This window comes from Vicugna pacos, chromosome 1, assembly GCF_048564905.1.
Source record: "Vicugna pacos chromosome 1, VicPac4, whole genome shotgun sequence".
Taxonomy (NCBI): Eukaryota; Metazoa; Chordata; class Mammalia; order Artiodactyla; family Camelidae; genus Vicugna; species Vicugna pacos.
The window spans coordinates 68,535,640-68,823,997 of record NC_132987.1 but is presented as its reverse complement, the minus strand read 5'-3'; the positions used below and the strand labels follow the sequence as shown (position 1 = coordinate 68,823,997).

At 39.5% G+C, this 288,358-nt stretch overlaps 3 protein-coding genes, 1 non-coding gene and 1 pseudogene across 17 annotated transcripts; 4 read left to right on the top strand and 1 right to left on the bottom strand.

Annotated features, from left to right (window-relative positions):
• Window positions 1-82,016: 82,016 nt before the first annotated feature.
• IGSF11 (immunoglobulin superfamily member 11) lies at window positions 82,017-238,903 on the bottom strand. 7 transcript variants are annotated; one of them, XM_072964704.1, is made up of 9 exons: window positions 238,674-238,903; window positions 229,305-229,366; window positions 200,166-200,235; window positions 102,747-102,910; window positions 101,166-101,373; window positions 98,288-98,443; window positions 84,722-84,844; window positions 83,824-83,974; window positions 82,017-82,847 (listed from the first exon to the last, which is right to left on the bottom strand). In XM_072964704.1, exons 4-9 carry the CDS (start codon window positions 102,783-102,785, stop codon window positions 82,406-82,408), a joined length of 1,119 nt encoding a protein of 372 aa, XP_072820805.1. In that variant the 5' UTR covers window positions 102,786-102,910; window positions 200,166-200,235; window positions 229,305-229,366; window positions 238,674-238,903; the 3' UTR covers window positions 82,017-82,405. The 7 variants fall into 7 exon arrangements, with proteins under 7 accessions (XP_072820805.1, XP_072820792.1, XP_072820794.1 ...); XM_072964691.1 differs by lacking the exon at window positions 200,166-200,235; XM_072964693.1 differs by lacking the exon at window positions 200,166-200,235 and having other exon boundaries at window positions 238,810-238,870.
• On the top strand, window positions 86,359-86,430 carry TRNAG-ACC (transfer RNA glycine (anticodon ACC)). The gene has a single exon. It is a non-coding gene; the product is annotated as a tRNA-Gly (tRNA).
• On the top strand, window positions 114,547-114,642 carry LOC116282082 (U6 spliceosomal RNA; annotated as a pseudogene).
• A 145-nt stretch (window positions 238,904-239,048) lies between the features above and the next one.
• Window positions 239,049-270,530, top strand: TEX55 (testis expressed 55). Of its 8 annotated transcripts, none has more exons than XM_072964644.1 (5): window positions 239,049-240,223; window positions 240,772-240,918; window positions 242,579-242,641; window positions 257,054-257,142; window positions 259,316-259,334. In XM_072964644.1, exons 1-4 carry the CDS (start codon window positions 239,081-239,083, stop codon window positions 257,108-257,110), a joined length of 1,410 nt encoding a protein of 469 aa, XP_072820745.1. In that variant the 5' UTR covers window positions 239,049-239,080; the 3' UTR covers window positions 257,111-257,142; window positions 259,316-259,334. The 8 variants fall into 8 exon arrangements, with proteins under 8 accessions (XP_072820745.1, XP_072820748.1, XP_072820734.1 ...); XM_072964647.1 differs by lacking the exon at window positions 259,316-259,334 and adding an exon at window positions 257,711-257,798 and having other exon boundaries at window positions 242,582-242,641; XM_072964633.1 differs by lacking the exon at window positions 259,316-259,334 and adding an exon at window positions 257,711-257,798.
• Window positions 260,760-285,757, top strand: UPK1B (uroplakin 1B). The gene is made up of 8 exons (XM_015244462.3): window positions 260,760-261,287; window positions 272,773-272,860; window positions 273,849-274,049; window positions 276,354-276,428; window positions 277,097-277,219; window positions 279,264-279,443; window positions 283,709-283,792; window positions 285,432-285,757. Exons 1-8 carry the CDS (start codon window positions 261,148-261,150, stop codon window positions 285,480-285,482), a joined length of 942 nt encoding a protein of 313 aa, XP_015099948.2. The 5' UTR covers window positions 260,760-261,147; the 3' UTR covers window positions 285,483-285,757.
• Window positions 285,758-288,358: the final 2,601 nt, after the last annotated feature.

The window sequence follows — 288,358 nt, the reverse complement described above, 5'->3', positions numbered from 1 at the left end:
ACCTAATCTACCACCTAAAGGAATTAGAAAAAGAAGAACAAAGTCTGCAGAAGGAAGGAAATAATAAAGATCAGAAAGGAAATAAAGAAAATAGAGACCAAAAGAAAAAAAATCTTTGAAACTAAGAGCTGGTTTTTGAAAAGATAAACAAAATTGATAAACCTTTAACCAGGCTCACCAATAAGAAAAGAGAGGAAACTAATAAACAAAATATGAAACAATAGAGGAGAAATAAAAAAACAACCAATACGATAGAGATATTAAAAAATCATAGAATACTATGAACAGTTACATGTCAACAAATCAGATAACCTAGAAGAAATGGACAAATCATTAGAAACATACAACCCTGCCAAGATTGAATCAAGAAACAGACAATCTGAACAGATAGATCATTAGAAGTGAAACTGAATCTGTAATTTTAAAAAAACCTCCCAGCAAACAAAAGTCCAGGATGTGAGAGCATCACAGGGGAATTCTACCAAACATATAAACATATCCTTCTCAAATTATTCCAACAAACTGAAGAAGAGGGAACACTCTCAAAATCATTCTACATGGCCACCATTACCCAGATACCAAAACCAGAAAAAAGGTACTACAAAAAAAGAAAACTACAGGCTAGTATCTTTGATGAATATAGACACAAAAATTCTCAACAAAATATTAGCAAACCAAATCCAACAATACATAAAAAGGATAATATATCATGTTCAAGTTGGGTGATTCCAGGGTCTCAAGGATGGTTCAACATATGCAAATCAACCAATGTGATACATAGCATTAACAATAAGAAAAATAAAAATCACATGATCATCTGAATAGACACAGAAAAAGCATTTGACAAAATTCAACATCCATTCATAAAAACTCTCATCAAAATGGGTATAGAGGGAACATATCTCAACATAATAAAGGACTTTGATGACAAACCCATAGCCAACATAATACTCAACAGTAAAAAGCTAAGTCTTCCTGCTAAATTCAAGAACAAGACAAGGATGCCCACTCTGTGTCTATTTAACACAGTGTTGGAAATCCTAACCACAACCATCAGACAAGAAAGAGAAATAAAAGGTATACACATTGGAAGGGAAGAGGCAAAACTGCCACTATTTGCAGATGACATGATACTCTATGTAGAGAACCCTAAACTCTCTACCCAAAGACTATTAGAACTAATAAATAAATTCAGCAATGTTGCAGGATATTAGATTAATATACAGAAATATGTTGTGTTTCTATACACCAATAATGAAATATTAGAAAGAGAAAGTTAAAAAAAAAAAAGAATCCCATTTAAAATTACCATCAAAAAAAAAAAAAACAACCTAGGAATAAACTTAACCAAAGAAGTTAAAGACCTATACTCTGAAAACTATAAAACACTGACAAAGGAAATTAAAGAGGATTCAAAGAAATGGAAAGAAATCTTGTGCTCTTGTATTGAAAGAACTAACTTACTGAAATGGCCATCCTACTCAAACCAATCTACAGATTTAATGCAATTCCTATCAAAATATCTAGGATATTTTTCACAGAACTAGAACAAATAATCGTAAAAATTATATAGAACCACAAAAGACCCCAAATTGCCAAAGCAATACTGAAGGAAAAGAACAAAGCGGGAGGCATAACCCTCCCAGACTTCAGACTATACTGCAAAGCTACAGTAATCAACACAGCATGGTACTGTCACATAACAGACACATAGTTCAATGGAACAGAAGAGAGAATTCAGAATAAACCCACCACCTTTTGGTCAATTAATCTGTGACAAAGAAGGCAAGAATATACAATGGAGAAAAAAGTCTCTTCAACAAGTGGTGCTGGGAAAGCTGGATAGCTACATGCAAATCAATGAAATTAGAACATTTTGTATAAACATTTCGTTTATACAAAAACAAACTCAGAATGGTTTAAAGACTAAATGTAACACATGACACCATAAAACCTCCAAGAAGAGAACACAGGAAAAACATTCTTTGACATAAATCATAGCAATGTTTTCTTAGATCAGTCTCCCAAGGCAAAAGAAATAAAAGCAAAAATAAACAAATGGGACCTAATTAAACTTAAAAGCTTTTGCAAAGGAAACCATAAACAAAACAATGACAACCTACAGACTACAAGAAAATATTTGCAAATATTGCAACAAACAGGCTTAATTTCCAAAATATACAGACAGTTCATACAACTGAAAATAAAAAAAAAAAAATCCAATCAAAATACGGGCAGATGACTTGAATAGACATTTTTCCAAAGAAGACATATAGACAGATAGCAGGGAAATGATGCTCAACATTTCTAATTTAAGAAATGCAAATCATAACTACAATGAGGTACCACCTCATACTGGTCAGAATAGTTATCCTCAAAAAGTCTACAAATAATAAACACTGGAGAGGGAGCGGAGAAAAGGGAACCTTCCTACACTGCTGGTGGGAATGTAAATTGGTGCAGCCATTGTGGAAAACAGTACAGAGGTTCCTTCAAAAACTAAAAATATAACTGCCATGTGATCCAGCAATTCCACTCCTGGGTACGTATCTGGAAGAAATGAAAACATTAATTTGAAAAGATATGCACCCCAGTATTCATAGCATCACTATTTACAACAATTAAGACATGGAAGCAACTCACATGCCCATCAACAGATGACTGGCTTAAGAAGATGGTGTGTGTGTGTGTGTGTGTGTATACACACACACACGCGCGCGTGCGTGTGCGCGCGCACTGGAATACTACTTGGCCATAAAAAAGGATGAAATACTGCCATTTGCAGCAACAACATGGATGGACCTAGAGATTATCATGTTTAGTAAAATAAGTCAGAGAAGAACAAATACTGTATCACTTATATATTAAATCTAAAAAAATAATACAAATGAATTTATGTGTAAAACAGAAACAGACTCACAGACATAGAAAACAAAATTATGGTTACCAGAGGGGAGAGGGAAGCAGGGAGGGACAAATAGAGGTATGGATTTAACAGACACAAACTATTGTATATAAAATAGATAAGCAACAAGGATGTACTATATATCACAGGGAATTGTACCAATTATCTTGTAGTAACCTATAATAAGATATCCTCTGCAAAAATACTGAATCACTCTGCTGTATACCTGAAACTAACACAATACTATAAATCAACTATACTTAAATTTTAAAAAAAGACAGGAGGAGAGACAGCAGGAACAGCAAGTGTAGACAATCCAAGTAGCCATCACTGACCACGGGAGACAATAAAGGACTAAATAGTATCTCCGGATTTAAGCAGTGGAAATCAGCACATACAAAATGGGCTCATGTTCCTACTCTCAGAAGAAGGAATGAGCTGCTTGCCTCTTTGTAATAAGGTAAGACATTTTTAACTGCTCCTTTTGTCAGCCTACCTGGTGTCTGAATCCGAAGTCACAGTGTTTCTGTTCAATTTGACAAACTCAGGTGGCACACTTAGATGTCAGCCCCAACCATTTTCGAGGCCCTACTACAAATCCACACCCCAAATGCCTCAGGCCTCCACCCAATCAATAAATTGCAGTTAATGCCCTTAGGGAAAATGGTCTTTGATGAGACTCAGTGTTAGCAGCCAATCCTAGCCCATTAACTTCCACATCTGGAAATAGGTGAGTAAGGAAAATGAGGCTGATGGCTTCAATTTAGTTCTCATTTATCAGCATCACAATAACCCAACTCAACGACTTACAATTCAGGGTGATTGGATGCCTTTGCTGAGTAGAGGTCCTAGACAGAAATATAAGGAGGCTGAAGGTCAGGATTCAGGATTACTGGTAAAGTTATTTCAAAGGACCAGGTTTAGAGTCAGGAAGCAAGAACAAAAGGCACCAAATAAGATGCTCAGAGAATCAAACCCAGAAAAGCCATCTGATATAGTGTAATAGTCACAGCTCCCCTGTGACTTCTGACTTTTAATCTTATTTAGAAATACATATATACCAGTGATTACACTAAACCTTATATTTCTACAGCTTAATCTCCTCCAATACACTTTGTTGTCTGGTTTTCTTTTTTCACTTGAGTCCCTTAGCAGGCAATAATATTCTCCATCTCACAGATGAAAAAATTGAGCTTGAGAGGGTGAGGAACACAGAACAGTAAACACTGATGGCCAATAAAAAGCATATTTTGTTTCAGTGAATAACACGCTTCCCTAATAAGAGAAAGAATTGGCTGTTTGAGTTTAACAAAACTTGGAGACTATATGTAACGGGGAGAAAAAAGTTTTATCCATTAACACTAGAATTATTCTTAAGGAGAAAACAGCTGTGGTTAGGCAAATACTTTGATAAACAACAGATGCTGGTTTGCCCAGAACAATCCCAGGTTTTGGGTTTTTTTTTTTCCTTTTGTCCTGGAGAGATTATTAATATTGCCCACTTCTACTTTCACAGGTGTTCCAGTTCCTAGGATACAGTCACCTGTTGGCTGCCTAGGCAGAGAGATAGGTGAGACCCCACCAAGGGAGGATCAGCAGGAAAGGAGGCAGCAAAGGGATGGCCACACTGCTCTGAATTGACATAGACAGAAATGGAGAGAGCAATGAGCAGTTAGAAGAAACTAGGCAACTTGCATGGGGCGGGTGCACAGTGGGGTTGGGGGCGGTGCTTAAGGGTCACATTCCCAGTTGCAGGGTGACTTTAGGCTATCTCATTTTCAATTTGAAATTCTTTTCATTCCCAAGTTGTAGAACCATGCCCTAGCCTCCCTTTCCTGCACTTCAGTCACATCTACTATACATTTAATGCTTTATGTAAGTAAGACCTTTTTTTTCCAAGAAATGAAAGAAATCTTAGATATATATGAGAGTGAACAAAGAGAATACACGAAGGACAAGGGATGATGCAAAAATTGAAATAGAAGGAACCAGAAGTTTGGAGCCAGAAGTGACCGCAAACATGAGAGACCCCTCAGGAATTCTCAAAATCCACAGGACCCAGTATGGAACTCTGGGACAATTTCCTGTAGTTCTCACAGAGCAGGATCACACAGCTCACACTTGGGTTGCGTGAAGAGTAATGCAAAGGGGACTGACAGTTGTTCGGTTAATCAGAACAGTCAGTTAAAGTTCCTTAAACATTTTATTCAAGCTTAAATCTATAAATGTTTATTCATTCACCAAAGTATTCATGTGGAGCCAAGGCATCTTCTTCTATTATGAGTGTTGATTAGAGTCCTTTATTGTCTTTCTTGCATAAACCAAATCCATAATGCAGCATCTCATTTCTTTAGATGAGACAAAACAATGTAAATGCAGGATTCTCTAGACTTTTATGATATTTTTCTAATCTTCTGCAGATGTTTTGCCCATCCCTAATTTGATAACAATTCTCCTTAGCCACTTGTCTTATCCAATCTTTCCAAAGAAGCTTAGCTTTCATACAACGCTTTCTTCTTGTATTACTGTCCCATCTACTTATGTAATATTTAATAAAATTATATAATTATGATAACAAATTCAACTGGCATAAACAAGTTTGCCACAAAGGCAGCCAACTCTTGAGAAGTGAGGAAGTCATACATGTGAGCAGAAATGTTTGGTCTGTTAGAGCATTCACTTTATCACAACGCTAGACAGTGTCCCATGTTTCACAGAGGAGAAAGAGAGCTCTGTTATTCCAAGAAGCTTAGTAAATTGAGGTCAGTTTTTTAAGTTCCTATTGGATTTATACACAATTTTCCTGAAGAGCTGAACAGCTCGCCAAAGCAAAGCACATGGAACTGTGGCCACGCCCTGCTCCCTCCAACCGCTGCATCTCTGTCCACCTTCAGACGTTCCATGTTGCTGCTTCTCCTCATCTCCATTCAGTGGGATGGACCTGGCCCAGGAGCCAGAGAACCACCCCCATCATGGGAAAAAAATCACTCCCATTCCTAACTGAATAATCATCTCTTGTGGTGGGCTCTGACAGTAGGCTCAACCCTCAGGTAAGTCCCTTAAAGGAAACCAAGCTGTACTCAAAGCCAGAATGGCTCCAGGAGACTCAACGAGGACTTGTAACATTTAGTGGTAATGACTAAACGCATGTATTCGGTGTAAATTAGGACCCTCTTGTCCTGGAAAGGGCAGAGAGCTAAATCTAAGAAGCAGTCAGAGAAAGCAAATTTTCTCCTAATCAGAAAAGCACAATCATGGTGAAGTAGGGACAGTAAATGGAGCTGGTATGTATAATTAGGGTCTTTTTTTTTTTCCTACAAAGTGCAAGAAAGGAAAGGTGGGCCTCTGAGGAAAAGGTATTTAAAAACTTCTGGAAGATGACTTCCTCAGTTAATTGAGGAAACAGGTTAAGCCTTGATAATTGTCTTTTTTTAAGGAAAAGCTGGAAACACCTACAGCCTGAGGAAGTGTGTGAATTTAAAGGGATTTCTGATATCATAAATTCTGAAGTGATAGCATTCTTTCTTTAAAGTTACAGACTTTCTAAAGGATTAATATTAACCACTCAAAGTAGTTAATAAGCAGGATTTCTACAATACCTAGTTTTGTGTTCCTTTTAAATTTTACTCTGCTTTGTATATATTCTTCATAAATACAGTGTTTAATAACTACACACGGTGGGGACTTCAGTACACAAGGTTGTTGTTTTTACAAGACAAAACTGAATAAAAGAAATATATGTATCTGTCGCTGGGACTCACCCTCACCGGTGGGTCACCTAGGAATCTGCACCTGAGGCAGCGTAACTAATCAGAGATACAGAACTGCAGGGAAACCAGGCAGCAAACTGAAAACAGCAAGAACTGGCAACTGGCAGAAGGTGGGGGATGTCAAAAGTGACAAAGTGAACTGAGTATTTCATTTGTTTTTATATTTAAAAGCTATAAAAAGAAGCAAGAAATTAAACAAAAGTTACCATTCAGGCTGCAGGAGCAAAAATGCAAACTGTGTTTTTACCTGCTGCCAACTTTGCTAAAGAGGGGAGACTGGTTCCAGCGCAGCTTTCGTGTTGCGCAGCTGGGAGGCAGGTGTTAGTGGAGTCTCCACACTTCCCCGCTTTCACTTGTTCTCCCCCTTCTCAAATTCATGGCAGGGAGGCCCATGCTGAGGCCTCAGCGGGAAACCATCAACAGTAGCTGCTAATGCGAAACCTAATGACCTTTTAATGGGATGAGATAAACTAAGAGAATTGTGCAGATAATATTTATAATAGAAGAAAAAGAAACTACATTCTAAGCTGAAGCAAGAGCTGGCCAGGCTGGGCCCTGTTCAGCCCAGTAAAGGGAAAAGCTGCAGCCCTCCTAGAGAAAGGGGATTTATCACACCCCTGAAGGTTTCCACAGCAACACAGCATCCACTGCAACCACCAAACACTGGCAGTAATGACTCGGCATTTACAGGGCACCATGACGCCTCACAGGACACCAGGTTAAACAACAGCACTGGGTGGACATTCTTCTTCATTTGCATTTATGAAACAGTTAACTCAGAGGCCATAGACTGCGGCTGGGTCTCCAAGACTTGGGCTAAATCCAACTGCAAAAAACATGTCATCACTCAAATTCAAATATGCCCGCTAGAGCAGAAGAGCACGGTTGTCCAAGTATTTCCCAAGCCCTGTTACATCACCTGGTATTTCCGAAACTTATTTCCATCCCATCCATGCTGGTAATACTAACACCTCCTGAAAACTCTAGAACAAGGGTTCTCAAAGTTTGCTCCCCAGACCAGTCGCATCAACGTCACCTGGAAACTTCTGTGTTAGAAATGCTTATAGTCAACCTCTACTGAAGGCAAGTTACTGAGAAATCTAGGGGTGGAACCCAGAATCTACGTTTTAATAAGCCCTCCAGGGGATTCTGATACACACTCGGGTTAGAGAACCACTGATCTCAAATTTGGCCATACACTGGAACCTCTTAGGAAACTCTGAAAAACAAAATGCTGGTTGGAGATTAACAGGTACACATTATTATATATGAAATAGATAAACAACAAGGACCTACTGCATAGCTCAGGAAACTATATTCAATTTCTTATAATAATATATAATGGGAAAGAATCTGAAAAGAAAATGTATATATGTATGTGTATGTATAACTGAATCACTTTGCTGTACATCTGAAACAAACATTGTAAATCCACTACACTTCAATAAAAAAGTTAAAAAAAATTAAAAAACAAAATACTGCTGCCTAGCAACTACCTCCTCCACCACCTTCAAAGATTCTGATTTAACTGGATCAGTTAAAGCCTAAGCATCTGGATTTTAAAAAAAACTTCCCAGCTGATTTTAATGTGCAAGAAACTTTGCAGACCACTGTAACACACTCAGGAAATAAATGCCAACAGACAGCTTTTCATACTAGGGACAAAAAGCACATAGGTAGTTAACAGGTATTAGAATCACCAATTACAAAGAAGGATAAGTAATCTATACTGATCGACTTCACAATGTTTTTCTGTAATCATATTTCAACAGAAGAAAAAATCAATTTCAAAAAGAAGAGAAAAAAAAAGACATACAAAAACAAACCCAAAACAATTAACAAAATGGCAATAAGAACATGTGTACTGATAATTACCTTAAATGTAAATGGATTAAATGCTCCTACCAAAAGACATAGACTGGCTGAATGGATACAAAAACAAGAGCCATATATATGCTGTCTAAAAGAGACCCACCTCAGAGCTAGAGACACATGCAGGCTGAAAGCAAGGGGATGGAAAAAGATATTCTAAAATATACAAAAAGCTCATATAACTTAATATTAAGAAAATAAGCAACCCAATCCAAAAATGGGCAGAAGACCTAAACAAGTAATTCTCCAATGAAGACATACAAATGGCCAATAGCACATGAAAAATGCTCAACATCACTAATTATCAGAAAAATGCAAATCAAAACCACAGTGAGGTATCACCTCATACAAGCCAGAATGGCCATCATTAAAAATTCTACAAACAATAAATGCTGGAGAGGGTGTGGAGAAAGAGGAACCCTCTTACACTGTTGGTGGGAATGTGAGTTGGTACAGCCACTATGGAGGACAGTATGGAAGTTCCTTAAAAAACTAAAAATAGACTTACCATATGATCCAGCAATCCAACTCCTGGGCATATACTCAGAGGAAAATATAATTCAAAAATACACATGCACCCCAATATTCATAACAGCACTATTTACAATAGCCAAGACATGGAAACATCCCACATGTCCACCAGCAGATGACTGGATAGAGAGAAGTGGTATATATGTGCAATGGAATACTACTCAGCCATAAAAAAGAAGAAAATAATGCCATTTGCAGCAACATGGATGGACCTGGAGGCCGTCATTCTAAGTGAAGTAAGCCAGAACAAGACAGAAAAATGCCATATGACATCATTTCTATGTGAAATCTAAAAAAGAAGGACACAAATGAACTACTTATTATTTATAACTTAGATAATTGGTTTCTTGAATATGTGTAAGCACATGTGACTGTCCTTTATGACTGGATTACTGCATTCTGTTTATTCTTATTTTGTGGTTGGTTTTATTCCTTTGATAACTATGTAAGTTTAAAAAGCTAAAGCTCTAAACTGTTCTTAGAAACAATGAACAGTACAAATATGTAAATTGTTTTAAATGTGCACTATATTGTATATACGTATTTACATGAAATATATTGTACATGTGTAGTAAAACTTCAACAATTCTAATAAAACTGAAAAATGAAGAGTACCCCCCCAAAAATAAGAGAAGGAAAAAAGGAAAAAATCAATTTCCCACAAATGCCCAAGGCTTGATTTATTTAAACATATATTTGAGATATCCTGTTTTGTCCTTGCTGCTAGAGATAATTTTTGTCCCTTGGAATTTTTTCTTTCCCTTTTAAAGTACCTGACTCCTGTCCCTTTATACCTATGTGAAAGTCCCTCTGCCAAGCATCTTGCCCTGAAGCACACATACCTTGCAGGCTATGCAGTGATGGTCATGGGAATCCAGGAAGCCAGGGAACAAAGGTGGCTCATGTCTGGAGACCCCGATTTAATCAAAGTTTGGTCATTATAAAAAGTCTTAATACTAGGACAAACATAGAAATGTCATGGATTGGAAGGCAAAATTGGATTATCCTGGGTTCTTCCCCCAAGTGTCCTGAGAACGGTCCCCATTTACTCTCCTCTGACATTAGGAGCATGCCACTAGGAAAACTGGAAAGGCATAGACATCATATATAAGAGCCTTACTGATACTGGCTGAAATTATTTTAGAAGAAGACCTAATACCAACAAGTAAATAAAGGAATTGCTCTTGAGTTCTCTTCTATGTACTTATTCAAAACATTATTATTAGTATCTCTTTTCTCTTTCAAACACTATTCTTTGGATTCCATTAGACACCAATATTCTGTAAAGAGAAGGGAGCTTTTCCCTACTGGAGATGACAGATACATGAGACTCCACTGTGGCAGACATGCAGAATACCTTTGAAATAATAAAGCTAATCCCTTTTCTTAATGAGAATGGACCTGGCACTGGCAGTCCAGGTGAGGACCTCCATCTCCAGGAGGACTGGGGTGGGAGCAAGTGGGGACTTCATGGCAGAGAAAGAAGGGAACGAGGCAGGAAGCAGAAAGGAGATAAGTTGTTGAAATTGAGATTCCCGGCAGAAACTTGCAAAAATTCATAAGGCAAATGCCTAAGAAAATAGGGCACCCTCACCTTCTCCCAGAAGAATGAGGAAAGAGCAGGAAGAATGAATGATAAAATCCAAATCAAGACTGCAAACTAAAGGAGAAATTGTCAGCATTTCACGTAGAATTCTGGTCCCCGTATTTACACATTTATAATACCCAAAGGGTTTACTGTTCAGTCTTTCTGCTGTCCTCTAGGTGAAAAATAGAACTCTGCTCCTCAAAGCTTTTACAAAAAACAGCAATAAAATTGTCCATAGAGCTGGCCCTGGCTCCCAACCTTTCCTTTTTTCTAACCAAGTTTGAGTTTCGAGAACTAGTACTCTGCAGTGTGTTTCTTGTAACTGCAGTCTAGGCACCGGCACACTGCACTACGTTCTGGGGGCCTCTCACTTCTGCTATGTTCCATCCGGTGCAGATGGTGTCATGGATAAAGGCAGCCTCCCTTAGGTTTGTCAATATTTTACAGAAACGCAATTTCTCTCTTTTTGTCAGAAAAGATTAAGGTATAAAATGCGTACCTATCCTTAGTCCTAACCATTTCTCAGCAACAAAATAAGCATATCCCTTTCCCAGAAAGTGACAGAGACAGGTCACTCATATTCCAAGAACACAACATTTACAGCTGGAGGACATCAGAACTGGATCAGCAACCACCCTGTCCCCACTCTGTCCTAAGCACGAGGGAAAGGAAAGATGGCCTCTCAGGGCCACACAGCCAACAAGATCAGTGTCCCAGTCTCCAAGTTTAGTTCAATTTTTCCTCCCAATTAACCTCGCCGCTCCCCTGAACACCACAGCACAAAGCAGGGCTGAGAGCTGCTGTTGCAACCAGCAAATTATTGATAAAGGAAATAGAATGAAATTTGACGGGAGTGGAATGAAGAGTTGACACCTGACGGGGGTGGAAAATGGACGCACACACAGGAGGCAGTGAGCAGACTTGCAACAGGTCTCTGGCTCATAGAGAAGACAGAGGCAGACCACACCACCACCGCCAGCGCGGGCCAAGTGAGGCCACTCAGAAGTCCTAGAGGACGTCCTCTGAGCCCAGCTTCCGGCAGAGACCCTCTTGCTTCTCTTCTGGTTTGATGCTCCTGGACAGGTACAAAGCACAAAGTCTGACACACGTATTCTTGCACCCCACGAGCTCAAAAGTACAACAGATATCCTAGAAAATTGAGTCCAGCTTCTATGTCCTTATCTGTAAAATGGGTTCAGTACCCAGGCCCTGTTAAAAAAAAAATGAAGTGAGACATGTGAACTTGTATGTAAGTTATAAAGGAGGATGAGAGAGCACTATTATGTCCATCTTCACAATCCCTACATCCTCAGGGGCAAAAACACTAGGCCTTTAGGCAATTCCTGATAGAGAGTCCCTAGATTTAAAAATGGAGAAAGTATGTAGTGAAATGAGAGCAAGCTTTGGAAACAAACAGAGCTGGGTTTACAAAGCAGCTGAGTGACCCTTAGAAAATTCCTTAACTTCTTCAAACCTCGGTTTCCTGGTACATATTAGGAAATTAGTAAATCACAGCATTGAAGGAAAAGAAGAAGGAAGAGGAGGAGAAAGGGAGGAGGGAGGGGAATAAAAACAAAGATAATAAAGTTCTCCCTGAGAAAGAGTCCATCTTGGGGCCAATACAAAAATCTTTCTTGTAAATGTTCACACTTAGTCATCTATGGCAAATCTAATCCCAGTTCAGCTTATCTGGACACGCCTTTGTCCTAAAAATTTTTCCCTCTGTCCCTTTCTGATTGTCTAGGAGTGGAAATCCAAACTCCAGTCACAGTTTAATCTTCAAATTAAGGCTACAAAGACACCAAAAAGCACAAAATTTAAAAGGAAGAGAAAAAAAATATTTTGTCAAGACCATCAGTTTTAAAATTAGCCAGAGAATCAACTCTTCATGACATAATTTTGGAAAATTCTTGACAATAACTGGAAAAGACTGCCTCAACTTGGCTTTCTTCCTATACATCCAAGAAATTATAAACCCTCCAGGAAGTGAAAGAAACATAGCTGGACAACAGAGACAGGTATATTGGGTAGAAATGATAGAAAACACAGTTACCCGATCTGGATCAAAAATATTAAACAAAGGAAAAACACTCATTATTCTGTCAGCTCTAAGATGTTAGCAGCTTGCTCAAACTGGAATGCATCACCCTGTGGTCTTCTAAAACTCACGGAATTGGAGTAAAGTTGTGTAAGCAGAGCTTCATCTTCGAAGATGCCATGGAAAATAGACACATTAACAAGCGGAGTTTCCTCATTCTCATTCCTTCTCTGTTTCCCTGCTTGGTTCCAAGCATCAGCCATGTCTTAGTAGTGGGATATCAAGAACCACGTGTGTTTGTCTGCACCCTCCAACATGCCTCCCAATCTTGAGAACTCAGCCGCTGCCAGGGGAGCCCTCGCAGATTCCTCCAGCAGACCCTGCACTGCCTGGGCCAATAAAGCTGATGTAAGTCCTCACAGCTCTTTCCTCGAAGTCAGTATCTGATAAATAGCACCTAGGTTAAACTGCTTGTATTTGAAAAGGCAAATAAACCAAAAAGGCATGTTTGTGGGTGTGTGTTTCAGTGCTTTGCTCTGTAAATCCTCCTGAATAACTGATTAGACCAGGGAGGAGCAGAGTCTTGGATCCAAAACAAGATTAGATGTGTGAATTTAAATTTACAGTTCCAAACACATCTTTAGTTTGGGGAACTGCAATACATCTTGGCATTTCCATTTTGCAGAACATTGGTGGACTGCTGTAGACGAGCTTAGGGATTCGTCTCCCCCTGATCCCCTGCCATCCTTTGCAATCCTGAGGTAGATGGAGCCATGGAGCAGGAGGACCATGAACTAACAGACAGAAGACCTGGTGGCAATTTCATTGTCCTCTTCAGCTCTTCGAGCTGCTTGTTTTCTTCCTACCTACAGGCACCGAGGCATGTGTCTCTAACGGTACAGTAGCCATCCAGGAAAGTGTGACTCTGGGCTCAATTCTACAGTGTGTAACTGAGCAACCATTTTTAGAAACCCTCCTATAGGCCTAGAATTATGCAAAACCCTATGTCTCCAGCACCTTGTGCACAGTGGACACTATACAAAGTGTGTTGGATGAATGAATGAATGAGTACTTGGCTTAGATTTTAAAAAAGAAGTTAATGCTAGAATTTACAGCAATAGATTTCAAAAATTAAGAGAAACAATACGTTTTGATTCTATAGCCCAAAGAAAAACAAGAATTCATGAGAGATGGGGAATTACAAAAGAAAAAAATCTGAAAAGTCTAATTTGACCTGATAAGAAATAAAAAGGAGACACGATGGGAGGAAGAAGAGCCAGACAACCAAGGGGCTGGAACCTGGGAAATGCACAAACCCACCTGAGTGGGATAGGTGGTCCCTCAAGCTCCCAGAATTGAACAACAGACGTGGAGGCAGGTGGTTTGAGCATTGTAAGTAAAAGTTTGGCGTGGGCCACCAGCAGGCAGACAGGGGTCACCCCTGGGAAAGTCTAGCAGCAGCTAGAGACTGACTCATGGGGTCTGGGGATCACAGAAAGGACGCCAGGAACCAGGTAGGCGCCCCACTGTTTAGGCAGGATTAATACATAAAGTCTCATTGCACAGCTACTGAAAGAAAGCCTGATGTTCCCCCAATCTCCCACACCTGCAACCTCCGTTGGTCTCACTTGGAGCAGAGTGGGGCTGAGTCTACAGCAGTATCAACACCACCAATATGGTGCTCACTGTGCTAGGCACTGCCAAGTAGAGTCACTCACCTAACCCTCTCCCCAGCTTTATGCAGTGGGCACTAATCGTACTGGCATCTCCATTTACAGGAAACTGAGGCCCAGAGCACTCTTGTCCAAAGCCAAGCAGCTAATAAGTGGCACAGCAGGAATCTGAACCTGGGCAGCCTGGGACCAGAGTCCGTGCTCTAAACACCAGATCTGCTGCTTATTAGGGGCCCTGACTGTGACTCTGAGGGAGGTGGTCAGAGAGCTCCACGTTCTTTCTAAGCAGGACCAACAAAACCAATTACCTACATGGAGATCCACACTTTGAAACGTGCAGAATTAGGAAGCAGAGCACATAACCAAAGATTCATATGCAGGATGGCACGACCCTGTAAGAATAATTCAGCAGGGCAAAAGCCCCAAAGGGCCTGAGGCTTGCTCATGCAGTGAATTAAAATTTATAAACTCTGACTCAGATGTGCAGAAATGGAGTTTAATTCCCCCTGCTCTTGAGCCCCCATTCCCATGTGGCGGCCCCGGCAGGGCCTCCAAGCAATCACTGTGGCTTCAGTCCCCTTGGGGTGAATGTTCAGTGCATTCAGGGTTCAGCCTTTGAAGTAGGGTAGACTTACCAACTCCCTCAGCGCTGGGGAAGGGCTTCAGGCTAAGGAGAGCTTCCCACCTACTCCTGGGCATGGGGCTCTGTAGTGTGTGGCTATTTCATTTAAAGTTACATAAAATTAAAAATTCAGTTCCCCAATTACATTTAACAGCCACATTTCAAGTGCTGTGTGGCTACACGTGGCTAATGGCTACTGTAATCGGTTAAGTACAGACACAGAACATTTCCCCCACTGCAGAATCCTCTATTTCCCAGCACTACATGTACATATGTGTGTGTATTCTTGTCTATTTGTACTTCACTTTCTTCCAAAAATAATATACACACAATAAAATACACAGATAACGAGACATTCAAAAATTGAGTCAGAAGCTCCATGCTTGACAGAACTGAGCTCTGCCAACAGGTGGCCGTGGGATCATGGACAAGTTACTTGACCTCCTGAGTCTCAGTTGCCATGTCTTTAAAATGGAGGCATTAGTAACACTAGTCCAACTAACCTCTCAAGTGTAACGATCACATGAGGTAACACACTTTCAAGTTTTGAAGACAACATCCAAATCGAGCCAGTGTTATTCCTGTACTAATAAAAAATCATGCTATACATTGAACGTTTGTGTCCTCCCCCGGCAAAATTCATAAATCGAAATCCTAACCCCCGGTGTGAGGGTGTTAGCAGAGCCTTTGGGAGGAGATTAGGTCTGAGGGTGGAGCTGTCATGAATGGGATTAGCGTTTTCATAAAAGAGACTTAGCATGACTCGCTTGCCCCTTCCACCATGTGAAGACCCAGCAAGAAGACTGGCACCTATGAACCAGGAAGCCAGCCAGACTGGCACCTATGAACCCAGACACCAAACTTATCAATGCCTTGACCATGGACCTTCCAGTAAGCCACTCAGTCTATGGTTCTGTTATAATAGCCCAAACTCATCAAGACAAACCATTATTTTACTTAAAAAACAAACAAAAAAACAAAAAAACACATGCAGCAGAGTTCAGACTAATCATATCTCAGGTGCTAAAGGAATTTACACCTGTATCTCAGAGTTACTCCATATGATGAAATCGTGAAGAATAGATAAGGGATTGGAAGACTGAAAATGGAATAACTCTTAAGTTTTTAAAAGAAGGAAAAAAAGATAGTTCCTATACCAACTACAGTCCAACACGTTATTTATCCATTTTTAGGACATGTAGAACATACATTATAACAAAAGACTTTGAAATATTAGCAACAAAATCTATTTGTTAGAATTCTGTACCAAGCCAAGTAAGTTGAAGGATATTGTAAATATATTATGCCTTGATTTCAGAAAAATATTTGACATTCCCCCAATATAGCCCTGTGATTAGGATGGTAAAATGGCGTCTAATGGGCAGTGTAATTAAGTATATCAGTGTCTGCTTGAAAAACAACTCCCAAGTATATATTCAAAGTTAGCCTGAAAGAGGGGAGAATATGGTCCTCAGAGCCATTCCGTTGCAGTTTTTAACAATGATGGACGCTCCCAAGGGAAGTCTTTGCATATGAAACAACACAGAACAACTCACCTAGGCTTCAACAGGGAAGGCTCTGAAGGGATACACTCCAAAAGGGTGTGGCAGGCAGGCAGCGTCAGCGAACACACAGACACACACACACACACACACACACACACACACACACGAAATTTTATCCTGCTAAACTAACTACAACCATGCGAAGACAGCTATTGTTAACCCCACTTTAGAATTAAGGAAAGGGAGAAGCAGAGTAGTTAACAAAGTGACTTAGGGTCACCAGGTCAGCCAGCAGCACCGCTGGTATTCTGATGTTCTGAACTTCCAAGTTTCTAGTCTTCCCTCTTCTCCTCCACCCCACATCTGAGTTGTCTTCACTCCCAATGACCTTTGACTCCTTTAACCCTTCTTTGCCTTCCTCTTTTCTTTCTCTTTCTCTTTCCCACCTCCTTGCCTTTTCTGTGATTTGCCCTGTCTTCTTCCCTACCAATGCCCCACGCTCCCTCCTGTCTATGCAGGCCTCCTTCCACTAGGGTTCTTAAGGAGAGGCCAGGAGCTGATCCCTGCCCTGGAAAGTAACGTTCACGTTCCCCCAAAGGCAAAATTACTACAGATCCCAAACACAATTGGGAGTGACCCATATTTTACTGTTTGTTCCATTTTCAACTCCACAGGGACAAATAATTGTCATATACTTTAAAGGGGAACTAGGGTGGGGGGGGTGTACGAGTGTGAGAGTGGGAGATAAAATGTGTAATACCCTCACCTCCTGATCTGACAGCTGAAAACTTCTAGGTCAATCATATTTTGTGCAAACAACCTTCCAAAAAGCATGACTTCTTTCACTCAACCCATACATGCACCATCAGATACCTAATAACCTCTCTTTTTAGTACTGATACCCAGAACCCCAATATTATCATTCACATCCTACATATCATTTTTATCTTCAAAACAACCCTGTCAGAGAGGAAGAAAAAATACTACCATTACCATTTTAAAGAATCATCAAATCAGAGGATGTCAGTCATTGCATTTGTAAGGAATGTTATTTCCAAGTTTCTAGATCTGGAGCCCTCTGGCTTCCAGGCCAGCTCTCTCTACTTTCACAAGGCTTCCTAACAGCATTTCTAGGAGAAAACTAGGTCTCCTGTCTTCTTATTCTTTTTACAGAAACGCAAATTCATATCCCAAGGGTGGGGACGGGTGGGTAGTTTAAATAGAAATAATTTATTCTCCCCTTAGGGAAAAAAGGAATAGAAAAAGAAAGGAGATTAAAACCACTTCAAATGCAGTTATGACCAGCTTCAAGCATGGTTCGGGAAATGGTTGCACACAATAACATGGAGTCAAGGAATCTAACAGCAGGGTCCTTCAGCCTGTCCCCCAGCCCTATGTACAGACTCTAGAGCATCCTTGATGGCAATGACAATAATCACTAACGTTCACTGAGCACTCTCTAAATCACAAGCACTGTGCCTATGAGTTATACATGTTTTCTCTAGTTTACTTACTCTAGTTTACTTACTCTAGTCTACCACTCTAAAAGAGAACTATTATTACCATCCCATTTTACAGATGAGAAAACAACTACATTAGAATCTATCTTTAATCTTTGTAACAGTCCAAAGAGATGGCCGTCACCTCTATTACCATTTTAGAGATGATAAAATGAGGCTCAGAAAGGTCAAGGAACTTGCCCACAGATTACAGATTTCCCAACGTGGGGTACAAAGCTCCTTCTACAGAGCAACTTCTCAATAACAGAGAAAATACCTTCACACCCTCCTCCTCTTAGACCATTCATCATAAAACATTTAATTATCAGAAACTAACAGTGACATTCTGCAAATAAGCCCAAGACTGGGTCTTAAGGTATCCCACTGAAGAAAAGCCAGCATTGGCCCCTGAGGAAATCGTAAGTCAGTAATTCAAAATGCAGACATGGATTTGTCCCCAAAGCAAACTTAACCCTCCAAAAAAAAAAAGTAATTTCACAGGAAGAGAATTTTTAAAAGAGAAACAGAGAATTGATGGCTTAGGAAAGGTAAAGTTATGGCACTGGGTTGTAAATCCTGATCATAAATTAGCGTTGAAATAAAGAGGATTTCTGATTCAGTCACAGGATAAACTGTTTTACTGGATGCACTAGCACCACCCTGTGGTGAAGGAAAAGAACTCACAAGGTCCTACCTGCTTGGTGCTAATAAAACCTGCCTTCACTCCTGGGGGTAGAACAACGTTGGATACAAATCACAAGGTTCCAGAATTTCCTCTACTAAGTGAGGAAAGCTATTTTGACCAAATATCCTGCTATGTGGAAAGCCTGTTTTAACCCAGAAAGAGCAAAATGCAAAAGGAGGCTAGTCCTGACATCTTCAGGGCATGCCATGAGTGTCTCTACAGATGACTGTAAAGCATGTTGGATATGATAGTGCCTCACATTTGCATGACACCTTCACATGCAGAATTCTTATTTTGTTATCAAAAAAACACCGCTGTGAGTTAGGCATACAATGTATTTATCCCATTTTACAGGCAAGGAGATTGAGGTTCATTTGTGTTAAGTGTGAAGATATCTGTGATGCTTCCAGCGAGGATGGAGAGGTTAGTAAGCCACACAGACACTGAGAGCACAACAAAGATGAGTGGGCTGAAAAGACCAGAGTATGAAAATCAAGAGTCAGTCGAGTAAATGTTTCATTCACTTTGAAATGACTTCCAAAGAGTTGATTTCTCATCAAAGATGTGCCTTCCACAAGCTTAAAAAGAAACAGAACCACGGCAACAGACGCCCTCTGAAATGGGCAGTCACATGCCATGCCCACATGATGGCCCACTACTCAAGTCCTTCAGGACCAGCATATGACGCAGGACACTGCTGCCAGGCTGGCCACATCATACTGCAGTTGAAATAATCACATCATCTTAACCAGACCACTTAACTCCGTCCCCAACTTGCCCAAAATCTGCTGGTCCTTTCTTGTCTACAGGACACCAGAGAAATTATTTTCATTCCTCTGTGTGGACTGAGCCAAGGAACTCATTTAGCAGAGAATAGCCCTACATGTAATCTTCCAAACTGTGGCCCTATTCATGGTGGGATGGCATACGTCCATCCACTTTTTTGGACACCAATTTTAGTGGGAACTGTGTCAAGATGGGGAGCTCACCTGTCCCATTTGGGAGGAGACTAACTCAATTCCTATTTCTGTGTGATGTTATGAGGCATTTAGAGGGTCACAGGTTCATTCAGCATTAATCTTATTGATCTCAAATGTCAATTCATCCACTCTATTAACATACTACCAAAATGTATGCATATTAATCTTTGTCTGCATTTCTAATTGTTTCTTATTGATATTTTTTGAAGGGACAGGTGTAGAACTTGACAAAGTTATTCTAAATTCCATTTAGGAAAATGACCAGACAAGAGTATCTTTTCTAAATACCTTAAAAGAATGAGGAACTCTCCGTCAAGATATTATATAATTATTTCAAATATTTTTCCTTGTTTGTTATGTGCCTTCCAATTTGATGATGAGGTTATTTGACATAGATTACAAGAATTGGAGGATTTAGAAAAACTTCTGGCCAAAGATCAGTATTCTTTTCTCCTTGGCTGGTCCCAAATTAATTAATAGGTTCTTTTTTTAAAGGCAGTGAGTGAAAGGCCGAGATATCAATCAGACATTTTTTTCAACAAAGTCCCTTTATTTTCTATTTAAGATAACATTAAGAAATCATCAGATATCACTTCTCCTTGAACTGCTTCAAAGGCCTGTGTCAAACTAGACACACACACACACACACACACACACACACTCTCACTGGCTTAGGTACAACCACAGTCAAGTTCCAGGACATGCCTGATCCTTCTCTCTCCCTTGAGGGGGTCACAGCCTTCTCTATTATAACCCAAACATGACTGACAGTAAGGACATCCAAACACTACTTCTCTTTTTTCACCAGGGCTCCAAGAGGTGGGCCTCCCATTCTCTGAAAAGATATTACAAAGTAGCAAAACGTGCAAACATTTCAGTGACATAATACAATCTAAAGCTAATGAACACCTTAAGTGTTCATTCTTTATCTTTTTCCATTGTTATAATTCACATAAATATATATTATTCATACACATCTGAATAATCTCATGGGAACAACCCAGACCCCACTGTTCGCATGAAAGCTGCGTTCCCCAGGCAAGCTGAGAAATGTGCTGGAATGTGGCAGCAGGTTTGCTTAAGGATCCCTGAGAAGGCCAGGTGAAATGACATGGAAAACATTAAGGAATGGAAGAAATCTCAAAGACTACTTTTGATAGATTTCACCCTATTTTACCTATCAATAAAATAACAAATCAATAATGAAAATATTAAAACACTTGGAAAAACAGGCTAAAGATTAGATAATTCTAATAAAAAGACTACAAATGGCTGCTAAAACCACAGAGCCCATAGCTCATAGCTGCTTAAAATATGTAAAATAAAAGTAACTATAGTTAAGGAAATGTAAATTACCTCAGCAACAAGATATTATGTTCTATCGAGATGGCAAAGGTTAAAAACATTATAAAACTCCTTACTGTCCAGTAAGACTTTTATCTTTTATATTGCTAATCCTCTTCCATTGTGAAAACACTAAGACAATGTGCATCAAAAACCTTAAAATGTTTATAGCTTTTGACCTAGTAATTTCCATTCTAGATAACTACCCTAAGGAAATAATCAGAAATGCAGGCAAATTTACGTGCAAATATGTTTATTACAGCATTATTTATTACAGTAGTAAATGGAATCAATAAAAATGCCCCAGAATAGAGGAATGCTTAAATAAATTATAAGCCATACAAACATGCATATTGTGGAGTGTTACACAGTCATTAAAAATTACACTTAAAGAGAAACTTGAGTGACACAGGAAAATGCTTACAATGCACTAAGTGAAAGAAACAGGATATATGGCTATTTATGTAGCACAATGTCATCCTTAGTTTTTTTAAAGTGGGCTTGTATGCAAAGATAAAGAAGAAGGAAGTTCCAAAGCATGAACAATGTGTAAGATTACAAGTGATTTTTATTTTACTCTTTATAATACTTCTTTGTTTTTTTTTTTATAAATTTTCCAAAATGAGCATGTATTACTTTAACAGTTAGAGGAAATACTCATTTAAAGTACAGCACCCAATGTCCTGGGAAGACTCCATACCAGTCACATCCTTCGATCTCTGATTGTTTCCTAAACACATCAGGCATTTCCGTACCTCCTTGCTTTTCTTCTTAATGTTCCTACTGCTTGGAAGTCCTTCCAAGAACTCAAAAGTCCATTCGTCTACATGACATTCTCTGAAGCCCCCAGTAAGAATTGGTTATTCCCTCACTCTCATTTTCAAACCACTTCATACTTGGTTGTAGGATGACATTTACTAAATTAATTCTAATTATTCACTTTATATGTCTGTCTCCCCTCTTGGACGCTGAAATTTTCAAAGGCCCTAGGTCTTAAAAACTTCTAAATTTCTAATACCTAGCACCTGGCATGCCATAAATATTAAATATATGGATGAATGAATGATGGATGGATGGATGGAAACCTATAGGTTTTCAAAGGGTAAATGAATCTAGAAACGACATCATCTTCAAGCTGCTTCACGTATTCGAATGTGTACCTACTGCAGATGACACGTGAGAGGCACTACATTGAGCATTGCTAAGACAAGCTGAGGGACAATTAGCTTATAATAGAACTGAAATTTTTCTAGTTGAAATAACAAATCTGTTACCCTGCTTTACAGTAAACGGCTTTTTACAAAGGATACCCACACATTAGTTTATTATTAAAAACCATTCCAATAAAAGACATGCTGAAAAATTATTGCAATTTCTACTAATTAAAAACTAATTAAGTCATTTGCTGAATAATACATGTTCTCTACTTGCATTATCTATGAGCATGCTCTTCACTTACAAATATTTGTCTTCATTTCATTAAAGTAATTAAACTGCTTCAAGTACGGTTATTTTTACAAGCATTTTATAGTCAACTCTCAATTTTCCATACCAATGAAGAAGCATAATTGAAATACTTAAAACTGAATAACATATCATACAGAACCTCCCTGTGGTTCTCCTCCTCCTCCTCCTCCAGTTTAACAAACAACAAAAACAACCGACTTGAGTTTTAAGCTTAGCTCCCTTCTCCCACTCCCACTCTGGCAGCCTGAACAGAAAATAATTGCACATCAACAGGGTGACAGTATTCACACGCATACGCCACCTCCTTCCCACCACCGCCTCCACCCATCCCCACCCCATCTCTCAATGTACAATGTACTTAAGATAAAACAGAGGGATGAGTGAGCCCACTTTACCACGGAAGAGAGACCATCCCCTAATCAACGTCAAAATTAATTGCACCATCTCTCCCACCACATCACCCAGGCTTTGTCCCAGGCAATTATGACAATTCCTTAAGTTCCTAGGGGAAAAAAAATGCTGCACAAAGCAAAAAGTTCTTTACGCTAAGAATGATGATGTAGATTCTGAGTGAAGGTGCCAGCGTGTGCCTGCCAGTGTATCTGGCTGTGCTTTGTTTGCCAGTTCAAAGTCAGGGGAATTATGCAGAGGAAACATTTTCCTTCGCAGAATGGGAGGGAGCATAATTATGAAGGGGCAGAAAGTAAGTATATGTTGGATGCATCTAGTTATACATATTGAGAAACGTGACAAGAAAACATGTACTGGAATCAGGTCGGCAATCCATTTTCCATAACAGGCATTTTGTCAGGGATAAACAGAATAGAGTTGTTCTGACTCTCTTATGTCAGTTTTATGCCCTGAATGGAAGAGCTGCCTGTGGGAGGAGAGACATGGTACTCCACCCAGAAAGTACCATCCAAGGAGACTAAGAGTCCTGCCAAGGAACAGCCAGGAGCTGAGGGGGAAGGAGGAAGGTGGTTGGGGGTGGCGGGGTGAGCGGCCGGGATGATTGGGACCTGGCAGCTGCAGTTGTGATACCAAACAGATACAGATCGAGAAACATGATAAATAGACAAATGCATAGACAGCTAGACAGAAAAATAATATTTGTTACCCACACCTAGCATATAATAAGAATTAAATGTACTAAACTCTTGAGGTCCTCAAACACATTATTTGTTTTCTCAGGTTAAAGACACAAAACAGGTTGTGTGGCAGGAGGCAGGGGGAGAGAGTTTTTATTGTCATTTTGTTTCCTCTTTAATACAGGTCTCAGAGGTGGTTCCCAAAATGCTCTTAGAAGGCTTGAAACAGCATTTCATTCCAACCTCGTGTGCTATACGGCATCTCCTTTATTCTGGATTTTCTCCTGCTTTAAATTTTATTGGATTTTAATCGGAGACCATCTGATGAAATGTTCTGAACCTAGATTAGAATGGAATGTGCACTCCAGCTGAATGAGAGGGAGGACTGGGAAATCGCATAATGGAATATAAAACAGATTTTAAAAGCAATAAAACTGCAGCAAGCAGAGGGGTCTCCTGGGGGCAGCGAGAAGCGAGGATATGCAGTGATGCACTCACCACCCAGAGAAAGAAGACCCAAGCCAAGGAGGGGCCTCAGCCCCCAGCCACTCATCGTGGACCAAGATATGTCTGGTACCGTCCAGGACACAGCAGAAAGGAAAGGCAAAGTCCAGGAGGGTTTACGCAAATAAAACTGAACAAAGTCATCAAACTGGAATAGCCAGAGCACCCTCCAAAACCTGAGCAGGCTCTCGATTTCTCCAAAAGTCATTATGAGAGGCAATGGAGGTCAGCACCGCTGCACCACCTGGAGCAGGGATGCCTGAACTTCACCACACAGCTGAACCACAGGAGGTTGTAAGATGCAAGCTACGGTTCAGCAGGTGTGGAGTGGGCCTGGGAATCTGCGTGTCTAGCAAGCTCAGAAGTGACGCAACGCTGTTCTTCTTTCCACACTTTACGAAGTGGGTGGAAAGTAGCGGTTCTCTCTCCTGTATCAGCATCATTCAAGACCCAGCCAGAGCTCAGATACCCGAGCCCCACCCAGATCTGTGTCTCCAGGGGTGGCATCTGGTAATGTACAGGCTTGTCAAGCTCCCTTGTTGATTTGTACGCCTTCCCTTCCACATGCCAGATGAATTATTGGTGATTTTTAACATGGCCTCTCTACGTACATGATTGTAAGACAGGAACGTGAATGAACATCCAGCTGATTGACAGAACTGAGTGAAGTGAGGAGGTAAGGGGTGGCTCTCCTCAAGGATCTAGCAGTAAGTATGTGAACAGAAAACCAGGCTAGGAACCCTCTCTTCGAGCATCAGGCACAAGCATTAGAGTGGACATGCAGACATAAGGGCTACATCTTCCTGAGCAGATTGTTTAAAAACCAATCCCATTCAGTGGCATCATCATGGGAGCCATCTTTAACTCTGTACATTCCCCATATCCTTCTGCCCGCATCCAGTCCTAGTGGCTCAGCCTCCAAGATCCATCCGCTCATCTGTCTCCTCCTCCCCACTTCAACCACCATCTCCTACTCCCAGCCACCATCTCCTCTCCCCTGGACCAGAGCAACAGTCTCCTAGCTGGGGTCCCAACCACCATCTTGCTGCCTAACACTCACTCTCTCTTCCACAGGTAGCCTAGAACTCCTTCAGAAGCTTCCTGCTGCATTCAGAGTAAAACCTTCGCCGAAGCGTGAAATGCCCTGTGTGATCTTATCCCTCCATCTCTCCTGAGTGTGCACTCACTGATCTTCTTTGTGTTTCTTCAATACATCAAGCTCTTTCCCCCACCCCAGTCTTTGGCAGGCTCATTTTTTGCTGAATATTCTTTGCCAGACATAGTAAGACCCCACTCTTCCTTTTGGTCTAGGCCTAAATACCGTCTTCTCAGAGAGATGTTCCCTGTCCATCCCTGGCCCTGGTTGTTCATTTATAGCGTGAATTATAGACAGCTGGCAATCGTTTCACTTGTTTACTTATTTACTTTTCTTTCTCTTCCATTACACCACTGGTTCTCAAAGTGTTGTCCCTGAAAAAGCCACACCAGCATCACCTGGGAAACTCTGAGGGTTGGTCTCAGACTCTGTTTTAACAGGCTCTCCTTAGGGCTGCTAACATTTGAGGCTCACTGCACTGGACTGTAACCATCATGGGAGTAAAGACTAGGTCTCACCTGTCTGCCCTTGTGTGTCCAGCACCGAGAACAGTGCATAAAGTAGGTATTCAGTAATTTTTTTATGAATAGATTTTTTTAAAAAGTCCTATTAGGCCAAACAATTTCTAGTATCCCAGCCTAGAGCCTTAGTCTACTTGCAAAAGTGCTACATGAAAGAGTAATCTCGGCGAAACCTGCATCCGCACCGAAGGGCTCAGCAGCCTCAAGGGCCAGACTGAGACGGGCCTCCAGCCCGGGGCAGGTGGGATCCTTCCATCCTGGTCCCTCAGAGAACTTGCTCCATAAAGACAAACAAGGAGCTGGGTCTTGGCTCGGAGCAGGGACGAGGCTGCCCCTCGGTCTTCCCCGAGCCCACCCGCGGAGCGCAGCCAGGGCGGAGCGTGGGCCAGGGGGGAGCGCCGGCCAGGGCAGAGCGCGCAGCATCACAGAGCAGCGGAGCTACCAGCGGCGCAGACAGAGGGAGAGCGCCCCCCCCCCCCCCCCCCCGCCTGTCGGGCAGGAACACAGCCCCTGACCGAGGTGCTGGGAGGAGGCACGACCCGCCCTCCTGCCTGGCCAGTCTGCAACATCTGCCTGCGGCATCCGGAGGGGCAGTGACCCGCCCACCCGCAGCAGAGGAGAGCTGCATGTGACCCCGTGTTAGGAGGAGGCGCGATCTGCTTGCCGACAGGTGCTGGGAGCAGCACAGAAGAGGGCGCCAATGCAGGGCCTATGAAAACAAGCTGAGCTTCCAAAACAGGACGAAGACAGAAGGACTTCACATTAAAAGCACACAGACTCCAGGAGAACACCGACAACCCCTTTTTTTTGTTTTGTTTTTGTTTGTTTTTTGTTTTGTTCTTAAATCTGTTTTTACCTGTTCTATTTTCAATTACTCTCTTAATTTTTACTTCTTAATTCATTTCTATTTCTCTTGGGTTTTGATGTCCTGTTATTGATTAGACACAGGCTTCAAATACATCTATTCATCTCCCCACCCCCTTTTTCTTTCTTTTTCTTTTTTTTTTTAAAGGTTTTAAAAGGACGTCTCAACCCGATTAATACTCTGCTTCAACTCGCTCTTCTATTACTCATTATACACTGTTTTCAAACCCTCTTTCTCCCTTCTTTTAAAAATCTTTCTCTCTCTCTCTTATTATTTCTTTCTTTTTTTTTCCTAAGTTCTATTCATAAATAGGCATTAGATAGATAAAATCCTTAAGATCCAAAATAGACAACTGATACTCCATAAACCACAATGCCAGAGAGGTATGAGCAAGATGAAGAAGCAGAGAAACCTTTCCCAATTAAAAGAACAAGAGGAATCCCCTGAAAGAAAGATCAATGAAATAGACATCGATAGCCTACTAGATCAAGATTTCAAAAAAGGAGTGATCAAATTGCTGAAGGAATTAAAAGACATAGTGCTTAGAGAGATAAAATATGTCAAAAATGAAATTGAAGCTATAAAGAAGAGCCAAGCAGAATGGGTAAACTCATTGACAGAGATGAGGAATGATCTAATAGCTGTGCAAAGCCGACTAGATAATGCAGAGGAACGAATTAGTGATCTAGAAGACAGGGCAACAGAAAGCACCCATTCAGAAGAACTACAAGATAAGCAAATAAAAATGATAATAGCATAAGGGACCTATGGGATAATATAAAGCGTCCCAATCTTCGCATAATAGGGGTCCCAGAAGGGGAAGAAGGATCAAAGGGGATTGAAAAGGTTTTTGAAGAAATCATGACTGAAAACTTCCCAAACTTAAAGAAGGAATCAGATATTCAAGTACAGGAAGCTCAGAGGGTCCCAAACAGGAAGAACCCAAATAGACCCACACCAAGACATATCATAATCAAGATGGCCAGAGTCAAGGATAAAGAAATGATTCTAAAGGCAGTAAGAGAAAAGCAAAGAGTGAATTACAAGGGAACCCCCATAAGGCTCTCAGCTGATTTCTCTACACAAACACTACAGGCCAGAAGGGAGTGGCAAGATATATTCAAAGCCCTGAATGAAAAAAAGATGCAGCCTAGGATACTTTATCCAGCAAGGCTATCCTTTAGGACAGAAGGAGAAATAAAGAGTTTCACAGACAAAAAAAAGCTGCAGGAGTTTGGCAACACTAAACCCATGCTAAAAGAAATATTGAAAGGGCTATTCTAAATAGAAAAGCAGCAGGATGCTACAGAAATGAGAAACTCACAACTGGAAAGGTGATAACTCATGAATTACAAATAAAGAAAACACGAAATTATAAAAGAAGACATACAAATCACTGAGAGTGGGAGAGGGAGGCAGGGAAATATAGAATTTTTTTTCTTTCTTTTTTAAATTTTTTTAACAGGATGGGTTTGAGATCATGTTATTATCAGTTTAATAAAAACAGGTATAGGTTAATAGATTTACAAAAAAGGGTAACCACAAGTCAAACATTTACAAGGGAGTCACAAAAATTAAATAAAATCCATGATAATACAAAGGAAAATTACCAAACCACAAAAGGAAGAAGAAAGGAACAAAGAGGATATACCAATTCAACTGCAAAGATAAGTTCAAAATGGCAATAAACACACATCTATCATTAATTACTGTAAATGTTAATGGACTAAATGCTCCAGTCAAAAGACATAGGGTGGCAGACTGGATAATAAAGCAAGAACCTTCAATATGCTGCATACAAGAGACCCACTTTAGGGAGAAGGACACATATAGATTGAGAGTGAAAGGATGGAAAAGGATATTCCATGCAAATGGAAAAGCCAAAAAAGCAGGTGTTGCAGTACTGATTTCAGACAAAATAGACTTTAAAACAAAGGCCATAAAGAAAGATAAAGAGGGACATTTTATAATGATTAAAGGAGTGATACAAGATGAAGACATTACACTCGTTAATATATATGCACCCAATATAGGAGCACCTAAGTACATACAAGAATTACTAACAGAGATAAAGGGCGATATTGATGGGAATACAATCATAGTTGGAGATTTTAACACTGCATTAACATCACTAGACAGATCTTCCAGACAGAAAATAAACAAGGCAACAGAGAAATTAAATACTACAATAGAAAAACTAGATTTGGTGGATATTTTCAGAGCATTACACCCCCCAAAAATAGAATATACATTCTTTTCAAGTGCTCATGGAACATTTTCCAGGATAGATCATGTACTTGGACACAAAAGAAACCTCAACAAATTTAAGAAGATAGAAATTATCTCAAGCATCTTTACTGACCACAATGCCATGAAACTGGAAATCAACAACAGAGAAACAAAGAAGAAAAAAAGAAAAGCATGGAGATTAAACAATATGTTATTGAAAAAACAATGGATCAATGAGGAAATCAAAGCTGAAATTAAAAAATACCTTGAGACAAATGATAATGAAAGCACAACCACTCAAAACCTATGGGACACAGCAAAGGCAGTGCTAAGAGGGAAGTTTATAGTGATACAGGCCTTCTTCAAAAAAGAAGAACAATCTCAAATAAACAAGTTAACCCACCACCTGAATCAATTAGAAAAAGAACAACAAAAAGCCCCAAAAAGCAGCAGAAGGAAGGAAATAATAAAGATCAGAGAGGAATTAAATACAATAGAGATTAATAAGACCATAGAAAAAATCAACCAAACCAAAAGCTGGTTTTTTGAAAAAGTAAATAAAATCGACAAACCTCTGGCCAAACTCACAAAGAAGAAAAAAGAGAGAGCACAAATTAGCAAAATAAGAAAGGAAAATGGAGAAATTACAACAAACAAAATAGAAATACAGAATATCATTCGAGAATATTATGAAAAACTATATGGAACCAAACTGGATAACCCAGAGGAGATGGACAAGTTTCTGGAAACATACTGTCCACCAAAACTGAATCAAGAAGAAACTGAACACTTGAACAATCCAATCACTAGAAAGGAAATAGAAATAGCAATTAAAAACCTCCCTACAAATAAAAGTCCAGGACCGGACGGCTTCACCGAGGAATTCTACCAAACATACAAAGAAGAACTCATACCAGTCCTTCTCAAACTCTTCCAGACGATTGAAAAGGAGGGAATACTCCCAAACTCATTCTATGAAGCCACCATCACCCTGATACCAAAACCAGGCAAAGACACTACAAAAAAAGAGAATTATAGGCCAATATCACTGATGAACATAGACGCCAAAATCCTCACCAAAATTTTAGCAAATAGAATCCAACAACACATAAAAAAGATTATACATCATGACCAAGTGGGGTTCATCCCAGGGACACAAGGCTGGTTCAACATACGCAAATCAATCAATATAATACATCACATCAACAAGAGAAAGGACAAAAACCACACGATCATCTCAATCGATGCAGAAAAAGCATTTGATAAAATTCAACACCCATTTATGATAAAAACTCTCGCCAAAGTGGGTATAGAGGGAACATATCTCAACATAATAAAAGCTATATATGACAAACCTACAGCCAGCATAGTTCTCAACGGTGAAAAACTCAAAAGCTTCCCACTAAAATCTAGGACAAGGCAAGGATGCCCACTATCACCACTCCTATTCAACATAGTCCTGGAAGTCCTAGCCACAGCAGTCAGGCAAGAGAAAGAAATAAAAGGGATCCAAATTGGAAAAGAAGAGGTAAAAGTGTCATTATATGCTGATGACATGTTACTATATATAGAAAACCCTAAAAGGTCCACACAAAAGCTACTAGAGCTGATTGAAGAATTCAGCAAGGTAGCAGGTTACAAAATTAATGTTCAAAAATCAGTTGCATTTCTTTACACTAACGATAAATCAACAGAAAAAGAAAGTAAAGAAACAATCCCCTTTAAAATAGCACCCAAAGTAATAAAATATCTGGGAATAAATCTAACCAAGGAGGTGAAAGAATTATACACAGAAAACTATAAACCATTGATGAAGGAAATTAAAGAAGACTTTAAAAAATGGAAAGATATTCCATGCTCTTGGATTGGAAGAATCAATATTGTTAAAATGGTCACAATGCCCAAGGCAATCTACAGATTTAATGCAATCCCTATCCAATTACCCAGGACATATTTCACAGAACTAGAACAAATCATAATAAAATTTATATGGAACCATCAAAGACCTAGAATTGCTAAAGCATTACTGAAGAGAAAGAAAGAGGCTGGAGGAATAACTCTCCCAGACTTCAGACAATACTATAGAGCTACAGTCATCAAGACAGCATGGTATTGGTACCAAAACAGACATATGGACCAATGGAACAGAATAGAGAGCCCAGAAATGAACCCACAAACCTTTGGTCAACTAATCTTTGACAAAGGAGTCAAGAATATACAACGGAATAAAGACAGTCTCTTCAGCAAATGGTGTTGGGAAAACTGGACAGCAGCATGTAAAACAATGAAGCTAGAATACACCCTTACACCATATACAAAAATCAACTCAAAATGGGTTAAAGACTTAAACATAAGACAAGATACAATAAACCTCCTAGAGGAAAACATAGGCAAAACATTATCTGACATACATTTCAAAAATTTTCTCCTAGAAGAAATAAAAGCAGGAATAAACAAACGGGACCTAATGAAACTTACAAGCTTCTGCACTGCAAAGGAAACCAGAAATAAAACAAGAAGAAAACCTATGGAATGGGAGAAAATTTTTGCAAGTGAAACCGACAAAGGCTTGATCTCCAAAATATATAAGCAGCTCATACGACTCAATAAGAAAAAAATAAACAACCCAATCCAAAAATGGGCAGAAGACCTAAACAAGCAATTCTCCAAGGAAGACATACAAATGATCAAAAAGCACATGAAAAAATGCTCAATATCACTAATTATCAGAGAAATGCAAATCAAAACTACAATGAGGTATCACCTCACACCAGTCAGAATGGCCGTCATTCAAAAATCCAAAAATGACAAATGCTGGAGAGGCTGTGGAGAAAGGGGAACCCTCCTACACTGCTGGTGGGAATGCAGTTTGGTGCAGCCACTATGGAAAACAGTGTGGAGATTCCTCAAAAGACTAGGAATAGACTTACCATATGACCCAGGAATCCCACTCCTGGGCTTGTATCCAGAAGGAAATCTACTTCAGGATGACACCTGCACCCCAATGTTCATAGCAGCACTATTTACAGTAGCCAAAACATGGCAACAGCCTAAATGTCCATCAGTAGGTGACTGGATAAAGAAGAGGTGGTATATTTATACAATGGAATACTACTCAGCCATAAAAACTGACAACATAATGCCATCTGCAGCAACATGGATGCTCCTAGAGAATGTCATTCTATGTGAAGTAAGCCAGAAAGAGAAAGAAAAATACCATATGAGATCGCTCATATGTGGAATCTAAAGACTCATGGACAGAGAATACAGACTTGTGGTTACCAGGGGGGTAGAGGGTGGGAAGGGATAGACTGGGATTTCAAAATTGTAGAATAGATAAACAAGATTACACTGTATAGCACAGGGAAATATACACAAAATGTTATGATAAATCACAGAGAAAAAAATGTGACAATGAGTGTGTATATGTCCATGAATGACTGAAAAATTGTGCTGAACACTGGAATTTGACACAACATTGTAAAATGATTATAAATCAATAAAAAATGTTGAAAAAAAAAGAAAAGAAAAAAGAAAAAAAAAGAGTAATCTCACAGAAATTTTGTTTCCAATGAAGAAGTTCCAGGCTGGCTTCAGAATAGAGAATGGATTTCAGGAAGCAAGACAAACTAAGACATTAGCTCAGGGGTGGCTGCAGTGGTGCAGCTGAGAGATGGTGAAGGCAGGGGAAGTGGACAGAGGGAGGTAAACTGAAGGATGGGTCTTAGAGGCTGGGCCAACAAGACTTGACAACTGGTCATAGATGGAGGGTGTGAGGGGAAATGAGGGGATAGGAAAGCCATAATGGGGTGCAGGGGAAAAATGGGGGTTCACAAGTATACTGGGCTCCAAGTTAAGGAAGGAGGACAATAAAAGATAATAAGGAGACTGTCTTTGCCCAAGAAGGATCACACTGGGACCTTTCCTTTTTCTCTTTAACCACCCCCTTCCATCTCTCCATCTCCCAGTAAACACACACACAAGTATTCTAATGTAACCCAAAGATGGAATGTACATATGGAAGAAATCATTTAGTGGTGCCACGTCCTTATTACAAGGCTAAGAATGCTGCAGCGCCTACAGCAGAAGTGGCTTATTCTGGTCACACAGCTGCTGGTGGCCATCGGGACCAAGCCCCAGCCTCCGACTTCCTAGTCACTGAAACACTTGCATCAGTGGGTGCTCTGGAAGGAGAAAGAAAAAACTCCAGGGTCCAACAAGTTTGGAGATGCTGCAAGTAACATCCTCTAGAGAGTCTAAGTTCACACCATACTAAGGCTGTGAAGTCTCCCGTTGAAGAAAACGGTTTAACCCGGCATGTCTCCAACACAGCTGACCACAGAGTCCCATCATCATGTGCAGCTTCGTAACACCCAGAGCATCCCAGACCACGCACACATAGTGTGAGCTATAAGAAGAGAGAGAAAAGTTAATCCCAAGTCAAAGTTTACATCTGAATTTTCCATACACTCATGGAAGTCTTGGTGTCTTTGTCATGTTTATCCACTTTCTGAAACCTTTAAATAGTGGTACGAAGCAGCTATCTGGGCTCACCAGAAAGGCATTTAGCTATCCCCAAGAGAACAACATTGGACGCCCTGCTGGGCTGGTCCTCACTTTAGGTATTCTTGCATACTTAGGACATAGGATTCCCAGGCCTGGTCCCTGCACTCTGAAATCTTGCAACTTCCAGCTTCCCTCTCCTACAGTGAGGCCACAGCTTGCATGGAAGGGTGCCCTGGTGGTCTGGAAGGAAGGACCTCTCCTATGGCCAAGAGGAGGTGGTAAACAGGGCTGTACAGCCCAGGGATGGTCGGGTCGAGGGCTGAAGAGGGAAGGGGGATGGGGCCTAGTGCTCGGGAAACCCTCACCCAGGAGTGATGGGGGCTTGGGCAGGCTTGAGGCTGAATCAGGAGTCTCGGGAAGACAATCTGTCAGAAAGGTGGGATTCCGAATTAGTAGGGTGAACAGGCAGGGGCCCTCCCTAATGTGGAAGCACCCGGACAGGACACTGGGAGCTTGGTTGAGCTGGGTTATCCCTGTGAGGCAGGGAACAGGGAGGGGGCAGTTGATGCTCTGGTTTTCACACAGACCCAAGTCCAAAGGAGCAAGCATCTCACGTTGTAGCTACATGACTTTGGATAAATTACTCAATTCCCCTGAACCTTGTTTCTGCGTGTGTGAAAAGAGATACAGTAACTTCTGCCTCCCAGAATTGCTCAAAGCAAATAATGAATATGAAAACACTGACAAATAGAAGAAGTGCCACCAAATATTACTGGTGTTTATTGAGCACTTACAGTGCACCAGGCTCCGAGTTAAGTATTTCATAGACATTAGGTTGTCTGAGCCTTCGAGGAACCCTCTGAGGTAGACAAGTAAGACTTGTCTCTCAGGTAAACAACTGAGACTCTATTGTCTCAGTTTTACAGCTGAAGAAATTGAAGCCCAGGAAAACTAATTTACCTGCCCAGAGGCACACAGAAGGCAGTGGAGCCAGCAACTGAATGCAGATAGTCTGGGACAGAAAAGGTTTCCCAGTCCACAAAAACGGATGCAGGAAGGTAGCAGAGAGATGGGGAGGCATGTTGGTGTGAGGCAGCCACACTCACTGGAAGGGTGGGCCGTGAATTCTGTGACAGTCAGCAGCGTCTCCTGGGGTCAGTTTAAAGAGCATGATCCTCTGATTTCAATGTGTTCCCTCTGCCTGAGAGAGAGAAAGAACTAGAAATCCTGTCAAGAGATCCATCAGGTCCTCACTGGGAAAGGGAGAAGAGCCCAGCTGGGTGGCAGTGGCCCAAGGGATGTGTCCCAGCACCAGGGGTGGCCATCGTATGGCTGTGCTGACTTTCAGGACAGAAGCCTCCCTCCAGGCCCCCAGCGAGGTCTGCATTCAGAGACGGGGGGGCACAGCGCACACAAGACCAGTAGTAGGAGGCCCTGGCCTCAGCCACGTGGGGCGGTGACCAGTCGCAGGACCTTACAGAAGCCCACCCTGCTGGGCTGATACAACAGCCCTCGGCAATCTAGAGGCAAAAACTCCAACATGGAGATTAAATCAAGGGAAAGAGACTTTTCCCATCTGGAATCTGATAGACAAACCTGGCCAGTCCTGAGTGCTCTCTGAAGAAAGCTGGCAGGGAGGGGTTCCGAGGAGTAGGGGAAAGTGACCTTTACATCACCTGCCTGCACCTGGCCAGCGGTGGGCCTCAATGCTCTGTTGAACAGAACTGCCCCAGCAAAGAACAGCCAATCCTTTAGGTTCCAATAGTCTGTGCTGGGGTAGCTGGGAATGCTCCAGAAGGACTTGATGTGAATCCCAGAGGTGAATCACAGCCCTGGGTGAAGTCGAAAGGGGTAGAGTGGGGGCTATAAGCCGATTTGAGGCTCTGGTGCAGGGAATGGAAAGGAGTGTTTATGCCCTAATCCCATCCTGGACACAGAATTCAGGACAGAAAAATTTATCTCACAAGCGAAATTACACATGAGTCAGTAACTTACAGAATAGGTCTTAAAACCAAGCAATGCTGGCAGAGAAGGACAAAAATCTCAGTCTTCCAGCCCAGCAGGGAGAGAGGCAGGGGTGAGGAAAGGAAGGGAGATAGAAAAGAAGGGAGGAAAGGAGAGAGAGAAAGAGGGAAGAAGGAGACAGGAGTTCTTAAATTAAGGTCAAATACTAGATGAAGAAATTTTATATCCAAGGCTGGCTCATATGTGATAGGACCATTTTATTCTATTCCTTAGGATCTGAATAAAATCTATTGTTTTAAAATAATGCTCTCAAACTTTTGGGGGAGTCAGCTCTTCATTGCAGCTTTAACTCTTGTAATAAAGGGGAAAAAGGGTTTAGAATTAAGCCTAAATGATAAAAACCTCAAAATTTTCAAGTCAAATTTCATTAACTGATAAAGGTCTACTCTGAGCCCCAGGCAAGGACAGCGGAAGGGATTTGGTTAATTTGTAAGATTAAAGGCATTTTGAATAATTGAGGCCACATTAGAGGGAGACTCTGGTTTTGAATGACATTCCAAGGTCAGAAGACTGAAGAGCTGAGAGTCCTTATCCAAAAACACCAAGTTAACCTTTCCGACAGGAAAAATTCAAGCTGCTGTGGCCTTGAACTTCAGTGACTGATAAACAAGAAACAGACAATATAAATTGGTAATCTACCTGCTTATACATAGATTTATCTTTCCTTTGCTTAAGGGATCTGACCAGTGGCATCTTGAATATTTTAAGGTGTTCTGTATAAGGTAATGTGTTATCTTGACAGTTTATTAGCAACAAAGTCAAGAAGGTCAAAACTGAAGACTCCTTCTATAATTTTATTTCCGCTCTGCTCACATCTTAATAAAGGGTGTCTCTTGCAACAGGAAACCAATCTGCATTTGCAGGTGCAGAAAAGGTGCTTTCAAATACACTATAAGCAGAGGATGACATAAGCTTATTGGGATCAGCATTATTCAACACTCTCTGGACTTTAGCAAGATACAAAATGATCTGTTTCTTCTCTTGGCTAAACAGAAAGTGAAGTGCAAAGTCCAGAGGATATAAACCAAACCAATTCAGACAATGGTAGATTTGTTACCACTATTAATAATAATAATAATACCATATACAGTGCTTTATAGGTTTCTAATATTTCCCCCAAGTTTACTGGTCAGAGCTGCCTTGGTTGAGGGTGTGAGTGACAGGCACAGGTTGGGGCTGAGTGTCCCATCCTCTCATTCCTCACACCCTCAGAGGGGGCTCCTGAGGTTCTATGGGACACAGAATTTGAATAACCACAGCCATGAGTTACCTGATTTTATCCTCAGTGTTATTATCATGGATATTGTGGTTGCCACTCTCAGCTCCATCCCCCCTTCTCTGGGTAGCTGCCCAAGATCTCCATTCTAGAATTCACATCCTGCCCACTGAAGCCCGTGTGCTTCTTATCACACCTGGTTCTAGACATGGGGCATGTAGGAAAAAAATCACTGTCCCAGGCTACAGTCTCTGGTTCAAGGCTAGGAGTAAGACATGATTTGGGTCAATGAGACTGTACACTGGAGTTTCTAGGGATCTGTAAGAAAGAGGCAACATCTCTCTTCCAAGACTTCCAGAGGATTCCCTCCTGTACACACTCCAAATGTGGACAAGGGAGCATATAGGCCTTGAGCTGTGACAGCAGTGGGACGCATTCTCAGAATGAGGCGGCACCAGGAAAGGCAAAAAAAGGACAGAGCTGAAAAGAAACACAATTCTTAATGACACTGTGGTCTGCTCAATCCCATCAATCCTGAGACCCACCTAGTTTGAGACATCTAATTATATACACTAATCAATTCTCACTGGTACCTAAGCTGACTTAATTTGAATTTTCTGTTACTTGCAGCTGATCTAACCCTGACTGACACAGGTACTGTGAGGTGACGTGATCAGGTGTTCTAGCTCCACTTTAGAGATAGGAAGGATGAAGTTCCGAGGTCTTATGTGACATACGGCTAGTAAGTGATGAAACCAAGCCACAAGTCTTCTGATGTCAACTCCAGTACTCTTTCCAATGCCCCATGCTGCCCCTGTGATGTGGTCCTAGAAACCTCCTTTTCAGATTTACGATTCCCACAGTCAGTTTGAACGTATATATCCTGAGACCATACAAGTAAAATTAAAATGTTGAGTGTTGGTTCAAGATATTTTTGCCTATTAAAGAGTAGCACTTTTTTTTTTTAATAACAAAGAGTCCCACCCTCTTGTGGCAGTAAACACATCAAACAGCTCCATTCATATGACCAATACCAGGCATGAGGACAGCCTGGCAAAAGTACGTGTCGATAGGCTAGGTATGCTGTTCTTATTGGACAGGATATCAAAGACATCAAAACAGAAGCCTTACATCAGTTATTTAGGATGTGTTAGGCAGTACAGAATCATAAGCAGAGCTCTCCCTTCCAGGAATCTGCCGTCTAACTGGAGGAGAGAAGATGGTGACCCTCCTGTCTCTACTACTCAACTATGCTCCTCTCCCACTGCCCTGATGTGAGATAAACCCTCCGTACATGTGCACTAAATAACTGTGGGAGAATCAGGAATCTTTCTATACTCACAGGGGAGGTACCCAACATATCTTAAAGATCAATCAGCCAGTCTGGAGGGACAGAGCAGGAACAGTTAGAAAAAAGAAAAGTGATTTGTTCTCTGAAGAGCTCTCTTGGGTTAACAAAGAGCAAACACTACTTCAACCAAAGGAGAAAAATTCAAACTGCCTAGAGATAAAGCAGACATCAATTATTATTTTAAATTACTATTATTTTTATAAAACAAACTTCAGACTGATAGGAGTAGGAACTAGGTAGTAACAGCCCAAGAAGCATTATGCTCTTACTCCCACTTGGAATACTGACTTCTCGCCTATCAAAACCTCTACATAGTGAGGGGTCAAGAACAGCACTTAGGAGTTCTAGCTTCAAGACAGACCTGGATCCAAACTCCACTCTCATTGCTTACTAACCATGTGACTATATGACTGAGTAAATTACTGAACCTACTTAAAACTACTTCCTCCTTCACAAAATGGGTTATTATAAGGACTAAGGAAGATAATACATAAACGGTGTCTAAGATAGAGTGTTCTGTAAACTGAAGATACTAATATTAGTCACATTTGCCAATCACCCTTAAAAACTTTGCCCAGATTCCCAATTAAGATCAAGCCTCCCCTGGCTTCCCAAAAACCCTGATAATTTGACCTACAGCAGCTACTGCAGCAACCATTACCATGAGCCTCTCCTAAAGACTCTGGCTACAGACTCCAAAGAGTTCTGCAACATTAATTCTTCCCTTTCCAGGCCCAGTCCTTCTGAGCTGGCTTTGCAGACTCTCAGTGGGCTAAAGATCATGCCTCTACATCTCTGCCTCGTTACCTGGGTATCTGAGCTCTCTTGCCCAGTCTTGCCTGCTGTAGAAGGATATAACTTCTGTTGACCCAAACCAGCATTGGAACTACTGGAACTACTATTCAAGCCAGAATCCATATCATCCTTTTCAGAGAGGGCCTGGGGAAGTGAGAATGGTCAGGCCTCTTCCTATTTTCGGCTAAGACTAAGTTTCAAGGGCTCCCATGCTGGCCTTATCTGAAAATCTTTACTATGGTTCCATGTACAAGCTCAGGTAAGGCAGTCAGGAGAATCACAGAAGAAATTTGAGTAGGAGAATTTAATATAAATAATTACATAAAGTTACTTATCAGGAAACTTAAAGAATATAACATGAAAGAATCATGGAGGCAGCAAGTACAAGAAAGAGCTAACACTCCTAGGGCTGGAGGAACAATGGAAAGAGTTTATAATTATTAAAACTTAGAGAAGGAAAAAAAGGAAAAAGAAAAAAACCTTGAGAGGGACACAGTCTCCAGAGAAGGGAGTACCAGCTGATGTGGGGTCTCTGGGAAGAAGCAATGAGACTGATTCTCCAGGCGTTGGAAAAACTGCAAACCAAACTCAGCCACTGCTACAGGAAGGAAGTGCTGCTGCCAGAGTGAAGCAGCTTCACTGGTGACACCCATAAGCAAACAGAAAGCAGTAAATGCCGTCTTCCTCCTCTAGCCTTGCAGCCTCCCTCTTAGTGCCCCCTGCTGGCAAATTCTAATTAGGAGCCAGCTGGCAAAGCATAAACACAGCTGGCAGATTTTATCACAAAGCAAAGTATAGGAGGGTGGCTCTGGAGGTTAAAGATAACAGTCTAATGATTAGTGCAAGGCTCCTCTTTACCCCTTGACCAGAGATTTCCCACACTGTGGAAGTCACTGGAGGGTTCAGAGACACCACTCTGCCCTTCTCTACTCAAAGGACCCCCAGCCCTCAGCCCCACTAGTCCCTGCGGAAGGCAGGGATTTCCCAGGGATAAGAAAGGTTTAAATGACCCCTAAAACTGCCAACATCAGATCTCTCTCAGTTCCTAGGTTACAAATCACGTTTACAATTAGAGAAGAATGAACAAATCCCCAAACCCGCAAGTATGTAAAGATCGTCATGGCCATTACCATTGCTCCACCAAGGTACCTAAGATTATATATACATATTAAAGCCAAGAAAACGCATGCTCTTTATTACCATGCGTTGTTTACTCCAAATCCCAATGTCAGCCTTGAGGACTAGCCTGAACCACGTGGAAGACTCCTGTTACCTGAGAGGCATATAAACACAGCTGGCTAAGAGGCCTCTTTGGCACCTCTCTCCTAAGCTCACACTAAGATCTTAATCCCTGTGTATTACCACTTTAATTCCAAGGGTAGGAAAAGAAATTACAAGGAAAAGGACACCATGCAAAGGGAGGGAAATAGTTTCTTCCCACCATCTAAGACATCTCAAGGCAAGGCAGCTCCTCCCAGGAGGAAGAAAGTAGCAAAGATATAGGTATAACTTTACTCCTCCCACCACACATTTTCTTTCCATTTATTTTGCTTAAAATTATATTCCCACTTTCCTTACTATTTTTATACAGAATCAGCTTGGGCTTTTTTAAGTTCCACAAGAAGAGGAAGTCTGGGATGATGGCAACCTGGTACATGTCCCCCCATCTTCCTAAATTCACATGATCTGCTGCTTCTACCCTAATTAGATACGGGGGTTGATGGTCAGCTGAGTGCCAGAGAAGTCTTGGGCTCCAATTCATGTCTAAAGGGGAGTGCTCATGGGAGACCTGAAGACTACGGTCAAAGAGCTGGGGTAATGATCAGATACCTTAAAGGAGCTCGGTCCCCAGAGAGTTTCACCCTCCTAAGGGTGAAGGATGAGGTCAACATTGGTCCTTTGTGAGAGATCTCACAGGTCCCCAGGAAGCCGAGATGGGCTGAACTATGGGGCTGAGGTCTTACTGTCCCTCAGATAAGGAGCGTATATGAAATCTGGAGAGAGGGCAACTTTCTCCAGAGACTCCAGTCTGCTGTTTCCACTCCACCAGGCCATAATGTAGAGATCACATTACCTCTTGCTACCATCAGGACTGCTGCCACTTAGGATACCCCGATAACCAGATTTAAGTCTTAATGACACACAAAGGAAAATAACAACACATCTAATGGCTACAGAGAAGGCAAGACCAAATAAAATGACACCCAGCAAAGTGGTGCTTCCAGAGGAGAGAGATGATAATTGACCAGAATATCAATAACACTTCATGATATTGAAGCAAAGCTCAAAAGCACAACCAAAAGATCTTCCAGAACTGAAACTCTTGATTTTCAGACTATAAATATCTCAGTAAATTAAATGACAGAGAAGTAGTAAACACTGAGTCCCAAATTAGGGCACTAGAATTCTAATTACAAGAATAATCTCAAAGTATAGGAAAATAAATTGGGAAAGAAAAGGTAAAAGACTTGGAAGATATTCAGGATAACTAAGATGCCAGTAATAAGAGTTCTAGAAATCATCAATGGAATACAGTGACAAGAGGAGATAATTAAATAGTAACAGAGAACTTCCCTGAGATGAAGGAAAGTCTTCATTTTCAGGTTAAAATTGTACACTAAATTCTAAGCAAATTTAACTGAAAAAAATATATACTCCTGAGCACATACCGTTAAAATTCCTAAATTCCAAGGATAACAAATAATTATGAATTTTTAACAGAAAGATTAAGTTACCTACTAAGAACTGGTATAGAAATTTTAATTCATCACACTGGAAGCGAGCAGACGTTGGATTACTACCTATGAAGTACTAAAAGGAAAGGATTGCAACCCAAGAACCCTGAGGTTTAACTGTCAGGAGAAAAAAAAAACTGTTTATACTCATGTCACCCATACCTCACCAGAAGAAAAGGCTCAAGAAAGGACTCTAACCAAATAGCTGAGGAATCAGAACCAAGAACTCAATTTGTAACATAATTAAGAGAGGAAACAGTGTGGTTTTGCACACAAGAGAAAGTTTTGCAATGTGTGAGTGTCAAAGAGAGAGAGAGACAGAGAATGATAAATGGATACTGACAATCTGTGTGAAAGAGTGATATATGCACTAAATAAGAGTTACTAAAATACAAGGGATAAACTTCAGTGAAAATTTTAATAATACCCAAGAATTAGAAATACTAACCTATTTTAGCAAAACTTTAAGGTTAGGGATAGAGAAAAGAAAGATGTCTTCCAAAAGTCTCATCTGTGTTGGTGCTGGGAGCGTATGCAATGGTGAAGAGTAAAAGTATTCTTAAAGTTTTATTTATTGGGATAAATAATGACAGGGGAAATAGAGGGAAGATACAGGGTCTTCATGGGAGAAATAGGAAAGATATTTTTAAATGAATAGAGAAATATGTTTACGAGTTTGAATAACAGAAAAAGGAATAGGAAAGAAAGTACAAAAGAACTCTCAAATTAACAAATGAAATGAGTATCAACTTTAAGAAGTCAAAACCCAAAAAATGAAAATAATGAAGAGTATCCATTTGGATTATTCAAATATTTCTACTGTTTCATTATAATTTTTGGCTATAATATCTTTTGCTCTGTCTTGTTTTTTAGTGGTTGCTCTAGAGATTACAACATTAATATCTAACTTTACATTCTCAGTCTAATTAGAGCTAATTTTGTTCCACTTCATGTAAAGATAAAAGCCTTCCAACCATAGAGGTTCTTCTTTATATTATAATGGTCATTTACATTGCATCTTCATACACTAAAAATCCCACTCGTTTTTGCTTTTTTCACTCATACATATTTTTAAAACCTTAAGAGAAAAAAAATAGCCTTTTCTATCCAGCCAGAGATTTGCCATTTCTGTTGCTCTGTCTTTATTCCAGAGAGCCCTTTCACCTGAAAACTTCCCTTGGCATTTCTTACATAGCAGTTCTGCTGATGATGAATTCTCTTAGCTTTCCTTCATCTGAGAAAAATATCTTTACTTTGCTTTCATTCCTGATGGATATTTGTACTGGACATAGAATTGGAGGTTGACAGTTCATTTCTTTCAGCACTTAAAGTTGCTGTTTCACTCTCCTCTGGCCTCCATGGTTTCTGATGAGAAATCTACAGTCGTCCTTATCACTGCTTCCCTGTATGTCATGTGTCACCTTCGTTTAGCCCCCTTCAAGACTTTTCTTTCATCTTTATTTCATCAGATTGACTATGATGCATCTGGGTGCAACTTTCTTTGAGTTAGTGCTGTTTAAGTTTCACTGAGGTTCCTGAATTTGTAAACATATGCGTTTATTTTTCCCAGATTTGGGAAATTTGGGCCATTATTTCTTAAAATGTGTTTTCTACCTCAGTATCTTCCTCTTCTCATTCTAGGACTACCGTGACATGTATGTTAGACCTTTTGATATTGTTCCACAAGTCTCTGAGGCTCTGTTAAGTCTTTTAATCTCTTATTCCTTTGTTTCTCAGATTATCTTCAAACTCATTCATTTGTTTCTCTGTCTTCTCTGCTATACTGCTGAGTTCATACAGTGAGCTTTTCTATTCCAGTTATTACATTTTTTGGTTTTAAAACTTCCATTCAATTCTTTTTTATAGTTTTATTTCTCTGCAGAGAGCTCCTATTTTTCCACTCCTTTTAAGTGTGTTTACCTTGACCTCATGGAGCATAGTTATAACAGATACTTAATGACTGTGTCTGATAATTCCAACATCTGGTCCATTTCAGGGCTGGCCTCTATTTATTGTCTTTTCCCTTGAGTATTAGTCACCTTCTGGTTCTCTGTATATCAATTAACCAGACATTGAGAATATAATGTCAGGTAGACTCTGGGTGGTATTATAATCCTCTGTGTTGGTGAGAACATCAAACAACTGGAACTCTCATGCACTGCTGGTCAGAATGTAAAATGGTATGACCACCTTGGAAACCAGTCTGGCTGTGTCTTATACAGTTAAATATGTACCTATCATATATCACAGCAATTTTACTACCTACTTACCCAAGAGAAATGAATGCATATATCCATACAAAGACTTCTACATGAATGTTCATAGCAACATTCTTCATAAGGTCCAAAAAGAAGAAGCCACCCAAATATCCCGCAACAGGTCACTGGATAAGCAAATTGTGGTATAGCCACACAACAGAATATTTTTAAATGAACTACTGTTACACACATGAAGTGGATGAATCTCAAAATCATTATGCCATTTGAAGGAAGTCAGGCAAAAAAAGTATATTCTCTATGATTCCATTCATATAAAATTCTAGAAGATTCATATGAATTTATATGCACAAAAAGCTAAAGTGTTTACCTAAAGCCAGGAGTGAAGAGAAGGATGGATTACAAAGATACACAAGGAAATTTTGTGAGGGACAGAAATGCCTGTTACTTTAATTAAAGACATGATTTCACAAAATGTATACATATATCAAAGTGATCAAAGAGCAAACCTTAAATATGTGCACTTAGTGCTCTTCAATTATATCTCAATAAGCCATATAAATAAAAAGAGGATGCAAGTATGTAAATGAATAAAAAGCAAAGCAAGAGAAAGAGAATAACATCAAGTTACCAGTCCTTGCACTGTGCGTGACTGGATTCTCCCATTAAAAGACAAAAGACAAAACTCAGAATTGTTTTTTTAAAAAGCTCTAATCTTGTAAGAAATACTTAAAGTGATAAAGAAATGTTGAAAATAAAGAACTGTACAAAAAGAATCTGGGAAAATATAAATAAAAGGAAAGTTGAATGGAACATTTTAAAATCAGCAAGGTTATGAAAACATCAAACACATCAAAGAGATATTCTGCAGTAATAAGAATGCACTATTTCCAAAGATACCACAGTCACCAAACAACACAGCAGATAAATATGTAAAGCAAAAAGCACTGGAAATGCAAACAGAACTCAATAAATAAATAAACAACAAATATACTAGGAAGATTCAATATACTTCTTTCAGAAAACCTACTAGACAAAAAATAAGCAAATGCCTAAAGCCACTGAATAATGCAATCAATGGATTGAATAACACAAGTAATAAATATATTAAATACATGGAAAACCATATGGCTCCAAATAGAGAATACATATACATTTTTGTCTTATGTCCATGAAACGGTCACAAAAAATTGATCCTGTACATTGCTTACATAAAAATATAATCAAGAAGGTCATTTACAGGCCACATTTTCCATTTAATATATTAGAAACAAAAGATAAAATTGGTCACTAAAGTAACTGTCGGGACTTTTCCAAGGCTGACGTACCACTTGGCATTGACCATGGTATAGGCTAAACTTGTAGGCAGAAAATATGGAATCTCTGCCCCTGTGACACTGGGAGGTTACACAAGCCCTCCAAGAATCCAACTCCTTTAAGATACCAGGGATCCTACCCACCCTGCAGAATTCATGAAAGTTGTTGTCAGTGACAAGACCAACTGAGATCATGAAAATTAAAGCATTTTTCAAATTACAAAGTTCCACACCAACACAGAGTTTCTATGAGAAAATATGTCTAAGTAGCAAACAACTGGACTCACAAAAAGACTTTGGAGGGAAAAAGACTTTAGAAACATGTCTTTCTATATTGAGGTCTACCTGTATGCACATGCAAAGGTATTTTTAAAGAAATCTAGAAAGGCCACGCACACTTGAATTAGTAGGACCCACAGCAACTAACAATGACAACTTGTTACTAACGTACAACTAATGAAGAGGAAAAGTCCCTCAGATAGGAGCTACTTAAATATTTGATGACTAATAAATTAAACGTTAATTAAATACTTCAGTGATTTTCTCCCCTCACCAGCATATAATTAACATTTAATTTGTTATAAAATATTTAAAGTTATGAAATATCCTATGGAATCTAAAATGTCTCCATTGTCAGACCATCACGGGACAAAGTGTCAAGGGTACAAGAGGTTAGACTGGCATTTAAACCTCAGGAGACAGCACATAAAAAGTAACTTTTGTAACTTTCTCACATAGAGAAATTGAGAATGAGATAAGGAGAATCTCAATTTCCAATTAAGTTTAGCCAAGGAATTGATAACTGAGTGTTACCAGGGAGTAAAGGACGAATTCCAAATCTAAAACTATAATGTCATGAATATTGCAACCACCTTAATGGTAAGTGGAAAACATGATTAAAAGTTGGTTAGGAAGAAAGCACCATTTACTTCGGCCTCTTTGAGCCTGAAACGTGGGAGAATGAGCTTGAGGAGGCAGACTGGACAGTTATCTAGTAAAACAAGGGGTACCATTAAAGATACCTGCTTCTCCCAACTTCCCCCACAAGGCTGTCTGAAAGTTCCAGATATAAATACATTTCCACATTGGTTAGAAGTTGACCGTGGGAAGTATATGAGCCTAGGCTTACAGCAAGGGAAGCAGGGTGTGCAAGGGCAGAGAGAGCTGTGGCAAGACACCTAGCTAATAAGGAGAGGGAATTTGGGGAATGAGCATCTACCCTGTTTGTCTTTAAACTAGGACCATGCAGAACAGTCACTGGACCAAGAGAAACAACTTCTCCTGTGGATCAGTAGAGCTATGCAATGAACCAGGCTAAGGGCAGTCTCCTAAAAGAAGGCTCCCCTGACACACACCTACAACATCAAAGGTTCCACTTCTAAAGATCATGACTTGGGATGCAGCCTCTCCCCTTCCATCCCTTCATTATCCTTCCTGCATGCAAGGTCTGCAGCACAACCCCAGTTCAGTGATTCAGAGTGCAACATGTGTTCTATCAGAGGTGAGGTAGTTATGTGCAGCATGCACACCACTGGATACTGCATTTAGCCTTCACAAAACTAATTCCAAGACTCTTATCTCCTTAGCAAAAACCCAGTTCTTGCCAAGGAGATATGAGGAGAGATCTATCGGGACCTCTCTATGAAGAAGGAGAACCTGGAAGAGACAGTCCTTATAATCCTGTTTGTTGTGTCTGGATCCAACTATGGAAAGGAGGCAGCTATCTCACCACCACGGGAGGGCCCACCCCGAGGGAAAAGAATCCCACTGAGCATGGAGGTCAGGATGAAAGAAGCTGGCAACTCAAAGCCATGAGTGAATGACCGTATCAGCCTGCTCTGGGGATGCCCACGTCTGGACTTCTCACACTGCATCCTTTTGTTGACAGTCCTTCTCCTGACACACAGCCTTCCTTTCATTGCTATCTTCCATTTTTTCAATGTTTCTGCCCTTTTCTGAATCCCTACCTGATTCACACATCCAGGGCTTCCACTTGGACAAACCCCATCCTGTCTACACTTAGCCCAGCTCTGCACAGCAAACATTAACAGTACCTACTGTGTGTCGGGCACTAGGCTTGGTGCTAGAAGTAGTACGTACCAGCTCCATGTTTCTAAAATCTAGACGGCAGTATGATTGGTATCATCCCTTCCAGTCAGCAGTACTCCTAGGTCATCCTATAGTTTTGGATACACGAGGTATCCAACATTGCATGAACAATACTGTCTACATCAGGAACTGACTTTCTCTCTGTGGTCTCCATTCCTACTCCATCCTCCACTCTAGCAAGTCATTTCACTCACTGCTACCTGCAGGTCCAGAGGCAGCCACTCCAAGGAACAGATATGACCTCGGCAAGAAGCATTGATAAACTTCAGGGCCTGAAGATGGTTTCAGTAAACAGCCTGATTTTGCAGCTGTTCTTATAAACCTCAGTTTTCCTGTTTGTTTTTCTCTCTTTCTTCAGCTTCTCTAAAACTACAAGTCCTAACCCTTTCCCTGGAAGGTAGGCCACCTGCATTGCATTGCTTTCCAGGAAATTGTGGCCCCTACTTCTGGCGTGCCTGCCTCATTCCTTATCTGCTTGTTTGCCTGACTGACTCCTGGCACTACTCTCCACAGCCCCGCTTAATCAGTCACCTGCCACACAAGAAGAGCTGCTGTCCACATCCCAGAGTGTCAGACTGAGCCAGAGCTCTGAGAAACATCAGGGAGAGAGGAACGTGTATGCATAATATTGAACACACTGCCCTGCAGGAAAGTGACAGTAATCTTCCATTGGGAAGGTGATGAAGCAATAACAGAGAATTAGAAAGAGACAAAGGCATATGCATCAAGTAAGAATATATGCAGGAGTTCCTATATCCAGAAGAAACCCTAATTCAAAAAGAAACCTGCACCCCAATGGTCACAGCAGCACTATTTACAATGGCCAAGACATGGAAGCAACCTAAATGTCCATCAACAGATGACTGGATAAAGAAGTTGTGGTATATTTATACAACAGAATACTACTCAGCCATAAAAAATAATAAAATAATGCAGCAACATGAATGGCCCTGGAGAATGTCATTCTAAGCAAAGTAAGCCAGAAAGAGAAAGAAAAATACCATATGATATCACTCATATGTAGAATCTAAAAAAAAAAAAAAGACAAATGAACTTATGTATAAAACAGAAACAGACTCACAGACATAGAATACAGACTTGTGGTTGCCAGAGGGGAGGGGGATGGGAAGGGATAAACTGGGAGTTCGAGATTTGTAGATACTGACAGATACATATAAAATAGATTAAAAAGTTTATACTGTATAGCACAGGAAAATATATTCAATATCTTGTAGTAGCTCACGGTGAAAAAGAATATATGTATATTCATGTATGACTGATGAATTGCGCTGTACACCAGAAATTGACACAACATTGTAAACTGACTATAACTCAATTGAAAAAAAAAGAATATATGCAGGAATTCTTTCATATACACAGAGCTATAAAAGATCTGATTGGAGAATAGTGAACAGAGCGAAACACTGAGAAAAAATGAGGTGTTCGGAAACACCATGAGATCTGTTCATACTAAGTCAAGGTGGGGAGTGTCCTAGATTAGAACTGACTTCAGAGGAGGAACTCTTGCTTTTGTTGTATTTAACCTACCAGTGGGTGACTCGACAGAGGAGCTGAGAACAGGGAACAGTGTTAACAGACATCCTATGAGCAGACAGCAGTGCTGGCACCCTCATCCGTCAGCAATTACATGAACCCCACAGGAGGTTATGCAGCGACATCAGGTTTGGTGACCGCTGAAATTTTGCTTACAATGTCAGAAGACGTTTGCTTGGTGGAATAGCTTTCAGCCATGCCATTTAACTCTCTGATAAGCCCCCCACAGTGATAAAGCTCTCCATACCCCCAGACTGGCAGGGAGCATCAGTGTTGCTTGTAATTATCATCCTAAGAGAAAAGAGTCCATTAATGATCTGGGCTGAGACCAGGTCTGAATACTAATGAAAGGGTGGCCTTCTAGGATATTAATTAGGGGTGACACATTAAGGGCAAGCTTGACTTTTCTTCCTAGGATTCCAGTGGAGACCATGCATTGGATGTGAGCAAAATGCAGATTAGAATAAGAGAGGAAAAGAAGGAACAGTGGAAAGAAAGGAAGGGAGGGAGGAAGAGAGAGGAAGGAAGGGGGAGAGAGAGAGGGAGACGGAGGGAAGAGGTAGGGAGGCAGGAAGGCAGGGAGGAAGACTGTGAAAAGCAAACCAGGAACGTTTCAGCCCTAAAACCCCCAAAACCCAAAAACTCAAAAAATAATCCAGGTAGCTGTAACTCAGGTGCCAGCTGCCCTCTCCTTGTCATTTGAGATTTAATAAAACTAATTCTATCTTTTTTTCCTGTGTTCAGTGGACAGTCTAATACTCCCTGCTAAGATATCTGAGGATCTCTAGGGTTTATGTTCTCCAGATTTTTCTAAGTTTCTCAATCCCTGAATACGACAGTTCACCTGCACTTTCCCTATGGCTCTCCTGCCTCTTCCCATGCTACTAAAATGTGGTCTTAAGACTAGGGGTATTGGTAAACACCTGGACACTTGTTAGTAATCCAGAATCTTGGACCCTACCCCAGACCTGCTGGATCCAAATCTTCAAGCTGAACAAGATCCCCAGTGGTCTGCATGTAACTAAAGTTTGAGAAGCTCTGCTATACGCCATGCAGACAATGTAGATGGAGAACTCAGTCACTCCTTGATTTCCACAAAAGCATGGAGAGAATAACAGCCTTTATTACAGATTTGAAGCAACAGAGGGGTTTGCACAAAAGCAATGCCTATACCTTATACCTCAAATCTCACAGCTCAATTACCCTCATTTCCCCTCTACTCCTCATTCAGAGTAATTTAGTTTCCTCTGCCTTAGCTCTGTGCTCATGCTAACACATGTTTAAAAAAAATTATGTCCTTTGATAAAACAATGGGTTATCTCAATCTCTGGTACCCCTCAAAACTTGCAGCATTATACAGATTAGAATAAGAAATACCAAGAAGGAATAGGGGAGACTTGAAGTTTCATGTTTTCCTTTCTCCCCTTCTGGCCTCTGTGAGTAGATGGAAGCAATGCAGATGTATATACATATTTTCCTCTGATATGAAATATGTCATTACTAACCCACTTGAAAGGCAGATCCTGTTACAGCCACTTTGGATTTTGAAACATTTCTGTTCATTCCACATGGCCCAATCTCAATTATTCATTGTAAAGCAAGATAAGAATAGCTTAGGTCATTCAAATCCACAGAGCGTAAACACCATATGTGAGCCACTACTTTCAAATGTTTTATCAGAATTACAGGCAGAGAATGAGAATTATTCTAAGTTCTAATTGGTTTCTCTTTATCTGATCCATCTCTTTTGTCAAGATCAGCTCCACTCTCAGACTCCAGACTCATGACTTTGGCCACATTGTCCTCACCTGGGTCACTGGCTTTACTTGTGAGCCTTGTGGCCATGTCTCTCTGGGATTGGCTATAGTCCCTAGCAGGATCTTACTAAGAAATTCTTGGCTGAGGTAGGTGTTGCCTCAGTTTTAAAATCTTATTTGTGGGGATGAGGTAAGCAGGCACATGGGGAGTCATCAGACTTAGTGAGAGGAGGGAGAAGGGAAAGAGGCTGGCCAGCCTCCATGTGAGAGGGAAGCAAGAGAAAGGTACAGACACGGAAGACTCGGGGGTGGGAGGTGGCCTGCATGACTGATAACACATCAGATTTAGTTTGTTTTACTACATAGGTGGGCAGCAGCCTCTGGAGGTATGAACCAACTTCAATCAATAGAAGGGTTGATAAAAACAGCCTGAGTTCAGTTAAGAGGACAAATGTTCAGAACAAGAAACATTTTTTTCAGCACTAACACCAGGCATTGTGTGAGACCCCAGAAAGTACAAATAATTGCAAAATCATCCCTGCCTTCCAGGAGCACAGTCACAGAACAAAGTCAATTTGAATATAATATGGTAAATCCTAAAATAGACATAAGCACAATGTGTCTTGTATATGCAGATTTCTTCACCTGTCTTGGGTAATCAAGGAAGGCTTCAGGAGGAGGTATCACCTTGAAGAGATTTTTGTATTCTACTGTGGTAGAGACTGATGTTCTATTTTCACCATACCTTTTACTGCAAATATGCTTACATTAGGTATTCTAACATAATTCTCAATCTAACTCTCCTGGAAGCCTTGTAACAGAGCTGTTAAAACAGAGGAGCCTATAGAAATTAGCAGACTGCAATGCAGAAGCAGAGGTCTATGCTGCACTGTGTTGCACTGTGAATTTCTGTAATAAAACAGTTTGGAAGATTAGAAGACAACAGTTCGAATTAGAATGATCTTATAATTTATTGCTCAAACTAAGACACTTCTAAGAGTGAAGGAAAGACACTACTAATAATTTCTAGCAGTTTTCTGCAGCCATTGTGGAAAACAGTATGGAGATTCCTCAAAAGACTAGGAATAGACTTACCATATGGCCCAGTAATTCTGCTCCTGCGCATATATCTAGGAACTGTACTTCAAAAAGACACCTGCACCCCAATGTTCATAGCAGCACTATTTACAATAGCCAAGACATGGAAACAGCCTAAATGTCCATCAACAGGTGACTGGATAAAGATGTAGTATATCAATACAATGGAATACTATTCAGCCATAAAAACTGACAACATAATGCCATTTGCAGCAACATGGATGTCCCTGGAGAATGTCATTCTAAGTGAAGTAAGCCAGAAAGAGAATGAAAAATACCATATGAGATCGCTTATATGTGGAATCTAAAAAATAATAATAATAACATAAATACAAAACAGAAACAGACTCATAGACATAGAATACAAACTTGTGGTTGCCAAGGGGGAGAGAGGTAGGAAGGACAGACAGGGAGTTCAAAATTTGTAGATACTGACAGGCATATGCAGAATACATAAACAAGACTATACTGCATAGCACAGGGAAATATATACTTGGAGAGCTTGGAGAACTTGGAGAGCAAACATGATTTTTCTTATTTCCTCTTAGTAATCTTTAGTAAAACAAAAGGTGATCTTTGGCATAGACTCATACTTTCATACTTTAAAGGCATTAATATTGCATTTATATCAAGTAAGCAACTATACAAAGATGCTGAGGGCCTTGAAAATAATCTTCATCAGTTAAAAGGAATAGAGGAAGCCTGAGTGTACAGTACCAACTTAAGACAAGGTTTACACATTCAATGTTAGGATCTAACACACACTGGAGGTGGGAAGGAAGAACATTCAGGCAAGGGTTCTTACTACTTTACTCATCCAGTTCTGGCTTTGGGAAGAAATATAGTTTCATGTGCTGGGGAATGCTTAGACAGCAGTGGTAGCTCACAGCAAAAAAGAATGTGACAATGAATATATGTATGTTCATGTATGAGTGAAAAATTGTGCTATACACTGGAATTTGACACAACATTGTAAAATGACTATAACTCAATAAAAAAATGTAAAAAAATAAAAATAAAGGTAAAAAATATTAATTTCTAAGGCACATAAGACCTGAAACCATAAAACTCCCAGAAGACATAGGCAGTAAGCAACTTGACATCAGTCTCAGCAATTTTTTTTTCCCCGATTTGACAACAAAAGCAAAGGCAACGAAAACGAACATAAACAAGTGGGACTACATCAAACTAAAAAGCTTCTGCACAGCAAAGGAAACCATCAACAAAATGAAAATACAAACCATGCGATGGGAGAACATATTTGCAAAACATGTATCTGATAAGGAGTTAATATCCAAAATATATAAAGAACTCAAAAACTCAGTAGCAAAAAACCAAACAATTAATTTAAAAAAAAAGGAGGGAGGATCTGAAAAGACATTTTCCCAAGGAAGACATACAGATCGTCAACAGGTACATGAAAAGGTGCTCAGCATCACTAATCATTCGGTAAATGCAAATCAAAACCACAATGAGATGTCACCTCACATCTGTTAGAATGGCTATTATTAAAAAGACACGAAGTAACAAGTCTTGGTGAGGATGTGGAGAAAAGAGAATCCTTGTGCACTGCTGGTGGAAAAGTAATTTGGTGCAGCCACTATGGAAAAGAGTATGGAGGTTCCTCAAAAAAATTTTTTAAATCTACCGTATGATTTAGAATTCCAGTCCTGGGTATTTATCTGAAGGAAATGAAAACACCAACTCAAAAAGAAATCTACACCCCCATGTTCACTGCAGCATTATTTACAAGCCAAAACATGGAAACAACCTAAGTCTTCATTGTTGGACAAATGAATAAAGAAAATGTGGTGCGTTATTCACAGTGGAATTATCATTCAGCCATAAAAAAAGACAGAAATCCTGCCATTTGAGATAAAATGGATCGACCTTGAGGGCATTATGCCAAATGAAATAAAAAGACAAACACTGTATAATCTCACTTACATGTGAATTCTAAAATAAATAAACAGAAACAAAACTGAACTCATAGATACAGAGAACAGACTGGCAGTTGCCAGAGGTGGGGGTTAGGGATGGGCAAAATGGTGGAAAGTGGTCTAAAGGTACAAACTTCAGTTATAAAATAAGTAAGTCCTGGGGATGTGACATATAGCATGGTGATTATAGCTAAAAATACTGTTTTGTATATTTGAAAATCACTAAGAGAGTGGATCTTAAAAGTTCTCATCACAAAAAAAAATCGGTAACTACGTGTGGTGATGGATGTCAACTAGATTTATCATGGTGAGCATTTCACAATATATACATAGATCAAATCACTATGTTGTATACCTGAAACTAAAATAATGTTACACATCAATTATATCTCTATAAAAATAATAATTTCTAGGACTACAAGTATAAACAGATTAAACTGATAATAGGGCTACAAGGTCACATTTCTAGTCATCTTGTACCTTAATCTAGTCTATGACATAAATACCACAGACTGGGTGGCTTATCAACTACAGAAAATTTTTTCTCACAGTCTAGATTTCAGGAAGTCCAAGATCTGGTGTCTGGTGAAGGCCCACTTCCTGGTTCAAAGACAGCTATTTTCTCACAGTAACCTACATGGCAAAAGGGGCAAAGGAGCTCTGGGGGTCTATTTTATAAGGGCCCTAATGCCATTCCCAATTGCCTCCCAAAGACCCCACCTCCAAACACCATCACCTTGGGGGTTAGGTTTCAAGATACAAATTTTAGAGGGACACAAACATTCAGTCTATAGCAACTGATAAATCATAAATGCCCCTAACCACATACCTTGTCATCACCATCGGTCTTCTTACATCATGTTGAGGATGAACTGCTTGTGAAGGATTTCCAATAACACCCTTCTGAAACTTGAGATCAATTTTTGCTCTTGAGCATGGACAACTTTTTAATGGTGGGAGTAGGATCCCATCTGAATGAATCATTACTTAATAGGATGCAATGGGAGGAGAGGGGACGGGAGAGCACTCAATCCAGCTACAGGGGACAGGCACTGGGGAAACTGACTCAGCTGCAAATACCAACAGGGGTTTCTGATTTATACCCTTCTCTAATCTGAGGTCATGTAAATACTCACCTGTGGCTGGGAAGAGAGGAAGAGAAGGAAGAGCAAAGGAAAAACTGGAGGCTATTTCAGTTGGAAGCAGAGACCACTGAAAGAATGGGTGAACTTTTCAATGTCCACAAATGATAAATGCTGGAGAGGGTGTGGAGAAAAGGGAATCCTCCTATACTGTTGGTGGGAATGTAGTTTGGTGCAGCTGTTATGGAAATCAGTATGAAGATTCCTCAAAAAAACTAAAAACAGACTTACCATATGATCCAGCAATCCCACTCTTGGGTATATATCCAGAAGGAACCTTAATTCAAAAAGATACATGCACCTCAATGTTTACAGCAGTACTATGTACAATAGCCAAGACATGGAAACAATCTAAATGTCCATCAACAGATGACTAAATAAAGAAACTATGGTATGTATATACAATGGAATACTACTCAGCCATAAAAAAGAGTAAAATAATGCCATTTGCAGCAACATGGATGGACCCAGTGAATGTCATTCTAAGTGAAGTAAGCCAGAAAGAGAAAGAAAAATACCATATGAAAGAATGAGTGAAACTCAGCAAATCAGGGCAGGAATGTAACATCTAGATCATCCACTGAGAGGTGGTAAAGCCCAGATGCAGCCTTGAGTTCATTCCAGTTTTGCCTGGAGAGACCTAAACCACAAATCCACTTAGTGGTACTGGGGCCCTGGAGGGATAGAATGGTGTTAAACACAATGTTAATCTGATACACATTCTAAAGTGTGTATTTATAACAAGTCCTTTAAAATAACTGTGACAGCCCCTAACATTTACTGAATAATGTTTCAGTCACTGTTCTAAATGCTTCACATTTATCAACTCACTGTATTTTCACAATAACCTTAAATATCAAATACAACTATAATCGTCATTTCGCACTTGAGAAACTGAGATATGAGCTGTGAAGTCTTGGAGGAAGCAATGCATCCACCATTTTTGCAGCTCTGCCTCTTTAAAGGCAGATTCGAGTAACTCTTTAAAGGCAATGCCACCTACTTAAGAAGCGTACGAGGAAGAACTCGGGATTACCCAACAGAGTGTCTCAAGGGTTCATAAAATAAAATGCTTCCAGAAGGGGTGAGAATTTTAAAGGTCTGTTCATTTACATGATGCTCAGCTTGGTATTCAAAGGGCACACCTTAATTAAGACAACAGTATAATGTACTTCACCTAGAGATAATGGACGGTGGAGGAAGCAAACTGGCTCCTATTTCTCAAAGAGTCATGGTAAGAGAGAGAAGTCAGGCAAAACTTTCCAACAGAAAGTCAGCTCTTCGAGAAAACCTCAGAGCTTCAGAGAGAACCATATTGCTGAGACCCAAGGGCAAATTCAGAGAGGGTTACTAGACCCTGAGACTCTAGCCCTGAGACCACCCAGTAACTCAGACTGTCATTTGATAACCTGTTTCTGAGGAATATCAGATTATTCTTAAAGCACATTCCAATAAACCAGTGCTCTTGTTTGCCTCGGGAATGAATGTTTTTAATTTTGAATGCTGCCCTGAATTGTTTATCATGAAAATGTTTAATAATGCAATGTGGTTGCAATATGGGAAGGCCCCCTAGGGACAGGCAGAGGCTGAATAATTGACTGGGAAGAGCCTCTCTGCTACAGACCAGGAGGACCACGCTGGCCAGTAAAGGAAACACTGTAGTTTAAGAGTGGAAGGAAACAGCCGGAAGACGATAGGAAGAATCAAAGAGAATGTCACACAGAGGAAAGGAACTGCAGTTCCTTTCTAAGTCCCTTCTAGGTCACGTGATGTACGTAGTAGGTTTCCATATTACCCGGGGGTTCAAACAACAACTTAAGTTATGCTTCCGGTAATAGAGCTGGGGGAAAAGAGGGAGTTCCAGAAGGACTTGGGTGACACCTCTCCCTCACTGACGCCTCGGAAATACGCTCTGAGACTTCAGCCTCATGGATGAGGTAAGGAACATCACCGTCAGCAAAACAGGACATTCTGGCTTCTGTATGAAATTAATGTTTATTGTGTGTTATTTCCAAATCAAACTCCTAATTAACTAATTCTTTGACTTAAAAAGTCTCCTTAATTCAAAAAGTGCTGAAAGACAGGAAATAAGGCAACACTGTCCCTGGTCAATGAAGTAAGTTGCCTGAGAATTTCTCGTAAAAGGGCTCTGAATCAAATCACAACACGTTTATATTAAATAATGTATCAGATATTCTCCAGAAAATGTCCTACATGAGGCCTAGATATCCTGGCACTGCCATGTAAGGATTTTTCCTCCTCAAGGGACTAAACAGAACTAATAGACTATAATCGTTATTTGTCAGAAAGGTGTGGCAGGGTCTCTCTGTGCCCTTTCCAAAGAGAGACTGCATGCCTGCAATGAGGGAGAGATGCATGAACACCTGCAGATTCTCGCTAAGAGCATCTCATAAAAATCTCCCTATTCTCTCCTTTGATATGTGGGTTTCTATAAATAAAATGGGAGAAGCTAAGCCACTTGTAAGCCAAAGGAGACAAAATAAAATTATCCCTGGATGCCATATGAACACAGTTTCAACCCAGGATAAAGTAATAAAAGGAATCAGCATTCCTATGCCCCTTTGCTAGAACAGTTGCACATTTTCACCAGACTGCTGGGCACAGAGAAGGAAAGGCTGGGAATGGAAATACAATCTTTGTAAAAAGTCTTTGGAAAGAGCATCTCAGCATGACAGTGAGAAACCATGTTAGTTCTCTATGGGAATTAAACAGCTGCATCATATGAATCTATAATTTCAAGGCAGTGTCAGCCTCATTGCCAAAAGGGTAGAAACTTTAGAAGCAAAGTCACTATTAATCCCTACAAGGTTTGCAGCAAAGGCTGTGCTGTCAGCAGCAACAACCCCAGGGGTTGCTGGCTTGAATTTACAGGCCATGCTCCCATGAACTGGGTTGTCTTTGTACTAGACAATGACTCTAGAGACTGATGAATGCTTCGTTCTCTCATCCTGTTCTCCGAAGAATTGAATCCTGCCTCAGTTGATGGGACATCCAAACATAAAGACTAGGCAAGGACACAGCTGTGGCATGAGATTTAAAGTTCCTAGGGACACAGAGAGAGTTCAGGCTAGGATAGAGTCCCTCAAGAGTTGAGGGTGAACACACTGACAAGTTCAGAGGCAAATGTAACAAACTGAGAAAACTCCAAAGGCAAAATGTGGTGGCCAAATGGTTTAGAGAAGTGCTACAGAGCTAAGGACATATTTCTATTCAACTCCATAGATGATTTCAGTATCCTGAAGGATAATGGAAGCAGGATAGGTTTTTTTGTTTATTTAATCTACAGTTTCCTCCTGAACATCACATCAAGTGACAAGGGGAAAAAAAGCCATGTAGATCATGCCTCTGCTTCTGAGCACAACAGTAACCGATACCAAATTAACATTCTCACAGTAATCAATCATAAAATTGGATAAATCTATGAAGTAAATGTTTTCAGACGTTGGAAGACAAGCATCATATAAAAGAAGGGAAGCAAATGAGGTAAACTCTATGCTCTCCCTGGCTTTCTGTACGAAAGTAATTTCTGGACCATAGTTCAGGGAGGTAAGTTCATGCAAAGCATACTGCGTTTATTACCCAGAGAGACAGAGCCTGGAGATCAGAACCTCAAGGAGATGGAATCTGTGGAGACTTAAACTAGAAGGAAGGAAGCTGCACAGAGGGGAAGAACAAGAACTCTGCAAATGGATCTTAGCACTCTGAACAAAGATTAAGATGCACAGGATGCTGCATAGCACAGAGAATTATATTCATATCTTGCAATAACCTTAAATGAAAAAGAATATGAAAATGAATGTATGTTATACATATGCATGACTGGGCCATTATGCTGTACAACAAAAACTGACACAATGTAACTGACTATACTTCCTTTAAAAACAAAAAGATGGACAGTATGAGAGTAGATAAGGCAGAACAGATAACAGCTACTGCAGATGAGATATGTGTATCGAGTGGAGATTCCAGAGGTCATAGAGTGCACACAGTGACAGAGGTGTTCCAACCACTCAATGCAAAGAAACCTAACTGCACACTCTAAGAATTCAACTGAGACCTCAGAAAAGCCAAAAATAAGTTACCTTATTCTAGTCATACAGTAAAGCCTACTATAGATCTATCCTAATACAGCTTATAAATGTGTCCTGAAACCATCACACTGACCCTCCATTAAATTAACTTCCTGACAGAACAAAACTCAACACCCTTTAAAAGTAGAAAGTCAAGCTTTAAAAAAAAAAAGTAACTATAATGTCTAGCATACAATCAAAAATTACCAGACATGAGAAGAAAATGTGATCCATAAAAAAAATCAATAGAAAGAGATCCAGAGATGACAGAGATGTAGCAATTAGCAAACAACTACTTTAAATAACTAGTATAATATGTTTAAGGATTTAAGAGAAAAGAAAGACATAATGAATGAAGAGATAAACAATCTCAAGAGATAAGCAGACCTTCCAGAAAAGAACCAAATAGAAATTATGTAACTTAAAACTGGTAACTGAATTGAAATAAAAAATGCTCTAGATGGATATAACAGCAGACCTGACACTGAAGAAAAAATCATCAGTGAACATAAAGACAGGGAAATAGAAACTATCCAAACAGAAGCACAGCCAGTGGGGTTAGAGGACGGGGTAGAGGGGGTAGAAAAATGAATAGAACTTCAGAGGATACTGGGTAATATCAAAGAGTATAATGAAAATATGTTGGATTTCTAGTGGGAGAAGAGAGAGATGTTACAGCAAAATAATAGTAACAAAACACACTGATGAAAAAGAGATATGTGAAAAAATAATGGTTGAAAATTTTCCAAGCTTAATGAAAAATATCAACCCACAGATAGGGGAAGCTCAACACACCACAATTCAAATAAACCAAAGAAAATGACACATACAATTATCATAGTCAAATTTCTGGAAATTAAGGATGAAAAGAAATGCAGCCAGATAAAAAAAGACCCCAAAATGCTAAGAATAATCACTGATGTCTCATTACAAACAGTGAAAGCCAGAAGCTAATGAAATGATATATTAAAAACTCTGAAAGAAAAATAAACATTATGAATCTAGAATTCTATATATAGTGAAAATATTCTTCGTAAGTGAAAGCAAAACAAAGACATTTTCAGATAAATAAAAACTGAGATAACTCATTATCAGCAGACCTGCCCAACAAGCAATTTTTAAGGACATTCTTTGAACTGACGGAAAATTATGAAAATTATAAATATTCATGAAAGACACTTAAATAGATATAAATAAATGGAAATATACTACATACTGCAAAAAGAATACTCAACATCATAAAGACCTTAATTCTGAGTTAACTTATATTTATTTCAACCCTAACAAAAATACTAATAGAATTGTTTTTTATAGGTAGACAATTTAATTAAAAAGTCCATTGGGAAGAAGAAACAGGAAAAACCAGCCAGAAAAGTCCTGATAAAAGAAGAGTAAAGGGAGACAGACTAACCTATAAGATATTAGAGTACAGTATAATCCTTTAAAATTAAAGTAGTATAATACTGACATATGAGTAGACAGAATAGAAAGTCTAGAAATAAGTTCAAGTGCATATGATAATTTGATACATGAAAAAATGGCATCTCAAATCATAGGGGAAAAGATGGCTTTTTAATACTGAGATAACTAGATAGCCATTTGGAAAACAAAATAAAATTGAATCTACCCTCACACTATCCACCAAGGTAATCTGCAAACTGATTAGAGATTTAAATATAAAAAATTAATCCATACAAGAACTAAAAGAAAAATAGGTATATTCTTTTTAACTTAGAAAGAAGGAAAAGCTTCCTACACAACTTAAGTTTCAGAAGCAAGAAAGAGAAAGCTTGCTCTATTTGATGAAATAAAATACTAAAAAAGAAAAGAAGGGGGAAAGGCTTTTACATTAAAAAAAATAAGAAAAACTAAAATACAAGTGAACACATTGGTGGAAATGCAACATATATACATGGGCTAACCACTCCTCAAAAGTAAGGAGAGATCTGAACTCTGTAAAAGTGTGGGATACTTTAGTTCTGTGAACAGGTTCTGATGCCGTGCTGCTCCTAATACCATGATATCCACAAGCAGCTAAAGGTCAGGTGGGTCTCTGGGGTTGCTGTGGCCACAAGGTAAAGGCAGAGCCACCTGGCCTATAGAATCTCAGGACGGAAGTGTCTTCAGGGGCATGAGCCACAATTCAGACACCCAGAACTGACTCTCTCCCTCCTAAGAAGACGTGGCACTTGGAGTGTGACCCTGGGGACTATCAACCCTGGATCTCTGAACACAGGGACAGTTATGTCACCCACCACTAGAGCTAAATGAAATTAACCTTGCAAAGAAATACCCTCCGCTCCAAAGGATTGGGCTTTCAACTCTATGCCAGGAAGAGTCACAAACAACAACAGCAGATCCAGACACAGGACTGGGCAGCTACATACACACACACACACACACACACACACACACACACACACACACACACATCCCTCCCCACCAGGCACCAATGATTCCCTCAACCTCTCTTCAAACCAATCTCTAAACTCTTGTCTCTTCTACCTGCGGGCCAAGCTCACCAGTGGCTTTCAGCCTCCTGGACACAAAGCCCCCCACACAAGATGCCTCCTACTCTGGTCATCCTACTGCTAAACATGCTTTGCCTGCATTGCTCAGGGATCAGCACGAGGGAGGGAAGACGCCAGTCTTCCGGGCTGTGTAAGAGTCACTTCACCAGGTGCTGCCTAAGGGCTCGTGGCCCTCGACGTGCTGCTCTCCTGCTGACTGCCCGCTGCCTCTTCTCTCCCTGCCTCTGATAAGGTAGCTGTGTCTACCCATCCCAGGAGGTCACTGGTCTGGAGGTACTGAGCTCCGCAAAACTGGCCCAGATCTGCCCTGCTTTCTAAGTGGCTCAGGCAAGATTTTGAAGGTATCTGAACTTATATGGCAATTCGATTTTCATTAGTCCTCAGCCCCTTCATTGTCTCTCCTCTGCTGATAGCAAAAAGGCAAGCTCTTCTGACTGTGAACCCCTAGTCAGCTCCTGCTTCTCCTCCTGGAACACCCCTAACTGATGTGTCAACAGGTGGAATGTGACTCTGCTCTGCTACACTCTTCACTGGTGGGCTGCTGAGTGCACTGGGAACTGACCACGTCTCAAGTGCATCTGCTTAGGAGCACCCAGTGGGAGGAGTCCTCTATCCGGCTTTCTGCCAGCTCCATCACACCAGCAGTGATGCAAACGAATCTCTGGTCCCCAAACCAGACCTCAGCCTTTGGTTCAACTCTGTCCATCTCAGGGGCAAGGACCAAGAGTCACATTTCTCCCAACACCCTTGACTGGGAAAACTCGACCTTGCATTAAAATTTTCAACAGTGCTAAATCAGAAGGCAGTGTAATAAAGGTTCTCTGCTACAGCAAGTCCCTTTGGGTATATTAGCACACCTGAAGCTCACCTGTGTGAGCAGTGTTCGGTCTTTCTGTTACTCCCCTCAGTCAACGCTCATATGTCCACAGCCCGCAGCCCTGGCTGTCTCCCTCGGCACCACTTTCTCTACACCTCCTAGCTATCACAAGCCAGAGAAAGGTATGGACAACTTTTAAAAATGAAACAAAAGTCTCTGCCAGTGGAAACACTAGAACCCAGTCCTGCCAGGGGTCCTCCCTTTTCCCGACAGGGTTCTTCAGTGGGTCATAGTACCTGAGAGTAATTACAAGTTCATCTTTATGGTCAGAGGGCAAATGTCTCCTCTGATCCTCTCAGGGCTGGAGTTACTATTTTCTTCTTGTCTGTTACATGGCAGGTGACGGGAGGACCAGACTATCACTGACATAGGTGGGTCTCTTCCCCTGGATCAGTCCATCCCACCTCATCCTCACCACACTGCCAACATCCCTCCTCCCTGATGCCTTACTGACCTCTCCCATGCCCACCACTCCTGCTGCTGAGGCAGGAGAAGACTTTCTCAACACTAATGCTCCAACATTCTAACTTGGTCCTTTTCATGCACTGAATGGTGTTCCTCCAAAATATATACACTGAAGCCCTTACCCCCAATATGGCTATATTTGAAGTTAGGGCTTTTAGGAGGTAATTAAGGCTAAATGAGGTCATAAGAACCCTAAGATTGGATCTTAATCTGATAGGACTAGGGTCCTTAGAAGAAAAGGAAGAAAAATACCGTATGATACTACTTATATGTGGAATATCAAAAAAAAAAGACACAAATGAACTTATTTACAAAACAGAAACAGACTCACAGACATAGAAAACAAACATGGTTACCAGAGGGGGAAGGGGGTTGGAAGGGATAAATTGGGAGTTGAGATTTGGAGATACTAACTACTATATACAAAACAGATAAACAACAAGTTTCCACTCTATAGCACGGGAAAGTATATTCAATATCTTGTAATAACCTATAATGAAGAAGAATATTAAAAGGAAATATGTATGTACATGTATGTCTGAAACATTATGCTGTACACCAGAAATTGACACATTGTAAACTGACTATACACGTCAACTTAAAAAAAAATAAACAAAACGCAACAAATTTCCAGTTTAAAAAATAAGAAGAGGAAGAAACACCAGAACTTTCTCTCCCCCTACCCCCTCCACCATGTGAGGACACAGCGAGAAGGCAGTAGCTTGCAATCCAGGAAGAGAGACCTCATCAGAAACTAACCATGCTGGCACCTTGATCTTGGACTTCTGGCCTCCGCAACTGTGAGAAAATAAATTTCTGTTGTTTAAGCTACCTATCAGCGGTATTTTGTTACAGCAGCTTGAGCTGACTAATACTGTCCCAAACAGGATGGACTTGCCTTGTCACTTGCTTCTAGTGCACTGTTATGTTTGTGGCCCTCTACGCTCAGTGTCTTACAGTCCCTCCTACAGGACACTGAGAGAGCTACCTCACTGGGGACTAAGTCTGAGGCAGTAGGAGAGGAGCATCAAAAGTTGTACCTGAAACTGTCCACCGCACCCTGCCCACCAGCCTTGACCAGAGTCTCAGCTGTCACTTTTCTGATGCTTCTTGACTACTTTCCTGAGAAGTCCCATTTAGTCACCACCCAGAAAGGGTCCCAGTTCTTGTCTTGAACTTCTGGGCATCTTTCCTGGGAAGACAGTGTTAGACTCTGCAGAAGCCTCATTCCATAGTGATGGCTTTTCTCTTTTAAAGGTCTCCTTCCCTGTTTGTCTCTGTGTTTCTTACTCTACCCTTCCTTGTCTCATTTGTAAAATCTCTCTTCATTATTCTCTCTCTGCCTCATTCTTGAGGTCAGTCTTAGTCTCTCACTCCCTATAATTCCCTTTCTGCTCTTTTCCTTTCTTTCACCCTTAATAGTGAAGTATGTTTTTTAACTATTTTTAACTTAATGAATAATATTTGTTCTCAAGGATTAATCTGATAGGTAAATGAGTCAAATGGTATATGTCTCTTCCTGTATGAAAACAAATAAGTAAATGAAAACCAAATTAATATAAATTCTCTAATCCTGGACTATTCTTCACGGGGTGCACTACTAACCAACATCTGTTGGTACCACAAGGGGGCAGTGCAATCGAGCAGATCACTTAACCCAAGCAGTTACAATACCATGAGTCAGAGGAGATGGCCAGGGGCTTTCTCCTCCAGAAAGGGAGGGCCAGAATGCAGCAACTGCTTGTTCCTGCCACCTGGGAAGAACTGTGACAGGCAAAGAGCACAGAGAAAGATTCAACAAGCTTTCTAAACTAATCAGTTTTCACACCTTTGAACTGAGTTCATATCCAACTACAGGAACTTAAAAGTTCATTCTTGCTCAAAAGTCTGTTTTGCTGAAAATCAAGAAGTAGGCAAGGGTGGTGTGATCAAGAATGACTTCAAAACTTTGATTACAGTTAACCAGAAAGACCTGGCAATTCGATTCTAAACATGCTGATTTTGCGGTAGGGAATGGCCAAAGAGAAATATTTAGCTAACATCTATAAATGTGTGCCTAGTGCTCAAAAGAGAAATGAGGAAAAGAGATGTAATTTCGGAGCTCCCGAAAGCCACATACGTGGAGAGCTTAACATTCTATGGTCTCTATCCTGCTGACTTATGCAGGACTCTGCCTGGCGGCACTGCTGTGTCTCCCTATTCTCCCAAGCTGGGATCCAATATGTGCCTGTCCTAACTCTCATCTGCAAGCAACAAAAACTCAACTCACATAATTTAAAAAAAAAAAAAGAAATTTACTGGCTACTTTAATTAAGGAGTCTAGAGAAGTGCTAAGCAATAGATATGTAATGTGAGACATCATTTAAAAATTGTTAATAAACACATTTTGAAAGTTAAACGATCCAGGTGAAATTCATTTTAATATATTTTATTAATCCAATATATCTACAATTATTCTATATCAACATGCAATCAGAAAGTTAAAATTATTGAGACATTTTACTTTTTTTTTTTAAACACACACAATCTTCAAAATCTGGTGTGTATCTTACATCTCCAGGACGTTTCAAACTGGACTAGCCATAGTTCAAGCACTCACTAGCCACATATGCTAGTGGTAACCGTGTTAGATAGTAGGCCTAAGAGCTAGACTTCCAGGTATGGCTGGATCCAGGCATTCAATAGTGCGGTTTGGGTTCTCTCTCAGTTTTGCTTTTCTTTGCCTATTTGGCTCATCCTCTCCAAAATGAAAGATACTTTCATTTGGCCAGGCAAGATGGCCCGCAAATAGTTCCAACTAATACCATGCTTGTAGCTCATGGTCTCAGAGGAAAAGGCAACATCATTCTGATAGCACTGATTGGTCCTGCTGATATCACCTAATCCATCAACCAATCACTGAGGCCAGGAGAATAGAGCCAACTCCTACCCACTTATAATTGTCTTCAATAGTTCTGTTAAATAAGGCTCTGACTGCCCAAGCCTGATCACATGCTCCTTTCTAGAGCTAGGGGTGCAGTGCAGGGGCTGGTCAGCCCCACATGAACCACACAGAATTAAGGAAGACAGGTCCCCAAAGAAATGGATGTAGCACAGATCACATATATCCATTTAACTACCACTTGTGGACTTAAACTGCCTGAAACTCTAGACTCAGTGATGACAAAAGGAAATCAAGTATTAATAGCTGACTTGACTACCCATTCCTCTTCTACTTACACCGTAATCATTGTATCAGGAAGCTAAATTCCCACTGGATTCCCGCTCCTGCTCTGCGTCCTTTTAAGCAGCTTTTCAACACCTGTGACTGAATCTCTCCCATGATAAACTGCATGAGGTTCCTCTGAGAACCTAGCCAATCCTGGGCAGCCCTTGGACCTTAGATTTAATTCTGATGGCTTACCTGTCCTTTCTCCCTTGTGGACTGGTGCTCCAATCTGGAGCGCACCTTTGCACTGGTGCTCAGAACCAGCACTCTCAGCCACAGCTTTTTCATGCAACTCTCCTTGCCCTTGAGAGACAACGTCACTCCTCATGACTCCCTTCTGACTCTGAACAACAGCAGCAATGAAAATAATACCCGGACAGACTGTACAGCTATGGAGAACAAGAGCATATACTCTAGAGCCAAACTGCAGCTAGGACTCAAATCCCAGCTCTGCCCCTTAGTGACTCTATGATGTTGAGTGAGTTATTTAGCCTTTCTATGCCTCAATTTTCTCATTTTCAAAATTTAGATAAAATGGACCTGTTCACCAGGCTTGTGTTGCAAATTAGCTGTGTAAATACGTGTGAAATGCTTAGAAGAGTCTCTCTAAGCGTGTATCACTGAGGATTCACTCAGGGAAACAGAACCATATGACTGACACGGAACAAGGGTTTTATTACCGGGATTCTCTTCCACAGTTGCGGGTAAATCTGGGTAAGTAAAGGCCTGCAAGGGAAAAGCTGGAGAGAAAAAATCATCAGGAACCACAAAGGAAAGCTGACGAAAACTGCAGCTGAGAAGGTTGTCTCTACATTTGCTGCTGGCCTGAGGGACTAGGTCAGAAGGGCCGGCAGATGGGGAACAAACTTGGGACCAAAGCAGAGGAAAGCAAGGTTAAACTGGAACCCACGACTGCCTTTCACCGCCTTTAACCACACACCGCTAGTGACCCAAAAAACAAGCAGGTGCCCTCCCTGAGCCCCACATGCCTACCAGGACCAGGAGAAGCTGAAGGAGAACTGGTGCGAGCAGGAGGCGCCGCAGGTCCAGTTGCCGCTCGACTCCAATAAAGTCAAAACAGCGCAAACCACCACGGCCTGCCCCCGACACCAACTTTCCCCCGCACCGCGCTGCCGCGTCACTTCCGCCTCCCAAATCTCGCGTGGCTTTCAGAACCAGTCACGAAAGGAATCCTGGGAGAGATGGTCCCAGCTGAGCTCAATAGTCCCGGTGTAAAGGCAGCGCCTAGTGTGAGCTGGTGGTATTACTGCTGCCGTGTTACGTGTGGGTCTTGTGTCGTTATCATTTATTATTATACTCCGCGAGAGTGTAAGGTCCGTGAGGATGTCTTAGGAGAATCACTTTATAGTTTTAAAAAGTCATTACATATACGTTATTTAAACTGAATAGCAACCCAGTTGAGTAGGCAAGGGCGGTCTCACGACCCACAGGAAAGTTACAGAGCTGTGAGTCACCTGATTCCAAGGCCAGGGCAGCCCACTCCGCCTCAAGCCTCTCACGCCACACGGTGGCAGCACAGTGCACGGTGTGGGCGTCCGACGGTGTTTATTAACTCCCTTTTAATTCCCAGGTGTACAACAGTTAAGCAGGAACGTGGTATTCAGTGCCACGGTGAGACTGGTTTCCATGGGAGGTTTATGGGATCAGTGTTACTACTAACCCATTACACCTCAGACGCCCGAGGCGAGATATGTTGAATTTTTAAAAGCTGCGGTTCCTCCAATTTGCAGCAAGTGTCACCCAAGAGCTACCGAACAAGCAATGCCTGAAACCTAAAGTTATCGAGAGAGAACCAGTGTAATGCACAGCACGAAATGCAGGACACCGCCTATTGACCTAGACAAAACAATACAATACAAAAGCAAGAAAAGAAAAAACCATTGCACCATTTCGCATTGCGTTGCAGATAACAGCTTTTTAGAAGATTTTCTCTCCCTATACTACCCTTCCTTGACCAGCAATCAGGAAGTGTCTCTAGGACAACAGTTACGTGCTAAGTGCTGGAGAGTGGCAGAATGTTAAAGTAGATTTTTCAAAAGTAGTCCTTGTTCAGTTATGTTTTGATATCCTCAAGTCCTTATGATTGTCATCACTCAGAGTTGGGATTTTCTCTACCGATGCTATGGCTAATAGCACATTGTCCCCTTCGTGCCTTCTTTGCTCTCTTGATGAGTCAACAGTTATAATGAACTTGACTGTCCCTAGATCTGAAGAAGACCCTTGAGCCCTATATAAGATCATGGGAGATAATAATAACTTTACATTTGTTTTACACTTTGTACTTTTCAAAATACTTTTCGTATCTGTAATCTCATTTGAAATTTGTAACTACCATTGTGTATATATCTATACCTATCTATCTATCTATCTATCTATCTATCTATCTATCTATCTATCTATCTTCTTTATCCATTCTATACAATAGAATATTATTCGGCCATAAAAAAGAATGAAATATTACCATTTACAGCAATATGGATGGAACTAGAGATTATCATAGTAAATGAAGTCAAAGACAAATGTCATATGATATCACTTATATGTGGAATTTTTTAAAAATGATACAAATGAACTTATTTACAAACCAGAAATAAACTCACAGACATAGAGAACAAAATATGGTTACCAAAGTGGAGAGGGGTTGGGGGAAGGGGTAAACTAGGAGTTCTGGATTAACATATACACCCTAGTATATATAAAATAGATAAACAATAAGGAACTACTGTATAACACAAGGAACTATATTCAATATCTTGTAATAACCTATAATGGAAATGCCTTATAATTGAATCATTTTGCTGTATACCTGAAACTAATAAGACACTGTAAATCAACTACATTTCAGTAAAAATTAAAAAGTAAAAAAGTAAAAACTAAAAAAGAATGTTTCCAGGAACACAGCCAAACCTAGGCCATAAGAAGGTTTAACCAGTGCATCAGAACCGAGGTGAAAGAGCACCCCAGGGTCCATGGAACATCTCAGGTAGATTGTTGGATGATCTCTCCATTGGGAGGCAGGACAGGGCTACCGGGTGCTTCCTGATGGGCTAGGGTGTTACTGTTACCATCCAATCTCTTCAAACAAACTGGGTCCCCATTTGTGTTACTACTTATTAGTCATCATCTAATTATAAACCCTCAAGCCATCTTACTCTGTCAGAAGTCTCTCTCAAAGTGGGACCCTCTTTTCTATCCCCACTTTCCTGACTCTAGTCCAGTTTCTCAGCATTCCTTACCTGAATCATTGACATAGCCCCTAACTCATTTCTAAAACTTAGTTTCTCCTCCATTTTGTCTTTCTGTAACATAGGTCTTATCTTATTACTTCACCTTCTGCTTTCAAACCTTTATTCTTGAAGCAACAGTTCTTATAGAATAAAGACCAAAAACTTAGCAAGGCCTTTAAAGCCATTGAAACCTGGCCCCAAGCTATTTGGCTAAGTATCTGCTCTTTTTCAACAACCACCCATGCACAACAGTATCTGCTGCTCCTCAAATTTAATAGGCACTTTCAGCACCTCTGGTCCAGTTCTTTTGATTATTCCACTGTGCCTGGAATGTGATTTCCTCCCTCACAGAATGGCTGGGAATTCTAATTATTCAGGGCCCAGTTCTCAAAAGTCACCTGAATGGACCACATGTTGTTGCTGGTGGTATAACTCACTATAATCCTTCTAGATGATAACTTGGCAAAAGATATCAAGAGGCTAAACATTAATATATTTGCCCAATTATTTGCCATATCTATACATTCTAGGGAAATAAACCCAAGAAATTATCCACAGAAAAATCCATTACAGTATCACTTACAATATTAAAAACCATAAATAACCTAAATGTCCTGCTATTGGAAAATGCTTTAAACAGAAGCTTTTTACTGTATAGCACAGGCAACTATATTCAATAGCTTGTAGTAACCTATAATAAAAAAGAATGTGAAAATGAATATATGTATGTATGTGTATGATTGAAACATTATGCTGTACACAAGAAACTGACACAACATTGTAAACTGACTATACTGCAATTAAAAAAAACAGGAGCTTTTGAACTTTTTTGACTGTTGTGAGTATATTTACACATTAAACACATTTGCATGTATATATACATATATATACAATCTGAAACAAAAGCTTCATGAGATAATACATAAAGTGCATCCAATTTCATTTTTAAAGTGATGATTGCAACTCACTAAACCTTCCTATTAGTGAATTGTGAGCTAGAGTTTGAAAAATACTAGATTAAAAGTATGATAACACAATAATGGAATATTATTTAGCAACATAAATATTTCTTAAAAACTCCTTAGTGAGAATATATTAATACAAAATTAAGTGATAAAAAGGCAAGTTACCAATTATCTATACAGCATGATTTTAATATTTTTAAGTATGTATGCATTGGAATGGTTCTCCGGGGCCATACATAAGAGATAGGGTACTTCACTGGGCCCATAATTTCCCTAATATTTCTTTGTCATAGTTTCTTGCAGGGAGAAGAACAGAAGAGCATGAGATTTAGACAGTCCTGGAGGCCTAAGTGATCGTGAATTAACTCTAAAGAATATTTATTTCATTTAATAAACATTTATTAGTTATATACATTATGTCCTGAGTACTCGATATGCAAAGATGCTCCAGATCTATCCTGGGAAGGCAGACATTAAGACAAAGTAATATGCTCGTGTTGCAGATGGATGTAAGATGTTCGATGGGGGCCCCGAAGAGAGAGTCCTCATTTCTGCTGGGAGGTGACTCCAGAGCTGATTAAAGATGAGTTTGCCCCAAGGAATCAAGGCAGAAAAGAAGAATGTTCAAGATAGGAGGCTGGAGCAGTGGATGCAGGAACAGGGAAGGGTGACCGACCATGCAGGGTGAATTGGGGGTGTGAGGCATCTTGGTATGACAGTGGCATAAGGTGAGGTAGGGATTGGGGTGGGAAGTGAGGCTGGAGAGCTGAGCAAGGGCAGGATCATGGAGGGCCTGTGTGCCATGCCAAGGAGCCTGGACGCACTGGACCACTGGATCTTAACAAGGATGCACATCATCATCACCTGTGCAGCTTTCAAAACTGCAGTTGCCTGCTCACTCTCAGGAACACTGATTGGCTGGCCCTTCATAAAAAAGTTTTTTACTTTTTGCTCAGCCTTTTTCTGTAGGCAATGAGAGGCTATTTAAGGAGTGCAACAAGCAGAGGTGTGGTATCACATTTCCAACCAGCACAGTGTGGAGGGTGGACCAGAATTGGACAGGCTGAAGGCAGAAAGCCCAGCTAAAGAGACCATCATGATAGTCCAAATGAGTAAGGGAAAAAACACAAGCTAAAGGAAAAGCGGTTGGGAAGGAGAGGAGGGGAAGGATGTTGAAATGTCATGTCCACAGCCTGGACTTATATGGAGCAAGTGGTGGTGGCAAAGGGTGAGTTGGGTGCTGGGAGGTTTAGCTCCCCCATAATCTCCTGCAGCCTCCCAAATAAACAGGTCAAATGAAAGCAGATGTTTGCTATGCTAACAGAATTATAGGAAAAATTCTCCACCCTCCCTCCTTTCCTCCCCCTTACCCACTTTCCAAAAGATTGACACCTCCAAGCCTCTCCTCTTCCTGAAGCCACAACTAGTGTCTGCGATGGAGAAGGGAGACAGGAGGTGGAGGGAAATCGAGGATGACTGCCTTTTCCAACACCTCAGGGAAAATAATACTTACCTCATGGATCTGAAGTGAGAGTAAACCAGATAATGTATGGACTGTGTCTGGCACATGGGAAAGCTCTCGATAAACCATTTCCTCTTCCTGGACAGGAGCGACTAAGGCCCCGGCCCTCCTGTTACCTGACCAAAATTTCCACCCAGCTCTGTCCTCCTCTCTTAAACATATTTATGTTTTCTAGTGCACGACTAAACTGACAAGTTTTCACTGTCTTTTTCAGACAAAACAGAGTAACTTTTTTCATCATATGGAATAATTAAAGTCAGAGCTAGTTGAAAGATTTCCCCCTCCTTCTAGCTGTGTTTCATCAACTGAGAAGAAATTCTCTTTCCTGATAATCCTCTCTAAAATGTAACATTCTTTTCACCCATAGACTCAATGAAAAAGAAAAGTGCTAGCAACAACACATCTGAAGATTCCTTGTAGCCATCTAAAAGTTAACTCCTCTTCAGTGCTTTTGCAAGTAACCAAAAACACTGCACTTAAAAAAAAAAAAAGACTGCAGAGGCCTCTATTAAAGCTGTTCTTTTTATAAACGTGCGGGCACAAATCAATGCATTGTTAATGAAGAGTTTTCCTGTATAGGCCTCTAGAGTCTTGTAGAGACTCAAGACTTGCTCATGACCTCTCACTGGGGGAAGGGGTGGGCGGGGAGTTCACACAATGGGGGCTTTCAGTTCTGAGTACTTCAGAGGAACCGAGCCCACGAAGTCAGACGCCAGGACCAGCCCTGTACCCTCCTTCCCAAGGGTGAATCCCAGATTGTTAAAAGGAAAACTAGGGAGAGGGGTGTACTGATCTGAATCATTCAAATCTTCCTCTTAATTTAAAAATGATCAGAGATGCATATTTTCTCCTTCTTCTGGAAGCATAAATATCACAAAGCACTATAAGAAGCCTGCCTATTCAGAGCCTGCCTGCCTACCTTTGAATCCTGGTCCCAGCCGTGCTACTACTGTGCAGCCTGGGGCTACTTCATTGCTGGTGCCCTTTTTCCTCATCTGTAAAATGGAATAGTAATAGTACCTCCCTCATAGTGTTGTTGTGAGCATCAAAATGAGTAAATAGATGGAAAGTGCTTAGAAGAATGCCTGGCACGTAGTTGCTGGTGACCAGACACTAATCAGCAGAGGACAGTTGCAGACCGGATCCACCCAGGCATGCATCTGCTGGAAACTGGTCTATTCCACAGCAGAGATGCTTAGTACTGGACCACAGGCCACCTAAGGCCCACAGATATGAACAATCAACTTGGACAGCATTTAACTTTTTAAAAACTTCATTGTCAGCATACATGATTTAGGAGATAATTCAGCATTTCCAGCTTCTCTTGAAGATTCGAGAGATCTGGCCGTCCTGGGCCTGGAGTCCCACTGGCAACTGTTGGAGCAAGTTGAGTAGCTGCTAAATTGTGGCCATGGTGTCAGCCTCCAGGTCACTACCACCCATATGGCCCAATCCTCTCATTTCCTTAACCTCTCCAGGCATTTGAAGTTGTGATCTCTACACTAGGGGTTGGGGCTTGGAAAATCACAGCCTATACCTACATCATAATAAAGGAGTGACTCTGAGAAGTTGGAGGGGTGGACAAGGCCTTGCCTTCTTGGTGGCGGGGAAAAGGGAAGAAGAGGGAGCTGCTTGTATATGACACTCAGATCTTCTGTAGTCTCTTCTTTGGAACTCTTTCCCCAACCCCACTTTCTCCTTATAAAGTTCAAGTAAATGACTTACAAAGTAAAAACAGGAACAGCTACAATTTATCAAGAACTATGCCATCTTAATACATTATCTAACTGAATCCTCAGAACTATGCTGTAAGAGTGATGAGCCTAACGTTACAGGTGAAGAAAACAAGGCTGAGAGGCTAAACAACTTCCTTGAAGTCAGTTAGGAAGTGATGGAGCAGGACTGACACTCAGGGTCCAGGGTACTACAGTGCCTCATTCTTAGCAGTTTCTTCCAAATTCACCCAATGCCTCCAGGGACTACTTTGTCCCCCTCAAAACTTCTCACCTAAGAGAATTTCCTCAAATCCACCCTCCTCTCACAACAGTTCTATCCTGAGCTTAAAGGTCGTGAGGACACAAGTATTTTATGTAAATGGCAAATATCCTAGGAAACTGATGAGAAAAAAGTAAAAGGCTGTGAAACTCCCTTAAGTATAGGAGTTAAAAATGAAGACTCAAAAAACTTGACTGACTGGAGAAAATTATTCTAATTGCCCAGAAGGTCAGAGATGGAAATTTTCTCCAATCATTAAAAAACACTTGAGCAAAGAATGACTGAAGAGAATTAAGTGTTCTGCCTATGCCATGCCAAATTTGAGGCAGTGCCAAGACTTTTCATATTTATTAGCTATCTTAATGGAAGGACAGTCCATGATAATTCATATGTGATATTCTTGACTCTGTAACTTACTAGCTTTGTGACCTTGAGCAAAACACTTAACCTAAACTTTGGTTTTCTCATCTGTAAAATGAGCATAACAATGAACCTGAAAGTGTGCTGTGAGGATTTAAAATGGGATGCTCACGAAGTGATTAGCATGCTGTCTGGCATACAGTAGGAGCCCTATGAATGTTGATGTTTTCTCACCCATTTCATTTTCCTCACTAATTTAAAAATGATGGTAACCAGAACACAGATGTGCTGTTTTGGAATAAAATGTGTGAAACTAGGAAACAAGGGAACACTTGGTCAGACAGACAATAATGACCTGGTCTTTTCCTTTCTCTTAAATAAAAAGAATTTCAAAGGGCAAGTTTATATGCAGCAGCACTCAAACAGGACCTCCAGCAAGAAGAGTCAGAATTCTGAGTAGGTGGAAATGACTTTCTATTGCTGGGAAATTTAAGCTTCTGAACTACTACTACTAATGGCTAATACTGCGTGTTCATTTTAGCCAGACACTGTGCTACTCATTTTATGTCCACTATTTTATCTAGTCCTCACAACCTCCAAGGTAGCTACTGTTAGCTCTAGTTTGTAGATGAATTTGAGCCTTTGAGAATTCTGTACTTTGTCCTTTATAAGGACAACTGCAACTCATCCATGTCCATATACATGGTCATATAATTTTGTCCAAGCCCAGAATGCAAAACTGCTGTAAATCTAATGAACTTGGGGAGCAATGATGAATGGTATAGAAATGTAGTTTCAGTGTAACCTTTTAGGCTAAATTATCTCATCTAGTTAACCAACCTGCCCAAATTAATCAGATATCAATCGAACTCAGATTTAAATACACAGCAGGCACTTAACACGTACTGCTTTGTCTACTAATTTTGTCTCTATCATTAATGTCTTATGATTAAGTTAGAATTTTGTATCCTGTCTTTACCTAAAATAGGCACTAATACCTTATTCACAAGGGAGCTGTGAGGAAAAGCTATACATAGCTATATACACATAGAATTTACAAATCACCCTTTCTCTAGATAGTATTCATCTTCTCAACATTTTGCTGTAAGATTGAAAATTATTTTACTAGACACAAGTTAGATGGCTGTCTCAAAGAGGGCCATTGGAAGTCAAAACAACTAGGACCCCAGATCTCTCCTCCAGACTCCGGTTCACCCGGACCCAAGTACCTGTCTGAGTACTGAGTACTGAAAAACAACTGGCAGCTTACTTACTAGTTTGGCCAAATTGCTTAACCACTCTTAGCCTCAGTTTCTGGGCTGGTACAATATGAGTGATGATATAGGACTGTGATGGGCTTAAAGGAATTAACATTTACATGTATTTCAAAAAGCACATAGAAAGCATGAAAGAAGTAACAGATATTATTATTTTTATGTCAAACACTTTGTAACTACTTAACATGGGTTTCTTCCCCCCAAAACACCCACTCCTCATCCCATGAACCAGGAAAGTCAGAACCTGAAAGAGAAAAGACCATCAGTAAATGCCAACATCAAGATGAATCAGAGAGTGGAATTATCTGACAAGATTTTAAACACAGCTATAATAAAAATGCTCAATGAGCAATTACGAATTCTCTTGAAACTAACTGAAAAACCTGAAACATCTCGGTAAAGAAATAGGAATGAAGTAATAATACATGCTACAACATGGATGAACTTCAGAAACATTATGCTATACAGTAGACTGAGTCACATGCACACAAAAACACACATACTATCTGATACCATTTATATGAAATGTCCAGAGTAGGCACATATATTAAGACAGAAAGTAGACAAGTGGATGCCTGGGGCTGAAGGAGGTGTGGAATAATGAGTAACTGTTAGTAGGTACGGGTCCTTTGTGGGGTGATGAAAATGTCCTAAAATTAGATTTTGGTGATGTTTGTGCAACTCTGTAAACATACTAAAAACTATTAAATTGTACACTTTATGTAAGTGAACTGCTACATAAATTCTCTCTCAATATAATTTAGGTTGAAATTTAAATTCTCTTTAAAAAAGGAATTGAATATAAGTTATGCAAACTAAAAAATACAGTAACCAAAATAAAAACTTGCTAGATGGACTCAATAAAAGAGTGGAAACAGAGGACAAAAATCAGTAAATCTGAGGACAGAGCAGTAGGATTTACTCTGGACAACAGAAAGATAATAGGCTGAAAACATGAACAGAGCCTCGGGAACCTGTGGAATAACAGCATCTATCATCAGTCCCAGAAAGATCTGAGACAGAGAGTGGGGCTGAAAGGGTATTTTAAGATATACTGGCTGAACACATTCCAAATTTTTCACGTGTTGAAAGAAAAGAACTGCCAACCATGAATACTATGTCCAGTGGGGAATGAAGGGGCAATGAAGACACTCTTGGACAAAAGAAAACTAACAGAATTTGTTGCTACCAGACCTACCCTTACAAATTGGCTAAAGGGAACTCCTCAAACAGAAAGGGAATGATTAAAAAAGGAATCTTAGACCATCAGGAAAGAAGAAAAAAAAACTAAAAAGCGGATACATGGGTGTGTAAAATGAACTTCCCATGAGTTTTAAAACTGTGTTTGATGATGGAAACAAAAATTATATACCATCTTATGATCAAGAAAAAGATATTTTAGAAGGGGAAAGAAAGGGGATATATATGGAAGTAAGTTTTCACACTACTCAAAGTGGTAAAATGTTGATAGAAGTAGACTGTGGTATGTTATATATGCTTATTGTAATAGCTAAAATAAACACTTAAAAAACTATACAAAGTGAAATACTCAAAAAGACTATAAATATATCAAGGCCTAAAAATTGTTCAAGTCACCCACAAGAAGGTAAGAGAAATAGATAATAAGAAATAGAAGAGAAACAACAGAAAACAAAAAATAAAATAGCAGCTTTAAGCCCTAAACATACCAATAATTGCCTTAAATGTAGATGGTCTAAATATACCAATTACAAGACAAGTATTTGCAGAGTGGATAGAAAAATATGATCCAACAATATGCTGCCTACAAGAAACTCATTTCAAATACAATGCCATAGGACTATTGTAAGAGTATGCAGATATTAATTTTAAAAATGCAACAGTGGTAAATTAATAGCAGACTTCAGAGCAAAAAATAAAAAATTACTAGAGACAAAAATGAACTACATAATGGTAAAAGGATCAATCCACCAGGAAGACATAATGATTCTAAATATACGTGCAATAAGGAAGAAAGCCCCAAAACACATGAAGCAAAAATGGTAAAGCTGAAAGGAGAAATAGACAAATCTACAATTATGGTTGACAATTTCAACACCCCAGTTTCAGCAACTCAGTCAAGATATAAAAATGACCAACACAATCATACAACAGAATCTAACTGACATACACACAGCATTCCAAACTAACAACAGCAGAATAAAAATTTTTTAAAGAGCCCATGGAACAAGTAACAACACAGACTGTATCCGGGGCCATAAAACAAACTTCAAAAAATGTAAAGCATCAAAATAATACAGATTATTTTTCTAACTTCAACCTAAAAATCACTAGCAGAAAGACAACCAGAAAATCTCCAATAATTTAGAAATTAACATATTGATCCTTTTACCACCTCAAGAAACTAGAAATGTAAGAGGAAAAAAACCCCATAGCAGTTGAAGGGATGAAAGAATAAGAAGCAGAAATCAACAAAACTGAAAACAGAAAAATAGAAAAAAAAATCGATCAAACAAAAAGCTGTTTCTTTGGGGAAAAAAATCCATAAAATTAACAAACATCAAACAAAATTGATAAAAAACAAAAAGATAGAAGATACAGATCATCAACATCAGGAATGAAATAAGAGATATCAATACAGATCCTGCTCCCACTAAAAGGATAACAAGGGGAAAATACAACTTTATGCCCATAAAATTGACATGCTAGAAGAGATGTATCAATTCCTCAAAACCTACAAAACATCAAAACTCAATCAAGATGAATTAGACAACTTGAATAGCCCTATAACCATTAAAGAAATTGAATCAGTAATTTAAAAGCTGAAAAAGAAATCTCAGGCACAGATGATTTTACTAGAGAATTCTATGCACTTAGGCACAAAAATCGGCAACAAAACATTAGAAGATCAAATCCAGGAAAGTTGAAAAATTTATATCCATGACCAACTGCAATTTACTTTAGGTACACAAGGCTGGTTTGACATTTGGAAATCAATCAATATAATCCAATATATCAACATACTAAAGGAAAAAAAGATATGATTTTATCAATTGATAAAGAAAAATCATTTGACAAAATCCAACACCCATACATGATAAGATACTCTCAGCAAACTATTAAAAGTGAAACTTCCTAAATTGATACAAAGCATCTATAAAACACCACATCTAATATCATACTTAAGTAAAACAATAAATGCTCACCCTAACCCCAAGACTTGGAATAAGGGAAGGCTACTACACTCATTAACTTAACATAGTACTATCAATTCTAGTCATTGCAATAAGGCAAGAAAAAGAAAAGACATACAAAGACAAAGACATACAAAGACACATACAGAGGAAGAAATTAAAATGTCCCTATTTGATTGTAATTGATTGTACTTAAATTTTAAAAAAACTCTATCTGCAGATTACATGATTATTTATGTAGAAAATCCCAAAAGATCTACCAAAAAAAAAAAAAGAAAAGAAATGCCACAAAACAAACAAAAAAATCAAACACTCTGAAGAAGTCAATTCAGCAAGGTTGAAGAATACAAAATCAATACAAAAAATTCACTCACAATTCTATTTCCTAACAACAAATAGAAACGAAAATTTAAAACACAGTCACATTTACAATTGCTTCAAAGAAAATTAAATATTTAGGGATAAATCCAACAAAATGTAGAGGATCTATATCCTGAAAATTAGAAAATGCTGATGAAATAAATCAAAGAAGACCTAAATAACAGGAGAGATAACATGTTCACGGACTGGAAAATAGTATGGTAAAGATGCCAGTTCTTTCCAATCTACAGGCTTAATGTGGTTCCTATTACAACAGCAAGGTGCTCTGTAGGCATAGGCCATCTTATTCTAAAATTTATATAGAAAGGCATAGGACCTAGAAAAGCTAAAATAATTTTGAAAAAGAAGAAGAAAGTGGGAGGAACCACTCTACTAGATGTTAAACCTTGCTAATTAGTTATAAGAGTAAGCACAGTGTTGACTGTGCTGAGAAGGAAGTGAGGAAGGGAGGAAGGAAGGAAGGAACAGACACAAAGATCAGAAGAAGAGCTAGAGAACTCAGATAGAGACCCACACAAATATGCCTCAAATGATTTTTTCCAAAGGTGCAAAAGCAATTTACTGGAGGAAGGATAGACTTTTCAACAAACAGTGCTCGAGCCACTATACATTTAGGCATTTATCTCAGAGAAATGAAAACTTATGTTCACATAAAAACCTGTTAAAAAAAAAAAAAGAAGAAAAAATATTCACAGCAGCTTTATTTGCAATAGCCAAAACCTGGAAAAACTCAAATATCCTTCATACCCTTCAATGGGTAAATGGTTAAACAAACTGAGGTATATCCATTCCATGAAATCCTACTCAGTAATAAAAGAGAATGAACTGAGGAGAGGGTATAGCTCAGTGGTAGAGTGCTTGCCTAGCATGCATGAGGTCCTGGGTTCCATCCCTAGCACTTCCATTAAATAAACAAACAAATGAACAAACAAACCTAATTACCTACCCCCCTAAATCAAAACAAAACAAAAAGGAATAAATTACTGATGCATGCAACAACTTGGATGGATCTCAAGAACATTATGATGAGTGTAAAGAAAAGCCAATCGTCAAATGTTACATACTGCATTTCACTTACATAGCATTCTTGAAATGACAAACTATCGAGATGGAGAACAGATTAGGGATCAGGGACTTGGAGAGGAAGGAGGTGGCTATGACTATAAAATAACAGCTCAAGGAATCCAGTAACTTGACTATGGTGGTGGCCACATGAATCTACACGTGATAAAATTACACAGAACCAAATGCACACATGTGTGAGCACACACATGCAGAGTGCATGTTCAAGGTTGAAATCTGAATGAGGCTGATGGATTGTACCCATGTGCATGTGTAATACTGTATACTAGTTAGGTAAGACATTACCATTTGGATAAATTATAGGGATCTCTATTATTTCTAATAAACTGCATGTAAATAAGTAGATATCTCAAAATAAAGAGTTAAGGGAATGATCCAATATATAGCAAGAGCTACAATCATGACCATAACTTCCTGAACTGAGACTTGTCAACATTAGTTCCAAAATCATCATTTTTCTACTCGATAGCCGTATTAGGCACTGTGCTGGGTGAGAGAGATTCAGGGATGAAAAAAAACAGTCCTGAATCCTGTTTTCATGAACTCCCATACAGGAAATGTGAAAAGAGCTCAATGTGTGAAAAGGATCATTACATCTTCAGTCATCCATGTGACAAATGGACTCAAATTTCTAATCGTAAGAGTAGAGCTAAGTAATTTTTGGAATATGTTCATGGACTGCTCAGTAAAAATTATTATGAATACTATAAACAGAACGAAAAATACTTGTAACATTAAGAGAACACTAAATACAAAATGAGACATTCATTAGTAGATGATAATTAATGACAACTTGTTTTTATATGAATAAACTTTTATTGGATTTTAGATAATTAGAAAGAATAAAGAAATGCAAGATAAATGCTTTCTAAACAACATCTGATAATATCATCTTTTCTGTCATGGTATTTTCACTTTTCTTTATAAAAAGTATAGACATTCATTTATTTAAATTTTTACAAAGTCAAGAACCATCAAACGGAAAAAATAAGTAATGCTAAAGTAAATTCAGCTTTTCATCAATGTTGGAATGGTTGCAATGGTTAGGTTCTGAGCTTAGCCCTCTTCGAAAAGTAGTGTGTGCAGCTGCTGTTGGTTTCCATTATTCAAATAAGTCTGAAAACCAGGAGGCCACTCCTTGCGACAACTATGCTTGCAGGAAAAGAGGGTAAAGAGCACAGCAGCAAGAGGGAGGGAGAGACAACACCGGGGAAAGAAAGGATGCTCTTGTCGAATCATAGGGTCAGCATCATGAAGAATTTAGGAAACAAATCTGGGAAGAAATCTCTTGTGTGTTGCTTAAAGTGTGATTAAGGCGAGATAGTCACCAATACAAGTATGGCCAGATCTACACGGCACAAAATAGAGTGGGGAGTTTGTAAAGTATCTGGTGAACACCAAGGCCGGGTAATTAATCCCAAAAAGAGTCTCTTTACAGTGGTGTAAAATGCATTTGGGCAAAACTGCAACCCTGAGCTGTGACAAATACAGGGCAGACCCTCCTAGGAGCATCTCTGAACAGATATCCCTTTTGTCTCAGTCTTTTCTCCTTTGCAAAAATAATCATTTTGAAAGAAAACGGAAACAAAGCAACTCCTGCCCTCCCTGTAACGACCTAGTAACCTTGACTTGTCAAACAAGGGAAAAGTTATCTCCTGCAGTACAAAAGGCACCAGGTGCTGCCCTCGTTAAGAGGAAGCCGGTGGGACAGCAAGGAGGCCGGGACAGCCCTGCTCTGAGAGCCGCCAGTAGTTCCCAGGGCCCGCCTGCCTGCTTCCGGGCTGCCACCGCCGGCACAATTAGACCCCAGGCGCTGGGCCTCCGCGGGCTCAGCGGACACAGTCACTGGACGTGGTGCCAACAACAGTCTTCCCTTTCCTAACCCGGTGCCTCGCGTGTATTAAAAAAAATTAGTTTTCTTTTAAAAATTATTTTCCCAGGAAATAATGAACAGTAATTGTCATGGACCTATAACAGACCCTAGAAGATCGTAGACAGGCAATAATCTGTCAATACAGCAATATTCCAAATATGAAATTCATGGTCCAGGAAGAGATAAATAAATAAATATGAAGGGGCTTCTCAACGAAGTTGCTAGCTTTCCCCCATTCCTTACTGAATTCTGTTGGTGTAAAAAGTTTTGATTCTATGATACAAGAGCCAGTCCTGTTAGGACCAATACTCACCATTTATGTCATTCAGCCCCTACATAAAGAGGGGATGGGGAGAGGCAGGACATATCACAGAGATGCTCAGTATTTTTTCTAAGGACACCTATCTTTTTAAAAAATTTCATTATTTAAACTCCATCTGGCACTTTAGTCTCTTGAAAAATTATTATGTTAGGCATGAATCAAAAAAACAAGCCCATCTGGACCGCAGTTTGGGTTTGAAATGCTATTCTGCTCTTATACCTTTCTCCTCGGCTTGGCACATCTGTGAGATCCAGCTTTTGGAACAGAATCCTGGAACATCTGGGGTGGGGGAACGAGTCTTCATGCCGGAGCATTCCAGTTCATTTTATAGATCTTAGTGGCCAGGTCACAGAACTGCCCTCTCCTCTGTGCTTTCTACCAGAATCGCTGTCAGGAAGGTGTCCTTCCCAGCACTCCACCACCCCACGCACCCCCTTGAACGGGGGCATCCTCCACTTATCTTCTTTTCTGTATGCTCCACTGGCTCCCATCCTATACCAGGGACCCGGCCCGACTCTGGGCTGGCACCATGACGGGGACGGCGCCAATCCGCTCTAGGGTGGCTTGGCTGATGTAGGAGTGTGTGGGCTGGGGCCGAGGCTTCCTGCTGACCGAGCCATTGCTCCGGGCCATGACCGGCGGTGATGACCCTCTGTTGGCGGTCACCACCAGGGTCTTGTGTGGGGCCGGGACCAGGTGGCTCCCATTAGCATAGATGGACGGTATGTTGGCCTGGCCCGAGTGCAGGGAGAAAGACTGCCGCGAGTCGCTGAAGTGGTTGAACGACTCCGTGTGTCTGTGCGCTTTGGGATTGTTGCTCCAGTAGCGACTGTTGTAGGTATTGGAAGAGGTCAGTGTGTTGTTCTCTGAGGAGGATATCTCGGCGTGAAATGCTTTGGCAGAAGAAGAACATTTAGGTGGAAGATCATCCTCTCTGAAAAGGAGCAAAAATAGAGCTGTCATTAGGATTTACTTGAAGTTTACTGTCCCCTCCTGCCCAGGACTCTCTTCCCATGTTCGGGCTAATATGTCTGTGAAATGCAAATCCTCAGGACAGAGCACACACTCACGAGAGCAAACACTACAGTCCTGTTGGCATCGGCTTTGACATTCATTCCCTTTAAGACAATGCTTAGGAAAAACTCTCCCTCAGCTTCTTAGTCTCCAAGAGTAATAAAAGTAATATCAAATCTCTAAAAGACTATGTCTTCCCATATAACTGAATATATGTGTGTGTATGTGTATAATTTTTTTTTTGCTCTAAATAGGAAAAGAGTCTATGAAGAAACACACTGAGCAAGTTGCTGGAAAATAGCTAGGAAACCAAACTATGGATGTGGGAACTTCAACAAACTATTAAGACTTGCCTGATTTCATCACACTTTGTGGTTTGAGAAATCACTGTGGTGTGCTGATGAGAGGTTTTCCTCAGTAATCTTATGCTGGGATGAAATCTGTCCCTGCATACAGTCAAAATCCTTAAGAATTACAAGAGGCTAAAAGAAGTCACTAAACTAATTTAAGATACCAACTAATTCATTTACATTTATTGAGTACCAGACATTCTACTAGACGTTTCATGTGAAAAAGACACCCCTCCTATACCCAAGAAGCCTGTGGTCAGATGAGGGCAGCCATCAGTGCAAGAACATGTGCATCTTAAAAGTCTGAACGAGGGCCTAAGTCAACTTAGGTGAGGAGGTGATGCCCAGACTAGTCTTGAAGCAGATCAAGGAGTGTCCTGAAGAGATAGGTGAAGAGGGAAGGTGTATGGTCCAGGAAGAGGGTGGAGGCTTGAGGACATGAGGCATGGCCATCACTGTCAGAAGATTAGCAGAGATATCTTAGCTCCCAAAATGAACAGAAATACAGACATCAGCTATGCAGGACAAATTATCTGACACACAAACCTTATTTCATTAGGAATTTCTTCTTCCTCCTCCTCTTTGTTTTTGCTTCTCCAGTAAAAGAATGCCCCTAAAATTAGTGCAATGCAAAAAATGATAATAACTGCACCAGTGCCAATGGCTCCAGCTATTAGTCCAATGCTCCTGGGCTGGGCTGCAAAATATATTTAAAGTATATTTAAAGAAAAAAGAAGAGAGAGAGAACAGAATATACTTACACAACTTCATAAACAGTAAGTCTACTAAAGAATCTTCTTAAAATGCATAAAATTGCCTGCAGAATCACATGAATTTAAAGTTAAACCTCACTTAACTTTCTGTATCCACAGTGGGTAGTACTAACACACAGTAGGTTCACAAACATTTACTGAATGAATGAACAATTATACAACACACAGCTGTAGGAGAGCTACACCTAGGGCAGAGCAGGGAAAAGATGGTACCCAGCTATCTGCCTAATCCGCCCCAAATGAGCTCAGCCATCAGTGGGATAACCTATCACCTTATCACAACCAGATCATTCCCTTTTGCAACTGGAATTCAAATTATAACCCAGAACTCTCAACTAAGGAGAAGATTTCTGCACTGCTTATTTATTGCCTGGGCACCCAACATTTAAGCAGGGATCAGGAGAAAATACAAAAAGGTCTTGTCAAGACCATAAGATCATTACAAATTTGTATATATCCAATCAGAACTGATTTGATTCTGATGGTCCCAAGAAGAAGACATTTTATCATAAAGAAGGTGTCATATTGCTGAGTAATGATGAAAACCGAAAGAATTTCCATTTAATCTTCAAACAACCTAAAAACAATTAAGTAGAACTCTTCATTCCCTGGTTTAACAAAGATTTAGGCATTTTGGACCCAAAGGGGACATCAGAATCCTGCCTACTTACGAGAAATGACCTGGAGATCCAGAAGACATGTGCTGGTCCCGACGGCATTGGAAGCCACACACTGGTACAGACCCGAAGACAGGGCGCTGATGTTCCGGATGGTGACTGTTCCCTGCACCTGGTCTGTCGCAAAAATAATAGTCAAGGGAGGATTGAGGGAAAAAAATAAGGAAACTGAAGAAATCAGCAGAAGACTATAAAAACAAATAAATAGTGAAGCGCTATCAATATCTTTTTTGGAGAGAGATTTTTTTTGGTTCATGAATGTTAAAGACTAAAATCATAACATCACATCAAAGACCCGAAGCTACAGAAGACTGTCCTAAATAAGGGTAATCTTACAACTTAATCTTGAGCAGATAAGTGTCAGGTCCTAAATGTGGGGAGCCTTCTCTGAAGAAATGGTGGCTAATGCCTATTTTAGAGAATTTATGATTAGAAACAGTGAACTTTTAATTCTGAGGAAATGCCATAGCATGAAGATGAAGTTAAACTCATTATAATAATGTTTGTTTGCTTCACACTTGATGGAAAAATTATCCACTCTGTGCTCGAGGGGGTAGACAGTTAATTCCTTCCAACAACCATTATAACTGTTTGTGTAAATCCAGGCCCTCCAAGAAGTGGCGCCAAGACAAGCAAGAGGTTTAGTGGAGGAAAGGGCAGTAAAGGACATGGAGAGGAAGCAGGGGAAGCAGGGACAGGCTCAGAGCACAGTCTGGCCCTGGTGAAGGGGAGCGGGAAGGAAGGAGGGCCGGGGGGGAGGGGTGTCTCAGACTGCAGCACAGTGTCATGGAAGCTTCCACTAGGCCGATGGGAGTCCTTGAGCCAAAGTCACCGGTGAAAGGGCTCACACCTGTGGAAACAGGCCTGCATCAGCAGCCCCGCTGTGCCCAGGGACTAGCTGGGAGCCACCCAGGAGCCACCTGGCCTGGGTGCAAAGCAGTGGTGGCTACTAGAGGGAGCCGCTGGGGCTGTTGGTCAATTACACTCCCACAGCAGGCGACCTGAGCAGGGCCTTTTCAGGGTGACCACACTGAGATTACCAAGAAATAGATCAGTGGTTTACATTTTAGTAATTTGTCAACATTAGAATAGTTCATTTACTCCTTATAAACAAGATGCAAAGATTTACAGTGGTGATAAAAATCAAAGTTAACAGTTATTAATCAGTGCCAAGATTGGGCTAAGCTTTTATACCTATTACCTCCATCTTCACAGTGCCTCTCAGAGGTATTATTATTAGTAACCCCATTGAACAGATAAGGAAACTGAGGCTTTGGATGAGGAGTAAGATTACCCAGCTGCTCACCAGGAACTGGAATTGGAGGAAGGGCTGTCTTACCTCCACGCTCTAGGCTTCACTGCCTCCCTCAGGCAGAACGTAACACATCCAGTCACCTCAACCACTCAAAACAGTGACAAATCTAGGAGCAAGTGGGAAAGCCTCCCGATGGGTCTGTGGCACAAAGTCCATGTATTCCTAGGGCAACGCCTGGAGCTGTCTCTACCCTGTGCTGACAATTTTTACACGAAACAAAGATTGAGTTACCTAGTATCTGCTGGCAGCCTTCATTTATCATTAGACCAAGGGCAGAGCAGAGTCATTTAACAAGTAAATATTTATTGAGGGTGGGAAGGGTATGGCTCAGTGGTAGAGCACATGCTTACCATGCATGAGGTCCTGGGTTTGATCCCCAATACCATTAAAAATAGATAAATAAACCTAATTATTTCCCATCCACAAAACAAAACAAAACAAAAAATATTTATTGCATACCTTTCTGTATGCTGGGTAATTTCTTAGGATGGTGATACAATGATGGAGAGGCCAACCCAGCCCTGTACCTTAATGAGACAGGCAGGCAAGAAATGACAACAAATGGGGTGAGTGCTGGCACTAGAGGATGCAGGGTGCTGAGGGGCACATAAGAGGGGCATCTAATGAGCACGAGCAAATTCTGAAGGACCTCCAGACATCAACAGCCCTCAGGCTTATCTCTCTGTCTTCTAACATAACACAGTGGGTAGTGTTAACAAATAACTCTGAATCATCAAACACACACTGAAGTTAATTTCAATATACAGACCGGGGAAAGGAGATTTTTCTTGCATTTGTTTTTTAATGGAAGCATTTAAATGGTCAAACCCATATAATACAGATATCTTACTTATTCAGAAAAGGATGCGTGATGAATTTGGACATTTGGATTGTCCTGTTCATAACCAAGTTAGTATACTGGCTAGTTAGTTGGTTCATACTTGTGTTATTTCCTTTTCCTTAAAAACAAACATCTCTCATGGCAGCCAGTGTGGGGGAAGCTTTTCAGCAAATTCACTCAGATAATTGGGCCAGTCTGGAGGGAAACTCCTCCGTGTGCTATTTGATTTTCAGGGTCCCCATTAAATGTCCCTCCTATAAGCTCCCCAACACCCTGTATTCTCTGGTGCTGAAACCTACCCCATTTATTATAATTTCTTGCCTACTTGTCCCAGTAAGATAAGGGACTGGGTTTGTCTTGTTCATCACTGTACCCAGCACCAAGAAAGGTATGCATTCAATAAATAAAGGGGTCTTTTCCCTTTAGTGTCTAACTATACTAAGAGATTTACATGTCTCATTTAATCTTAAAAACCTTAAGTTTTAAACTCCCTGTATTTTAGAGATGAAAAACCTCAGAGAAGCTAGGCAATCTGTCCAAGATCACACAGTACACAAGTAGCAGCACATAAAATCAGGTCTGTCCATGTCCAAAAGCTCAAAATCACCATGCACACACTTGGCTTCTACTAAGACAAGTAAAACAACACTGTTCTATGGGGTGCATCTATAGTGTATTTCCTAATCTTGTGATCAATGTTCCAATGCTGTCAGTATTAAACTGAGTCATCTGCCAAATTCCATCGTCAATACGTTACCAAAATGTCATCATGCAAGGAAAAAACCCACAATCTCTGGGCAACTAACCCCACAATTCCACACACTGTGTTGTTGTTTTCCTAAATCCTGAAATTCTAGAAATTTGATCAGCTCACACCAAACCAGCGATCTTGTTGACATTTCCGTAGAGATAATTTGGGAAATTTTTAACAGCTGATCTAAGCAGCATTCTGGCATACAGGAAGAGGTAAAGTTTAAAGATTCTTGCTGTAAAAAGTTATTTTTAAAAGGTGAAGTCACTGTTCTTCCCTTGGTCTCTACAGACACAGGCATCATGAGCAGAGTGATGTAAGAAAGTGTTCTTCAATGAGATTGATACACCACGCTGGAGCTAACTCAGAACGTAATCAGGGGTGGGAAGGACGCAGGGATAAGAGAGGACTAACCAGAAGCATGTTGGTGTAGCCAAGGCAACGCAGAGACAGGAGCATCTCTGCAGCAAGCCCCAACAAATATTATTATTATTACAAAAAATCTGAGGCTGAGAGATCAGAATTCCTAAGTCAAATTTTTCTATATTTTATATGATTTATGCATTTTTAAATAATGAGTGACCATAATAATAAACAGAAAGTCATTTCTTATATACAAATTTCAGAAGTATTCTGCAGAAAAAAATAATGAATGCCCAGTTTACTCTTATTTGACCAATGTTATGATATGTATATTTCAATAATATATAAAAAATGCTTTCAAACAGGTACAAACACTTGATAATAAAAAGAAGTAAAAATGGGAACATTAACACAAAAGAAATGCCAAATTAAAACCTATTTAAAAATTCAAAGATAATACCACAAATACTTAATATTTAAACTCTCATTCTAGAAGAAAATTTAAAAGCACTATATAGCATTAAGTGCACTACCCAATAGTCTAGATCTTTGTCTCACACCAAATTTTCCAGACATAGAAAATTTTATTTCCTTTTTGTTGATGTTGGTGGAATTAAGATATGGATGGAGCAGGGGCACAAAGAGGACGTGTCCCCATGAAGAGAACATCCTAAGCACCTTTTGGACAGACGTTACAACACATACTGCTTCCTTTCAGCTCATTTTCTTTATTCAACAATGAAAACACTTTGTCTTTCTGACCTGATTTTTGTTTTGCCATTGAAACAGATTATTACTTTTGCCAATTCAGATTCTCAATCCATTTCTGATTTCATGTCAGCGTATCTACAGCAACATTCCCATCTACTGCTCTTGGCATTTCTGCTACTAAAGTATCTACAAAGGACTGTCGCCTATGACAAATACTCAAACACTGGAAAACACCAATGAACATTACTGGGTAATATTTGAACAATGCAGCATTTGGATCCCCTGGTATTGAAAACTGCAGAGAATCACATATCAAAATACTAAGGACTTACTTTGCTTCTGAAACCTGTTATTTATTGGAATGCTACTCATGGCATTTGTATAAAAAACACATTAATATTTATTTGTGAGAACGACTCACCACTGGCAACAGACTGGGTCATGAACACAGACTTACAACATGACAACAGCTACAAGCGAGACTGACTGATTAGATCGTGACTATTTTTCTCCTACACATTTCTGTCTAGGTTCCCAGAAATGTTGACTCTGAGCAGTCTGGCTTTTAATCTGACATCAGTAGATTCTTCTGAATCAGTATGTCCCTACGTTGACTGTTAAGCTTTAATTCTCAAAGGAGAATGGCACTTAGCACTCAAGAAACATTATCTGTTATCATTATCATTATTTCAGTCCCCATCTAGAGGTCCCAGAGGACCAGTAACTCACTACTTTCCTCCAGCGAACCTCTAAGTATATCTTCTCTGAGTTAATAGCTGCTGTTCATTCAATGGTCTAAGACAGAAGTTTGAGTTAACTCTGACTCTTCTCTGAGTCCCAGTATATCATCAAGCTTCATGTCTTGTCGATTTCTGGCCTTTATCCCTGTGAATCCCACCTTGACTCCTGTCTCTTCTCCATCTGGATGAGTAGGTCCTAAGTTCACGCCCTCTTCACTTCTTAATGGAGCTATTATCAAAGCCTCCTATCTTGTGACCTGGCTTCCAATCGCTCACCCTGACTGCTGAGGCTGTCTCTAAAATGCAGATCTTGGTATCCTCTCTGGTTTTATAAGAAGGCCAGTCACTACCCATAGTCTCAAAGATAATATCCAAATTCTCTGAATGTCATATAATGACTTTACAATCTGGACATGAACTTGTCAATCTCCTTTCTGGCCAAGTCTCCATAAATCTTTATGTCATCTTCATAGATCTTCTTACTTTAAAATGTCAAAATTTGTAGTGTGTGGGGGAACAAACAGTGGAGCAGGAGGACACTGGGCTCACCTCCCTCATGAATACACCAAAATTACAACCACATGTAGAACAAATCTCACTGAAATCAACCTGGGGACCAGCAGGATGGCTCTTCTACAAGTAAGTTTGTAAAGAAAGACCCACACAAAGTTTGGTAGGAAGAGAACAGAACTGATCGGGTCGGGACCCTCCCTTCTAGCAGGGGACACAGGAGAGAAGGGGGATATTACAGGCTCGAGGATCCTCCCTGGGGAGTGAGGGGTTTGAGCCACATATTAGGCAGCCCAGCCCTGGGGTCCTACATTAGGAAGATGAGCAGCCTTAGCTGGCTTGAAAACCAACGGGGCTTACCGGAGGGCTGTAGGAAACCGACTCCACTCTTGAAGGGCATGTGAACAGACTCGCTTACTCCCAGTAACAGCACAGAGGCAGATGACTGGAAACTGCATCAGGCTCCAGTCAGCTTACCAGGACTGACCCCGGCACGTCCCCCACCCCGACCCAGCACCAGCTGCCTGCTCCAGCCACTCTTGTTCCAGAGTTGTTCTTCACTAAGGAGAAGGCTGATGTTGCCAACAAGAGTGTGCCCACTTTGAGAGAACAGAACTTGCTCTGACCCTAGCTCTCTCTGACCAAGGCAAAGGCAGCCACTGACAGTGCAAGCTTTGGTGCACACACTCAGGAGGGGGTGATGCTAGCTCCAGGGCAGAGACTGCCATCCCCTGAGCATATGTCCCTGCACACACCTGGGAGGGAGCCAGCCCAGCAGTGTGGAACCAATGCCGCCGGCCCTGACACAGCCTCTAGTCAAGGTGCACACACTGGGGAAAAAGTGAAAGCAGCAAAGAAGTGCAGCCCCAAACCCTGAGGTCCCAGCTATACCCCAAGCCAAAGCTGAGAATGCCATCACCCCTGGGAGAAACCCAGTTCCCTCAGGGCTCCTGTTCCAGCCCCTGTGGCCCCAATCCCACCTCCAACAGGGCAGTGATGGCCACTGTGCTCGTGAGAAGCTCCTACTCAAACAAGGCTCTGGCTCTAGCCCCTCCATCTCCAGCCCTACCTCCCACCAAGGTGGCAGCTGCCAGCACATCCTCAGGGATGACACAGCCCATGCTCACTTCAGATCCAGCTCTCCCACCAAAGCCACTGGGCACACACAGACCGTCAAGGGACATTCCCACACATGGACAGAACTTCTTTCACCTGATTTCATATAGACAGAGAAAGTTAAACATAATGAGAAGAGAAAGAAATATGTTTCAAATGAAAGAACAAGAAAAAAAGAACTGTGACAATAAACCCTAATGAAATAGAGATAAATGATTTACCTGATGAACAGTTCAAAGCAATAGTAGTAAGTATGCTGACTGAACTTGGGAAGAGAATAGATGAACACAGGGAGAATTTTAATAAAGAACTAGAAAATATAAAAAGAACCAGACAAAGCAGAAGAATACAGCAACTGAAATGAAAAACACACTAAAGGGAATTAACAGCAGATAAGGTGATACAGAAGAATGCACAAGCCATCTGGAAGACAGAATAATGGAACAGCAAATCAGACACCCAATCAGAACAGCAAAAATAAAAACAAAATTTTAAAAATGAGAATAGTTTAAGGGACCTCTAAGACAACATCAAATGTACTAACATTTGCATTATAGGGGTCCCAAAAGGAGGAGAGAAAGAGATAGAAGATGTATTTGATGAAATTATGGCTGAAAACTTCCTGAACTTGAAAAAGGAAACATATATCCAGGTACAAGAAGCACAGAGAGTCCCAAACAAGGTGAACTCAAACAGACCCACACCAAGACGTATCATAAATAAAACAGCAAAAGTTAGAGACAGAAAAATTTAAAAACAGTAAGAGAAAAACAAAGTCATACAATAGATCCCCTATAAGGCTAGCAGCTGATTTTTCAGCAGAAACTGCAGGGCAGAAGGGAGTGGCATACATATATTCCATGTACTGAAAGGGAGAAAATCTACAACATACAGTACTCTATCTAAGGTTATCATTCAGAATTGAAGGAGAGATAAAAAGCTTCTCAGACAAGGAAAAATTAAGAGTTCATCAATACTAAACTGACCTTACAAGAAGCATTAAAGGGTCTTCTTCAAGTAAAAATGAAAAAGTTACAACAAGAAATAAATTATAGGCAGGGAAAAATCCCACTATAGTAAACATACAGTAAAGGCTGTGAATCAGACACTTAAATGGGTGAGCACAAAGGTTAAAGGACAAAAACTGTAAAATCAACTATAATTATAATAAATAATTAAGAGATAGACATAAATGTAAAATATGACAAAAAACAAAACATTACGGAGGGGGAAATGTAGCTCTTTTAGAATGTTCTTGAATTTAAATGATTATCAGTTTAAAACAAGTAAATATAATTATAGGTCAACACATACGAACTCTGAGGTAACCACAAATCAAAAACCTACAACAGGTACACAAAAACTACAGAGAAAGGAACACAAACAGAACACTGAAGAAAATCATCAAACTACAAAATAAGAGATTAAAAGAAGAAAAGAACAGAGAAGAGCTACAAAAACAACCAGAAAATAATTACCAAAATGGCAGTAAGGACACACCTATCAACAAGAACTTTAAATGTCAATGGGCTAAATGCTCCAATCAAAAGACATATGGCGGGTGACTGGATGGAAAAATAAGACCCATCTATATACTGCCTACAAGGGACTCACTTCACAGCTAAAGACACATGAGAGAATAATGGAAACACTCTCGTTGGGAAGGGAATTAGCAGTGGGAGTTCAAGAAGGAGAATCAAGAGTCCTGAGGCTTCCCAGCCTGGCAGGAGAATGGGGTTTTCTATCAGTGGGCTGTAGACAAACTGCGCATCCTCTCTGGGCCCCTGTCTTCTCCCTTGTAACACGCACTGCGGGACCTCAGTGACAGTTGAGATGCTCCATCTATGATCTCCACACCAAGTTCTGCACAGAGTTCTCAAGCAAGCAGGAGAGCTTCATAGTATTAAATTATGCAAGGAGGAGAACAGAAGATTTCATAGGAACCAAGAAGAAAAAATGTATCATTTATAAAGGACACTGAAATAATCCATAGAAGCTATGAGGGAGGGGGCAAAAGAAAGAGCTTGGTAAATAGAAAACATAAAATGTGATATTAGAAATTAAGTATATCCATAATCACAATTATAATTAATGTAAATGTATTCAATCAACCAAAGGGAAATGGCTCTCAGACTGCAGATTGGAAACCAAACTAGATTCAGACATGCTGTTTATAAGATACACATCTAAAACATGGAAACTCAAAAGTAAATGAATCATAAAATAGAAACATAACAGCAAGAATTAACCAAAGAAAACTACTACAAGGATTTTAATAATAGTCAAAATAACACAGAAATGCATATTAAGCATAGAGAATTCATAAGCTATAACAACCTATAAGCAACATTCATAGGCTTAGGATAGGTTAAAAAAGCATAATTGATAAATCCACAATCCCACTATGTGATTTTTAAACAAATCTCTCTCATAAAATACTAGCTGAAACAAATGAAATATTGGTAAAGATAAAGACTATTTGAATAATACAATTAACAAATATAAATCATATATATAAATGGCCATCCTAGCACCTGTAAGTGGACATAATAGCTCCTACTACTCTCTGCCCTGCTCATGCCACGCCAAATACACTGGCTTCTTTGCCGTCCATCTAAAACACCGGGCACACTCCTGCCTCAGGACCTTCACACAGCTGTTCCCTCTACCTGGAAAAGCTCTCTAGCCCCATATTCATATGTTTCATTCCTTTATCATCTTCAAATCTTTGCTAGAATCAACTTCTCAGTGAGGCTTACCCTAAGAATCTTACTCAAATTTCAGCTCCTCATGCCTCAGCTAATCCATTTTACCCTCACCTATTTTTCCCCTAATGAATTTACCACCTTGTAACAATCTCTGCAATTTACTGATTGATTATATTCAATCTCCAATCTCCTGCAGAATATAAGCTCTACAGAAGAAAAGACTTCTGTTCACTGATGTGTTTCCAGCACCCAGAACAGGGTCTGGAACCTAACACATGCCCAACAGATATTTGTTGAATGAATAAATGAAGAACAGAAATTAAAACAAGTACACAAGAGGATAAATAGATCCAAAAGCTTGGTTTAGGCAGCACTGATCACAAACATAAAGATGAGAAGGACAAATGGAATTAGGAATGAAAAGGGCAACATAAATGCAGAGAGTTTTAAAATTCACAAGGGAATAATAATAATACCCATGATAATATGAATGCCAATATTTGTTAAGTGCTTATACATGCCAGATGCTGTTCTACTAAAACATTTTATGCGTGTTTTCATTTAATCTTTATGCCACCGCCAGGACAGTTACTATCACTGTCTCTATTTTACATATAAGAAAACTAAGGTACAGGGTCACATAGCCAGTGGTTCCTGCAGCTGGGATTCGAAACCACATCCTCTGACTCCAGAACCTGCACTCTTAAGTACACGCTTTTGTTTTCAAATAGAGAATACTATGAACAACTTCATACCAATATGCATAAACTTAAAAAAAAGAGAGACCATTTTGTAGAAAAATTAAAAAGATACAGAAAATCTAAATAAACCTACACCATTAGAGAAACTGAGTCAGTACTCAGAAAGCTACCAATAAATAAATGAATAAATAAATAACAGCAAGGCAAATCTTTTACAGGCAAATTCCACAAGATCATCAGATAACTTCCATCTTACCCATATCGTTTCAGAGAACAGAAAAAAAGGAAGCTCTGCCCAACTTATTTTATGAGGATATTATATAATCTGGTACTAAAGCTCAACCGAGGACAACAGAAGACAAAGAAGTTAGACATTCTGACTTCTGATCGCAGATGAAGAAATTCCACTAAAATATCAGCATGCCAAATGGAGCAATTTATTTAAAAATAATCACAATCGAAATGCAAGGATGTTGTAATGTTTGAAAATCTATTAATGTAATTCTCTCACTGACATTTTGGGCTGGGTAAGTTTCTGTTGTGGGTCTGGGCTGTGCATAATAGGATGCTTAGTGCCATCCCTGGCCTTAACCACTAGCTGCCAGCTGTACCTTCCTCCCAGCTGTGACATCCCAGCTGTGACAATCAAAAATGTCTCCAGACGTTGCCAAGTGAAATTTTCACTAGATGAGAATCACTGATGTGGAGGCTGCTGAACAGTCTCACGGACTGTGTTTCCACTTAATGGAACCTGGATCAACGGTACAGGCCTTATGAAGCACAGGCCAAACTGCTGCATTTTGCTTCAAACAAAATCAATCAGAGTTTTCACTCATCCTAGAATTCAAAGTGTTATATACCAAAAAGCCAATACTAAGTCCACCTTATTATTCCTCTGTATGAAAATGAAGTATACCACCACAGGAAGCTGGTTCCAAATTCACTCAGTGCTTAGAACCCACATATGAATTACATGAGGACAATTTCGGTCACTTTCATTGTGACATAATTTTAAACTTACAGAAAAGTTGCAAGAACACTAGAGGAATTCTGTGTCTCATATATCACCTTCTCAGACTCAACAGTGATTTCTATTTTTCCCTATTAGGTTATTTTCTCAGTATATGTAAAAATATTTCCTGAACCATTGCGGGAGCAAGTTGAAAACACTGCCCCTTTTTACCATTAAGTACTGAGCATTTCCTATGAACAAAGATATCCTTTACATAATCACAGTACAAGTATCAAAGTCAAGAAATTTAACATTGATACAACAGAATTATCTCATTCACAGCTCAGATTTCATCAATCGGCCCAATATTGTCCTTTATAGCTATTTCTTCTCCTGTCCAGATTTGAATCCAGGATTCTGTATTGCACTTAGCTGTTTTAACTGCTTAACCTCTTTCAATCTGGAACAGTTGTCTTCATGACCTTTGCTCGGAGTTTCCTCATGACTGTACTCAGGACCACTGCGGCAGTGATGCTGTGTCCTCAGTGCATATGCCAGGACGCACAGGATACCAGTCTGTCACGACACTGGTTGTGCGGTTAAAGTGGTATCCCCCAGGTCTCTCTACTATAAAGTTACTATTTTTCTTTATAATTAATGAGTTATTTGAGGGGAAATACTTTGGAACTATGTAAATACCGTTCCTCATCAAACATTGGCCCACTATCTTGACATCAGGGATGATTTTCTAACTCTGTCATTCCTTCCACATTCACTGGTAGGCATTCTACTGTAAGAAAATGCTTTCTCTTCTCCCTCGTTTATTTTTGTATATCAGGGATTCATGGATTCCAATTTTATTCAATGAACTATAAATTTATTTTAATGTTCAGATTGTCCAAGATTTGGCCAGAAGAAGCTCCTTCAAGTTAGCTCTCTTCTATAAGGACAATTCTAAACCCCAAATATTATGCCCCATCACTAATCAGACTTCTGGGGTGCCTTTCCCTGGCATAAATTATTCCTTTCTCAGACAGTGCATCCCGAATTTATATTAAGCAAATGCATTCACATTAGCAACATAAATCTTCTGAAAAAAATTCTAAGTTATTTTGGGATATGCTATTTTGAGATCTACTTAATTAATGCCGATGTCAAGAGGTAAATTTAAGTTAAAAATTTGACTCATTTAATGTGCATTATTATGATAAATGAAATTATCCAAAGTAACTGTGATAACCAACCCAGAGTGTGATTTGTAAAAGACAAATGTTTTCATCTTCGGCATTCAAGTTCACTTTTACACCTAAAGTATCAAAGAATATTCAAGGCGCAAAGAAGATACCAAGAAATCTGACTGATAATATATTTTTTCAGAAACAAAGAGGTATGGAAGCCTCCTTCTACAGATATTTCACAACTCACAGACAAATAACCACTTTTAAAAATTCATCTATAATTCCAAACTCAGTCCAATATTTCAAAGAAATGTTATATAAATCATAGAATCTTAATGCTGATACAGAGGACCTCAGAGATGATACCATTAAATCCCCTTATTTTACAACAAGGCAAGAGGTGAACTGACACAGAAAGAGCTACTGGAAAATCTAGATTTTGAATACAGTTTTCAGGATTATAAGATAAGAGCTATTTTAAACATGCCATTTACAATGGTAAGATTGGCAAGTTAGTCCACCAGGAAAAAAAACAAACAAACAGCTGCTTAGCTCACAGTATGGCTAAAACATTTAGCAATGAACAATTAGTAGGGAACAACAGTATAGCAGCAGTCATTATCAGAGTAACCCCTAAGTTATTATGTCAAAAGGAAGGTTTTTTTAAATAATTAATTTTGGGCTAGGTTGATTAAAAGGTGATGGAAAGATTCAGTAATAATTTCTATGAGGATTCTTAAAGGAAACTTACAGGTTCTTAAGAGGCTGGTGGTTCTTTAATATGTCTAACATCACTATACAACTTAGGACTTTCCTTCTCCATGACAGATATATACCATCAATATGATTCAAACTTATCAGGCATAAGTAAGGCTGTTTGGGACCTCTCCCTTAACTGCCAGCTCCTTTTTAAGTTAAGACTTGTAAATCTGTCCTGAAAATGCCATAAGAGACATGTTCTGTATCAGAGATGATGCAACACATAAGACTGATACATTTTATTTTCTTGAAACAGAAGATTGCATACATAATTCTGTAATTTCCCCTCAGTCTACTTCATAAATTTTCCTCAATTTTCCACAGTGTTCCCTTTGATATCAAATTTAAGTAGCTGGATTTACATGCAGAAAACTAACGATGATTCTCATGCCTCCTCCACCTTTACCTGTCTGGTGTGATCAGCTCCCGGGTCTCCCATGATCTGAGGCCTTTTCCTGTCCTCTTTCCCATCTTCCTCCTCTAATTAGACTTGATGCTGAAAACAGGATGATTAACCCTCTCACGACCACGCTAATGTTTCTCACACTAAACTAGGCAGTGTTTCTCAAGTAGGAAGGGGATTCTCAGTTATAAACTCCAAGGATTATCTTACAGTTAACAATACAAGGAAGCTACCACTTAGCTATTTTAAATCTTCACTATAAAGGAACAGAATTTCCATATATAGTTACCACTGAATAAGACACATTTCATAAAGGCAGCAATGAGAGATGAAAGAAAATATTTTTATTCCCTTTCAAGCTGAACACACAAAATAATCCAGGGAGCTTTTTCAGCAGTTACAAACACAGTGTGTTATTTTTCAAAATCTAGTCAAGTTAATTACTTTGTGAGCCCAAGAATCATTATTTTCCATGATCACTAATTAAATGGGCAAAGCAACACCATACATACCCTGAGTGGCTGTTGGAGGTAGTTTGAGGGTATTGTCTAGCTTCTCCCAAAGGTAAGTTGGTCGAGGAATGCCTTCCTCTGAGCTACAGAGCAGGATGACGTCGCTGCCGATATCCTGGGATCCTTGAATCTGGCAGTGTGGGGCAGAAGGGGGAACTACAGCAGGAAGAGTAAGCAATAAAGTATGCATTTACTATGAGCCAACTGATGACAGAGGGCATCAACATTCAGCACACTGGAACTTCAGACAACACTGTTTTGAGAACACAAACCAGGAGACCACATCATGAGCAAAGCCAGAGAACAGTCACGTACTCTTCCCAGGGCTTGGCCACAGGGGCAGGGTCCACGACTGCAGCTGGCAGGGAGCAAATATGTAAAAGAGGCTATGATTATATTTTCAAGGTATTTTATGGTTTCAGTTTCTCTCTGCTTCCTCCAAAGAAGAACTGGAAGAATCTTTATGATGCTTTGTGTCAACATACAGCTTTTAAAAGCATTACTAAATTCACACAGGTTCACAGCAGCATTATTCACAACACCTAAAGGTGGAAACAACCCAAGCGTCCACAGATGGATAAATGGATAAATAAAATGTGGTATATACATACAAAGGAATATTATTTAGCCTTGATAAGTAAGAAAATTCTGACACATGCTACAAGGATGAACCTTGAGGACATAATGCTAAATGAAATAAGCCAGTTATAAAGAGATAAATATTGTATGATTCCACTTATATGAGGTACATAGGGCAGTCAAATTCATAGAAAAAGAAAGTAGAATAGTGGTTTCCAGCAGCTGAGGGAAGGGAGAAATGTAGTTTAATGGATTGAGGTTTATTTTTGCAAGTTGAAAGTGCTGGAGATTTGTTGCACAACACTGTGAATATACTAAACACTACTGAACCATACACTTAAAAATTGACTAAGATGGTAAATTTTGCTATATTTTACCATAATTAAAGGTTTTTAATTAATGAAAAAGCTCACTTGTAAAGAAGATACTTCAAGGAACAGCACCTTCTTATCCTGCCAGCTACTTTCAGCTAAGGCCAAGTTAACAAAATGCTTTGTTACTTTACAAACAAAAAACAGACGTATCTACTTTGTACTAACTTCTGTTTTATGGAGGGGGCAGTTAGAGTAAAGTTCAAGTATATCTAGTACTTGATAGTAATGCAGTGAACATTTTACAAAAATTAAGACAGGTAAGGATGCAAAGGATGTTACACAAAAAATTACCTCCCCCCTAAAAAACACTAAAGGAAAAGGTGGTAGTTTATAGTAAAAAAGCAAGTAAATAAAAATATAAACTAAGTCCATGGCTTGGATTGTCACACTGGGTGACATACACAATAGAGTTTAAATCCAAGTGATGAGGTACTTGCAATGCTAATGAGTTTTCAGTAAGTGTGTTCAACCTTGCAAAAATGAATGAATGAGTAGAAAATGAATGCGGTACACAGAGGAACCAGGAAAGAAAGTAGGTAGGGGAAGAAAGAACAATGAAAGGGTATAGGGAGAAAGAGTGAAAAATCTCAGGGAATCCTAACTGCTGAGATGGGATAATCCAATCTCAATGCACTGCCTCCAACATTACCACTGTGATGCTCTGAGAGGAAACCCAAAATAATTATTGGAAGGTACCATGAACAGTAAGATAAATTAAAGGTTTTTTTCTACCTTTAAAAAATAAACAAACGTGGATCATATGGAAAGTTCGTTACCTAAATTACAGATGTAAGCATGAAAATAATGTTAAATTCCAACTGTACTCTGTATTCAGTACTGAGAGTGTTGTAAAGATTATACAGCTTTAATATATTTGAATAATAGTTCTCAAATAAAATTTCCCACTTGTGCTTAGTTTTCTTACTCTGTTTGAAGACTGGGAGAACAAGGCACCAAAGCTACAGCATTCTCTCACCCAAAGAAGGGAATGGCAAGAAGCCGCAGCCCTGGAATCCTCGGGTGACTCAACACTGGAAAAGGGGAGGGTGCGCTGAGGACTCCTGGCCGAGACTGAGACGTGAGTAGGGGGAGGACAGTCAAGAGCATCGGCTTCGCTAAGTAGTTCTTGGTTTCCCCGCACGAACTGGACTGAGCCATTCCCACAACAAGCACCCACTTAGGAGGCAGTGCTTTATTTCAGAGGCAGCAGAACTGAGAAATAAAACATGTTTAGGATGAATTTAATTTAGCGTGAGACAGTCTAACTGCATGGTAGAACAGAGAGAATATCGGTATGAGTAAAGAGACCCCAATTTTGACCTAAATTTGATTGCTGTTCATGGTCTACATAATCCTGGAAAAGGCCCTAAGTCTATTTGGTCTCAGTATTAAGACCAAATTGATGCTATAATTTATCGTTCCAATGAGGATACTTCTGAGAGGAAGAGGAGGCATTACTAATATATCTGCCAGGACAAGAGGTGTAAAGCTTAGAACTGCCGTGGACCTTCTGAGCGTTACACAGACATGAAGTCATAGTAATTTATTCTCACGTGTGCTGAAACCTCTGCTTCCTACTCATAATCAGTAATTTTTGATTTCATCCGCTCTCAACAATAAGTCCTACCCTGTAAAAGCTTAAGGAAAATGGGAGACCACTTTTGCTTGTTTTTTATGCCACCCTTCTCCACCTTCAGGAAAAGTCATTTAAGAAGAAACTTTCGAGAGCCATCTGTAATGGAGTAAGGGGTGGGGAGACCAGGGCTAAGCAGTGCGGAGAAGCAGAGGCCAGGTCGGGCTGCAAGAAGACAGAAGAGGAAAGGACACAGGCAGACAGAGAGCGTAGGGGAACCGGCAGAAGTGAACCGGCTTGAAAGTAAACTCACAGGCAAAGCCAAGGTCCCCAAACACATCCCGTCACTCACCTAGAACTGTGAGACCAGTGACACCAATGTTCCTGCCCCCTCTGTCTGGAAGGTTGTTAACCAAGCACTGGTAGGTGCCTGTGTCTGACAGCTGAGTGTTGTTGATGAAGACAGAGACATTGGTGCCTGGCATGGTGCCTGTGAATCCCACCCTACCGTGGAACCGGGGGGCACCGTCAGACATCTGTCCGCCCTGATACAAAATGACCTGCAAGGGAAAAGCAAAATAAATAAACAGGCCACTGCATCTCCTTATAGACACGTAACAATCATCGGGAGATTTTATGTCTAATCTTAGAGGTGCCGCCAACTTTTTACTACAGCACCTATCGGTAGATACCCAGGCGTTCTGAATTCTTACAAACCAAACTGAAATAGCGTCGAATCCCTACCTAACTCATCAGTACAGAAAGTGCATTTTAGGCTACCTTACTATCAGTCCATAAATATTTTTACCAATTCAAAAAATTAATTCCAAAATAAAGGTAAAAAAATTAGCACTGCCGTTCTCACGCTTACTAGGTCACAAAATGACAGGTCACAGTTACAGACTGAGTATAAACGAATGTCATACTAGGGAAGTAGGGCTACGAGGCCATGACTGCTTTTCTTACGTCAGTTTCTCTATCAAACTAAACTTTCCATGGGAGAGGACTCAGGGTGGTGTTGCAAAAAGCTCTTTGGGCAGAGAGGGAGGAACCTGGTTCTATCCAAGCTCTATCTGTAAATAATCTGTGGTCAAGTCTTTCGTTGCCTCTATCACTGAGTCCTAAATTGATGAAGCTGAATAAAATGATCTCAAAGGCTCAGTCTAATTGTGAAAGTTCCATGGGTTAAAGAAATACAAGTTATTGTTAAATATACCTATTTAAATTTTGTATCAGAAAACTTAGCTGGCCAAATATTTTTAGGTAGTAAAAAGCTTATTGAAGCAGAAAAGCTTCATAATAGAAAAAAGTTAACTTTGGGAATGAAGGTATAGTCATGGTCACAATTCACTATTTTTCTGAGCATTATTTTCCGCAGTGGGTATCGCATGTTATGGGGCTTTTACCGATAATCGATACAGCTTCTTAGCTAGTAACTTCTATTTTCGCATACCCACCCTAATTTATTTGAGACTTGGAGAATGGCTAGTATGCCTGGCTTTTATTTATTTTAAAATACTTGTGCAATTAACCAAATAAATCAAGTACTACTATCTAATGTTATTTCCTTAATATTACCACTATCTTTAAAAAATACTCTCTCATCCACCTGTTAGTGCTAGTTTCTTCCTGTCAAAATATACTTTGCTTCTTCGGTCTTGGTATTTCCCGTTAGCAATGTCTTTTGAGGAAATTCTAGGTTCCTACATAGAATTTTCAGGAGGATCCCCTTGACATCTGTTAATTTTTGTCTAAGTATTTTACAAAGAGGACAGCTCTTGTGACAGTTGACTAACCATGCAGGAGTAACACTTAAAACAACACAGGCACACTGAAATCATCACTTATTCTAGAAATCAAATCTATACCCACCCATCCCCCACTTAGGAAAAGATGAATATTTCAGAGGTAGCACAGGACGCAACAGAAGTACCTGTTCAGGCTGATTCGCGTTGGAGAGAGGAATGACCATCCAAATGACATTGAGGTTAATGAGGGCAGCACTGGTAGTGAAAGTACAGGGCAGGACCGCCGTCTGACCCCGGGCTACCTGGACACTCCCAGGGCTCTCTGAGACTTCCAGGGAAGCTGCAACACCTACAGAGGAAAGACAGGAGACTATGTAATCACCCTTTCCTGACAGACCAAATCCCTTCAAAAGGTTCGTGTGTTTTATATAATCAGTAACATAAACAGACATGGCAGTCTTACTAAACAACTACTGACTGTTCACTGAGTCAAAATGATAAAAACTGTTCATGCTTTTACCCTTCAGAAACTGTACATGAAAAATATTAGAGGCTACTTACTCTATATTGTACCACACTATGTGGTATCTGCCAGATTCAAAAACAAACTGGGAGAATTCAACTGACAGGGTCAAAGCCTGAATGGTGATGAGGGATGAGAAATAAACTGAAAATATGTTAAAGCATCATTACACAATAGCACAGCGTAAAATTAAACGCTAATAAATAAATCCAATCAAGTACGTGCAGGATGTATATCTAAAAACTATAAAATGCTGCTGAAAGAAACAAAATAAGACTAAATAAATGGGCGGTCATGCAACGTGCGTGGGTTAGAAGATTCAATACTGCTAAGATGCCAGTCCTCTCCAAAATGATCTATAGCTGCAGAGTCCCAATCAAAATCACAGCAGGCTTTTTGTAGATACTGACTAACTCTAAAGCACACAAAAAGGCAAAGAACTAAAGGAATATTGAAAAAGAAGAACAAGTTTGGAGAATTTACAGAATCTGATTTCAAAATTTGTTCTAAATTAGCTATAGCCATCAAGACAGTGTGATACTAGCCCAGGACAGAGCACCAGATAAACAGCACAGGATTGAGAGTTCAGAAATAAACCCTTATATTTATGGCCAAATGCTTTTCGACAAAGGTACAAGACAATTAATGAGGGGGTAAAAATAGTCTTTTCAACAAATGGTGTTGGAACAATTCAAGTTAATATGCAAACAAATTAACTCAGACCCTTATCTCACAGTATGCACAAAAATCAACTCATAATGTAATGTGGACCTAAATGTAAAATCTAAAACTATAAAACTTATAGACATAAACATAGGAGAAAATCTTTGTAGATTTGGATTAATCAAAGAGGTCTTAGATATATGATCAGGACCATAAATGGTAAAAGAAAACAATAAAGTGGACTTCATTAAAAATTTTAAAAACTTTTATCCTTCAAAAGACTTAAGAAAATAAAAAAACCAAGGTACAGAGTGGGAAAATATTTGTAAACCACATATCTGACAAAGAACTTGTAGTCAGAATTATAAAGAACTACTACAACTCAATAATAAAAAGACAAACAACCTAATATTAAAATGGATAAAATATCTGAATGTTTCAACAAAAGCTAATAATAAGCACTGGAAAGATGCTCAACATAATTACTCACTAGGAAATTGCATATTAAAACCACAGTAAGATACCATTACATATCCACTGGAATGGCTATAATCAAAACAAAATCAAGTGCTGACAAGGATGCAGAGAAACTGGAATCCTCCTCATTCACTGCTGGTAGAAATGTAAAACGGCACAGCCACTTTGCAAAATAGCTTCAGTTTCTTAAAAAGTTTAACATAAACTTACTATACAACCTGGAAATTCCATCTCTACGAATCTACCCAATGCACACACAAAAACCATGAATGTTTATATGTTTATGTTTATCATACCTTCAAATGGAAATAATATAAATATCCATCAACTGGTGAATGGATACACAAAATGTGGTATAGCCATACAACGAAATACTATTCAGAAATAAAAAGCAACAAGTTACCAACCCATGTTACAACATGGACAAGCCTCTCAAAAACATTTTGCTAAGTCAAAGAGGCCAGATGCAAAAGATTACATACTGTATTGTTCCCTTTATGTGGAATGTCCAGGAAAGGCAAATTATAGAAAAAATCAGCAGCTACATGGGGCTAGAGGGGAGGGAATAGGGATTGTTGCAAATAGGTTCAATGAACTTTCTAGGGCGATAAAGAACTTCTAAAACTGGACTGTCAGGAGGGTTGTACAACTGTAAATTTACTAGAAGTAATTGAACTTTTTACTTTAAACAGGTGAGATCTTTGGTTTATAAATTATAGCCCAATTCCTATTAAACTTAAGAAAAAAAAAGGAAAACAGTAATTTACCAGAGCTAACTCCTGGCAAGTCAAAAATCAACTGTTATCTCTTCTGAAAAGAATGCCTGCCCCCCAGGGACTACAAAACAATATAGAAATAATAGATTAAAATAAGTCAGGGGGCTCCAACAAAGAAGGTATGCTAACTATGAAAAAAATACATAAAGTTCATGGCAGTATCTCAAACTGTTTTATTTGGAAGTGATATTATCTCAGTTCTCCCAAAAAAGTAACACAATAACATACCCTTACGACTACAATTTTTTTACAAAATAAATGTACATAACACCTTCCTTCTATAGAACTTTGTGTTCTTCACATATAGTCTGATGATGCTCTTAGGAGTTAAATTTACAGGATAAAATGTTTCATAAAATAAGCCACCTGCAGTACAACACAAAGCACTTGATAACATTAGGAAAAGTCTCTAAATAACATTAGGGAAATTCTTTAAGTTTAAAAAAGGAAAGTTGAAAGAACCTCTGGTGCTAAGAGGCAGGAAGTGGAGGTTATCTGATCGTGGAACAGGCAATGAACAGGAACAAGCCACCTCATGGGCAGAAGTGGGTTCAGGGAGGATACTTGATACAATGATTATGATAAATGCAACTGTAGATGTTTTTAAAAGTAAGTATGGAAACCAAATTGGCCTCCGTCACTTCATTCTTCAGCTAATCCTCCAAGGAAGAAGTGAAGATACGCCCCTCAAACTAACTCTACAGGCTAGTGTACGCCCTCCACCCTCAGTTCACTCATTTCAAGCTGAACCCACACAATCTTTGATACAATTTTTTTAAAGGGCAGTATAAACTCAGGATGAAAGATAAAGATGGAAAAACTACCAAAATACAGTAGGATTTCAGTAACGGCAGAGTAGATCTGCAGGATAGTGGTGGGAGCTGAGGAAACAGGTCTGCGAGCAGAGGGCAAGCGTCTGGGGTGACAGAAGCTGTGGAAGACTGACTTCATCTACTTCACAGTTTGACATAAGGTTAACCCTGAAATCTGAAGCCCTGAGATAGCGGCAGGAGAAATATTCCAGATAAGCTGCTTTCACAACTTTGTACAAGCATGGTTTGCAGCCGGGCAGGTATAGTTTGAAATCTGGCTCTTTTATCGACTTGGCTGTGTGGCCTCAAGTAAGTCACTTATTCTCTGATATGGTTGCTTCCTCTGTAAAGCAGCGCTAAATACTCCCATCATATCATCAGAAGAGTATGACAAGGGCAGCTCCAGACGCTGCTGGCGGGCAATGACCAGCACCAGCACCACTATCGTCAGCTGACATGTAGGGCACACTGACCATACAGCCAGTCCACACTGAGCATTAAATATGAACATATACATACTCACACACACATACACACTCTCTCTCATTCAATACTACAAGGGGTCTTATACCTTACATATAATTTGTTATACATAAGAAATTGAAGCCCAGGTCACACAGCTCAAGGTCACATAGGAAGTGGTAAGTCCTGGATTCCAATCCAGGCAGTTTATCTAAAGACATATACTATATATCTATATATATATAGATATATATATAGATATCTATATATATAGATATATATATAGATATATAGTTACATAGATACTATATATCTTAGAGACGTATATATCTAAGAGCATATACTTAACTACCACATGTAACTCAACACACAGAAATTAGCCCATAAATGTTTGTCATTATTATCATTACCATATCATACAATCACAAACTTTAAAATTAGTATGGCCTCTCACAGAAAGCCATCAGATGAAAACCCGCTCGACTTCCTCTTTCGAAAACTACAAGTCAGCTTCCACCTGCCTCATCCTCTTCTTCCTCACTCCTGTTAGATTCGAGAGGTTCATCTAAGGCCAACCCCTCATCTGAGCATAATTTTTATCCCATCCTCTTGGCCTCCTCAGTAACCTTGTCATGGGTGGTCCCCTCTCTTGTAGCCTCAACCCCTCCCTCTGCACTGGAGACTTCCTGATAGCATTTAAATATCCTCAAGTATTTCCACCTAAAACAAAACTCCTCCCTCCCTCCACCTCACAGTCCCCTCCAGGGACTGCCCTCTCTGATACTTCACCACTAATCTGTCTATATTCGCTCTATGCTCACTCTCTCCAGGCTCTCTACCGTTCAGTCTCCAGTCCACTGCTGCCACCATTACTTCTTAACAACAGCTCCCCTTGGTTTCCCAGAGGCCTCCTGATGGCTTCATGACTCCTGTAATCATTCGACTCTGAGCAGCATCTACCAGTGATGGCTATTCCCTTCTCCTTCTTGAAACATAATTTTCCCTTAGCTTCAGGGATATGATTTACTTCTGGTTTTCTTTCCATGTCTCTGGATATTCCTCAGTCTCTTCTGCTGTTTCTCCCTTCTCTGCCGGGCTATTAAATGTTGGCATTCCTTAAACGGCTGCCTTCTCTTCTTATGTTAAACTCTCTCCCGACAGACTCTTCATACACTATCATGGCTCTCATATACAGGCCAATGGCTTCCAAATTTATCTAACCCAAACCTCTCCTCTTGTACCCAAATGCCTCCTAGACATCTCCACATAGTTATCTCAAAGGTACCTCAAGTCACCTTGTCCAAGATCAAACTCTTGATCTTTCCCTCTGTGCCTGCATCCCCTATGATAGCAAATGGCTCAGTTAGTCATCGAGTTGGACAAGTCAGAAATTTAGCAATCTTTCTTGATTCCTAATACTCTCTCATCATCTCCCAAACCCAATCCATGATCAAATCTGATCCATTTTACCAATTCAATTTCTCTTGACTTCTTCAGTCATAGCCTTTGCTCTGTTCTCTGTCTTTCCTCTGATATGCTCTTTCCTAAACCCAGTCCTTTACTTAATAACTTCCTGCTCACTCTTCATATTAGCTCAAGTGTTACCTTCTCACAGAAGAGCCTTTCCTGACCCCTCAGCCTAGGTCAGAGTCTCATAAAGCAGTGTTCCTTTCGTTCTGAACACTACCCAAACTTGTAATCATACTTTAATCAGTGCGATTACTTAGAGTATCTTAGAATATCTTCATCAGAATACTGTGAGGTTCATTAAGGATTCCGTTACTGTAAGCACACAATAAGAACTCAGTAAATACATACTGCTGATTTGATCTAATACTAAGGTCCAAATAGATAGGCTGGCCAAAGATCTTGAGATTAGGACCTATTTCTTCTGACTTCCAATATAGTATATTTTATGTCATTCCAAACTCTTCCACAGATCATATCTCTGAAAACAAATATTATTACTTATACTATGATTAGGGTGAAGGGACACTTCTTTACCAATAGAACTAATACAAGGTGATAAAAACTCTATTTGTAAATACATCTGCTCTACTCTCAGTCTCATGTACACAGGACTTAACATAAAAGGTCTATTGTACTCTTCAGCTATCAGAATTCTCTATGAAACAGAATTATTCTGAAAGTCCCCCAGCACTCTAAAACATCAGATATAAGACATCAGATATCAAGGTGAGTTTTAAGATCAACTACCCTGAAGGATCTGCACAAAGAAGATGGCTGAAAACTGGCTATATAACTTTTAGGGTTACATAGAGACTAAATGGGTCAGGAGTGAATGTCCATGAAGAGATCTGGTGGACAGAATTTTTTATTAGAGCTGTGGTGTGCTCTAAGTCCCAGCCCGTTCCCACCCAGTAAAAGGGTCTATGTTCCCTGCATGTGTCAGGGCAAAGGATATCTTACTGTTTTCGATAGATCAGATGCGAACACACGTAAGAGCTGGTGCAGGGCTGTCTTAGGTTCTGTCCCAGAGGGCTGTCTGATGAGACTTAACAGCTGAAGGCAGCTGGAGGGGGCCTGTGGGCTCCTAGAGGGTGGATCACTGGCATTCTGAGAACTAGATATATATTTCTGTATATAAATTGAGATTTTCTTGCTTTGCTTTGTTGTATAACCTGCTTAAATTTTCATCTAGAAAAAGAAGAAATGGATCCTGAATAAATTTAAAGAGATGTGGAAAACAAAATAAAGTTCCTTGTGATTGTGTCTCAGGATTCCTATTTAAGAAACTGATTCAGCTGAATATAATTGAAAATATCTTAGAGTAAAAAGGAGGGAAATGGGTATGTCTTGCATTTTAAATGCTTTTTTTCTATTTTATTTAAAACAAAACAACTAAAAACCCTATTTCCTTTTACAGTGTATTTCCATGTTCGAAATTCTAGACAGGAATTTAAACTTTAATGCTAAATACTGAATTAAAAATTCATTTAAAATACCTTACAATTTGCAATATTTACACGTAAAATGCATAATTTAAGAGCTGAATTGGCAGCATTTTGCAGACTTGAATCTTTTCTTAGGACTTTCACCGAAGAAAAATTAAGTCAGCTCATGAATTCTGAATGACTCTTAGCAATTAAATAAAAAAAGACATAAAGCACAAGGCCCTGTTTCCTCCCAGGAGTTGAAACCATAAATAACAATCATCTATACTCTTTCTTTAGACCCCTATTTCCTAAGATTTAAATAAAGCAGGAAGTAATTTTCTCAAACTAAGAGGTACATGTTAGAGTAAGAAAACTGGCATCAAAGAATCCTTAGAAATCTTAAGAGGGATCATGCAGACTACACAGCCAAGAGGACACAGGACGTTTCACAGTGACCTGCTAGACTTGAAGGACCTGACACCTCCCCTTCGAATCCATCAGAGCCAGAACACCTGATGCTCAGAAGCAGCACTGATACAACAGTTTCACTGTGATTTCAAAATAAGAGTATTTGCTGATGTCTATGGAGCATGTGCTCGTATTTCAGGATGAGCCCAACTGCCCGAGCACTTTCCTCTGGGAATACAGTCAGCAAAGCATCAAAAGGATCTTAAGGCATTTTGGGAGACCTAGGCTGTCCTTTCACCTAAAATGTTAATTTCGGCAGTCACCTGATGTCTATTGGCTTATATGATTCCCATATGATTTCATAAGCGCTATTTCTTGTATACAAAAAGTGTAACATAAAATTCATTTAACCTGTTCAAATTCAGGTTTTTTTGAGTTCCAAAAGACTGAAATAAATTTCAAAAACTTGCTATACTCCTTGTTTCCTGAAGGAAATCATGGAATAGCACAAGTCTCTAACGCTAGTTGTTTTTAAAACAAATCACGTTCTCTTCATACTTTAAGCAAATTTTAATTAGATGAAATAATCTATCTTTATAATTGCTATTATTATATAATTTTTAAACTGCCACCTTAACTAAAAAATTGTTTGTGTTAACTGACATTAAATTAGGTTTTGGCCATCAACACAGCACTAAACTAAATGAAGAGTAAATATCTGGTTAATTTGATCAATGTGGATGGCTTCATTACGCACTGGTAGTCTACATTAATCAATCTACAGGATCACTGCCAAGTCTCAACTTCATCGTATGCCATTATTAAACAATATACATACTTTATTGTTGGTATACAAAGACAGTTACCATAAAATTATACATCCTCATCTTTCGACTGAAGCACACTGTACACTCATACGTTTTCCATGGTATCACAGAATCATATTTCCGTGACACTATGGTTCTCCTTTAAATGCCACTGTAGTGCCTTCTCATGGACTCCTCCATTTCAACCACAAACATTCCTCAGGGAACACGCCAAGGACAAACAGCATGACAGGAGATCTGACTACAGAAGTGATTTGCTTGGGTGAGGCTCCGAAGAGCAGACCCATAAATGAGATAGAGGTCCAGAGGAAGGCCAAGGCCTTGTACTGAACCCATGCTCACACGCTACACCATCACTCCCCTTTGTCACTTTTCAAATGATCAGAAGTATACACGTCTGCCCACCTGGCCCCTTCACGCCATGGCATATCTATGATATGGATGACACTTACTCAGCAGTTGCTCCTAGCACTTGATGTGAACTTGGTCAGAATCTTCTATAGCAAGCCTCCCACTATATCACCCTCTCCTGATTTTACATCTGGCTTTGGGCATAGACATTCTGTTCCATTTAGGAGTTCCCTTCCAGAGCTGACTACAGTCTGACAAGTTTACAGATGATTTACATATATATTTTGTTTGGCCTATATGAACTACTCAGAGTTTTTAAGTACTTTGAATTACTTAAAATCAAATAATATACAACTCTAGATTACCAACTTTTCTTAAAAACTGTAAGAATTAGTAATATTGGGCCTGCACTTCTCATGGCAATTGACTAGGGTTGCCCCTTCAAATTATGAGCTCTCCATATTGCTACAATCCCCACCATGCCCTATTATCTACAATTCAGCCCACTCTACTCAGGCAGGATACCTATCTGACTCCTATGGGCATTTATGTTTCTAAGTGCTTTTGTATAACTAGGTGAGTAATGTGATTGTAATTAGCTGTTTAAAGAAGCAAGCCATAAAAGCAGATCTGGTTTTGCAATGTTACGATGGACATGGTAATATGATCGCTACCACAGCCAAAATTCCCTTCAGGGAAAGGAGAATGAAGCAATTCCTTAGAAGCAGGTCACCATGGTTTATGACCCAGGATCTCATTCATACCCTGGCTTCAAGTGACTGTACCAGGAATCAGCATCTGACCAGTCACCTATAGACCAGACAGTTGTTGCTGAGATAACTGTCATAAGATCTTTGTCAAAATATGTACCAAACACAACAGTGCCTGGCAAATCCAACAGGACCGTCCTTCTTCTTGGAGAGTTTGTGAAAGAAGCAGCATGTGAAGAGAGAAGAACGAGGTCACCAAAACAGGAATAAAGAAGGACATTAAATAATGATAAAGGGGCCAATTCATCAAGAACATAACAGCCCTGTGTATGCATCGAACAACAGAGCTTCAGAGTACATGAAGCAAAAACTGATAGAACTGGAAGGAGAAAAAGAAAAAATCTCTATCGTAGAGATTGGAACACTCTTCTGTCATTAACAGTTACATAAAACAAATATATAAAAGTCAGTTTAAAAAAAATCAGTAAAAATAGACGGCCCAAACAATACTACCAATGAACTTAACATAACTGAGATTTTTAGGACACTCTACCCAACTTCATGGAATATACATTACTCTCAAGTGTACATGGAACACTCACCAAGATAGACCATATTCTGAGCTACAAAAATAAACTTTAACTACTATAAAATAATTAAAATCATGCAAAGAATGTGAATTAAATTAGAGCTCAATAACAAAGAAATCTAGAAAATCATCAATATTTATAAAAATTTTCTTCTAAGTAATTCATGGGTCAAAAGGCAAATTATAAGGAAAATTGAAAAATGTTTTGAACTGCATAAAAATGAAAACACAACAGATCAAAATTCATGGGAAGCAACCAAGCACTATTTAAGGAAAATTAATAGCATAAATGCTCATAGTATGAAAGAAGAAAGGTTTATAATCAACAATCCAAGCATCCACCTTAAGAAACTAGAAAAAGAAAAGTAAATCAAAAGCAATTCAAAAGAAGAAAAGTATAAAGAGTAGAATTCAATGAAAATGAAGGCAGGAAAATTATTAATGGGTAAATCACTGAAATCAAAAGCTGTTTCTCCAAGAAGTCAATAAAACTGATAAATCTCTAACCAGACTGTCCAACATTATAAAAGACAAAAAAATCACCATTATGAAAGAGATGTAACTACAGATCCCAGAGACATTAAAAGAATCACAATAGCATCAAAAAGATGAAACACATAGGAATAACTTAAACAAAATATCTGGAAGACCCCTACAATGAAAACTCTTCTGAGAAAAATTTAAGGACCTAAATAAATGGAGAGATAAATCATGGCCATTAATCAAAAGACAGTATTGTTAAGATGTCAAGTCTTCCCAAGTTCATCTACTGATTTAATACAATCCTAATCAAAATTCCAGTTACCTAATCTGTAGAAATAAACAAATATATGTGTAAAACTGAAGATTAAAATAGCCTAATTTTGAAAAGAAAAAAAAACTTTGAGAACCTCCTAGAAGAGAACATAGGCAAAGCATTCTCTGACGTAAATCTCTGTGATGCCCTCCTAGGGCAGGCTACCCAGGCAACAGAAATAAAAGCAAAAACAAACAAACTGGACTTAATTAAACTTACAAGCTTTTGCTCAGCAAAGGAAATCATAAATAAAACATAAAGACAACCTACAGAGTGGGAGAAAATAGTTTCAAACAATGCAACCGTCAAGGGCCAAATTTCCAGAATATACAAACAGCTTATACAACTCAATAACAAAAAACCAAGAAACTCAGTCAAAAAACAGGCAGAAAACCTCAACAAACATTTTTTCAGTGAAGACATATGAACAGCCAATAGGCACCAGAAAAAAATTTTCAATATAGCTAATTAGCAGAGAAATGTAAATCAAAACTACAATAAGATACCACCTCACACTGGTCAGAATGGCCATCATTAAAAAGTCTACAAATGATAAATGCTCGAGAGGGTGTAGAGAAAAGGGAACCCTCCTACACTGTTGGTGGGAATGTGAATTGGTATAGCCCCTGTGGAAAACAGTATGGAGGTTCCTAAAAAAACTAAAAATAGAGTTGCCAGGTGATCCAGCAATCCCATTGCTGGGCATATATCCAGAGAAAACTCTAATTCGAAAAGATACATGTACCCCAATGTTTAAAGCACACTATTTACAATACCCAAGACACAGAATCAACCTAAATGTCCATCAACAGATTACTGGATAAAGAAGATGTGGTATATTTATACAGTGTATACTACTCAACCATAAAAATAATGCCATGTGCAGCAACATGGATGGACCTGGAGATCGTCATTCTAAGTGAAGTAAGCCAGAAAAAGAAAGAACAATACTATATGATATCACTTATATGTGTAATCTAAAAAAAAAAAAAACTTACTTATAAAACAGAAACAGATTCAACAGACACAGAAAACAAACTTACAGTTGAGGGGGAAGGAAGGAGTGGAGGGATAAATTGGGATTCAGGATTTGCAGATACTAACTACTCTATATAAAACAGATAAACAACAAGGTCCTACTGTATAACACAGGGAACTATATTCAATACCTTGTAATGGCCTATAATGAAAAAGAATATGAAAAGGAATATATATATATGTATAAATGAATTACTATGCTGTGCACCAGAAATTAACACAACATTGTAAATCAACTATACGTCAATAAAAAATTAAGTGAAATTAAACTTAAATTTAAATAAAATTTAAAGCTGAACTACTCAAGTTTGAGGAAAAAACAATAAAGTAGAAGTTAACTAATTTCAGAAAGTATAAAATCAAAACCAAACAAAATTTTAAAAAATTAACAGAACAACACATTAATCTTATAAAAAAGCAATCCTTAACTATTGTATTTATATAAAATAAAAAGCTAAAATAAAATATAAAAAATTTGAGGACTTGAATATCTGATTTTTATAACTTATTATAAGCTACAGTAATCAAGATAGTGCAGAACTGGCATTAGGACAGACAGATAGTACAGAAATAGATCCACACATATATGGTCAATGGATTTCCAACAAAAGTGTCAAGGCTTTTCAGTGGGAAAAGAATACTCTTCAAAAAACAGTGCTGGGCATATACTAAAATTGGAAGGATACAGAGAAGATTAGCATGGCCCCTGAGCAAGGATGACAATGCAAATTTGTGAAGCATTCCATATTCTTTAAACAGATGAATAAACTGAATTTTTATTTAAAAAGTAAAAAAAAAAAAAAAAACCAAAAACACAGTGCTGGGAAAATTAGATCTCCATATTCAAAAATATTAGCTTCACCTTTACCTTACACCTTTTATAGAAGTTAACCTGAATCAAAAGCTTAAATGTAAGAGTGAAAACTACAACATTTCTGGAAGAAAACACAGAAGAAAGTCTCTATGACTCTGAGTTAGGAAAAGATTTCTTAGGATGCAAAAATGTGCGAACTATTAAAAATTGATAAATTAGACTTTCAAAATTAACAATTTCTTGTCTTTAAAAGACCCTATTGAGAAAATAAAAATACCAGCCATAGTTTGGGAGAAAATATTTTCAAAACACATCAAGGACCTGTATTTACAGTACATAAACAACTCTTAAAATTCAGTAAGACAAACAACCCACTTTTTTAATGCACCTTTGATAACACACGAATGAGTAATAAGAATATGAAAAGATGTTCAACTTCATTAATTAATAGGGAAATTAAAAACCACACTGAGTTACTACCACACACTGACTAGAATGAGTTAAATTTAAAATAACTGACAATACCAAGTTTTCCCCAAAATGCAGAACAACTCAAACTCTCATACATTTTTGGAGGGACTACAAAGTGATACAGTCATTTTGAATATTTTCAGTTTCTAACAAAGTTAAATATACACTCAGCCATACTATCCAGCAATTCCAATCCTAGGTATTTATCCAAGAGATGTGAAAACATACATCCATAAAAACATTGATACGCGATGCTCATAGCATCTTTATTCACAATAGCTAACAAAAAAATGCAAACAACTCAAATGTCCAGCAACTTGCAAATGGATAAAACTGTGGCATAGCCATGCACTGGAAAATTTCTCATTAACAAAGAGGAAAACTACTGACACAAGCAACATGGATAAATATCAAAGGCATTCTGCTAAGTGAAAGAACCCAGAAACAAAACTTCAGTCTCATGACTGTGGTGATTACTACAAGGGTATAAACATTTGTCAAAACCCAACAAACTAAAAACCCAAAAGAAGATATTTTATTGTAGGTAAATTATACCTCAATAAATCTGATTTTTTTTAATTAAAAAAAAAAAACAGCAAATGTTGGGGAGCTCACAGAATCACTGAGATGGCTAGAGAAACAAACTGAAGGCTAAACTTCTAGGAAAACATCCAAAACTATGCTGGAGAACTGGCTTGATGAGAAAACTGCTGTGTCAGTCCCTGTCACCAAGCCCTACATGTTGGAACCTAGGAGGACAACTGGTCCTGATGCCAGGTCTCTACCCGGCACTCAGCCTATGACACTATCATCCCCCAAAGCCACAGGCTCCTGCTGCTACCTACGCTCAGCACAGAGCCCGCTCCTCACAGGGTTCTCTTCCAAGTCATGTCTCACCTACGTGCCCCTGAAAGACAGCTGAAGTCCAAGCGGCAGAAGAGGCTGGAAAATTGAGTTCTCACTTCCGAGCAGGGGGAGGCGGGCTCCTAATGTGTAAACTTCTCCAAATGTAGAAATGTTATTCAAACTATGATGGCCAGACGTGAATAGGACAAATGTTGACTACAGCAAGCAGTCAATGAAAACACTACAAGGTCTCTCTTTCCCTTTCTGCTCCCCTACCTCTTCTAAACCTTTCTTTGTCAAGCACTCTGGATTTCCTCACCTCAGAGGCTTTTGCAAGGTGGAAAGCTGAAACTACCAAAGACAAAAGGCTTCCTGTCTCTAGGGGAAGCCTGTGCTCACTGAGGAAACTGTCCTGTGGGAGAGGAGGTGAGAGAGGCATCTCTGAGCTCAAGAAAGGAGAAAAAGGGCTACTAGGAAGGGCATGGATGCTGGCCAAGTTTCTGGAGAAGAGGGGATCCATGCTCTGCTTTCCTCGGAGGCCAAGGGAAATAGCAGAGCCTCAGAAAGGATGGCTGCTCCTGGACGGTGAGCCTCCATCACTGCAAGATCCCCTGAGTTCTACACAGTACAGAGCTGCAGAGCAAGACTTCAGCGGACCCTGTGGGTTCAAACATCGGTAATGTTAGTAGTTACCCCACAGAGGACCAGAGGGGTCCCCCAGGGTTTTGGCTCTATAGGAGACCTTGCAGTGTGGGGAAAGGAGCTCCAGTAGTAATTGATATTAAATTTCCTGCCAACCTGAAAAGAGTGAGTCCCACATTTGTATTTAACTTGATTTAAAGAAAACAGATGAACAGGATTTCCTGTAAACTGCTGCAGGTCCTAGCAATAAGTATAATTTAAAAATAAATCTTAATTCCCCAAGGATTATATGAAAGACTTGAAAAAAAAATTTCTGTGCTTTCAAATTTTAGAAATCACTTAGAAAGAGGGTAGGGCATGGGGAGAGAAAAATGACAATCTATGAGCCATTTTTTTTTTTTAGTGTTTCAGGATAATCTTTTGTTATAGGGGCAACCTTCTGGGCAAATTTAAACTTGCAACTCACTGGCCTTTTTCAGGGGAAAAAAAGTCAAAATGCTTGTAAATTTAGTTTTCTAAAGAACTTCTAAAAATGCAGGTTTTTAAACTAGACAATGACTAGGGTGGGAAGAACGTACCTTTCTTTCGTGGCTTAGTTTTGTTGTGTTTTCTAAAGAAATTACACTCCTTTAGTTTATATTTTGGTTGGCCTTTGTGACACTGTGACATTGTAGCTAAATGCCAGTATCAATCTGGTTAGCAGATTGAAGATTTATATTGGAAAATACTAACTAGTTTCCAGATGGCAAAAGGCCAGATAAATGGCCTTTACTGTTAAATACAACAGCATATCTCAACTTCACCATGTGGTTGAATACAGCCCCGCTTGGCTATAATGAGCGAGCGCCATTTGTTTAATGAAGCATTCATATGATAAAAGGGGCTACATCAACAAGGAGAGTTATTTATGAACAAATAAGGCCATCTGAAACCATCAGGAAGGATGTTATATTCTGAAACCAATTAAATTCTTTTTAAAAAATGACTCAACTGGAATATTTTATTTCTGTTCACCAACAACATTGACTCTTTCCAAACTAAACACTACTTTTAAAATTTTCTCGATTTTGGGGGTTATGTTTGTGTAAGTACCAGTTTAACTTTTAACCAGTTTAAAGCATTCTTCAGTGCCTACAATATGAAAAAATAAGAGACCTGAAATGTGGAGGAAATAAGATCAACAAAATTAAAAGACAACTTACAGAATGGGAAAAAATATTTGCATATATCTGATAAGGGGTTAATATCCAAAAAATATATAAAGAATTTACACAACTCAACAACAAATAATAAATAATCCTTAAAAAAAATCAGAGGATCTGAACATTTTTCCAAAGAAGACATACAGATGACCAACAGGTACATGAAATGATGTTCAACCTCATCTTTCATCAATCATCAGGGACATGCAGTTCAAAACCACAATCAGATATCACCTCACACCTGGCAGAATGGCTATCATGAAAAAGATTAGAAATAACAAGCGCTGGCAAGGATTCTCCAAGGATCCCTGGAGAAAAGGGAAGCCTTGTGTACTGTTTGTGGGAATGTAAATTGATACAGCCACTATGGAAAACAATATGGAGTTTCCTTAAAAAATTAAAAAATAGAACTACCATTTGCATTTGATCCAGCAATTCCATTTCTGGGCATTTACCCCAAGAAGACAAAAACACTAATTTGAAAAGATTTCTGTAGCTCCATATTCATTTCAGCATTATTTACAATAGCCAAGACATGGAAACAACCTAAATATCCATGGATAGATGACGTACAATAAAAATGTGGTATATATGTACAATGGGATATAATTCAGTCATTACAAAAAAGAATGAAATCTTGCCATTTGTTACAACATGGATGGATCCTAAGAGCATTATGCTGAGTGTGGAGTAAGTCAAGACAGAAAAACATAAACCCCATATTACCTCACTTCTATGCAGAATCTAAAAAAAAAAACATAGAAACACCAAGCTCAAGGATATATAGAACAGATTGTTGGTTGCCTGAGGCAGGAGGGTGGGCCAAAAATGGATGGTCTAAAGGTACCAATTTCCACTTACAGAATGAAGGCCATGAGGATGTAATGTACAGCATGGTGACTATAGTTAATAATGCTTGTTGCATATTTGAAAGTTGCTAGGACAGTAAATCTTGAAAGCTCCAATTACAAGAAGAAAATTTTTGTATGTAGGATGACAGATGTTATCTGGATATACTGTGGTGATCATCTTACAGTATATGTTTACAAATATCAAATCATGTTGTACACCTGAAACTAATATGTTTATGTCAATTATATTCCATTAAAAAATGTGAAAATAGGGAATTTGGTTATCTGCCCTGTTAGAAGCTCTTAGAAATCTAAGAATGAAGACAGAGGTAATATGACATCAGAACCGTGTACTGATACAATGTGTCCAAGCACTTTCCATGACCTTCAGTCAAGGCCCTGCTGAACACGGTTCTGCCTACAGCACTTTCTCCTACCATGGACTCTCAGCTCCAGGAATACCCTGGGCTCTCCCAGTTTTGCATGGTCTCTTTCCTTAGCTTGAAACACCTTTCCACATCACACACACACACACACACACACACACTCTCACGATCCTTCTAACTCCTACTTATCGTTCACATTTCAAAATTTTCCTGGCCTCTAGAACAGGTTACCATTCGCCTTAAAATACCTCCACGGTGCTCTGTACTTCCCTGAAACTGTCATAAGACATTCTTACCAGATTCTAGGTAGAAACAATATGCCTACATCCCAGCACATAATGACCATAATACAGTAAATGTCCAATATGTATTTAACACTATTCATCAAGAAGTTACATGCCAAATACTCTTCTAAGCACTTCATATAAGCTTAGTAACAAACAAGACTGGGAGGTGATAGGATTATTAATCCTATTTTTACACGAGGACACCGAGGCCTAGAGATGCTAAAAAATATTCTGGGATTCAAATCAATGTCTGGTCTGACTCCAGGGCCTTTCTGAACAACTACTTCACACAGCCTCCTAGTAACAGTGAAAAGGGTGCAGGACTTGGGACTCAGGCACGGCTACTTCCTTGCTGTGTAACTTCTGACACATAAACCCTTTGAGCCTTAGTTTTCCTAGATTTTTTAGAAAAAGGATAAAAATATCTACCTCACAAGATCACTCTGAAGAAGTGTACATTAAGTACCTGGCCTAAAGGAAGTCCTTCATACATAGTAATTGAATCCAATCTCAGGAAGATAACCCAAAGTAGCACTAAGCAGTAAGAAAAAAATGGAACTCACACGACTGTCCCAGTGGCATGAAACTTCTCAAGAAAATTATGGTCATATAATTATTTTTGACTTTTACCTACAGCTGTAATTTTTTAATTATCAAGAGCTACACAAAGTTTAAGTTAAGAGACAACTTCTTTTGGTAGCTGTATTATTACATATTCATAACCTCCACTCCCCAAGTAAAAAGCTACAAGACTGAATATGCTCCCATGACAGAGCAGGAGTAAAATTCAAAAATTAAACGTGAAGTAAAAATATAAAAGAAACATGAGAAAACAAACAACTGGTGGGAAATAAAAAGACAAATCTAAATGAAATCAAGCTCATGCCGGAAGAATAAGCAAGAAAAGAATGGGGAAGATAATGGGGATAGAAGGCCCTGTATTGTTGACAGTATCTGATCTACTGATTAATGTTATTTCTAAGCAGATTAACCAAATCCCAACTGTTCTACATCAGGTCCTTTCTCTAAGCTTCTCCCTCAGACTAGCAAACAAAGAATAAATAAAAATTTTAAACACACAAAACGGAAGAAAAAGCTCACCCACACGAAACAGAAATGTGCCGAGATGATGTTTCACCCCGATGTTCCTGTTCTTTCCTTTCATTCTGTGCCTGTACTAAAATGATAAAGCCATAAAGCTGAAAAGTTAAAAAGGGGAGAATAAGTTCCTCTGAGGAATTTTCACAATATAGCATCAAGCCATCCTCTATCACCAAGAGGTGATGTAGTGCTGGAGATCATCACATGAGTGGGAGGGCGTAAAGAAGCAGTGTGGGGAGATTGTCACTTTTGTTCTAGATGCAGGAAGAACTTTTAACCTTCTGCTGCTTCTCCTTATCATAACCTTCTCCATAGCAACCATAGAACTGCAGTGGCAAGAAACAGATGAGAGGATAAAAAATATATGTATTATATTACACACATACACACACACACACATCAACCCTACAAAACTGCAGAATTCAGTAATGGTTTTTGAAAATATTACACGTTCCTCTGTAATCTCATACTTCTGTGGAAGATCAACCAGGAAGAACCAGAATTTAGCAAGCACAGTATACTTGCTACTTTTCTACAGCACTTATATTTGTAACATACATACAACACTTCACAACAGATTTAATCTCTAAGATGAGCCTATTCAACTAAAAAAAAAATCTTTTGAGGTTTAACAGATTTCCCAATGTTTGGTCTGGGAGAACAGGCGTTTACCTCACCTACCATTCCTAAATAAGAGTGTTACTACAGTAATGTAAGATGGTGACTCTGTGTCCACTGCACATTATACTGCTGGTGAAAAGTTTCAAACTAGAATAACTAGAAAGGGTCACCCCCTGACAAGGGCTCTTATGCCAGGTAAACGCAAGAAAGGACTGTGGTCACTCTTTGGCAACCATGTGCCCTAGTTGCAGTCGCTATTCCCCTGTTTTGGCTTAACTTTGAGGTTCCGCTGCAGGGTTAACAAATGCACATAAAACAGAAGGTTTCAGCACGAAGCCGTCCTGCAGCCAGGCAGTTGTCGGGAGGCGTGATTTCCTCCTGACAGAAAAAGCAGGGCACCACCAGAGCCCCGCTTCATAGAAAGGGAAAGAGCTTCAAGTGCTGGCATTAGATGAATGAGTATTACCTTCAGGACCTGCTCTTTGGGGAACAGACCATCCTGCAGATCTCCTCGTTGCTCCCGTTCCTACTCCCTGGGTGCCTGGGGACCATCTCAGAAGGGGCTAAGCACCAGTTAAAGCCCACACTCGATTCCAGAAGGTCTCCCCGTGGGGAACTGTGAGACGTTCACCAGGCTCTCTGGCTCAGCTCGTATACTTACACCTGCTCATTTGAATGTCACAGGAAGATACATTTCTATGCCTCCCTTTATTGAAATATAGGGAAAGGACAGGCAGTGAAGGGTTTGGACACAACAGGTTACGTGGAGGAGGAACAGGGAGAAAGTATTTTGATGACAGCGGTATTAATAGCTTAATAGGAAAGAATATACTTAATTCCTTTTAGGAATGGGAAGGGAACTGAGGCCAGAGCCGTGGTGTGTGCAGTGGGTGGAGGGGTGAAGGGGCACAGGCAGGGGGCTGGGGCCTGGGGAGCCAGGCTCCTCTTGCTCCCACCTTGGCCCGTAGGCTTATGTGAGCCCAGGCTGATCACATTTTACACTCAGTAATGCAGGCGGCAAACCAAATGCCAGGCACCAGCGTAAGTGGCAAACATATAAGAGACATGGCTTCTACCCCCATGGAATATATAAGCCAGTGGAAATACAGCTGTTAACTGATTAAACACAACAGTGATAAACGTTATGCAGAAGACACACACTTCAATTTCTCCTTTCTCAGGATGAGGTGCTTTTGGTTGTGAGGTCTGGTTGTTAAGTTGAGAGGCATTTCTCTAATAAATATGACTACTGGAACCACAGGCCCATGGACAGTGCTGAGTCCTGAGGTCCAGGAAAAACAGCACAGACTGAGGCTGGCTGCTGGTCCATGACCGACACACAAGGGCCCAGAGGTCTGTGGGCTCCTACTTTGGTCCCCTCGCACTTCCAGAGCTGCTTCAGGTTCAGAGAGGATTTCAGCTGAATTTTGATCAACCTGATCTTCAGAGGAAGCCCAGACAGGCTGGTGGAGGGATGTTTTCTTTGGCATGAGAAAAAATGATTGTGCACTGGAGATAGCAAGCAGGACAGAGAGAACTTTCCACCCAGCTGCCACTTTTCTGCAAAAATTTAGCTGCTCCCTGAGAGTAAAGCTTTGAGAGTGAAACTCACCCGGCTCCAATCTAGTCACAAAGAAACAAAATGTGTACCAGAAAATATGCACTTCCTCTGACTTCTCAGTTAAAGGGCTCTGAACGTTGTAAAGCACTGTCAGATCTAATATAATGACTTATCCAACATTAATATGTTCCTTCCACATGATTTTTACAGTTCTTCTCTCCTTTTCTCTCTTCCCAAAACACCTTCCAATTGGAGACTAGAAGCAGCAACAGCCCTAGACTCCGACTACTTTCCCTCGTACAGCACACACCATCTTATAACTCTGAACCCAAGAAGGTGCTCCCCCCAGCACCCTATGACCTAGACACCATTTCAATTCAATCCTTTCAGACAATTCCACGGCTCTTCAAAGTAGTCCGTGGTTTTCCGATTCAGCCAGATAAAAAGAGACTCCTAGGGGCAGAGTGGCTTGTGACTAATTAATTAATAACCATAGAAGAACCCATCTATCTATCTATACACATATACACACGCATATACATATAACCTGAGAATTTGGAGGAAAAAATCAGTTACCCAGGCTGGATACCAAAAAACAGTATTAATAATACCATATGCAAAAAAGTAGCTGTTGAGTGGAAGGTGAGGCAAACAACAAGATTGCCACATTATCAATAATTTTCAAAGGGTTAAACATTCTTCCCACGACAAAAAAAAAAAAAAAAGGAGAAATTGGAGGTCACAGGTCTGTCCCTCTCAACCCAGTTTCCTAACAAAAATATCTCCAATCATCTACTTCCTTTACCCCACTTCTCTCCTTGAAGCCACCTTCAAACAAAAAGGACACCCTCCCATCAATCCAGTGGCAGGTGGTACATTTAGTGCATTAGTTTTTAAATAAAAGAGTGGTCTACAAATAGTTTCTCAATTTTATTAAACTGAAGCTTAAAGAAAAAAAAGCATTTAAACTGTATGGATTGTTTCAATCTCATGTTATTTACTAGTTTCATTTCCAAGGTTGTATTTGGCTTACGGTACGCTGTAATCGCTATTTCTACCTACAGTGAGTTTTCCACTCCTAAAAGTATCAGTTACCCAAATCGTGTTCAGAAATCAAGTCGGTGACCAGATGGCATTTGCGATTCTTGCTCTTCTATTCTGCTTTCATTAAAAGACTCTTTGAAAGTATTTATTTTGGATGGTTTTATGTGCCACCCTTAAGATTCCCTATAGAGCTTACAGATTCTTTCATTTTCATGTAAAAATAAAGGTTTAGGATAAATCCTAGGCCTCAGATGTCATTTTAATGTTTGGTTTTCTTATTTGAAGCTTTACAGAATGTTAAAAGTGGAGAAAGTGACCTTAAATATCATCTAATCCAATCCCTTTATTTCATAAATGAAAAACTTACTCCACAACAGGGAAGTCACTGGTCTGAAATCACAGTTAGTGCTAGTCCTGAATTTCCAGCTGAGTGTTATTTCTACAGTATCAGATTTGCTGCACAAAAGACAGAAACTCAAATACCCAGGAATAAATCTCAAGTATTTATGAATAAGAAGCTTGAAATGTACGCCTCTTTATCTTTTCCACTGTTATTTATTCCATTACTCATTTGGACATTTACCAAACGATAGATGATAGAGAGAAAGAAAATGACTACGAAATCACTCCATTCTAATAATTTCTAGAAAACTTAGTTAAAGTTTTTAGATGAAAAGAGATTAAAATTATAGAGGAGAAGTTTCAAGTTGGTGATTTAAATAATTTCAATTATTTGTGTTTCATGTCTCCTTAACTTTTAATACATTAGACCACAGTCCCCAAGAAAACATCAATAAACATTCTTTAAATGAGAAAAATCAAACATTGGTATTAATGTCTCTGCATGAACTCAAACTAAATACAAGAGGTTTGAAAACTTACTGTTAAAGGGAAAATACAAAAGATACTTGGCTACAATTAATGCCAAAACATTCCATTTATGATCATTGAATTACACTGTATAAAAAATTCAGATAAATTTTTTAAAGTTAGTGAAATATTTTGAGAGTTGAACTAGATGAAAAGTGTAAAGCATAAAATATTCAAATCATGTACCATAGTTTTATACAACTGAATCTGGTAATATTAAATATAAGTTCTGCAGAAAACCTACAAGTAACTTAACAGCTATTTAAGTTTGGTGGGGTTTTTTGGGGGAGTAGAAGAGGGGAGATAATTAGGTTTATTTTTTTTTTGTTTTTAATGGAGGGACTGGGGATTGAACCCAGGACCTTGTGCATGCTAAGCACACGTTCTACCACTAAGATATACCCTCTCTCCCTCAACAGCTATTTATGAAATAAAAATGTGACTGTAGTAAAAACATCTGGTCTAGATTATGTAAATGAAGCTAAGTATAATGTACAGTTAAAACATTAGCACCCCATTGGAGAAGGCTGATGATATTTCTTGAAATGGTTAGGATAAAGTTGCCACTATTAGTAAAAAGTATTTTATAACTTCTACCACCAGCCATAAAAGACTCAACAGGATCAAACTCTCCCACCCACTGTATTTAAATAATTATAAAGCTGAGCAAAATACACAAAGCAAATGTTTTCAGAAGCTAGAAGAGAGGCACACAGGACTGTAAGGAGTTGAGCCCTATGATGGTCACAGCCTTCTGCCTTGAGGCACCTTCTAGACTTAAGTGTAGAGAAGTGGAATCAAAGCACAGCATAGCAGACTCATTAAGCTGAGAGGCAGACACTTACGTTCGGGGCTACTGAGGCAGATGGAATTTGTGGAGTAGGTCACCAGAAAGCAGGAGCTTTAAAAAGAACAGGCTCCAGATATCTACACAGAGTTCCCCTGTAGCCTTTGGCTGAAGACTAAATTGTGCAGTCTTGATACAATAGGGTACGATTCTACGCAGCTCAGTAGAGAAGAGTTAGCAGGGAACTGAACACAGATATTGCAGGTTGAGATACTGCTGGGGGTCATGGCTCGGGCCGATGAGAGCCTCTATTTCCAGATCTCAGTATCTAAAGGCAAACAGTGTGGAGCCCAGGAGGGCAGTTGATTGCATCAAACGTCTAGGGACAACACGTGGCCATTATGAGTAGTCCAGAGACTCTAGGATGCACAAGAGGAGGTTGCTAAAGCCTCTGGACTAAGAGTCTTGGGGTGGGAGGAGGGGCACCAACGATAGTGCCATTGTATTGCGATTGGACAGATTCTACAGCCTTTTGTTGTAGGGAGTCCCATTTAAGATGAGCTGGTTTGCAAGTGACAGCATAAACTGGCTTAAGTAAAACTCATCAATGAAAAATATGTTGTCTCCAAAACCCAGAAAGACCTGAAAGATGTTGAGCCTATTTTAACATTTGTAGGTGCTGAAAGGGCCATTAGCTATTTCTTGACAGCGTCAAGAGATGGAATGGCTCTCAGCTTACCAATTTTCAGGAATTTAACAAAGGTAGCAGGGCCCTGCACTATGTGTGGGGCAATGGCTCATGTCCTTTGTGAGTATCAGTATGTCCTGAATGAGTATCTCAAGTGGATCTCCCCGGAGGAGGATGTCACCAGGGTGATGTCACACTTGTGCTTCCGGAGAAAGCTGGATGTGGTTAAGATCTTACCCACAAAGACTGTGTGCAACAGTGGGACTACTGAGGGACCCCATGGACAGCTGGGCAGAATCTACTGTGTCCTTTCAAAGATGAAGGCAGACTGCAGCTGAGAGGCTGCTGAAACAGGCTCTGAACAGAACATATCAGCCAAATCTATGACTGCAAAGTACTACCAGTTGCTGATTAGATGGAGTCAGTAATTTAAATAATACTGTGAATGGAGGCCTTCATGGGTATGATCATGCTCAAACGTTATGTAATCCACTGTGAGGCACTGGTCCTTTTCTCTGAGTTCAGGACAGGTCAGGTTCTGCTGTTAAATGGAGAAATTCCTTCTCTAAAAAGGTCATATATGGGCTTTAATTCTTGAAGACTCTTTTTTCATTTACATCGGGCAGTATTAGCTATTTTAATCATGGAGTGGGGAAGAAGTCAAGGAAGTTCCATTTTTCCAAGCCAATTGTAAGTGCCAAAGATATAATTTAATTTAATGTATTATTCATTGGGTCTGAGCATCCATGCTGACTACGAGATATTTTAGGGCAATAAATGCTATGACCATGGGGAATTCAGGCAAGGTTCTAATGGGTAAGGTGAGACATGCCAATTTGTTCTCCATTATATATTTGGTAATTTCTCTAAGAGCATAGGAGGAACCTTATTAAAATTTAGTAGGCTCCCCATGCATAGGGTTATTTTATTTACATTTATTAGGATTCTGAGGTATAATTGTAATTTGAGTCCCAAAATCAATTAAGACACGAAATGAAAGTGCATTTCAGCAGATGTTAAAGTTAATTCAAAACCTATGTTGTAGAGGTGCAAAAGCCAATCAATGTCTTTTTCTCTTTTCATTATGTATATTCTTTAAGTTAATTTTGGATTTTCAATTGGCCCAAACTGTTCATCTCTGATTCAGATTTTTGTTTCCTTCCATATATCCAGGTATTCGTTTGTTGGATTTTTCAGTGGTTCCTAATATACTTCAGGGAGATCCTCTCTGCCCTGCTCATATTTTTAGTTTCTCCCACCAGAGGGCCTCAAATAAGTACAAGCCAGGGTTAGGGGCCTTCCCCACGGCAATGATGAGCTAGGTTTGAATAATTAACCCTTGGGCTTTGCCATGGAGTGCCATGGGCGTTTTTCTCCAGAACATTGAAATATTTGGGATGCAGCTAAGCTAGTGCTTAAAGGGAAATTTATAGCTTTAACTGTTTATATTAGAAAATGACATAATAAAGCTAATAAAATCTATAATAGTTGTTATCTTTATAATCAGGAACAAAATTAAAGAACAATAAATGTTCCTTAAATTGATGGATCAGCTAGAAAAGAATATTTACAAAAATAAATAAGTCCAACACTTATTGATGAGATAAAATTAGCAGTAACTGATATTTTAATGTAAAATTTTTGAAAGACAACAGACATAAAGAAAAAGACACACATCTCAAATATATGCCTCTGCATACTTCACCTCTTGGAGAAGGGATACACTCACTTTAATGTGAATGTAATATCTGACATTAATTCACCAATAAAAATTGGTATGTATGTTCTAGTCTTCAATAAATTAGAAGAATAAATTAGATTAGGTTGGAGGTAAGGGGACAGTTAACAAATGCAAAAGCTTAATAAAAAGAGAAAACACAAAGAATTTCCCTATATTTACTGAGTTAGGAATGGACGTGCAGATTTGTTATGGGAAAATAGGTAATTCCCTGACGCATAATATTTGATGCAACCATCTCTTACTAAAGAAACCATAGCACATATGCACACTCCCTCTGTGCTCTCTACTTTCTCTATATAAGTAGTAACACATGGGCTGTATCATGAATGGCAACAGAAATATAATCCCATACACTAACCTGAACAGCTCTAAGGAATTTGATTTGTTACATCACCCCACCACCAGTTTAAGCTTCCTCCAGTTGTTTTAATATAGCAAAAATTCCTCAAATCACCACTGAATGATTAAAAACGTGCTATTTCCCATTATACATGAAAAAGCATTATTGTAGCAATAGCAATACTGATTGCCAACATGAGATAGAGCATTAATAAGACATAGCAAAAAATTTCTAACACAACACACATTTTATATATTTTATAGAGTATATTTAAAGTTTCTCACTTATGCATTTTTCTTAGTTGGTGGAAATACACACACATGCAAACACATATAAACTCCAACTCAACTTTTTCATTTATCCCCGGAAAGGCATGAATAATGTATCCTTTGAAGTTCAATGGGGAAAATCACACTTCCCATTTCTCTACCCTATTGAATTTTCTCCTCAAACGAGATTCACCTAGTGCCAGAAGCCTACAGTCACCAAACAAAGAGCTTTCTTAAAAACACTTCAAAAACAAACTTTTAAACTGCTGCTAGGAAGTGGATTAACAGCTACAGAGTAAAATCAAGCAGAAAATAATTCCTCTCAATCCAATACTACTGTATACTACTGGTCTAGTGCCTTCAGCCTGGACATTTCTCTTGGAGATACATATAAGCTGGTAGACAATAACGAGTGAATATTTTTATAAACCATTAGATCAGCTCTATGCAGTGGAACTTTCTGTAATGAAAATATTCTAGATATGCATTATTCAACAGGTTAGCTGCTAGCCATGTGTGACTACTGAGCACTTGAAATGTAGCCAGTGTGACTGAGAAACTGAATTTTAATTTTAATAATTTAAATATCCACATATGTCTAATGGATTGCATAGTTTCAGATTCTTAGTCTTTTTATAGAGCTAAACTATTCATTATGCATGTTTGCTCCACACCAGAGTTTGCAAACTGGTGATCCATGGACCAAATTTGGCTGACAGATGAGTTTGGTTTAGTGATCTCAGAATTTTTTGCTTTTAGTCTAAATTAAATACTTCTAGACAGGGTGCTCCCCAGTTGGCCACCATAGCTAACATTTCTTGATCCTCCTAAACACACACACACACACACACACACACAGAAGCATGTGACTTTGCTACACATTTGCATAATGTGGTGGTATTACTTTACAGATTCTTTTTCACAAACCATCACACATTTACATATTAGTAAGCCTCAAGTGATATTTCTTTTTAAAATAATACTAGTTCTGATACTGTCTAGCCCTTTAATGGGCACTTACTGTATGCTAATAAGAACCATTCTATCTTTTTCATACATAGTAGCTCATTCTTTACAACCTTTATATAAGTACTACTATTATATACTATAATCCTTATTTTACAGATAAGAAAAGGGAGACATAGAGGGATTGAGTGATTTGCCAAATTACTGTAAATAAATGACAGAGCTAAAATTTGAATACAGTAAGTCTGCTTCCAGAGTCTATGCATGCTCCTTTTTATTTTAAACATTTTTTATTGAGTTATAGTAATTTTACAATGCTGTGTCAAATTCCTGTGTAGAGCACAATTTTTCAGTTATACATGAACATACATGTGTTCTTTGTCGCATTTTTTTTCACTGTGAGCTACCACAAGATCTTGTATATCTTAACCACACATTCTCCATTCCTCACAAGAAAGCCTGTTTCCTCCAATCATCACTTATTTTACAAGCAACATATTTCAAACATGATTTTTCAATGCAATTATTAGTCACCCTTATTTTGCAGAGTAACAGTAATTTCTGCTTTGAAACAGCAGTCAACTGCTAGGAGAGGCTTCAGAGGAAAGTGCTTGGCTACAGGCTACAATAAAGGGACCACTGGTTTTGGTACCACCTTGAGCAGGGGTCAAGAAACCAGCATACCTTCCCTTACTTCCAAGGAAGGACATCACCCTCCAAATTTCCTTATCTTTCCTACTTTCTCCGGGCTACTGAGCCTGTTACAATTTCAATTTGATTAGGAAAACAACAGCAAAATGAGCGAGATTTGCAGGGGCTGCACAGCTCTCCGAACATCCAAGGTACTAAAATCCAAAAGTGGAAATTCAAAAGTAAAAGGAAATCACAAATTTAACACTGCTTATTCTACAATCATTTGCAAAGCACCCCTCTTCTTGTATTTCTCAGAATCACAAATATTTCTGCAAAGTTCTCTGTAACATTTCATAAGAAATGGGACTTAAAAATTCAAAGCCATGCTAAAGGAAAGATTAAAGTTCACAATTTGCTTTGTCAATGACGAAGACCACTGTTGTTTTCATAAAAGAAGAAGAGAAATACATCAAAGTTGACAAGTGTGGCAGTGAACCAGAATCCAGAAACTATCATAATTAACATCACTGTGACCACTATTCATGCTTTAGAAAGAAAAGCAAGGGGGAACGTAGGCATATTTCGTGTCTAAACTTGGTAGTTTAATTTTTGCCTTCCCTTACTTTGTTACAGTGTACTCAGAGATGACTTACATGAGAGTCAAGGAATCTTGTAGGAACCAATACATTGGTCTCCAACTTGCCCCAATCAGTGAAGAAAACAAGGACAATGTTATAAGCAGCAAGACAAGGAACACTTACTACAAAGGGAGACATGCATACTCACTACAGTAACATCAAGAAATATAAACATGTGACAGCTATGATTGCTTCTGCCATTGGAATGATCCAAAATGAAGAACACTAGGTTTAAGTACAGTGAGTAAAAAGCTGAGTTAATGACAAGGTAAGCTGGTGACCTGAAGGATTAATAAGTATATTTTATAACAGACATTCCTCAACACTTAACTACCAGAAAGGCATTATTATAATAAGAAAATGAAACAGAACAGATATTTATTAAGGGTAAGCTTTGTCCTTAGCATGGAGTTAAGCACTGTGAGCAACACAAAAGCACCAAATGAGATTCTCTACATAATAGAAGTCGTCATCCCACTTCATATGTTTCGAGTGCTAGCTCTCTTCCTTCCTCCCAGCAATAATTTTACTCCTGCTGAATGCTGTGGATTACAGAGGCACCTGCAAAATATGTGTGGGGGAGAGAAGGCTGTTTTACTAATAAAGTTGGACACACCAGATTTCACTAGATGTTAAAGACTGTACTTAAAATAGAGGTGATGTCTGGAGTAGGCAAGAAGTGCAATTAAGCTATCTGGCCTCAAAAACGCATAGAAGATTTTTCTTTAAACAGGGAGTCAATTTTGATGTTCCCTATCATGAATTGTAGGGCACAGGAATCTGCTTAGAGAAGATCCAAGCCCCTAAGTAAGATGTCTGACTCAGACCATATATGCGACTGGAGGTCAGAAAAGAAGAACTAAAAAAGGAAAGGCTGTTCTCCACAGTGGCTGCACAAATTTACATTCCCACCAACAGTGTAGGAAGGTTCCTTCTCCACACCCTCTCCAGCATTTATTATTTGTAGACTTTTTGATGTTGGCCATTATGACTGGTGTGAGGTGATACCTTATTGTAGTTACAATTTGTATTTCTATAACAATTAGTGATGCTGATCACCTTTTCATATGCCTGTTGGTCATCTGTATGTCTTCTTTGGAGACATGTATGTTTAGGTCTTCTGACCATTTTTGATTAGGTTGTTTGTTCCTTCAATATTGAGCTAGTTGTATATTTTGGTATTAACCCCTTGTCCGCTGCATTGTTTGCAAATATTTTCTCCCATTCAGTAAGATGTCCTTTCGTTACGTTGATGGTTTCCTTTCCTGGGAAAAAGCTTTTAGGTTTGATTAGGCCCCATTTGTTTATTTTTGCTTTTATTTCGTTTATCTTGGGAGACTGATCTAAGTAAATATTGCTATGATTTATGTCCAGAAAAAAAAATATATATATGTATGTGTATATATATATACATATATATAACTGAATCATTTTGCTATACACCTGAAAATAACACAATATTGTACATCAGCTATACTACAATTTTTGAAGTATTTTTAGATTTATATGTAATAAAAATCTTTTTAAAAAAAGAAAGACTGCAGATAGTCTTGGTCTTGCGTGAGACCTGGAAAGACAGAGAGAAGAATAATTAAACAGCAAGAAGGTAGGACCACACTCCAGACAGAGAAAACAACAATGAATTCCTCAGAGAAACATGTCAAGAGTTACTCCTGATGGAATAATAGGTGAGAAATAACATCCCAGGATAATGCAACCCTGCCAAAGAAGAGGCTACCAAAGCCATTCCTAGCCGATATCTTTGCTGAATTCACAGGACAGCAATTAGTGAGTGGTCCCTCAAAGAGAACAGACAAATAATAAGTGTCCTAAATTTTCTGGAGAGTATGGACTGGGAAGTCTAGTTTAGATAGAAGAGCTCTGTGTGTGTGTGTGTGTGTGTGTGTGTGTGAGCATGCACACATATGCATATGCAAGTAGATATTTTAATTGCTGCTGCTGTTGTTTTTATTAAGAAATAAAAAATGTGTGGAACGAAAAGGCTATATCCAGGTAATATAGCTCAGTCCTGAGTCAAGGCTTAAAGGATCAGTGAAGTTAAACTAATATCTAGTACTTTGAAACTGTTCCTATTTTCTGGCACAGTAATACCATTTTAAGCAATCTAGTCCAAGGAAACAATCAAAGATGCAAAGATTTACAAAGAATTGTTTATATTGCAGGATTACTTAAAATGATCTAATTTTTAAAACAAATTCAATGTCCAACAAGAGAGAAATGGTTCATCAACAAACTATCATACAATTATTTTTTTAATGCTTTTGAAAAACATTTAGGAAAAGGAAAAATAATCAAGTTCTAATATTAGGTGATAAAAAGCATATGACAGATGCTATAAAAAAGTACTGTATCCAATATATACGTATAAATGTATACCAGAAGACTGTAAAACAATGCATATACTTTCAATAATTATTAGTTTTGATGGCAGATTAATTTCTTATTTTTAATAGCACTTATTTCTCCTAGCACTAAAGTATATTATTTATTTCAGACAATTTAGGAGGAAAAAGCAAAAAGAAAGGAGAAAGAAAAATCACCCATCATGTCACTTCTCAGAAATGAAATCTGTTGGTTTATCTATTTCTGACCTTATTCCCAGGCATTTATTATGTTACTTCTATTATCACATAATAGGGTTACACATCTACTTTAAACAAAGGTAAGTTTTTGTGATCAAATATTACAGATTTATTTTTGAAACATTCAGTCGAGCAAAGAAAATACAACCTCTTTCATTTCCATATGATTTAATCATCTGTAGGAGCCCCATCCTAGTGGAAGTGGGAAAACAGATTTGTAATCAGCAATATTCCATCTCTTCCAGTTTAAACAACCCTCCAGCTTAAACATTTATCAATTCGAATCTGACTTGACAAAATTGCTGGTTTAAGTGGTCCCCTTGGAAGGACTCAGCATCTTTGGGACAGACTCTTGGAGCTCCACGTCCCCCCTTTCCCTTATCCAGGAAGGTCAAAGGAGCCGGTACACAAGGGAGCTCACAAGACCCTCCTGGTGTAGGGGAGAAGAGGGCCTCAATCTGGGAGTTGCTGTCAGGTACAGGGTGGCTCTCTTCCTTGGGCTAGTTCCTGCCGAGATGTGGCTGGTCTCGGGCTTTTCTGGAAAGAGTTGCTGGCGCTCACCATGGGACCTGTGCTCCCAACAGCTGGCTCTGGTCACGAAGCCCCGCATTGGGCCTCCCGACCCCAACACCAGGTGGTGCAGGTGCGCAGGCCCTTTCACACCCGCACACCATATTCATTCTTCAAAACTCACAGCACAGTACACTGCGAAAGGGGTCGATTTTACTGTATATAAATGATACCTCTAAAAGACCAAAGCTATTTTTTAAAGTGGTAAAGGGGAATTTGCCAAAAATGTTCATGTTTGCAAAAAAAAGTCTCAAAATTAATGAATTAATGAAAAAGTTTTAAAAAAAAAAGAATAACAAAGTGAACTCAAAAAAACCCAAACAAACACAGAAGCAAAGGGATTTTTTAAAATGATTCTAAGGCTTCTGGTTTGAGGTGACTGTGTGGACAGCCAGCTCCCACGGAGCAGTAGGGGCATGGGAGTGAGCTGGACGACGCTGGGGTGCAGTTTACAGCCAACTGAAAAGTAACAATACAGCTGACAGAAGTCAGTTTGCTTCTTACTGTCACCATGAACCGGTAATTCTAAACGACATCATTAATAAATTACTCCCTCAGAAAATGTGTTGGTCTAAGCACTAAACAATTGTCATGGGTACTGTTAAGCTTTAGTAATAAAATGTATATGTAAACTTTTTATTAGCACATTTCTACTACTTATCCTTTAATAAACATTATATTCCACAGGGAAGTTATGTCCCAGAAATCCCTAATTCTATGGGATTTACATGTATGTAATTACATGGCCCGGCCTGCAATACGTGTTTATTTGAAAGAGTTGGAGCTCGCTTCAACTGCAGTTTCTGTCTCCAACTACAGAGTCCAGTGTTTGAAGAGTAGATTCTAAATAAACAGTGATTATCACAGTGATTGTAAAGGAAGAAACACAACTTGAGTTATTTCAGTTCTGTCCTACCCGTGAGCCACTCTGAACCTTGCAGAACTCACTCTTTAGAAGTGTTTCTTCACATATTTTCCCTCTTTTTTCAATTTTATATCAATATAATTCTATTACTATAATTTATAAGTTTTCATTTTGTACTGTAATATTTATTTTGTGGCTGGCATGATTATATGTATACAAGGAGGAAAAATCATTTCATGATTACTACTGAAAATAAGTTTGACATAAAGAAAAGGAGGATGTTTAAAAATAATCTACTCTGGTTATTGAGTACTCTGGATAGGTCACTGGTAGGACCATTTACTACAATAGGAAACAGAGGTGGAAGAAGTGCTTGGGGGAGAATGATTTGGGGTTCAGTTTTACACACAGAGTTTGAACATTCTACGGGACCAGCAGATGAAAACACCCAGAAGGAAGTACACGTAAAGAGCAAGATCTCAGGGTCACAGACAAACAAATGGGCCATGCAGTCACAACGCTGAACAGAAGATCATCCAAGAAAAGACAAAAATAAAGGCCAGAACTTCGTGGCACATCACCTTTCAGGGGCAGGAAAAGGAAGGGGAACTGGGGAAAGAGAAGAGGGATGAACGACTGGAGGGGCAAGTTCCTGGAGAAGGGAGAAATAGGGGGAAAGAGCAACGCGGGTATACAATAAGCCACGAAATCAGTTTGTATGTCAGAGTCATCTTATCATGAAACCTGCAAGTCGGCCACACTGACCAGGGGAACCAGGAGGTCTTTGGTGGTCTTTACAAAAGCAGTCCCCAAAAGGCAGTAGATCTGGTCACTTTGCTAAAACATAAAAACACAGAATGAGAAGCCCACATTCCCAACCCTAGGTTAGCCTGAGTGGGACTCTCTGGGCTCTGGCGACCTACAGAATAAGGACCCTAAACCATGTGCACTAGAATTATCTGAGGCACTTGTTTAAAACTGCTCATTCAAGGACCCTACTTCAGACATCTGAATCAGAATCTTAGGGGGTAACTAACACTCAAGACTCACGATCTTTAATAAGTTCCCCAGGCAATCCTACGCATGCTAAAATTTGAGGATCGCTGGACTATGTGCCCTTCATGGTCCATTCCACCTCTGACATTCTGTAGTTCAATAGTCTGTCTCTCTGAAAACAGGATGCTAAAACAATGATTACTAGCATCCACCCGGAAGTCAAATCTACACGATAAACAGACAACAATCAGAAGTACTCAGGGCACAAATAACACTTCTGTTCTTCATTTACATCAGCTCATTTCGATTATGCGGTACCATCATGCTAATGAGAGCTGAGGAAGCACTATAGCCGTGGGGGAGAATTACATTCAAGGGTAGATGGGAGACCACAGAGATGGGGGCTGTGGGCGGGGTGCACTAGGTAAAACAAGAACGAAAAGAAAAAGTTCTGTTTGGTGGCACCGAGGTACTATAAAGACGTCATTCAACCTAAAAGTACTAACGATTGCTATTATTAGATACTTTCAGAAGATACTCAGTGTTATTACCTTTCTTTCGGTTGGGGGGAAAAAAACCATATTTCTACTTATTTATATATATAAATAGAGAGTTGATGTTTTTATCTGTCCATAGAAACAGAGAATCAATGTTTTTTCCCTTAGGGAGGCAGTAATTTTAATTAATATTCCCTAATTGGTATGGATTCCGATTGCCTAATGACAGTCTTGTGATGAGCCTCACTGCCAAACTTCCTGGGTCAGTAGCACAGTGAGCTCTGCCATGCACAGAATCCTTTTGTTTTCTGCGGTCTCCAATTAGGCAACATTTTTTAGGTCTCAGACGACTGGAGCCAGAAAGATCCTTGGGAGCCCGTCTAGTTCAGCCTTCCACACATTGTTTTCTAAAATCACTCCAGCACCTCCCCCCACCCCACAAAGCCTAAAGGATGCGCTTGTTTCCCTTGAGTTCTTCCAGGTATTCCCTCTGGACTCATCTGAAGCATTCTGCTCATGGTGTCACCCTGGGAGAGACGGTCTTGGGTACCATTACGTTCTGAATTTGCATATTTGCTTTGCAGATTTGTAAGTAAAACAGCAAGTGGAAAAGAAGCCAAAAAGTATGGATGGGTAGTATCTATGATTGTGTATTAACCACAGTACTTCATAAACAGCTGACATGCATGTAGATAACGAGTGCAAATCAGAGAATGGGTTGAAAAATGGACAGAACTAAAGAGGAAAGGTAGGGGGTCAGGGTAGAGGACTTCCTACCAGTATGTCATAGGCTAAGAAAAGGATCTAAAAACATTCGCTGCTTAAGTACACATATTACGACAAATAACACAAGTTACTCACAGGAAGAAAAGCAAGGCAAAGGGAGGAGGTACAAACAGAAAAAAAAAAGACACTTTATATTTTTAACTACTAGGAGATTTGGGTTTTTTTAAGACGTGGAGCATATGGCTCTTTCATAGGTAATCCAACCTATTTTAATTCCAAATAAGATCACTTCTAAACCATCTAACACAAATGAAAAACACATTTATAAGGGCTTGTGGAAGAGAAGATTACACAAGCTCATCCCTGCGTCTGAAATTCTTGCAGACAATGTCTGCACACAGTCTACCGGATCTATCACCCTAGAGTTTGAAGCCTGTATCTGTTCTGTCCCCAAATCTCATAGCTCATGGCTAGCATCACAACAGTTTATTTACATGGTTCAGAATGGCAGTAAACTGTCCTTGAATTTTTTTTCTGACCAATAAACCTATTTGTAATCTTTGGTTTTTTTTTTTTTTTTTGCAATTTCATGTACACTATGCACATGGTCCCCACTCTTTTTTTCAGAGAGGTCACCTGCCTGACCAAGAGTTGACAATTCAAGGATTAGGCCACAACCAGATATTAGATTCAGATTTTCTATCTTTTTTCTGGTCACAGAATTCAATCACAAACACCAGACAAGATGATTAAGATGAGACTCACGAACCAATTCCCTTCCCAGAAAAGCACACATATAAATATATCTGACATACAATTTTAGAGAACATAGGTACCCTGGGGTCAGGAGCCTCCAACTTCGATGACTCCATATGTCTTGAGGGGCTGTACTCAAGTTCTAACAGGTGTCACATGAGACACCCAAAGAGCTCTAGTGGGGATTCACCCCTTAGCTATACTGTGTGAGCTGAAAAGGAGTAGAAGCCAATAAAGGAGGAGAGGTAAGAGAAAAGAAAAAATTATTTGTTAAGCATCTAATATGTGTATAAATTACTAAATAAAAGAGCTCTTCCGTCTTCTAATTCCCACTCCATTGCTTCTTGTTTTGGCTCAATACCAGATGTGGTTTAAAAAAAAAAGTTTCCTGTACAAGTGACTATAATCCTTAAGGAAAAACAGTTCCACATTATTAGAGACCATAAATAAATACAGTAATGCTGTTTTCTAAATGTAACAAGTCTATGTGGGCTGCACTGAAAATCCAAATGTTTACTAAACAATTTTTAAGACAGAAAGGATATACCTAAAACTTAGCAGATGTGACCTCTAAGTGCTAAAGCACTATAGATGATTTTAACTTTCTTCTTTATAATCCTCTGTATCTACTAAAATTCCTACAAAAATGTACACAATGTTAAGAATTACAGAAGCATCTATTAAAACACGTTTACTGCACAGCAATATTAACTGTCATTCCAGAGAATGAAAGAAAGATGAGGAAAGGCCAACCTGTTTTATCCTCAGCAGCAGAGTGGATGGGTTCTGGGGGCGGAACAGTTCCTGGTGTTCAGAAAACACCAGACAAGAAGATTAAGAAAGGGTAAGAAAAGGCCACAGAAAGGAGGATAAAATACAAAAGAAAGAACTGCAGGGACAGAACCATGGTGGTAGCAGATCAAACCCATGTGATATAAATGTAATCAAAATCCATTTCAGTGCACAAAAATATTACCTCATTTTTTATACAAAATGCACAATGAGTCATACGAAACCAGTATCAGGCTCATCCCCACCTGGTAAACTGTACACTGTCACACACTTGCCAGCCACCTTGTTCTGAGCACATCACTTTTCATCAAACCATGTCTCTGTGCTGACTCTGACTGCTGGCTTTTCAGCAGCATTCCCTGTGATCATGCAGGCTCTCTCCCTCCCACTCATCCTCATTCTGGTGGACTCACCGCCCACTGCATCAACCTGGGGAACAGCCAAACCAGGATGATTCATCCACTCCCCGATCGCGAGCTGCCAGCAGGGCGGCGATACCGTGAGTGTCCTGTCTGCTGCAGAGCCTGTGGGTGACCACCGGTCTGGCCACTGAATCAAAGCATGATGCAGAAATGGCACTGCTGAAGCTTCTCACACAACAAATGGAACAACTACAAGAGTCGGGTCTCACAACTACTGGAAGCTGCTGAAAGGCAGAGGCAGGGATGTCTGGCCTAGCAGACCTAACCCCACACAGGTGTGCTCACGATTATTTCATTACATTCATTTGAAGGTTAGGGACCAGGCACCCTTGTGTTGGGCACTTTCACACATATTGTAATCCTCACAGCAGACCCTAAAGAAGTAGAGATTGTTATCTCCATTTCACAGATGAGGAAAAAACTCAGAAAGGCTATGTATTTGGTCCAAAACCACTTGGCCCATTTGTGGCAGAGCAGGGGTGTTAAAATGCCCGACTCCACGCTGCTCTTCCTGATGCCACAGCTCCTTTACGAGCCTGACTGAGTTATCTGCTTTACCTTAATTACAACCTCTGCAAGCTAAAAATCAGAAGAGGTATCGCCAATTTACCAAAGGACACACATCCTTTCTGATTTCTTTATCAAGCACTGGACAGTGTGCTCACTAGGGAGTGAGCAGAACTAAAAAGGCAACTTCCACCTTCACAGCACGAATCTCCAATGACACATGTAAGGATTCCAGTCTTAGGTTAGTACTTTGTAGCACTGAGACAGTACAGCAAAGACAACCTATTTACCCAAAAATAAAGCAGCCAGATTACATTACTAAGGGCCAGATTTAGATTTAAATTCAAGATAGTCAAGTGGAAAACTATTTGCCGCTTCCTAGTCTTTACACCCAGTCTATCCTTTCCTAAACAGAACGTCCCGCAGCTTAACCGCGCCGGCCCAGAGCTCCTTCCTCTCCCTTTGCCTCATCTCCACTCCCAGGACGTCTCTGGAATGCACAGGGCCCTGCCCGCACGGGACGTGCTAACACAGCAGCACGTCTACAAGACACAACTGCTCCCGCTGCCTCCTGTAACTCGACCTAATAGATAAGCTGGGGAAGGGAAACGAAAGGGGGAAAAAAAGAATCGTTCCGAAGTCTCACAGAGTCCTGAAGGAGGGCTCTAACTCAGCCATGTTGTTAAAGTCTCAGTGGGGGAACCCACGTCCTAAAGGTTACTACACATACAGGGCGCCAAGTAAACTGAGTTTCAAGAACTAGTGCCAAAAATACTAAACTCAAAGACACATATACATTACGTATGAAATCTGTCAAGTAACTGTCCAGGTATTACACTCATTATCCTGAAGTAAAAGATTAAAAAGTTTATAAAGGCCACTGATCACAGTATGATCTGTGTTAAATCTCTCCGCCAGGCTTTCTTCATATTCTCTATTAAGACTTAGACATGACTGCTTAAGAATCTACTGTTTTGGCAAACTGATTCTTCAAAACAAGCTAGTTCACTTTCCACAAGCATTTCTAAATGAAGTTGCCTCCCTCACCTGCCACCCTGCCCCTCTGTTGCTGTGCCACGCGTCCAGCCCTCAGGTCCTCTGACACACCAGGCCCTCCAACTTCAAGGTAACAGCCTCCTCTTCAGCTCTTTTACTCTCTAGTTCCTATTTGCTTTTCAGGTTTCAGCTTAGACATCACTTCCTTAAAGAACCCTTCTCAGAGAGGCTCCCTTCCTGTGCATTCTTTCTCATAGTACCGGGTGCTTTTCTTATCAGCCTTTATTGAAACAAATAAGTGAAATAAATAAGTGCACAAGCAAGCAAGTGAATAAATATAGGTGTACTGTTTTCCCTTTGTAAAGGATTTTCTATTTATTTTATTTTATTTCATTTTTTTATTATTCATTGGCAAGCAGTATCACTGAATGAAGCAAGAATTCCTCCCAGATTTAAAGCATATTTTTCCTTACTCTCACAATAAGTGCACACTTTTTTTCTTTTTGATGGAGGTACTGGGGAATGAACCGAGGACCCAGTGCATGCTAAGCACGTGCTCTACCACTGAGCTACATCCCCACCCCTAGGGACACACTTCCTAGTAAACTTAATGTGACAGGCCATTGCCAGGATCATGACCAGCAGGAAAATGTGTACGTGTGTGTGTGTGCGCCCACATAAACATCATTTTTTGAGAGATTCTAAATAAAAAGCACCTCAGATAAGGTTGCATTACAAGCAGAGCATTACAAATCAAATTATTTGTAAGAGGTCATTTGAGGATTTAAATAATATTAGACGCACTACATAATTTTACACGTGAAAAAGAATATATGCCTTAGAGGTCATCCCTAAAGAGGGGCAGGTGCCTTACTTCTGCAAAGTGGGCTCTGTGTTATCCTGTGGAACCAGGGAAAACTGATGCGTTGCTGTGGCAGGAGGGGGACAGGATAATGTCCCTGTGTGCCTGAGCGTCTCAGGTTTCGGCTCCTTCCTTCCCTCCCCAGGTCTCCTGCCTGCCCTGGGCCTCCAGGGAATCATTACAGCCAGAGAAGTAATATGGGAAAAGAAGATTCAGCCTCTCCAAAACCTAATGCAGGAGGAGCCTTCTACAAAGAGGCTCCAGATATTGAATATAAAAGAAAGTACAGAACAGAGGAGGAAACCAGCCAAGTTTCTGTCAAGCAAACAAGTGAAACGTAGAACAGAAATCCGTGATAAAATTATTCTTTTGAGGTTGTAAGTGTCAAAAAAGGATTCTGATTAATGTCAGATAATTTTTCATCAGTAAAAAAAAGTTAAACAAGACAGAGCATTAGCTTTCTCTATTCCTTCAATAACTGTGAGCAAGTGTTAACTAAAGACGTTAAATTGCGGTGCCCATGTTCCAAGGGGCTTTTTACCGAAGTATACCACTGCATTCGAAAACTCAGAGTGCTTCTTTAGCTACCCATTTTTAAGTGACACTTGAAAAATGAACACCATCAAGCTTTCTAAAAATAGAGCAAATCAGCTTTGTTCTGCTTGTCAGAGACATGCACAGCACATCCACCCACTGCTTGCTTCTTTTATTTAACTGCTGGAGTGGTGGAGACATAGAAATGCACAAAGAATAAACTAGATAAAGATACAATTCATCTCACATACACAACGTAAACAGCAACAGATCCTATCCTAGTAACTAATGAGTAATTTTCCATTCTCTACTCTATGCCCATATTCAAGAGAATGCAAGAAAAATACGGGGGTGTATGACCCATATTCCCAAGAAGCTTATCATCTAGTTGGAGAAATTAAAACTAACGGCCATGGAACAAAAAGCAAGGCACAAATAGCACTATGTAACTAAGTGCTAAGTGTTATTGTACTTTTTTTAAACCAAGACCATTGTGAATCGGAAAAATTTTTTAAAACACCTTTTTAAAAGGCAGTGCCATCAGCTGAACCTTGAAAATGGACAGGATCTAGACTGACGTAAGAGAGGAGGAGCACAGTCCACGTCTGAATGTAAAGAGGAGAAATCAAGCCAATGAAGAGCAGCTGGGTGGGAAGCTGAGAGGCCCTGGCAGACATCAGGCTGATGAGGAGATTGGCCTAAGTAAGAGGCCGAGTCCAGACAACAGTGGGAAACAATGGGGTAGAACCACGAAGAATCTGGAAATCCGGGCCCTGTATTGCAAACATCCATGGTAGACTCCTTCAGGGAAAGCAGCAAGATTAGAGAGGCAGCACTGGCAAGGATCTAGAGCAACAGGTACGCAAAGCGTAGAGCACCACACCACCTCGGGCATGCCAGAAATCGGATTTTATTTCTGTATAACTGATCTTAATTTCTGTTTAGGGACTACCATTCCACTGAATTGGTAAAAACTAAATTTCAGTCAATTCAGGGTAATCTCAATAATTTCAGGTTTTCTCTTTATCAAGGGTCGCATCTAAATTCCAGAGGATCACAGAACGCTAGACTAGGGGATTTGGGGACAGGCTGGGGTGAAGATCATCATTTGCCTTTATCCCTGCAAACACCTGAAGCTCTTCCACCAACAGGTCCACCCAGACCCTCCCCTCTCCCTCCGCCCCCCTCCCACAAGCCTTCCACACGCCCGGCTCCCCTGACTACACTCAGGCCCCTGCGCACACAGGCATCTCCCGGCTCCCGCCTAAGTTACCTCAGGTCCATCTACCTTGCTGGGAACGGGATTTCTGTGCCACATTCCAAGCCCTACTTTCCCGAGGATGGGAAGAGCTGATTTGGAATCTTCCAGATCAATTCCCTTTATGCCTAGAACTTGACTTCTAAAATTGAAAAGTCAAAAACTTGGCTCTTCTGTGGTATGGGATAGGCTGTGTTTATCTTTTTTCCTTAAAGAGTAAGTCCGATTGCCAAATGAAGAAAGGTTAAGTATAAAAAGAAACAACGGGGGGGGGGGGGGGGGACTGGTTAACAGTTCAAACACTGTCATACCAAACTAAGCAGGAGGTAAAGAGGACCTGAATCAGGGGATCTTTGGAAATGGAGAATAAATAGGCAAGTTCAGAGAATTAAAAGAAAAACTGATGGGACTGTTTGACAGAATTAGAGGATACTGAATAAGAGAGAAAATAAAATCAACCCATGGTTTTCAAGCCTTTGAGATTAGGAAAATAATGGCATTATCAAAACAGAAGCCAGTTTAGAGTGAAATCTGGTTTTGAACTACATTCACATAGGTTTTTCTGGTTCAAGGTGATGATTTAAAACGCCAGGAAAAAAAAGAATTCGAGACTTATTCTAGCAATCAGTACTACTGAGTTGTCTCTCAGTAATACAGCCATTCCTATGGTTTTCAAATACTATCAGATTTCAAATAGCTACACGGTTTTATGAAAGATTCAGCACAACTGATCTTCTTTAAAAGTTTTGAAAATCTTCAAACACTAAAATCTGCCTTTCCATTCACATTTCTCTATTAAATGATTTCTTTTGTAGGAAGAGGTTATTTACTCTTTGGGGGGAAAGTATTTAGCTGAAAAAGAAATTGAGAATGATGCTGTACTATCTCCACACACACACACAGAGCTGGGCAGCTGAAGCAGGACGGACAACAGGCGGCTGACCCACACGAGCATGGTCCAGCTCCCCACGCCCCGCCGAAGCCTGGAGGCGAATCCCAGCGAGCCTGGAAACTGACAGATGCACCTGCTGCTACCTCCCAACTACATCTCTGCAGGGATGACAGCCTGAAGAAATATACAGAGTCAGTTCTAGCACAAGAGCGCGAAAAGCACTGAAGGACGGAAGCACACAACGTACCAGAGCACGGCACGTACACAGACAGGGCAGAGGGCAGGGAGCCACTTTCACATTACAAACTATCAGGTCAGCTCCAGCCCGATTAGGCCACTTTAGGCAGTGAAAATCTGGTAACCGAAATAAATACCTAAGGGAAGATATTTTATGTGTGCACATGAAAAACAGAACATCAGAAATTGAGGATTATGCCCAGGGGACGTGGTTTCATTTTAGTTCTGATATACAGTTCCTCATTTCAATAACACTGATTGTCCTAAAGAGAAGTAACTGGAAGAAAAAGGGAGAATAAAAGACTGAAAGTATAGATTGTGAATAAAGGAAATGCACCCTTTCCCCACTCACCTTTTTTAAGCCTTTCCTTGCACCTGAATGTTTTAGGGTATACATTAAGAATGAAGAATGGCATCTTTAAAATAACATATACCCAAAATCATATTTAAATCTATTCTGTAAAAAGATATTTGCTCAAAAGTACTAAAACTAATTATTATTGCTATACATTAAAGTTAAATATTAGAATAGGATGTATTTCTATGTTTAAGGAGAAACTCCAAGTCCATGAGAACAGAAAGGGGGAATTCAGTGTTTGCTTTGCAGCTTCTTCTCACTCAATTCTTACCTACAGACTTGGGATTTTGGAGTTTATTTCTGTCCTTCTCTCCAGTCCCAAGGGGCCAGGACTAAATGACCAATTATTCCTGCAGGGGCTAGAAACCGGCATCTAAATGCCCAACTCCTCATGGCCCTGTAATCTAAAAACACATGAAAAGGTATAATCTCCTCAAAGTTTATATTTTTTTAAATATAAGGTTTAAACTTATTTAAATTAAAAACATTCAGCTACATTTAGTCTCATTCACATATTTTCAGGTCACCTCCTTACCATTCTCTACTTTTTCTGTTTCCCAGTGTACCTCCTAACATACTATACATTACACCTGCTACTTTTAGTGTTTACTGTCTGTGTCTGTCCCTCCTTGCTAAAATGGAGGCTCTGTGAGGGCAAGGATCTTCAGTTTTCGTATCAGAGAATACTTGTTCAATAGCTGCTAAACAGATGCATGTGCATAGTCTTTGCAATTCCTGGCACCCTATAAATTTGCCATTCTGAAGCAATAAAATCCATGTGCCTGTAACATAAAGTATGGTTACAGGGCTGGATGGCTGTATCCTGGTCACTTTGGGCACATTGACTCTGTAAAAGTTATAGCTAATGCTTTGGAGGTGTAATTCAAGGACAAATGAAATAGTTTCAGATACGCAGACCAGGGTCTCACTGGCATAACTAAAATAAAGAGTTCAGTAGCCCTGGAGAAATCAAATATGGACACCTTTAATAAAGAATTAACACCTCCTTAAACTTGAGTTGGGATAAGGCATCGATCATGCCATAAATGAATAGAGAGTTGGAGCCAGAAATCTTCAGGCGATGCTAGGACCCAGATAAAGATGCAGGATACCGAGGAAGACATCACAACCCTGCTCTCCCCAGTTGTTTCCACTAGGAACGTGGATACCAATTTCCTCTATTTTTAATAACCCCTTCCTTTCCGCCCTCACTGCTCACGCTCAGTCTCTCACCCCCCATGTCCTACTCCCTCTGCTGCTCTCTCACGTGGGATCTCTCACGCAGGCATATGCCCCACCCAGCAGGAGCAGAATCTGTCATATGCAGGGAGCCCAGCAGGCCTCTCCTGCCCTCCAGCATGTGCCAAGCTCAGCAGTGGCCTGGCACTCATAAATCGGTCCTGATCTGAATAGAGTGGAACACGGACAGCCCCTAGAATTAACTGTTCCATGCAGACAGCCCTGGGCAGGCACCCAGAAGCTAAACACATTCAATGCACCCCTTAAAACTGGAGAAAATGGATGTCTCTGTCAACTGCCCGGGCATGCTGGAATCCAGTGACACCAGCGCTCTCACAGAAGATGAAACAAAGCAATGAAATAAAGACCCAACTCCTATCTTTAAGCTGAGTTCCCAAAGAGCTGGTTCTGCAACCACTTGAAATTCAAAACAAGATGAGCCATCCTGATCTCAGAAGTTCTCCCACTTGTAAAGGCCTACAGTTCAATCACTGCCAACTTTTCAACATCCATTATATTATAAACTTCTGAGCACTGTAAGGTCTTTTGAGCAAAAATATAAGAGACAATGGTAGGAGAAAGTAATTAGGATATTAACTACTGAGATGGACCTTGAAGGATTCAGGACTTAAATAGAGAAACAAGGAGGTTTTCAGAAAAGCACAATAGCATGTGCAGAGACACAGCAGTAGAGATGAACAGGACACATTCCTGAGACAAGGATGACGCTAGACTAGCAGGAAGCAGTAGGGCTCAGGCAGAAGAGCTATGGGTGATAACGGGAGTCAGTCTCCTTATAGGGGACCCTGAATGCCAGGATGAGACATGTGGCATTGTCGGCAATGCAGGAAGAATGTGAATAAAAAGAGAGGGAAAATGAAGTGATATTTCATAAAAATGTATCTGGTGGCCACGGGTAGGTTGAATTGAAGTAGATAATGACTTAACAAAGACCAGATGGAAAAATCATGCAATAGTTCATTACTGGTCCTGAGAATTACCACTAGTGCACTGGCAATTGCAATGCAGATGAGAGGGCAGAGGCAGACAGAGCAGGGAGGAAGAACTGTCAGCCCCGACCAGAAGCCCCTCCCAGGGAATGGGACGCCCTGGCACCCCAGCTGGCTTGTGGGGTGGCAGCGTGGCCCCATCCGAGGGAGCCCACGGTGCTTCAGCTCCTCTGCTGCGGCACCTAGCCCCCTCGCCCTCTTCCGTACACACGCCACATTCCCGTGACTGGCTCCTCAGAAGAGAATTCTGCGCGTCTTTCACTAACGCTGCCTCCTTTCAGTTCTCCTCCTCCTTTCCGTCATTCCTTCCTTCCAATCAGCTCAGTGTGAAAAATTTAGGGAGAGGCTTCCACCCCACTCACCATACCATGGAGACCATCTCCTCTCTTTCCTCTACACCCTTCCTTCTCTATTGCCTTTTGAGCTAATCTTATTAAAAACATATTTAAGATACCTAGTTACCATGGTGATAAGAAAGCAACATAACAGAGAAGAGAAAAAACTGCCCTTCTTTTACTAGCCTACACATTTCTCAGTTCCCATCAGTTTACCTAAAAGATTAGGCCATTAATCTCCAGTCTCTCAAAATAAGCCTGCAAATAGCTCAGCCCTCTTTCCAAGACCAATATATAGTGCAAGCCTCATCCTAATTGCTCTAATTACATGAAGAACATAATGAGATAGGGCAGCAGATGGCTACAGATTACATTTGTCAGAGAAGAAATTCTCCTCTCTCATCCTTTTACTGAAGAAACGTTGCCTTGAAAAATAAAAACTATCATTTTGTTCACAAAGCCAAATATGTATATTTTTAAAATGCTATGCCATTTTTCTATTTTCTTCAGCAGTACACTTCCTTAAAAAAATAACTTTACTCATTCCACGTAGGTTTCTGCTACTATATATAACAGATAAATTTGTACCCCTTGCTGAACAAAAGATGTGCTCATAGAAAGTGTGTCCGGAGTCTACCTAATAAATCACATACTTTCACAAACCTGTTCTATAATCTCAAAGATGCGCTCTATCAAATATAAATTTGGGGACTGAGGTAATTTGAGCCTAACAACAAAAAAGCCTCTATCTCAACCACTGTTAGACCAGCTTTCCGCAAGAGAGGGAGTGTCAAACTTCCAACCACCATGCTAATACTCTTCAAACTCAGTATCCACAAATGAAGTCAATATCTCCTCCTAAAAAACCAGTTTGTTTACCCAACATTTTTTTTACTGGCCAGTGGTAATAACAGGCTGTAACCTCGGAACTATCCTTTCAAACTCCTCTCATGCCCCTGTCAGTACTATCAAATAGTATCCAGTAGACTTAGTCACTAACAAAATTACCAATTACCATTCCACAACACAACTGTTTGACGTTTAACAAGCTGTAAGAAGTTTTAAAACAAATCAATTTCCATTATAGGATACAGGGCAAGAAAAAGAAGGGCAAAGAATTTTATCACTTCCATGAAACCTACTTCAAAAAGAAAAATTAATGTCCCTGTCTTAACTTTGTTACCTTAATAAATTCCCTCCTCTCTCCTTAATTGAAAAGGCCTCCACTAAAACTGACTCAGCAGTTTCTGTCATTTGGTATTCCACTAACCAATAATCGTAACAGTCATGTTGTATTAATCCACGTTGGCTACATCATGCCTCGGTAACAGATTAACTCTGAAATCTCAGCAGCTTTACACAAAGTGTGCTCACACAGTGTCCTCTAGGGATCCAGAAGCTCTCTACTAAATGATGACCCGGGCACCCAGTCTGGCATCACCCTGTGATACCATCAGCTCCCTGTGTGGGTCTCCACAATCCACCTGGCAAAGAGCTTTGGCTCATAAATGACACCTATCACCTCCATTTGTAACCTACTGTTCAGAATAAGTGCACAGCCCCAGCCTAACTGCAAATAAGACAAGAAAAAGCAGCTTGGTCAGGCTCTAAAGAGGAAAATAAGACAGGACTAGGTGAACATGCAGTGTTGTCTCTGTCACAAGGAGGCACTTACTACATGCATAATTAACTACCATGCACCTGGAAATCTTTATATGTATTAATATCTTGAATATCCAAAACCACCTCATGAGATAAGTATTATTATTAATATTATCCCATTTTGTAAACAAGGAAATTGAGGTCCAAAGACGTTAAGTAACTTACCTAAGCTACTAAGGGGCCTAGCTGGGGATACGCTTATAAGTTGAACCTTAAAAAAAAAAAAAGGACACAAATGAACTTATCTACAAAACAGAAACAGATTCACAGACATAGAGAACAAACTTATGATTACCACAGGGTAAAAGACGTGAGAAGGGATAAATTGGGAATTCGAAAACTGCACCTCTTGGGGACTGATGGAAATGCTATCTTGAATGTTACCTATCTTGATTGTGGTAGTGGATTCACTGGTGTACATACATCTATCACAATTCATCAAATTTACATTTGAAATATGCATAGTTTACAGTATAGGAACCATACCACGATAAAGGTGTTAAAAAACAAATCCAAACAATGGGCTCCAGGACACACTATGTCACACTGCTTCTCAAAACACAAGACACGCTGCCAGGTACTGTTACCGATATTGGTCTTCAAATATTTGTAAGCCTATCAGATGAAAGAAGGATTCAGATATACTGTATTAAGTCTTTAGAGGACAAAATAAGAGGTAATACTGAGAGAGAAAAATTAAGTGAGACAGTATTTTTAAGTGCCTCTTAAAAGCCAGGCACCATTCTAGATACCGCACGCGTATTTCATCTACGTATCAAAACACTCCCACAAAGTGGGTATTACAATCACAGTTACACAAATGAGAAAAACAGACTCAGAGAGATTAAGTAACTTGACTAGGATACTACACAGAGCCAAGATTTAAACCTAAATTAATCTGGCTTCCAAGCCTAAACAGTTACCCCTTATGTCTCACTGTTACCCAATATAGAGACAATAGATACAAGTCTCAGTCTACAAATCACATGAGCAAGAAATGTAATTTCGTTCTTTTAATTTTTTTCAGTAACTAAACTTAATTTTGGTTGTCAGCCCCCATTTAGCTTAGAGGCAGATACTTAATCTTTACAGTTCTGCTCTGAGGTCTTAGGGGAAAATTCACTCTCCAATAGAATTCATCAAACTTTCCTAAAAGTTCTTTCAAGCACAATGCCAACATCTAGGCTCTCTCAACTCCCTATCTGACTCTTTCACAACTTGTCTACAAAATCTTTTTTCCTGACTTTCTCCAATTCAGCTTTATAGTCAGACCCAGGCTTTGTAATTTCTGAAATCAGAAACCAAACACTTGCCTCTTCTTCACATTCTGCTGAGATGACTCTCCCCTCCCCTGATAATCAGAAAAAAAAGAAAACTGTCAGCAGCAGGAAGTACCAGGAACAGAAAGCGCATTGGTTAATATACCACCACATCATGGGTTACAGAAAGAAAGCCTCTGAACAAATGTAGCTGCTGAAAATGAAATGAGCCATTTGAGACAGCGAACTTCACCGTACAAGAAGCACTTCAAGACAAGTGTGCTTGGTCATAGAGCTAGAGCAATGCAGAGGCTTACAGGTATATCTGGAAGGTGAGGGCAGGGGGTGTGGCGGTGACTGGACCTAGAATACTTGTCATCTTAATGGACAGTAGGAGAGGGTGACAGAGAGAGAGAGAGAGAAATAAAAGACTGACAAATCTATAATTTCAAGTAAGCCAGAATACAATGGCTGGTTTTCTATGCACATTCAAATGGAAGGGGAAAGGGACAGGTTACCATAAATCTCCATACCGACAAGAGAAAAATTAAGGACAACATGTACAGACCACAAAGGAATAGAAAAACACCCAAGAATGCAGTTCCCTAAGGTCCACGGGAAGAAGATGAAGCCTGCCCTCCTTGCTGAGAAAAGAAGAGGGACTGGTAGCAGGAAAGGTGAAGATGTGGAAGATTATCGCAAAAATTCCAAGCAGCAAGAACTCTGTCACTGGACACTGCCACCCAGTGACGCCTTGATTCTGATCTAAAACTGCAGAGTCCCCAGGAGAGGGAAGGCAGGGTGCGTGCCAAGTGAGAAGACAGAAAGCCATCGCAGCCGAGGCACTTACATTCTATTCAGCCCTTTTACAGCCCAGGGAACACACTCCAATTGTTCTAATAATTTTCCCTCAACTTTTGTCTGCGAGCTAATGATAAAATAGTGGTAATAATAATAAATTACTGAGAAGCACTCCCAAAGGCATCAGAAGTCATGCTAAGCCACATTAAAATGCAGCCTGGAGTTATATAAAGTATCACATTAAAATTTAAGATCCTTCAAATTTCAATCTTATTTAATTTCAAAGCAGTATTTCAAACCAAAGGCACTACAGGGATTAGTGACAAAAGGGAGGTAACAATATTCTATATCTCTATTTAAAGGAGAGGACTGAGGTGGGAGGGGAGGGGATCTATGAGGCATTTTCAATGACAGCTCCATTTGTAATGTATTATAAATTGCTGTCCTTCTGTCACAGTGCAAGGACAAAAGGACCATTTTACTTGCTGTTTCCTATGTTGTTATTATCAGTTAAGGGGAAAAGCTACATTTCTGGGTCTGACCTGCCTTAAGCCCTGGACCCATATACTGAATTGCTTCCTGGATTTCCCTTCCCTTAGATCATTCCACAAGCAGAACCAATTCCATTTGTCCAAAATTGAATTTATCATCTTTTTCCAACATCTGATCTTCCTTTATCGTCCATTTCAATGCACCCAAGACAAGAACCTGGGAGATTCCCCCGGGAGGCTGTTTCATCCTGCAAGGTGACGGAATCACACATTTTACCTCCTCAGTCACTCTCATTGGTGTCCTCCTCTTTATCCCTTCTCTTTCAATCAGACTCTCATCATTGCCCTCTGAACCCTGGCACCAGCCTCTTAGCATATGGCACCCCCTTCTCCTCATCTGACCTCCCGCCAACAGATTCTGTGCACTAGCACCAGAGGAATCCTTCTAAAATACAAAACTGATCACACAACACCCCAGAGTAGAGCCCTGGGATGACTACACCCATTCTCTGTAAGATACAAACCAAGTTTCTCAGCATGACAAAAAGGCCTTCCATGGGATAGCATCACCTCCCAGCCTGGCCTGACCGAGTCACACAGGCCCGGCGGGGGCACTACAGTTAAGCAGGCCTGAATGACCTGAGGCCACACTCCCCAAGCTACTTCCCACTTCCTTGTCTTTCCCACGTAGCTCTCTCTGCCTGGAATGTCCACCCCCTCTGCAACAAGCCACAGTCCAGAAGCCCACCCCTTCAGGAACCCTTCCCTGACTTTCTGCCACCCTCTCTCCCCCTCTGGCTTCAGGAGGGGAGCCCCACCCCCACCCTCGTATTTGCACAGCAAACCAGATGCACCTCCACGGCACTGGCCCGCTCTGGGAATGGCTAACAGCTCAGGAAGCTGTCCTCCCCTCCACTCACAATGCCTGGTGCCCAAGAAATGTGCATGAAACGAAATTCTTTTCATTAAGTGCCTCAATTTCTACTTGATGCTATTTGTAACATTTTCTTCCAGTTTTCAGTCAGTACAGGTACAAATGAGGGATTTATCGTAAGAAATACCTTGGATGCTCAATTTAACAGGAAAATGGCAAGGAGCCTTTTTAGCCTCCCCCACGTCAGCAGGGTACCACACCAAGTACACACCTTCACATGATACTTCATGTGTAAAACAGCCATGTAAGTTAAGTAGTGGCAGTAACTTGTTACTGAGAAGGAGACTATCTCTCAGAGAGGACAATAAATTATCCCAAGACTACATAGCTGGAAGGTGGATGGATCAATATTAAGATACAGGTTTTACATGAATCCAATAGTGTTGCTCACATAAGACAGAAAGCACAGCAATTAAAGAAAAAGAAAGGGCCATACAAAGAATTAAAAAAGAGAAAATTTTCTAAGCTCTCCTCCAGACTTAACAGTTTTCTCTTTTCTCCTTATTTCTCAGCAGAATAGCTGACTTGGAGTAATGGGGTCATCCTAAGACCACTGCTGCTACTTAGAACATGATGTTAAGGAAAGTTGAGATCAGTGGTTCAATAAACTTAAGCATTAATTAGTTTCATTCCACTAGATACCCATCTACTCAATTTCTAACCCTGTGAACCATTTCATAAACCCATGGACAGGAAAACGTGAGCAGAGGCTTAGTTTCAATCCATTACCCCCATTACAACACAGCTCAAAGTACGAACCTTCCCCGTGGTGCTGAATATTTTGGTACAGGAGATCTCACAAAGAGGCTCAGGGCTCCGCTCTGCAAACAGAACGCCTGCCGAGAGGAGCTGGGTGTGAGGCTTAGTCCACATGCTCATCCCACTGCACAAGGGCTTCTCTCCTCCAGGACGTGGGTGAGGACAAGCTGCCTCTCGCACCACACCCACACACACCCTGGGTTGGGGACATTCCGGGGCACACCGTGGGTACTGGAGACCGTGGGCTCAGCGTACTGCTCACAGCTGTGAGTTCTGTCTGGTAACGTGGGGTCATAAAAACAGCTTGGCCTACTCGGTGGACGTAATCCAGCCCCAATAAAGATTGCATCAACTGTTAAACAATGTTTGGAGTTCACCACTCAGAGAACTAAAAGAGCTACAATTCAGGCAGAGAGACAAGGGTAGCCTTGAAAAAGAGAAGGAAGGCAAAATGTAGCAGCAACTCCCTGGCCATGTGACTTGAGACTCTTGGCAGGCTGCCCTGCAGGCTGGATAGTCTGTGGGCAGGGAATTCACATCCTTCTCTCAGCTGCCAGAGGCCAAGAAGGCCCAGACAGAGGACTACCAACTCAGATCCTTCATCAAGCTAATAATCAATGAGACCTTCCTGAGAACAATGAATGAATAACCACAACTCTTGCCTGCTGTACACAGTCATGTGACTGATCAGGTCGCTCCAACTGGGCTTCATGACTTCTACAACCTGAAACAGTTCTGCAATATTTAATTGGATACCAAGTATGCAACCAAGGCAAGGTTTCTTCCCCGTATTGCTGAACAAAGCTCTGTAGCAAAAACAAAGGACACAGTTCAGCTTAAGTCAACCAACATTTACAGAGTGGGAATTGAGACCCTGAGCCAAGAGCAGATAACCCAAAGACGAACAAGATGTCTTTGAGGAAACTACAGTACCCTGGGAGAGGGAAAAAAAGCAAAGGGGGTGTCAACATAATATGGTAATTGCTGGCACAATGTGTATATGACAGTATATGAAGATCACCAGCCAGGGTTAAATACCGAAATCAAATCAGATAAGCACCAGCACCCATGTGGACCAAAGGGAAGAGTTAAAAGACGACACTACAAATCATCTAGTCTGGATTTTCAAATGAGCACACACGTTATAAACGGAGTAGGACTTGTCCAGTCACGCAGTCAATGAGAAGCAAAGCTGGGGCTGGAACTCAGGTTTCCAGGGCTTTCCACCACAGCAGAACACTGCTCCAAAATCACAGATATGGGACAAGTTCCGAGCTTCTGACGCTGGGCAAATACAACTTCCAAAAATGCAGATTCTGAAGACAAACTGACTAATGAACTGTGAATGGGGATGGAGGGCAGGGTGCGAGGGCTGGACTGTCCCCAAGGGTGGGAGACCTGGAGGACAGAATGGCATCTGCATGTGACATGTCAGTAAAACCAGAAAAATTAAAAGCATTTCATTTTTAACTGGCAGCAAACATTCTCCTCCAAGCACCTATTTGCTAAAAGGCTGCTTCAGTGGTGTTACTAGTTCTCTACTCCTGCCCTACAGCAGAGAGCTATTTTATCACTTGTGCTAAGAATGTGGAGATGTCATGCATGCAAGATTTCTCAGAGACTACTGACATGAGGCATAGCACAAAACCACATCTAGTTAGCTGATACTGAAGTGAGCGCCTCAGACCTGCTATGGTCCAGAACCAGCTTTTGGACAAGGAAGACAAATGGCCCGGGAGACTTAAGAGAGGCTCCAGAGGGGAGATAACCTTTGAGCTGCAAAGGATTCATCAGAGACAGTGAGACATAAAAGGCACCCCAGGCAGAGGAAGAGCATCTGCAGAAGCTCGAGGGTCATAAGAGGGGATGGTATGTTTAGAGCACGAACTCTGAGGCAAGTAATAAACAGTAAAGGTGCAGGAAGATTCAAAGAGACTTGTATGATTGTATAATGTAGGTCTGGGCTTTACCCAAAACACAAGAGGGAACCAGTGAACATTTTTATAATCAGGAGAAGGATGCATTTGTATTTTCATTAAAGACACTCTTTCAGAAGTGTGGCAGATAGACCTGAAGGGAGGGAGAAAGGACGGAGGGACAGAAACTAATTAAGAACATACTGGGATGATGTAGGTGGGAAGTGAAGGAAACCTGCATTATGTCAGGGAAAACAGGCAACAAAGAATAGCTTCAAGAAATGGTTAAGTTTTTTTAAGAAGCAGACAATAAAAAGGAGTTTTTATTTCGCATAATACACCGAAAATATGTTGACTTGTTGCAACCAGAACAAACTATTTTCAGGAAAAAATATCACTTGTCTTATATCACAGATGATACTCAAATGAGTAAATAATTATCATTATTACACACACATTTAGATTAAAATTAAAACAGAGAAATCAAGCAATTTAGAGCCACATTATATTTCTCTTTAGGAAGAGTTGTTTTTAAGTTAAGCCTTCATCTATCGGTGGGCTACCCAGAGAGAGAATGTGAACAATTTAAAACTTACAAAAACTATATAACCCTGAGGTGCATAATTGTCATGCTGGAGCACACCTGTATCATTAGAGGAATGTTTCACAGGTGGGAACGCATAACATTCCTTACTCATCAATATGGATCAGAATCTGTACTTACACAGTTGTTCACGTCATTCAGTAAGTGGCCTGATGATACAAAGGGGAGACCAGTAAGTGTAAGAATGATAAGCGGGGTTACTGAGAGACAGGAGAGAGACTGGAATAAAACAGGAAATTCTGAATGAAAATGTGAAAGTTCAGTAAATAAAAGGATGATGAGTCTGTTGCTGAGAGACAAGAGAGATTTCAGTGATGAAATGCAAAATTCTAGAACGATACTGGGCTTAAACAACCTAAAAACATTTACATGTATCCGTGGAGAAGAAAAATGGATAAAGAGTTGTAGTCAACACATTCATTTTGCACATTCTATGCACAGAGCAGTACTGTAGACACTGTGGGAGGAACAAAGGGGAATAAGGGTAGTCCCTTCACTCTCAGTCCCATGGCAACTCTAGGGTCTTCTGAGACCCCCTACAAGTTAGTTCTGGACAACAGCAGGTGTGAGGTACCCACCTCAGGAAGTATCAAACCAAGACTCACTTTCAGTCCAGAGAATTCCATGGATTCAAGGAACCTCTGAAGGACATGGGCTCTGTGTGTGTGTGTGTGCGCGCTTGTATGTGTATGTGTTCTGTTGGTGCGTGGGGAGGGAAGGTCCCTTGGCCAGAAGAAATGAGTATTTCCTGAAATGTCCCCAGGGCAAGTTTCAGTCCCTCCAGTGAAAACTGTTGAGTCAACCAGCTCCTCTGGAAGCTCCCCCATCTTCAGGGAAAGTGCAGCCCTCACAACCCCAATGTAAGCTCCACTGAGCCCCAGAAACGTGCACCTTCTCAGAATAGAGGTCGCAGGCTCAGTGGGTCCCTAAAGCACAGCGACTCTTGAAAGGAAGCAGAGGAACGGGGAATGTGGGGCAAGTATACGCTATTTTTCATGAAATTTTTTTTTAAAGTCTGCTGTTAGATGTAGTCCAAAACAATTCAAATATTATTCAATCATGGATATTTACACACCTATTAGCCATAACTAATCCACACAGGGACCACTTATCCTAACATCACTGTTGTGGGACAGGCCCAATATCCACGTTATGGTGGACTGACTGTACTTTCCCAGGCTCTCGTGGTAACTGCCGGCTATCCTTCAGGACACATGATTTTACCAAAGTATGTAACAGGTTTAGTTTTATAACAACTTCTACTGCCTTCTAGTCATGAACTGAGACAAGTAACCCCTTTTGTATCTCTACAGCTGAATCTATAAGTGAAATGCAGCAATTAACCTGTGAATTTAATCTAATTGTTCAACAACTATACAAGATTAAATATTAAAAAGTTTAATTTACCTGAAGAGAAATAAACTTTGAATTTAAGATCATCAACTGCCATTTCATTTTATTTTATAAAAACATATCCCCTATGTCTCTATCAAATGACATTGGACAGAAGATAAAATGTTCACATACACGAGAAGAGAACATAAAACTATCTCCTAAGAGCATTAATTGCCATTTTGTTATTAGGAAATGAACAAATTCGCAATCAGTGCCTAGCATCTGCAAGACACTATTGGGAATCAACAGAAAACAAAAAAGATCTAATTATCCACCAGGTCTGGAAAAGATCGAGAACAGAGTAGTTGAATACTGACAGTGTATGGAGGTAAGCAGAGGAGAAGCTCTCCATTCAAAGGCCCAGGATCCTGGGCAAGGCCCGTACAATGCACCAGCACGCAAAGTGATGAATAAGCCTCATTGAGAATAGTGGCCACGTCACGGCTGGCTGAACATTCAGTCCACAAACAGAAGGCTTCTTGTATTTGCTCGAATCAACCAGAGGAAAGTTTTAGCAAAAAGACTGTTACATTCAAATGGAAATCAGTACTTCCCAGCAAGAATGGACAATTAGCAATTCCTTAAACTGGCACTAAGAGGAAGAGCAGGGAACTGTACCAAAAACAGCACAAACAACCTATATTCCAAAATGTGAAATTAATAAGAAAGAATATGAGAGTTATTAGCATTTTGAAAAACTCACATGGCAGACATAAGTCCAGATGCTATGGATCTCCCAGTTGTCAACCCACACTGGTAGATTTCACCCAAATACTTCCCTTTTAAACATCTCTTATTACGTTCACGTATAAATCATAGACTAAGATTCCAGCACACAGTTAATTTACATGGTGTTCCTTAAACATTTAATGAACGAGTGCAAAGCCTGTTTATACATCATTTGAATCTACATTCAAAACGCCTTTATTCAGTAGGTTAACAGATTCTAGCAAATACCTCTTCCAGACTGGTAGGACAAAACAGTTACCACCCTCACTCCCATCTCCAAGCACTCATGCAACTTCTGATTTATGGACCTGGCTCTGTGAATCTGATCCTGGAGCTATAATAAGTCCACGGGCTCTCAGATAAGTTACAATGACTCCATAGCCACTTTGGGATTGAAGAAAAAAAGGTCAAAGTAAAAAGAGAGGTTCAAGAAATTACACTAATCTTAAGCACTGATTTCTTAGATATGTACCAAAAGCACAAGCAATAAAGTAAAAAAAAATAGTCATATTGATCAAAATTTAAAATGTCTGTGCTTCAAATGACATGACGTATAAAGTGAAATGACAGCCAACAGAGAAAGAGAAAACATCTGTAAATCGTATGTCTGATAAGGGACTTGTATCCAGCATCTACAAAGAAACCTTAAAATTTAATAATAAAAAGACAAATAACCCAATTAAATAATGGACAAAGGTTCTGAATAAGACTTTTCTCCAAAGAAAACATGCCAATGGCCAATAAGCACATGTAAAGACGCTGAGCATTATTAGTTATTAGGAAAATGCAAAACCATAATGAGACACCACTTCAAACCCAATAGGATGGCTACAGTAAAGACACAGTAACAAGTGTTGGTGAGAATGTGGAGAAACTGAAACCCTCATACACTGCTTGGGAGTATGGAAAATGGTGCAGCCTCTTTGGAAAACAGTTTGGCAGTTAAACAGAGAGTTGCCGCAAGACCCAGCAATTTTATTCCTGGGTATGCATCCAAGAAAAATGAAAACATATGTCCACACAAAAACTTGAACATAAATGTTCACAGCAGTATTCATGAGAGCCAAAAAGTGTAAACAATCCAAATGTCCACCAACTGACGAATGGATAAACAGAAATCTATCTATCTATATCTATACACATGTAGTAGTATTATTCAGCAATTAAAAAAGGAATGAAGTTCTGATACATGCTAAAATATGGATGAACCTCAAAAACACTATTATTAGTGAAAGAAGCCAGTCACAAATGACTGTATATTGCAGGATTCCACCAATATGAGATGTCCAGATAGGCGACTCTATAGAGACAGAAAACAGACCAGAGGTTGCCTGGTGCTAGACTGGGTGGGAGAAATGGAAAGTGACTGTTAATGGACACAAGTTTTCTTTCTGGAGCGCTGAAAACGTTCTCAAATTACATTATAGTGTTGGGTACACAAATACATAGACTGAAAAACACTGCGTACGTTAATGGGTGGATTTTCTGGTATGTAAATTTTACATATATAAATAAAGTTGTTTTTTTTTTATTGTGCCAAACCGCCGATCTCTTATGCACTCGTAAAAGCCATCCCTCAGGTTATCTGGTATCAGGTGGGGCCAGGCATATTTGGAGTAGAAATATTATACTCATTTCAACCTGTGTCCATAACCCAAGCACTGGTCTAGAACTGGACTGGCTCTGGGGGCAGCAAAGGACCCAATATTTACATTCCACACACCCTGAATTTCTAAGAATTACCAAAACTTGCAGCACTTGCTGCCAATTTTTGCTCTATTGACTTCAACAAATGCTGACTGAAGCCCACCATAGGCCAAGCACTGTTTTTACAACACCAAGACAAAAGATACAGTGGGCTCAATGCCCAAGGGGTTCATAGCCTGTTAGGTCTAAGACAGACACGTACGCACATGATTCACGTTCAGTGCTGTGTGTGCAAACTAGGACAAGTATGGTACAGAGCAGGGAGGAATCAGTTTTGTCTGGAGAGGACCCACAAATGTCTTCTAGGAATGACAACATCTGAGCAGCGCTTTAAAGACCTGGCAGAAGGGAATGGTGTGGGAAAGGGGATGGAGGAAGGGAAGCAAACCACAGTCAAGGCGGAGAGCCTTGAGGGAATGAAAGAAATTGGGGAACAAAAATAATGAGACTAGAATGTTAGATCAGTTGGGGAAATTAAGCCAGATCATGAAAGGTCTTATGGATGCGCTGCAAATTTTAAACCTTACCCTAAAGGTAATGGTGAGACACTAAAAAAGGTTTGAGCAGTGAATGAAACAACCAATTTATTTCAGAAATATCATCCAAGTAATCACTGATACGATGAAGACTCAGTAGGGAAAGAGTTTTCCAGCTTTTATTTACCTATGTAATTATTTTTAATGTGATTTCAAATGAAATTTTACACAAAAACCTGAGATATAAAAAAGCCAAGCTCCCCCAGTTGAAGCAGTGGTGGAAAAGAAGGGCCTGGACAATGCCCCTTTTTTTATCCTCACCACAGAGGAACCCTTAGTGCTTCAGCAGAAGGTGTGGAAAACCCTGGAGTAAAGAGAGGGTAAGGGGGGTCTGGAGATTCTTAGGAAGCTAGTGCAATAGTCCAGTGGAAAAATGATCAGTGCTTAAAATATGCACTAATGATGGAGAAAGACAAGAGGAGAATCCAGAAAACTCTAAAGAGGTGTAGAGTTGACAAGACTTCACGACTTACTGAATGTAGAAAGTGAGGAAAAAGAAGGAATCAAGGATAACCTCCGGGCTTCTAGCCTGCATGGACAGGAATTATGTCACTGATTAGAGGAAATGTACAAGAAATACTTGACTTTCCTAAAGAGATTTCAAGTCTAGTAATTCTCAGAGTTGAACTCTTCTCCCACCCCTCCTTACCTGTGCCCCAGTGTGGGGTTCCACAGCTCAGTATACGGCCCCAGCCTGGTGCCAGTGCTCGAGCCAGAAACCTGGGAATCGCCTCTGACGTCCGCTCCCCTCAGCCCCCGCATTCATCCCATCGCCAAGTGCCACTGATTCTAACTCCAAAGTTTATTTCGTGTATCCACCACTTTTACCGCCACTGCCGCCACTCGTTCACGCTGCCACCATTTCACTCCTTGATGTCTCCAATAGACCCTTAATCGGTCCCCTCCCATGATCCTTGACTCACTCCAATCCACTGTACACACAGGGATAGATAATCTTTGTAACGTGTAAAGCCTTTGATGGATTCCCACTGCACTTAATGTTTAAAGACAGAGAATATGTCTTGTTTTATTCATCCTGGCATACTCAGTGCCTAGTACACTGAAAGAATGAAAGACAGAGGATCAGGTCTGGGGCAAGAGGATGAGTTCAGCTTCAGGCCTGCTGGGCTTGAGGTGTCTATGGGACGGCTGTGTAGAGTTACCCTAACAGCAACTGGCAGTATGGGTCTGGACCCCAGTGACATTTGGCTCCACTATTTCAAGACTAACAGGAGTTATCTATGGTAAACAGGACTAAGACTATTTTAGATAATCATAAACTAAGTTAATAAAGCTTGAAGCAAGCTCAGCTTCTTAGAAAAGATTAAAGTGTCTCTCTAATCTGAAACTCTGCAGCTCTGGGTCAGGTCTAGGTTAGCATTTCAAGGACAGCAGAAACCACAGAGACAGCATTAGATTTGTGGTGGGATGTTTACAAGGAGTGATTTGGTAGCAAAGCCTGTGATGTGGCCACTTCCTTCAAACTACTTTTGCAATACCTCTGTTCTTTGATGGCCTCACCGATTTCCAAATGACTTCTCTACTAGTTAATCATAAATCATTCCTGACTCAGGGACAGCACATCTGGGGTGGTGCCTGGAAGTCTGTATTCCGACAACTTACACCAGGCAATTTCTCAGTCTGGAGATATCACTAAGTTAACAATTTAGAGAACAGGTACAGAAGTTATCTTCCTTCCTCTCTCCTACTGACTCTAGAGAGCTGCCTCAGAATGTGGCTACTTCAAGGATTTTTAGACAATAATAATTAAATGACGACCTACTGTGGTCTTCCTATTGCTCTGTGAAAAGCATTTGAGATCAAACACTGCACATGACAAATAAACACGAAGAGCTTCCAGAGAGTTTGTAAACGCAGATGTAGAGGACACTGATTACAACCTCCTAATCCTTCTTCCTGCTTAAGGTTCCCCAATACCAGTGTTTTTTAACTAGTGTATACAAACCCTGCAAGGTCACTGAGATGGTGATGGTATCTATTCAACTTTTGAGTCAATGATAAAATAATTATTCAAATACTTTAATTTTTAAAACAGAACTTCTGAGAACGTCTACATATCCAGGAAGCATGTACGAGGGGTCATGCTTGTGACCTGTAAGAGGGGTCGGCTTGTGACCTATTTGGCTGGTTTACTGCTCAGGTGAGCACAGACAACGGCCTAGTGACTCTGACAGTACTGAGGTTTTAAACTGATTTATGTTTAGTCATGTACCATTTATTTTACACCTATAAAGAACCACTAGTTAAATACAGAAAACATAAGAAAAACATAAGAATTATTGACACAGAAGTCAATAAAAAGCATAAACATTAAATCCTGCAACTTCAACTCAAGATGATTTTTACCAGCTCTGTATATCTGGTCAAATTTATGACATTTGACAAAATGTCTCCAATATTGCAAAATCCAATGGGGAAAAAAAAGGGAAGATACAGAAATTACAACATCAAAATTGTATTATCATCTACGGCAAGTAGAGACTGTCCCCATGATGTGTTATTTGCCAAAAAAGTACTTACAAGTTACAGCTTGCAATATTTTACCTAATATTGTATTCAAAAAGAAAGCACCAAAATACTTTTTTAAAAAATAAAACAAAATACTAGACTTTCAACCACTGGGTAACAAAGTAAGGTTTTTATTTTCAGTGCCTCAACACAACCTTAAATTTCAATCTGCACTTTCTATATTCACGCCCAAAAGCATGTCATCGTAAAATTTGGCAAGTGGTGCTTTATTTGACATGATTAATTTAAAATAAATTCAGCAACCCTGTATACATGCAAAATAATGTATCTATGTTTATTCATCTTAACATTGTTTATAATAGTAAAAGATTGGAAACCACCTAAGTATTCACGAACAGAGAAGATAAGTTACAGTACATCGATACAATGATATGTTACACAGAGATAAAAAAATAAGGAAACATACAAACATAGTGTGTTACTACTTGTGTAGGAAAAGGGATGGGTTATAAATGTATTTATATATGCTTCAGAAAACTCTAAAATTACACTTTTAAAAAAACTAACACTGATTGCCCTGTGAAGGAGACATATTGGAGGAATGGAGTCAAGGAAAACCTTTCAATAAAGTATTCTTTTATATATTTTCTTTAAAATTTGAGCCATGTGGACATATAACCTTACTTCAAGAAAGAAATGTTTAAAATAGGTAACATTTTTAAAAGGTAAACCATGTGTAAGGTCATTTTTAAAAGAAATGAACACTTTCAAAAATACAGTCCTCAAAAACTAGATTATACATAACCATATAGATAAAATGATTTGTAGAGGAACTAACACAATCATGTCTGTAATTTTAAAACTGCTCAATACATGCTTGCAGGAATCACCTGGAACATAGCAATCTCAGGGTTAATTTCATGTCACATCCTTTCTCTGGTCCATCAATGGCAGCTACCGTGGGTTCCTTCATCTTCTCAGAGCAACAAGGAAAAGGCAGTATAAACACGAGCTTTTAAAAAAGATTTTTAACCAAAGTGTAGTTGATTTATAGCATTAGATTCAGGTGTACAGCAAAGTGATTGTTACACATGTATATATATACATTTTTTTTTTCTTTTCACATTCTTTTCTATTTGTTATTACAAGAAATTGAATACAGTTCCCTGTGCTATACAGTAGATCCTTGTTTATCTATTTTATATATCATAATGTGTGTCTCAAACATGAGCTTGACAAATCCTCCTAAGAAGTGATTGAGCAAAAGTTTTGAAAATATTTGATTTTTCTAATCACACTGTATATATCACTTATTAATTGGAAATATCAAAATGTCTCTTCATTTATAATGCTATGTTAAATCATATATTAAATATAAACTTTATAACAATAGTACTTACTAACAGACAGTCCATTTAAGGTCACTTTTATTTTAATCACATTAGCTTATATTGCCTCAGAACGACAGAATGCTTTGTAAAAAGTAATTCATATGGAGGTTCTTGAGAAACAGGGTCTCAGGTTAAAAAAAAAAAAAAGATGAGAACAAAGCAATGTGACTACAGTACCAGTGACCAGCTGACACCCAGTGTTGTAGGGGAACAGAAATTGCAAATCTAAAAGTACAAAACAAAATGAACAAAAAAGGTTGGCTTTGCGATACACCATCCAACTTGAAATGGATATTCCAATTACTCATTCTCACCAAGGTCACAGCAGACAGACTTAAACAATACCTCCAAAGATTTATCTTTCTTAACTCCTTTTCTCATTCTCCCCTAACACCTCTTGGCAAATACCTCACTTTTCAGCTATTCCAGAAGAAATGAAAGGAATTCTCTCTCCCACACCAGAGTGTCCACTTTTTACCCATCCTTTCTCCTATCCCACAGGAGGTAGGGTACCTCCTTCCTGGACTTAAAGCATCTCTCAACCTTCACCAAGATCTTGTTTGTGCCCTCACCCAAACACTTCCCATTTCAAGTGTTCCCTTTTCTTCAGCCCCTTCCTTTGTGCCTTCAAAAAAGCAAAGATCTTTTGTTCTCCTGAAAAAACTTCCCTTGACCCTGCTGCCTCCTCCAACTATTGTCATATTTCTCTTTTTCTCGTCAAGCTGCTCAAATGGGTATTCCACGTCCATTACCTCCTTTTTCCTTCCGGATGCTTCGGCTTCAAGTCCCCTACTAAACCAGCCTTACCAAAGCTCCCTGATGTCCTCCTAATCACTGAATCAACACTGAAACGGACCATCAAGCTTATCTACTCCATTTAGTATTATATGGATAAGGAAGCGGAAGCTGAAACTCGTGAGGGATTAATTTGATTAACATTATCCAGTGAATCATTGTGGGCTGGAATCTTGACAGCCTTCCATCCAAAAGAATACACATTTCTTGGTTTAAAAAAAAACCCCAACTAACTAAAGCAAGATGAACCCTACTCAAGATTATTTGAGGTATCTCCACACAAAAGAAAAAGGAAAGCGACATTCATAATCTGAAATGAAGGTCGATACAAATATAGCAACAGATACTGCAAAGCTCATTTCAGTTGACTTTGGAATGTGGCCTTGCACTTCATGAATTCTTAAACATCTAAGTCAAATAATGAAGTTCCACTGCGAAATCTTTCCAGGAAACTCAATTTTCCTCCTCCTTTTCTCTGTTCCTGCCTCTGTCATGCATTTGTCTGCAACTCAGTCAAAATCTGAGTGTTGAAAGATCCTGCACAGAAACTCAAGAAGTAGTCAGAGAAGTAGAAAGAGAAACAGGGGAATGAGAAGCAAGGAGTTTCCAGGAGGAGGAAGCAGTCAACGGTGTTGAACGCTAACTGTGCCCATGTTCCCTATAGATCTCTTTCAGATGTTGCTGCTCACTCTAAAGAAGTCCCTGAGACTTTCCTGAATTAGGGCTTAACCTCTTTTACAAATAAACATGCCCATCTAGCATGAAGAGTATATATTCCTTAATCTACTTGTAATCTACTTGTGCTCAGTCTCTCAGACAATTCTAGAAATTCTAGAAATCAACCAATAGCGTTAGAGTAAAACATTTGAAATTCTACTGCTAAAGCTTTCTCTCCATCCAACACCTTCTTCCGTAACACCCTCTGAAATATCCTTAATATTACCAAAATAATAGAAGTGGTAGCAATAAATGAGGGCTTTAAACAAAGAACTGATAGGAATCAACAAAAGGTTATTTTGTTTACACTCTTAGCTGCTCCAGGCATTTCCATGTCCACATAATTTGGAGGTTTCAGACTTTCCTGCCTCATTTTTTACTGCTTTGTCACACTATTTGCAGCTACCCTACAAACTGACGAAGGCAAGGCTCTACAAAAGACCTAACATCTACCTTGACGTATACAATACCTTGATTTCAAATGAAACAGACAATTTTAAAATTAAGATAATGTTTCACTGGCTAGGAAACATAAGATACTATTTTGATATGATTTGGAATATCAATTTAACAAAAATTAATAAGCAAAATGAGGGGAGGAGGGAGAAGAGGAATGAGCAAACAAGGGGAAAGAAGAGATGGAGGAATGAAAGATGCAGGGAAAGTGGAGGAAGTTAGGCAGAGAAGAGCCATGCCAGAGGCTGCCCTCTGGGGCTCTCTGCTGTCAGCTAGTTTTCCTTCCTTCAGACTCCTGTTTCAGAGCCAGCTGGACTCAGAGCCAGGGGACACCCCTGCACAGAGTGTACCCAAGAACAGGGCTTCCCCTGGCAAAGCAGTGTGCATGAGGTCACCGAGATTCAACTGGGATTCCCAGCAGCCTTGCTTAAAAGAAATGAAGATGATAAACACAACAAGAGAGGGAAAGGCAAGAAAGACGGGAGCAATGCCCACGTTAGCCAACACCAAGGTGCTTCTCTTAATACCTCAATATTCAATAATGGTAGCCAGAAACAGGCCATCTGGTCATCTTAAGTAAACAATTTTAAACTCAAGGAACAATACTAGTTTAAAATGAACTAAGGAGTCATTAAATTCAACCTTCTTATTTAGAGGTTATTGAGATAAAGGTACTTGGGGAAAAAAATCATCACGAGGCTTGTTTAGTATGGAATAGTAAGCTTCTACAAATTAATCTGCTCACAAATAACTAAAACTCTGGACAACATAGAAAAAAACAACTACTTGAGGGCTCTGGCAAGTGAACAAAAGCCAACGTGCTTGGAAGGGAAGTCTAACCTTAGAAGATGTGGCCAGCGCGGGGCAAGTTTCAAGGTCGGCAGCTTCGCCCTGAGAATAGCCACAGTCGTGGTGGTGGGGCTAAACCATTAAACTCCTACTTAAAAAAAAAAATCCTCTTAATGACCAGAAGAACCAGAGAAGGGAGCTCGGGGAAACCACAGCTGCCAGTGAGGGAAAACCCTGAAAAGGAGAGTGCCAGAGAAGGAGAACATCCAAGTCTTTATAAACACGGCCCACGTCTGTGCACGACAGACCAAGAGCAGTCTAAGCTGTGACGTGAGCCACCACCCGCCACGGCCACAACATGCGGCCAAAAGTCCAACTGAAAAATTCGTCATCTTTCTGGCACCAGAGGGTGAGGGAGAAACCCTACAAAAGAGAGAGGCCAAGGGGCCAGAATTTTGTACAAATACAGCACAAGTCTGTGGCTGATCCCTGAACCACAAATGTACAAGGCAGAGCTAAGACAGCCTGATTTGATATCTGCGCCATCACCACCACCACAGGCATGAAAGTTTGTGATTTTAGTCTAATCAAGTTAAATGCCTGCTTTCAACGGGGGAAAAACATCAATATATTTCAGGGCAGGTAACAGAAACAGTCTCCACAACATAACATTCAACATGTCAAAAATAAAATCTCAAGTTACTCCACATTAAAAAAGATTAAGAAAATTTAATCTATTCTCAAAGAAAAAGATAATCAACATATGCTCATATCTCAGTATGAAGCAGAATACTGCAACTATCAGACACCAGTACACATCTATTAGAATGGTTAAAATTTGAAAAGACTGACTGTTCCAAGTCTTGGCAATGATGGGAAACAACTAAAACTCTTACACACTGGCAGTGCAGGTTTTAAAAAAAAAGAAAGGTACAAATGCTTTGTAAAGCAGTTTGGTAGTTTCTTAGAAAGTTAAACATCAACTACTCCACTTATAACTATTTACCCCAAAAGACTGAAAATGTGTATACACAAAGACTCGAATTTTCCTCACTAGGAGAATGGAAAAACAAGTTATGGTATATCCACGCAAAAGGGTTCCATTCAGCAATAAAAAGCAACAAACCAATATGTGCAGAGACATGGCAAAATCATTACGCTGAGTGAAAGAAGCTAGGCACAAAAGGGTACATACTGTTTGATTCCATTTACAAAAATTCCATAAAATGCAAACCAACATACAGTAGCAGCAAGTGAATCAGTGGCTTCCTGAGCCTGGGGGCAGACGGAGGAAGGGATGCGAAATGAGACAGATAATCTTTAGGTAACAGTAGGAATATTCCTTATCTTGACTGCAGTAGTGGGTTGGTGGATATATATCACTGTCATCAAATTGCATACTTTTAAATGGATGTAGAATTTTGGACTCTAACTGTACCTTATCAAAGTGGATTTTTTTTAAAAAATCATCAGTGCCCACCGGAGGGTCTTCCTTTTGTGGTGATGAGTGAACTAGTCATAGGCAACTCACCCTCTTAGCACCTGCCACAAAATCATGGTGTCAGTAAAAGCTGTAATTATGTCAACAAAACTAAAAAACCATGTTTAATTTCCATACCAAAAATACCCTAGATAAATGGGACGTTGATTTTTAAACACTACTTCCCCATGGCGGTTGGGCGGGAAGCTACAGTTAATAAGGGCTAACTTAGCTTAATGTCCTCTCCTGGGGAGTCTCAGGTGAAAGGAAAGAGGAGCAGGGACCAATGCACTGGCCCTCCTCCCTGGATGATGGGAGAGGAGTACCCATTCCAGGAAGTGCAAGACATACCTCATCAGAATCTTTGAAAAGAGTCTTGAAGCCAAGAGATTATCAGAGATTCTTGGGGACCTCTGAGAAACACAGAGAAACTGGCCAACTGAACTATGGTTCAGTTTCTCAAGGCAAATTCAAGAAAAGAAAGTTGCAGAGACCTGCCATTCTTGGGAATGTTCACTATGACATTTCCCAAACCTTATGCAATTCCCAAATAAGTGCTACACTGTGATTTTACATGCTTCATTCAATGTATTCGTAATTTATATTCCCCCCTCCAAAATACTGGTTTGGTTTAGTTTGTGCTCAGATGAGTACTATTTAACTGAAACAATTTCTTCTTCTACCATGTTGTCTAGATTTCTAAGGTCTGGCCCGGTCATCAACAGAACTAGAATACAGACACAAAGGGCTAGACTTCAGCTTCAATACAACTCTAATAACCTTTCAATTATTCACATGTATCCATATATTAATGAAACTCCCACAAATTTAAATACTTTTGTCCTTATATTTCCTTCATTCTGAGAAGAACATACCCTCTTTACAAGTCTTCACTTTGGGGGGAGGGGAGCTTTGAAACAGCAACTATGCCAAGTTTTTAAAAGTTCCATTGAGAATATGTCTCTCTTCTTAGACTTAATTCATCACCCTGTATGAAGACTCTCACATGATCGTGAACTATCACAACAGCCTCTAAACTGATCCCACGATCTCCCTCTTGGTCCATTCTGCACTCTGCTGCTGAAGTCAAATTGCCAAAAGAGCAGAGCTGAGCAAGTTACTCCTCTTGAAAGCCCTGGGAAGGCTTCCCACTGCTCACCAGGTGGTCCAGATCCCTGTGCTTGCCCCTCCTCCCGCCCCGTCTCTAGCTTCTGCTCCCCTTGAATACTACCGTCCAGCCATGCGGAACCACTCACAGCTCTCAGACTATTTTACGCCTCTATAACTCTGCTTACCTGCTCCCCTCGCCCAGAAAGGCCAGCTCTCTCGTGCCCTGTCCCCTCAATACTACCCCCTGCTTCCTGAATTTCTACTCATCCCGCAGGATGTAGCCTCTGGACTCACTTCTGACCTCATTCCATTTCCCTTGGTGATGGACTTGTAGATCCTTTCTGCTTTCCCTTCTGTAACTTTGGGATAAAGGAGGCTCTATCAAAGTACTCACTTACGTACAATGTGATTCCCCACACAAGTCACATTCCAGTGGGAGGTGATGTGTATATTCAAACCTCCTCACTTGTTGGGCTATTGCTTTTTATGTCCTTGGATGATTGTTAATCCCCTCAACCTAACTATAAGATACAGGAGAGAAACAGGGCTTCTAATAGGGACAGGGAGGCCATAAAACACTTAGTAATAAAACAATTTGCCTAGTAAATTTTGTAAATTGAAAATATAAGACTGTACTGATTCTTCTGACAAAGTTTATTAAACATCTACTATGTGCCAGCCACAGTGCTAGATTTTAAGGCCACAGCATTGCACTAAATAATTTATAAATACAGGCAACTTACAGAAACAAAGACCTTTACTACTGAAAGGTACGTTAGAGACCACTGGGTCTAGTCCATGCATTTGATGGTAGAAGTATCTTGCCGAAATTCACACAACTAGACACAAAGGTAAGATACAAGAAACTTCTCACCTAATGTCTCTTTCCTATTCTTTTCCACCAAGAAGGAATTTTGAGTAATAAGACATTAAACATTGTTTTGGTTTAAGACCCTATATAAATCTCAACATTTTAAAATAACATTAACCTGTACGTGAAAAAAAAGTTTGACACTATATCTTCAGAAAGGAAAGCGGTGACATAAATCTAAAGGGAACGAAATAACAGGGACCCAGAAGTGGGAGCTGAGATTCATCTAAGTCAGCAGATGACATCTATTTGCACTCGTTAGCACTGCCTGGCATGTGCTACACCACCCCCTCGGGTAATTTACATTTTTTTTAAAGCATGTATTTCTAAATTTAGGAAGTTAGGATAATCAGGGTGGAAAAGCCCATCTGTTTGACGTTCACTCCAGCTGCTACAGATTCTGAAATGAAATTTGAGTATTTTCTTGTCTGTTTCATCTTACCCAGTCTGGAATAGGAGGACATGACAGAAGCATAAAAGTAGCTAAGGGCAGAATATCATATATACACATACACACACGCTTTTTTTTGGTGTACACAACACCTCCATTGTATTTAAACAACCCTACCACAAATACATGTGCTATTTATACACACTTGTGTACACTCATGGTATATGTACAATTTTCTTGTGATGTATTTTGTTGAGGTGGTGGTGTGACAGAGGCAGAAAGACCCTAGGAAGAGACAGTATTTGACCTTAAAGAGGTTAAAATAAGTGTGAACAAGAGAGAAAAAGTAACTCAAATATTGCTTGGCTGTATTATTTGTCTTTATTGAAAAAAGCATTAACCTGGGTTCTAGTCCAAACTTTTCCACTTACAAGCTCTGTAGTTTTGAAAAGATTACTTTACCTCTCTGGATTTCTTATACACAACATGCAGGAATAGAGGCAGGAAGGGAAGGAAGAAAGAGTTGAGCAGAGAAGAGAAACCAGAGACTAAAGGTGCTTTCCAGGTCTACAATTCCAGGACTGTATGACAGCTGTAGGAATGTTCGCAAAGAGCCACTGTAAGCATAAGAAGTTTTCCCCTTCTAGTTTGAAATTTTCAACATTCAACCAGAAGCAAATCAATCAATACTTATTTATATATCTGTTTATCGCCTTTAAAGTGCATGAGTCATTTATACCAGAAGTTAAATAAACATCTAGTAAACACTAAAACAACTTAGAAGTATTTTTAAAATAAACACAATTCAAACAGAACCCTTTTACATTTCTAAAGTACAAAAATAAAGAGAAAAAGAGAAATAAGCATTATCTAGGATGATGTTTACTACTGGTGATAAACATCAAATGTAATTGTTGGTAAAGCCACAAAAAGAGAAGTTTTTTTCTCAGTTAGAGAAATAAATATTTTCCGGGTCCATAAACCTTTCCTGAATACCCTTCCCATGTAAGATACTATGGTATAAGCAATATCGAGCAATGACTGTCTCAGATGAAATTGTTTAAGTCTTTATTACTGCTGTTAGCAACAGGGAATCACTTAATTAGAAATAAAAACCATAACACCAGCAGAAGCCGGTTTCAAATTCTTGTGTAAGATCCAATTATCTAACATGACCAGTGGCATTTCAGAGACAGAGACCCAGCACAGGCTGTGCCCACCATACCCTGCAACTTCACTAAGGAAACTGTGATATATCTGGAGGACACAAACACAAATCAAAAGGCTGTAAAAAGCTTTAAAAAGCATGTTTAGCATGATGTAAGGAGACTTAAGTTCTTTGCATAGTTTCTTTCCGTGTCAGTTACACTGTTCCTAACCTACCACTGTGTTATAAGTGAACAAGCATTTTAAGAAGCAGCACGGACTTGGGAGTTAGACTCCTCCTATGCACGTGGTGTGTTAGGGCCATCGCTTCATCCAGCCCAGCCACCCAGTGGGGTGGGTGTTGTGTGCCTCACTTTCCAGTGAAGAAAAAGGTTCAAAGGCTAAACAATACTCTGACCAAAATAGAGGCAAAAACATGGAACCATCTGACCATCTAGCCTATCCAGGTGAGCAGGGGTGCAGGTGTGAGACCCCTCCAGGAGAGGCGGGACATAACAGACAAGCGGTCTGAGACCAGATGGAAGGGCTGAGCTGAAGAGCTTAGCAACATGATGAGCAGCGCCCAGACAACAGCAGGTACCAACACAGGGTGTAACCGGCTGGACCAGAGCCAGGCAGGAGGCACAAGGGGTGTCCCGCCGGGCTGCAGGAGCCCAAGAAGGGGGGCAGAGGTGCAGGAGCTCTCAGGAGTGAGGGTGGAGGGGTCCTTGGGCCAGGTAATTGGGGAAAACAGGGTGGGGTGTGGCCTGTGTTCAAAGCTTCTCAAAGTAAAAACGGCCTAGAAATATGTCAGTATAAGCAAATAATGGCATGATCGTTAGTGACAAAGATGATGGTCATTCATGGTAATTTATTAGTCAAGCTGTCATTCCTAATTCTTTTTTAAATCATCTTTAGAAATCTAAAGGGAAAAGCCAATTTTCACCAGAAGGAAGAGAACATTGTAAATATAGAATTATTGACTATGCAGGAAAATGTTTAGAATGCTGAAGCAAATAGTTCAATGTGTACAGATTACATGCATAATAGAGCTTCAAATGAGTTGCCATAGCTACAAAAAGATAATTAATTTTGAGGAAACAAAAGAAAAGAGATACCAGCAGGGGCAGTTTTCAAAGAGCTAAAATTATAAACATAGCATCCAAATTTAACTCACTTCCTAACAGGAGTCAGCACTGCTCCTCTGCACGTGACCCCTTCTGATGCTGTCCTCACCTCTCCCTCCCCATCTGCTCTGCCCCGCCTCACCTGTGCTCCGCTAAGTCCTCTTCAGACTTAGCTGCGAGACGCTGTTCCATAAAGTCTCTTTGAAGTCCAGTTGCACTTACAGCCTGAAATATACAATTATCGCTTATTACTTAAGAAACAAATATCAATTAAGCACTGGCTGTGTACCAGGCGCAGTGCCTAAGGGTAAGGAAGGAAGAGAAGGATTAAACAAAGAGGTGAGTGCACAGATTACAGAAAACAGGAGGGGCTGAAGCCTGAACAACATTCTATGGACCTAGGGAGGGAAAAAGCCAAGTCAGGGAGACCACGTGGAAGGTGACATCCAACCTGGGTCCAGAAGCATAAGCCTTATTTTCCAGGCCCAGAACAAAGAAAAGGAAAAGAGGTTTCAAGTTGAAATGACAGTATTTTCTTGCTCTCCTTTACCTGAAGCAAGAAGAGGATAGGTTTTGTATACCAAAAGACACAAGCTGTGTCCTTATTTAACTTTTCCTTATTTATAACATGGAAATAATGCAACGGTGTGGTGAAGCTTAATTATATAATGTATATTTGAAGGATGAGTATCTAGCAGTGTTCTTCTTTCCCTCCTTGAAAACTGTCAACTCAGTGAAGGCTGGAATGGAGTTTTGTACATCTTTCCTACCACCTGCAGAATCCAAACATCTAACACCTAACACAATGGCCAAGCACGATTTCTTGTTCATATAATAATTTTCAATCATGCCCCTTTGAATGTGAGAAGTTATAAATCTTCTACCATGTCAACTTATTTGAAATAAATAAAAACAAAGCTCTAAACTCCTATGGCTTGTATTGCATTATCCAACAGGCACACCCAACAAATACTTAAGGCACCAGCAAGGCAGGAAGAGGGAGAGAGATTTTTAAGGTTGACATTTGTTATTTCAGAACAAAGACTAAAGCAGTCCTCTTGAAGGAAAAAAAACTCAACTGTGTTGGACTTGCTCACCCTCCCTTCATAGTTTATTGTCTCATTTTGAGTTTCACAGGAGGGAGCACCATATCTTTTCATGCTTAAGGTTCTGAAGGTCTTTATAAGTTCCACTCATACAGCTCATTTAAATGCTCCCCAAATTCTTCTCCAGGTAGGCCACAGAATGGGGACAAAATCACCACAAGTCAGAGTTTAGAAGAGAAAATGTAACCTAGGCACTGACTGCCTGAGCCTGACGCAGCAGTGGGCACTTCACACATTACCTTACTTACTCTTCCAGGCACTAACTCCAGGTACTGAAATTCACGCTACTCTCCAACCGCACAGTCATCCTTCCCCCTGGAAACACGACTCACATTCATCTGTCTCACAGGCTTGTCTTCAAGATTATCAAGTAGACACACCCAAAATGGCTAGGCGAGGTGGGTACACAATAATGGCAGCTATGACCTTAGTGGAAACTTGACATCTGGACTGGACACTTGGGACACCAAACACAGAAGCAATGTGCTGCCTGAGAGAGGCACCAGAAGTGCTGGGGCAGCGGAACTGAAGCCTGGCAGAGCGGGCACCGGAGGCGGGGCGCCTTGGCTTGCCACCCTTTGGCACATGTGCCCAGTGCCTATTCAACGCCAGTGTTCCAAGCTGTTTAACCACATTCAGTTCACTGTGGGCATCGCCGTATTGAAAAAGCCTGCCAAATCCAAGTATTTTAAAAAAGCACACCAAGTGATCAAGCAAATAAAGAGGCTTTTCTTAAAAGAAAAGATCACTTATTGAGATTCAATAAACCACTGTAGTCGGGTCCGTGCACTTGCTTACACACTTGCTGCCATGTTGGTACATCAGCTTAAGTTAAAAACTAGGACAGAGCTCAAGACTGGCGCATCTGGCCAGATGAGGACCCTAGACTCTGTGGGACTAGCCATACATTCAAGCCAAATGTTACCAAGAGGACAGCAATAAGTACATTTACATTTCTTTGTTAATAAATAAGCATATGCAAAGAAGTAGAACCTATTTTCTTTCGCACTGATATGATCTTTTTACCATTTCTCACCTCCCAACAACCCACAAAACCAGGTGGGAAGCAGGGGTGAGGGGGATAACTAAATTCAGCCCAATCTGGTCATTGAAGGCCAATTCAATAATTTGAACAATCTCTTTCAGTAATCTTATAGATGTCTCTTTGGGTGGCTCAGATAAATGGTCAGTCTTTCAGATTTCTTTCCCCTTGTCCTGTTTTCCTTCAAGATGGTACCTGACTGCATGAAGGAGAGCATCCTCAAACTCCCCTAGGCAGAGAAGAGAGGTGGCCCTCTAGGTCCTCACTGGCCTCTTTGGTAGAGCATCTTAACTGCCACTCCCAGATGAGTAACCAGTGAAGTGAGACTGGTCCCCCGTGGGGGTGATCTTTCCAGTGGTGGTGGTTGTGTTGAATGGGGAACAGTGGTGGGTGGGTCTGTGCTGGTTCCCAGCCTGTACAATGGGCCTGGCCATTTGTCTCTGATCTTGAAATCCCTGCACACATAGATTTCTTCACACTAACCTCAGACCCCTCACCAGGATACGCAAGCACTTCTAGGTTTCTCATGCACTTCCCACGGGTCCTGAGGAACCAGGAGCATTGCCTCCAAGCCATCCCTCTAGCATGTGGTCCAAGTGGCCAGCTGCATGGTGTACAGACCCCAAGAACCATACCACTTAGGAAAATGACATGGCCTGGTCAAAGTACGAATGAGAAGGAGACAACACTTCACTCATACCATTAACATAACAGACTAAATCATAATGAGCTGAATCAGGTTTGTCTTTTAGACTAAACTCACGGAGTCCTGAAGACTAGACCATACACTTTTTGCATCTTTCTATCTTCAGATGCCTGGGGCATAATAAAGCCTCCCTTTTTTGTTTTGTATTTTCCTTGAAAACTGCTGAATCCAGAAAAAGCAGAGCTGTTTTGTCTCATCAGCTGGGATAAAGACCAGACAGGCCGTGCACAAGGCCACTATCTGGCTGCATCTTCTTCCACTTGACACCTGAGCTACTACATATCTTCACTTCAGCTTCCCCACATGATTCTGACAAGTGTGCCACACTTACTCCTTTTCTGATTCACATAAATCTCCAAGTTGTAACTGTGTTTATAATTCTAACTATAGTTACATTGGCATTAAGTTCCTTAAGACCAGGTACTGTATTGAATACCCTGTGTAACCCACAATGCCTGGTATAGTGGCATATACAGAGTAGGTGTCTCAATAGTTTATTGGAAAATTAGAGAATATACTTTAAAAAGTTGAGATATTCTCTAGCAAGAAAAAGAAAAATATCAAATGAGTACAACACAAAAGTTTCTGTGATGTCTCTGAAAAACATTTCTGGATCATAGGTAAAAATTCCTAGTACAAAACAAAAGTAAGGTGGTGGTGTTATAATGCAAATTCCCCAATAGTTTTATAATATTACAAAACTAAAATGATTGTTTTTAAAGGGAAGCAATGTAATAGTAAAATTAGATGACATTAGTGAAGGAAAAGGAGATGATGGTAAAGACAGCAGTGACAGCAGAGGAGGAAGAGGGAGACAACACACACAAAAAGAGAAGAAAAGAATGCTGTAAAGAGGAAGTTATAATTGAACACTATTTAAGAATAAACTCAGACTTCTTCCCATTCTGTTTGAGTCCCTGTGTCTTTTGGGAAAGGAGTCTTTACGGCTTGACCATTGGTAATAAGCATTTACTGATCACTTATCACGTGCAAAGCATTATGCTAGACCCTGGAGGTAAGATGAAGGGTAAGACCCCATCAAAGCACTTTTCTAACCAAAAGGACTGGACGTAATGTAAACAGGTAAATCAGCACAGAAAGTTTCAGTCCTTGACTTTCAACTCTCAGCACACACACGAAAAACCAGTTCCAGGTGGGCTGCAGGTCAAAATATAAAAACTAAACAGTAGATTTACTGGAAGATAATAGACTATCTTCATTACATTGGGTTAGGCAAAGATCTCTTAGCCAAGATAGAAGAAGTGCTAGTCAAAAAGGAAAACAAAGTTAAAACTGAATTAAAATTAAGAACTGTTCTTTAAAAGACACCAAAATATGAATGAAAAGGTATGCCACAGAGTAGAAGATTTTACAACACACATAGCCAATAAAGTGCCAGTATTTCAGCAAAAGTACTTTTCAAACTCATACAAATCAGGGGGAAGAAAGACATGCAGACTCCCTAATTTTAAAAATTGGCAAAAAAACCAAAGGATCCATCAACAGATAAACGGATAAACCAATGCAGCATATACATAACAATGAAATGTTATTCAGCCATTAAAAGTAATGAGGTTCTGACACATGCTACATAACACAGATGAATCTTGAAATCACACTAAGGAAACCAAATCAGCCACAAAAGGACAAATATTGTATGACTGCACCTATATGAGATACCTAGATTAGGCAAATTCATAGAGATTCATAGGGGTAGAGGGAATGGGGAGTTACTGCTTAACATTTATAGAGTTTCTGCCTGGGGTGACGAAAAAGTTTTAGAAACAGATAGCGATGAGGGCTGTAGAACATTGTGAAAGCGCCTAATGCCACTGAACTGTACACTTAAAATAGTTAAAATGGCTAATTTTATGTAACAGTTTACATTGAGTCTTAAAAATTAATAATGTAATATACCAAAAAGCATTGCCTGTGCTCCTTAAATGGGTGAATTATACTGTATGTAAATTGTATCTCCATAAAGCCGTTTCAAAAAAGACTACCAAAAAGACTCGAATAGACAATTCCCAAAAGCGGATACCTAAACGGCCAGTGAGAAAGGGAAAAGGTGAGCAGTCGCACTAGTAATCAGGGAAATGCAAAACACCTGCAAACAGGCACACTTGAGGAGTTGCCATTATTTCCCCAGCAGAACGACGAAAGTAATAAAATAAGCCGACAATGCTCGGTGTTCACAGGATGCAGAGGAAGCAGAACTCCACACGCTACTGCAGGGCGCAAAGATCAGCACACTTTGGGAAAACGGCAGCATGTACTAAAGCTGAATATATGCAGTTTGTGTCTTAGGTGTACACCCGACTCTGACATATCAAAAAGCACATACAAAAACGTTCGCAGAAACACTGCTCCCTACAGGCCGAAACAAGAAACAACCTAAACGTCTATCAGTAGTAGGATGGATAAATCCATACCATGGTGCATGCATACCATGAAATGCTATACTGTTATGGGAGCGAAGAAATTACAACCACATGTAACAGTGGGGATAAATAGCGTAAACAACGTTGAATTTTAAAAGCCAGACACAAAAGAATGCATAATGAATATGGATGATTCTATTTATGTAAATTTCAAAAACAGACATACCAAGTCCTGGTGTTAGAGGGCAAAAAGTGGTTACCTTTGGGGAGCAGGAAATGGTAGGGCGAATGTGAGGGTCTTTGGGGGCTACTGGGTGTGGGCAATGAGTGGTCTTTGGATCTAGATGATGATTACATAAGTATATTCATTTATGATAATTCATTAAGTGGTACTCAATATTTCTACACTATTTTTGTGTACATTGAACTTCTAAAAACTTCAGTCCCAGTCACTATGCTCTTTTCTAATAAATACAGCAACTTCGAAATATATCATAATCAAAGAAAAAACTGACTACGTCATTGTTCTTCAGTGGACTGTACAAAGTATAAATTACAGAAAGACAGCAGGAACATGTCAGAAGAAAGTGGGAAGCTACCGTAAACTTAGTTCATGTAAAGGAAAAGCCTGAGAAACTGTATTAACCTGTTCGAAACTGGAGCACAAATGAAACGCAAATTCAATTCACAGCATAAAAGAATCTGGGCGGTTTTTTTTTTCTCATTTTTTGTGAATGAGAAACATCTATGCTTTAGTAATAAAAGCATTTTAAAATTCACATGAATATCTCATTTTCATGTATAGAATTTCCACTTTTCGCCTGTAAAATGAAAACTGGATTGTCTGTTACCTAATATAAGATAAAAGGCTGCTGAAAGACAAAGATCTAAAATTCATCCATGCACTCCACAGATTCAGCACCTGCCATGTGCACAGAACGAAGTGCTCACCCTGGGGAGCTTGCAAGAAAGTATGAGAAAACAAGGCGCAGCAGTGTGGAGGCGCTACCAAAGGAGCAGCACGAACTGCCATGACGTTGCTTAGGAACCTGTAAGGGTTCTGAAAAGACCTCTTACCAAAAAGTCAGGCTGGGATATAAGGCAGCCTCAGAGGAAACAGGCTCGAGCTGTGCCTAGAAGGGTAGGTAGGATGGGTATCAAGAGAAGGAGGTGAGGTGTTTCAGACCAACCAGAAGAGGAAGGGAAATATGAGCAACAAAGCTGAAGAGGCAGTACCGGAGTGTCCCAGAGGGGCAGTGGAAGCTTGCCATATCGGGGGAGGGGGGAAGGGGGGAAAGCCACAGAGGACACTGAATGATGCTGCAAAAACTTTGGAATTTACCCTTTAAGATTTCTGGAGTTTGCTGTTATTACTGTTGTCAAAGGAAGGGAGAGATATGATGAAAGCAGCATTTGACAGAAAAGTATCCTGGTAGAGAGTAAGCAATGGATCAAAGAGGGAAAAAATGACGTAAAGAGCAGCCTAGAAAACTGCTGGAATAATGCAAACTTAAAATGATAAGAATATAAATTAACGAAGGTGGTGACGAAAGAAAGGAGAGCGAGACGTTAAGAACACCAAGAAGAAATCATTTAAAGATTCGGTGGTTCTAAGATGTGAAAAAACTGAACTATTTTTGCCTAGGAACAGGCCCTGGGATCACACACTGCACAGCGTAACGCTGCCACAGCCTCCAAAGTCCAGGCAACATCAGAAGCTTGGGCCACACACACCACCAGTCTGCCTGAGATTTCAATGGATACCTAAAAAAATACTGCAGTGATTATGTCAAAGAGGGCTCTGCCTATGCTTTCCTCTAGCAGTTTTAGAGTATCTGGTCTTACATGTAGGTCTTTAATCCATTTTGAGTTTATTTTTGTATATGGTGTTCTAATTTCAGTCTTCTACATGTAGCTGTCCAGTTCTCCCAGCACCACTTACTGAAGAGACTGTCTCTTCTCCCCAGTATATTCTTGCCTCCTTTGCCACAGTTAATTGGCCATAAGTGTGTGGGTTTATTTCTGGGCTCTCTATCCTGATCTGTGTGTCTCTTTTTGTGCCAGAACCATACTGTTTTGATTACTGTAGTTCTGTAGTCTGAAGTCAAGGAGCATGATTCCTCCAGCTCCATTCTTCTAAAGATGCATTTGGCTATTCGGGGTCTTTTGTGTTTCCATACAAATTTTAATTCTTTTTGTTCTCACTCTGTGAAAAATGCCATTGGTATTTTGACAGGGATTGCACTAAGTCTGTAGATTGCCTTGGGTAGTATGATCATTTTAACAATATTGAGTCTTGTCATACCAATAGGCACATGAAAAAATGCTCAGTATTGCTAATTATCAGAGAAATGCAAATCAAAACTACAATGAGGTATCAGCTCACACCTGTCAGAATGGCCAGCATTCAAAAGTTTACAAATGATAAATGCTGGAGAGGGTGTGGAGAAAAAGAAACCCTCCTACACTGCTGGCGGGAATGTAATTTGGTGCAACCATTATGGAAAACAGTATGGAAAGTCCATCAAAAAACTAAAAACAGACTTACCATATGATCCAGCAATCCCACTCCTGGGCATATATACAGAGAGAACTCTAATTCAAAAAGACACGTGCACCCCAATGTTCTCAGCAGCACTATTTCCAATAGCCAAGACATGGAAACAACCTAAATGTCCACTGACAGATGACTGGATAAAGAAGCTGCAGTATATTTATACAATGGAATACTATTCAGCCATAAAAACTGACAACATAATACCATTTGCAGCAACATGGATGTTCCTGGAGAATGTCATTCAAGTGAAGTAAGCCAGAAAGAGAAAGAAAAATACCATATGAGATCGCTCATATGTGGAATCTAAAAAAAAAAAAAAAATACAAAACAGAAACAGACTCATAGACATAGAATACAAATTTGTGGTTGCCAAGGGGGCGGGGTGTGGGAAAGGACAGACTGGGATTTCAAAATGTAGAATAGATAAACAGGATTATACTGTATAGCACAGGGAAATATATACAAGATCTTATGATAGCTCACAGTGAAAAAAATGTGACAATGAATATATATATGTTGACATATAACTGAAAAATTGTGCTCTACACTGGAATTTGACACAACATTGTAAAATGACTATAACTCAATAAAAAATGTTATAAATAAATAAATAAATAAAAGTTATGTTTACACTAAAAAAAAAGCAGCTGTGGTATATTTATACAATGGAATACTACTCAGCCATAAAAAAATAATAAAATAATGCCATTTGCAGCAACATGGATGGACCCAGAGATCATCATTCTAAGTGAAGTCAGAAAAAGAAAGAAAAATATATGATATCACTTATATGTGGAATCTAAAAAAAAAGAAGACACTAATGAACTTACCTACAAAACAGACTTATAGACATAGTAAACAAACTTATGGTTACCAGGGGAGGAAGGAGGTGAAAAGGGATACATTGGGAGTTGGAGATTTGCAGATACTAACTACTATATACAAAACAGATAAACAACAAGTTTCTACTGTATAGTACAAGGAACTATATTCAATATCTTGTAATAACCTAAAATGAATATCTATGTATATGTGTGACTGAAACATTATGCTGTACATCAGAAATTGACACAACACTATAAACTGACTATACTGCAATTAAAAAAAGAAAAAGAAATAGTGAGTTTTCCCATCCAAGAACACCATCTATCTTTCCATCTGTTTGAGTCATTTTCAACTTCTTTCACCAGTCTTTGGAGTACAGGTCTTTATGTCTATATACAGATATAGATAGATATATACACACATGCACATACATACACACAAACTGCCATGTATAAAATTAGATACGTGTGTGTGTACATATTGGCAAGCATATATGAAATAGAAGGGTCAGTAAAGGTTTTGTGAAGTATGTGGAAAAGCTGAAGCAGTTCACCTGCCATATTTGGGTAACTGGAATGGAAGGAGTTGGGGCAAGGGTTCCACTCCCCTCTTACTCAAGTCAAAGAGAAAGAGAAAGAGAAAGAAAGCTAGCCTGCCAACTTCCACTGTGTCGAGAGAATCTGAGGTGAGAATTCAAGAGGAAGTGCTCAAGAGTGCAGATTATTTTTGTGTTCATGGTCATCATCGTCAGTTTATAGAATATTTGTTAGGCACTGACAGAGTAAGCAGATTTGATTATTTCAATGCAGGCAGATGGCTTGGTCGTGGGAATCGTGAAGAGATTTACTGAGCGGCTTCATCAGATCAAGGACATTATGGAATTAAAGGGCTCCAAGAGACCTTACTCGTCCAGCTCCCATTGGCTCACAACATTACACTTTCTTACTAATGAGAAATACAACTCAACCCCCTGAATTCGAAGTAACCAGGGAAGGAGGAGGGAAGAGCACAATTAATTTGTTCAAAGAAGTGCAAATGTTAGGATGGAAGCTGGAAATATAGATTGATCAAAGGGCAGATGAAACATGTCTTGCTCTGAGAACAATAAAATCATGAATTAGGAAGAATTAAAAGACACTTCCAAAAAATATTTTCATGAAAATAATCATATTTGAGAAATTATAACTATTTTGGAGCACAAAACTCAAGAACCTTCTCTACTAGTGTGTTTTAGCTTCAGGAAAAATTTAATGATCTGACAATAAACTATAGTTACCAAGGAAACACAGGAGGCAGTGAGTTTATGAATCTCAAAATTATTTTGGCAATTCTGCCAATGTGACTAATGTCCATTAGGGAGACCACCTGGCTATGTATGGAAACATCCTCTTTCATGAAAATGCACAAAGAACAGCTGGGAAACATTATCAATGATAAAAGTCAGAATTAAATGTGCTTGACCACACTCCTCCAGAGCTTTAAGTATTACTACCTCCCCCAAACTCAATGGTTTTTTTTTAAAGCTCCCAGGCTTTTCACTTTTAATCAACAATAGCACTACTAAAATGTCTATATTCATCATGTCACCCAGAATAGATAAATTTTAGACACCTATACCTGGCTTAGACCAAGAAAAGTCATTATGAGATAAAAAGCAGGGAAAAGTTATGAAAATTGCACTAAAGGACCAGAACACAGTGATTGTGGTAAAAAGCTTCTTGTCACATTTAAAGCCTGCTCACAACTGACCCTCTCCTGATACATACAATACCTGTTTATGTTATAAAGGGTATAAGAAAATAAAGGTGTATGTACATAGCCTGAGTCAAAGTGTACAGAAATTAATTTTAAAATAAAACTTTAAAATAAAATTATTTATATTTAAACCACTTTTTCTAATCTTTCTACAACAGATGAAGATAGGTTTAGTTCCTCAAACAAATATCACCATAAAGTCTCACTATATTGATTGGAGGAGAGGGAGAGGAACGTCAAATAACTATTTTAGGAAAAGTTTTATTAATATGTTAACCTCAGTCCTATATTATTGCCAGCTTATTTTATTGCCAATATGCTCTATCCTTGGAAGCCAGGTTAAAGCATCATGAGATCACAGAGCTGGAAAAGAAGAGGCGATTACCTTATCTAACTCCCTCATTTTGCAAGTGAAAGCAGGCCTGGAAAACTGGACGAGGTCACACCTCCACTGACAACCCTGCAGATAACTCCTACCTCCTGACTCAAGTTGTGGCTGAGCAATCCTCGTAACAGTAACTGCCACTCACGAAGCATTTTCTATGTGCCATGCACTATGCCAGACAGTTTAGAGGTGGCATTTCATTTAATTTAGTACCTTCTCAACGCACTGAAGACCAACTCCACTCTATATGATAATCAAACTCAAGCTCAGGACATTATAACATTTCCTAAGTCCTACAACAAATAAATGACAAGTCAGGAATTCAAACCCAGCCTGTCTGACTACACAAAGCCCATGAACTTTTACACAATGCTATTGTCTCCCCCCAGATGCTGAATGTGTACAACCAAACAATTCCTCTTTGGGCAACCTAGACTACAAAAATACCTACACAAATGTAGAGATTATACGTATAAAGATGTTCACTACATCATTAACACTGAAAAATCAGAAACAACATAAATATCCGACAAGGGGGAAACAGCTAAATAAAGTATAGTATATACACCTATGAAATACTATATGGTCACTAAAAAGAATGTGATAGATCCATGTAACAGATGTGGCAAGATGCCCATATCAAAGTGCTATGTTTTAAAAAATAAGTTGTAGAACAATATTGATGGCATTATTTTTTTAATTACATGTACATGCCGGCCTTGTGATTAGAAAAAGGTCTGGAACAATGCACAGCAAAAGCAGAGAATTCAGTGGGTGGAGGCAGGGTATGAGTCAATTCTTAAACACTTCTTCAGTGCTTGAATTTTTATGCCTAGGAGATGTTACTTTCGTAATGCAAAAAATTATCATACAAAAATAAAGAATTTTAAATAAGTCTATTATTTACTTCAAAATAATGCATGCATACCCCATTTAATGCCATCCCACATAGCAGGGACTGTGTGGCTATTTGTCTCAAACACTTTTCAAAAAAAGAAAAAAAAAAGAGTCTAACATTCCATTATAGCGCAGCAGCATTTCAAGTATGGTCCACAGACCTACGAGGGTCTCCAAGATCCTTTCAGAAAGCCCATGAGGTAAAAGCTTTTTTCTTAATAATGGTAAAATGCTATGTGCCCCTTTGCCTGTGTTGACATTTGCACTGATGGTGCAGAAGCCGTGGTGGGTGAGAGTGCTGGCGCCTTGGCCCAAGTCACAGTGCCGTCACTAAACTGTAGGAGGAGTTGCTGTAGTTGTCACCGTCACGCACTCCCGGCTCAAAAAGGAAATGCAGTTTCTAAAAAATGTCTTTGTCAAGGAAAACAGTAATTGTATTTAATCTTGACCTTTTATAATATTTATGCATCCCGTATGCTGCATATCAGAGCAACATGGTTGTCCTAAGGAGAAGCGCCAGGGCAGCTGTCTGAGCTCAAAACTAACTCAACTATTCGCTTTTTCCACCGATCAGCACTTTGACTTGAAAGAACAACTCACAGACAACACTCATTCAGACAGGAATCTGGATGACATTTTCTCAAAACTGGACAAAATAAGACTCTTGCTTTCAAGGGAAATAACTGACAACTGTTTGTTGTCAATGATAAAATTCATGCAAATAGGGAAATTTTGGAAAACTTGTATCTGCCACTGTGAGCAGAACAGCTTCCTAATACTTAAAGACTGCTCTGGTGAGATCAATGATGGCACTAACATGTGGGGTTCTGGGGTTGTTTTTTACATTTTGTAAAATGTAATACACATCAATATTTGTAAGATCTGCATCAGTGAATCAATATTTTCCAGATGATCAATGAGTTGTGTTACCCTCCAAATCACACGTGAGTAAAAGATCCTTTTAAAGTGCAATATTCAACATCCATTAAAATGGATTTTAATATAACAGAGTAAGAAATGTTTATTGATAATGGTTTCTGATTTTGCATTGTAGCCAATCTTTTAAATCATTTAAAGTGTTCTGGTGGAATATCAAAGAAGAATAACCAGAATTATTTGAGAATGCTACCAAAATACTCCTTCCTTTTCTAACTACGTATCTGTGTGAGGCCAGATATTCTTCCTATATTTCAACCAAACCGAAACAACACATCACAATAAACTGAACACGGAAGCAGACAGGAGAATCCCACTGTCTCCTAATGAGCCAGACCTTAAAGAGACTTCCAAAAAAGTAAAACAGTGCCATTCTTCTAACATTTTTTGGTTTTGGAAAAATTCTTACTTGTCATAGAAATATATTATTTATGTCAACATATAATAGATTTTTTTATTGCTGTTTTTAAACTGATTTATATTTTCAAATTTTCTCAATTTTATTTTCTAACATGGTCAATACTGATAGACACAACCCACATAAACAAAAGCTCTCATGGTCCTCAATAGTCTTTAAGGCCTCAAAAATCTTCAGCACCAAAAAGTCTGAGACTCTTTGCAGTACACTGTTAATACATTTTTTATGTGTCCTGCACACTGTCTTGAGTCTTGGCCAACAAGTGCAAGTATGGCGGTCTGTATTTGCACACAGGCAATACACAAGATAAACTGTACTACAATTTTGTGTCTGACAAACGATCTTAATCTGACGGGGCTGACAGAAGTTGTATAACTGACAGTGATGGACTTGGTCCAAAGAAATAAAGATTAAGTATAATGATACTTAAAATCGATGACACTAAACTTAAAAGGCATCTTCCAGCACATTGTTGAGGATGCAGTTATGATTAGTAGAAGATTTTTGACATTTTGAAAGCAGTAAATGTCACTGTAGACTGAGGGGACGGTCCCTAAGGGAGTGAATCATAGCTGAAAGAAACTATGGCTGGAAATAAGTGGACTTCAGAGGAAGGGAAGGGGATAGGAGGGAAGGACAACCAGCAATCTCCACCCAGAGTGGCCTATAATGCGCCCCCGCACCAACAGGAGCCTGATTTAGTTAATGCTTCTGTTTCCAAAAAGTATTCTCTAGTACTTGACGCACATGATGTGAGGAGGGGGAGAGAGGCCTTAGACCACACAAGGTGTTATTTTAACTAATTATCTCCATTCTTAGGGGGCTAGTTCTAACAAACAGGCGCTCAAGGACTAAGAATACCAAAGATGGAAATGGAAAACTTTGAGGTTCCAAATGGATTCCCAAAAGTCCATTGTTGTTCTTCATTACAGGGAGCAAAACCTTCAGAAATTCCTTAAGAAAAAAAATATTTAAAAATGGACAATTTCACAGTTTTAGGATTAAAGATAAGCTAGAATCAATTTTAAAAGATTTGTAAGTATTGCATTTCTAAATAAACTTCTGAAGTCACAGAATTTGAAAAGACTATGAAAACAGCTCTTGATCACCCCTGATCCACAAAATAAATATAAAAGTTTAAAGATTAGTTGGAGTTAACACAGTCAAACGAAATTCCTAAGGAAAATTTTAGCTAAATTCTTTTTCCTTTAAAAAGGAAAAAGCATTCTTTTCAGGTAATCCAAGCACACGGGAGTACCACCTATATTAGTAACCACTCAGTCAGTCAGTCACAGTTATCTACTGAGCACTTACTGTATACGAGGCATGGTACTCTCTTTTACAAATATACACACACACACAATCATATCACAAAGTTCACTTTCTGGAACAAGGGGAAAATATTAGCACAGAACTACAGCCACACTCTCACTGCCCCCCCACCAATGTCCACCTTTTACGGTGATTTCTGGGTCTGCCTGGCTGGCTACAGGGTTCTTTTTAAACATCAATCCTGGAAATAGGTAGAGCTGAGTAACTGGAAGGACCTATGCCTGGCTAGATTTATTTACCTTACAAGAACTTAATGCTAGTAACAAAGGAACATAACACTCTCCAAAATGAAAGGAGAGGATGAGGAGGAAATAGGAGAGAAAAGAATCAACACTAATGAGAAAACAGGAGTGAGAGAGTAGATTTTTACACAAGCTACTACTGTGAACAGGGAGACGTTGGGCAGAGGTGGGTAAAGGGATTCTCTAGATTAGAACTCTTCTTAAAGCTTTCACTGGTGTGATCTTCAACGAACTGGTGAAAATTCAAATTTCTATTCATTTTTAAAAAATATTGGATTAATAAGTCATTTAAGAATGGCCTAGAAATGGCCCCATTACATTAGAGTTGCACTCACAATGTCAGACTGTGTTATTACACAGTTGTGACCCTCACTGAAGAAAAAAAAACAACAACCCTGAATTTCCAATCCCACAAACCTATTATACCTTAACCATCTGTCTCAATCCTAAAGCCTGATCACTATCATTATGGGCCACTAAAGTTAGCCTAATTCTCTGAAGATTCTTCCAAAGAACTTACTGTGGTACAAGAATTTCCCGAACTCAGCACTTCTGGGATCTCAACTTCTTTACTGGCAATGCTTTTCTAAATAAAAGTGTGCACCTAACCCTGCCAGTCCGTTACCGCTCTCAAGATGAAAATGCTAAATCAAGAGAAACCAGTAAGTAGATTTCTAAGAATTTTTTAATGAATAGACTTTTTGCTCACATTGGCAAACTGCATTGGTTGAATCCTGTTTTATAAACATAAAATTTTAATGATATTAATGAAAATGTGATATTCCTGTAACACAGGAGTGAGGCAGAGCCACACCACAGGGCACTTATGTAGTATCCAATCATGGTAATGATGAACTGGTATCGGTATCAGATCAATGGCTGAGTCTACCATTTGTGAAATTAGGAAACAGATTTCTTTTCTTTGACTGACTCCACATCTCTGCAATTTTAAAACCATCACAGATGCAAACTACTAATATAGTCTCTTTCTTAGGTGATAGGAAACCAGCTACAGAGGAAATCAATTACCCAAACTTTAACAGGAAGAAATCCTTCCAGTTTAGTAAGATCAGTTTAACTAATAAGTAAACTAATTAACTTTCCACTTTTAAGACCAAAATCGGCTCAAATCAGATGGCATTTTGAAAATCACCCAAGAACTGACAACCTCTCTTAAACTAGTTACTCTCAAAGTATGATCAAGGGAGGATCTCAGAGCCTCCGGATGGTCTGAGGGCTGCCCTCAAAACCCAAAGGTTAGATGTGTAAGTGCCAAGGAGTCCCCATCAAACAAAGAAGGAGGAAGTTGAGGGAACCATGTTTACTTGAAGTGACTAGACCACCACAGAGCCAGCAATGCTACCTCAAGCTGCCTAATATAGAAACAAATTGGTATCAATGGTGTAGATAACAACATATTCAGAATTCCTATTCTAAACAGACTAGTTATAGATGGGAATTTCAGGGGAATGCCACAATTTTCCCAATTTCCTCCCAACTCAGCTAGTCCTTGCAGACCTGCGTTCTGTAAAATTCAGAGCAGCTAAAGAATCCCATGCACCAGCACATCACCTTGTTTGACACTAAATCACATGGCTTAAGTATGAAGATTCAAATGAGACTTCTCATTATAAATGCTTCCACTGTCAAAGTGTGACAACACATTTGAAAATGTGCCATATACTGTTACTGGGGGGAAAAGGTTTTATCCATTGCATCATTATCTTGGGTCTGACAACAGTTCTGAGCATAACATTTTTTAAGTACTTGGTCACTTAATATTTAAATTGCTTTGTGAATAATCCATGTTGAATATACAGTGCACTGGATTTAATTTCTCTAAAATTTTCATCCAGCAGCTGTCACCTTTCATGTAGGTCAAACTACAGATTTTTACTAAAAAGTGAAGCCTTCCAAAACAGTTTCAAAATCATAAAGCTAAGAAATGAAGGTTTAAATAAATTCTTCATAATGCTAACATTTAGGCTCATAGTTCTTTTCACTTTCATTGCATTTTATGTGGTCTTTTATACATTTTTCTTAGATTCTGGAAAGTTATCTGCTATTTCAAGGAATCACAAGTAGTACAGGACACACCTAAGCCATATATAACCCACTGGTGGGACTAGACAGAAGTTAACTTTTTAATTCAAATTCCCTTTGAAGTTACTCCACAGAGATTTAAAAAAAAATAAAAACAGAAATTTCCTGACAACCATTTTCTTTCAAAAACATAAGAGACTATTTCCACCTTTGGTGCACTCCCCCATTGTAGTGGCCAATGCTGCAATGGTTATTTACTTAGCATCCATTTTCCTCCTCTCCCTTCATAACGGAGCCAACTTTGTTCAGATATCCACTCCTCCTCCTTGTTCCACATTCAAAGTCCTAGGAATGGGCCCTAATTCATTCACTCCAACTGTGCCCCTGACTGGTTCAAGAACTTAATGCAGTCAGGACATGGCATTCTCCTGGAGACTCATGCTGGGCACCCAGTAACTATTCATCCTCATCCTCTCCCGATCTTCAGTTAAATGAGTATCAGTGGTCTATCCATGGCCTATTAAATAAAGCCCAAACAGCATTCAATGTTCTCTACCATCCTTTTACTTCCTTTTTAGATGTTTCTGCTTTGCACACATCTCCTGCTCTATCTAGCAACTAGAAGCCTGGCCCTTCTAGAGCATGCCCCTGCACTTTCCATTTCGTTTTCTACACCCAGGCTGTTCCTTGGCTAGGAAAGACCAACCATCCCCACTGCAGCCAATTTAAATCCTACTCGTGCTAAGTCCAGATCAAAAGTAAACCTTTCCATGAAGTCTCCCTTGACATCACCAAAAAAAAATGGCACTCATCACATATTCTTGTATCATAAATCACTTGTGCACGCTTACAGCTTGTTTTAAAACTGCAAAATCCTCAAGGGCTCTGGGCAAACTCCTGTGCATCTTAGTCTTCCACCACCACTTCTCCCCACCAGACACCCAAGGGCACAGAGAGGTAGTTTAGTAAATATTTGTTGAACAAATGAACACATTTTTTTGAGGGTTGAAAGTGCCTCTACAGAATAGATTATCACAAAGGCTGAAATGTCCTTGGACGTCTTTAAAAACAGCCTAGTATGGTTTAGGAATAGTTCAACGGAAGGAAAAGAAACAAATCAGATGACCTTGTAAGGCTGATTCTGTGAATTTCATCAACTCTTTAAAAAGTCTTGCCTAATAATTCAAAAACAAACCATACGCAAATGCAGTTTACAAAAAAAGAGTGGCACTTGCTATGATATACAAGGGTTAACAACACATTTTTACCCAAAATTTCAGCTGTTCTTATAGTAACATTTGAAATTTTCAGTTATGTCCAAGGGATGATTTAAAAGCCCATTAACTCTATCTTATTTCACTCTTAAAGGAAGTAGGACAGAAAAATGTTGGCCCTCTCACAGAAGTAACCAGACAAAATTAATTTGGAAGCACAAGTTTATATAATGTACATAATGACATCACATCATCACTAAATATATGCCTACAGAAGTCTAGGGAAGTTATCTGTAATTTTGATTATTTCTTTCTCTGGCCTCTATGGAAAAGGTACACAGAAGTTTTATATTCCTTTCTCCCATCCCTTAAATTGAATTTGAACAAATTACATTGGCTAAGATAAGGTTACTTCAAGACCTATTATCAGTTATCAGTTCAAATAAGGTCATAAATTTATGGGAAACACACTGGTATCTCCAGAAAGAAGAAACAGTACTAACCAAGGTATGCCATGAGTCCATGAACCAGATTTTTAAGTAAAATCATTCGGAATAAATCTCACTAAATCTCAACAATCAATTAAATGGAAGAGAAAACTTGATACGACAGGACAGAACACTCACAAAAAGAAAGGGCACTGTATAAAATGAAAATCAGAGTCCAAATATGATGGCTATTCATAGTAAATAAAATATAAGAAAGATTAAAGATACAGTAGAAAATTAAATTTAAATACATTTTAACAGTTAACAAGAAAATTAAACATATGTTTATTTCTTTTGTTCTAATATTGCTATATTCTACGTTTCTTTGTAAGTCAATTTAAATCCTCTTGAGGAAGAAACCAGACTATAAAAAAGATAAATTCTTGTTTTCGAATATAGTGTAGCACGCTGTAGAGTTATTTTTTAAATAAATATCACATTTTCAGTCATAACCCGCAAATACTCGTTAAAGATTTTGGTAAAGCTACAATTTAAAGTTTTCCAAATTATTTTAAAATCATCTCCAGTTTTCCCAGAGCCGCCTGTTAACGGAAAAGATTCTAAATCCTGTTTCTCCCTGGAAGTGGTAAGGGAGCTCGTTATCTTAAAAGGGCAAAGAGTGGGGTCGAGGTCAGAGTCAGGTTCGGGGCCGGTGGTAATGGAGCGGCGTGCGCAGTTACCTCTCGGGTGGGAACACCTGTGCTGCACCGGGGGCGGGGGCGCCGCCGGGGCAGCAGCCGCCGCGGATGGACGGGTGAGCGCGTGAGCCGCAGCGGACAGCAACGAACACGGCCTCCGAGAAAGTTGGGCTCCCCAGCCCGGCCCCGGCGAGAAGGCTATTTGCGCCCCGGACAGCCTCCGCCGGGCCCGCCTGGCCCCACCGGGAGTGGGGCTCGGCTACTTACCGTGCAGAGAGAGGAGTAGCAAAGGCGCCAGAGGGGAGCCCCGACAAGTCATCCCGGGACCGCGGGGAGCGCGCCCGCCGCCCGCCCGGCTCCTCGTCGCGGCAGCGGAGGCGCGGGCCGGGCTCTCGGCGCTCTCGGGGCAGCCCGGTCCTCCGAGAACCGCCGCCCGGCCGCAGTCCGCCCGGCGGGGCTGGGACGGTGGGACGCGCAGAAAACGAAGCAAGTGCTGCTCCTGCGCCGCCCGGCTCCGCGGAAGCTGAGCTGCGACCAGGCGCGTCCCGGGCTCGCCCGCCTCGTCCCGCGGCGCCAAGGTCACCTCGCGCTGCCCCAGGACCCACCAGCCCCTCGAGCCGCCCGGGGAGCCACTCCCCCCAACTCTCGCCCGGCTCCTCGGGCAGCAGCCCGGCTTCGGCTCCGCTGCGCGCCGCCCACTCGCCCCGCTCCGTCTCCCGGGCAACAGCGGCTCCAGCGCGACGCCTGGCGGGCCACCCGCGGAGCGAGCGCGGCGCGCAGCTGGCGCGGCCCCGGCCACCTGTGCGTCGGCCTCCCGCTCCCCGCACGCCTCCGCGAGCGCCGGGCACCCGGGACTGGCGGCGTCCTCGCCCGCAGCCTGGGCTCCTCTCCTGTCCGGAAGCGCTTCTCAGACCGTTGGTGTCAGTCCTGAGCCCCAGAGAGCTCCACAACGAACTTCACCCTGGCCTGCGTCCAAACCAGCGAGATCTTTTCTGTTGCAGTTTTCAGATGATTTCTATTTGGCCATTTCATTTTCCCTCAATCCTCTCTTCTGTAACTTAAATAATCCGAAAGAACCTGACTCTGGCAAAATTAAGAATCGATGTATACGTATGACTGAAACATTAAGCTGTACACTAGAAACGGACACAACATTGTAAACTGGTTTAAATATCATTTTCTGAAACTAATTTCAAGTATTTGTTAACCAGTAATGCTTTTATTTTAGTGTTAACTAGAGATGCTTTTATTGTGGTGGTTATTACTTTGGTTGGGTTTTCATTTTTTGTTTCTTGTTTGTTTCATTTGGGTGGGAAGAGAGACCTCACTGGCAACTGAAACTGTTTTACTTAAATATCTACCTACATCGTTTCTTATAAAACCTAATATTCATTCCTTTTCCAATGAATTTGCTGCTCTCTTTCTTAAAGCCCAACGTCCCATTCTGCTTCAGCCTCCCACCCAAGCCTTCTAGATTTGAGGACATACCTCCCCCCAGGGAATGTTACACCAAATTCTGGTCAATTTCTACAGCAACATTGATTATGATTCTTAGAGCCATTCAGAAATTCTGAGCCCCCATCTGGCAGATACAATCCTCCCAGGGCAACTCAGAAACAAAAATAGCATGCACAGGAGAAAGACAAATACATAAAACATGTCTTCATTTGGACAAAGATTGGGAGACAAATGTAAAAATTAAAATAGTATCAAATGGTGAAATGAGGGATGCACTTTTTCTCTTTTGAAAATGTTGCTGTTGTAATTGCAGGTTTAAAAAGGGAACACATTATGAAATGCAAGTCACCTTCAACAAGAATACCCTGAAAAAATACAGTTTGATTATGGATCACATGAATCAAATAAAATGCCTCGACTTTGCTGACTACTTCCAATTTGCTAGAATCCCTTACCAGATCTCTAATGGCAAGAAAAGAGTGATATGACAATATAGAATTTCAGATATTAACAGATGTTTATTATTTCAAACAGGTCATCACTGGGCTCATTTCCATTCTTTTAAACTCCAGAGTAAGGACTAGATTTTTTTTCTCCATACAGTTCAGTTCCTTACTTTGTCTTATACGTATTCCTACATTCTATCTAACCCAGCCCTAAGCAGAGTATAAGAGTAAGTCATATAAGGAAAAAAGCAAGGAAGCTGCCAAGTGGTGGGTGCTACTCAGAGCAGGACTTTGCTTCACTATAACCCCAGACTTAAATATAGAGGTAGAATATTTATTCTTTAACTAAATAAATAGCCCAATAATCTAGGCTTAAAAGCCTTGATAAAGCAATTTACTTAGTATATCTCTTAGTACATCAATTCAGCAGATATTTCCTGAGTATCTACACTGTGTAAGGCTCTGCGTTGAAAGTTAAAGTATAAGATATGAACCTCACCCTTAAGTAACTTTCAGTCGCACTTGGGATATATCTGCAGTGTTATGAATCAGTGCAGAAAGAGAGCTCTCCTGCCTCTTTGTCACCATAGTGTACTCCTGCCTTGCCAGACAGGAGCTGGTGGGTTTTTAAGAGGACAGGGTGCTCACTGTTTGGTAGAGCAGCCCTTCTAATTGAAAAAGAAGTGTGGCTTCTGAACGGTGACTAGGGGTGATCAGATTTCAAGAGGCAATCTGGCTGCTCAGAAGCACACGGGCAGATGGTAGATGGTGGACCCAAAGGAAGCAAATCAGAAGTCTTGGAAGCTGTACACAGAGGCTTCCAAAAGAAAACTTTCGCAGAAAACAAAGGAAAAAATGTGCTATGTTAATTCACAGAAATAATACCCCTGGCGTGGACTTTAAGGAAATTTTTTATTAGTACTGAGTTATACCAACTCTTTTACCCTAATCTGCCTTATGACCACAGTAGGATTTCTTTAAATCTCTTAATTATTCTGAGTGTTAAAGCAACAGACAACACCTTTCATTTGTATAATGCTTTATAAATTTCCAAGTGCTTTCACCTGTATTATCTGATTTGATGCTCACAGCAATCGCAGGGAGTAGGCAAGGCAAATAGTATTACTCCCTCTGAACTTGCTAAGATACTGAGTCTCAAAAAGATCAAGGGGCACCTCATGGATTGCAAACACCAGTGGGCAAAACTGACACCAAGGGGTGGAACCAGAACCAACCTTACAGTTTTTTCAACCACACCACAAAATCTTTTTGTTTTATCTCTTTATAGACCAATATCTAAAGAAATGTATATGAACCACGGTGTCTTAAACTAACTGTGGGGAACAACGCAGTTGCCTCTCCAACATTTATGAGTAGCTGTAAAATCTGAATGAGACTAGCCCCACCCTCACCTCTGGGGACGCGATGGTTGGTTTATTTAACCATGGAAGAGATGGAGAGGGGAATGCCTGGGACGTGGAACCCTAGTAAAAGACTCTGATGTAGTGATATGATAATCTTGGATCAAAAACACTGATGATAGATAAAAAAACAAATTTCTTCTATATAGCACAGGGAATGATATTCAATATCTTGTAATAACCTTTAATGAAAAAGAATATGAAAACTAATATATGTATATATATGCATGACTGGGACATTATGCTGCACACCAGAAATTGACACATTGTAACCAACTATACTTCAATTTAAAAAAATGAAAAAAAAAAAAACATTGATGACCTGAGAATACAGTCAACTTCTAAATATTTAAATAGGAATTATCCAAATTCAAATTAGTCCTAGACCAGCTTCTCCCTTCCACCCATCAAAATGCTGGACCATCTCTTTCCCCAATCAGTTACTCTGCATTCAAGAATGGAAAATTAATTTTATGATTAGCTTAGGAAAAACATAATTAGGAAAGAAAAACTATGGAGGGAATTATAAGGCTCTCCAAAGCTAAATATAAATTATTTTAATTAGCTATTTTAAATTATTAATAGCACCTATTCCTCTCCACTCATGTATATAATTAAAGGTTAATTTAAGTTTTTGAGAATGTTTGTCTATGGAATGTTTTATGAGAACACCATTCATAGAGTTAGAAAATACCTTGTTGCTCCTTGTTTGAGCCAGTAACTCATTCTGTAACTATTTTAACCTAGCTGCCGAGAACCAGGTATAGTCTAGAGCAGAGCTCGGTCATTTTAGAAGTGAAATTTTTCTCCCCTTCCCCTTTGTGAAGAGGCAGTAAAGTCTAAAATAATAATAAAGGAGTACAGATGATAATAGAGGAATCATTAGAGTAAAGCAACAAGCAATATAATAAAGGTTTATCATCTGTTAAGACATTAAACAGATCATTTAGTATTTTAAAACAGCCTTCTCAAATTTTGGATCAACTTATCACCTAGATATATTGACAGCTTAGTCTTTCTTATGGCTGTTTCTTCCTGCTTCTCTGGTAATTCTTGCAGGATAGGGTTTACACACAGGTGCACAGCACCCCCACCCGCCTCACCACAGCCCAATCTCTATCACCGTTGTGAATATTGCTGAAGTAACATTTCACACCTTCATTCATTTGGGGAAAAATTGGCTCTTTTCTTTGAAACTATTTTATTATGAACACCTTTATTTTTAAGCGAAGTTGTTCTCTGAGTGGGGCCAAGTGTAACAAAGGGCTACTGAATTCATTCTGATGGCAAATTTAAAATGGCACCACTACCTTTTTTTGGCCTTGAAAAGGACAAGTGCATAAGAAGCATTTTATGTCACCTGAAAATTGTTTATATTCTCTCTTATAAGGAAAATAACTTTTAAGTATTCTTCAAAGTATCTTTACCAGTTTTCACCAACCTAAATTAATCTGCCTCAAACTCTGCCACTTGATTTTACATAGTGGGGTGTTGGCAATTGGTAACTTTTTTTTTTAAATTCTGATGAGTTTTCCCTAGACTTTTAAAGCATAGATCAGACTTTCATTTCTGACAACAAAACATGAGAGACCTTGACTTAAAAAAATGAGAAATCATTTTTTAAAATGTAAATGAATTGATGAGCTCTCAATAAATACGGAAAAATCGAGCCAAAATCTCGAAGAAGGAGTGCTTCTACGATGAGCTAGTCTCAGCACAGCACCCAGAGTGACCCTGTTAGGTCAGATCAGGTCACTCCTCTGCCCAAGTCCTTCCAATGGCTTCCTGTCTCACTCAGTGTGAATGCTTAAGTCCCAGTTGTAAACAAAAGGGCTTATGTTACATTTCTACTGCTGTTGTCATAAATTACTACAAACAGTGGCATAAAGCAACATAAATTTATTATTTCATAGTTCTGAGGTCAAAACTCCAAAGTGAGTCTCCTTAAGTAGCCATCTCATCTCAGGATGGTAACAGAGCTATGTTCTTTTCTGGAGAATCCATTTCCTTACATTCTTCAGCCTCTGGAGTTGACCTTTTTTCCTTGGCTCGTGGCCCCCTTCCTCCATCTTCAAAGCTATCAACACAGGGCTCAGTCCTTGTCACACTGCCATCTCTCTGACTCTCTCCCTCCTTCCTCCTTCCACACTTAAGGATCCTTGAATGATCCAAGATAATCTCATCTCAGGTCAGTTGAACAGTGACCCTAATTCCATGTGCAATCATACTCCCCCTTTGCCATGTAAGGTCACATATGCACAGGTTCTAGGGATTAGGAAGGGGGCCTCATTGGCTGTGGGGTTGGGGGGTATTATTCTGCTTACCACAACGCCTAACTTGGTCGGGTCCCCCATGGCCTCTCTAATCACTGATTCATTTTCCCTCCCTCGCTCTGCACTGATGGCCATGATCTCCTCAATGTCCCTTGAACACGCAGAAGCATGTTCACTTCAGGGCCACTGAAACTGTTCTGTCCCCAGATTTTTGCATAGCTCTCCTTTCACTTCCCTGCAGTCTTTTCTTACATGTCACCTGAAGTGAAGCCTTTGCTGACCGTTCTGTCTAAAATAAAGAGTGTGAAGGCATTTTTAAACCTCTTTCCCTACCGTATTTTTTCTAAGCACTCCATCACTAACACACTTTCTGTTTTACTTGGTAATCTTGCCTGTTTACGTCCGCATCACCTGATAGAATCAATGAGGACAGGGATTTTGGTTTGTTTTATTCATTGCTGAATTCTTGGTACCTTTAACAGTGCCTGGCACATAGCAGACACTGAATAAACATTTTGAATAGATGAATCAGTGATTGAAGCAAAATTTCACCGGGCTGAAACCAACCAGAACACACTCTGACCACAGTGATATGAAGCTAGGCATCAGTAACAAGATGGACACAACACACACAAACTTGGATGTTAAGAAGGCACCTCTAAATAATTCAAGATCTAAGATGAAATCATAAAGGAAGCTAAAAAGTATTTAGAAGAAAACAATAGTAAATATATTTTATGTTAAAGCCTGTGAAATGTGGCTAGAATATATACTTGGAGACTTAAAGCCTTAAATACATGTTCATGTTAAAAAACATGAAAGCCTGTATCTTGGCAATTATAAATAATGTTGCTGTTAATAGTGGGGTGTATGTATCATTTTGAATTAATTCTTATTTTGTGGTTGGCTTTATTCTTTTGATAACTATGTAAGTTTAAAAAGCTAAAGCTCTAAACATTTTTAGAAACAATGAACAGTACATATATGTAAATTTAAAAAATTCGTGCGGTATACCGTGTATATGTATTTAGATGCAATATATTGTATATATGCAGTCAAATTGTAACTATTCTACCTAATAAAACTGAAAACGGAAAAAAAAAATGAAAGCCTAAACACAAGTGAATTAAGATCTAGCTTAAGAAGTCTGACAAAGAAAATTAAATAGGTCCAAAGAAAAGAGGAGTAAGATAATAAAGAGATAAAATTAATAAGATATTAAACAAACATATGAAAGAGATGATAAACAAAGCCAAAAGTTGGTATCTTGAAAAGCTTAATTAAATTAACCAAACTGTGGTTGAGACTAACCTAAATCAAAAATGGGATAAAGTGCTCAAATAATTCCATAATAAACATGGAGAGATCACTACAGATGCTGCAGATATTAAAAAGATAAGGAGAATAATGAACAATTCTATGTCAATAAATCTGAAAACTTGGAAGAAATGAACAAATTCCTAGAAAAATATGACTTATCAACACTTGTTCAAAAATAAACAGAAGACCTGAATCGTCTTATACGGGTAAGGTAATTGAAGTAACAGTGTAAAATCTTCCTACAAATAAAACTTCCTATCCAGACAATTATTACCAGCAATTTTCATTAAATAATCAGGAAATGAAAAATTCCAGTCTTTTGCAAAGTATCTAAGAATACAGTAAAAAGCTGAAATACTCCTCAACTCATTTTATGATGCTAGTATTATACTGAATACCAAATATTGGCAAAGACAATGGTAGATGGGGACAAGGGCCCATTTCCATCATCGAGAGAGATGCAAATGAATATTTGGAAACCAAATCCAGTGATGTATGAAAAGGCTAATGCATCACACCAACTGAATTTATTTCAGGAATGTAAGATTAGTTTAATATCTGAAAAATAATGCCATTCATACATTAATTGATGAAAGGAGAAAAATCATGTGATCATTTCATTAAGTGTCCAAGAAGGCAAGGCTTTGAGAAATTTGGTTGCCACTCCTGGAGTAGTAAAATCAGCATAAAACTGTGGAGTAGGTGACCACTTTTTATGGCACTATACTACTTAAAGGACGAAGATAACATGCTCAAATCCCTAAATTCTAGGCTCAAGTCCTGGACTGAAACGTAGGTGCTTTCTAAGAGTGTGCTAAAAGAATGTTACCTCTTAAAGATTCAGGGTTGAAATAGGTTCAGGGCCTCATAATTACTTTCAGAAATAAGGTCTGTAACCTTTATATCTCAGTCCTTTCTTTGTCATTTAAATAGTTAGAGTTTTAACTAACACTATTTCTTTCCTTTTCCCCATTATTTTACTCAGGATGTGATGGTGGCAGGTAGCTTTACAGTTAGTCCACAGACTGAAGAGTATCAAGACAGAAGAACAACCCAAGAAGAAGAATGGGTATCACCGCTGGACTTAAATCTGGAAACCATAACTAATATTAGACTTTGCGTTGTCTTCTAAGATGGAAGTATTAAGTGATTTTTTCAGTTGTAAGGAAGATGCATGCGTTATGTATTTTTTGAAGTATAAATATAAGCATTGGTGGATGTTGGGTATCTGAAGGGCTAGAAACTCTGGGGAATTTCTTTGATTGCTAAACATTTTTTGACTGCTAAGCATCAAGATCCCCTTCTAACATTCAAAGAATTCCCCAAAGTTTGATTCTCAATGGGAATCAGAGTTCCACTGCAAAAGCCAGAAGTGCTCCCCCACCTTCCAGCAGCCAGAGTGCAGTCAGGGCAGCCAGGTGTGGCATCCAGTACGCGGTGCCGGCAGTGGTGGTGGTGCCAGGAGCTGTCCAGTGAGTCCTCACTGGATTGTGCCCATGGTGTCATTTTGGTTACCTAGCCTCCTTTGGTTGCTACTTGTTTTCTGATCCTCTAGACGCCCCCTCCTCCAGCTTTTCTATGAGCTATGCGACATCTTGGACATTTCCTGCTTTAATTACTCACCATCAATTTCTGTTGCTTGCCACCAAGAACATTGTCTTTAGGATTAAAGTGTTCTGAGGTTCTTGTCTCTCTAGAAGGAGGTTAGAAATATTCATTAACTTTTACTTTAAGTGGAGAAGGTCACACTTGACAAGAGCCATCAGAGAAGATCTTTCTAAAGCAGTAACAACTAGGCTAATACTCAGAAGACACAAAGAAGCAAGCCATGAAAAGAACCAGAAATTTCAAAAAGATGGACTGTAGTCTGGTAACATACTTGATCAGTATGTGGATAAGAGCCAGTTGGGTGTACATTTCAGATTTAAATTCAGTCTTTATTTATGGCATACTTACTACGTGCCAGGTACCATACTGTGTGTTTTAATGTACATAGTTGTATATAAATCCTCACAAAAACCCTGTGAGATAGGTGGTTTTACCTCCATTTTCCACCTGAAGAAAACTGAGATTCAGAGAAGCTTTGAACTGCTTGATCATGATCACTCAGCTCTTAAGTAGTAAAACCCAACTTTTCTGACTCTAAGGCCAGTATTCTTTCCACTGTACCGTGATATCTCTATTTCATTGAGCAACCTGATTAACAATTGGAACTGATAATACTTCTGCTACTTTTTAATGCTAAAGAATTGTTAGTTTAGATGTTAGCCTGTCTTCTGAATCTGTTCATGAACTTTTTTTCCTTAAAAGATATAGACTTACACAATTAAATTGATACCAATACCCTTAAAAAATAATCTGAAGTTTTACATTCAATGAGCTTGAAAGACTAAATAATACCTGGATTGTATGTGTCATTAATAATAAAATCAGTAATAACCCACAAACATGAAATTCAAATTAAAAAACAGTGAGGCATACTAATGTTTCTATAGTAACACAATGAGGAAGAAGTTGGATAGCCTAAAATATATTTTAATTCCAATAAATTGGTACACAGCTTTAATGTCATTTTAGAAACATCCATATATCTATTCATTATTACCAAAATCCACATACTAACACTGTGTGATCCTAAAGGAAGCATGTCACGGGGTCACATGACCCTTCTTGTGCATTATTTCAGACCTTCTCAGCCCTACCTCTTCTTCCAGCCTGTGCTCCAGGCTTAGATGAGCTTCTCACGGTGTAACCTGACAGTGACTTGCTTCACCCTGGCCTATACCAAGGCTCCTCTCTGCTCAGGAGCCTCTCTGACCCTGCTGCCTGGGACACCAGCAGAAATCTGGTGGCAGTGACTTGTACAACCCAGAAGCACAGGGATGTCAACACTTGTGGGGCCACTCTTGACCAGTGTGGGTTGGGAGCCAGCAGATAGTCCTCCCTTGCATTCTCCAAAGGACAGTTCTTAGTTCATCAAGTTTCCCAGAAGGTCTTGGCATGATCAACAGTAACCAACCGACACTGAACATATCCTTGACTGGATTTTCCTCCCTCCCTTTCCACACCACCATCAGTTAACCCTCCCCTATGGAATTAATTTTTAAATAAACTAACTTTACATAAGCCTTTGTCTCAAAACAAACTTTCAGGAGAATCCAGGCTAAGAGACCTATTTAAGTAATTTTATGTATCTGTTATACAATTCTTACTAAGATTCTACAACAGTTTATTAATAGCCAGATCTTTTCAAATTTCACATCAAATCTATTGGAATAGTATGTTTCCTCTTATCCTACAGGTCTTGGCAGGTCTCTGTCATGTCTCTTTCTTGATATCTAGAGTTAAATAAGGCAAATACAAAATAAAGCTTTTGCATTTGTACTTCTAAATGATAAAAGGTTTACTCAGTTTCAACTCTGCTGTATTTTTAAATAACCTTTGGAAAGTCACTTACCCTCTCTATGCCTCAACTATCACGTTTATAAAAATGAGTTGTATTTCCTACTTTATGGTTGTTATAAAGATTCAGTGAGGTAATAGATGTGAAAATGCCTGTTACAGGGCCTGGCAGACAATCAGTCTGGCAAGTAATGTTAGCTGCCATTATTATTATCATTAGTAGTAGATTATTGATTTTATTTGAAAGTCTGCCATCATGGGGATAAAATATCCATTTTGTGGACTTGGCAGTTTCACCAAAAACCTTCTACTGACTGCATTTTGCAGCCATAAGAAAATATTTGAATTCATTTGTGTTTGGAATCAAGATATATCCATAGAATATACTGAGTAAACCTGTGTATGGATCTTTGAAATGAGAGACTTCAAGGCATTATTGCTTTAACAAATGCCTTTGCCCCACAAACAACCCTATCCTGTCCTCCCACCATTACTGAATGGACACAGCTTCCGTGTGGCTCCTCATGGATTTAACAAATACAGAATAATCCAGGTATGATTGTTGAGTGGCAACTAAACAGTTATATCATGTTAAGTGTACAGCCACTTTATTATGAGGTTAATAAAAATGACTGGATCAATAAATTGACTGTCCAGGAATTCCTGAGGTCCCATTGCTGGATACCTAGCTATTCCTGTCCTCGCTGTAGTTTAGCGCCACCTAGTGGCACCTCAAACTAAAGCTCAGCTACTGGGACTGTTTCTGGGTCCTGTATTCATTGGTCCTTCCAGGGGAGCCTCAGTGATCCCAGGAATAGTGAGTTGGTACTTGTTCCATCAGCTTGAAGCAAGAATACTGGGCTATGATGTATGGGAACACATCCTCTGCTTCCTAAGACAGAACTACTTGCCATTTAACCTTCTAACCTCACTCACCCCACCACATCCTCCCTTAGAAAGTAAACACTTCAGCCTCCACTCTCTTCATATCCCCACCCAATATGAAAAAAAGAGCTGAACATAGACTAGGAATTGTGAACTTCATTATACACTAATTCTTACTATTGTTAGGGCATGTTATAATAGGGTTTTACAGTGTTTGTTGAAAGTATGCCGTCTCCCAGGCTCTGCCCAATGTACTGGTGATACATTAAGCAGTAAATATTGAAAGGTCTTTGCTCTTACAAAACCTCCAGTTTAGTAGAAAATGCAGAAGTTTATCACATGATCCTACAAACACATGTGACGTGGTATGAAGGAGAGATATTGATGCTAAGTGGGCTTGTCACGGAATTTAACATAATTACAGAGATCTGGGGAAAGTTCCCTGAAAAAATGATTCCTCTACAAAGACCAAAGGTTGACCAAGCAAAGGAAAAGTAGATAGTTTCTGGCACAGGCAATAGAAAGTGTAATGGAGATATTTTGAAATGATTAAAACTACACACTTGTAATTCCCCTTTGTAAATCACATTTTCTTGCAATTGTCCCAGCCTTTTTAGGTCAAGCCATAAGTTTTGTTGTGCACAGAGAAGGACAGAAAAGTCACCTCAGGGGGAAAAAAAGGTCATTCTTCTGCTTTGAGAATGACAGGTACTTCTTTGAGTCCATGGCATGGCTACTTTCTTGTAGCCAAGCTTCAAGAGAGGGCAAATTTCTGCCCATTTTTATTGCTTTTGTTGGCATTATTGTTTGTAGTTTTGATTGTTTTTCATTATAACAGCTCATTTTTAAGTATCAAGAGAAAAAGCAGAGGAATTTAGACAAAGAGATTCTCTTGTACAAAGCAAAGACAGGTTACAGGATATTATATAAACGAGGTTACAACCTTAGAAGAAGGAAAGGGAAACTTTTCAAAGATGAACCAAGAGAGAGAAAGGGAGGGAAGGCCAGGAAGTCAAATTGGAGTGTCCTCCCTTTCCCTGGAGGGGTTAGTAGTTCAGGAGGCACTGGTGCAATTAGGCAAATGGACGGTGGAAGAGCAATGGCTGGGGGAAAGTCCTGATGAGTAGGCCAGAATATGGTCTCACAGAGCAGCACGGACTCCATTAAGGTGGTGCATTAGGACAGGCTCGAGTTAGCATGTTCTTGGTTGAGGAAACGAAAGGCAGTCTGAGATGCCAAGGAAACTGGTGTGCCCGCGGGACCCTGCAGTTGGAATGAAATGACCACAGATGAAGGAGCACGCCACTGTCAGAAAGATGTTCTCCTGTGTGTTCTTCTAAAAGCTTTATTGTTTTGCCTTTCACATGTATGTCTGAAATCCATATGGATTTGATGTTTGTGTATGATGTGAAGTAAGGATAGCCAGTTAACCAGCACCATTCACTGAAATCAAGAAAAAGCCGTTCCTTAATCAACTTCAGTGTAGCCTGCATAAATGAGACAAATGAACACGCATGGGGTTTCTGCCTCTGTTCTGTTCTCACTGATCAATTTCTCTGTCCTAGCCCTAACAAGGCACTGTCTTAATTACTACAGGTATAGAATAGTCTTGGCATCTGTTACTAACTTTGTTCTCCTTAAGATCACCTTGGCTACTCTTGGTCCTTTACATTTCCCTGTGAATTTTACAATCACGCCTCAATTTCCACAATGAAATCTCTTGGAATTTTGATTGGGATCGAGTGAAACTATAGATTAATTTAGGAAGAATTATAGCTTTACTGTTTTAGGTCTCCCAATCCAAGAACACGTCATATCAATCAATATTTGTAGGGTTCTTTCATTTCTTGCAATAATATTTAGTAGCTTCTTGTCCACTTTTAGTTAAGTTTATTCCTTTGTAGGTGATGTTCTTTGATGCTATTATAAATGGTTTCATTTTTCAAATTTCCTTTTCTGTTTGGTTATTGCTAGCGTACAGAAAAGTTTACCTTAACCCTTGTACATCTGACTTGTTTTCCACAATCTCACTAAATTCATTTATTGACTCCAATAGTTTGTCTACAGATTCTTTTGAATTGTCTATATACATAATCATGTCATCTAAAAATGAGTTCATTTCTTCCTTTTCAATCCTTATTTGCTTGTTTTTCTTACCTTATTACACTTCCTGAGACCAAATGTGTGGAGTGGAAGTGCTAGTAGTAGGCTCCTTGTCAGAGGAAAAGACTTTAATATTTTATTGTTTATTATGATGCCTCCTATAGATTGTATCTACTATTTTTATCAAATGAAGAAAAGTCCATTTTATTCCAAGTTTAACATGAATTTTTTTAAAAAGTCATTAATGTGTCTTAAGTTTTCTCAAATGCTTTCTATTTGTTATAATTATCATGGATTTTCTCTTTTTTTCCTGGTAGTGTGTAAATTACCTTTATTGATTTTGAATACTTCACTACCATTTTGTCTGAAATAAACCCCACTAGTCACGATGTATTATTCTTTTCACATATAAACTGATTTTTTCATGCTTTATTATGAATTTTTGAATCTACTTTCATGAGAGATTAGTCTGCAATTTTTTCTTACAATTTCCTTGTCAAGTTTTAAAGTCAAAGTTTTTCTGGCCTCAAAAAAGAAAGGAAATATTTCCTTTTTTCTATTTTATAAAAGAATTTGTGCAAGATTTATTTTATCTCATCCATAAATGTAAGAATTCACTTTTGTATCCATCAGACCTGGGGTTTTCATTATGGAAAATTGTTTTTAGAGGACAAACTTCTGAATAAATAGATCACGATTCAGGCTTTCAATTTCTTCTTCTATCAGATTTGGTTAGTTGTATTTTTCAAAAATCTATCCATTTCATCCAAATTCATCGGTATAAAAGTGTTCATAATAGTCTGTATATTTTTGATGTCTGTAAAATCTGTAGTAATGTCATCTTCTTTATAACTTGTGCAGGTAATTTGTATTTATTTATTTTATAATGGTGGAACAGGAATAGAATAACAGAGTCCACTTGGATTAAATAATCCAGGATGATCTCACTACAAAATCCTTATTTAATTACATTTTCAAAAACTCTTTTTCCAAACAAGGTAGCTTTCACAGATTCTGGGGATCAGGACATGAACCTATATTTTGGGGCATCACCATCCAGCCCATTACACCTTGGTTTGCAACAGTTTTACAATGATGTTCCCAGATGTAGTATTCTTTGTATTTATCATGTTTGTGGTTGGCTGAGTTCTTTCAACCATGGCTTGATTTATTTTAAAAGGTTTAGGATATTCTCAGTTATAACCTCTTCAAATGTTGCTTCTACTCCATTCTCTTCTCTTTTTCTAGGTCTCTGCTTAACATATTTTAGAACTTCTAAGTATGATTCATATGAAGGGTGTGCTGGAGTCAGTTTGCACCAGCTTGCCAGAGTCAACTGTTAAGTATTCAGGAATTTTGTGAGATGTCTGTTAAATTATGAGTAGCTTGAAATCAACTATGGTGATAGTATTTACACCATGACAATCAGTTATATCACTACAACTCAAGACTTTCTTTTTCAGAAAGCTGGATACTAACATGCCACATATATGTTTGCTATGCTCTGTTCTGTTCTATCTTTTTGTCTCTCCATGGTTCATCTTGGATATTTTATCGTGAACTGTCTTCCAGTTTACTAAGTCTGTATTTGACTATGTCCAATCTCATAAAACCCATCTATTGAGTTCTTAATTTCAGATACTGTACTTTTTAGTTTATCAATCTGGAGATTCTAATAAGCTGCCAATCTTAAGCAACACTGACCTCATCAGAGAAACTACTACAAGATTGAGGTCTGAGTTGAGGCACCTGTGACTCTCATGGTTTTCCCTCACCTGTACAAGATAAATGACACGCCCCCAACTATTACACCTTTCATGTTTCATGGGGGAAAGAGGAACAAGTCCATAAAGCAGAAAAGGCATACCAATCATGGATAACTCACTTTTAAGAAGTAGTCCCAGAAGTTCTAACCTTAAATTTCCATTTGTACATCATTGACCCAAACTGTATCACTTGTCCACTTCTATCTACAAGGGAAGCTGGGAAATGTAGTATTTGTTAACCTGAATACAATGTTTCCCCTAAGAAAATGGGGCCTTCATAGTAAGGAAAATGGAGAGAATGGGTGTTGGGTGGGCAGCTGCAATCTCTGTGACAGTTCTGTTCTTAGCACTCCTTTTAACTTCTTTCTTATCTAATAAACTCCTCTCTATAATTGAACAAGAGAAAAATTATTTTCTGTTCGAATACCTTATCAAAAGCCAAAAGAGAGTCCTATTATTTCCTATTTGCATGCAGGAAGCATGGCTTCCCTATCTGTTGGGATCGTTTATCAGTAAGGAAGAAACATTTCACTGGCAACATATTTCTACATCATTCAGTTCTTCTCTGAAATAAGAGATGCTCAGTAAATTACTTTTTTACTGACCTCTGAAGTCTGACCTTGGTCACAGATTCTCTGCCAAACTGCTTTTAAGTGATTCCAATCAGGCTTTCTAAGCAACTTTTAAAAAGTATGTTTTAAGTGGAATATATTGTTTTAAAATAGCTTTGTACTATGTCATGTGACAGAAGGACAACAGTTTATTTACCTTGAAGAGATCACAATTGGAGTATTTCTTAAAAGAGCATATAAAGGTGTATTTTATTAGTGACAATAATCAACTATTTTCTGTATCTTTGGTAAAAGAAAGAAGAGGCTTCAGTTTTAGAAGGTTGGATTGCTAATTAAGACCATAGAAACTATGAGAGAGAGAAATATATTACCAGGGAAATTAACTGAGTCACCTTTAAGCACGTCAAAACAAAGATTAGAAAAATTCCTCTTGGAAATACTATTTAAAGGGTGAAAGAAATATTAGAGGACCATTGTAACTCTTTGAGATTATAAATTATAGTTTAAATATACCTGAAAAATGCAGATATTGATTTCGAAAAGGTCTAATTTCAGATAATAATAAAAACCTTAGGTGCCTCCCATGATACTCTGCAAGTAGCAGTTAGAAGGTAGGTGACATAAAAAGACTAGATATCACTGTTAACATTTACCCAGTGATTAGAAAATCAGTCTCCAACCTCTCCTTTCAGTCCTTTCAGAATAAACAAGTAGGTTAGGAAAACCAGTTGAAGAAAAGCGGGTTCAGAGGGAGGTGGGGGAGGAAAGAAATCACATACTTGCCACCAATTAAAAAGGTGCTACTTTGTTAACAGTTGCTCACTGCTTTAGGAGGAAATTTTTCACTTCTCTGATTCTGTTGTCATGGCAATAAAAACTGAGCTCTATATCTTCCCAGCTCTGAAATTCCATATAGCAATGATCCGCTGAAGTCTGAGACAACTCCAGAAGAAAACGCATTGAGTAGGAGGAGTGACAATTGCTGACCGCCTCCAGGAACCGGGCACTTTGCATGGTCTCATTTAGGCCTAACAGTAATGCTGAGAAGCAGCTTCAGTTTACACAGGAGGAAACTGGGGTCCATGAAGCACCTTAACCAAGAACACACAAGTAAGTGGTGAAGCTGGAATTCAGATGTTCTGACTTAGAGCCCATGCTATATCCACTATATCATCGTTCTGGCCCAAAGGAGAAGATGGTGTAACTTTTAACCCTAGGTCCTCAGCAAGAATTTCAAATGTGTTTTTCTCATTCTTTCGAATATTAAATGCAAAAATAAACTGATCTCCAGAAAGTGTGTACTTCTTTTCCTGGGATTCAGCATATAGAACTGCTAGTATTCATACCTAGCACGAAATCATAGATTACAATATTGTTCTAGCTATAAAACTAATAACATACTCGGAATACTTAAGGGAAAAATAGACGTGGTGATGGGAGTTGAACTGATGAAGCAAGCAAACCCAAATGATAACTGATTGATGATAATTTATGCAGACTCAAATTTTAACTGCTTTAAGATTATTTTAATTTTTTTTAATTTAAAAAATTGTACCAGAGTGTCCTACCTGGACAACTAAGAATCAGACCTTCTGATGTGTAGGTAGCATCTAAGTATCTATCTTTAGAGTAAATGTGCATATGAGGGGGTGGGAGGTTGGGGGTTTTTTGGTCTATCTTTGGGTTTGGGATTTTGGGCTTTGAATTTTGTTTGTTTGTTTTTGCTAAGGGAAGACAGAGAGGTATAAATTTACCTGTGGAATAAAGAAAAGGGAAAACTGGGGACAGTGATCAGGATGCTATGCCATTTCTCTCAATGTCTGTACTGGTGGATGGGCTCAAGTTCCTCTAAGGGCAAATGGCCCAAGCAGGTTTATTTATGAAGGTCTGTGAAAGGTTCTGAACACAGCAAAGCTACCTGTTATCCAAGTGATCAAATGCATAGAGAACTGGAGAGCTTACTCTCTCTTTCCCCCATGAGAAACTCCACCATGGAACACAGCTTTGGCATATAGCAGATTAGATAGATAGATGGATAGCAGGGCAGCAGTGCCCAGCAGAGCAGCATCCTCAGAAAAAGCTCTTTACTGAGGAAAAGTGCCCTTTTTGTGGTTTGTTGTCAGGGGGCTTATACAAGAGTGGAAGAACAAGGACAATTATTCATGAGCACATGTGAAACATCAGAATCACGGAGGTTCCTTGAAATAACAGGAGAATTGGGCTGAACACTGGAATTTGACACAACACTGTAAAATGATTATGAATCAATAAAAATGTTTTAAAAAAAGGAAAGAAATAACAGGAGAAATGTTTGAGAGGAAGATAAGGTCCTGCGAGAACAGAAAGCCCTAAGGGGCAGGCTGGGCATACATGTTCCACGGCCACAGTCATGCTTACAGCTTGGCGAAGCCTTGGTCTGGTCCATGTGTACCAGACAGAAAATATTCCCACTAAGAAATAAACTCTTTGAAGGGGTTGGGAAGGAATAAATGGGGAGTTTGAGATTTGCAGATACTAACTACTACATATAAAATAGATAAACAAGTTTATACTGTATAGCACAGGGAACTACATTCAATATCTTATAGTACTTTATGGTTAATAAGAATATGAAAACAAATATATGTATGTTCCTATATGACTGAAATATTGTGCTGTCCACCAGAAATTGACACAACATTGTAAACTGACCATACGTCAATAAAAATGTATTTTAAAAAGAGAAATAAAGAAATAAACTCCGAAGAAATAGTGATGTATCTTGTTTGAGTTATCATAGAAATTATAATCTTCATATTATTTGTGATCGCTGCTTTTGACAAATGTGATCCTGCCATGGTTAAAAGGGTAAGGTAAGACGACGAGATCCAGGAGGAGGGTTCAGAAATGAGGACATTCAATTGACCGAGGGGATATGGTATATGTTCTGCCTATTTTACTTGTGGAATACTGTATATCATAAAAAATTATAACCCAATAATTTGATATAACTATCAGTGAACAACTAGAGACATTTATTTATTTCATTTACTGGTGAAAGTTGAGGAATTTGAGCTTTATTTCTAGGGAATGTTATTTCTGGTATCTCCTCTCATCTCCCCAAATCTCAAAACTTATAGGATCAGTTACAATAAACCATCACAGCCAGTACAGTAACTGCCTTCTTTGTCTGTTGATACAGAGGCATGAAGAACCCAAAGTGGCCAAGTGAATATCTCAGCTTCAAGTTCAATGGAATAATTGTTGTGTTCCCCTGATGGAAGCATTCCTCTCTTTGGAATGGAGGCTTCTAGATCAGTGGAGCCTTAAAGATGTCAGGACAGGAAGCAAAAATTTTGTTTGTGTGACATTAGAAGACATAGTGAGAGGAAGCAGTGCCATTTTAACTCCTTGATTATTGGATCATGAATTTTGGCTAGGAGAGAAACAGTACCATATATTGTACACTGGATTTAGCACATATACTGCATCCTAGAGAACCCTGCCTCAGTTCTGCAAAGTACCACAGCTGGTGATTCAGAAAGTCATCCTACCAGTACATCAAGCCAGCTTCTTTGAAATGATGGAGAATGTGATAAGACCAGTGAATTCCATGACCAAGGATTCACTGCTGTGTTTCATTTACTGTGTGATTACTTCCTTGATCAGACGTGATGCTCTGTGGAATACCATGACAATGAATAAGGCATTCTGTAAATCCATGTCTGTTAGTTCTGGCAGAAGACTGTGTACAAGGAAGGAAAATTCATATCAAGAATAAGGACATGTTTCACTAAGAACAATGTACTACCCTTTCCATGATGACAGTTGTCCAGTATAATCAACCTGCCACCAGGTAATCAGCTGATCACTCAAATGGTCCCATAATAGGGGCTCACTGTTGGGCTCTGCTTCTGACAATTTGGGCACTGAACAGTGGCCATAGCCTGGCTGGCCTTCATGAGTGGTGGTCCATTTTGCTGAGCCCATGCATAACCTCCAACCCTTCCACCAAGGTCACTTTGTTATGAGCCCACTGGACAATGACCAGAGTGGCTGGGGAGAAAAGGCTGACTGGTATCCACAGAACAGGTTACCCTATCCACTTGATCACTAAAATACACTTCTGCTGAGTGAGAATTCACATGGTACACAAATACCTTTACATTTTTCACTCATTCAAAGAGGTCTATTGACATATTTCTTCCTCAGACTCCTTTGTCACTTTCTAACCATGTTCCTTCTAAGCCCCTGACCATCCAGCCAAACCATGAGCGATAGCCAGTGGCACACAATCACACATCTGGCCATTTCTCCCTTTCTTCCAATCAGAATAAACAACCAGGTGCACTACTCAAAGTACAACCTGCTGGGAGGGTCTCCCTTCACCACTTTCTTTCAGGGATGTTCCAGAGTGGGGCAGCAATGCTGCAACTGCCTACTTTTTATAGGTGCCTGCATATCATACAGAAACGTCTGCAAACCCGGCTTGAATTTTTTCTTGCTCAGTTAACTGGTCATGGAGAACTCCCCATGAAGCTGTGAGTACAAGTTAGAGAGAGACAGAAGGTACCATACAGCAGGAGTAGGGGCCATAGACATTTGGACCACTTCCTCGTGCAGTTTACTTGTGTCTGCAGGACACGCCTTATACGTGCTGGGCTCAAGCCCCATCTCACATATACCACTAACCTTCTTAGGCAGGAGTGGAAAGGCTGTTTCTACTAGCAATGAAGCCTCTACTTCATTTAGGCGCCCAGCTTCCCCCATATTCCTTGGAATCTACTCATATGTTCTTGATCTCATTCCATCTAAATAAAGACTCTAACTTTAATAAAATAGATCCTGCCAAGGTAGGAATTCAATTTGTGTCATAATTCAGCTGCTTGCAAGGTGAAACTCTGGGTTTGGTTTTCAGAAATCTTGGCCTTTTAGCTAAAGGCGATAAAGATTTTTTCAAGAAAATTATAGAAGCTTTCAGGTCATTGAGCTGGGAATTTGAAGCCCTGAGCTCCTCATTTTCTGTCCCTACTTTTCCTAGTGCAATGAAAAAAACCAGTCAATCCCATTATATCACTGTTTTGACTAAAACGTTCTAGAGTTGCTAATACTTGGTGACCTAGAGCCTTGCCTTCTGTATGTAGTTGATTATGGACATCCACATGTGATAATCTTACTAACACTTTTGTCCCTTCATGCCACTGGAAGTAGAGTCATCAGTGTTTTTAAATCTAATCAGAGAATCAATTCCAGAAAACTCAACACCAATTCGGAGAACTCACCTTTAGATTCAGTTCCTCTGCCCTCCTACACTGTTGGTGGGGATGTAAATTGGTGCAGCCACTATGAAAAACAGTATGGAGTTTCCCTAAAAAAACTAAAAATAGAGTTGCCATATGGTCCAGCAATCCCAGTCTTGGGCATATATCCACAGAAAAGTCTAATTTGAAAAGATACATGCACCCCAGAGTTCATATCAGCACTATTTACAATAGCCAAGACATGGAAGCAACCTATATGTCCATTGACAGATAATTGAATACAGAAGTTGTGGTATATTTATACAATGGAATACTATTCAGCCATAAAAAATAAAATAATGCCATTTGTAACAACGTGGGTAGATCTAGAGATTGTCATACTAAATGAAGTAAGTCAGAAAGAGAAAGAAAAGTACCATATGATATAACTTATATGTGGACTCTAAAATATGAGACAAATGAACTTACTTATGAAACAGAAACAGACTCACAGACATAGAAAACAAACTTACTGTTATCAAAGGGGAAAGGGATTGGGGGAGGGATAAATTAGAAGTTTGGGATTAGCAGATACGAACTACTGTATATAAAATAGATAAACAACAAGGTCCTACAGTATAGCACAGGGAACTACACTCAATACCCTGTAATAAACCACAATTACAGTGTCACGAATGTGGAGAGAGGCAGGGCATTATGGAAAGGAGGTAGCAGTGTGAGCTGAGCCTCAAGGAATAAGTTCCCCAGACAGGTGGATTCAGATTCAAATCATCATTCAGTGGGAGGCTTGCGACTCTGTGCCAGGCACCATATTGGATGGTTCTATCCATACAATTTACTCCTCACAACAACTGAGGAAGAAGAATTATGTTCACTGTACAAAGATGAAGCGACAGGTACAAAGGACGCAATTCAGATTTGTAGAAATAATGGAGAATTGATATAAGTCGGTCTGACTATAAATTCAGTCCTCTTTCCATGCTCCTATTCTATGTATCATAATATGAAGTGGTTAAAACATTTAGTCTGAAAGCAGCCTATTAAAATAAACCACGTACACAGCAGATGCAGAAGTACCAGCCATACTGCCCTATATTTATCTACCGCACAAGTGTTTAACATCATCCGGAGCCTGACTCTCAAAGCTACTAGGCAACTTTGTATATTTTGAGAAATTATGCAGGATTCAGAGATATTTCCGTATCTGGCCCTGTCAAAGCAACTAGTGCCAATGCATTCTGTTCTCTGTCACCAATGGAATCAAGGAAAACTGCGTAAGTATAAGATCTGATCTACTTTAATCCGGTTACACTAGCCAGCGATATAAGGAAACTGATAGCAAAATAAATGTCCATACTTCTCAGCAAGGCTTAGTTTACATAATCAGAAGTCCATGAGGTGATCATGTGGGAGCTGCTACCTGCTGATGGCCACCGTCTCAAAGGAAACTTAAAGAAAACATGGATAGGAACACTGACCGATGTTCATGGCCAGCACAATGCCACAGTCTAATGAGAGAGCAGGTTAAGACGGAGGCCACGGACCAACCCTTATCTGAAAAATCACACTCACATAGCAAAAGTTTTATTAGAAAGCCAGAGCATCAAACTCAACTCCATAAACTGAGTGGTTCACCCCCGATCAAAAGTTCAAAACTAAGAATACAACACGTATAAACCATTTGTCGTGGACTAACGTGTCACTTCCATTGATCTGGCTTCCCCATGTTAAAGAGTAATGAAAGTTGTTGAAGTTTTCCTAATTTAGAGAGGCAGTTGGTGTCCCCCAGAAAACCTTCTGGTATGAATTTGAACTGAGGTGGCTGAAGAGACTCATTCTTGTTCACAGAAAAACTCACAGTACAGGATTCTGGGGCACATGTGGGGCTCAGGGCCAACGAGAGTCACTCTGTGGGTCTGAGGTCATCATCACAACCTTTCAGAGTCCTCTGTATGGAGACCTGTTCTGGGCCCAGAAGATGTGGGAAAAGCTAATACCTTGTCCAGCCCAACAATTCTAGAGAATTTTTAAGAGCTCCAAACGCTGGCCTATCAGAATGGAACCTAACCTCAGTAATGCAGACTGTCGCCAGGCACACAAAGTACCCCCTTCCCTGGCCTTCCTGGGCCACCACGCCAAAAAGAAATGCAACAAGTGATACACGTAACAGGGCTTGTTTCAATCTGTCAGGCAGTAAAAGCTAAACCAAAACGGAAAAGGGAACCTAGTCAGGCACTTTTCTCAGTGCTTCTCATATTGCATTGAATCCTCCCAATTTTGAGGCATATATAATATTTTCGTATTAGAGAGAACCATCAGTCACTCTCACACTCCACTTTTGAGAAGCTAATGACTCAGTTTGGGAAATTTAGGATTACACTAAATCCCTTCCCCATATCCCCCAGTAAGCATGCTAGAGTCACCATGAGTCGGAAAAATATAATTTAAAAAAAACAGCTTTATTGAGACATAGAATTATCATATCATTTGCCCATCTGAAGTGTACAATTCAATGATATTTGGTATAGTCCCAGAGCTGTACAACTATCACCATGATAAATTTTAGAGCATTTCCATCACCCTGAAGGAAGCCCCATATTCATTAGCAGTCACTCCCCATTTCCCACCTCCTTCCCATCCTTAGACAACCTCTGACCTACTACCTAATAGACTTCTCAAGGTTCATCCATGTTGTAATACGTATCAGAACTTCATTCCTTTTATGGAATTGTTGCATGGATATATCATATTTTGCTTATCCAACAATAAATCGATGGACAGGTGAGCTGTTTCCACTTTGGGCTGTTAGGAATAATGCTACTGTGAACATTCATGTACCTCTTTTGTGTGGACATGTATTTTCATTTCTTTTTGGTATATACCAAAGTCCAGTTTAGTAGTCTCCTTGCCAGGTCCTATAGCAAGTCTGTGTTTGACCTTCTGAGGAACGGGCAGACTTTCTAAAGTGGCTTTACCATTCTACATTCCCCAAGACGTGTCTGAAGGTTCGGACTTCTCCACGTCCTAACACTTACTATAATCTCTCTTTGATGGTAGCTGTCCCAGTATACAGGAAGTGGTACTTCACGTGGGTTTGACTTACGTTGCCCTGATTCTTGATGATGCTGAGCATCTTTTCATGTGCTTACTTGGCTATTTGTGCACCCTCCTTGGAGAAGTGTGCATTCAAGTCCTTTGCCTGTTTTTAAACTGGATTGTTTGTCTTTTTGAGACTTTTTGTCTTGCCAAGTTGCAGGAGTCCCTTTTTATATTCTGGATATTAGTCCCTTATCAGATAAATTATTTGCAAATATGTTTCCCATTCTGTAGGTTGTCTTTTCACTCTTTTATTTTGCTGTAGTCCAGTTTATCTGCTTTTCCTTTCATCACCTGTGCTTTTGGTGTCATATTTAAGAAACAACCCCCTAATACAAAATCATGAAGAGTTAGACCTCCTTTTCTGAGTTTCATAGTTTTAGATTTTATATTTATTTCTTTAGTCTATTCTGAGTTAATTTTGGTATTGGTGTGAGTTAAGGGTCCAACTTCAGCCTTTGGCGTGTGGACATCTGGTTGTTCCAGCACCGCTTGTTGAGAAGACAGTTCTTTTCCCATTGAATGTTCTGACATCTCCATCAAAAGTAAATTGACCTTAGATGTATGGATTTATTTCTGAAGTCTTAATTATATTTCACCTAATTATGTAGATCTGTTCTCATGCCAGAACCACACTGTCTTGATTCCTGTAGCTTTTTCTAAGTTTTGAAATCAGGAAGTGTGACTCTTCCAACTTTGTTTGCAAGATGGTTTTAGCTGTTCCGGAACTCTGGGATTTCTATATGAATTTTAGAATAAGCTTGGCAATTTAAAAAAAAAAAAAGACCAGCTGGAATTTTGAAAGGGATTGACCTGAGTCTTTAAGTCAATTGAAGAGGAGTATTGTCGTCATAATAATATTAAGTTTTTTGATCCAACAACGTGAGAGGTACTTGCATTTGTTTAGATCTGCTTTAATTTCTCCAGGAAGGATAAATCTTACACAGGAACCATAAATAATCATAAATCTAGGAGAACACACAGAAAAGAAAAGCTGTGTGAAAACTTTCCAGGTTCCATAAAGCTGGGCTATATTTAGTGTACGTGTGTTCCATGAGATTTCTTTTTTCCTTGTACTAAATCTGCTATGCTTAATCTGGCTTGAATGGATTTCTGCTCCTTATAATCAAATGATCCTCGGCTGAGATATTATCTATTAAGATTAATAAGACTTTGAAAAGATCAGAAAGTGTCTAAAAATCAAAGCACTCGTAAATGGCAGAGTTGAGATTTGAACTCAGGTCCAGCTGACTCCAGAGTCCATGTTTTTCCTAAGACCATCCTTTATGTGTTCTTAGATGTAACTGTTTACCAATGTACCTTTAGGAGTTAGGCCAAATTGTAGACCTATTAAGTAACTACTCATCAAATCTCATGCCTCCCTTCTTGAGTAATTTTTCTCCGGTGGCATTTCTGATTTTACTTTGGCCGTCTAACTGTACCTCTTCTTGTCCTTCAGTTGTAACCTCTAAGAGTTTCCCTTTTATGGTTTTTCTATATGCTTAGTGGTTGAAGCTTTGATTCTTCAAACTCTGAGGATTGTGGGAGAAACCACTGCTTTATTCTTGAATGTTATGCTTCTATTAATATATCCCAACATCATGGTGGCTTTTAATAATAGCACAATTCTATGGTACCTCTTATCTTGCTAAAAAAAAATTATGGACATTTGCAAACCACAGCTTTATACCAATCAGTATGACAGTGTGGAAAAAAGTACACACTCTTTACACAATTTCAGCAGACAGATTTTCTTCTCGTCTTTCTTAATAACAGTGGGAAGTCTTCTCCAGTAACAAATAACATTGAAGACACAAAGAGCAGAGAGGAGGGGCAGAAGCTGGAGATGGAGTATTTTTAGTCATTTTGATTAAATTATGGAGATGTGAAGTTGATAATTCATTGAAGGGGAGCAAGGAAGTCTATGTAAATGTTTGCAGATGAATAATTAATGTGACTTTTCGAGATCACTAGGCCTTTAATTAAAGCCACTGTGAAATAAGGCAAGAACCAAAGAGCACATGATTATAGCAGATAATTGTAACTTTCCCATCCTCAGTACCATTTGAGAGTCCATGCTTAATTTGCATCTTTAAAGGAAGACAGACCCTACGTAGGGTGGCGGTTGTTTTTATAGCCCAGTGTTACTACTTCCCCGCAGACCAAAAGGCTATTAATATATTAATGAATTTCCTCCTTCTAAAATTTTTACCCAGAAAGTTTGCAGTTTTATGTGTTAGTTTGGCTGTTTAAAATATTGAATTAATTTTCATTTTAAGGCAATAGATTGATGCCTCTCTACAACTTACAAAATAAAATGAACACCCCAATTTTTTTTTTAACATTAAGCATTTAATGTGTTGTTCCATCTGCTATTTACAGTGTCTGACTGAACACTGGACTGCCCACAGAGCCATCCTCGTGTCTTTCCTGTCTTATTCTTTACTCTTTCTCGCTTATTTTCATTCTCACGGGACTTTTTTCATCCGTTTCCATTTTGCTCATTTTTATTCTCCTTTTTCTGACTCCCCCACTTCTCTTTCCGTCTCTGTCCTTCCCGTCCGCCTCTGCTTCTCCGCATGGTCTTTTCCTTTACTTCTTTCCCCTCTGCTATTTGCTGCTCCTTGTTCTCCTGTGTTCCTTGCCCCTAGTCTGTCCCTCCGTGCTGCATTCTCAGTTAACACCAAGATGAATGCTGATTCCCCAAGGGCCGGATGGTTTCCTGCCAGCGCCAAAGGTGACACTCTTTTAGTATGTATGCTAAGTATGTACTAAATACGTTTAAGAACTCTACCAAGCTGCACAGTTCTTTCAAAAATCTATTTTCTGACATACACTGGGTTTGCAGTCAGGAGTTCCAGTCCTGGTTGTTAACACATAAACTGTGCGCCCTTGAGCAAATCACTTTTCGTCAGGGAGTATCAGTTTGCTCATTTATAAAAGAAGAGTCATCTGGGCTGTCCAAACACCCTCTCAGTTTTATGATGCTGCTCCTTATCCTATTGGAGGAAGGAAGGAGGAGGATCCAGTTCTTAGTCCTTCGAGCAGCGTTTGCTTGTTGTACAAATAAATCTATGTCTGATGGAATGCTAAGCAGAAAGAAAAGCCATTTGGGGGCAAGAAGCCTCCCCTTATAGCACACTCCTTGGCCTATACCACTAAGGCAAGCACTGCAAATGGAGATCAGGGAAGAAAAAGGAAAGGGTTTGAAGTCACAGTGCCCAGAACACCCAGGGGTGTGGGAGGCTCCAGCAAGAGAAACTCTTAAGCCTGACTTCCTGCCTCCTCCCTGCTTCCTCCTGAGTTCCTCATAGAGAGTTCAGAGCAACATCCTGCTCACCGGGTGTCCTCACCTGGTAGCTGAGGCCAGGGCTCTCTCCTGGGCCCTCTCTTACAAAAGCACTGACCCCACTCGTGAGGGCTTCACCTTCATGACCTTATCATCTCCCGAAGGCCCCACCTCCTAATGCCAGCACCTTGGATGCCTCTCAGAGGACTGCACAGGAATTTTGGAAGGATATAAACATTCAGTCCATTGCATACACACACACACACACACACACACACACAATATCACAAAGATAATATTAAAATGTAAATAAGGAGGAGTGAAAATGCTCAGTCATACAATTCACACACTAACTGTCCTCCTGTTACATAGGAAACTGAAGATCGCTAAGATCCCCAGCTCTGCCTGCACAGCTCAGCTATGTCGCCTTCAGTCACTAGCACTGTGCCTTTCCGGATGCCTCCCAGGGATCCCACTGCGTCAGCCCCATGTCCGTGGAGTGCGCTCGACCGGTTCACAATGCACTGTGGGTGACCCCCTGCAGAAGCTCTTCATGTATCTGGCCTTCTCGGGCCTTTTTACACCAGACTGTTCAAATTACTCTGGTCGGCCCTACCTCATTAGGGAAAACTTAAGTCATTATATGACTTTATCCAACTACATTCTGAGACAAAACATTATTGACAAACACCAGGGACTTAACAATATCAATGTTCAAAGTCTTGTCTTCCACATTAATTTGAGGTTCAGTAGTAATTTGTTTCCTCCTCCCCTCGAAATTTTCCTGGTTATTTTCATAGGGCTTTAATAGTCAGTGTCTAAATTCCTTCTCTCCATCAGAGGTTGTTTTTAGGGGTCTGACATCCTCTGAGGTGAGGACAGAGCCTTCACACCAGTAAACAAATACATCTGTGAGCTCCTTCCGTGTAGGGTCTATGGCTCATCCAACTCTGTGTCTCCGGTACCTACTCATAGTGCCTGGCACAAACAATAGACCCAAGTAAGGGTTAACCTGAATTGAATCTGTAAATAACTAATCATGATGAATAGAAAAACCAAGGGTATTTCTTCATCTTAGCTAATCAACAAGATTGCTTCCAAGGGAGAAATCAAATTAAGATCAGAAGATCACCCAGATACAATAAAGAAATGATCTTATAACATTTTAAGGGATATTTTCATAAAGCTGGAGCATCCTTGTAAAATGCCTCAGGGATACGCATCAGGTATAGTTGGTAAGAATTTTAATATGGATTAAAGGAAGATTAGGGCAGTGGGAGCATAATTTTTGCATTTTTCCAAATGCTCCCATGAAAACAGAGCAACTAGATAGCAAAGGCAAAAACCCAGAAACAACATTTCTTTAAAAACTAGATGACAGGGTATGCTTACAAAACACAAACTGGTGTGCCGGTGAGCCACTAGCAGCCACGAAACTTGTATGGCGTTGGTGTCTGTTTCATAGGATGAACAAAGATGGAATTAGGTGCCTTCCGAGGGTTTTGACAACAAAACCCCCATTAGTTCAGGTGCTCCAGGAAAGACTCAGGAGTACTAGGAAAGGGCAGCACAAGGAGGAGAAACCTATGGGAGTGAAATCAAAATTGAGCAGAATAGGGGAAAAGGAACAAGAATATCTAGACCAAAGTATATAGCTAGACAAAGTCGGGAAACCCCAGAACGCAAGCCACCGTATTTCTAACGCCACGTAAAACATAGAGCTCTGTGAAATTAAAACAAACAAACAAAAATCTTTCCTCATTCTAAAGGTTCAGGAAAATTTCACATTAAAATGAGCTAAGGAAAAGTATCAAAGTCAAAACCCAAACAAAATTATTATTTAAAAATGACAGTAAGGAACTGAATCTCTCTCTCTCTCTCTCTCTCACACACACACACACACGCACTTCAGATTATGGTTCACACCCAGATCGGAAAATATTCAGTCTTTGCTTTGGCCAATACCTCCTCCTTTACACAAAGAAGCAGGAACTATATCTGCCTCAAAGAGAATATACACACTATTTTCCCCCAAGAATGCAATCAATGAATCAAGTAGATCTATGCAGATCAGAGTCAACAAGGGACCTAAAGCCTGCAGAGAGCAGGCTGGCCTTACTGCATTAGCTGAGTGGTTTTGTGACCTTCTCAGCAGCCTAGAAATTACATGTTCACTCTTCAAGTCTCAGGCTACTTCCCCAGGCAAAGTACAGTCAGAAATTGTGAAAGGCCTGGGATTTTACCCTACTTACAAGCTAACAAGCTAGCTTATTACTGTTTCATGATGCTGGCAGACGACATGAGATAACCTGGATCAGAAACAAAGGACTTTATTACAACAAAGATGGCAGCCAAAGCTTTATGTTTGTGCCAGTTCCTCAGGTCCTCCAAGTCTCACAGGGTTGACACAGGTGGATCTGGATACTTGCCTACACCTGCAGTGGGTTGCATTACAGGAGAGGAACACGGCATTTGGAGATTTACCACTTTTACAGTGAGTGGTAAGCACGCCTGTTCTTTGTCTCAAGGAGACAATACCTTATCCTTGAGATCACTTGCTACAGACCCAACTCTGAGAAATGGTCCAGGTAAAAGGAGCTCAGGGCCTTGCATTCTTGGCATATCCAGCAGGAGCACATGGGGATGCTCAGGGCTCATGGAAGATTGCCTCTTATAAACACCTTCTTTTTTACTTATAGTATACTGTGTTCTGTTCATTTACCTGTCTTCATTTCCCAAGCATACTTTGAGCTCCTTAAGGACGTGGACTATTTGTTTATATTTTTATCTCTAGCAACTATCTAGTGCAGTATTAATACTTAATAGGGAGTCACCAAATAAGCAATGGATGCATTGAATAAAAGCTACCATGGTTATAGTGACTATCTTTCAAGCACTCTACTTGGTGAGCATGCTTGTCCTCCAGGCTTTTCTAACTGGCCCATTCCTTGTGGCCCAGCCTCTTAGAAATACCTGTGGAAGGAGGACAAGTGGCTGTGACTTAAATGGAAGATATATACTTCTTAGGAGGAAATGCAGTCTTTTTTTTTATGATAATGGAGTCCGGAAACTCCAAGAACTTTTCAAATGAAAAAAGCAACTAGACTACACTTCCTGGCCCTGTATGAGAGTCTTCCTTCCCCTTTGGGTCTTCTGGCAGATGACTAATGTCATCATCAAATTTGCCTCTAGGTTGGGAAATTTCACTACTTTGCATTTACCTTTCTACTCCATGCTGTGTATTTTTTCTTTATGTCCAGCAGCACAGCTGGGAAAGACAGAACATTCATGTCTTTATGAAATGCTAAGGCATATCAAAGGGAAACAGAGTAACATAGACCTTGAACGGCTTTTACAAGTTCCAAGTTTCCCTCTGTTTAACGAGTCCATTTAATCTCATAGGACCTTAGATAAAAAGGGTAGCTATGGAGTTCCTGCTTTGATTTGGGTTTTATTTGGGGGAGGGTGGATTTCTAATTGTTTCTCTTTTTTATTAAAGTTTAGTTGATTTACAGTGTTGTGTTAGTTTCTAGTGTACAGCATAGTGATCCAGTTATACATATATAATCTTTTTTATATTCTTTTTCATTATAGGTTATAACAAGATGTTGAATGTATTTCCCTGTGCTACATATTAGGAACTGGTTGTTTTATCTGTGTTATGTATAGTAGTTTGTATCTGCAAATCCCAAACTGGAGTTCTGGCTTTTTAATTCACTGAGCTCTATTCCTTCTGATTTATATTATACCCTCTTCTGGACTAGGAGTCCCACACTTATCAGACACCATTTTGTCATGAAGTCTGTTTCATCACACTTTGGGAGCCAAGTCCTTGTCATGGTGTCATCTCTGTGACTCTCCCACATTTCTCTTCCACTTTTTTTTTTAACATTTTTTCATTGAGTCATAGTCATTTTACAATGTTGTGTCAAATTCCAGTGTAGAGCACAATTTTTCAGTTATACATGAACATACATATAATCATTGTCACATTTTTTTCGCTGTGAGCTACCACAAGGTCTTGTATCCTCTTCCACTTTTAAGGGTGACTGTATTGCATGCACTTTGTGTTAGCTTGGGCTGCTATCACAAAATACCACAGCCTGAGGGCTCAAACAAAAGACATTCATTTTCCCACAGTCCTGGAGGTTGGAAGCCTAAAATCAGGAGCCAGCGCAGGTGGGCTCTTGTGAGAGCTCTCCTCCTGGTTTGCAGGTGGCTGCCTTCTTGCTTAATGCTCACGTGGCCTTTATTCCACGGGTGCTCACAGAGAGAGTTATTCCTCTTCCTATAAAGGCACTAATCCCACCGTGAAGGCCTCACTCTCATGACCTAATCCAAATCAATTACCTCCAAATACCATCACATTAGTGGTTAAGGAGTCGATAGCTGAATTTTGGAGGAACATAAGCATTCAGTCTATATCACACCTGGATAATCCAGGAAAATCTCCCATCTTACAGTCAGCTGATTAGCAAGCTTAATTCCTTTGACATGTAACCTAACATTCACAGGTTCGAGGATTGGGATGTAGACACATTTGAGGGACCACTGTTTTGTCTACCACAATGGCTTTCTCAAAAAAATTAACTAATAAATAGCTGACAGGAGCTAGAAAATATTAGGGAGGTATGCATCTCCACTATATCTGATATTTCCTGTCCAGAAAAAATTCACTAACTGTAATTACTGGTTTCTCTCTGTTCAGAGGAGATGGGGTAAGTTATCTAACTGGTAAATTTGGGAAGAATAAATTAGGCATGCTTGGCTCAGAATCTGCCTTCTTTTTGGAGGCAGTGTTTATAGGGAGCACCCATTTCACTCTTTGTCCAGCCACCCTCCTGGGAGCAAGCACTGGCTGGAGGTTTGGGGGTGGGGCTTACCCTGAGCCCAGGCTTCCCTTCATAGAGGGCGAGGGGGGGAACCTGCTCATTGTGCAGCTCAGGATCAGCAAGCCCATTTGGCTAACAGATCTAAAGCCAGATCCTCCCATTTGGTTCCTACCAGTAATAAAGGTGATATTTTGGCCCCCATCTCCCAACTCGTTTGTCTTATTCCTTTAACTGTTCAGAATCCAGGTGAGAAAGAGTACCTTTACTGGGACTCAGTTGTAGACCTCAAGAGAAAGTACTTCACCCATATGATCTTTTTATTTCCCCAGGATGTCTCATTTCTCTGTAGGTGATTGTTTTTTGAGAACAGAGCTTATTGCAGGAAATAGTGCAAGTGCCATATTAAAACTGCCTAAGTTGATATACTTCAATTTTTTAAAAAATGCAAAAGATAAGAGAATTGTTCTAATAAGTAAAACAATTTGTCGACTAAACTTAACAGCTAATACTAGGGCTTAATTTCCATTTGGCCAGAAAGTCAGCAAAATACTTGTTTTTTTTAAGTTAATGGCAAATGCATTTTGTCCAGTTTTGCATTGGAAACTATATTTCAAGAATAATCCCAAAGCATTTTACTATTGCCTGGTGCAATCATGAGTTACTGCTGTCCTCTAGTGGGAGAAATTATGTAGTGCACATTAAGGTCATATCCTTATCAACTAAGTGACTCACCTTCTTAAAAAATAAAATAATTTTTCTACTCAAATATTTTCCCAAATACTCTTATACATTTTCTTGAATGTTTCAAAATTTATATTAATATCTCCAGTAACAAATTTATTTGTATTTATAATTTAGTCCCTTTAGGAAATCAGTCATATGAAGTACAATGTTTCACTTTTTAAAAATTTGCACCAATTGTAATAAACTGCAAAATAGACATGTAAAAATTGCAACAAAAAAGGCACAAGTGAAGGATGCCATTTAGACATATAACAAGTCACTCAAGAGTACTTCTGTTACTACTTAACTGTTCATGGTTAATCTCTCTGATTTCTAACCTCAGTTTTCCAACCAGTTCCAGATCACTGAAATTCTGCAGAGGTGACACAAAGAATCCTCAATTCAATCCAAATTTTTTTCTGAGCATCTAGAATGTGCAAAAGTCAGGAAACAGAAAAATTTGGTGGTATATACCGAACTGAAAAAGACATGGCCTCTGCATGTAAAGAGAACGGTACATGAACACATGCACCACTCAGATGGAAAGAAAACTGCCAGAATACGCTTCTGTTGGTGGTACAAACTCAAAGACATGCAAGTAAGGGGAAGGTTTGCTCTAAGAAATCTTCTTGAAGTGGCAGTAACTGAATGGGTTATTGTGAAGGATGACTAAATCTTAAAAAAAAAAAATGGGAAAAGTTATCTCAGATGGAAGGGAAAAGGTGACCTAATACCCATTAGTGGAAAAGTACAGATTACATTTTGGAAAAGATGACTAGTGAGATATGGCTACAATGGCAGGTGTGTTTAGAAATGAAATCAGAAACAAAAGCTAGTTACAAATCATGGAAACTTTAAATGCCATCCCAAGAAATGTGTACTTTGATCTATCTGCCTTGAACAGTTAGTGAAAAAATGTTGAGGTCACAATAAGATCCACATTTTTGGAAAGAAACATTTTGCTGTAATTCAGAAGATAATTTATTTGAAAAAGAGAAAGCTTAAAGCCAAGGAGATCATATTGAAGGCCACTGCTACAGTCCAGGCAAGAGAACCTCAACTCCTGCCGGAATAACAGCAATAGAGAAAGAGACACTGATGGAAGATGCTTCATGAAAGGAGACGTCAAGATAGTGGAGTAGACCAGCATGGAGTTCACCTCTCCTCATGAACACATCAAAGATACATCTACGTGTGGAACAATTCTCACTGAAAACTAACTGAAAACTCGCAGGACACCCATACAACCAAGGCTGTAAAAAAGATACACACTTAATCACGTAGGAATGAAAGAAAAGCTATCAGGTCAGGATCTGTGCCCCCGGGAGGGGACTCAGATTGAATTTTTAGATTGGATTGTTTGTTTTTTTAATGTTGAGTGTTGTGAATTCTTTTTTTTTTATTTTGGATATTAACCATGATTGACTATATCATTTGCAAATATCTTCTCTCATTTAATTAGGTTGTTTTTTGTTTTGTTGATAGTTTCCTTTGCTATGCAAAAGCTTTTAGTTTGATATAGTCCGATTTGTTTATTTTTCCTTTTGTTTCCCTTGCTTAAAGAGACAGATTCAAAAAATATTGCCAAGATTGATGTCAAAGAGAATACTGCATATGTCTTCTTTTAAGAGTTTTATGGTTTCAGGTCTTACACTTAAGTCTTTAATCCATTCTTACAGAACAGACAAATAGATCAGTGGAACAGACTACAGAGCCAAGAAATAAACCCACACACAATGTTCATCAATAGATGAATGGATAAAGAAGATGTAGGATGTATGAGTATATATATTCACAATGGAATATTACTCAACCATAAAAAATGAAATCTTGCCATTTGTGACATGGAATGACCTAAAGGATATTATTCTAAGTAACATAATTCAGACAGAGAAGGACAGATACTGTATGATTTCACTTATGTGTGGAATCTAAAACAAAACAAAACAGAAACAGACTTTTAACTACAGAGAACAAACTTCTGTTTGCCAGGGGGAAGCGGGTGGGGGATTGGACAAAATAGGTGATAGGGACTGAGAGGTGCAAAGTTGCAGTTGTAAAATATATAAGTCACAGGGATATAATGCACAGCATAGGGGATATCGTCAATAACATTATGATATATTTGTGTGGTGATAGTTACTAGACTTATGGTGATAAATTAGCAATGTATATAAATGTCAAATCACTATGTTGTACACCTGAAACAAATATAATATTAGATGTCAACTATACTTCAATAAACAAAGATAAAGAAAGAAAAGGGAGATCAAAAATATGTAAGTTCATGCTCCAACTTACATAAAATTTTAACAAAAATCTAAGTCACATATTGCCTCTGTGCCTTAGGGCTTTCATTGCTAAAATAAAATGGTAAGACCATGATAAATTTCTAAGGTCCATTTTAGATCTAATTTTATGATTCTTTAGTCCTATAATTAGTTAAGGATGTTAACCTTAAAGAGTTAACGTCCAGATGGCGCCCGACAACCCAGGTAATTTAGAGTTTTAAAAAGGCATAAAAATTGTTCACAAAGAGGTGGAAACTGAAGTGATAGAGAGGCAGAAAGGCATGAAATAACAGAATTCTATAGATAAAGGTAAGAAATGAAGTCTGCGGACAGATCTGCAGGGAATCCGAATGACCCAACACCTACCCACTTACCCAAACTAGAAGAAACCGAGGTGTCATCTTTGATCCCTTCCTCCTCACTACCCATCATTCCAACTGGAAGTACTTCCAATCCACCTGCTTCCCTCCATCTCTACTGCCACTCCTGTAGCTCAGGCCACCATCTTCCCTTACTGACCTGACTTAAATACCTTCTTTTCAAGAAGAATAAATTATTTTTTAAAGTAATGGCACAAAATTCAATAAACATGTCCCTCCCATCCCAGACCCCCAGTGATACAATGCCCTTAATAAGAGCAAACCAAGCTAACCAAAGTTTTGTGTGTCCTTCCAGAGAGATTTTACACGCATACAAGCATACATGTATATATGCTGGCTTTCTTCCCCCATGCAGTTCACTTTCTTCTGTACCTAGTTTTGCCACTTAATAATACATCTTGGAGATCATTTCACACAAGTGCACATAGAGCTCATTCTTTACAATAGCTGCTGTCTACGGGTATAAATTATATTTATACCATTCCCAAGCATTTGCTTTTACAAATGATGTTGCAATGAATATCTTTTCACATACTTCATTTTTCACATTTGCAAGTATACCTGTGGGATAACTATAAATTTATACTACATTTAATCATCCATTTCATTGGACAGTATCTATTACTCCATAATAGTAGCAATTATTAAATTTATATATTTCCATTTCCTTTCACTCCCTTCCTCACTCCTCACTCCATTATTCCAAATAAGGAAATGTTAGGTTCCCCCCGACCCCTCAGGGTACAGTCTCTTTTCTGGAAGATTTTCTCTGCCAGTTTTGCCTGAAATGTGTAGATGCAGCATCATTCTGCATCCACTCATATTCTTGTTTGACCAGAGCTGCTCTCAGTAACCTTTCCTCATATATTATGATTCAGGGTTGTAGATTTCATCTAATTTTTTCCAAAGGTTGAATTTGCATTTCTGGTTTTTGTTCTTATCTTGCACTGATTTCTGAGAGAAAAAGAGTGCAGTGCCATCTTTACTTGGCCATTTAAATATTAGAAACCTCTATAATAGGATTTTGTTAGTCTCCCTGTCTCTGATCTTACCTTTCCATCCATTTTTTCAGTTACAAGAATGACCTAGTGGGGAGCGTATAGCTCAGTGGTAGAGTGTGTGCTTAGCACGCACAAGGTCATGGAATCAATCCCTAGTACCTCCACTTAAAAAATTATAACAAGTAAAGAGATCTAATCACCTCCCTCTCCCCAAAAAATGACCTAAAATGCAAATTTGATTATGTCAATACCTGTAAGAACCCCTTTTGTGACTCTGTATACTCTTGGGATAAAGGCCAAACATCCCCATGATCTGGCCCTTGTCCACCTCTCCTTCCTCATCTGTTTCTCTCCAACCCCCTCATAGAGCATTTCAGCATAATGAATTTCTTTTAGTTATTCAGACTCTCCATGATCTGTTCTGCCTCCAGGCATGCAATGTGCTTTTCTCTGTGCCTGGAATATTCTCCTGACACTGACCACTCCATTTACTTCTTAACTCTTAATAACCCTTTGGCTCTCAAAATAACAATGTTACCATTTTTTATTGTTTACCTACTATGCTAAGCAGTTATATAAATTATATTACATATAGTACTGACTCATTTATTTTCATAGAAGACCAATGAGATGAGCATTGTATTCCCCATTTCAAATATGAAGAAATTGAAAGTGGTAAAGATTAAGAAATTTGCCCAAGTTGACAAGCTAGTAGATGCTGGAGATGCAGCTAGACTGCAGCACTGAAAAGGTCCTACAACAACAAGCTGACTACACGTGATGCTCCTCTTACATCACTGGTCCTCGCGCCTCAACTTTGGGCTAAGTGCCTCACCAATTCACACCGAGAGCGGCTTGTATTTCTCCCTTCATAGCTCCTAACACAGTATTCTAACTGCTCATTTCCTTATTAGAGATTCCTTCTAGACTATGAGATTCTTGAGACTGAAAACTATCTGCCTCATTTTCTGCTGTCTCCAGTTTGCCTGACACATAGCAAGGGCCCAATAAATACTTTCTGGAATTAAAAATTGCTTTTCCCAGGGTTGAGAAATGGGAAACTTTTTAAATAAGCAGCAGAATGTGATAAGGGGTCAGAATCATCAAAAGCCCTTCCCTCAGCCAGATCATCAGAGATAATAACTGCTAATAGTATTAAAACATCAACGCCAAGTCACTCACCAGTTCTGGAAAGGTAGTCCCACCAGAGCAAAAGTCCCACCAGAGACATTGCGTCTTCTTACCTGAGAGGGGTGAGGAAAAGGAGAAAGGAAGATTCTATGTTCTGATAACATAACAATAAGTAGATTTCATATTTTAAAAATTTTTTAAAAGTTACATTTGGAAAGACCTCTTTGGATACATGATTCCAGTACAAAACACTGGGATAAGAACCATCTCACTAGACCACTGAGTCACACACACGCCTTTGAAACAGGAAGGAACACCTAACACGAACCCAGGTTAGGTTTGTATGGGCTCATCTGCAGTTGGCCCAACACAGATCAGGATAACAGAATGGATCCTAAGTGCCCATCACAGCTGCCACCATCCAGAAGCGCTGAGCTTCCTTCTCTCCTGTGTGATTCCTTATAGTAAGTCATCTGCATCAACTTCAACAAATTATTAGAAGAATAACACACTCATCCAACCTTCCTTAGTAGATTACGGCTCCTCTGCCATAATTAGTAAGGAGTTAAATGTTACAAGCTCTTGGCAGATACCAAGAAAGTGAAAAGACAACACATAGCATAGGAGAAAATATTTGCAAATCATGTATTTCACAAGGGACTTACATCTAGAATATGTAAAGAATTCTTACAACTTAATAGTAAATAGACAAGTAACTTTTAATTTATTTGTTAAATTAAAATGGGCAAAGACTTTGAATAGACATTTCTCCAAAGAAGGTATACAGATGGCCAATAAGCACATAAAAAGATGCTCACCATCATTAGCCATCAGGGAAATGCAAATCAAAACCACTTCACATCTACTAATATGGCTAAAATAATAAAGATATAATAACAAGTGCTGACAAGGATGTGGATAAATTGGAACCCACGTACACTACCAGCGGGAATGTAAAGTTATGCAGCCATTTTGGAAAAGTTTGGTGGTTATTCAAAATATTACACAGAGAGTTATCATATGATCCAGCAATTCCACTCCTAGGTATATAACAAAGAGAAAATATATATATATCCACACAAAAACTTATACACAAATTTTCATGCCAGCATTATCCATAATAGCCAAAAAGTAGAAACAACTTAAATGCCCATCAACTGACAAATGGATAAACAAAATGTGGTATATTGTAATAATGGAAATTATTTGGCACTAAAAAGAAAATGAAGTACTAATATAGACTACAATATTGATAAACTTTGAAAACATTATGCTAAGTGAAAGAATCCAGATTCAGATTTTTTATGATTCTACTTATGTGAAATGTCCAGAATAGGCAAATCCATAGACACAGAAAATAGATCAGTGGTTGCCTGGGGTTGGGGTGAAGTAGGGGAGGAAGTAGGGGAGGGAGGGTGTAATGACTGCTAATGTGTACAGAATTTCTTTCTGGAATGTGAAAAATATTCTAAAACTAGACTGGTGATGATTGCAAAACTCTATGGATATATTAAAAATACTAACGAGTGAATTTTGTGGTATGTGAAATATGTGTTAATAAAACTATTTTTAGAAATACATCATTAGTATGTTAAATACTTAGCCTCATGCTTGAAAAATAAATTCCCAGAAACCAACCAGAAAGAATAAAGCAAAGCAAAAACAAGAGAAAACTGTCTTCCCTAGTCCAAACCGCTGGGTTTAAGGACAGGAAAAAAATGACAGCTTGAACTCTGTTCAGAGTTGCCTTCTCTTTAGTTTACTCATAAAGTAATAAATAAACAGGGTAAAGAATATAAATGGGAAAGGATGCAGGAGGGTCAACTGGCTCCCTGCTGACTCCTTCGTGTGTCATGGATGCTCACCCAAAATACAGCGGTCTTAGCAGCCCACACAATTAGGTATTACAGGTCAGAAGAGCACAAAACTGTAAACTCACTGTCTATTTTATTATAACCTTAACACTCCAAAACACCTTACAACAGAACTAATAAACACAAGGTATTTCTTTAGAAAGGCTATTTAAAGAAGCATTGAAAAAAAAAAAAACCACACTAGAAAGAAAGTATAACTGAGTAACCAAGAAAGAAAAAGGACTCAATATTGAAAATTTAAAAAGACTTATAAATATATAGAGAGAAGATTGAAATAATAGCATAAGAAAATACTATATGTTCAATAAATTTTAAATTTGAGATGAAATGAAGTAAGTTTCTAAATAAAGTTGAATTATCAAAATGTTTTCAAGTAGGGGGGAAATCTAAGTAGACCAATAACCATACAATAAGTTGGAAATCCTATAAAAGATCTGTTGAAACCACAACCATAACCCATGCACCCTTCAAGGCGCCAGACCGTGAGATTTGATAGGTGAGTTTTAGCAAAGCTATCTGAAGAACGGATAGTTCCTGTATAAACTGTTCTAGGACACAGAAAAAGACAGTAAGTTTCTTAAATTATTTTATAAAGCTAGCATAATCCTGATACCAAAACTTGACAAATATAAAATTAGAAAAAGTAACAACAGACCAATTTCACTGATTAAAAAAATACAAACACCCCAAAAAAAATATTAGCAACTGATTCCAGAATTGTATTGAGTTAAATACAGGATGACCAAGTAAGGTTTATTCCAGGAATGGATAATTGATTTAACATTTAAACATCTATTGATGTAACCACATGAATAAATTAATGGAGGTAATTATATGATTATTTCAATAGACACTACAAATTATTTGATAAAATCCAAAAGCCAATTCAAATCTTTTGTAAAACATAAATAGAAACTTCCTTATATCAGAAACCAAAATTAAGCATTACATTTAATGGGACATTCTCATTATATTCAGGGATAAAATGAAGACATCTATAATCTTTATGATTATTAAACATTGTTTGGCAGTCTTATTCAACACTGGAAAAGAAAAAGAATAAGAAGTATAAATATTATAAAGGAAGAGGAAAAGTTATCGTTACCATTGTCTATTAAGAAAAATTGAACTAATCTGAAAGTCTATTCAGTAATAAAATTGAAAAGACGGCAGTATAAAAGAGAAACAGAAATCATTATCTTTCCTACGTATTAGCTATTTAGAAAATATATCAGAAAAAATCCAATTCACAATAATAATAAAACTCATAAACTACATAAGAATAACTTTTTTTTTAACAAATACATTCAACACATAAGGGGAAAAATCCAAACATTACCAAAGGACACAAATGATGACTTTAATAAATTTACATTAAGACTCATAAGCACTATTATTTACTTGCTGAATATTAGGCACTGGGGTAAATTCATTATAAATATTATATCATCTACTCATCTCAACAGCTCAGTTGAGGAGCTGTTTATCTTCATTTTACAAGTGAAGGCACTGCAGCTCACAGAGGACAGGTCACTTCCCTAAGGCCTGGTCTCTTATTCACTATGTAATACTAAAGAGAGCGAAAATTAAAACGGGTGGAAGAATCAATCAGGCAACTTAAATGATTAAGGGGCAGGAGGGAAAGTGCGGGGAAACTGAAGAGTGTATGTTCTGCTGAAGTGGGCAACTGCTACTCACTAGGCAATTGCTGATAATGTGGAACTGTGAGCCCAGCATTGACAGATTTTCCATTTTTCAAAAGAAGCTGGAAATCTGATGTGGATTAACAGTGTTCCACTTTCAAAAGTTTAAGGGGGGTTGGGGTGGGGGGTGAGGAATGACATCAGTGAAAATGGCAGAGGCCTTTCCTTCCACAGAAACAATGAAATAATAAGCAAAAACTGTCAGTCAACTTTGTCGGGACTCTGGAAAGTAGCCAAAGGCCAAACCAAGTAAATGCTGACTCCAGGAAGAGGTAACTTACAAATAATAGAAAAGCACTGCAGCATTTTCTTTTGTCCTTGTTCCCAGCTTCTCAATGCAGCAACAGTTTTGAAGATAACAGCCCATGTTCACAGTGTAGGACCATAGTCCCTGGTTCCAGAGACAGCAGAACACACCTTATTCTCAGAGAACTGTGTTTGCCTCTTTTGACTTGTCTGAAGGCTACTTGATGGACTGACACGAAGTGCCCAAGGATAGAATATCGAGACAGAAGATCAATAAGAAAATATAAGACTTGAACAACACTATAAACAAACTAGTCCAGACATATAAAGAACATTCCACCCAAAATACCAGACACACAGTCTTCTCATAGAACATTCTCCAAGAGAGATCTTGTGTTACACCACAAAACAAGTCTTCATAAATTTAGAAGATTGAAATCCCAGAAGTATCTTCTCTGACACACACAGTAGAATGAAGCTATAAATTTGTAAGAGAAATAAAACTGGAAAATTCACAAATATTTGGAAATTAAGCAGTACAGTTTTAAATGACTAATAGATGATAACAGTATTACAAGGGAAATGTATACGTTGCGATGAATGAAAATAAAAACACAGCATCCCAAAGCTTCTGGGATACAGGGGAAACAATGCTCCAGAGGAAATTTATGGCTGTAAATGTCTACATTAAAAAAGAAGAAAGATCTCAAATCAACAACCTAACTTTACACCTCAAAGAACTATAAGGAGAAGAGCAAACCAAACCCGAGCTAGAAGATGGAAGGAAATTCTCTTTTAAAGACTAGAGCAGAGATAAATGAAACGGAGTGTAGGAAGACAACTGAGAGAAATAACAAAACAAAAAATTGGTTCCTTGAAAAGGTTAACAAAATTGGCAAAACTTTAGCTAGACTGGCAAAAAAATAGAGAAGTACTAAGTAACCAAAATCAGAGATAAAAGTGGAGACATCACTACCAATCTTGTGGAAGTAGAAAGGATTATAAGAGAATACTATGAACAACTGTATAGCAAAATTAGATAACCTAGATAAACTGAACAAAGTCCCAGAAACACACCTACTACCAAAACTGACTCAAAAAGAAACAGAAAATACCAGACCTGTAACACAGAAAGAGATTAAATCAGCAACAGTGAAAAACAGCAACAAAAACTACCACCAGACCAACCCAGGAACAGATGACTTCACTGATGAAGTCTACCAGTAATTTACAGAAAACTTAACACCAACCCTTCTCACACTCTTCCAAAGAGTGAAAGAGAAGGGAACACTTAGTAACTCATTTTGTACATCAGCATTACCCTGATACCAAACCAGACAAAAGACATCACAAGAAAAAAGAAAACTAGAGACTAATATCTCTTATGAATATATCTGAAAAAATCCTCAAGAAAATACGAGTAACTAAATTCAGACGCATATTAAAAGCATCATACCCCATGACCCCATTGGATTTATCCCACGGATGTTAGGGCAGTTCACCATGTAAAAAGTAATCAATGCTATGCACTATATTGATAGAATAAAAGAGGAAAAAACACAATCATTTCAATTGTTGCATAAAAGGCAGGTTTAAAATCCAATACCCTTCTATGATAAAACACTCAAAAAATAAAAAAAAACAGAAGGGCACTTTCTCATTCTGATAAATGGCTTTGATGAAAACCCGTATCATATTCAGCAGTGAAAGCCTTCGCCTTATGATCAGGAACAAGACATGAATGCCCACTTTCACCGTTTTTATTCACTATTGTCCGGGAACTTCTAGTAAGAGTTTAGGCAAAAAAAAGGAAATGCATCTAAATTGGAAGAAGAGAATAAAACCATCCCTATTCACAGGTGACATGATCTTATATACAGAAAATCCTTTAAAAGCCTACAAAAAACTATTAAAAATAATAAGCAAATTTAAAGTTGCAAGATACAAGATAAACTCACAAAAATCAGCTATATTTCTATACACTAGTAATGAACAATCCAAAAAATGAAATTAAGTAAACAGTTTCATTTATAATAGCATCCAAAAGAATAAAATTCCTAAAAATAAATTAAACCAAGCAGAGGGTGAAAGACTTGTACACTGAAACTACAAAAGACTGCTGAAAGAAATTAAAGAAGATATAAATAAATGGACAAAACATTACATTTTCATGATTGGAAGACTTAGTATTCTTAGAAAGGCAATACTATCTCAAAGCAATATACAGATACAATGAGCTCCCTATCAAAATTCCAATAAGCTTTTTGCAGAAAAGGAAAAAGCCAGTATTAAAATTCATGTATGACTTCAAGGGTCCGTAGCAATTCAAAACAACATTAAAAAAGAACAAAGTTGGATAACTTGCAAGTCTTGATTTCAAAATTTATTTTAAAACAGTAGGAACCAAATCGTGTGGTACTGGCATATGGGTGGGTAGATAGACTAATAGAATTGAGAATCTAGAAATAAGTCCTCACCTCTATGGCTGTAATGGACTAAATTATGTTCTCAAATTCATTATGTCGAGGCTCTAAGCAATACATCAGAACAGCCAAGAGTAAAAGGCAAGTATGCAGAGCAACTGGAATCCTTTTCTACATTGCTAGTAAGAGTGCAAATTGGCACTACCATTTTGGAAATCTGTCTGGTAGTATTTACTAAAGCCAAACATAAGCCTATTCTACAATCCAGGAATCCCACACTGTGCACTGTTCCAAGAGAAATGAGCACTTATATCCATGAAAAGACACATAGAAGAAAGTTCTAAGTAGTTCCAAGCTATAAACAATCCAATGTCGGTCAATGTCAGAGTTGATAGATAGTTTGTGGTATTATCACACCATGGAATATGGCACAGCAATGAAAAATAACTATATACTGCTACATGTAAGAATATAGTAGTCTCACAGACATAATGTAGAATAAAAGAGGCCAGAATAAGAATCATTTTGTGTGGTGTTCAAAAACCAGAAAAACTAAGCTATGGAAACAGAGATCAGGACCATATTTAACTTAAGGAGTGGTATTCACTGGGTGGGAACATGAAGGAACTTGCTAGAGTGTTGGAAATAGTCTATATCTTGATCTGGGCACTGTATAAATAGATGTATACGTATGTAAAAATTCATCAAGTTTCACACTTAGTTTTGAGCACTTAACTTGATGTAAGGAAAAAAAAATACACACATACCGAAAAGTACTAAAATAAAATATAAGTGGGGAAAATTTATATAGTCTTAAGAGATAAGAAAGGTCTTTTTAAGCATGACCTCAAAGATTAAAAACTAGAAAGGGAAAAATGGACCTTAACCTCATAAAAACAAAAAAATATAAAAACTGCATAGCAAACAAGCCAAGAAACTTTATTTGCAATTTTTATAGCAAATAATTAAATATTTTGATATAAAAGAAGCTCCTATAAATCAATAAGGAAAAGATAAGAGCAGGACTAGGAAATGTACAAAAACAGGAAATCCAAAGTCATTAAACATGTGAAAAAGAATACAAATGAAAACAAAATACTATTTTTCACTTATGAGAGAGGCAAAAATGAAAAATACACACAGAATCAGACTTGGTATAGGAAATAGTACTCTCATAAATTACTGGTGGAGCGAGGGATTGTTAAGTATAGTACTCTCAAAAAACCAAAATAAGCACATTTCCTTAACCAAGTAATTCTGCAACTGAAAATTTATCTTACAGAAAAAAATATGACAAGCTTATAAAATGTTTGTACAATGATGGTCAATGCAGCACTATTCCAAACAACAAAATATATTAATATAATAAATTACACATGTATTTTGAAATAGCTATTCTTTATGATGCATATGAGCTAATTATATATGATCTCATTTAGTTTTCACAAGAATTCTGAGAACTATTATATTATTCTCATTTTCATCAGCAGATGAGAAAATTGAAGTTCAGAAAAATAATGAGATTTGCTCAAGCTCAAAAATCTAGTAAGTGGCAGATATAGAAGTAGAGCCAACTTGGTCTGACTCCAAAAGCCAGTGTGTAATTTAGATTACATTTCTTGACTTGGAAGAACATCTAAATCACAGTCTTAAATGAAAATGTAGTTTATAGCACAGTTGCATGTTTGATTCCATTTTGTTAAATATACGCACATCTATATATATTAATAGATTTGCATAGGGAAAATTCTAGAAGTATACGTATCAACATGTTAATAATGGTTATCCCTTGGGTGCTTGGGGAATTTTTTTAAAATTTATGCCTGTTTTTCTTACTTTTCTACAATAATTTAAATAATTAAATTCTACATTTAATTTATAAATGGGAAAACAAATCTACAAAATCAATGCCCCTTTGAAGTTGCAAACCATAGCCTGTCAGCTGTTTTACTCCACACATAGCACCCACTCGTTCCACACATTTTAAGATAAATAAAGAAGGCAAATAACTAATATGTTTATATTCAACAAACACATCTTGAGCACCTGCTATGTCCTAGGTACTGTTAGGTAAACGATTTTATTTCAGTGTATCTAAATTCTCCTTTCTGCCCCTAAGTATGACGCCAAGGGTACCCACTCTCCCTCTCACTCCTTAATTGCTACTATTTGGATTTTAAATCTTATTTCTAACTATTGAATACAATTAAACCCATTTTAAAAGAATATCTGGCATTATACTACCAATCCTTGCCCTGCCTTAGTGATTTAGGCTTTTAAGAGTCCAAGTTTCATCAGTTACCACCTTTGCATCGCCCTGTTCCGGAAAGTAGAAGTGTTGGCTGGAAGTAGATTCTTAAGGTTTATTTCAAAAGGGGAGGAGCAAATCTCAGAACCTGGCCACCACCATTAAGTGCAAATTCCTCACTTGTTAAATATTCCTTCTCCTGTCTCTTCCCCACCTTCCTTACTCCTTTTCTTTCTGGAACTCTGGCTCCTAACCCTGGCCCTCCCTTATGCTCTAGGACCATCGGATGGTGAGATTTTTAGAATCCATTCTCCCTTGATTACCTCTCCTCCCTCCAGCTCTCCAGCCCTGTATGACTAATTCTGACAGAAAACACCTTGGCGTTTGAGTTTCCACAGCCAGCATAGCTCTTCCCGGAGGAAATGGAAAACAGCTGCTCGCCTGTCCCTGGAGACAAAGAAAAGGATGCTCCTGCAGCAATAAACTGCCAAGGGGTGTGTAGGGTGAGGGTAGGGAGGAGGGCAAATTCCTTCTCTCTACACTCTTACTGTGAAGAAAGATCCGTATGACTTTGGTAATGAGTGTTAATTGGGACTAAACCCTTCCTAGTACCACTAAAAACAGCACCAACACTGTTTGTAAAGGCAGGATTTAAAACATTTTTTTTAATTCAAAAAAAAAGAAGAATTTGGCCACATAACTACAATACGGATTCTCTTAAGAAGAGTAACATTTAGCAGGACCATTTACCAGCACAGTGCCCAGCACGAATATCATACTGTGCGGCACAACTGTGATTAGACAAAAGTCGGTGGCCGATGAAGCGCGGATTTGATTGACGGAAACAGTGACCTCGGTTCAGGTATGCCGCCCTCGTGCGGTTGAACGCGTGTTCATCGCTAACATTTTGTTGGTTAAAGCGATACCTGAACGATCTTATTTCACACATGCCGCAGTGGACCTCCACAAGGAAACAAGGAGGGTACCGCTCTAATGCACCGATTCACAGAGCCTTGAGACCTTGTCGCTGGGCGGTGGCGACGCCACACCTCTGGTCATCACCTCTTCTCCGGAGAAGGGTGTCCGCCCCTGTGCTGGCATCCACACTGCGAGTGGCTGGCGCCCCAGTCCAGGCTGCGCCTGGAGGCAGCGGCGGGCGGCCCCGCTCACCTCCAGGTATCCGCCCGCGGGCCCGAAAGAACTGGTGCAAGGAGGCTCGAACAAAGCCCGCAGGCATTGTCGTCGCGGGCTCCTGTAAGGTTGCCTGGACGACCAGGCTCGGCCCCACCCACAGCGGCTTGGCAGCCTAGGGCAGTCAGGTACCAGGCAGAAAATGGAAGAGCCTCCAGAAGAAGTTCCGGCAGAATCCTTGGAAGTCGAAAGCAAAGCCAAGTCCTCAAATGACAGCCACACAGACAGCCAGGAAGACAACAGGCAGAAACAAGATGAAGTGGAGACAGGTGACCAGACTGATCACGAAACAGCTGACCAGGCTGTCCAAGGAGTGTCTGGCCTGGCTGAACCCAACAAATTTAGTCAAGCTGACCCCAAACTGTATGAACACGTTGGAGAAAGAACATCTGATCAGGCTGACCTCAGAGCATCCGACTATTTTAATGTTGTCGATGATAGAGCATCTGATCAGGTTAACCGAAGAATGTCAGAACAGATGGACAGCAAGGCATCTAGCCAAGCTGATGGGGTTGACAGCCAGATGTCTGCTCTGCCTGAACAAGGTACCTCTGAACAAATTGAACAAAGGGCTTCAGAACAGATTGATCACAGGATGTCCAGCCTAGCTGAGAGAAGAACTTCTGAACAGACTGACCGTAAACCATCTGTCCCATCTGTACAAATAGCTTCTGAGCAGATTGACCACAGAACGTCCCAACCAACTGACCAAAGAACTCAACAGATTGAAAGTAGATTGTCTGGCCTGGTTGAGCGAAAAGCTTCTGAACAGATTGACCATAGATTGTCTGTCCATGCTGACCACAGAGCATTGGTAAGGACTACCAGCGAAGTGTCTGACCAAGTGACTAAACCAGCTGAATACCAAGCTGCTGACCCTGCTGACCACCTTAAAATTGACAAGGCTGACCACAGTGTATCTGACTTAATGGACAAAGAGTATGACTACACAGAAGACAACATGTTTGACTATGGAGAACATAGCCAGTCTGATAACAGAATGTTTGCATATTTTGGCAACATCAGGGAAGACAAAGAAGATGACTTCAGAGTACAACCCTGCAAATTTGAGCCTAGCCAGACAGACAGCAACATATCCAAGGTTTCCTTTGAAACTGACACCGAAAGTGTAACCGATCTGCAAGCATTCAACCCATTTGATGACAGATTGATCGATCACTTGCAAGAAAAAGACCTAGCCTATTCCCCAAAGTTTCCCTCCATTTCATCCAAATTGGATTACATCATCAATCAGGAAAAAACTCAAGCCACAGAAATCAAGCCTGTAGGTTAAAGGGGCATTTGATACCCACCTGGGAAGTTAGAGGCCAAGCCAGGGGCCTGTAGTGGTGACATGGGAGAGTGGGGGGAGGGCACATGCTGTTGTGAGTAGCATTCAGGAAGGACAGGAGAAGGGTGGGAAATAATGAGATGTGTTGCCTTCTCTGCTACGCTAAGTAAGGCAATTCAGGAAGGATCAATGAACCAGGATTCAGGAGACTGGGTTTCAAGTCCTGGTCCTGCTGCTAACACTGGGACACTAAGTCATTTCCCCTCTCTGGGCTTCTACTAAAGGAAAGGAATTTGGAGTCAATTGGAGATCTCTGTGAAGGGGAAAGTATTTGAAGTAGCTTGGAGATGTCTAAGGTACCTCCCAGGACTTGGGGTGCATTAGATCAACCAGGTCTCTCATAATAATGTGCCTTTACTCCAATTCCTGGTGTTCAGATCCCATCAGTATCAGCTTCCACTGATCAGAGCAACAATGACAACAAAACTTCCTGGAGATTTTTGATTTATTAAAGACCCTTTGGGGGGATATTGTTATTTCAGGATGATAGTTCAGAAATCCAGGAAAGAAGGAGTTCTCAGGCATACAACAAATCTTATAGGAAGCAGTTTCCTCCTCTAATATATGAAGATCCTTATTACGTTGCACTACAATACATGGAGAAACACCACATTCTGCAAATATTCCAGGTAAACCTCTCAATCCCTTTCTTTAATTGTGAGCTTTACAGGAATTATAATGTAAAAAACAAACTTTGACCTGGCTTTCCAGTGGTACAAGAAAGGGCCTTTGCTAAAGAGATATGATCTCATTGAGAAGTCAGTAAGTGCATTAAGATGTATTAATCAATACATAGTAAATGATAAACACCAAATGATTGTTACCATAGTATGAAGTCCTTCAGAGGAATTAGAGAGCTGGTAGATTAGTTGCTAGGGAAAAACTTGGCCAAGGGTTAAAGTTTGAGCCAGACTAGGAAGGAGGACAAAAGATTGACAATTGAAAAGGAGAGAAAAAGACTTCACAGGCAGGAAAATAATACTTTCAGAAGATGACCAACTTGTGACCATCTAAGAAACCACATTCTTTAGGGGAAAAAAGAAGTAGTTAAAATTTGCTTCTGATTCTTGAAATTACAAATTTTATTGCCTCAGGATATAGGGTGGGAAACTTCTTTAAATTATGACATTCATGGGCCAGTATATAATTATATTACCATATTTATAAAATTTTTGCTGTTTTGTGGGTTGTTTTTGTTTCTGTTTTCCTGACATGTGTGTTTTTATGTTAATATTACCCAGCAAGGCACATGTACTTGTATAATAACGTATATACATTGAAGTAACTTTGAGGTTAGAAAGTTGTAAATAAGAATGGCCCATCTCAAATGAAAACATTTAAACTGGAAAATTTTAATTGTAAAGAAGCAGGAAAGAGCACAAATTTTATAATCTGTTAGCTCAAGGCTCCAATCTAACTTTGCCACTTGTCATCTTTGTGATTTAGGGGAAATTATTTAACTGCTGTGAATCCCAGTTTCCTCATACAAAGTGGGGATAAGTGGAATTGACTTTATTAAGCCTGCTCTGTGCCCTTTTTTCTTAAAATGTCCTTTTGTGGGACAATGTTAGTGGCTGGGTTTCCTAGCTTTAATCAAAGAACTACTAATTATTAAACTGAAGGGTTGAAGTTGTAGAAAGTAGAATTCTAATCATTCTGTAAGTAATTTTCCTCGTCTGTCAAGAAAAAATAATGCTTATTTATTGAACATTGTTATAAGAAAAATTAATTATAAATGTCTTTAATGAAAATTCTGCTTACTTTATGATAGTATTTTGAGTTATTCAACAACAACAAAAAAGTTTGGAAGTGAGTCCCTGTAGTTTTTTTTATATGCTTTCTCATTTATTATTATAAACACCGAACATCATTTTCACCTTTTAGGATCAAATGCCTCAGAAGGAAAGTTCTATGTAAAATCATAGTGTTTTAAAAATTGTATTCAACAATTTTTTCTTTGACTATTTTTCAAAGAAAGTAATTTATTGATTTCCCAGTCTATTAAAGTCACAATTCTCAAAACAAAAACTTTCTCCAAAACTTTCTCACTACCTATTTGATCTTGGAAACTAGAAAAATATCCATTACTACTTATTACTAAATTTTTATTCCTCCACATTTTACCTTAATTTGCCTAAAACTATCAGTAATAAGAAAGTAATTTGTAGATAGATATGACTTTCTTTAACATGCTATGATAGATTAACGCAAAAGATTGCTTCAGGTATAACCTGACCGCAGAACTTAAGCTCAGAACCATAATGCGATGAGTTACTCTCTCTCTCTCAGCAGATCACTGAATCTTTAGTCTACGAAAGGCCAGAGGACCCCCTGAATTTTATGCTCTGCCAGGTATGGAATAGGAGAAAAAAGACCACCTTTTTATTCTGTTTATTGTGAAATATAGCACACATACAAGTGTACAGGACATGGACAACTCAGTGAATTACCATGAAGTGAGCATACCAGTAACTACCATTCGAGTTAAAAAAAATTCAAATATTACTAGCATCAGAGAAACTCCCTTTCTTTCTCTCATGGTTATTGCTCCCCACAAAGGGACTGTTACTCTGACTTTTATGGTAATGACATTCTCACTTTTCTTTATAATTTTATTATGAAATACGAATCATGAAACACTTTGGTTTAGCCTTGTCAGTTCTTATTTATTTGTTTTTTTGTTTGTTTTAGTGGTTAAGAGCATGGCTTCTACAGCCAAACTGCTTCATTTTTTTTAAACTTACTTTTCATTTTTAATATTTATACAATTTTTAAAGTTTACTTTCCATTTACAAAATCTTGGCTATATTCCCCATGTTGTACAATACATCCTTGAGCTTGTCTTACACCCATTAGTTTGAACCTCCCCCTCCTCCACCTCTTTACTGTCCCTCCCCGCTCCTCACTGGTAACCACTAGTTTGTTCTCTGTATCTGTGCAGACGTGTCAGCTTTTTAGACTTTATATAAAGGGAACCATGTAGTGGGGATTCATTTGTTCATTGTTTTGCTCAAAGTTATGTCTGTGAGATTAATCCATGCTGTTGTGTGTGACTGTGGTTCATTTATTTTCATTACTGTTGTAGTATTCATTGGACGCAATGCCACAATTTATCCATTTTAGTTGGATGTGGACATTCAGGCTATTTCCAGCTTAGAGCTATTATAAAAATTTTTCCTGGAAACTTTCATGTGCTTGTCTGTTGGTACACATATACACATATTTCTCTTGGGTAAACACCCGCAATAGTGGTTGCTGGATCGTAGGGTATGTGTTTGCTCAGCTCTAGTAGATTATTTCAAAAGATTTTCCAAAGCAATTGTACACACTCCCACCAGTAAGCAGGGTATGTTAGAGTCCTGGTTGTCTTACGTCCTTACTGCTTACATCCAACACTTAGTGTTATCAGTCTTTTCAGCATTTCAATGGATGAATAGTAATCAATCATTGCAGATAGAACTTGTTTTTCCTGAGTACTGAGGCAGTTGCATACTTTTTCATTTGTTTTTGGCCATTTGGAAATACTTTTTTTCTATTGTATTGTCTTTTTTTATTCGTTTGTAACAGTTTTCTATATATTCTGGCTTTGAGCTCTTTGTTGACTTATTTGTTGCACGTATTATCTCCCCCTCTCTGCCTTCCTGTTTCATCTCTTAAAGGTATTTTTAATGAACAGAAATTCTTAATTTTTATTTAGTCAGATTTAATAACCTTTTTATTTCTGATTAGTCCTTCAGGTGTCCTATTTTAGAAGTCTCTCCTTAGTCCAATCTCCTGACCATAGTCCCTGTATTATCTTGTTTGTGAAGGGTTTTTTTGTTTGTTTGTTTGTTTTTAATTTTATTTGTTTTTTGTCTTTTATGTTTATATCCAATCAGTCTGGAATTGATTTTGTGTAGGATGTGAGGTGGGGTCGAGTTTCATTTTCTTCCAAGCAGACATCCAATTAACCAAGCACCTTATATAAACAGACAGTACTCTTTATTTGATTCCTATAGTATATTTGCCGATCTTTGCTCCACTACAAGAATTTCTTAGTTAGAATTCCTTATAATAAGTGTTAATATCTAACAGAGCAAATCCCTACATTTTATTCTTCTTTTAAAATATCTTGGATGTCCTTAAGCCTCTGCTTTGCATATCAGTATTTAGAATTATTTGTCAAGTTACACACACACACACACACACACACACACACACACACGCTAGCACACATTGATGGGATTCTTATTGGGATTACATTGGCTCTGCTGATCAATTTGGGGAGAAGTGACAGCTTAAAACAATGAGTTTTATTCTCTCCATTTATCTAGGTATTTAATTTCTTCCAGTACAGTTGTCATTTGCATAAAGGTTTTATATATCTTTTGATAGACCTATTCCTAGGTATTTTATAATTTTGATGCTATTATAAATAGAAACTTACAGAATTTCAGGCTCTAATTTCTAGCATATAGAAATGAAGCTCATTTTTGTTGATCTTATATGCAGTAACCTTATTAAACTCAATTTATTAATTCTAATTATGCATTTGTAGATACTTTGAGTGTTTCTGCATATATAATCATATCATTTACAAATAGTGACAATTTTATTTGACCTTTCCAAACCTTATACTTTTCTTTCCTTTTGTCACATACATTATATGTATCTTCTCTTTGCCCCTTTGGATCCACCTTCCCCTCTTCCTTATCCTGCAAAGAAACTAATCTGGACTAGATCAGTAAGTTCTATTTCTTCTGACTCCCAGTTGGGTTAAGCCAGTGGGAAACCCTGGAGGAAGCCTGGAAGGAGGAAAGAGGATGGGGTCAGTTTTATTTCCCTGTCCTTTTCTCCATAATCTGTCTGTCTCGAGTTGTCTGGAAGTCACTGCTTCTCTTAAGGCATCTTACTTCACATAAATCTTCACTTCTGGATTATAGTAATTTCCCTGCCTCTTGACCTTCACTCCTAAGGTTAGTTCTACTTTTACCAGCTCTGGATTATTGCATTATCTCCTGTGACTACCTTATGCCTAATTATTTTTAAATAACCCCTTTTTAAAATAAACTCCCATTGAATTTTTTCTATTTTGAAAGTGCCATCCATCTCCTGTTGGAACACTGGCTGATACAGTACACTGGTTAGGGATCACCAGTAGAGTTAATGCTGAATAGAAGTAGCTACAGTGGTTCACCTTGCTGGCTCTCAAGCTTAAAAAAAAAAGGTCCTATTTAATCATTAAGTATAAGTGTTTGCTGTGTTTTATGAATACTATTAATCATATTAGGGAAGTTCTTATCTAGTTTGTTTTCTGAGAGTTTTTATTATGAATTATTAAAGTTTATCAGATTATTCTTCTATATCTATTGGGATGATTGTATGATTTTTCTCCCTTCTGTTAATGTGGTGAAATATATTTATTTTCATTTTTAAATTTTATAAACATACATACAGAAAATTACACACATCAAACTGTACAACTTGACTAATTATCACTGATGAAATAGAGCCATGAAACCACCAGCCAGATTAAAAGACTGAAAATTACCAGCTCCTCAGAATCCCACATGGTGCCTGTTTCCAATCGCTACCCTTTCTCTTCCACAAAACAATCACTATTCTGACTTCTAAATTAGTTTGACTTTTTAAAATTTTATGTAAGTGTAATCAGATAATACTATTTGGGGGCTGACTTCTTTTGAGCAATAGTATGTTTGTGAGATTCCTTCATCTTGTGCATATTTTTCATTTCTTTTCATTTCTGTATTCTATGTTAGACATTGGGTTGTTTCTAGCTTTTTTGGTTGTTATAAATAATACTGCAGTGAACACTCGTGTACTTATCAGGTGGTGCACATGTGCATGCACTTCTATCCAGAAATAGGTTATTGACATAAGTTCAGCTTTATACAACAGCTGCCCAAAAGCTTTCTGAAGTACTTAGATCAGTTTACAGTCCCACTTAAAGTGGTATTATTGTAGTTTTCTTCATGTTTCTTGTTCTGTGCTGCTTGGAACTTCTAAGAACTGTGGGCTTCTGGTTTTCAGCATATTTTGAAATTTGTCAGCGACTATTCTTCAAACATTTTTCTGTCCCAGCCCTCTCCTCTGGGAGCTCCAGTTACACATATGTTGGGCCAGTTGAAGTTGTCTCACAGCTCTCTGATGCTCTGATGTTAATTTTTTTAAATTCTTTTTTCCTTTTCCATATATCATTTTGAATATTTTCTATTGTTACGTCTTCAAGTTTACTGATTTTTTCTTCTGTAGTGTGTAAATTACCATTAATAATAACATGCCAGTGTATTTTTCATTGCATACATTATAATTTTTGTAGTTTTCATCCCTAGTAGTTTAGTTTGTATCTTTTCTATAATGTTAATATCGCTACTTTTTGAACATAGAGAATACAGTCATAATAACTTCTCATTTTCCTGCTTGTTCATATGCCTAATACTTTTTTATTGAGATATAATTTGACATGTAACATTGTAATAAGTATATGCCTGGTAATTTTTGATTTGTGCAATTATGAATCTTACCTTAGTAGGTGCTGGATATTTTTGTATTCATGTAAATATTCTTGGACTTTACTTTGGGACCCAGCTACTTTACTTGGAAACAATGTGATCTTTTCTGATTTAGCTTTTAAGATTTTCTTCTAGTAAAGCAGAGCAGTGTTCCATCTAGAGCTAATTATTCCCCACTACTGAGGCAAGGCTTTTGAGTATCCCGCCCAATGCTCCATGAATCATGAGGCTTTTTAGTTTGACAGTGAACTGGCTTGGTTCTTTCCGTGACCTCAGATAGTTTCCTCACACATAGGCATTGATCTGTTCACAGGGGATTACTTGAAGGAGATCTTCTGCAGATTCCAGAGTTCTTTCTGTGAGGTTCTCTCCTCTCTGGCACTCTGTCCTATGAACTACAACTGCCTTGGTTTCCCCAGGACCTCAGCTCTATTTCCTTAACTCAGGGGTCTTTAGTGTTCCTCTTGGGTTCACTTTCCCTACAGAGAGGCCAGGAAATTTTACGGACAGTAGGCTGGAGCAACCATAAGGCTCATTTTATTTCTCTCCTGTTTCTCAAAGAGCACTGTCCTTTGTTACCTGATACCACTATCTTAGAAACCAGTGTTTCTTAGATGTTCTCCATTTTTCAGTTGTTTCATGCAAGAGGGAAATCTGGTCACTCTTAGAAGAAACAAAAGCTCCAGATCTTTGTGTTTTATTGCTTTTCATCTGTTTTGAAAAATTTTCAGCCAGTATTTTTTCACATATTGCTTCTATCCCTTTTTTCCTCTCTTCCCCTTCAGAGAACACAATATTTGCCTGGAGATCCCTTTTATATTTATTTATTTTTAAATGTTCTTCACTGACAGACATTTCAAGCATATGCAAAAATAGAGAATAGTGTATTTACCCTCCATGTGCTCATTCCTCCTATTTAGTAACTGTCATCACATAGCCTATCTTATTTGATATATACTTTATCCCCATTCTTCCTCCCCAGATTATCTTGAAGCAAATCCCAGTTATAATTTCATTTGTAAATATTTCAGTATGTAACTCTTAAAAATAAGGACTTTAAAAAAAATCTAACCACAGTACTATGATGATCTAAAATATTTTCAGTGATCCTTTAATATCAAGTAATAAATCACTGTTTGTATTTCACCAGTTGTCTACTTTTTGTTGTTTCTAACTGGATCAAAATAAGGTCCATACATTTTTACTGGTTGATTAATATCCTAGATAAAGATTCACCCTTCATTTCCCTCTCTCTCTCTCTCTCCCTCAACAGTATTTTTTATTGAAGTAACCAGTTCATTTGTCCTGAAGTTTCCCAGTCTGAGTTTTGCTTATTATTTTCCAGTGATGTCATTTAACATGATCTTCTGAACCCTATATTTTCTGTAAATTGCCAAAGTTATATTTAATGGTTTCTTTAAATTCAGATTTCTTTTTGTCTTGAAAAGACTGCTTCACAATGCTCTTGTCTTTCTCCATCAGTTGGTGCACAATGACCCAGCCATTGATGACTTTTTGTGCTATAAGCTGTTATTAATGATCATTTCCTGATCCATTAATTCATTAGGGATTGCAAAATGGTAGTATTCTAAATTCATCATTCTTTTTCCATTTATTAGCCATAATACATCTCATCAACTATGTGGTTACCCTAAGGAACAGATTACATAGGAAAACAGGATAAATGCTTTACCCTTTCTCTTTACTTACCAGCTTTCAGAATTAAAATCGTTCATAGAATTGTCTGAAGAAAACCAATGTTTTTTATTATTATTATCAATTCATAGATTTAAATGTATTGCGTGTATTTCAGTCCCCTTGCACTTATTCTTGTTGATGCTCAGGTTTTCCCGTTTGAGGCCAATGGAAATGTTTTGAGGGTGACTCCTAGCACTTTGAACACTCCTTGTCATCTTTGATCACTGCATAATGTTGTGCTATAATACGATGTTCCAGAAATAACTTCTACTTTTCCTGTCTCAAACCTGAAAGCACCCATTTCTTCTCATCAAATTTTGCTTCATCAATCTTTTTTATTTTAGCTATTCTAGTAGTATTGTAGTTTTAATGTGCCTTTCCGTGATAAATAGAAATATTGAACAGCTTTTCATATATAATTGGCCATTCATATATCTCCTCTTGTGAAGTGGATGTTCAAGTCATCTATCCACTTTTAAGTTGGGCTGTTGTTTTCTTGTATTGAGCTGTAAGTTTTTTTTATGTATTCTGGATAGATCAGTCTGTTATCAGATAAATATATGGCAAATATTTTTTCTCATTATGTAGTTTTCCTTTGATTTTTCTTTACACTGTCTTTCAAAGAGCAAACACTTTCAATTTTCATAAAATACAATTCATCAGCTTTTCCTTTTTAGAGTTTCTGCCTTTTAAGTCCTATCTAAGAAGTCTTTTCTAACACAAGTTGCAAAGGTATTCTCCTATGTTTTCTTCTAGGAGATTTAACATCTTCACTTTAATACTTAGGTCTATGATCCATATGGAGTTATTTTTTGTGTATGGAGTTGTCTTAATTTTCTTTTGACGCTATAACAGATTATTATAAACTTAGTGGCTTAAATCAACACTTATTTCTTATAGTTCTGTGGGTCAGAAGTTTGATACAGGTCTACCCATCCTAAAATCAGGGTGATGGCAGGCCAGGCTGTGTACCTTTCTGGAGGCTCTAAGGGGAGAATTCATTTCCTACTTTTGGGGATTATCAGCAGAATTCAATTCTGTGTTTGTAGGCCCAAAATCCCATTACCTGCTGGCTGTAAGCTGAGGGCCACTCCTAATTTCTAGTGGCCACTGTATTCCTTGGCTCATAGTCTCCTTTCTGCATCTTCAAAGCCAACAACAGGTCAAGTCTCTCTCGTGTGAGTTGCGCTCTCATAATCAATCTAGCTGGAGATTAATCACTTTTTTGCTCTTTGGTCAAAGAACCAGAGTTTGGCTTTGTTGATATTCTCTATTATTTTTTCAATTCCATTGCTTTTTGCACTTATCTTTATTATCTCCTTTCCTCTTCCTAATTTCGGTTAACTTTACTCTTTTTTCCTAGCTTCTTAAAGTAAAACCTTAGATAATTTATTTTAGACCTTTCTTCTTTTCTCATGTAGACATTTAAAAATGTGTTTCCCTCTAGGCACTGCTTTAGTTGTATCACATATATTTTGATATGTTATCTCTTTATTATCATTCAATTCAAAATATTTTCTAACTTCCCTTGAGATTCCTTCTTTGACCAGCTATTTATTTAGAAGTGTGTTGTTTAATTTCCAAATACTTGAAGGGTTTCTATATATGTTATTGTTACTGATTTCCAGTTTAATTTTGTTGTGCTGGGTACAATTTCAATCTTTTCCAAGCTATTGAAACTTTGTAGCCCAGTGTTGGTCCATATTGGTTAATATATCATGTTCACTTTATAAGAACATGTATTCTGTTGTTCTTGATGTAGTGTTCTATGAATGTCAATTAGATCGAGGAGATTGATAATGTTGTTCAAATCTTGCACATCTTTCCTGACATTTTTGTTTAGTTCTTTCCATTGCTGTGAAAGGGGTGTTTAAATATTCTACTATCATTGTGAAATTAGCTACTCTCCCTCTAATTCTGTTAATTTTCCCTTTATGTATTGTAAAACTGTTATTAGGCTCATGAACATTTATGTTCATTATGGCTTCCTGATTAATTGACTCTTTCATCATTATGAGATGTCTGTCTTTATCCTTGGTAATATTCTTAGTCTTGAAGCCTACTTTTTTGGATTTTAATGTAACCAGTCCAGGTTTTATATCTTACAGTTTACTTGGTATATCTTTTTTCATCCATTTATTTTCACCTGTATTTTATATTATAAAGTATGTCCCTTGTAGGTACCACATATTTGGGTCTTACTTTCTAATATTTTCTAAAAAACCTCTGCTTTTTAATTGAACCATTTAGAAGAGGAGTTGGCAAACTTAGACCACTGTTTTTTAGATGGCCTGAAAGTTGAGAAAGAATTTACATTTTTAAAGTAGTTGAAGAAGGAGAAGGAGGAGAGGGAAGGGGAAGGAGGAAGAAGAAAAAAATGGGGATGAAGAGGAGGAGGAAAAGGGGAAACGTGAAAGACAGGGAAAGGAAAGGGCGACTCAGCAGCAGTGATGGAGATAGTACATGTCCTGCAATTCCTAAAATACGTATTATCCAGCTCTTTTCAGAAAATTTTACCAACCTCTGGTTTAGACCATTCACATTTAACTTAATTATCAATATGGTTGAATTTAGATCTCTCAGTTTATTGTTCATTTTCTGTTTGTCTCTGGTTTTTATTCCTTTGTTGCCCTTTTATTGCCTTCTTTGGGATTCTTTTAATAATTTTAATATTCTACTTTGTGTCTATTGACTTTATAGCTACACTTATTATTTTTAGTTATTACTCTAGGGGTTGCAATATATATCCCTAATCTCTCACAGTATAAAGTTAATATTTGTTTCACTCCACCAAAAAAGGAAACCTTATAATCATATTGGTCCCTTTACTCCTATCCATTGTCCTTTACGCTAAACTTGTCAAATGTATCACTTTCTACATAAGTGAAAATCCCCACAAGAGAACAGTATAATCTTAAAAGGCTTTAAATATTCATATGTATTTTAAAGAACTTAAAAGGAAAACATAATCTTTTATATCTATCCAGATTTCTATTTTTGATGTTCTTCATTCATTTGTGAATTTCTAAGTTTCTATCTGAAATCATTCCTCTTCAACCTGAAGCAAATCCTTTAGCATTTATTGTGTTGCAGGACTGCTGGTAATGAACACTCTTAGTTTTCCTTTATCTGAAAATGTATTACACATCCATTCCTGTAGGGCATTTTTGGTAGATATAAAGTTACTGACTTTTCAGTCAAGCAAGATGACTAAGCTCTAAAGATCTACTACACTCGTTGTACCTGTAATGTACACTTAAATTTTTGTTAAGAGGGTAGATCGCATATTAAATGTTCTTAACAGTGTTAAATTGACTCTCCTCTCACCCCTAGACACTTTCTCTGAAAGATGTGGTTTCACTACTTTCTGGTCTTCCTAGTTTCTAGTGAGACGTCCACAGTCATCCAGACTGACAGCCCCCTCTGTGTAATATGTCGTTTTTCTCTGGCTGCTTTTATGATCTCTTGTTCTTTAGTTTCCAGGGGTTTTTAATCATGATGCTCATTGGAACTTACTTATTTGGGGATTAGCTTAGCCTCTTGAATCTATAAATTTATGTCTCCCACCAAATTTTGGAAGTTGTTTGCCAGAATTTCTTCAGATATTTTCCTGCTCCATTCTTTTTTCCTTCTTGTCTTTTCAAGACTCAAATTAACTTTATATTAGACATTTTTATATTATTCCACAGATCCCTGAAGTTCTCTTCATTTTTTTTTTCAAGCTTTCTCTTCATCAAATAACTCCTTGACTCTGGCCTTATGTTTTAGATGTCTGTCTTAAAAACAGCATATATTATAATTTTTAATCATTATTCAAATTTGACAAGCTTTTAATTGGAGCATTTAGTCCCTTTATATTTGATGGTATTAAAGATATATTTGGGTTTGAATCAATTGTCCTACCACATGCTGTCTATTTGTCCTGCCTGTCTGTTCTGTTTCTTTTACTCTACTTTTTGCCTTATTTATTGCTCCAGTTTTCTCTCTGTTAGTTTAGAAGTTATACTCTCTTAAATCTTTTTGTTTCACATTTGGGTGATTTTTAAAAATTAATGTACTTTATTTTTAGAAAAGTTTTAGCTTTACAGAAAAATTGAGCCGGAAGTACAGTGAGCTCCCCTTTACTCCTTTCCCTTTCCCATTTTCCCAGCCCTGGTTTCCTCTGTCATGACCATCTTGCATTAGTGTGGTACATTTGTTACAGTTGATCAGTCTGATACACATTATTAACTAAAGTCCATGGTTTACATAAAGTCTCTTTGTGTTATACATTCTATAGATTTTGATAAATGTATATGATATGTATCTATAATTACCATATTATAAAAAATAAGGTCACTGCCCTAACAATAACTAACACTTTTAATGACTCTCCTAGACATTACAACACATATTCTTGACTTATCAAAGTCTAAATTATTTGTACCAAGTCAGTACAAGGACTTTTGTATTTTAAATGTCTACATATTTTAACAAGATATGGTAATTCCATGTGGATCAAAATGGCAAGTGGAAAAAATTCTTTTTCATTCTTCTCAGGTACAGGAAATGATAAAAAACAGAAAGAAACATGATTCCTACAAAGAATGACTCTCTCAACATTGTTTACAAATATCAGTGTCAACATTGTGTTCTGCTTCTCATTCTGAAAAATTGTTTTTGAATGATCATTGGTAGTGACTCTTCCTAAATATGTTCTTTTTTTAAAGTAAAAATCTACAGAGTGTATCTGTAAAATTCACATAAGTTATAGAGACTTCTGGCTAATCATACAAAAATATACACATATATACTTATCCATGCATTGATATTCCAATACTTTTTTCTCCAAAGCACTGAACAGTAACAAGTTCACAAATCCCAAAGAGGATTAAGAAAAGAATATTAGCAATTTATATGCAATTCCCCAAAGCATACAAATCTATCACATCTCAAAGCTGTTTATAAAATTTTCAATCAGAAAATATGTGGAAAATAGTTTATAACAGCACTTTTTTTCTCTCTTAATGGAAGAAAATTGTTGTAAAATCTCTTTTCTTGTTTCTTAACACCTCCAACATATTTTTACTGTTTTCCTCTTTGACCCTGCCTGTTATATTCTGACACCAGTGGTTGTGACTTAATCTGTTCCTTGGAACAGTTCTCTTCTGATTTTTAACCTACAGCAAAACTCAAACATGTTATACTACTCTGTACACACCTGTGGGAGAGGCAGAATGTCACTTCCTTATTAACTTTATCCTCTGAAGAGTGTCTACACTGTGTGGAATGTGTAACCAGTCCAACTGGTATTTAAAAGCAAAAAGCCTTAACATGGTCTGCCTGGTATGAGAGTATCTGCCCAGCAATCGTAACTGAGATGATCATCTGATACTACTTTTGTGAGCTGAACCTTTCATTTCATTTCTATTTGAACATTAAAAGAAACTCGATTCTTGACATTGTTTCACTGGTGACTTGGTGTGGTTATGTGGTTGCATTCCAATGCACTAAGCTTCAGTCTGAACACGTGCACAAATCCCTTTTTCACACCTAAATTCCATTTCTAATCATTATACTTTTAAAATCTTTGCTTATAACATCAAAGCTTATTTAGTTTTTCCTTCAATTGTCCACCAAATGTGCATGTGCTCAGACTCAATAAATGTTATCCACACAGATAAGCAGCCTTTCTGTTGACTATGGGCTGGCAAAACTAGGTGAAAGCTGATAAATTTGCAGTGGACCTTTGGGAAAACGCTGAGTGACATGACTACAGTTATAATTAATCAGTTTGTTGAATAAAATAATCCAAATATTGAAAGGCCAACAATATTATTAGTGATCAAAAACTTGAATGTTATTAGTAACATCTGAAATTTAGTTCACTGGTTTTCAGCTCTAATACCAGATAGCATTAATATGTTTCTAAAAGCAGAACACCTCAAACTTGGCCACTCCAGCCACTTCAGCCTTTCTCATTGGTATTCTGTGGTGCATTTCACAGCTGTCATTTTGACCTTTCACAATGAGGCGGTGGACCAGAGGGGCGGGCTTGGTATGGTCCAGTGATACTGTCTCAACGTGATTTTGATTGAAACATGATCTTGATTGAAAGAAGGGAGAAAATGGAGATCTGGCTCACTCTTGGTGACTCAGGCTCTCTACTAAAAGGGCTGCCTAGTGCAGAAATCAATCAGCGAAAAGTATATTCAGTTCTCAGTCCTTAAGTGGTAGATAGTAGTCCGGGCCAGGAGTAAACATGAAAGGTAAGACTCTAGGTGGAGCTGGCAGTCAACTCAAAGAGGAAGAGGCATCTCAGAATTAGCCTTTTCAGACTGAAACTGACAGAGGACATGGATGGACATTGGAATAAAAATGTAATGGGGAATGAAAGCTTCAATGTCAGGACAAGCAGAGATCAGAAGATATGATCTCCCTTGAAGGCATTCCCCCAAGAAGGAGCGATTCCTGTAGATACACGTGTGAGTGCCTCAAATGTTAAATGATAACATATAAGAGCACTTACGGAAGTGCTTTTAATAGTATTATCTACAATATTGATGCTAGATTTTACCTGAGCAATCCTGGTGACCCTCCCTCACTGCATTCCCCAGCCACCCTGATACCCTCACCATAATAGAAAGTAAAGCTAATGGAACACTTTTCCTGGGCATATATCCCTTCCCCTCTTCCATTTAAAGAATAAACATGACATCATTTATCATTAGGGAAACAAAAATCAAAACCATGATGAGATGCCACTTCACACCCACTAGGATGTCTGTAATCAAAGAAACAGATAATAACAAGTGTTGACAAGGCTGTGAAGAAATTAGAGTATTTCTACTGCTAGTGGGAATGTAAAATGGTGCAGCTGCTTTGAAATACAGTTTGGCAATTCTTAAAAAAGTTAAATATTATCATATCACCCAGCATTTCCACACCTAGTTACATACTTAAGACAATTGGAAATATATGGCCGTACAAAAACTTGCACAAAAATGTGCAGAGCAGTGTTCATAATAACACAAAAGTGGAAAATACACAAATGCCCATCAAGTGATGGATGGATTTTTAAAATGTGATAATTGACAGATGAATGGATTGAAAATATAGTTTACATATGCAATAGAATGTTATTCAGCCTTAAAAAGGAATGAAATTCTGACACATGCTACAACAAGGATGAAGCTTGAGGATATTATGCTAGGTGAAACAAGCCAGTCACAAAAGGACAAATATTGCATGGTTCTACTTCTACAAGGTAGCTAAAGTAGTCACATTCCTAGAGACAAAGTAGAATGGCAGTTATCAGGGACTAGGGGAGCGGAAAACGGGGTGTTGTTTAATAGGTATAGAGTTTCAGTTTTACAAAATGGGGAAAGTCTGGAGATCTGTTATACAACAATGTGAATATACTTTACTGAACTGCACCCTTAAAAATAGTTAAGATGGTAAGTATCATGCTTTTTACCACAATTTTTAAAAGTTAAAAATGAAAAAGGTTATGTATACTCATGTGATGGAATATTGTTTGATAATGAAAAGGAATGAAGTACTGATATAGGACTATGACTTGGATAAACCTTGGAAGCATTCTGTGAAGTGAAAGAAGCCAGACACAAAAGGCCACATGTTACATGATCCCATTTGTGTGAAATGTCCGGAAGAGGCAAATCCATAGAGACAGACAGAGAGCAGATGAGTGGTTGCCAGGGGCAGGGGAGGGGGAATGGGGACCAAATGCTATGAGAATGAGGTTTCCTTTGAGGGTGACGAAAATCTTTCGAAATTAGAGAGTGGTGATGGTTGCACAACTCTGACCAGCCTAAAAAGCACTAAACTGTACCCTTCAAAAGGGTGACTTTCATGGCATATGAATTCTATGTGTCAATAAATTCTATGTGTCTATGGGTCAATTAATTTTAAAAAATTAATGTGGAGACTAGTATTTTTAAGTTCACTGTATGAACAGAGGAAAATGAAGGAGAAACAGAAACAGAATCAGAAATAAAAGAAACTGGAATACTTGAGCCTTCAAGGAGAATTATCTTCCTGTTCCCCACATTCTTTACAAATTCCCTAGTTTTACTCTTTGGCCTTTTGTACACGCTTTATTTTCTTTTAAATTAGCCTCTTGTTATTTCATGTGTGTGTATGTACGTTTGTGCATGTGTTTCCAGCTTTATTGAAATACAAGTTTAAGGCATATAATGTAATAATTTGATATATACCTGTATACATATTATGTGTGTATATATACAAATGTACATATATACATGTGTACGTACATATGTGTATATATATAAGTTTAAGGTGTACAATGTAATGATTTGACATATATATGTGTATATATGTATATTTGGGGAAATGCTTTCCACGATAAAGCCTATTATTTCTTGTCTAACTCATTCTGTTTTACTTACCCAGTCTCCTCCACGTACCTTCTTTTGCTCTTATGTCATCAGCCTTTTTGTTAACACGATACCAACCTATCTAGTCTTGTGAATAGGAAGTTGTGAGTACATAAGCATCACTGTCTCTTGGTGTTTTTGTGCTCACATGTGTCTAGTTTTGTGTACGGGGTGTGGACCAGTATGGTTCCAGACGGCTGTGTAGCTGTGCTTGAATCTTCACGCCAATGATTGGACTGGAAACATGGTAAGGCTAAAACTCAGACAGAGAGAATTGTGTTTTTATGAGTGGCAAACAATATTAGTGTGCCAGCGCCTTATTAGGCTCTCAAAAAGCTATTTTTTCCTTGTAGTAGTGGCAGAATTTGCAACAAACTAACACCAGATAGACAGTGGTAGTGTGTGGCCTATTATTGTGAACAGAGAGGATTCCAATAGGCAGAGTTCAGTAATCTGCCTAATTTTGTGTTTTAATGTTTTTGAAAATGCAAAAGCAGTCCTCCTCAAATTCCATTAAAATTGAAGTAAATATTTTCAAAAAGAAGCAGACCCATTTTAATACTCAAAACAGAAGGGAGAGAAACCAGAGATTTTTATGATTTCTGAAGACGGAAAGCAACTGGGGCAGCAATGATGGATAAACCGGAGCAGACTCCTGTCCTCAGAACCCACAGAGGCAGCGAGGCGCAGGGGGTTGCTCTCCGGGCAGTGCCTCGGACAGCCCCGAGCGCAGCGTGGGCAGGTACGTGGGAGGGCAGGGAGCTGTGAGTAACAAAGGACTCCTCCTTTCTCATGAACTTTACACTCTATTTCAGTTGCCTACCACCAGAGCCACACCTTGTCAACACCAAAATCACCCCACAATGAAGTCATGCGTGGAGTCAAATTACACTTCCAGAAATCACACTGACCCTGGACAATTTTATAGAGAAGTTTTGTATCAAATGTTTACAATGAGAAAAAAGTGGGGATAATTTTGTCCAACCACAGATTGATCAAATAAATTGTGACATATCCATGCAATGAAATTCTATGCATCCATTAATGTTGCTGTAATTATTGTTTAATTATTTGGATGACTACAGTTGGATCTACCCCATATCATACAACAACATACATATACATATATAACTATATACATATTTACATACATAGAGTTAAACAGAGAAAAGAGACAGGCTGAAAGAAAAGAATAGGAAAATATGAAATCTTAAATTAGAAAGCCCTTTTTAAGCATCATGCCAAAGGCAGAAATTATTAAGAATATTAATATCATTGACAAAATATTTTTTAATCTATGAAAAATGTTAGCAAAAAGGCAAATGATTAATAGAGAGTAATATTTGCAATGAACATGGCAGGTCAATAGCCTAAACATGTAGTAAGTTCCCACAAACCAATTCCTAAAATTACAAATACCCCCAGTCAAAAAAGAGAGCCAAGAACATAAATGGGAAACTTACTGAAGAAAACATGTAAATAGCCAAAGATGTTTAAAAAAAAAAAGACATCCATTCAATATTTTTAGAAACAAAAATTTATAGATGATACCTAATCTGGCCTAAAGTGCAGAGAAATGGGCACTTTCTCACACTGCTGTGGGGGCTATACATTTTACAGCCACTCTGGAATGCAACATGATAATACAAATCCAAAAACCTTAGAATGAACATGCCTTTTAGTCAGAAATTCTAATTCTAGGAATTTGTATGAAGAAAATAATGAGTTGTGCTTAAAATTTTCTGTACAAGAATATTCTCCACAGCATTATTTATAATACGAAAAACTGAAAAATCTGAATTTTCAACCTGAAGGATTTAATAAGTACATAATAGGATAGTCACACGGTGGGATACAATACATCCATTAAAATGATGCTGAAGAAAAGTTCCATAGGGGAATGTCTGCACTGTATTGTAAGTCAAAATAACTGGTGTAGAAGACTGTAAGTATGATCCCAATTACTTGGGAGGAAATGCAAAAAAGAAAGATTGAAAATGCCATAAGGGTAAGGATTTTGTCTGTTTCATTCTTGTTAGTACTGTACCTGACACGTAATCATACCTCAAATAGCTCTTAAAGGGATGATTCTACACCAAAATGCTTCTTGGGTTTATCACTGAGTAAGGAAGTACAGTGATTTTTATTTTCTATGATGAATATACATTCATTTGGTAATCAGAATAGAACAATGAATGTTGTTTTTAAGGCAGAGAACAATTTAGGACAATACTTAAAGAAATGCAGATACCTTCCTGTAATTGACACTTTGGTCACACACGTGTGGCTCTTCCCAAGCACTATTTAATGCAATAATTTCCTGACCCCACCTCCACCCCCAACCACCAGGACTGAGTAGATCTAACTTACCCTAAACCTCTCAAATCAGAAATTCATTCATTCATTTGAAACTATTCTAGTTTTGGTGAAGAAGCAAGAGCAGCAGAAGAAAGACAACAAATAAATAAACAAGGTAATATCCAAGTGTGAGTATTTTTCAAAGGAAATAAAACATGATTATATGAGAGAAAGTAACTGGTGTGGAGAGGGCAGAGTCCTTTAGGGAGGGACATAAGGAAAGTCTTCTCAGAGGAAGCAAGAGCTGATCTGCACTTGAAGGATGATAAGGAGTCAGCCCTGGAAACCACCAAGAGAAATGGATTTCCACTAACAGGAATAGCAAGGGCAAAGGCCCTGTGGTCAGGGCATACATACATAGGGTGCAAGTAGTACCTCAGGAAGTTGAAGAAGAATACATGGCAACTTGAAAGTCATGGTGAGGAGTTTGGACCTTATGCTGAGTGCAAAGAGAACCACTGGACTCTTAAACTGAGGAACAACAAAGTCTGATTTATTGTCTTAAAAGCTCTCAGAACAGTTCTGATTAAGAGGGTAGCTTTAAATTGCATACAGAAACTTCTTTCCCCAAAGTCTAATAAAATAAACAAAAACTTTAAAAAACCAAAAGCCTATATACTTAGTAAATATCAAATTAAGAGAGGCCACGACGAATTCACTGTTCTTCAAAAGCTGATGGCCAGGGAAAGAAAGAAGTGTTTCCGGGGGAAAAGAAAGGAAATACAGCTGTATTTGTAAGGAGGCAAAGGTCTAGAATTCTTACTATTACCATTAAATCCAGACAGAGACACTTTATCTCTTTTGAACTTCCTACCAGGAAGTAGCGAGCATGAATGACGGTTGTGGGGGCTGACTCCCAACGGAAGTGCCGTTTCAGAGCTAGATTCCGAGCTGGGAACTGGACCTGAGCCCTGGAGTCTTCTGTGTAATTGGTCAGGCCACGGATGGGGAGAGACAGCGATGGGAACTGAGAAGGAACAACCAGAGAGTAGAAGCACAGAGTAAAGATGGGATAATGGAATCCAGAAGAGGAAAGCAGTACCAGAAGGATGGAGCCATCAGCTCTGTCGACTGCTGCTGAGTGACTGAGGGAAATGGAGGCAAAGCAGAGTCTGTTCCTTAACAGCCTAACTTATTCCAGGGATGGTCCTGACCTATGAGAACTCCCGAGGCTACTGATTAAGGTACTCAGTAAATTCTGACATTCCTGCGGTGACTCATCAGCAATACCAGCCTAAATAAACTGCGCTGCGTCTCTCTGTGGTACATTACTCAGCCATAGAAAGAAACACTTCTTTTGTTCAGATGTGGATGATGCTGTGTATGACACATGGCAGCTCCAGAGGAAAGGAAAAAAGACACAGGAGGGAAGGGAGGGGAGGAAGAAATTCACTGGACATCATCAAGTAATTGATCCCTCTCTCTATGTCTGAATTTCTCCCCATCTCTTCGTTTCCAGACCTCTGGCCCCTTCTGAGACTTTGGGCCAACTCAGTGTGAGCACTTCTGGGACAATTACTCCCCCTGTAAATGCAGTGTATGCCAGTTATAGAAACAGATCTACACATGGCCCTGGACAGAGAAGCGCGTGCCAGTGGGACTGAGCAGTCAGAACAGCAGCGAGGCCTATTAATGCACAAGAGCAGAACGAAGGATCGAATCACACCAACAAAAACAAATCAAACCAAAGTCACAACCAAAGCCCTGAGTGTGTGTTCCAGGAAAGCCCAGACCTACGAGGAATCCAGGGGAGTGGTGAGCTGAGCCCTGTCAAGGTACTTCCATCTGTCAGAATCACACATTCCAAAGTAGCCGAAATCTGCTGGCTGAGTTTCCTGTTCCTTCCGGCCTCCGTGAGGCAGGCTCAGGCAGCATCAGGCTCAGCCCATGTGAGATGCCTTCTCCCAATCACAGACCACCCTTCCCTGGTCCCCACGGCTCAAAGGGCTGGTGCAAGGCAGAAAAGCACTCAGGCCAGAGCAGCAGCGTGCAGAGCAGGCCGGCCCAGTGCCACCAGGAGGAGGAGAGGGAAAGGTGAGTAGACCCCTCCCGGGGCAGGGAAGATAACTGCACTCTCAGGGGTTGGGTGGCTTTCCTGTGAGGGGAGCTAGCTGAGTGCAAGGGAGAGGGGAAGATGTCAATTTCCTGATGAATACAACCTGTCATTTTCTGCAGTTCAGGATACTGTGAGTGTTCTGTTCTCTTTTAGTTTAAACTGTACAGACTGCTTTTTTAACCCCTTCAGTATTGTCCTGTTCTCAGAACTGAGATAAAGTTCTCCTGGGGGGTGTTATTCATCCATCCTGATGTTCACCTTACAGAAAGACCAAGAAAAATCCAAAAGCCTCGTGAAAACTTTAATCTCCTGAGTAGGTCCCAGATAGACAGACACCTTCGTGGACCCTCAGTTTCCTTGTAGAGTCCGAAAAGCACAAGAAAAATTAAGGAAACAGGTCACGACATTTCTTAAGAATCTGTCCCTTAGCCTAGCAGAGAAGAAGTGCCCTAGTCTTCTTGCCAGATGTCATCTGGTCCTGCCAACTCGTAATGGGATTTATAAGGCAATTTACCGGTGTTTCTCCTCTGAAGCAATAATACCGGTGTTTCTCCTCTGCTTAATAAATGTTGAAAAGATCAACAAATTAGCTGCATCTACACAATGTTATTTTCACATAACTTATTTTTACTCTTTTCCAGAGTAAAAATACCAGATCAGACCTGGTTGATCCACCAGGATTCACAAATCAAACTTTTTGTTCTAATGACATTTCTATACATAATATAGATTAACTTTCAAAGAATACTAGTATTATTTTATGTTTATGCTTATGGGTTTAAAATCCTTAACTGATAACTGGCTTTAAAGATTTTTAAGACATTTTGAATTTTTATTAATTTTAATGTCTTTTTTAAAATTATTATTTTTTTAAAAAGTATTTTGGTCCTTTATTAAAGATTTCTTGGGAAAGAAAATAGCTTAAGGCAAAACTTTTTACTGATTAAATAATACAAGGGTTTGTGGTGAATAACTTTTTTTTCTTGGTGTTTAGCAACATTTTTGTCTGAATAGAATAACTAAGCATAAGAAAGAACTCAGTTTATATATATATACACACATATTTCAATTATATATATATTTAACTTGGGTTATATAGTTTTCGAACTTTATAAAGAAATGGTTTTTCTTTTGATTACCTTTCTCAATGAGGAGGAAATTTTCTTATTTTGCTTTCTGCTACAACAGCTTTTTTTTTTTTTTTTGGCTTTTCTGCAACAATAGGCCTAAAAATCAGCAATCAGCTCATCTATTTTTTAACCACCTGGAAAGAATCATAGACTTGGAAATAACAAGAGGAACTTAGACACCATGTAGATAAGAAAAACAAATGAAATCTCAGAATTTCTTTGACCTCACCTGCTTACATTCTTACTCAGAGCAAACACTGATCAGCTCTAGAATATGCTTGACTCCAGTGCTGGAATCTGGGCCTCATGGCCATGCAGGTTGCCTGCACCCCTGATGGATCACTGCCCCCCAACTGGGACACAGGTCAAATTCAAGAGGAGGTACCTTAATTTCACCTCCCCCAGGGAATCTCCAGAGGGTTCCTGCGCTGGGGCTGGGCATCCCACTGGCATTGCCCACACCCAAGGTTCTTACTTGGCTGCAAACACCAGAGTGTTGCTTACATCTTAGTCCTTGACTTCAGGTGGGTGATCACTCTGAGGTCAGCACAGCAAACATCAGGGGTCTAGAGCAGTGCTGTCCAGTAGAACTTCCTGTGAGGATGGAAATATTCCATACAACAGCCACTCACCGCATATGGCTACTGAGCACCTAAAATGTGGCTAGTGCAAATAAAGAACTGAATTTTTAATTGTACTCAATTGAATTAATTCTAATGAAAATAGCTACCTGCCTTTACTAGTTACCACCTTGGTCAGAGCAGGTGTAGGGCTTTAAAGCAAGAAAGACTAATGGATGCTGTGGGCCATGGGTATCACGGCCATGGGAACAGACTCCTCCTTTCATCATGCCCAGGACTCATCATACCCTAAATCTGAGCAGACCAGCAATTGTCCTGATCTCATCTCCACAGCCATCTTTATCCTCATGTCCAAGTCAGACAACTGTCTAATCTTGTTCTGGATTTCAGAGTCAGGGCTAAGATAACAACCTATTATTTGTTTCTTCCCCTATTTCTCCTTTTTTTTTTCTCTTTGTCAATCCAAATTTCACTAGCATGAGCTATAAAGTGTGAGGTGTGGTTTGTGTGTTCTCTGGTCCAATAAACTTGGGTGAGTAAAAGAAGTAATGAACTTGAAAAAAAATGATCTCATGCCTAGTGAGTGAGTCTCACTTCGTTTTCTTCTGCTTTGAAAATGGGTTTGTTTAGTGAGCAATGGTTTTGAGACCTATTCAGTGTGTCTGGAAACATCAACACCATGGAGACGAATAATTATTAGAAGAAAACAAACTGAAGGAAGGTACAAGAAAAATAAAATTCCAGCCTTTCAAAAAATCTGCACTCCTCAGAGCAAAGGAACTCCCAGGATGTTGTGCAATTTGAGTAAATCATCATGGTGCCAGGCCACTGGGCAGCCTTCCACAGGGTGGGGCTCACGGGGGCTATTCCTGGGTGTGGAAAACACTTTGAGGAGAACTAGACACTTTCGTTCAGGGGCAGTATCGTTTCTGAAGGGGATAGCTGCTGCTACATTCTCTGCGCTCTACCATCCCACTTTTTAAAATTCACTCCATCCCATGTGCTTCCTTATTAGCCCTCCCAAGTAACAAACAAACAAACAAACAAACAAAAAAGAAGAAAGAAAAGGAAAGGGGAAAAAAGCCAAATATATACGAAGGAAGCACTGCTTTGGAATAACACAGGGAAGTTGCAGTAAACCCCGTATTTGCAAGAGCTCATACACTCTGGGGTCTAAAAGGGAAGTGGGGAAAGGGGAGACACACCACTTTATCAGGGCCAGGCTCCATGCACAGCCCCCAGCCCGCAGATCCTGAGTTAGGAGATTCATCTGTCGAGGCTCTTCCCTCTCCTAGGGCCCTTTTCCCTCTCAGGGTTTCTCCCTAATCACATTCCTTCTCAGTAAGACAAAAACTACCAACAGTGTAATCACTGATTTCTAGGTGTGTCACTCTTCAATTAATTTGAAAGCTTATAACTTTGTTTCTTTTGTGCAATTATTTGTCAAAGTGACTGTTTTTTAATGAACAGCAATCTATTCCTCTGTGGGTTCAGAACAAACTTATTAACAAACTTGGGTACAGACAAGAGGTAACCAAAAAAGAAAGAAAAAGAAAAAAGGTAACAGAGGGCCAGGATAGATTGCCATAGCTGTGGCTGAGGCCAGTAGGGGAGAGAAGCTATGCACACACACACACCAAACAGGACACAGTGTGGGCTCCCCTGGAGAGCTGTTTGCTTAGGGCAGAGGGAGGGAGGTGGGGAAGGCAGGCTGACTCTGGGCAAGAGTAGTTGGGGAAAGAAAAGGTTTTTCAGCTGAGCTTCAGAAGATGGTAAAGTGTTCAAGAAGCAGAAACGAGAGAACACTCAGAGGAGGTGAGGAAGGCAGGCCATTTGGAACCTAGTTGGTACCTACTGAATACAAGCTAAGGAGTGTGCATTTTCTCTCTTGGGTCCTCCAGCCTCTCTTCTGTGGGCCAGGAAGAGAATGAAATTATGGGGGCTGGACAAACACTGCAGATACAGCAAAGGGAAGTCATTAGTCTGCCTCCAAGAGCTGGAAAGCCAAAAATTTCTCAAATTTAAGTGCAAAAGAGTAGGATGGGAGAAATTTGGATTTGGAGAGATTGGTCAGCAAAGGCGAATGGGCGGACAGGTGGAGCCATCTGGCAACAGGTATAAGAAGGAGCTGGTGGCCAAGCTTGTGGTTGAGCAGGAGCGATCAGCAAAAACCACCTTTGAATTGAGGCTATAGGGAGCCTCTGGAAGTGTTTAAGCAGGGGTGTGACCTAAACCCAGAGCTGTATTTTAAGACAGTGCATCTCAGGATTAAGTGGCTGGCACTTAGAAGGCATGTTTATCTTTGTGGAACACCCTAAGGATTGACATGTTAGATTTCAAATAACTAAGTAAACCATTTTGGCCTAATTCATACTACAAACTAGATTTTGGCTAGACAGGTGGTAGTGGGCACCCAAGATCTAAGAAAAATTTGGGAGAGGAAAATGCTTAAAATGACAACTTTTTTAGACTTTGAAATATGGTTTATTACCCATTTTCATCAAATATGCGTTACTCTAATAATCGGCCTATTATAAACACAGGCATTAAAATGACAAATTTTGATCTTTAATTTTTCTTCAGATTAGGAAATGACTGCAATTCTTCAATTTTGACATCAAAACATGTTGCCCGAGTAGGCGGAAACTGTGCTCTGCAGGGTCATTTGAGAGCCTCTGCTTTAGAAAGTTCAGCCTGGAAGCACTGTATGTAATGGGAACAGAGGCTGGTGAATCCATCTGAGTCACAAGTCAGGAGCTGGCAGTGGGAATTGAAAAGAAAGGGTAAAATGGTCTCAGAAAACATCAGAAAATGATTATTTTTGCTTCTATCAGAAATATAAATCAATTTAAATTGGGAATATATTATTCAGGGTACTTCATAGAAACAGAACCAATAGAATATATAGAGAGACAAAGATTTCTTTTAAGGAATTGGTTTATGTGGTGATGGGGGCTGGCAAGTTTGAAATCTGTAGAGCAGGCCAAACAGGTTGAAAATTCAGGAAAGAAGCTGAAGTTGCAGTCTTGAGTCTGAACTCTGCAAACTGGCAACTCAGACAGGGTTTCTATGTTACAGTCTTGAGGAGGCAGAACTACTTCTTCAGGAAAGCTCAGTCTTTGCTCTTAAGCCCTTCAACTGATTGGATGAGGCCCACCCACATCATGGAGGTCATCTGCTTTATGCAAAGTCTACTAATTTAAACATCAATTACATCTAAAAAATATCTTCACAGCAATGTACAGACTGGTATTATATTTGATCAAATAACTGGGCACCATATCCTAGTCAAGTTGATGCATAAAATTAATCATTGGAGGGTGTTAATTTTGATACATTCTTATCAGGCAGGCAGAGACAAAACTCAAGAAGTTATTAACTTCTTAAGGCACGACTACTCCAGATCCCAGAGGACACCACAGTTTGTATTCTGTATGTAGAAAAGGGCCCACATGTCCCTCTTTTTTGCTCTCCCTCCATGCCTGTCCTCTCTGGAAACATCAACAAATTCATAATGTCTTTTTTGTTTTTAAATAGCCATCAGTGTGGAACTTTTTCAAAGTCTTTCTTTTTTCAACCTAAATAAGTTCATTCGTTTGCCCTTGTGCACAGGCATCAAATAGCCTCCCAAGAACACTAAAAGATTAGCAGGTCTGATCATTTCCTTCCATAGAAGTCACGTTTCCTTTCCTCTAAGTGTATCAGGAACACAGCCTTCTATGAGAGATTGCTCCTGCTGGTCTATTATGGAAGTAAACTTGCCCCAGTTTTCCAGGAGCCTTTCCTAGACGTGTTCCACTGAGAGACTAGGTAATAGCAACCTACACACTTGGACCAAGGTTTTCCAACTTCACTCTTGAGTATCTTCTAACTTCTTGGATAACCACCTTCTGAACTTAGTGATTTGCCTAGCTGTTTCTTTTGTTAGTTCTAGAGCAGTTGTTTGCAGCCACTCTCGGGCGAGCTCTGTGGTGAGGAAGTTTACAGCTGGTGAGGGGAGGCCCTGGGAGGTTCAGGCTCCTACTCTTGTTTCAGCCAGAATCTGCTCTGGGTTTAGACATGAGCATTGCATATTGAAACCTTATTTCTGTATTTCCTTTGAAAATGTGGCTTTTTTTAATTTCTTTTAATTGGAGTATACTTGATGTACAATATTATACAAGTTACAGGTGTACAATATAGTGATTCACAATTTTTAAAGGTTATACTCTATTTAGTCATTATAGAATGTTGACTATATCCCCTGTGCTGTACAATATATCCTGTAGCTTATTTTATACATAATAGTTGACATCTCTTAATCCCCTACCCCTATATTGCCCTGCCCACTCCTCACTGGTAACCACTAGTTTATTCTCTGTATCTGTGAGTCTGCTTCTTTTTGTTATATTCACTAGTTTGTTGTATCTTTTAGATTTTACATATAAGTGATATCATACATTAGGTGTCTTTCTCTGACTTATTTCACTTAGTTTAATACCCTCCAAGTCTATCCACGTTGTTGCAAATGGGAAAATCTCATTCTTTTTTAAGAATTACTAGTATCCCATTGTGTGTGCGTGTGTGTGTGTGTGTGTCTGTGTGTGTGTGTGTGTGTAACACCACATCTTCGTGATCCGTTCATCTGTTTATGGACACTGAGGTTGCTTCTCTATCTTGGCAATTGTAAATAACACTGCTATGAACATTGCGGTGCATGTATCTTTTTGAATTAGTGGGATTTTTTTTCCAGATATATGGGCAGACGTGGAATTGCTGGGTCATATGGTAGCTCTAGTTTTGGTTTTTTGGGAAGCCTCCTGTTTTCCACAGTGGCTGCACCAATTTACATTCCCACTGTTGCTCTGTTTTAGAACAAAATTAAATCTCTAGTATTAGATGCCTTTACCATTCACTATCTGCTCTGGTCTGTCTGCTTCAAGAAACTCAGGCAAAAGTAAAGAAAAGTAATATTGGTTGGGTAACTAATAGTGCTAGAACTTCACATATTTTTTCATGTAATTTTCTCATTAACCCTTTAAGTATTACCACACCCATTCAGAGATAAAGCTTAACAAGATTAAGTAACTACCAGAGGTCACAGAACTGCTAAGTGGTGGAGCTGAGTCAAACCTGGGTCTATCTAAAGCTCATGTTCGTTCTACATCCTGTTCTACATCCAACCTGTTCTGTAATAAAGGTCTAGGCAAATCATTCACTCATATATTCTTCATTCATTTAAATACACATTTTTAAAATTTATTTCATCTGCCCTTTTACTGAGCAAAATAATTTACCGAGGGCCTGCCATGTGAAAGGCACTGTGCAACTTTGGACCTAGAAAGACAAATAAAACAGGGTCCCAGAGCTCCTCCTGCTTAAGGAGACTTGCAGTGAAGTGCAGGGAGCCCTTTGTAGGTTGATAGCAGGAGGAAAAGAATGCACAAGGAGAGCAGAACAGAGTCCTCCCTGAGTAATTTCTGTGTCAGGGAGAAAGCAGCTCCAGTACAGAGGAGGAAACTCAAGGGTCATCTCTGTATCACCTGGCAGTCTGGACCAGAGGCTGCAGAACTGGCCAAAGCCAGGGGATGAGGCCCAGCCGCGGGTGCTAACCGTTGAGGAATGCCGTTGGAATGCACAGAGGGCCTTCCCGTCCGGACGTGCTGCCTGGTACCTGACTCTGGCACAACTGGGAAGCTTTTTCTCCTCTCCCAAAAAGATCATCCCCCCATGAATCTTTCCGTGGAAAATAAAGAGGAGCAAGGATGGGAGGTTAGCAAGGCTTTTAGGACCCTCCCCAGAGCAGTGCCTGAGCAGGGAGCAGAGGGAGGGTGAAAGGGGCTGCTTCACCTCAGCTTAGACGCTTTGGCAGTGGGACCAGTAACCATGAAAACCTCCCTCCTAGGACTCCGGGGTCACTAGCACATACTGCAAAGCCACAGCCCAGTAGCCTGCCCCTCCTAAATAGCCTCCTGGTTATTATTCATAGTTTCTTATGTCTGTAAACAATCTTGGTATTTACCAATCACTTCCACGTCTTTTATGTCAGCAGTCACAATAATCCCATCAGATGAGATGTGTTTTATCCACTTTATAAATGAGGAAATAGACACTGAGTTGGTGTTGCCAGTAAGGACCGAGCAAGACCAGGTTTGAACCTTGGCCTTCTAACCCCAAGTCCGGTGTGCTCACCATTAGACACAGCCAGTATACCACCCTGCGAGCTGCCAGAAGCCTACACTTGGCAGCCACCCCTCTTGACGTTTGTGGCTGTTTAGGGGATGCAACACATGTTTTAGGTCTTCCAGACACCAGCCTAGTGTAAATACCAGCGGCCGCGGAGGGGCTGTGAGCACTGGCTCTCACCCTGACCTGCACGTCTGCCCCTCTTGCTCTGAAGAACTCTGCTCCCAGGCGCAGGCGAGGGCACCGCAGGTCTGGGATACATCTAGCTGGACTTTCTGGAACAAGGTGTGGGTGCAGCATTGGGTCTTGGGGAAATGCACAAACATTAGTGCAGTTTCGAGGGGCTACAGAGGCAAGAACGTAGAAAAGTGAATGAAGAGATGCCTGGAGAGTCTGACCTTTGCAAACAGGCTCATCTCAGCGGGGAAATGTAGTATCTGCTCTCTCTGCTCCAGGCTTGGTGAGGAAGCGAGCAAGATGTTTTGTTCTGTTTTGTTTCCTACTGAAAGTATTAACCACGTTGCAAGTCTTTACAGAGTACGATGTTAAGTAAATGATCTGGAGCTGGGCAGATCTGGATTTGAATCTCAGCTTTTGCATTATCTAGCAATGTGACCTGGGCCAAGTAATTAATCTCTTTAAGCCTCCTTTTCTTCATCAGCAAAATGGCAAGAAAAGAGATTCTCCCCAGATCTTCCAGAAGGAGGGCAGCTCTGCTGACACCTAGATTTTAGCCCAGAGGGACTCATTCCATGCTTCTGGCCTCCAGAATAATACAAGATAATACCTGTGTGTTGTTTGAAGTCACTAAGTTTGCGGTAATTTGTTACAACAGCAGTAAGTAACCAATACAGATTTTGGTAAAAATACCCATCTCTTAGGTCAATTGAGCGGATGAACAGAGTGCTAACATGTGCCAAGACCATCGTAAGTCTCGCCAAATGACAACTTACATCAACACTTTGCTATTTTGTGCCATTATCTGAAAAATGATGTGCCACTGAAGGAGCAGAAGCGGGAGAAGAGGAGGGCGCGGAGTGAAACCAGAGAAACAGCTGGCAGGCAGCAAGTTCAGCGCACGTGCGCATCGGCACAGGCCTGCCTTCCGTAAATCAGCCTCCGGCTGGGCTGCCCCTGGCCTGTCTGACCTCATGCTTGTCAAGATATCTTCGCTCTTCCTTTCACTGAAGCCAAGCTCCTACCTGCCTCTTTCCTTCTGTTCTTCCACTCTGGTCTGCATTTCCCCACCCTAATTCTGACTTGCAATTCTCCCACAGAGGATTCTATGTCCCTTTGAAAACTCTGTGTGGCAGAGTCACCTTTGGGAAAGGATACCTCATAGGAACATAACTGGGTCACTTGGATCAAATCCCTTGTTCAGGGTCCCGTCAGCTCCTTCTGGACCAATAAAGCCCTCTTTCTTTCCTACCTGCCTTCTTTTCTCTCCATAGCCATACTTTCTTCCTTTATTCTAATGTGTACAGTCATTTTTGCTTTGAGTCCATGTTGCTATAATCATACTCCAGATTCCTTGAAAGAACAAGTTGTCTTCTTTCTGTTCTTTAAAGCCCACCTAATGACCACAAATAGGCTGCTCCCTGCAAAGGGGTCCTAATTGATCCTGGGTGATAATGGGCTGAATCTGGCCTCTCCAGATTTTTGCCCTTTACTCTGTACATGAACTTGTGCTGTCTGAACTTTCACCTTTCATGGTCTATTTATCTATGTCTCTAGTTTAGATGGTAACCCATCTGGTCAGGAGCGATATCTGTGCATTCCTGTAGTAAACTTTACAATGTGGCTGAGCCGGCTACGTAAGTGAGGCTCCCCTTGGGGGATGTTGTGCATTAACTCCTTCAGGGCCTCCAGCTCCACTCAGTCTAATGTGCAACCATCTCGGGAAAGGACAAAAGACATTTCTAAGCCCAAAATGACATTTCCAAGCAGAAAGAAATGAACGGCATTTCTAAGCAGAATCTACGCATAGGGATTTTGTAACAGTGGCCCGGTTTCTTCTACTCACTCAGCAAACATTGATGGAGTCCCCGCCATGTGACCCGAAAACACTCATAAATTTCAACCCCTTCAGTCCCCACCACTACCCAGGTGAAGAGGTAAAGGAAACACTTAGAGATGTTTGAGATTACTTGGAAGGTGGGTAATAACTTACGTGAGAGTGTAATGATGAAGTTAAATTTAGCGAGGTCTGAGTCAGATAGAAGGCTTGCCTCCCACGGGTTCCCCACACAAACCGGAACTTCAGCCAAACTGGCTGATCTGCTATCTTCTGGGCTCCTTTGTTCTTCCAGGGCTCTGCTCCCTAACCGCCCCTTTCCTTTTACCTCCAATGTCACACCCCACCTTCTTTCCACACCCACCTCTACTCGACCATACACACTCTGCCAGCCTCATCTGTTTCCTCCTCAGAACTCCCACGGTACTCAGGGTCTCACTAGATGCATTACAGTGATGTCGGAACACAGCTTCCCCACTACAGCGTAAAATCCTAGAATACAGCAATCTTCCTAACGTATCTTTGTTATGACTCAAAATGCAGCTTGTGTCATATAATACATTTTGATTTAGAGCATGAGTACGTGAAGTGGATAGTTAATTTAATTAATAAAACACTGAGATACGTGATGGCTTATCTCCAGGTAATTCAAATGCAAAAGCCAAAATAATTGACCCGAACACTTACTTACCCTTGTGTTCCTTCCACAGAATCCCCAGGGAGGGAAAGACTCACTTTTTTTTAAGTACCATATTCAGCAGTAAACCTTGTAAATAATTCCTGGGAGCCAGTGTGGGCTGGGGGACAGCACTGGGGCTGTGGAGTCGTGCAGACCAAGGTCTCCAGCCCTTCCACTTCCTGGGTTGTATGACCGCAGGGAACTTAATTCACCAGTTTAAGCTTTAGTGTCCTCATCTGCAAAATGGAGCCCCCTCACCCTCTTTCTCTACCTAATTGGGTTATGAGAATTACATGTGTGTATGTAGAGCGCCTAGTGGAGTGGCACCTGGGGGAAACTAAATGTTAGCCCCTCTCTCCCACCTCCCCCTCCTCTTATGTGACAGGGTATTTTTAATTTGCCATCTCCATTGAAAGATACAAAACATCCTGAAAAGAATGATTTTTAACAGCTGCCCAGAGTCCACATGGGAACCAATTGCCAACTCTGGGCGCAGGTTTATCCTTTGGGTTTTGGTCTGCCGTGAGCGAGGGCAGGAAGAGGCATCCCAGGGACCCTCTCATGTTTCATCGCCGCCGCAGGTCGGCCCTCGGCGACTTGGGGGCTGCAGTTCCTCACTCAGAAGGACACCGTCTGTATGTTCCTGACCTAAAGAACTCCGGAAAGTCACTGATCAGACGCAGGCTGGCTTTACCGTTTTTCCCCTTCTTCAAAAAATTACAGTGATTACAGAACTTAGTAGCCAAACTTCCTCCATCACTAAATGATTGCACGGCTTGGTCTGGAAGACGAGAAGGCAGTGCATGATGGCGTGATGTGGTCACGCTTTGGAACTTGCAGCAGTCTTTATCATGTGCTCCTGTCGGGTTGTAATGTTCTCAACTGTGTCCTCAGCCTGGGGGAAATTCTGAAGATGACCAAAGACGAGTCCACTGTTCGTTGCTTCCAGAGCCTACTGATTTTTGGAAATGTGATTGTCGGTGTAAGTAATGAGTATTTTCCTGGAAATGCTGCTCTCCCTGTAATCATGATTTTAGATCAATCAAAAGTGAGAGCTGAAAGGAAAATAATGATATCATTCCTGCCTCTCTACGTCTTTTCTGCCATTTAAGAAATGTGTTGGTAAAACATGCCAGCTAGACTTGAACTGCATACATAGTCATGTATAACTATGTAATATATCAAAAGGCTATGTTGAAAAAAATAGGCATTTCCCTCCCAACTTTAAAACATAAGAATCTAAAGGGAGTCGTGCCAACCATCGTCAGCATCCAAGCACTCCCACACACACACTGGTGTGTCTTTCCTGTTCCACCTTGATTTGATTTGTATGGACCCTGCTGTTAGGGTTGGTGGGGAAAGAGGTTTGCGTCTTGTTCTGGCTATATGCAGGCCAGGACCGGGATGTGAGAGCAGCTCAGAGGCCAGGCTGCTGGGGACATTGTGGTGAGCGTCAAGATCACTGGCTCTGGGTCCAGCCCTGCTTCTGACTCTGTGATCCTGGACAGGTCATTGCCTTTCAGAGACAAGATCCCTCATCTATAAAATCCAGGGAGTGGGAAAGATAACAACCAAGGTTCCTTCTGGCTCTAATGTTCAGTGGCTCTCTGGCACTGATAAATATAACCAAGACCAGCTTAAATATTACAGTCCAGGAATTTGAGCGGTGGGCAGTGGAAATGGGGTGGGAGGTTATCTTCATACAAGAAGTCACTGTCTGAGCGGTTCATGCCCCAAGGGTTTTATGGGTGTTCTGAAATTGTCTGGGTCTTCTCCCAAAGAGCAATAAGATGGAGCAGAATGTGGAAGGAGGCATGCAACCAATTTGTAGGATGGAGGGAGCCGTTTGATTTCCTTAGTTGTGTAAAGCCTATGCAGGGGATGGAGTTAGTCTCTCTTGCCCTCCCCTCCACCCCTTTCCCAACTATGCTCTCCTGGCTGCTGGCCTGACAGAATCCCTCTGCCCCTAGATGTGTGGCATTGCCCTGACAGCAGAGTGCATCTTCTTTGTATCCGACCAACACAGCCTCTACCCTCTGCTTGAAGCCACTGACAATGATGACATCTATGGGGCAGCCTGGATCGGCATGTTTGTTGGCATCTGCCTCTTCTGCCTATCTGTCCTAGGCATCGTAGGCATCCTAAAGTCCAACAGAAAAATTCTTCTGGCGGTAAGACCTTAAAACTCTCTACATTTGTGTCCTGGGCTAATTCTGATGGATTGTTGCTTCTTTCCTGAGCACAATGCTTTAGCTTTTAATGGGGTAGGTGGGAGCAGAGGATGCCAGGTGAGGGGTGAGAAGAGGGCAAGACTCTCCCTGCCATGAAGATTGTCCATGTAGGGGCCAGGATGCCCTCCACTATTGCAAGTCCAGGAGATTCCAGTACAGAGAACCCAAAGAGAAGAGACCTGGGGGGGTCGCCTGTTGAGTATTTCCACATCTGCGTTTCTCCAGCGGGTGTCTGCATGCGCCCAGCAGGTGCAGCTGGGAGATACACTGGCCAGAAAAGAGACATAGTGAGAACTTCATAATTAGATTTTTTTCTCTTGAGAATAAGTAGTTTAAAGTAAGCATTTTCATATGAATCAAGTGTTGCTATATTAGCATATAAATCACAAAATACGCATGAATTTTTAAGAAAAAGCATGAGCCTTTGTAGACATTTTTGAGCTCAAGGCTGATAATTTTGTAGGATGACTTACACTTCCCATTTTACGTGCTCATTCTGCTTTTTAGGGACCCTGGAAACCCTTGCTGGGCACCATTGCAGAGATCAGCCCTAGCTCCCATCTGCCTCTGGAGGCTCTAATCCTGTGCACCCACAGGGAGACTCTGCCCCAAACCACACACAGCAGGTGGGGCCCTGCCTTTGCAGATAGAAGCAAATTGGCAGCCAGCAGGGCTCTCTCTGCCCCAGTGCTCAGGACAGCAGTTTCCTATTTTGCAATGGGGTCCCACCCCCACTCCCTACCCCTGAAATTACTCTCCTACCCAAATGCTGCAAGCCCCGAGTTCCACCTTCATGGAACGAGTCCAGCAGGCTCAGGTGCCTGTTGGTTTGCTTTTCCTGCGAACTGACACCGTCCCGGTACCCAGGGAATGCAGAACATTGACATTCTCTGGGCCATTAGTGTGAGTTAGTTCTCGGGCAAAAGCACTCACTTTTGCAGGGTGGGGAAAGGAATTCAGGGAAAGGTAAAGAAGGAGCAGGTGTCCTTAGAGACAAGCTTCAGCTGCATCCTGGTCTCCCTTTGAGCCAGTCACGCATGCCTGGCCCAGCTGGGAGACCTGGGTAGGGGAACATCCTTTACCGTGCCGGGCAGGGAGACAGGGCAGTGCACCCTTGACAGGGCTGAAGGAAGAAAACACCTGCAGACTATGCCTCCTTAGAGCATCTCTAAGGGGGTTCTGGGCCTCTTTAAGGGGAGCCAGCAAAGCTCTCAACAAAGCAAGGCAGCTGCTAATACAGGAGGGGAAAGGTGATGAGGCCTCTGAAGGGAGGCCTGCCATTAGCTGGGAGTTAACAGTAGCCAAAGCCTTTCCCTGGGCCGAGTGGTTAAGGCAGCAGGAGGTTAGGGCAGCAGCTGCTCTAGGAGCCTCCCCTGCCCGGAGACGAAGAACCGTGTTTTCCCAGCGCCCCTCTGCCGACAGTGCCCACAGAAGAACCCAAGGACCAAGAGCATGTGTGCAAGGCTGAGGAGGACAGCAAAGACAGAATTCCTCCAAATAGACCCCACCCCAGATTCACAGGTTATTTCTCCTTCAGATATTTTCCAGCCATAAATAGGGGCCGTGTGGCGTGGAGGCATCACGTGTGCGTGCACGCACTCACACACACACACACACACCCCAACAGAAACACAAGATGCGCTCTGTTTCACCCACCTGACCTGATGTAACTAGAGTGGGGTGATTGAGAGAAGATGCCAGGGGAAAGAGAGCTGTGTACCTGGAGGCTGCCTGTTCCTCTCTGATGAGACTGGACATTATCAGAAGGGACGATGGATATTAAGCACAATTCAGTTCATCTTATTCTGACCTTGGTAATCCTAAATTTTAAGTAAACCAATAAAGAAAATGTCTCCCCATGAGAGGGGATTTATGAGGCTCTACATAGTGTGTGATACACTAAGACTCTCTAGCCAGCCATTGAAAACATACACACACACACACACACAGAGTCCATTCTCTTGTATTTGATTTTCCCAGTTAAAATAGAAATGCAGGATACTGAACTGAGAAAGCTCTGTATTCATTAGTCATTTGTTCTCCGGGAAAAGAAGAGAATGGAGCTGATTAGCACCAAGTCTGGCTCCAAGCAGCTGATCAGTGAAGGTTTGATGAAAGATTATGTGAATGATTGGGTGATTATATTTAGGTGAACATGCTGCTGAAAACATAGCAATTATTTGTTTAAAAAAAACCTCTTTAGAAGTAGATGTAATTCTTTCATTCCTTTTGTTTCCCTTCCAGTATTTCATTCTGATGTTTATCGTGTATGGCTTTGAAGTGGCATCTTGTATCACAGCAGCAACACAGCGAGACTTTGTGAGTACAGCCTCAAAAAGCATAGTGCAGAAACGATCGTATGAATCATCACTGTTGTCACAATAATATAATAACTGACATGTATTAAGCCCTTACCCTGTACCAGGCATTGTAATATGCTGCTTAATAATAAACATACAATTTTGCTTAATTCTCATTATGACCCTATGAAATAGGTATTAACACTATTGTCATTTTATAGATAAAAATTAAAATGTGACTTGAAAAGTCCAAGGTTACGCAGCTGGTGAAAGAGTGGAATCCTGCATCCAGGCAGTGTGAGTCCCAGGGCCAGGCTCTTCTCCACTCAGCCCTGCCACTAGCCTTCCAAGAGGATGATCAATAATCCGCCACATCTAGACTTCCTCTCAACTCAGCACCCTGCTTTCTCTCCTTTTCTCCGTCCTCTAGCCTAAGCCACCCTATAGTGCCTGTCCGTCCTGGTCGCATTAGGGTTTCTTTGAAGATGGGGGTCTTCTCCCTACACAGGACTTCAGCCTCCCAGAGCAGCCTCACACCCGCCCGCACCCCTACTCAATGGTTCTGAACACAGGTTTATTCCAAGAGACAGTGTTCAGTGCCCCCAGCAGCCGGTCTAGCAAATCGCTTTGTCTCCTTGACGATTTGCGTGTTAACTCTTCCTCTTGTGTTGCCTCCTCCCACCGTAGTTCACACGCAACCTCTTCCTGAAGCAGATGCTGGAGAGGTACCAAAACAACAGCCCTCCAAACAACGATGACCAGTGGAAAAACAATGGAGTCACCAGGACCTGGGACCGGCTCATGCTCCAGGTAATGGTTGCCGTCGTGGGGCAATGCCACTTTGTACCTAAACCATTTACCAGAGGTGCATGCATGGCTGAGAGTGAAGTCAAAGTGTGCGGACTGCAGCCTCCAGAGGGCTTCCTTCAAAAAGAGACTTGACAAAGACAGGTTCTATTCCGCTTATTTACTGGCAGGGACTGGGGGTGCACACGTGACTCAGTGGAACCCCTAGATCTGTATTTTAAGCCATGATGTTGATGAGCTTCCATTTATGAGAAATGACCTTGTCAAGAAATTTGGATTAATCAGACGCTCTACTTCTTAGAATTCAGGCATCACTTACATCAAAAAATTGTTGCTCCTCCACCCCACAATGAATTCAAGTGGCAATGATTGTCTATTTTGCTTCTTTAGTACATTTTCACACCTGTAGCTTACCTTGTTAAGGACCATGGGCTGTGACTTGATTTGATCATTCAGTTTTCACTAATTTGTCATACCTTATTCCAAGTTTACCTCAGGTACTAACAAAAGTACAAGTCTTTCAGAATACCCACTATCACCCCTACATTGTGTAAGTATATAAATTCTTATCCCCTACATAAGCCCTCATGTGACCCAACTCTCCCACGACCCCCTACGTCCCCTCCCCACCCAACCGCCGATGCTTCACAGTCCGTCATCAGCAAACTCCCTTAGAGCCTCCACCCTTCTTTGAACTCTCTTTACCATCATCTTCTACAGTTCCCTTCATTGATTCCAATATTCCTGTTCTATCATTTTTTAGCCCATTAGGACCTCCAATGTATAGGCCACTTTTTCACTTCCTATCACTCTTCTGACTATAGGTCAAGTATTTTTTCCACTCTTAGCAAAGAACTAAACTTTTCAAATGAAAATGTGAATGCTCACACACTTGAAAAATCCACTTACCATTTTTTTAAAGCCCAGTCTGAAGTAAGTCTGGTTCAGACTTAACCATTTCCCCCCAAAATGCTCAGGTCAAATTACAGAATGAGATAATTTCCATAATCCAGTGGCAAACAGGATACACTTTTAAGGCAGTTGCTTTATCACCAAGTTTGCTGGATATATTTATTCTAACAGTTGAGAGATGCCATAGTTTTAATTTCTTCCCCTAGAAGCATTTTAGCATAATTTATAAAAAGGTAGGAAACTGATATACACTGTGTTTTATCCTTTATCCTCAGTTTTATCTGGAGTGTAAGGATATGAGCTATGTGTTAGGAGATCTTCCTTTCCTATGTAAATTCATACCTGTGTGCCATCAGGTTTTGGTTATTTTCTTCCAGTTTATTTTCTCCCCTTATAAAAATAAAACATGGGGCAGGGGAGGGTACAGCTCATGTGCTTAGCATGCACAAGGTCCTGGGTTCAATACCCAGTGCCTCCATTAAAAATAAATAAATACATAAACCGAATTACCTCCCCTCTCCAAAACAAAAACAAAACAAAAAAAGTGAAAAAGGATCTTATTTAAAAAATAATAATATTTAATTGCTCCAGAAAATGTTGTAAGTGTAGAAAAGTAAAACGAGAATAACTCATAATGTCTTCACCACCAAAATTTTAATTTTCTGATTCTCAATTTGCTCATATGTAATATGAGAATAATTATAATTCTCTAACATTGTTGTATCAGGATATTAGCATTAATAATGACTGACATTTATTAAGGGTTTACAATAGGCCAGGCACTGTGCTGAACACGTTAAATGTATTAACTTATTTAATCCTCACACAACTCTATGAGGTAAATACTACATTTGTCCCAATTTTGCAGTTAAGTAAAATGAGGCTTAGAAAGTTTAACTTGTCAAAGACTCTAGAGCTCATTAATGGCTACTAAACTAATAAATGTAAAAGTATTTTGTAATTGCTAAAATGAAATACCTTAAAAATACCTTCAGTTCTCGTTTGGGGATTTTTGGTAAACCTTAAGATATGGTACACTTTCCATATCTTCTTTCTCCATAAAATCTCAGTCGCTACATTGGTGAGTCTAGCAAGGATCATGGAAGAGAATTTTCTCTCTCTCATCTGCCGACAGGACAATTGCTGTGGTGTGAATGGTCCATCAGACTGGCAGAAATACACATCTGCCTTCCGGACAGAGAATAACGATGCTGACTATCCCTGGCCTCGTCAGTGCTGTGTTATGAACAATCTTAAAGAACCTCTCAACCTGGAGGCCTGCAAACTCGGAGTGCCTGGTTACTATCACAATCAGGTGAGTCGTCTCTCCTCCAAGACCTGCCAGAAGGTTTTTCATTCTTCATGAAGAAAATACTGGTTAACCGTAGGTATTAGTCTCTCGCTAAAGAATTCTGCACCCTTTCTCCTAAACTTCATGTTAACTGTTTCCTTCTCTGTTGGTCAACTGTAAATTCTAATCTAGGGCTGATCTGGGAAAATTTACATTTTAATGAAATTAAGAAAACATGAGAAATGCAATAGCAAGATCCAACTTTGTTTAAATGAAAATTATTTGTACCAGGTGTAGAATTGGTATTTTGAAAAATATTTACATCAAATAAAGAATTGCTCTGCCTGTTTTTGCAAAATGTTGATCGAAAGGGATGATGCACAAAAGGAATATTTTGCCAGTTCCAAAGCAATGGCAGTTGCTGAGGGTAAATGCGGTAATTATACACCCACATTCCTTTACTCAGTGGCCATGTGGAACAGTCGTAATAAAATGTTAGATTGGTGATTTGGGCAGAAGATAGCTTACATAGAGGTGGGTTTTGAAAGTGTTTCCAGCCTGATGAGAATGATATGATGATGATGAAAACTGACATTTATTGAGTACTTATCTGCCCTGACACTTCTGCAAGTGCCATACAGATATTAACGCATTTAACGCTCAGAGGGTGGTGCCACTATAATCCCTATTTTACAGATGAGAAACCGAGGTACAGAGATGCTAATAACTGCCTAGCCCAAGGCAATGCAGCTAGTATGTGGAAGAGTCAGGATTCAAAGGCTAGCAGCCTGGCTCCAGACCCCAGACTTTAAGCCAAGAAAGAGCTTGGTAATAATCTCCCAAAGCCCTAAAGAGAATCCTCATACAGAAAAGGACATGGGAGGGCTGTACAGATTATTTTGCAGAGTCGTTCAAAGCAACCCTCATTTAGCTGTTCAGCAACACTGTTTTGGTATTGTTTTGATCAGTCATATTCAGACTGCTAGAAAAATTAAATTTATTGCTTGTAATTACAATATGCAACATAATTATCACTCTCAGGAGTAATAAAATGATTTTAATATTTCAGCCTTGGAACTAGCCCACATAGACATATCTTAACTGGATTGTAATCTTATACAAACTGTATCATCTCTTTGAAAGAGACAAAAAATGTTGTTTGTCATTAGATAATTGGTTTATTTCACAGCCACGCTATTTTCCCTCTCACATAGAACATTCTAGTAATGAGGGGCCTCTATGCTCCTTTTGACGACCTTTGTCATGCCCTCCCTTACAGTCCTTGGCCTCATCACCTCCTCTACCCACCAGCTACACCACAATGACAAACTCACTGTCACTCAATACGGCACCACGTTCCTGCATCATGAACCCCCTCTCTCTGTCTTGGACTCCCTGTGCTCCTGCTTTCTCAGTCTCACTCATTCTTCACCCTCAACACAATCTCTTATCTACTCAACTTTCCTAATTCTCCCTGCCCTGGTCTCGCTGGTTCCCACATGCCACTGTTCTCTCCGAGTGACAGGTCCTGTAAATTCTCTTATAGCAATCCTTTTCCACAAAGCAAAGTATGCCACCCCAGTACCCCATATACTTTACTTCCAGGATTGCAGTAACATATTGAAATATATTAAAATTCTTTGCTTGCAAGTCTGTTTTTTTATGAGCTTCTTTGAGGGCCATGCATCATTCAGTTCTGGATCTTCAGTTCGTAGCACAATGCCTGGCACAAAGCAGGCATCAATAAGTGGTGGTTGGGCAGATGAAGAGGTGAATGACTCTTTTTCACATCTATATCATAGCTTTGCATGATCTACAATGCACAAAGGAAGGCTAACAAAATTAGAGAAGTCATCATAAGTGCAGTAATAAGAGAAATCCACCAGAATGTCATGTAGTGTGTCAGATGCAAATATGTACATTTGTACGTCGTGGTTCATCTGCCCCCAACATGCTGTGTGCAAATTCTGATCACTACAGCTCAAGAGCATTTTGATGGGACTAAGGCAGGTCAAGGGAAGCCCCACTACAATGACAGAAAGGCATCATGAAAGGCACGAAATGAGAAGAGGTGAAGAAATAGGGGCTTTTGTCTGTGAGCTCCAGGAGGTCAGGACCCACTCTTGCCTTATCACAGCGGAGTGCCCGGCCCAGTGCCTGGCACCTGGCATGAATGGGCTTTTATACATATTACTGGCCAAAAAACTAGCTCCCAGGATTGTCAGGAGGATCAAGTGAGAAATGGATGTGGGAGGGTTTGTGAACCATCCAGTGCCACCAATAATATTGTTGTAATGATTACTTTCCATCACGGCCCATTCATCCTAATTAGGTGCCTACTTTGTGCCAGGCTCTTGTTCTAGGTTCTAGAGAGTCAAAAACAGGCAAGATAAAATCCCTGCCCTTGTAGAGCTTGTGCTTTATAATATGGGAGGCAGACACAATTGAGTTACTAAACAAATACACAACAAATTCCAGGTCATGATAAATGCCATGAGCAGAAATAAAGCAAGAGGAATACATAGAAAATAATGAGGGAAAGATATTTTTCTCTATGGCTGTCAGGAAAGAAAGGCTTTATTGAGAGGATATTTGCACAGACTTCTGAATTAAGTGAGAAAAGGAGACCCTCACTTACAGAAGATTAAAGAAAAGAGTTCTGAACAAAGGAAGCGGCAAGTGCAAAGGCCCTGAGGTGGGGGCCCTTTGCTTTTTGGTCATCAGTATGGCCAGGCGGGAACATGTGAAGGAAGAGTGGAAAGCAAGCATGAATTTAGATTTAATAAGTCTGAAGCTTATTAAATTGGTGGGGAGGGGGTTCTCCTTAGGAAAAACAATCTAACACATGCCTACAAAATTAGGTACAGGGCTTTGGAATGGTCTTGCAAACAAACAGCCCTGAGCCCAAACTCATTAGCTTTATAGTGAAACAGCCTCTGGTAGTGGCAGCTGGGGTCACAGGGAGAGGCAGGCCCACATCCTACAGCGGCTCATGGGCCACTGTGAGGATGTACAATTTCATGTTAAGGGTGGTGGGAAGCCCGTGGAGGGTTTTGAGCAGGAAGGTGATGTGATGTAACCTATGTTTTACGAGGCCCCTCTGGCCCTTTGTGAAGACTAGTCAGGTACCAAGAGTGGACTTAGGCCTCAGGGAAACCAGTTAGGAGGCGACTGTAGTCACCCTGGTTCAGACCCTGGCAGACCAAGGTGGCAGCAGGAAGTAACACGTGTTTGGATTTGAGATATATTTAAAAAGTAGCCTCAGAAGGATTGACTTAAGAGGAAAACAGTTAAGGATAATTGTAAGATTTTTTTCATTACAGCATCTAGGCAATGGGAGGGGCCTGTCAGGAAGACGGGGAAGAGTAAGCGGGGCAGAAGTCAGGGCACGCACAGCAGAGGCAGGGCAAGGATGGGGGTTCACAAGGGGCTGGGACAGGATTAGAGAGGATGGAACTTCAAGCGGCCCCCTGCAGACCCTGGGCAGGGCCTAAACTTTAAGGTCAGCCTTTCCAGCACATTTCCCTCTGGACCTGAGTGGTTCATGAAACCAGCCTGGCCGTTGCCTTTCCGAGGCATTCCTGTGATTCTCAGGGCTTTAGTAGAAGTCACTCAGATGGCAGGTCTAGCCCTATGTATGTGTCACCCCAGCACTTTGCACAGAGACTGGAACAGAATTTGCCATATATAAAATGTGACCAGATTGTGGCATGTGTGAATGGATGGCTCGATGAATAAAAACTTGGTTACTCTTTTGTACACACACCATGGCTCTTCTAGAATCCTATGATGCTTTGTTGAAATATGATGTCAAAGGAGAATTTAGAAAGCATGGTATTGGGGTTCCTTTAATGATTACAAAATAAATTTTCATTCACTGGAAGCACTTTTATTAAAAAACAAATCAAAAAGTAACTCTGCCCGCAAACAAATCACCAATAAAATCCTTTGGGAGAAGAAAAAAAAAACCCTCAAATTTTATTGCAAATACTTTACATTTACAATATGAGAAAAATGTTATGCTGAAATTGTAGCACCTTGGTTAGTTAGAGTGAATGCTAAAGATACAAATAAACGTGATACAGATTAGTTGTTTGGCAGGATTACTCCTGTTTCTTCAGTAGAGGACTGTTAACACCTGGCTGATCACAGGGTTGTAGAAATAGCTAGTTATGTTACACTGCACTTTGGAGTGGCATTGATTCAAATAGCAATCAGCTTTCCCACCCATCTCTTACATCTTTTTTCTGGTCCCTCCCACACGGATGTGGAATTGCCCCCTTCTCCAGGGCTGCTATGAACTGATCTCTGGACCAATGAACCGACACGCCTGGGGGGTTGCATGGTTTGGATTTGCCATTCTCTGCTGGACTGTGAGTATTTCCCATCACATGTTTTATTTCAGAGAGGATGGTGGTAGGAGAGAGCTTGAGATTGCCCTTGGTTAACCCAACCTCATTAGAATGTCTAGAAACAAAACCTCAGACCTGTGGGCTACTCAGGAAGCTGCTGGCACCAGGGCACAGACAGTGGATTCCCTCCGGAAGTGGGGCGGTATCTTCCCCTACCAACCAGATCCTTCTCTGGCTGACAAGGGTGCACGTGCGTGCTCCTCCATCCTCCGGATCTCGTTTATTCATTACAAGTAGATATCAGGGACTGTCATCTATCTTTATGGTTCCTGTCCAACTCTCACCTGCCTCCCTCCTCCCAAAGAGCTGCCTCCATCAGTCTCACCCTGCCCTGTCTCCCGCTTTATCTGATGCACTTGCGGCAACAGGGGAGAATGGTGATTCTTAGCCCTAAATGCACATTACAACCTCATGGGGGAGCTTGTGGGGAGTGGGGAGCATACCTGAACCATACCCTCCCAGACTCAGATTTCAGCTAATCTAGGGCAGGACCCAGACCTTTTTTTTTCCCTTTTTAAAAAAAATTTTCCAGATGATTCTCATTTGCTGTCAGGATTAAGAGCCATTGCATTCAGGAAACAGTCCCCCAGTTTTAGTTTCAGAACCCCTCTACTCTCTCAAAAATTTCTGAGGACTCCAAAAATCTTTTGTTTCTGGAAGCTATATCTATTGACAATTACCCTATTGGAAACTAACACAGACTTTTAAAAAATACTTGTTAATTCATTTAAAATAATAACAAACCAATTACATGTTACTAATAACAATATATTTCTGTGGGGAAAAGTGACTATTTTTCCAAACCAAAAAAAAATAGTGAGAAAAGTGGCTTTTTTTTTTTTTTTTTACATTTTTGGAATTCCCTTCAATGTCTGGCTTTAACAGAAGGCAGCTGGGTTTCCCATATTTCATCTTCATTTAATCTGTTATAATACGTTGCTTAGGTTGAAGGATTTGAAGAAAATCCACCCTCTACATGGCTATGTCGTTGAAAACAACAGGAATGTTTTGGTAGCCTTATCAAAAATAATTGGAGGAGGGAGGGTATAGCTCAGTGGCAGAGTGCGTACCTAGCATGCACAACGTCCTGGGTTCCATTCCCAGTGCCTCTGTTTAAAAAACTAAGAATAAAAACAAATAAACTTAAAATTACCCTCCCCATTAATAATAATAATAAATAATTGTGAATATTCTTCTTTAGTACCACATAAAACTTGACAAGTAGTAGTTTTTTAAAAATGAGTTGCAATAAGGAGTGTGAAATGTCGAAGAACATTTCAGACTCTATTACATTAAAATGCACTACATTGGCTTGTCTTGCCGTTTGCATAAACCTTTCACCCATCCATGATTCTAGAATATCTAGAACATCTAGACCAATGAACATTGGTTATTTGGGAGAATACTGATTCACTGTGTGTCAGGATGGACTCAGTGTCACCTCTGCCCCTGTGGCGATGCTTAAGGTGAGATTACTCTCAAAAATCCAGTGTCACTTAACCTGAATGAACCTAACATCATTTTTTTCCCCAAGTATGAGGTGTTTCTAAAACAAGTCCTTATTTATTTTTCTTTGTTTTTCTTTTCCTTTGTATTCTAGTTTTGGGTTCTCCTAGGTACCATGTTCTACTGGAGCAGAATTGAATATTAAGAATGAAGTGTAACCACCACATGTACCTCCCCTGGTGACTCTGGATTTGGTGCTGGAGCTGCTCTCTGCTGATATTCCACCTGTGTGCTCCCCGGGAACACGTGCGTTCTTCCTCACTTTGCCAAGTCAGCTGGTATGGAGTTCCTCTAGGCCCTTACGCTCCTGAAATTCTCACCCCTGCTGTTTTTAGGAAATGGAGAATTTAGGATAGTAGATAAGAACGATTCCTGTCCCTGTTTACTTTTAATTTGGGGAATAAAGACCTTCACAGGAAACTGTGTTATCCCAGCAAGCAAGTCTGTACCGAGACAGCAAATCTGCCTGTGTTTCTCGCTGCTTTCTAAAAGAAACCATCAAAGGCTCTCATTCATCTCAGGTGAGAGAACTAAGGAAAAGATTGCTGAAATATAACTTTGCCTTTGTCCTATGGTGGCTCCCATCTACATAGACTCAAGTGATTCTTTTAATGCCACCTTGGGATCCTTTTATTCACCAGGAGAATGCCCAATCTTGAGCTGACAATGGTTGAATTTCCTCTTAGATATTGCAGAGTGATATGTGTTTAGTAACCTCAGTTCCTCTTTATAATTAACTAGTAACCTCTACTAATTAAAAGTGTGTGACCAATTAGAATGGCCATCATTAAAAAGTCAACAAACGATAAACACTGGAGAAAAGGGAGCCCCCCTACACTGCTGGTGGGAATGTAAATTGGTACAATCACTGTGGAAAACAGTATGGAGGTTCCTTTAAAAATGAAACATAGAGTTACCATATAATCCAGCAACCCTAATCCCAGGCATATATCTGGAGAAAACGCCAATTTGAAAAATACATATACCCCAATGTTCATAGCAGCACTATTTACAATAGCCAAGACATGGAAGCAGCCTAAACCTAATTGTCCATTGACAGATGATTGGATAAAAATGTTGTGGTATACACACACACACACACACACACACACACACACACACAATGGAATATTACTGAACCATAAAAAATGAAATAATGCCATTTGCGGCAACATGGATGGACCTAGAGATTATCATACTAAGTGAAACGAGTCAGACAGAGACAAATATCACATGATATCACTTATATGTGGAATCTAAAAAGAATGAGACAAATGAAATTATTTACAAAACAGAAGCAAATTCACAGACATAAAAAACAAAACTATGGTTACCAAAGGGGAAAGCAGGGAGGAATAAATTAGGAGTTTGGGATTAGCAGATACAAGTTACTATATATAAAATAGATAACCAAGGTCCTACTGTATAGCACAGGGAACTATATTCAACAGCTTGTTATAACCTATAATAAAAAAGAATATTGAAGAGAATATATGTATTTGTATAACTGAATCACCATGCTGTACCCTAGAAAATAACACAACATTGTAAATCAACTATAATGCAAAAAAACAATCACTTCAGCCAACACAAAAAATAAAAATAAAAAAATAAAATACGGGAAATGCTAAGAAAAAGTGAAATCTCAATAAAGGAATTTTTTAACAAAAGAATCATGTAAAGTTTTACATAAAGCAAAATGTGATTTAAAACTAAAAGAAAAATTTGTCATATATGAATGTAGCAAAATGGGTGTTCCAACATGAGAGCTTAGTATACTCACTGGAATTAAAGTTTAGGAGATGGAAAATGCAACGAGGTGTGGTTTCCTGCTGGATACCGGGTAACCCTGCTGTACGGTTAAATGGTTGGAACTTCCAAGTTTAGTTTAACTTTTTTGCTCCTGCTACACGTAGTCCAGAAGTGGGGGGAGAGGTGCAGGAAAGCATCTCTGACTCCACCTTCTCAACCTTATCCTCTATGAGGAAAACGTACCTGTCACCAGCCGACTCAGTCACATGGAGCAGCAGGATTCCATGCCTCCACCAGGTTCCTCCTGTGAGTTAGGCTGAGCCTGGGGCAGGGAGGAACCAGGAAGCGGGGTCCGGGGTGCCTCTGCTGCACACCTGGATGGTTAAGCTGGGGACAGCAGCCTGATTCCTGATTCCCAGGACAGGGGGCCAAAGCATGTGTTCTGACAGGCAACCAGCTTGTCCCTTCCCTGCCTCACTTGCCTCTCCAGGACAGGGCTTGAGTGTCAAGATAAATGACACCTGCACTTGGCTGAGAAGTTTCTCTCCATGGCCTTTTGGAAGAGGAGGAAGGGGAAAGAGCTTACTCTGGGCAAAGCTTTGAAACTCCTCTCTCCTATCTCCCTTCCCATCCTCTCTCAGGTGTTCTGGTACCTTTTTCTTCTGCTGCTAACTGAATTTTCCAGTGCTCCCATGCCTGAGCAAACCCTGTGCCAGAACCACTCCTGCCCTCCCCTCCAAGGCTTCAAATTTCACAATTCTCTCTACCTACAAAATTCCATTCTCTTTGTGATTTGATCTCAGCTAGGTTTAGGGAAAGCCTTTCTGCAAACTAATTCATACTAAGGGGTGAGTGACAACTAGTCCCCACTCTTAATCTTCTCTGCAGATTTTTCCTTAATAACTAAAATTGATCCCAGTTGGTTGAAACCAATGCAGCAATGGGACCAGGAAAGAGCTATTGTGGAGCAACTTGGCCCACCTGCTGCTCCTTAAATCTTACCACCTGTCTTTTCCACTAAGCAGTAACTAGAAAGAGAACAGGCCTGCAGTTGGCCACTGCCCCCACCCTCCCTCTCCAGCCAGCTTCCTACCAGGTAAGACCCTGAACCCAGGCACTCACTATATCCAGGCCCCCAGCAGTTGGGGAGTTTGGGGAGGACACACGTTTCAGCTGAGACAGACACAGGCCCTGCAGGGAGCACAGTTACTCAGGACTCCTGCGCTTTCTGCTCGGGGGTCTTCAGTTTAACCTCAGGCCAGTTCCTGC

What these genes read in the sequence shown, in the direction of transcription:
- IGSF11 (XM_006210314.3), bottom strand. Translation starts at nt 191,943, where the DNA reads ATGACTTGTCGGGGCTCCCCTCTGGCGCCTTTGCTACTCCTCTCTCTG. An exon ending in CACTGGTCTCACAGTTCTAG is followed by an intron (nt 98,444 to 101,165) that starts GTGAGTGACGGG and finishes TTCCTGCTGTAG; the next exon opens with TTCCCCCTTCTGCCCCACAC. An exon ending in GAAATTCCTAATGAAATAAG is followed by an intron (nt 82,848 to 83,823) that starts GTTTGTGTGTCA and finishes GCTCCTTTTCAG; the next exon opens with AGAGGATGATCTTCCACCTA.
- TEX55 (XM_072964631.1), top strand. Translation starts at nt 239,081, where the DNA reads ATGGAAGAGCCTCCAGAAGAAGTTCCGGCAGAATCCTTGGAAGTCGAA. An exon ending in AAGCCACAGAAATCAAGCCT is followed by an intron (nt 240,224 to 240,771) that starts GTAGGTTAAAGG and finishes TTGTTATTTCAG; the next exon opens with GATGATAGTTCAGAAATCCA. An exon ending in TGAATTTTATGCTCTGCCAG is followed by an intron (nt 242,642 to 257,710) that starts GTATGGAATAGG and finishes ACTCTATTTCAG; the next exon opens with TTGCCTACCACCAGAGCCAC.
- UPK1B (XM_015244462.3), top strand. Translation starts at nt 261,148, where the DNA reads ATGCCTTCTCCCAATCACAGACCACCCTTCCCTGGTCCCCACGGCTCA. An exon ending in CAGGAGGAGGAGAGGGAAAG is followed by an intron (nt 261,288 to 272,772) that starts GTGAGTAGACCC and finishes CTGTGTCCTCAG; the next exon opens with CCTGGGGGAAATTCTGAAGA. An exon ending in TTGGAAATGTGATTGTCGGT is followed by an intron (nt 272,861 to 273,848) that starts GTAAGTAATGAG and finishes CTCTGCCCCTAG; the next exon opens with ATGTGTGGCATTGCCCTGAC.